The 244,185-nt window shown below is 45.2% G+C and overlaps 1 protein-coding gene, 1 long non-coding RNA gene and 21 other non-coding genes across 23 annotated transcripts; 21 read left to right on the top strand and 2 right to left on the bottom strand.

The window, feature by feature from the left end:
* Positions 1-18,622: 18,622 nt before the first annotated feature.
* On the top strand, positions 18,623-19,264 carry LOC119172758 (putative ATP-dependent RNA helicase DDX17). Its single transcript, XM_037423903.2, has one exon. It carries the CDS (start codon positions 18,623-18,625, stop codon positions 19,262-19,264), a length of 642 nt encoding a protein of 213 aa, XP_037279800.2.
* A 68,695-nt stretch (positions 19,265-87,959) lies between these two features.
* LOC142814318 (uncharacterized) lies at positions 87,960-227,690 on the bottom strand. Its single transcript, XR_012894924.1, has 4 exons — positions 227,551-227,690; positions 149,952-150,090; positions 89,376-89,428; positions 87,960-88,075 (listed from the first exon to the last, which is right to left on the bottom strand). It is a non-coding gene; the product is annotated as an uncharacterized LOC142814318 (long non-coding RNA).
* Positions 166,374-166,446, bottom strand: TRNAS-GCU (transfer RNA serine (anticodon GCU)). Its single transcript has one exon. It is a non-coding gene; the product is annotated as a tRNA-Ser (tRNA).
* TRNAT-CGU (transfer RNA threonine (anticodon CGU)) lies at positions 210,425-210,497 on the top strand. The gene has a single exon. It is a non-coding gene; the product is annotated as a tRNA-Thr (tRNA).
* Positions 210,879-210,951, top strand: TRNAT-CGU (transfer RNA threonine (anticodon CGU)). Its single transcript has one exon. It is a non-coding gene; the product is annotated as a tRNA-Thr (tRNA).
* On the top strand, positions 211,333-211,405 carry TRNAT-CGU (transfer RNA threonine (anticodon CGU)). Its single transcript has one exon. It is a non-coding gene; the product is annotated as a tRNA-Thr (tRNA).
* TRNAT-CGU (transfer RNA threonine (anticodon CGU)) lies at positions 211,787-211,859 on the top strand. Its single transcript has one exon. It is a non-coding gene; the product is annotated as a tRNA-Thr (tRNA).
* On the top strand, positions 212,241-212,313 carry TRNAT-CGU (transfer RNA threonine (anticodon CGU)). Its single transcript has one exon. It is a non-coding gene; the product is annotated as a tRNA-Thr (tRNA).
* On the top strand, positions 212,696-212,768 carry TRNAT-CGU (transfer RNA threonine (anticodon CGU)). Its single transcript has one exon. It is a non-coding gene; the product is annotated as a tRNA-Thr (tRNA).
* Positions 213,150-213,222, top strand: TRNAT-CGU (transfer RNA threonine (anticodon CGU)). Its single transcript has one exon. It is a non-coding gene; the product is annotated as a tRNA-Thr (tRNA).
* TRNAT-CGU (transfer RNA threonine (anticodon CGU)) lies at positions 213,605-213,677 on the top strand. The gene has a single exon. It is a non-coding gene; the product is annotated as a tRNA-Thr (tRNA).
* TRNAT-CGU (transfer RNA threonine (anticodon CGU)) lies at positions 214,059-214,131 on the top strand. Its single transcript has one exon. It is a non-coding gene; the product is annotated as a tRNA-Thr (tRNA).
* TRNAT-CGU (transfer RNA threonine (anticodon CGU)) lies at positions 214,967-215,039 on the top strand. Its single transcript has one exon. It is a non-coding gene; the product is annotated as a tRNA-Thr (tRNA).
* Positions 215,421-215,493, top strand: TRNAT-CGU (transfer RNA threonine (anticodon CGU)). The gene has a single exon. It is a non-coding gene; the product is annotated as a tRNA-Thr (tRNA).
* Positions 215,875-215,947, top strand: TRNAT-CGU (transfer RNA threonine (anticodon CGU)). Its single transcript has one exon. It is a non-coding gene; the product is annotated as a tRNA-Thr (tRNA).
* TRNAT-CGU (transfer RNA threonine (anticodon CGU)) lies at positions 216,330-216,402 on the top strand. The gene has a single exon. It is a non-coding gene; the product is annotated as a tRNA-Thr (tRNA).
* Positions 216,784-216,856, top strand: TRNAT-CGU (transfer RNA threonine (anticodon CGU)). The gene has a single exon. It is a non-coding gene; the product is annotated as a tRNA-Thr (tRNA).
* TRNAT-CGU (transfer RNA threonine (anticodon CGU)) lies at positions 217,238-217,310 on the top strand. Its single transcript has one exon. It is a non-coding gene; the product is annotated as a tRNA-Thr (tRNA).
* Positions 217,692-217,764, top strand: TRNAT-CGU (transfer RNA threonine (anticodon CGU)). The gene has a single exon. It is a non-coding gene; the product is annotated as a tRNA-Thr (tRNA).
* TRNAT-CGU (transfer RNA threonine (anticodon CGU)) lies at positions 218,146-218,218 on the top strand. Its single transcript has one exon. It is a non-coding gene; the product is annotated as a tRNA-Thr (tRNA).
* Positions 218,600-218,672, top strand: TRNAT-CGU (transfer RNA threonine (anticodon CGU)). Its single transcript has one exon. It is a non-coding gene; the product is annotated as a tRNA-Thr (tRNA).
* TRNAT-CGU (transfer RNA threonine (anticodon CGU)) lies at positions 219,054-219,126 on the top strand. Its single transcript has one exon. It is a non-coding gene; the product is annotated as a tRNA-Thr (tRNA).
* Positions 219,508-219,580, top strand: TRNAK-CUU (transfer RNA lysine (anticodon CUU)). The gene has a single exon. It is a non-coding gene; the product is annotated as a tRNA-Lys (tRNA).
* Positions 227,691-244,185: the final 16,495 nt, after the last annotated feature.

Below are 244,185 nucleotides of genomic sequence, written 5' to 3'. Positions count from 1 at the left end.
GTACAACAGACGCGTTTCCCCGCCTTAGTTTCACTCAAACCAGACAAATGACTCTTCCAGGATGAAGATTACTGCTAGCATCAATGTACATTGCGTACGTATATCAATGTACTTATATGTATATTGCGACGATGTGCAAGTATTTTGTAGCTACGGCATGACCAGAAAAAAAAAACATGTGCCGCCAAGTTGGCTAAGGAGACCACCAAAGACGTCACTAATTTTTTTCCGAATCCCAGGGACTCAGACACGTTAGACTACACTGACCCTGGCGCTCTATAAAAGATCGTGTCGACGGCCTGTGGTCGCTCCCCATGTCCAGAAGAACGTCCGATTAAAACGCCATTGCTTTGTAAAGCTGGTATAAGCACCTTTATGACCCCGCGGTACACTTAAGGAAGGCGCCAGCGAATACGAGACCAGCATGGTGTCCAGAGTTATTTGGCAATTATCTGTCAAAAGTGGCGCTGCTGAACATAGCGCATGCCCTATGATTTAGAACGTAAACAAGAAGAAAACAGCACCACGAACGGGAGGAGGTATTCCAGTTAGAACAGAGGCCACAGACTTGGTTAGTTATTAGAGCCAGAGTTGTTACACAGTGTTATGCTGTTAAGGGTCCGGATGCGATCTCATTGCTGAACGCATACGGTTGCTACTTTTTGAAGACGACGATAATTGGTGGTTCGAGCATCTGGCTCATGGCTGAAGAGTGGTGAGTTCAGATGGGGTTCTTTCTTTCTTTCTTTCTTTCTTTCTTTCTTCCTTTCTTTCTTTCTTTCTTTCTTTCTTTCCTTCTTTCTTTCTTTCTTTTTTTCTTTCTTTCTTTCTTTCTTTCTTCGTTCATTCCAGTAGCATTGTTTCATGATGGTAAAAACATGCAGCCTTACGCGCTAGACCCGTTTCAATCTAGGTAATGGATGTAGCCAATGAGAGACAGGTGGTTTACCCAGCTCGGCGTATTACTGCTGAGTGACCTGCTGTTCGCCACGCTCCGAGTCCCTTGCCTCTCACAGCTTCGTCAATTACAAAGGCTGCAATAAAAAGAAGTAAATGAGAAGATAGAATCAATGAATATTTCGAGCTTGCAGTGCGCCTAAATCTAAACGGGAGGGTGGAAGGCAATCTATTCTGTCTCCTCTCCCAGTGATGTCATGCGTAACGCAGTGAGGAGAGCATCACACGTTGTCAACCCGCACTCTCTATTAGTAACTGCGCTGTGAAAGCTTTTTGAAAAAATGCGAAATTGACTGAGCACTCAACCGACGCTTCTCTGAGTACTATACCGCTGATCGCTATCAATGTCAAGTACTTTAAGTGGCCACACGATAGAAATGTTCGCCTTGACGACCTAACGTTAACCCCGTATTCTTTCGAGATTTCGCCTCTGTAGGGTAGGGCATTACCCTAATATTATTTTGACTCAGGCTAATATCATGCTAACTATACCTGGCATCAAGAAAAAAGCAGATATGTCGTCACCTGCTCTTAGACAGCTTGCTCTGCTCTTGTTATACGAGACGTATCAAGGCTGTATACACGTATACACCGACGGCTCTGTTTTACAGAAGAGTTCAACGGCATCATTTGTTATACCGATAAAAGACACGACGAAAAAATTCAAGACCTCCCACCTTACGACATCAACGGGAGCAGAGCTCACAGCTCTTCGTGCCGCATTGCAATTCATTAGATATCAACAGCCACAAAAATGGACAATTTTCAGTGACTCAAAGGCGGCACTGCAATCCCTTATATCACCTTTACGCCACGGCCCGTACGAACAGCTGGTATTTGAGATTGCAGAAAAGACTCACCAACTCATTGAGGAAGGACATGAAATAGCCTTTCAATGGCTGCCAAGTCATTGTGGAATAATTGGCAATGAACGGGCCGATCGAGCAGCCCGTTCTGCCCATACTGAAAGCGATGAAATATCAATTCCGCTTTCCAGAACTGACGCTGCACGGCAACTCCGCATGCTTGCTCGCAAGCACACCAAGTCACAATGGAACGAGTCACATTTCTTCCATGCACGGTTAGGTACTTTAGACCCAACTCTCAGTCTTCGAATTCCTCCGGAATTACGCCGACGAGACGCTACTATGCTGTGTAGATTATGGTTGGGCGTCGCATTTACCAAAGCGTATGCGTTCCGCATAGGAATGGCTGACACTGCTGCCTGCGACCATTGTGGCAGGGATGAAACAACTTGGCACATTCTGCGTGAATGCCCACAATACTGCTCGCAGAGACAGTCACTCTGCAATGCACTAGATGAACTGGACAACCAGCCTCTTTCGGAAGAAAGACTCCTGCGCTTACGACAGGACTTTATGTCGCAGAAGAAGGCTGTGAAGGCGCTCATGCGCTTCTTGCGTTCAACCGGCCCGTCCAAACGACTGTGATTGGAACTCCCTGAATGTGTGTGCATGTGTTTTTTTTTCTAATTTATTTTATATCTCTCTATAGCTATCATCTTTCCGACCCTTTTCCCCACCCCAGTACAGGGTAGCAAACCAGTTCGTCTAGGTTAACCTCCCTGTCTCTTCCTTTTAATTATTTCTCTCTCTCTCTAGACGAGCTCCGAGTTTTTCACAGCTCTACTCATTCTTTCTACTCCAAATTGTGGTATGGCAAGGTGCGATCGCATGAGCATATCGCGAATTTCTCCGCACAACGCCCTACCTGTATACCACATTGCTGTTCATTCAAATTTTCTGCAAATGATACTTAATTGCTTGAACATCAATTTTATTTGCACCCTGTCTCAACACTTTATTACGTACAGTAGGACTCACTGATAGAGGGAACATGCGAGCGCCTGGCCGGTGGTTTTCGCAGCGCTAACTGCTGGCGAAATATCGAAATGCGGCGCAAGCGCATTGTTTCGTCAAAGTGGTGCGTGCCCCGCGTCGTCTGCTTTTTCTGCTCCCCTGCACTCGGGGTGCGCTAGCGAGTCACGACGCATCGCACTTTTCGTTCTCGCACCGTAAATCAATCAATACAAAGCTGGCCTTCGGCTTATTCAATAAGCCGATATCTGATGGTCACAAAGGCGAGCTTAGAATATTCGCTTCATCAGACTTCAATAACTTTATCTGTTATCAAAAGCGGCCAGTTACAGTGAGCAGTATGTGCAAATTGTCCCGAGCTCAACAGTGTGAGCTTGCGAAAAACTGCGGCAATGACTAAAACCATACAATTTGGGTGATTTATGGAAATAGAACGAATAGCAGGAAGAGTCACGGCTAGGTGAATTTCGCCGCAAAAATACAGAACCGCTTTTCAACGCTTTCATGCGCATAGGCGAGAAGCAGCCGACGAAACTGGACGCGTCTCGCTCGTACGATTGCAAGAGTTGAACCTAGAGTAACCACAAGTTGCCCCGCCGCGGTGGTGGTCTAGTGGCTCAGGTACTCGGCTGAACCACTGCTGACCCGCAGGTCGCGGGATCGAATCCCGGGTGTGGCAGCTGCATTTCCGATGGAGGCGAAAATGTTGTAGGCCCTTGTGCTCAGATTTGGGTGCACGTTAAAGAACCCCAGGTGGTCGCAATTTCTGGAGCCCTCCACTACGGCGTCTCTCATAATCATATGGTGGTTTTGGGACGTTAAACCCCACATATCCATCACATATCAATGAGTAACCACAAGTTATAGTCTAATCATTGATATGTGGGGTTTAACGTCCCAAAACCACCATATATGATTATGAGAGACGCCGTAGTAGAGGGCTCCGGAAATTCGGACCCCCTGGGGTTTTTTAGGCTATAGTCCAAGTTGAAGGCCTGCGCTGCTTGAGTCTTACCGATGAACTCGCGACATGTGTCCAGAATCATGGGAAGCCCCGACGTTAATAATATTATCTGGGGTCCTACGTCGGCAAACCGAGTTATTATTATGAGAGATGCCATAGCAGAGGGCTCCCAAAATTTAGCCATCTGGAGTTCTTCTACATGCACTGATATCGCACAGTGCACGGGCCTACCACGTTTCGCCTCCAACGAATTGCAACCGTCGCGGGTGGGATCCAACCAGAGACGTTCGTTTCAGCATTCGAGCACCATAACCCCGGATCCACTTTCATGGACTGGTGCTCCAAGATTATGTTTTGTCTTGTTCAGATGGCTTGTCAGCTGTAGGTCGCAAACTTCAATTTTGGGCCTAACAGGCAATGAGGGTGGAAGGAAAAGCGAACAGTGCGGCTTCTACATTCTCTTTTTTTTTCGCCTTTTTTTGCGAGTGGTTCTAGCGTGGATGGTGATAATAAACTACTAAAGTGACCCAAGATAAAATCAAGAATCATTATAGCCTTTTTTTTTATTGACAACAAGGTCAGAGTGTGGTGAAAACAGTGGGCCACGCCGTTCGCGTTTCTTGCCATCCCTCTTGTACCCCAGCGAACCATACTAGGATTGGTTGGGAAGCATCTCGAACTGTAGTCAATCTTGCAAACTAAGCGTTTTCTATTACGTGCCCAAATCACTGGAAAAGAGCCCAAATTACTGGAAATAATCATATAAAAACCGTTGTTACCGTATGTAAACGAAAGCTAACGGTTCCGTTAGTTCATTTCAGGAAGGTCATCGGTTCACTTCAAACGCGTGAAACGTAATGACTTCACGCTGCTTTATCTAGTACTAAACACATAGTGCCTGTTTCCTGTTTAAATCATCCCCATGTTCCCACTGCAATAACTTACTGATTTTTGCTACTCTTGGCACACCTTTAAGTTCTGCTTTGAAATCGAAGCTCCTAAAGCTCGTGGGGATACATGGGGCATCAAAAAAAAAAAGGACACCCTCTATCTTTTGTTTTTCATGAGCCATACCCACTGACGAAGACTGCAAGCTGCCGCCGCGCCGAGTTCACCCGGGACGAATAATCCGGGCTTCTACAGGGGTGGCCGTAGCCCACTTTGCGCGTAAGTTCTGGCATTGAAGTTTCGACATTTTTGCATTGCCTTTGACAGGCCGTGGTTCGACTCGCCTATGTCTACTCCAAAAAAATATTTTGCATAAGCAAAAAAGACAGCTTAACTTCTACAACCAGCCAGCTTCGTTGTTTTTTTTAGCTTTACATGAATAGTGCAACCTTTTCCCCCTCCTACCTTTTTTTAAAATTTTTGCAGATATGGTACGTTTGCCTGTTGGTGTGTTTGAGAGCTGCTGACGAGTATTAGTGCTATTGTACAGCCCCCCCCCCCCCTCCAAAAGAAAGAGTGTGAAGTGGCCGGCATACACATATGAAATAAAAGCCCGAAGAAAGCAATGTATAAAAAGTATACTCCAATGTCACGTATGATGCCACACTAGATAATAAGCGAAATAAATAAGCGCAAAGGGACCCAAACTAGCCCGGTACATAGGAAATGAAGGGAATGAATGTGGGCGCACCTACTTGCCATGAGGGTGGTCACAAACTGCGGGAAAGGCTAGTCAAAGTGGCTCCATACACTTCTGCGTGCCTGTGCGGGAAATGAGGAACTGCTCCACGTTCGCGTGTCTTCTGCCACTACCTTTCATCCAAAGCCGACGAGCTAAAGCCCCAACCAACGCTTCAATGACAGAAAGAACAGGGGACGACTCATCCGGAAACCCCGTTCCCCCACTTCCGCTCCGTGCGCCCATCAAGGTCCGGAAAAGGCCTGGACGGGTGCACACACCCCGAACGAGCCGTGTCCAGCGGCCACACACATTATATTTGAGAAGGTTGTTTAGGGTGTTCAGATTCTCCTTTGAAATCAACGTTGTAGTGGCACATGCCAGCTGTGCGGCAGTGAATGCGATAGTCGCGTGTAGACATGCGACAGTTCGATATGGGACATACGTTAACTTTTATGATATTTACATTGATATTTTCATCATATGGCATGCACTTGTAAAGAAACTGAACAAAATGCGAAGATAACAGCTAAGGAACAAAAAAAAACTTTTTGCTGGATTTCTTTTGTCTGAGCGCCATTATTGCGCGAGAAACGAAGTTCTAATGTCCCCATGCAATTGTATAAGGCTACGTATTTGATCAAAGGAACGCTCAACAATAAGCACCATACAGACATACTGATTATCTTTTATGTGTGTTTACAGCTGCGTCGTAATTTCAAGTTGTGATCAGTTCACACATTGCGAAAAAAACGATAAAAAACAGGCTAAGGTTGTGCACAGACAAAGGGGGAACATATTTTCAGGCAGCGTTTGTTTGAAAAACTCCACAACAATCGCGAAAATGTTAAATAACATTTCATTTGCATATTTCATGAAAAAAAATGTAAAGACTTTTTTTTATTGAGCCACTCTCCTACACCGATGTACTTTTCGATTGCTTGTGGCTTCACTCAGAATTAGGACGATATTGTGCACGCGTATGGGATGTGCTTATGGTGCACACGATCTTCCTTTGTTATGCTTCTAGAAGTAGCGGCTGTGCGCCAGCATAACAGCTGGTAACTATAACGTTCTCTCTCACCTTTGTGAAAACAATTTTACAGATCAGAGCAACAGTAATTAACGCTTTTACGATAACAACAATGTTTGCACAGTGATCGCTATATGATGTGACAAACGAAAACCGCCATACTCTAGCAGAGTAGTTTAAGCACTATATAATCCATCTGTGCTGTCTATATTTCTCTCTAGCGTCCGTGTTTGCACGCCCTGTTTTTTTTTTTTTTTTGAAACATGAATAACAATCCGTCACCAGAATGCAGGTCGACATTTACTCATTGTGTAACAACCATCGTTGCGATTAATGTATTCATATGCGCGTTGTGTTCAGTTTTATTTGTATTGTCAGTTAGATGCGAATTAATGAAGCGCGTGAAGAAGTGCGTTACTGTGTGTGTCGTTGATACCTGTACAACTTGGTTAATGATAACGCGCGTGCAACCTTGCGTGTATTGCGGAGTCCCAGTGCGGTTCTTGAATGGCATGTTGCAGGTTGGGCAGCATCCAACCGCAGTGGGTTGAGTGAGTACTGTAGTGGACGCTGAGTGCTATGTTGATCCTTTAATGGATGGCGCTGCGAGCGTGCGCGCGCCACTTCATGTGGTGTATATAGCATGGGGGCTGTTCGAAAAAAAGGGGCTTCCTGTTGTTGCTATGAGCGGTGCTCGTGTCTTACTCAGCGCCTCTGAACATGGTGTCAGAAGTGGGATCCACGACTGAGACATGCGCGTATGTTGGTCAGTTCGAATCCGGTTGAGGAAAGTTTTGCTCAGTCAAAGTTGTAAAGTGCCTTGAAAGTAAAATATGTTTATTCAATGAGTCTGGGGGAACTATACTTTTTTTGTGACCAATGCGTCTAACCACAATCGTAGATTCGTTTGTTTTTGGCTAGTGTTTATGAGGGAAAAATAATTGAAAAGGCAAGTCATGTGTAATTATGCCGCTGCAAGGAATGTAAATCACAAGTAGCATGCACACATTTTTCCGCAATGACAATAATGTACTTTATTGGTTCACCTCGGCCCCGCGAGATGACATCACATGTCCAGCCTCTTGGGGCTTTAGGCTCCTTACTTTTAAGGCTTCGGCATTATAAGTGACTTTTTTCGGTAATCAGGCTCAAACAATGTGCTCGTACGAATGGGCGCTCACATTTCGACTTATCTTGACTCAAGCTAGCGAACTGACCGCTAGCGAACAATGAGAGTTTTATGCAAGCCATGCTGTACATGTCATGAATCTCAAAATTTTCATCTTATCATGCACCTGTCACCTGTACTATTCAAACTGCAATGCCTCATCTTACTAATTTCGGTATGAATTAAGTTAACGAAACGGCCGTGATCGCTCCATCAACGTGGCATGTATATAATGTAGTGCATGACAACGATGCTTAGATTTTCATTCAATACTGTCGTTTACATTTGTCATACGTACTAATACCATCGCGCGAGTTTTGCTGCACATCAAGCTAGCACTCCATGAGCGTGGCATGTAAATCATGCTGTACATGAAATACATGTCATGACTGTAATGTTATCACCTGTAATTAATGCTCAGATGGTGAAAATTTCCGGAGACTTCCACTACGGCATCTCTCCATCTCTCATTATTATATATGTGGGGTTTAACGTCCCAAATCGACCATACCTATCACCTGTAATTATAATGCGTTAGAGTCACGTAACCCAATACCAAATTTGGTACATGTCAAGCAAGTGAAACAGTCGCAACCGTACCATGCGCATGACTTTATGTCGTGCTATGTATGGCATGCGCGTAATAATTTGCATTATACCACTTGTCATTTATGTTACTCCTACCGAAAAGTATCATCATATACCAACTATGGTGTAATCAAGTTAACGAAACAACCGTGAGCGCTACATTACCGTGGTATGTGAGTTATGTTGTACATTTAAGACATGGATGTCATGATTTTCATTTTACTACTGTGAGTCATGTTCGTCGTATACAGTCACATCGCGCCATAGCGATTTTGATGCAAATATATGATTGTCATTTTACCATGTTACCACCTTTAATCAATGTTCATTATACAGCCATGTCACCCAATAGCAGATTTAGTACATGTTAGCTAGTGAAGCAGCCGTGAACGCACCGCGAGCATGATACTTATGTATGCTATAGATGGCATGAACTTCATGATTTTCATATTACCACCTGCCATTTATGTTAGTCATACCAAAATTTATCGCCATATCGATTTCGGTTTATACCAAGTGAACAAAATGGTTGCACGAGCCCCCAAGGCTATGGCTTGTGAACCATGCCATTCATAGCCAGTCACAATTTCGTAATATAACGTTTCATTTATGCTGGTTATACAGTTAGGCTTGACCACACCAATTTAGATATAAATTCTATCAACGATACGGTGCGGAAAGCACGAAGTCGCAGGTCGCTAGATGAGTACGATGAAAGTGGCCAAAGTTATCTAAGGAATGCTTCGCATTTAATATAGGCTTCGTGAAAGAAATACTATGCTCTTAGGTTATGATGATAGATTTTGAGAAAACACTCATATGAACTTTAGTATCACCAACTATAAACATCCGATAAGTGCTGCCGCGTACTATGATGGTAGCTTGATGAATCAGCCGAACAAAGAATTCGGCACTTCCCACGTGCCTTGGGAATCGATGTTAAGCGACGCATGCGAATAGGAGCCAGATGTTGTGAAGTGGCGCTAAATATATGTACAAATTCAAACAAACAAATATGTTAAACAGCAGCGTATGTTAGTAGCAATTTGTACACATTGTAGGGCAAATATTGCCATTTTAAAGAAAACATGTTTCTTTTATCTAATATTCTGGTCATTTGTGAAGGGGATTTGCAGTCATGATTCCAACAACATACCGATACCAAACTTATAATTGAAGGAAATGTTGAAGCCGATCCCAAAATATGTGGTTTATGTTTCGAGGTCATCTTTCGACCAATGGTGACTACATGGTGTTGTTCGATGTCAGTGCACAGTAAAGAACACCTGGTAGTCAAAATTTCTGGAGCTCTTCACTGCGCTGTCTCCTATGATCAAAATTGTGGTGTTAAAACGTAAGACCCCACATGCTATTATTAATATTATTACTATTATTATTTATGGCAGACGTAAACATACTGCTTTGCTCATGTCGACCGATTATAATGAAAATGTAGGTTTTGATCATTATGGATGCTTCACCGTATTTTGCATCCAAGAAAAATAAGTCGGCCGACCAACATGTCGGCATAGCATTTACCTAGATATACGGTGCTTATATGTGCAAGCTTTACCGGCCACTCTAGGTACTCAAACGTCACGTCACGTGATAGCTTACAGGAGCAACATCACTCCATTGTCAATAAACCAAAGGGTCTTGTAAGCCTAATGGGCATTAATAGAGGGACAGCATCGCCGTTTCGGGGATCAAATAGAAAGCGTGCATAAGAGGGACCATATTTGCTCGGCATACACTTAATGGATGATAGGCAGGCAGAAAGGGGGGCACCATGGCACGGAAATGCGTGACCATTCAGTGTGTTTTTATGATATGAGGGCAGTATTGACGGGGAATAAAGCTAAGTACATCTATGGTGGTCAAGAAAAAATCCTTCAGACCGAACACGCTTCGGGAACTTTCTGCAGAGATACAATTATCCAACTTGATTTTTTTACGTTAAAAAAATTGATCGAACAAGATATATCTTAAACACAACATGAGTAGGTGCAAGGCAGCGGGCGCTAACGCTTACGCTAGTGGCGGCGTTGACGCTGGCAAATTCGTCGCGCCGTTGAGCATAAGAGAAACCTCTTGAGGCGCAATGCAAGCACGTTATCGGCATGTTGTCGGACTGGTGTTCTTTACTGCAACATGCAAATTGTTGCTAATTGGAACGTGGAAAGGAGAGAAAGAACAGTCCGATTTGACCCAGAGACTCGTAGTCCGCTTTTAATTAACGCGCACTCTGCGACTTTTTATTCTTCAACAACGCACTGGAAAAATCTCCCTACGGCACTTCATTGAAGGTCAAAACTCACCCATATACCCATATATATATATATATATATATATATATATATATATATATATATGGAGTGGCTAGTGAACAATTGTGCAGCGCGAGCAGTCGGTTCATTTCGATCAAGAAACTCGCTAGCAGAGTCTGCCTGCGTTGGCGTGGCGAGGCGAGAGGGGGGGGGGTGACGCGGATGCGCGGAAAAAGTGGTGACGTCGCTTACCAAATTGAACTCGATCATAAGAAGTTTCACATCTAATAAATATTACTATATCCATGGCCCGAGATACAATTGCGAAATCAGAGCGTTGACGAAGCATGTGCAAATACACTGATGTAGGTGGATGGGGAACACATGTGATTGATTGATTAATATGTAGGGCTTACACATGCCATTATTTGCACGTTGGAAGCTGTCACTTATGTCCGTGATACACTCTCGTCACACCATACTAATTTTGGTACATAACAAGCTGACGAAACGGCTGAATGAGTATCAAGGCCATTTCATATGAAGAAACGCCTTTCATGAAAAGCATATCGTGATTGAGATGATATCACCTGCTGTTCATGTATGTATGTATGTATGTATGTATGTATGTATGTATGTATGTATGTATGTATGTATGTATGTATGTATGTATGTATGTATGTATGTATGTATGTATGTATGTATGTAAGTATGTAGGAATAGATAGATAGATAGATAGATAGATAGATAGATAGATAGATAGATAGATAGATAGATAGATAGATAGATAGATAGATAGATAGATAGATAGATAGATAGATAGATAGATAGATAGATAGATAGATAGATAGATAGATAGATAGATAGATGCGCTCAAACTCAAAGTTGCAGAAGCCCACCAGAAATTGCTTTAAATAAAAAAAAACGGGGAAAGCAAAGTATTGTTTTCATTGTCCCCTTACACAGAAAACCGCTTCTGCGTGAATGCTGTCATTCGTGCCGAGCTGAAAACATGCACCCGGGTACCTTCTGAGCACGCACATCCTCTCGGAGAACATCACTTAAATGGGTGTACGCGGTGGCTCCAGTTTACCCGGCAAGCAGAGCCCAGATGGATTTGGTCGACTCTCAGAGAAGATGAGCACACAGACAGACGGGGGGAGGGGAAGGAATCGTAAGAACAAGCACGTGCTCGAGTCCTTGGAAGAGAGCTTTTCGGGGTCAGCCGCAGGGCGGTCCGTGCCTCCATCGCTTAGTACGGCGCAGCAAAGCGTTTCCGGCGTCCGTGACCGAGCTGGTTACGACGGGCGAGAAATCTTGTGTGGCCGTGGTGCACGATATTTTTTTAAACACTTATTTTTGTCAGCGACGTGGCCATCACTATGGGGAAAGTGAATGGAAGTTGCAAGGAGCACAAGCTTTTGATATGAGATCCTGTGAGTGAACTTACTGATTTTGTTTTTTGCTCTTTTTGCTACTGAGCACAATCTGATGAATTGCATGAATGGGCCACAGCACTGCTGACTGCTATGTTTTAGAGTGGATAATAGTTTTGAAAAGCTGGCACCCGTGATGCTGCTATGCTAATGATATCTTTGTTAGAAAGGAAAAAGCAATGCTTGTCACCTAAAAAGGAATTAGATAAGTGCAGCTGTATACGCGTGAATGTTAAGGGTATTTAATGATTTTTACTGCGGGCGATTCTTTGTTCAATGAGTAATTTATTGCTACCCTTCAGAGTGGGTACCAATGGGAGAATAAACCTGAACTGAAGAGCTACCATAAACAGTGTGCAACTTTCTACTGTATTTCCACATTTATCACCTCATGTGTCCTTCTGTACGGCCTAAATGTTTACTGCTAAATGACTAAGACTTTATGGTACCCAATTTATAGGCTAGCTGTGCTTGAATGACTGTACAAGCAACACATATATGTTAAACACCTTGCTACATCCAATTTGCACTATAATAGAAATTGAGAGCACCTACGATTGTCCGGGAGATGCAGTTTAATATAAGAGCTGTGGCATTTAGCAACAGTGCACACAAATTCGTATGCGTATTGCGTGTAAAATGAACTCAGTACAACGTACGTGCGACGACCCAAAAATGTACGTACGTGTTCCCCCCGCCACCACCTTGTTCGGTGCACCTACCGTCGAGCAGGATAAATGCTGTGGTCTAGTTAATTACTCGGGCGCTCGTTTCTCGGTGATAGCGAGGACCACCCTCGGGAATGTGCCTAATGACTTCTATGCAAATACACAGATCCGGGACCCTCAATGCCCTATTGTGCTGCGATACCTTTCGCCGTCATACTATATACATAGCACGGTGTATCGGTAGTACAACGGCTTAAATATGACGTGAAGCATTTGTATGCTTGACATTAAAGGTGGAGTTCCCAGTTAAAGGATGAGATGTTGGTTCGATATAGCGGCTGTTAACCGTTTAGCTTCATGGATTTCTTAAAGTTCAACTCTGGGAAAAACGAGAAAACCACCCTTGTAGATAACCTGTGTATCCAAGGGTGCACAAAGTGAGACATTAATGGTGGCTGTCAGTGACCCAATTAACTAATATTTAATAATTACCTTTTCAATCATGACTGCAGCAAGCAAGCATATTTGTATTGAAAAGCTGGAGTCAGTCGCGTTTTTACACAGTTACATGCAGAAGAATTCTTCTGCATGCCTGTACACCAAAATATTCGGAGACAAGGTTTAATTGTATTATGCATATACACATGGATGGTGGTGAAGATCGGCGTAATGTTACTTTTTGATGTGAAGAACAGCCACATCTTGCTATCGCCAGCCGGTAGCATGAGGGTATAGCCGACGCCGGTATCATTGTTGCCTATGCGACGCGTTGTCACATTAAACAACACAAGCAACTGCTACGGCCTATCGGGGAGAAGCTTCGCGCCAGTGCTCACTGTTTGGCATGCGCAATCATGCTAAGTGCATTTAAATCTGCTGCAGGATACCTCGCAGCACAGACATTCTGTATGGAAGAATTCTTCCACGTGTAACTGAGTGGAAATGTGACTGCCTCCATCTTTTGAATAGAGAAGTTCGGCAGATCTCACGTACCTTGGGAATCGATGATATGCGAAGCGTGTGGAAGGAAGATGACCATGCTGTAATTTTTTCTACTGAACGACGCGTCATGAAACGACGCTAATTATGTGTATAAGTGTTGCACGCAATGAAAAATACTGAAGAGTTGCAGGCGTTTATTTATGCAATAAGGTGTGCGTTCTCGTCATTCCTGGGTAGTGTCAATCACCGGTGGCACATACCCGCATACCAGTGGCATATATCCACCCAGCGGTATGTGCAACTGTCTGGCAGGAAGTGTTTGACGACGTACGCGACGGAATTGTGACATTATTCATGTCTAGACCAGCGCGTCATATTCTTCAAACCATCTTACCCACCTGTACTAATTTTGGTTCCTGCCAATTTAAGGTGTTGACTATGAGAGCTCCTGGACGTAAGCGACAAAAGTGCTTGCAGTAGGCAAATACTGCAGTCAGTGAAAAGTTAGTTAGACACAGGTATAGTCTTAGCGTCACATGCCATTAAAACGCTACTTTCAGACTCAAAAGAGCTTTAGAAAAAGCGTTGTACCATCACGACAAAAAAGATGGAAATAATCATGGACACGAAAGCCAGTACTGTGTTGGTAATCTCACGATGAGAGAGAGAACAAAAAACATTCAGTGCTAGTAGTTGGACCTCCTAATCTGGAAGATCATTGGCTCTTGCTGCCATCCGGGCTTGGTCGACCAGGGCCTGTTGCTTTGCTGGGTCAGAGCTGGACAAGGTCACCTCCCACTCGACTACTGTAAGATTATGATTTGCCGATATAATGGCATTGTTTTGGCACTCTCAGGTCGTACGACTAGTGTGGACATCTTGGGACAGAATTTACACTTCGTGCTGATTGTACACAGGAGAATCCATCTTGGACAACACATAATTGTCTGCAAAGGCAAATGATTGTAAATGTCACCCCACGACCGACGTTACCTTATCTAGTTTGGGATCAGGGGTGGCGAGGGGGTACAGTGCGTCTACTCAGCATAGGAAAGGATGGGCTGGGAATATTCCAATAATCCTGGTCAATGAGAAGTTCCGCTGTGGATGAAGCAGTGGATGCCCGGCGTAAGAGATCACTGGTGGAGGCGTGAGCAAGATCATTGCTTCTAACGTCGGTGTGCTCTAGCACCCACAGCCATTGTATTCATCAAGATTCTTGACGAGTGGCCACAGCTTGTTGCACTGTTGAAGGTGCTAAGCGGCTGACTTCACCTCTGGTGAAATCGCAATACGCCGCCTGGAAATCCGTGAGGACAAAGGTGGCTTTTGTATTACACATGACTAAGGCTATACAGGCATCTTTCATGGACACAATGTCTATTCAGGTTGCCGAGATGAAGTCCAGAAACTTTCCCCTGTTAACCGTGGCTGCCGCGGCGCGATTTTTCAGGAGTCAGGAGGCATTACTAAAGAAGCCTTCTTCACAATCCGAGTATTTGTTGTTTACTTTGGCTCTGGCAGCTCACCTGTTTTTTTATGGTTCTTTTTGTGAACTGGCTGGATATTTCCTGGTAAAGACCAAATATAGAACTACCTCTGCCATTCTTTGAGTAGCGATAGTTTACTGGCGACCTGCATTGGTGGATTTCAGCTGAAGGCATCTAGTGTGGCACGACCTGCTTTAGTACGTTTAACCGAATGATTTCATTCATGCGATGAGCTTCGAAGAGCTCTGGCGCTGTATTACATATGCCCATCGCAAGCAATCAGTCATTCATGGCCCATGAGGGTCAATTGGGGACTTTCCATTATGAACATGTAACGATAAAGTCGTAACGTAAAAAATCTATTTGTCCTAACTAAAAAAAAACGAATTGGCATCTCATTCGAACATTTTCCTAAATGTATCTGCTTATTGTACAATAAGCGAATCAGCACTTGTCGGACTTTGTAGTGATTTCAGTACTCGAAATAAATTTTCGAATGCCTATTTACAAACGTGGTACTTCTTGCGCCTTCCTGAGCGCTACAGTTTGTGACAAATGATTTTCCAGCCAGCGTGGTGTAATGGTCACGAATATATTATGGTCGGTGTTAGGCAACCTTCTAACTTCTACTAACGAGACGTCGAAAAACAAGGAACATGGTATTTTACGTCGGCTACGGCATCTCTGAAGTAACTCCTTCAGCGCTGCTCTTGGAGGAGCACGTGTCTTCGATGAATATCACAATCAGGCGGCGAAATATTTGGATTTGTGTATAACTATAAAGAATATATTACTTTTGGGTTCCTGATAAATAGAAAAAAAAGTTCAGCTTTTTTCAATCTATTAACAGTTGAACAGCGAAGCTGCTGTCTCTTTCGTTGGCCGTTACATTTTTCCGCATGAGTTTCGGCAGTGTTTTCACTGAGTATTTTATACACTCATTGGATTGCTCGCGATAAGCGTCTCTCCTTGTAAGTTCGTATCACCACCGGTGAGATGACCGGCAGGGTCGTCACCATTGTCTCCTCTGTAAGCTCGGCGATATAGGGGCACACCACAGCCGCTTAAAAAAATTGAAAACATCGCAGCGAGAATAACCACGTCGGACGCCTGTGTGGTTCTTACGAGAGGGAAGCGGCGAATGGCCCATCTGACCCCTCACCTCTCTCATTCGTATGCTTCCGGTAAGATCAGGTTGTGCAGGTGTGTTGCACAAGCCTGTCCAGTGGGTATGACGCTCATCTCCGTTTGAAATCCAGCATCGCCAATTAAATTTGTGCTATTTTATCTACATTCACAATCACTGACCCTCTCAGTCACACTTTCAGCCTGCGGTCAACCACGTGAGTTTTATGAAGCTGATGTAACGCTAGAAAAAAAACATCTTTATTGTTTCATTCGAAGAGTGCCATTTTGGTACGTATAATCGCATAGAAAAAGCCTAAAACCGCACTTGGTGTCAGACTATGCGAATTGCGTATGTGCAAACGCTTTAGAACTGAATGCCTTTACAACCGCCTCAACTGCCATTCATCATCGGCTACAGCATCAACCCAACGTACAGCTGCGTAGGTACACTCCCTGCTTTACAGATGCGCTGCGAGTACTTCGCAAAATGATAATCAATAATGACACATCTATTTGATAGCTTTCGCTTTTGAGTCGCCTTAGGCGAGCGAATAAAAGACCCTGTGAGTTCTCAATTCACATTGCCCACTTGTTGGTCCTCGCTTGATATTTGGTACACTTTTTCATCGAGGTACTTAATAATGGACCACCTTATTTAGAGGTCATCAGAAGAGGATGGTTTGGCATCATGATCCGTAGTTATCAATGTCATCATCATCTTACTATCATTAATGCGGTAGTGTTAAAGAGCTGGTTTCGAAGAAATTTTGGCATCGGCATCGGTGGCGGCGTGGCCGTGATTGGTTGTGAGCGAAAAATCAACTCGTCTGTTACCGAAAATTCTTGAAATATATGCAAAAATAAATAATAAAAAACTCTGGCTCCCACTGAAGATCGAAGCAAAGAAGTTCGCGTGGCAAGCAAGTGGTCTACCACACAACCTAGCTGTGCATGGGAATGCAGGGATAATATCTTTGATTATTTACAAACACACGCGTCCTGTGTACAGTCTTCACAATACGATGGGTAATATCACAGTAATATTACGTGGTACAAGAGTAAATTGCCGCTGGGCGTCTCAACATGTGCTTATCATAGCGGCTTGAACGGGGTTCGTAGTTCAAAGCCGGCCACCCATTACGAATGGCACACATGTTGCTGCACGTATTCCCTTGAGACCAAGTAGTGGGTGCATAGAAGTTCGAAAACATTTGACACGCATGGTTGCTCGGCCGATAAAGCATGCTACCCATTACACAGAATGCAGCCATTTGTAAAAGCTTCCCCCAATTTCCAATATCTCATTCAACTGCTAAAGCTTAGGGTCTCCTAATACATGTTATTATTTTTTATGATCAAACGTTACTTCTTGGTATCTCTATGAGTTGGTATAAACCATGTTAGAGGCATCATAATGGTCCCCATCATCATCTTCATTACCATTATCACCATCATCACCGCAGCCACCACTCTCTGCACTCATGCCGCTTTCTCGAAGCGCGAGCTAAAGAGAATGCTGACGACCTCGACCGGGCTGGAAAACGCAGCTACCGCTGCTCTGCTTCGGTGTCTCGCCTCAGGCGACAACAGTACGTTCACTTCGACCACTTCACATCTTTCCCGGTATACAATCGTCTGGAAGCTATTCGAGGGTTAGGCACAGTGACAACGCATACAAGAGCAAGGATTTAGCTGAGCCGGTCGCAGTTCTGTGCGAGACTAATAAACTTTCCGGAACGTCGAAGTTCTCGTGTAAAAGTAACGAATGCATAGATATGGAAAACCAGCACATCCTCAACCCTGGAGTGCCGCTGGGGCCTGCCAATGGACCCAACAAGCCACTGCCCCCCAATTCGCCTGTGAACGCCGACCCCTTAGACGAATTCATTGACGGCATGTCCGAAAATTCGAAAATGTGGTATCTGTCGAAGGGTGATAGCTACCTTGTGCAGCATTGCTTCGGGCGCCTGAGAACTGCGAGTGTCGGCAACGTCCACGGACCTGGACCTTTGACCTGTGGTGACACGCATCTGCCACCCATCCAGAGGAATACCTACCGCGAGCACTTCAGAACTGCGGAGGAAGTGCAGGAATACCGAAAGAAGAATGGGATAACGATCGTGAATGGACGTAGGGCCCCAGAGCCACTACTGCACACTTACGAAGCCAACTTCTCCGCATGCCTAGATATGGCCCTCGGAGCATACAACTACCCCTCCTCCCCCACACCCACTCAGGCCTAGTGCTGGCCCGTAGCCCTCAAGGGCAGAGATCTACTTGGCGTTCTTAGATCTGGAGCCCAAGGCAAGACCCTGGCTTATATCCTCCCAACAATCGTTCACGTCCTACAGCAGCCGCACCAAGAACACCGCCCTGGTTTCGTGGCACTGGCACTGGCTCCGACACCGGAGGACGCCCGCGAAATTAAGCGAGTGGCGAGTGAATTCGAAACCTACACTCGAGTTTGCGCTAAGTGCGTCTGCTCCGGGGACCCGCAGGACCAACAGTTGAGTGACATGAGGTACGGCTTTGAAATCTGCGTTGCGACGCCCGGTCGTCTTCACACGTTAATCAAAGGGGATAAGTTGGACATCGGCCGGTGCAGATATCTCGTGGTGGACGAAGCAGACCGCATGGTTCACATGGGCTTCGAGCAGCAACTTATGCGTATCGCTGGGTCCACCAGGCCCGATCGCCAAACCATAATGTGGATGTCCAGAAGACCGAGGCACCTGTACCGGCTTGTTGACGCACTGCTTAAGGACTACGTTGAAATACACATTGGGATGTGTCCAGCCTCACCAGACCAAAGCGTTCAACCCGTAGTCCTCGTTACTGCCGAGGCTGAGAAAGAGGCCAAGATTGTGGGACTACTACAGGACATTCTGGACGGGCAAGCGGAAGCAGCAGCCGGAAAGGTAATTGTGTTTGCCGAAACAAAGAAGCGTGTTGACGACCTGGTGTCCAACCTGCGGCCCTGTAACTGGCCCGTCGTTGGCGTCCATGGTGGGACTTCGGATAGCGTGTGGAAGTGGGTGCTGGCAAAATTCCGTCTTGGCAAGACGCGCATCTTGGTGGCGACTGATGCGGCCATGAGGCAGCTGTCCTCAAACAGCGTGTGCTTTGTGGTCAACTATGATTACCCGAGCAGCGCTTAGGTGTACTTAAGACGACTTAGCCATGTATCGCACTTAAGAGGCCATCACTATGGCGTGGCGTACACTTTCATTGAGCCGAACGACAGCCGATGCGCCCGACAAATGATCAGTATTTTTCGGGATTCAAAGGTGAAAATCCCCCCGGAACTCTACGCTATCGCGAAGCGGCAACAAGGCAGCGGAATCATGGTACCAGAAATGTGTGATGGCCTGTGTGATGGTCAGCCACGTTGTCCGTGTATTTTGGCAGCGTCATTTATTGAAGTCAATAGGAATATTTATGCTGCAAGACTTTGATAATGAAACGGGTTGTTGAACAAGCAGGAGTTCACTCGGCGAAGGAGAGCTTTATTTAGCGCAAGGGCTAACTGAAAGCAAGCCTGCGATCACGGCAAGTCTTCTTCCTTTTCTATACTCGAGCTCCATGCCCACTGCCCTCGTTACAATCACCCCCGGCCGATGAGGGAGTCATCCTGGCGACCTAAGGACAGGTGTACACAGAAGGGTCATGGTATGGCTTGAGCCGAGAGATGTGTACAATTTCTTTTCCGTGACGGCGCTTGTCCGGAGATGCATCCAGCGGCTCGACAAGGTAGTTAACAGGGGATGTTTGGCCTACAACTCGATAAGGGCCATGGTACTTGGACGAAAGCTTGTGGGAGAGTCCTGGAGGAGTGGAAGGAATCCATAACCACACCAGTGAGTTCGTAGCAAAGCTCATATGCGTGGTTGACACGTCGTGGCGATGTTTTTGGCGCGTCTGGTCATGTGACGTGAACGCACGAGCAAGCTTCCGACATTCTTCAGCGTGTGCTGCTGCTCGAGAAACGGTAGTCATCTCTGAAGGGTCCGGTCGATAAGGAAGAATGGTATCCATTGTTGATGATGGCTCGCGTCCATAAAGAAGGAAGAAAGGCGAAAATTCAGTCGTGCTTTGCGTTGCATTGTTGTAAGCATATGTCACAAAAGGGAGTATGCTATCCCAATTGGACTGGTCGGATGAAGCGTACTTGGCCAGCATATCCCCAAGTGTACGATTAAAACGCTCTGTCATCCCATTAGTTTGCGGGTGATAGGCTGTGGTAGTGCGGTGTATGATGCGACACTCACTCAACAATGCTTTGATGGCATCGGAGAGAAAAACGCGGCCACGGTCGCTTAGTAACTCCCGAGGTGCTCCGTGCCTTAAAACCAGGTTTTGCAGTATAAAACACGCAACGTCTTTTGCGGTAGCAGAAGGTAACGCAGCTGTTTCAGCGTGCCGCGTTAGGTGGTCGATAGCGACAATGACCCAGCGGTTGCTACTCGAAGTATAGGGAAGCGGACTGTAAAGGTCGATTCCGACATGATCGAAAGCTCGTGCTGGACATGGCAATGGCTGCAAGGGACCTGTGGCATGTTGAGTGGGCATTTTGCGTCGCTGGCACGTAAGGCAAGACCTTACGTAACGGCGAACGAAACGGTACATACCGCGCCAGTAGTACCGCAGCTGCAAGCGGGTGTATGTTTTTAACACAGCAGCGTGGCCACATTGCGGATCATCGTGGAACGTGGCACAGATGTCAGAGCGCAGATGTCGGGGGATGACGAGCAACCACTTATGGCCGATCGAGCTGTAGTTTCTGCGGTAAAGCAGGTTATCCCGAATAGCGAAGTGTCCTGCTTGACGGCGAAGCGTCCTGGGAACTGGAGCGGGCGTCCGGTTTGAGAGAAAGTCCAAAAGAGAAGAAATCCAAGCACCTTTGCGTTGCTCGGAAGGCATGTCCGAAATGCTGATGGCCAAGGCAGCACTAGTGGAGATAGGCCAGCCGACAGGCTCTGAAGCCAATGGCGAACGTGACAGGGCATCGGCGTCGGAATGCTTCCAGCCAGAACGGTAGATAACACGGATATCGAACTCCTGTAACCGCAATGCCCACCGAGCGAGCCGACCATTAGGATCTTTTAGTGAAGATAACCAGCAAAGCGCATGGTGGTCTGTTACAATATCAAACGGACGTCCATATAAATAAGGCCTAAATTTTCCGATTGCCCAAATAATGGCGAGGCACTTCTTTTCAGTTACACTGTAATTCTTCTCGGCTTTACTGAGGGTGCGGCTGGCATAGGCAACGACGTACTCGTCAAAGCCCTCCTTGCGTTGGGGCAGTATGGCCCCTAGCCCGACATCACTAGCGCACGTATGAAGCTCCGTTGGAGCAGACGGATCGAAATGTCGGAGTATGGGAGGCGTGGTGAGGAGCCGTCGGAGTTCCAGAAATGCATCATCACACGCCTGCGACCACGCTGACAAATCAGAACTTCCGGCAAGAAGATTGGTCAAGGGGGCGATAATGGAGGCGAAATGGCGGACGTAGCGGCGGAAGTAAGAACATAGGCAGATGAAGCTTCGAAGCTCTTTGATGGTGGTTGGCTTTGGGAACGCTGCGACTGCATTAAGATTCGTAGGGTCCGGGAGAATGCCGTCCTTAGAAACCACATGGCCGAGAACTACAAGCTTGCGAGCGCCGAAGTGGCATTTCTTCAAGTTAAGTTGAAGTCTCGCCGTGGAAAGGCACGTAAGAATTTGCTCGAGGCGGCTGAGGTGAGTCGCAAAGTCGCTTGAAAATACCACAATGTCATCCAAATAACAGAGGCACGTTTTCCATTTCAGACCTCACAAGACGGTATCCATCATCCTTTCGAAAGTGGCAGGCGCATTGCAGAGGCCAAAGGGCATAACGGTGAATTCATATAGTCCATCCGGTGTTACAAAAGCTGTCTTCGGGTGGTCACCCTCTGCCATGGGCACCTGCCAGTAGCCTGAGCGTAAATCTAACGAAGAAAAGAACTCTGCTCCTTGTAGGCAGTCCAAAGCATCATCGATGCGCGGCAGAGGGTATACGTCTTTGCGCGTTATCTTGTTGAGTCGGCGGTAGTCAACGCAGAACCGGATGGATCCGTCTTTTTTCTTGACGAGAACAACCGGTGAAGCCCAGGGACTGTTGGAGGGCTCGATGATGCCACGTTTCAACATGTCGTCCACTTGTTCGTCGATGACACGGCGTTCAGCAGATGACACACGGTACGGACGCTGCCTTAGCGGGGCTTGTTGACCGGTGTCAATACGGTGAACGACCGCAAAGGTTCGGCTTAAGCCTGACTGGTCACGATCGAATGAAGAACGAAAGCGGAGAAGAAGATTTATAATCTCTTCGCGCTGAGTTGGTGCGAGCTCAGAGTCGATGGCATCCGAGAATACGTCCAGAGCATCATTAGGCGCGTTGGTAGGAGTGACAGCACAAATTGGGAGCGAAACCGTAGAATCGGGTATAGTAGCCGGAAGAATGCACTAGTAAGGTTCGTAGCTTCCCATGCATTCTCCACGTAGTAGGGATGACGGGCTGTCCGAGGGATTGCACACATAAATGGCAGCGTGACCATTGCGAAAAATGACGACGGCGAACGGAAGCATGATATTTCGACGGCACGCAGATGGGACCGATGGCATAAACAACACAGGCGATTTCGGAGGGGAGGCACACGACACCGAGACAACAACAGCTGAGAAAGGCGCAATGTCAACGTCAGAAGCAGCAAACACTCTACACGAAGCACCATCGTCGGGGTCATAGCACGGCACAGATAACTCGAGTTCAGAACGAGCACAGTCGACTAAAGCAGAATTTGACGAAAGAAAGTCCCACCCAAGGATAACGTCATGCGAAGAACGGAATAAAACTACAAATGTGACGACGTACATCGCACCTTGAATGACGACTCGTGCAGTGCACAAAGCTGAAGGCTGAATATGATGGGACGTAGCTGTCTGCAAAGATAGGTCGGTAAGTTGTGTGGTCACTTTCTTCAAGTTTCGGCACAGTTTCTCGCTAATTACAGATACGGCAGCTCCAGTGTCAACAAGTCCGTGCACCTTAATGCCATCAATATAGAGTTCGATTTCGTTCGGGGGACAGCAGTTAGGTCTTGAAATTTTCGCTGCCAACGCAGTTCTTGCCTCCGGAACTGCGCCCGTCAGTTTTCCCCTCGCGGTGGGCTGTTGCGACGTAACATCGGAGAAATAGATCGACGACGAGGAGAAGGTGAACGGCTTGCGCCGGATGGTCGGCGACCGGGACGTACGTCTAGAGGTGGATCGGCAGGAACGGGATATCGCGGCTGAGTGGGCATGGTGGGCATGTAATGTGAGGCCCCTGCAATGTCGTGAGAAGGAAAGCTGCGACGACGGCAGTGACGAGCTACGTGGCCTGGGATGCCACATGAAAAACATATTAGCCGATTATCCAGAGTGCGCCATTGGCTGACGATAGGGGCACTGTTCGCTGAATAAGGTACCGTAAATGGTCGTGCAGGCGGCGGCGTCATATAAACGTTCCGAGTTGTTTCGTATACAGCCGGAGACGGGACAGTCAACGGGCGGGCAGGTGGCGTCGACAAATAAACGTGGCGAGTAGCTTCGTAGATGGCCGGAGACGCTGGCGCACGTGGCCGAGCAACTGCGGCTGCATACGTTAGTGGTGCGGTAACAGTTGATGGAGCCTGAGCTGGCGGCAATGCTTCGGCAACTTGCGATTGAAGGACCTGGCGAAGCGAAGGCGACAAGGGTGCCATCGGCTCGGTAGTTCTTGTGATTATAGATAGCTGCCGGGCGACCTCCTCACGTATGAATTGCTTTATGACTGGCATCAACGCGGAGTGGTCGGCGGTGTCATGGCGATAGTCGAGGGATGAGATGTCCGCGGTGTCTTGAGCAGCGCAACGTGTGGAAGCGCGCTGCCTACGCAGCTCATCTTAGCTTTGGCAGAGCTGAATCACCTCGGCGACCGTCTGGGGACTCTTCGCAGCCAGCATTTGGAAGGCACCGTCATCGATTCCTTTCATAATGTTCTTGATCTTGCCTGCCTCGTCCAGAGTCGAATCGACGAGCTTGCAGAGAAATAGCACATCTTCGATGCAGCTCGTGAAAGTTTCATGTGCTCTCTGTACTCCGCCCCGCAAGCGCTGTTCAGCACGAAGGCGGCGGACAGCAGGACGGCCAAAGACTTCCGCGAGGGTTTTTGCCGATTCCGACCAGGTACTGGAATCACTTTGATGATTTCTGTACCATAGTTTTGCCACGTCGGTCAGGTAAAAACTCACATTTGTGAGCTTATCGGCTGCGTTCCACTTATTGACGGCGCTCACCAGTTCATACTCGGCAATCCAGTTGTCCACATCTTGGTCCTCTGTGCCACCAAATATGGGGGGGGGGGGTCGCGCTGCCGGAGAGCGCCAGCGCAGAAGACAGGCACAGGTGCGAGATCTGGAGTAGCAGCATGAGATGGTCCCGGATCAGTCATTGTAGGAGGTCGTTGGAGTGTGCGGCTGCGAAGTTCCAGGGTGAGGACCAGATGTACCCAGCACTTCCACCACTTGAAACGGGTTGTTGAACAAGCAGGAGTTCACTCGGCGAAGGAGAGCTTTATTTAGCGCAAGGGCTAACTGAAAGCAAGCCTGCGATCACGGCAAGTCTTCTTCCTTTTCTATACTCGAGCTCCATGCCCACTGCCCTCGTTACAATAACTTAAATTAAGTAATGCAAATAAAACGCTAATTCATCAATATAAATTTAAAATACGCAGCTGTTCTGCAATGACACTTAACTCTTTAATAAAGCCCAGTGTCGTGAAATCACGGCATACCGAAAACCTTCGAGCAAGCAAGTCACGGAAAACATGCCGCCTTTAATGCCGGTTGTCAAGTATTTAGGAAGAGCGTAGCTTTCAGCATTAAAAATCTGGCATGGTATTTTGTGCTAGAACCGATTGTTGTGTTTACCTGATATCACAGAGCGCGAAGTAGAAACACCAACTCTCAATTCGTTCTTTCAGGCCTGGGTGACATAAGCTCCATCTTCAATAATTTGTATATTTCGTCTGTACACACCCAAGAGGTGGCGAACGACATGTTAAAACAGGTCTGAAGTACGTTTTTTGCTGTTGTTGTTGCACAGCGCTCGCTTATGTGGCGTATCGAGAATTCACGACATGCTCGAAAGTATGGATTAAAGTTGCATTTTACCTAGTTTACCTGCGGAATTATTTATAGGAGCTTCCCAGCTGTACTTCGCAGCAATATAAAGCTGGGAAATGAACATTTTTACTTTGTTCATTGGTTTTATAATTACAGCATTGAAAGGTTGAATACAGGATTGTCATTATTTTGAGATTATTCGTGATCCTCTCTTTCTTTTGCTCAGCAACGAAGAAAGAAAATATTCATTTTTTTCTTACCAGGAAAAAACTGAAACGTCGCATTGCTTTTATAAAAATGCGACGAATTTTTTTTGGAACCAAGTACACTTGTATAGTTTCTAACTATGTAAGTTGACGTCTATACACCTGGGCACTCTCACGGTCGCCTCCGTAACTCAGCGTAGGCCAAATTTGGTATGGGAGGCTGAAAGGGTTTGGCGGAAATGGCTATCTGGTCATGACATATGCCACATAAATATTCTGTCGCATACATTGTCAAACCCTTTTCGCTAGACAAGAGTGGCGCATACTCGTATACAACGGGCCGTGGTATGCGGTACGCACTACAGGTGATCAACAGTTTATATATACACCGGAACTGCGAGAACAGACATTGCTAATTTACGTGGGACAGCCTTAGTAATGTACAAAATAAATATCAGGATTCAAGTAGGAATTGAGCCCGTGCATTCTGCGGCGCAGTCAGGTATTTTGCCAAAGAGCCACGTGAGGTCCTCAAACTGCTTTAAAAAAGCATAGACAGGCGTAATGCCGGTGCAACGTCAATATTGGTTGCAGGGCCGTCTAGTTTTACATCAAAGCAATAAACAGTACATTCGTACTCTGATGATCTAATATTATGTTTTGTTACCGTGAATTGTGATTATAGTGCCGGCTCCGCTTTCATGACGGTATTATAATCGTTACACGTGAATTCATATCACTCGGCAAACTATACCCAAGCTTCACTCGACCCCGGAGCAATAATATGACGAGTGTTACTTGTGTTATTCACATCTTCGCACCGTATGGTTCCATTCGTTTTCATAATGCCAACGTCCGTATTCTAACGTGAGTGCTGACGTTACGTCACCACATAAGCTACCCTTTGAACGTCACTGTAGTGGTCGTACCTGTTATGCACGCGATGTCAACCCAACTACTACACTTGAGTGACATGTAGGGTTTAACGTCCCAAAACTACTACACTCACAAAAACACGTCGATGCGCCTCATAAGGCTCGATTGATTGCAAGCTAGAAAGATGCAACTACTCGCTGACTGCTTTGCATGAAACCAATTCCCACAAGGCATGAGATCTGCCTTGGTTGGTCTTGTTGATATAAACCGTTTCAGCGTGTGTTACGTTACTTCAAACCATTTTTCGTGTCGCAGTGTGTTCGCCTGCAATCTTCGCCTATTATGCGAGGCGTCATTGCACTTTTCATCGCCAGGGTTCATGAGTCTGGTTGGTGTCTAAGTGATCGTAAGGCGCTGTGCTCGCCCGAGTCCAAGTCTGTGCATGTGCCTCGGGTTGCAGAGACGGTACGTCTCGGTGCAGTCAAATGAAACTCCAGGCTTCTTCCTTTCCGCACTTTGAACAGGAGCTTTCGACCGTCGCGCCGCACCAAACGATGTCCCATGACTCTATCTACAGTAGCAAATAGACCGTTTCTAACATGTCGAGGTTATTTCAGGTCAAGTGCATGTCAATACACTTATGGCTAGTGCCATTACAGAAAATCTGAGTTAAGCGTTATTGCGACTCTTGACTTGTTAGTAATTGGCGGTGAAATTAGCACTCCAGGGCGTTTCGAATGTTTTGGAAGAACACACAAAGCGCGGAAAAACAAAAATGTGGCTTAGCGTCGATGTTGCCCTGGTAACCCGCATGCTGCGCAGTGTCCACTAAATGTTGCCGCGCTTACTGGCATGGTTTCAGCATCGGAAGCTATATACAGAAGTTATAAGATCACTAAACGTAGGAATCAACAGTGAGATGCGTTGCTCCAAGATGACGTATTTGCCCTGCTGCTTCTAACATGTTACCTGCCTCACAATAAAGGTCACGTGACGAAGGGCCGGCGCGATGATCAACAACACTTTATCTGTCACAATGAACTAAACACGCGCGTTTCTGTTTCAGGCGCGCCCCGCCGCGGTGGTCTAGTGGCTAAGGTACTCGGCTTCTGACCCGCAGGTCACGGGTTCAAATCCCGGCTGCGGCGGCTGAATTTGCGTTGGAGGCGGAAATGTTGTAGGCCCGTGTGCTCAGATTTGGGTCCACGTTAAAGAACCCCAGGTACTCGAAATTTCCGGAGCCCTCCACTACGGCGTCTCTCATAATCAAATGGTGGTTTTGGGACGTTAAACCCCACATATCAATCAATCATCTGTTTCAGGCGCGCGAGTCTCGCGGTCACTCCGCTCTCACAGCGTTCACGTGACTAAAAAAAATTGAAGCCAGTTTGATCCTTAGAAAAAGCTGCAGGAAATGAGCATCATCGACTCGCCTACGTTCCTCTCGTGTTTACCTAGCCTTTTCTGTTATCCTATTGTGGTTACCGTATTTGCTGAGCGCTTATTCCTTCTCTACCTCACGACTTCCCATCTATACTGTTTTCGTATACTCTTTGCTGCTCCCAGCACCGTACATATAACTCCCGAAGCTGTCCGCTGCGGTGGTGTAGCATCTACGGTGCTCGGCTGGTCACTCTAATGTCGAGGGTTTGATTTCGGCCGCGGCAGTTACATTTAGAAGAAGGACTAATGGTAGATGCCCGTGTACTGTGTGACGTCAGCGCATGTTAAAAAACACCAGATGGGCAAAAGTTGCTGAGCCCGCCACTACTGCGTGTCTAAATTATATTGGAGTTCGGGGATGTTACACCCCGGATATATTATTATTATTATTATTATTATTATTATTATTATTATTATTATTATTATTATTATTATTATTATTATTATTATTATTATTATTATTATTATTATTATTATTCCCTACACTGGTGATTTCGCGATTTTAGATGCATGAATCCGCCCTTCGCCGACGTTCTTCACAGACAAGCGCGCGCTGGCGTTTTAAACATGCAGCCTGCTCCACTTATGTGTGCGAAATATGGGTCCTGCGTGATGCCGAGGCTATGCATGAAGCTATGCGACAACAGTGCGAGACATGAGACGATGACGACAGGGCTGCTTCTTAACATGTTCGGCTGTTAAATATTAAAAGAAAATTATAGTTCAAGTTATGAGTACTATAATGTAAATACGAAATCGGGGCATAAGCTTACTAAACAGGCAATTAACGGTCAGGAGAGTTAGTGAAAGTTAATTTATGGAGGTTAACGAGAGAGTAGAGTGCTTTCTTATGGATATATGTGCCATCTTTATGGCACGTACCATCTACACAACAATCTTACCTAACTCATCAGTTGACTCAATGAAGTGCAGGGTTGCCGCTGGCGCTTAATTTGCGCAAAAAGTGGCTGTTAGACAACCCCGTCAGGTGATGAAAATTTTAGTTCGGCTCCATGGCTACTTTTACGTCCGTGTCCGCGCATTAAGTAACCATTTCTCTTGTTATTTGGCGATAGAATAGACTGTCTCTCCGCCTTTCTGTCGTATAGCCGATGCTCACGGCGTTCTCACCCACACAACTCAGGCTGGTGCGCATCTATGCACACCATGAAAACGCACGGCGTGTCTGCATAAGTGGAGTGGCAAAGCTGCGTGTGTATTAGCAAACGCGTGGCTGGCGCCTAGCTCACCTAGCCCGCCATCCATGCTGATACGCGCAAGTTTCTAGTTTTAATGCGCGGCGCGTGTTGTAATAAGAACTTGATAAAAACAGAAGTGTGAAACAAAAAAAAAACGAAGTTGGGCAGCTGATTGTCCACCAGATTTTGATATGTGAATCTGAATTAGTATTATGTAAACTGTACTAATTGAAGTCGGTGTCCAGCTTCAAAGGAAAGATGCTTCGAGTTTTCTTGTTCAAATTGACGTGTGGGCTGGATTGTTACAATATAATTCTTTATCCGGAAAGAACCATCTAACTTACAGAAGCTGTATACGGGTACCATTTATTTATTATAATTTATTAATTTATTACAAGTTATAAGTGGCCTGAGGCCCAAGAAGGAAAACACTGTGTTTTTGTGTTTATGGTCATGCTATTGCAGAATGGTATTAGTCATTGTACTATAACTAAAGGCACACATAAAACCAGCTGTTCAATTTGGCTAGAAATATGCTAATAAATGAAATGGCATGTATACCTCGGCTACTTTTCGGTTGAATTCTGGCTCCTTTTCCAATCCACTCAACGGCAACTTTGCTGAGTGTGCACAAGCCGGTCAAAGTGTATCGTGTGGTCACGTTAAAGCTACGCTTCCCGACGACGCGATGAATTCACAAATTCATTTTGCACAAAGCCGACTGGTTACGACACTTGCTTTTGGACCATGTGGACCTTGGTTGGAATTTTGTCTCGACAAAGTTACTCATTTTCTTTTATTAAGGCCGAAGTTCGTTATGGTTCAGGTCAATCCATCGTTCCTCCGGAGTCTCCAGTAGCCTCTCTTTTATCATACGAGAGACGACGCTGTCCCATAGGGATGCTTGTAAACTGCAGTTAGATGACGATACAATCGTAGACACTGTACGAATGCTGTGTCGTCATCGCCATTTCTCGCCTAGTTTCCTGCCCACGGCAAGTTAGCTTTTCACCCACTTTTCTTTCTTCATATTTACATTACAATTCTGTCTAATATCTTCTCCTATACTTTCCTTGGCATTATTGTCTGTTAGATCTCAATAATAGTATGTAAAACACAGAAAAAACTAGCCCTTAAGCATACACTTGTTTCATTAATTCATTAACGAGGGTCTCGTACTGGCAGACTTGGTGCCTTTACGTTGTATACGAGGAACTATTGGTCACCTGCCCGCTCGTAATAAGTTCACGTGCTACGTGACGCCACACAGGCTCATAAAAGGGTGTTTTACACTCACCGCTTGGCTACAGATGGCGCTGACTTTCTCTCCCACGTTTAAATTCACATATAAACCCAATGGAGTGGCTGGAGGGATGGCCACCGTCGTAGCTCAGTGATTATTTATTTATTTATTTATTTATTTATTTATTTATTTATTTATTTATTTATTTATTTATTTATTTATTTAGTACCCACAGCGCCAGAGGCATTACAGTGGGGGAGGGGTTTACAGTCAGTCTGGACAGTTCAATATTTTGTCATATATAAAGCGTGGAAAACGGTAATAGCAACAACAACAGCTACAGCAGATCGACAACATAAGTTATTCACAGCAGTATGCAGTATATGTGAGAAACAAGAACACTACAAGGTTGAGTCACTTCAACAGGAAAAATAAGTGATTTGATATCGGAGTATAGCCACAATTCCATTCTGCATACAGTGTGAGGACAAAAGAAAAGAAGAACAAAAGATAAGAACAGTAATACATACAGTACGTCTTAAAAAGATCAAAGAAACAATCATTTCAGCAGGGCAAAAAACATCTCATTCGAAACCACGTTGACGATGTCAGCAGGTAACCTATTCCAGTCGTGGATTGTTTTTGGAAAGAAAGATTTCTTAAAAAGTTCCGTGCGGCATAGAACCTCTCTTACTTTTCGCTCATGGTCCACGCGTTGGGACCTATAGTTAGGCGGTATTATATACATGTCTCTCTGCACGTCAATCGTACCATAGTAAATGGAATGAAAAAGCTTCAGGCGCAGCTTTCTGCGTCGTTCAACCAGGGCATCCCATCTGAGTTCCTCCCTAGTTCTTGTTGCACTGAAATTAATTGTGTATTGACGGGACACGTACCTCGCACCGAGATTCTGAACTCTTTCAAGTTTACTAACTAGAACATGTGATAGAACATCGAATGCGTTATTCGGAGGTAGCAGGTTCGGTTCCTGCTCACGACAAGTTATCTTTTCACCCAATTTTCTTTCTTCATAATTACATTAAAATTCGGACATTATAATTCAGTCTAATATCTTATTCTATACTTTCCTTGGTATTATTGTCTGTTAAATTACACACGCAGACACACACACACGCACACGCGCACACACGTATATATATATATATATATATATATATATATATATATATATATATATATATATATATATATATATATATATATATATATATATATATACATATATATATATATTGTTACGGAAAGATTTATTCACCGAGAGCTGGTCTTGCTAACGGCTTCGAGAGCGCCCAGTCAAGCAGGCCAACGGGAGAAGCTTCAGAGTCCAACCCACTACAACCACGTTGTCGTCTTCTTCATTTGGGTGCCAATTCAGCTGTGTCGGTGCGACAGTTCCATACACGTATCATCACCCCGGCCTGTAAGGCACCGTCTCGGTGCCTGTTAAATGAGCGAGTCGGCGTTGTAGGGCTTGAGACGAGAAACGTGGACCAGTTCCGTTCTGGGAGCAGCAGCTGATGAGTTTGTGGTAGTGGCAATCTCGTAGGTCACAGGTGTGACTTGACGAATGACTCGGTATGGCCCAGCGTATCGTGATAATAGTTTCTCGCAGAGGCCAACACGTCGAGATGGGAGCCACAGGAGAACAAGAAATCCCGCAGAAAAAACGGCATCTCTATGTCGACGGTCATAAAGAGACTTCTGTGCTGTCTGCGACGACGATAACCGAGCACGCGCTACCGCACGTGCCGTGAGGGCACAGGTGATTGCATCCTGAGCGTACGAGGTGGAGGACGGGTGGTCTGATGAAAGCAATGTGTCGAAGGGCAGTAAGGGATGACGTCCGTAGAGTAGATAAAAAGGGGAGTAGCCCGCTGTTTCATGACGCGACGAGTTATAGGCGAAGGTTACGAACGGAAGAGCTATGTCCCAATCGGTGTGCTCGGTAGATACGTACATGGAAAGCATGTCCGTCAATGTGCGGTTTAGTCGCTCCGTAAGGCCGTTAGTCTGAGGGTGGTAAGATGTGGTGAAGTTGTGACGGGTAGCACAAGATCGGAGTAGATCATCAACCACACGAGATAGAAAGTAGCGACCACGGTCTGTGAGCAGGTGAGTCGGAGCGCCGTGCTGGAGAATAATGTCGTACAGCAGGAAGTCGGCAACGTCGGTTGCGCAGCTGGTTGGTAGCGCTCGAGTGATTGCATACCGAGTGGCATAGTCTGTGGCCACTGCAATTCATTTATTTCCAGTTGTAGAAGTAGGAAAAGGGCCCAGCAAGTCCAACCCCACTCGATAAAATGACTCGGCTGGAACTTCAATAGGTTGAAGTAGACCGGCAGGGGCAGTCGTAGGCTTCTTTCGGCGCTGGCAGAGGTCACAAGATGTGACGTAACGGCGAAGAGAGCGGTACAGACCCTTCCAGAATACTCGTCGTCGAATGCGGTCGTAAGTTCTGGAGACTCCTAGATGTCCAGAAGTTGGAGCGTCGTGGAATTGTCGCAGAACATCCTTTCGCAGGTGATGCGGTACGACGAGTAAAAGTTCGGCGCCGTCGGGGTGTAAGTTGCGGCGGTACAAAACGTTGTCTTGAAGCAGGTATCTGCTAAGAGAAGGATCAGCATAACGCGATTGAAGGCGGTCAATGATGGTGAGCAGCGATGGATCTTGGCGCTGTTCGTCAGCCACGTTCAGAAAGTCAGTGATGGCTAAAACGCTGGCATCGGATTCCAAATCAGTGGAGCTAGGTGGATCAACAGGGTGCCGGGATAAGCAGTCAGCATCGCTGTGCAGCTTTCCAGATTTGTAAACAACCGAGAACGTGTATTCCTGTAATCGAAGTGCCCATCGGCCGAGTCTTCCTGTAGGGTCCTTAAGCGTCGACAGCCAGCAAAGCGCATGATGGTCCGTGATGACTGCGAACGGACGTCCGTATAAGTACGGACGAAATTTCGCAGTAGCCCAAACGAGGGCTAAGCATTCTCGCTCAGTGATAGAATAATTTTGTTCCGCTTGCGACAAAAGACGGCTAGCGTAGGCTATCACACGGTTGGTGCCATTCTGTATCTGAGCGAGTATAGCACCAATGCCATGGCCGCTTGCATCGGTGCGAAGCTCTGTTCGAGCCGCTGGATCGAAATGAGCCAACACAGGTGGTGATGTGAGGGCGGTAATTAGCGACGCGAAGGAATGTTCTTGGTCCCTTCCCCAAGAAAATGCCACATTCTTTTTGAGGAGATCCGTGAGGGGTCTAGCAATATCCGCGAAATTGACCACGAAGCGGCGGAAGTATGAGCAGAGCCCAATAAAACTGCGAACTTCTTGTGTGGAATGCGGAACCGGAAATTCTCGGACTGCACGGACTTTGTCAGGGTCGGGTTGAACACCAGTGGCGTCAACAAGGTGGCCGAGTAGTTTAATCTGCCGACGTCCAAATGAGCATTTCGACGAATTGAGTTGGAGACCAGCGCAACGAAAAACGTCAAGAATTGCCGAGAGACGAGACAGGTGGCTTTCGAAGGAGGGCGAGAAAACTATTACATCATCCAGATAGCAGAGGCAGGTCGACCATTTGAAACCGCGAAGAAGAGAGTCCATCATACGTTCAAAAGTAGCCGGGGCATTGCACAAACCAAAAGGCATGACCTTGAATTGGTAAAGGCCGTCGGGTGTGATGAATGCCGTCTTCTCGCGGTCGCGGTCGTCGACCGAAACTTGCCAGTATCCGGATCGAAGGTCAAGGAACGAGAAATAGTTGGCGCCGTAGAGGCAGTCGAGCGCATCATCGATTCGAGGTAAAGGATAAACGTCCTTCTTGGTGATCCGATTCAGGTGGCGATAGTCGACGCAAAAACGCCAGGTGTTGTCCTTCTTTTTAACTAAGACCACAGGGGAGGCCCAAGGACTCGATGACGGCTCAATGACGTCTTTACTGAGCATTTTCTCGACCTCCGTCTGTATTACTTTGCGCTCAGCACGTGACACGCGATAAGGGCGTTTGTGAAGTGGACTGGCGTCGCCGGTGTCGATGCGGTGGGTTACGGCAGTTGTGCGGCCCAGGGGACGGTCGTCAACGTCAAAGATATCCAGGTAAGAAAATAGAACACCCTGGAGCGCCGCAACTTGGGAAGGTAAGAGGTCACTGGATATCATTTTGTCGAGAAACGCCTTATTTTGCGACGTGATGACAGGTTTCGTCATGGTCTTAGTGTCAGGTGTAAAAGAACAAATCAAACATTCATCAAGGGTGGAAAGATCGGCTAAAGTGATGCCTTGGGGAAGCACTTAGGGTCGACGTAGAGAAGTTCAGGACTGGAAGTAGCACCGTGTTGTTAGCAACAACCACTATAGTATGTGGTAGTGCGATGTGGTGCGTAAGAGTCAAATCAATGAGGGGAGCTACCAGATAGTTTCAATCAGGAACGGACGGGAAGGGCGACCGAGGAATGTACATAGCAGCCTGGGGCGGTAGCCGTAGAGACTCCACGGATCGTAGCCGAGTGCGACTTGGAGGAGTGAAATCGGAGCACAAAGGCAATTCGAGCCGTAAGGTACCGGTAGAACAATCGATGAGGGTGGAGTGGGCGGTTAAGAAGTCAATTCCAAGGATGACGTCGTGTGGGCAAGCATCGAGGACTGCGAAGAGAACGGAAGTGTGGTGGCCAGCAACAGTAACACGGGCAGTGCACATACCAAGCACCGATGTTCGACTTCCGTTGGCAACTCGAACAGTAGAGAACATGGCTGGTGTGAGAACCTTTTTCAGGCGAGATCGAAGTGTAGAACTCATAACAGATACTTGGGCACCAGTGTCAATTAGAGCAGTAACGGCGTGGCCATCAACGAACACCCGAAGTATATTGCGTCTTGAATTTGTAGCCGGTTGAGGGTTTTCGTTCCGAGTCGTCAACGCAGCGCCACCTCCAGGAGCTGCACTCGTCAGTTTCCCGGGGAATGGGCAGAATAAGCCGGTGACGGAGCATCATATGATTATGAGAGACGCCGTTGTGGAGGACTCCGGAAATTTTGACCACCTGCGGTTTTTTAACGTGCACCCAAATCTGAGCACACGGGCCTACAACATGTCCGCCTCCATCGGAAATGCAGCCGCCGCAGCCGGGATTCGATCCCGCGTCCTGCGGGTCAGCAGCCGAGTACCTTAGCCACTAGACCACCGCGGCGGGGCGTATACCTTTGCTTTCGTTTGCTTGCCTTCGCAACCGCAATTTCATTTTGTCTTACTCATTGATAGCTATAAGAAGCCCCAAGAAAGAAGCCTATCAAAGGCTTATTTACCGCTTCATTGATAGCTAAAATTCCAACGTCCATGGACATTGCACATATAGCTATAAATGCAATATTTAAGAAAAGTGCAACTTTCTATCGTTTTTTATAAGCTCCTCGCAACGCTTTCTTACCCCAGTTTGTTCTAGATTCTTTTCGGAATACATCATACCTTAGAGAAGTCAATGAACTACGGCACTCTCGCGGCCGATAGAAAAAGGTGCTCAGCTCCTGCCCCGTCCCTGCTTTTTGCACATTTCTGTTCCTCACTCGCAAAATATACAACGCAAAGATCGTAAAGCCAAGCCTTACCCTTTATAGTCACGACGGACCTACCCCTTACTTTAAACCCACAAGCGTAGGTAAACTTTTGGACTGCGGCTCCCTGCTAAAGGTTTGATAATAGCACACTGCACCCGTGGGGAATATGCAAGAGGACGTCCTGCATATAGCACAGTGATATTTCACAATCAGGGTTCGTGCAGCCTGGCAGGTTGTGCAACCTTGCGAGTGTATTTTTTTTCAGAGAATACACGAAGTGTCGAAATGTGAGAAGCTATTGTTATGGTTATTATGTTATACGAGATAAACGAGAATTGATGTTCGGCAGTTGGGACATGCCTACATGCTCCTGGCATTGATGGAAAGAGGAGGCATGAGCAATCTGCGTCCCCAAAACTATGCAGGCAAAGCAACTATCGTTTATGGAAGTTACATAATGATCCATGGCGTTGAAACTCGGCAGTACTTAAGACATTATGATGCTTGTCTCCCTTGTTCGGTAGACGAGAGACACGTTTAAAGATTAACGAATAGCGATTATCTGCGACCATGGAAGAGATAAAGTAAAGGTGAACGAAGGGGTCGAAATGAATTTCATTTGGCTTTGTTCAATACACAGGCTCGCTTCAGATTACCTTTGTTTAGTCGTTGGACTGTTTTTTTTTTGTCGTGTAAAAACCCGTATGACCACGCGCGACAAAGTCGAACGCCTGCAAACATTAAACTCGCAATGCTAATGAACGTGTACAGTCTTCTCAGCGGCTTCAAAACAACTACCAGTGTTCCAAGCAGCTGCTTTTTTCTCAGCCTGTACGATAGTTGCATAAATAAGAACAAAGGAACTTTTTTTTATAAACTCTTGCGTAAGGTTCTTGCGTAACCTGTACCTGGCTATGGAAAAGTTTCGAGAAACAAGTTTCCTGTCAGTTTTCGTCAAAAGCAACATAAAATCTTTTTACACACATAATTTATTAGTCTTGTCACCTGAAAGGGCTGTGCGTTGCAATCACTGCTTCACAAAGCGATATGGTTACGCAGTAGTTTTTTTTTTTCTTGGAGAACCCTACTTTATACTGTTTCGTTGTCACAGCTTTTATTGGGCACAAAAACCAGAAGTGGCAGCAATATTTCGCTCTTAGAAAAAAAAGTATGGCGCAATTGTGTTCGCATCAGCCGTTCACGAAAGCGCATAAGCAATTAGGCGTACGCAATTAGTTCCGTCTCACTTCGAGAAACGGTCTTCGTTAACTCTTGGCTGCTTTAATGCGAATTCTTGCACGTTCAACTTTTCAACACTTGTTTCGTAAGCGTGCTTGAGGAGCTGTCTTCATAAGCCTAAGAGCCCATGTTTTTCTTTTCGCTTCCAAGAAAACAAGACTGATGATCGCGAGTTTTACTTAACTCTCAAAAAGGTTTTGTTTTGCACAAAACCTGTTGTCCGGAAATCCAATTTCTTATTGATGTAGTACAACCTCAAGAACTTGCAATACTGATTTGGGAAATTTGATTTAGGAAAGTTGCTTGATGGGGACAACCTTTTTTCTACTCATTAAATTTATTTTATCATACTTGAAAACTTACTTTATTTAAAAGATAAAAATGAAATAACAACGCCTAAATAAAAGAGCTGTAACCAAGATTGTCCGAGTTGTCGCGTGGACGTATGGGTGTATATATGTGTTGTTTTGAGAGTCGCAGATGCTAGGCAACATGCGAAGGCAGCCGTCAAGGTCTATCAATTCAAGCTGACGCTATCCAGTGAATGATGCAAACACGACATTACTTTTGTACGATGTTTTTTTTTTTGCTCTCACCGCTCTCTAAAATAAGACATAATTTTTCCCATACCTTTTCATCCACTGTTAAACGTCGTTAGGCTAGCCGTAGATGTAATTACTTGTACGTATATCTAACACCCGACTGAGGACCACCGTCTACTATTACATATGTTTACCAGAATAATAACTACTGCTCCAAAACGCCAGTGAAGCACAATACTGCCTTAAAGGCAGCGCCAGTGTATTCTTTGGCCGTTGGAAACTTTTCTCGTTCACTTCTTATGCACTAAAACCACCCGCGACGTATACAGTCAACCCAACAATCACATAGGCATAGCTGATTAGTTCGCAAAGCACGACCGTAGATTAATTTGTTGATAGGAAACGTCAAAGTAGATGTGCTATCACTCCAAATTAGCGATGTTTCAATATTAGAGACATTTTGAAGGTATCAAAATTAAATTGAGTGAGACAGAAAGAAGTTACGGCAGAATAAACACGGAAGAAGGAGAGCCAACCAGATGTATACGCTGGGCTAAGATTGCAAGGTCAGAGGTTCGAAGGGCTGCCATTTTTTTTACAAATATTGAGTTTCAAACAGTTTAGAGAAGGCCATAATGTGCTAAGAAAGTGCCAAAGAACCCCGTACTTAAAGATAGCGCATAGACCTAGCATGAAATGACAAAATTTGATTCCAATGAAGATGCTGGACCATTCCTAATTGTACATTTACTTAAAAGACGTGATAAAGGATTAGTTTAATGAAAAGAAAGAGGTGTGGGGTGCGGCCTTCCTGGCGACCACCTGCCGGTAATGCACTTCCTCGCCAGAGCATTATTAGTGCTGTACGTGGCCACTACCTCCCATATGAACGCAACAATTAACCTTCGGCTCTGAATCGCCATCGGCCGCGAAGCATCTGTCCAAGGCGGTGGTCAGACCTGCAACGCCGGGGAGGGTGCCAAGAAAAGGTCTGGACAGGCCGCCAATAAAATGTGAACCTGGTTGCGTTTAACACTAGAACTCTATCTAGTGATGTCATAGTCTAGCTGTGCTATTCGAGAAATTGGAGGGTGTTGAATGGGATGTATTAGGGCTCAGCGAAGTTAGGAGGACATGCGGGTGTTACACATTGCTGAAGAACGGACACGTCCTACGCTACCATGAGTTAGTTGACAGAAGAGAACCAAGGGTGGGGTTCGTTATACGCAAGAATATCGGTAACAACAATGAGGAATACTATAGCGTAAGTGAGAGGGCGGTAAGTATCATAATTAGGTTTTAAAAGATGAAGGTGGTACAGGCTTACACACCTACATCGAGCCATGATGATAGTTCGGTTGAACACTTCTACAAACACGTACAGTCTGCAAGTATTGAAGTAAAGACATAGTGCACTATATATACTGATGGGTGACAATAATGCAAATGTAGGCAAGAAACAGGCCGAGACCATACAGTGGCGGAACATGGCATCGGCTCTTGAAATGCCAGAGACGAGTTATTAGTGATCAGTGAGAGGACGCGTGACTAAGTGAAGTTGTGCACCCTCCCTCATTATTGGGTGAGGGCACGGCGCCACGTCAAAAAGTCGCGCGCTGACGCGCTGCAACGAGTACGTGCGGTCCGGCCTTTAGGGACTTTCAGTGGGTACTTCACCCCTTTTCGGAAGGGAGAACAACGGCGTTGAGGCACTTCGCTACTGTAATTGTAGTATGGATTCTCGGATAAAATAGCGAATAATCAGGTTAGCTATTGAGAAGGGAATGTGACCAGAGACAAACTACATTCTCATGCTCTAGTCTTGAAGACGAACATCGAGCGCCCTCCAAGATTTTTGTACATCGCACCGGTGTTACACAGCGGGTGTCGCAGTATCCCATCGCTGGCGCCACTGTTGGGAAACGGGTGTTGCAGTATCTTACAGCTGGCAACACTGTTAGGACTGCGGTTGCGTGGCCGGTGCGAACGGGTGCGGGTGTCATGTTTGGATCAGTCATAAGAGCGAGTTAGAAGAGAGAAAAAAAGTACTTTATACAGAGTATATACCTGTTGATGGTCTCAACTCTCAAAGAACAGGCAGGGTGCTCTTCGTTGCGCCCGATTTAACGTGAAGCGTGGGGTTCATCCCCATGACTTCCTCTCCACGTGGTGGCTAAAATGCCGCAATCCTGACCCACTTTCTGGCACATAAGGATTGCCATGCCTGGACCTCCAAGGGTCAATACCCGGCCGTTTACACAAGACCACGAGGTGACTTATTAACCGCTCTGGTGATCCGGTTGGGGAGTCGATGGCTCACTGTCAGCTCCGGGTCGCACCTAAATCGGACAAGTCTGGCTTTACGAGAGCAGCATGATGTCGGACAGGCAGCAGCACTACACGTGTGCAGGGCTTTATTGTTCATGTCACTCAGAAATGCTGCTTCGTGGTCACTGCACCCAGTTTAAGAATCTTCCTGTGCCTAGACGGACGACTACCGGTAGTGGCCGGCAAGTCAACGGCACAACACTGGTTATATGAAATACAGAAGCTAACACTATGTTACGACATACTCTTTGCGCGCGTTTCTTATAAAAAAACGAAAATATGGTGAGGTTATATTTAGATCATGTTGGTAGTACAAATTATATCACGACAACATCGCAAACACAATGTTTCTGCTATTTATTGTTGAAGCAACTTGATAGTTCTAGTGATTTCTGCACTCAGTTGCTACTGACACGTAGGCTGGACTACGTACAAACTTGTTCTGTAATTTGGCGTGGTTGGGGGGGGGGGGGGGCTTACAAGCCCAAGAAGGAGTGGGGATGTGTCGTATCAAGATACTGGAGGTGGATGACACTTCGACGGTGAGCTTATCTAGCGTATACCTGGCAAACGATAGTGCAGAAAGACCGCGGAACCATGTTGTCGGTGATAAATTGGACACGGTTCAATGGCTTCCGTTGAGTACGAGGATGCTTTAGACGCAGCTCTTCTTTTAGTTCCCTGTTCTTCCCTCATTACCCGCACCCTTTTCTCGCTTCCCAGCCACAGGTGTCGGTTGGTGCAACGTCTGCACTCGTAGCTCTTTTTCTGTCTCGTCTTATGAAGAGGCAGGGACAGCTGGCTCTGCGATTCCCTCCTTGGTAATCCGATTTTCAGGGCCCAATAATAATGAAGTTAGGCGCCACGAGCTGCAATCGGCTGCACTACTGTATCGGCAAGATCAGAACTAAATGCTGAAAAAAACTCCCTGAGTTCCTGGAGAAATGAAGGTGCTCGTTTGAAAGAAAGGTGAAAAGCTGAGATAGATGCTTGCCACTATTTTGGTCGGTCGTGAACGAATGGTATCACTCGTGACTAGCGAGCCTAGAATAGGCCTTTACCTTACAAGCGAGACAACCCTCTGAAGCTGGCATGAAAATGAAACTAACCAGTTAAAATTTTGGCAAACATTCATGTTCTTACGGGAAGCATTTTCATCCGATTACTGTTGAGCTAAGCGTGCTTCGAAACCGTGCCTCAATTATCCTCTCCCCCGAATCAACAACATATGTGATTCCTTGGGTCTAAACCAACAGCCGGAAATCTTCTAAACAAAAATAGCTTGCTTTTGCAAGCTATTAACATACAAGAGATACAAACACCAGAAAGCGGGAGCCTTTAATTGTGGATGGAATGTCACTACATGTTATTTCGTAGCGGAAACATCATGTGGGCTTTAACGTTAACAAATTGTCTTCAACTTAAAGTGTGGAGAGCCTGCAGTGACATTTAGATTAGCCTACGTATTGTAAGGAAGAGCTCCTGAAGAAAATGAAAACAAATAAGCATTGTCTAGATCTTTAGCTTCCTGAAACCACGAAGTGGTAAGTGACAATAGGTAGGTAGCCTCATGGGAACGTAAACTAATGGGCGTTTTGCATTTGACCACCACTGAAGTGCAGCCACAGCACCTGGGAATCGAACTCACCACCTCGTTTTAGAGGATAGAATGCCATAGCTACTAAATACGACCCCACGGGCAAAATTTCTGAATGCTCTTCGGGGAGGCGACCGACGGACCACTTCCATCGTGCAGCCGCCTCTCTTGTGAGACACATTTGGGCAAACCCGCGGTGAGCCTTCTAACCGATGAACCAATTGCCTGTGGGAGCGGCTGTCACCAGCAGCTGCAGAGCATCTACAAGGCTTCCTTCCGGTTTACCATCCCTTTGATCCGGATTGCTGGAGGCGGTCACTCACGCCTTGTTGCTTTGTTCGTGTATTTGTTCGCGTGTTGGCGTTGTTTGCTCGTTTGTGTACCTGTATACTTTTCGTATGTTTGTTTCTGGCGTACGTATTTGCCCATTTGCCTGAGAACGAAGAACAGACTTCGCATAATCTAAAAGTGTGCTTCCTTGCGCTGCCTAGTTCCACAACGAATGGAAATACCTCTTGTGTTTCAAACGGAAAGGCGGTACTAGTTGTAAAATCGGCGAAAACACTAACTACTGCGCGCAGCAGCCACTTCTTTGTCTCTAAGTTCCATAATATGAAACGAAGTTACGAAACACTGCTCCGTGGACATGTGCTTCGTGGGCATACTCGTTCCCTTAATTCTACTGAAACTTAATTCAGTCGTATGCGAACGATACACAGAAAAAACTGCCACTCATTTGGCTGACTGTACATTTTGATGCCCTTTCAAAGAAGTGTTCATATCAAAAGAGTTTCGTTTACGCCTTTCGCGTCATGGCGCAATCAAACTGCGCTGGAACACACCGTTTGCAGAAGTGACTAGCTGTGATTAGTTCAACTACCTGCAATGCAGGAAAGCTAGTTTTACAGTAATGAAAATGATCTATAGGCTTGCCAAGTCGGAGCTTTGTCTGTGGAAGCTATGCTGATTTCCTGACGCGATTAAGTGGATGATTGTAGTCTAAAAAATGTTAGTGATAGCAATAATAAATCGAAACGACATAGTCACTAAACAGGGATATCCCAAGCATTCAACAGTTGCTTTGAAAACTGAACGCTGGGTGGAATATTAATGTACCTATAGATACTCCATGATGCCGGAAAAATGTATTCAATCTTCATTACATGTCAGTTTGCTTTATTCATTTTTTGTTCTTCATACTCCTTCACTTACGCTAATCTTCCGCAGTTATTCTTTCCTCAACTAAAAGCACACCATTTTCTTGCCTGTCCTCCTTTTCTTGACATATTGCTTATAGTGGTGATACTCGGAGTAAAAAAAAGTGTGCTGTGCATAATCTATTTAAAAGTTTTGACCCGCGAAAACAACCGACAAAAAATTTTTTGGCACGTAAGTGAGCAATGAAAGATGATCCTGGTTGTGTGAGGTGACTTAATTGAATATCTTAAAACTCTATGACCTAGATTTATGCCGCTCCGGGGCCAGTAGAGAGACCCTGTCTTTCGAGCAACCCAAAAAATATTTGCCAACCCCCTTCCGTACTGCTTTTATATCGAGGTGTACGTAAGGCGCAATCTGCAAACGATTGGGCGAAAGCAATACCCTGTGTAATTTTCTTTGCCACAGATGTTTCGATAATGTTTATAAAACGAATAAAAGAACCATTGCGATCTAATTCGCAACAACAATGAGTCACACCAACGAAGCATCAAGTGCTACGGCTCAAATGTGCAGAGAAAGTTATTTCCCAAAGCTCGCCATACAACGAACCTCAACTCCCTCAAAAATAAATCCCGTAGATACCGGACAGTGGACACAGTGGAGGAGCTTAACTCCGCATACAAATTTAGACCCGACTGTCTGTATCAGTAGAAAAAACGTGGCAAGGCCAAAAAAAAGTAACAAAGAAACTGATAGGTAAAAGCAAAAAAAAAACACAGTAGATAGTCCTACTAGCAGGAAGACTGACAGTTCTTTATTTAGAGTGCTGGAGAGAAAAATACTGTCACCAGAAAGGTCAAAACACCAGAAAAGAAGCAGACCACTTACGGGTGACCACGACCATCAAGTTCCTTCCCACACCGAGAAAGAGTGCAAAGCGTACGTTCAACCTTATAGAACGAAAAAGCTTTTACTGATGGATGCAACCAGAGGTTGAACGGAGTGTGAAGGGCACTCGGTATCGAATATTATCACAGTTTATTCACTTGCTTTCTTTTTCTATACAGGCTGAATTCATCCATACACTTTGCTGTCTTCTCGTTTTCTCACTGTGTATACGTTGTCGGTGGTGTCTGGTGGCATGTGTGGTAATAATTATGCTATCATATCACGGAGTAATACTAACAATGGTTGCAGTTTCACGTCTCAAAACGACGATATAAATATGAGGAACGCCGGAACGAATGGCTCCGAAAATTTCGGCCTTTTAGGGGTCTCCTACTTGCACGTACATCTAAGTATGGCGGCCTAAACCATTTCGAATTCATTGAAACGTGCCCTCTGTGGTCGTGATTATGTAAACAAGTTTTAATGTAAACAACCAAATTAGATAACGCGATACACGGACCAATGTATACTGCCCTTCGGCATTAACGTTTCTGGTAATAAAAAGTGGGCGACACGTCACTTCAAAAATTAGAACGAATATTTTTGCGTCATAACTAAATTTAGAAATATAACTTCCAAAGAAAACATAATTTTCACACTTAATGCGTGCTATGTCTGGTACGCTATGGTGCTGTCGAAAAATGATATCAAAGCAATTGAGGCCTCGACCTGGCATTGAAAGATTGAGAACTCGACCTTCTATTTATGAAATATAGCGCTGAGAACGTAATAAATCTGTGCATATAGCCAGAATACTAAATTCAGTCTCAAATTTTGTGCGAATATGAACCTTTCGTAATAATCTGCACTAAAAAGAAGCCTAACATAGTTTCTGATGCATCAACCTCAACCATATCGAAGGGTAGGTCATTTTCCTTCTTTTCCAAGTCGATGTGAAGCTCCCTCGCTCCGTTGAAATGTTTTCTGCGACAAACGTGGTATTGGAATGCTTCCAGAAAAAGAGAAATGATTATTGTGGCAGAAAAACTTAGTGGTTGGCCTGAATCCATTTTGTGGCCTGCTACTATGCGTTAAGAAAGCGGTGGAAAAGAAAGGAGGAAGAAGGTGTAGATGATGATGAGGCTGATCTTTATGATGAGTAGGATCGGAAGCTTAAAAAGCTACCTGCACTTTACCTTGTTCTGCACTGCCTCCAGTATCGGCCCTCCACGGACCAAGCAATAATGGCTTGGGATGACGTCAAAAGTCACGGTGATCTGTGACGTCATAACGATCTCGTATGGCAACATCATCAGGTGACCATACCACAGCTTTTGGCGTCGCAATCGTTGACGCCGACACCGGCCAACTTTTTGCGTTCGATGTGGTGGGTTTCGCCTTAAATCACTATGGACTCAAGTGTCTCGCCAACGTTAGCAACCAACCAACGTTAGCAGTTCGCTTAACGGCGAATTGAAACGGCAATCCACCACGGTGGTCTATTGGTTGTGGTGCTCTCTGCTGAGTCGAGAGTCGGAGGATCGAATTCGTGCTGCATATGTCGAATTTCGATAGATGCGAGGTGCAAGGGGCTGGCGTGCCTAAATTTAAATATTCGTTAAAGAACTCCATGGAGTGGTAGCGTGCATACATTGCACTACAAAAGAAAAAAATATTGGTTTCAACTTTGAGTCGCCCTAGAAGCAAATGCGTACGGTTTTTATATCGGCGTTTGTAATATTTAGTGTATTAGCATCGGCCACAGTATTTGTTTTAATAAACGTCTGTACTTGCTGATAGCACAGAATTTCCCACTTAATCAAGATAACAAGTTCCTCTTCTAAATATATGTGCTTATTCGGTCATCTTATATGTATGCTTTTCACTTAGTTTTCACCAAAGAAGATGTTTATTTGCTCAAACAATGCATACAGGCAACAAAGAAACAAATAAAAACGTAAGACCTGCGCACAACACGCGACATTGTCACAGCGAAAGCTGGAAGAGAGAGAGAGAATTTATTTACAGAAAGGTAGAGAGGTCGGCCTGAGATATAGTTTGCTCTGGCCTGCTACTCTACACTGGCGAAGGGTGACTGGGGAGTGAAAGAGTGAGGAATGACAATGGTAAGGCAGAGAGATGATATGTTTTTATTAGGCTGGGTAACTCTACAGACGTGCATTCAGTCCAGTGGCTTCTAAGAAAGCGATGACGGCATGTGTGCTGCTGGCGTCAGGCCAAGGACCTAACACAACCTTGTCGGTTAATGGTCGACTTATATATCGGCCAATCGAAGATATCAGTTGCTGACGTTCAAATTTTCAAAACCTTTCGAACACACTTTGTGTAGCTACTGCTGGCACATTTGCAGAGAACCCCCTACGCCATACACAATTGCGGAGTAGGCAGGCCTCCGTTTGTTTGTTGCCTGTATAAGTACTGGCACATACTCACTCTGGGGGATAAGCCATGAAAGCTTGTAGTAGCCTATATGTGATACACTGAGAGCTTTTTGTTAAAAGAAAATAATAGAATAATAAATAACAATAATTAATTAAATAAATACTAACAAACTAAAAAATAATGTAATTCTTTGACATTCTTCGGAGAAGAGTAGCACCCGCAAGAAATTTTGTGCAATTTCTTTCATGCTGTGGCTGAGGACAAGAAGAATTATGGATGGCATAGCCTTTTGTATTCCGCACAATCCCCCACAGTGTGTATGCGCCACGGTTGATAGGTGAGCAAGACCAAGCTTTTGTACTGAGTTTCAGCATTTGACGACGTGTTCGCTGAGCATTTTGCATTGTGTGACAACGGGTTTTTCCTTTGCTATTTTAAAACGCTTTATTGCTCATATTGACGCGATTCCTTTCCCAACATCAATCCTGCCCTAGACTAGTTTGCAAAGGAGTATCAAACGATGAATTGTATACACACACACACACACACACACACACACACATATATATATATATATATATATATATATATATATATATATATATATATATATATATATATATATATATATATATATATATAGTGAGAGTAATAATTCAATGGCCCAGTTAGTCTTCTTGAAGGTATGGGATATGGCACAACGGGAGCGTTGTCAACAAGGATAAATATATTTATTTCCCAACAGTTTCGGGAGGGGTCCTCCCTTCATCAGAGGATGAGTTATACATATATATATGTATATATATATATATATATATATATATATATATATATATATATATATATATATATATATATGGCAACCTTTGGTTGCATTATTTCTAGGCTATAAAGAAAATAAAAAGCACCGGTGTGGCTTGGTGGCAGAATACAGGGCTGGCACGTCGGGAACCGGGGTTCAAATACCAATATGCTCATGGTGTTTTTTTTTTCATTTACGGAGTTTTTTGTTATTTCGCGCGTTACTGGTTATAGACAGCGGCGGCGGCGGACAACTACGGTGCCACACGCGGCCGTTGTAGTGATCTCATAGCAGCTTTCGCTGTAAAAAAAAAGATAGATAGAGAGAGAGATCGGCATCCGTTGGAGTCACGTGTAATACACATAACGGCTTCTTTCTTTAGGACAGTGGCTGTGTAGAGAACACGCTGTTTTGTCCAACTTCGCTTTTCAGGGCTTGATTTGTTTTCTATTTACGAGCCAGTACGAACTCCCAAAAAGATAGCCTGTGGACGTTTTCATTGCGTCCCACTTGCGATTTCAGCGGAATCCTCGTGCTTCACGCCTAAGCAACTTTTGACGTGAAAGGCCCTTTGCTTGAGTACACTGAGCGGTTGCTGCCATCTATACACTTAAGAAAAAAAAGAATAAGAAACGTCTTTATTGAACGTAAGTTTGGTGGTGTTTTTCTTCTCCTTGATCTTGGAACTTGCAATAAATGCTGGAGTGCTTTGACGCTATCGCCTTTTCTACTCCCTGCACGCTACACACACCGAAACAAACGCACGTGTAAGTTGTGGAAGGCATTAGAAGCCTTGTTTGCCTATTGAGCTCCACATGTCGTTTCGCACGGTGCAGAAACAAATCAATAAGGCACTGCTGGCATGGCGCTTTCTTCTGCGTGAATAATTTCTGCTTCGTTACAGCCCGGCGACATTGGAAATAAAGTAAGTAAACAAATACTATCATTCAGATACATATTGCAAAATTAAGAGGGAAATAAGCATGCATCCAACGAGCCCCCACCCTCCATCCACACACACAAACATGCGCACAATGAAGCTTTTCCTGTTAATTGTTTATTAGGCTTTTCAAACAGTGCCTCACTTGCGCATAAAAACAAACAGCTGCTTCGAGCACATGGTAAACGGAACTGATGAAAAACATAACAGCCTCATAAAGAGAGGCGTTCTGACGATATTGGACCGTTCGTGCTGCCCTCGAGATAGCTATAGCGCCTCCCATTCTCGCTTGACGGGAGTTCAAAACTGTCGCTGTGCTTGTACTATAAACATTGGCTCTGTCATCTCGCTTTTCGCTTACACACACACACACACACACACACACACACACACACACACACACACACACGCACACACACACACACACACACACACGCACACGCACACTCACACACACACACACACACTCACACACACACACACACACACAATTCCAACCGCAGGTGCCAAATGCGGGTGCTTTTATTTCAGGCGCCCGTACTCAACCGGCTACCAAAGCCGTATCTATATGGAAGGACCGCCGTTGGAGGCGTTCGTTTCTGCAAACATTGATTTCCTTTTTTTATTAATCATCTACTATACCACTCATGAAACACTATGCCTCCGTTTAAGAAAAAAACCATTTTTTTCATTTTTTTAAGTTGCTGCACTCATATTACACTTTATATATAAACAGTTATGTTCTCCCTTCTGACAATTTTCAGACTTTGTAATAACAAAGCCATCTCATTCTACCGCTAAAATTGACAGAAGATGATTGAGATCAGCCAAATATGTGGCGGGCACGCGGGAACAGAAAAATGCAGAATTTGCGCTATGTTTTCCACATCTACACAGAGTGTACTATAGTTAGATTTATATCTTAGCGTTAATAGTAGGATCACCTATTTATGGTTCGCGTATACACATATTTTGCGGAGGCCCAAACCACATTCATTATGTCGCTTTAAATTGATTAAGATCATGCGAACAGGAGCGGATTATCCAGGATTTAAAATGTTGAATTGAACTGGGCTGTCCAGTTTTAAGGGGCTCTCCAAGGGCCATAAAAATTGCCGACTTCGTTGTTTTTTTTTCTTCGAAAAAGACTAACCCTTTGCTGGGTTCCCCTGATATAAACAGATGATCCATTTCAATAATCAATATACATGTTTCTAAAATGTTGTTCATTGTGTAACGCGCATAATATTGAAGTCATCTCACAGTTATGCAGACTGTGGTAAAAATCTTTTATTGACTTAAGGCCATGCATCGTGTGCCCTTCGTAATCTTGGCATCGAATTCCCCAAACACAGACAACTTCGACAAGATGCAACTTGGTCACATAAGGATGTCGACTGTTAGGTGAAGATTCCACGGAAGCACTGCAAGTGTTCCACACCCACAGCAGAAGTGCGTTCTTCAGTACTTGAATAAATTGAAGAAAAGTACGCCGATCATTTGAAAGTTTTCACCGATGGATGGGTCGACATAGAGCGTGGAGCAAGCGCTGCGGCGTTTGTGATACCGTATCCAAATGTGTCCTGGGCGGCACGACTCGAGTGCGTTGTTTCATCCACAGCATGTGAAAGCGTGGCAATTAAGGCAGCCCTGAAGAAACTGAAGTTTTGTAGGGAGCAACAAGTCGTGCTGTTTTTGTTCTTTAAGCCCGCTCTGCAGCGGCTAAAACGTGCATCGGTTTTGGATCGTTGCACTAAAAGATCACTGCAAATTAAACACCTGCAGGACATTGGTCTAAACATAAAGTTTCAATGGATTCCGTCACATGTGTGCATAGCGGGTAATAAGCAGCACACAGACTTACCCGGAGTGCTTTGGAACTTACACCAACGAAGAAGGCTCCCAAAGACAATCAGCTTCTTTTACGAGAAGCTGTCAACAAACATTTGCACTCGTTATGGCGGACGCCTAATCAGCGATGTTTTAAAAACAAAATGCTTTAAAGGGAATAGGCCTGCTTGCTTCATCGCATCCGAACAGGTTCAGCGCGTACCCCAGCATAGCTTCACAAGATCAGATTTTCCGCGATTTTATTGAGCACGAATTGCAAGGAAAGTGGTGATATAGAACACTGCTTAAGTGTCATGAGCTTAAAAAGGCACGGCGATATTTATTTGAGGAACTGTAACGTGGTCATTGGATCTTCAGGAGACAGGGGTTGCTACTTCTCTTGAAGTTTTTGAATTCTACAGACCTGGCATGTGGCTTGCGATGAGTGACAATTACGTTGGGGTATGGTGCAGTGGGTATAAAATGGCAGCAGCAAACACAGATATTACTGGTGAAACATGGAAGAGGCTTTTGTCCTGCAGTGGACGTAGGCAGGCTTATGACGACGGTGATGATGATGATGGTGCAGTGAGATAGGGGTACTGGCACAATGCTGCATGCGGAATAGCACAGAGGCCACCAGGTTATGCAGGCTTACGTCGCTCTACGCACGACTTTTTTTAAGAGCTTGCTTACGCTTAGTTGAAAAACAAACAAAAAAGGGCATTGTTACAATTATCGAAAAGGAAACAGGGTGTAGCCAATTGCCTGTAAATTATGCAAGGTTAGATCCCCCGGCTACCTACAACATCCTAATCCTAATCTATGCATCGTGTAGAGGTAAGGACTTGATACAGCGGATAGGCACGTCGAGCAGCCTAACGAGGATTTTGGCAGCTTCGGTCCAACACGCAATCCAAAAGCATATAGGGAGTAGTTCCTGTCTGTAATATTGTTTAATCCGCTGAATGAAAATAACCTGTATGCACCTGAAGCATAGGTGGGCTATAATATGCTTTAGTTATAGTGTAAACAAAAAAGTCCCACCTGCCAACTTCGGCAGTGCTCGCACGCAAGCAAACAAAGTATGCGCTACCGAATCAGAGAAGCAGAGCAGATAGAGGAAGCCATTTTTCACAAAGATGCTCCCTGATTTTCTACGGATGATGCACTCTCTCCAAATAAAGATAACCAACGCTATATGTTAAGACGAATACAAGAAACACACACGGCGCTTGGACTGCACTTTGAAGTGTGTAATGCATTCTTTCTTTTCGTCTAAACTTTTCGGACAGTTTAGTGTTCTTTTAGTATGATCCAACCAAAAAGACAAAGCCTAATGCTGTCAATGAGTCTTTGTCTCCTGATAAAGTTTATTATTACGATGACAATCTCTCCACGTACTCCGCAAGAAATAAAATGCCAATGTGATATCAAACATTCCGGAGAGGCTCTTTGCAGCTAAATATCAAAAGCGTAAGTCTCAAGCCTGCCCAGATGACAAAGCGGGAAAGAAAGAGGGTGGTATACGAGGGGCCCCTCTCATTGTTTTTAACTGGGCCCTCTGCCCTGTTTATCTGGCCCTGCATGTACCTACGATAATTCACATACTATATAGTAATAAAGATGTTTTTTTATCATACTTAGTCAAATTTCACCGTGTCAAGAAACGTGTTTTTGAGAGCCGCAGAAATTGCAGTGTCGTATGCCTTCAAGCCTTGGAACATAACCATGCTACTGGCGCCTCGATTGCGCAAAGTGGCCTCCGAGATCAGCTCCTGCAGCGCCGTTGCGCGGTCAGAGCTGATCTCCGAGGTAAAGGTTAGACTAATCATTTTTGTCCAGTCCTCAAAGGTGGGTGTGAGCCATTGACTTAGGCGTTCATCTTCAATATCATTTGTGGCGGATAGCGACCTGTCAGAGAAGGCATAGTGCAAGACATTATCAGAAGCGAGGACGTTGCAGCGTATGAATGTCTGCAGAACTGTAGTATCTTTGCAGCGACTACTCAGCCTAGCTCAGCATAATGTGTTTTTCTTCGCGGGTATCACGCTCCCTACCACATAGATAATCCATCACTGTACTTCACGCACAGCAATAATGAAGCGGTCGCAGAAAGTAGCTTGGAAGAACTGCTACACAAACATCTAAGGTGTTTGCGTAGCTGGTCATGTAATACAGCCATGCAATCACTTGTTATTAACGTCTGTTAACAAACAGCGTGTTGCTGGAGCCAACGTGGGCTCCAACAATAAGCCCCGTTCAATTTTTTTCTCTCATTCAGCGGATATTTCATTCGGCCGTCTGTTGTAGTTGTCATAAAAACACAGACCTCTGAGATCACAAGTCCGATAGTTCTTCTCCTCCCACACTCTATTCTTACCTATGGCGTTGAAAAATTTGGCACACTACAGTGGCTCCAGCAAGCAGCCTGTAGGAGGGAATGCATTTCCTATACTTTTGAAAGGAGTAGCACTTATTTTTGTGCGCAAACACGAAGAAATCAGCTGTGAAAGGTTGACGTTCTATTGGAAAATAAGCATAACGCTTCCTTATGCAGCCCAAAATAGTGCCAACCGCGTCTCAATTCTTTACACGTTTTGTGCTCACGCTTTCTTCGCGTGTACAGAGGTTATGAAATGGGAAGTTTCTCTTCGATAAGGCGAAACCCAGAGGCGAACGTAGCGTGCAAACCGAGGAGAAGATCGCTCGATCTTTTTTTGCCTCACCTCAAGAAATGTGCGGAGAATCGCAGTGAAGGTGAACCCCGTATAACAGGAATATCATCCGCTCCGTTCTCGCTCAGATCAATCTTTTCTGAGAGAAAAAATTGCGTGCTACTCTCTTACGAGCAACAACGTATCCTTGGTGCTTCGCTTTTCGTCCTGCCCGATTGCGTACCAACGTACGTTGCGATGATTAGTTTCCTGTAGTGGGTGTTTCTTTGATTTATGGTAGAGGCCAGTCTAAGAATAACTTTTCATTCTTGCATGTTTCAATCGCTGCTGTGATTGATATTTCATTTTCTGCTGTTGACGTTGTTCATTCTAACTGAGGCGGAACTTAGATGATTTGAAAAACGCGTAAAGTGCCCGTTAGCGTAATAATAATAATAATAATAATAATAATAATAATAATAATAATAATAATAATAATAATAATAATAATAATAATAATAATAATAATAATAATAATAATAATAATAATAATAATAATAATAATAATAATAACAGGGCTTTAACGTGCACAGTGCACGGGCCTGTATCATTTGGTTGCTGACTATCAGCGGCGTAAACACGAGCGATGCGAAAAATCCTCCTGTAAGGACTTTACGATATGACATCACTATGACGTGGCCTAAGGTTACATCACGTGAAAACACCATAATGTGAGCTCGTCGCTTGCTCATTGATGGGCCGACACTGGAGGCACTGCAAAACCACGCGAGGTGTGAACTAAATGTGGGTGTGACACCTGCTTCTTCGACAACATAATCTGACTGTGCCCATTTAACGCGGGATCCACCATACGCATTCGGTTAGCTGAGATGAGGATGGCACAGACAGGATACAGGCTGTCGAGAGTCATCATCCTGCGGTTCTGGAATGGGTGGAGGCACCTACTTGACTCGTGGGCTCTTTTAGTGTTGTTCCCCAAGACTCGAACAGAGGCAGTGCATAGCAACGTTGACTGTTGAAGGCTGTTGGAGGAGGGCGACGGGTGGTCATTACAGTCAGCCGAGGAAAAATAAGGTGAATTTAACTATTGACTCGTCTTAGACCAATGCATACAAGATCATGGGAGTTGTTATACTATTTGCTGGGGTGGTCTTTGCTCTCCTAAATAACCGTTGTCACTGATGGTGCTGTTGCTGCGACGTTGTTGCCATAGTTGTTGTTTCTGCCACTTTCCTTATGAACGTTGTCATTTTTGTCATTGTAGCCGTTTTTGATGGTATTGTCCTTGCCATTTTTGCGGCTTTTATTGCTACTTTTGTTTTATCTGTTATTTATTGTCTCGGTATTTCTTGCAGTTGTGATTGCTCCTGCGCACTTTGTTATTATTGCATCAGCAGCTGCTGCTTTATTTATCTTTGTGTACGTTGTTAGATGGCACACGTTAATTCACTGCAGACGCCTGCAGTTAAAAGGAAGAGCCTTGGACCTAGCATACGGCACGTTTAGGATTTCTCAAATTGTTAAAACCTATTTTGCAGGTTCAAGTGATGTGTCCGTCGTAATAGCATGATATGTGGGGTTTAACGTGCCACAACCACCATATTATTATGAGAGACGCCGTAGTTGAGGGCTCCGAAAATTTCCACTACCTGGGGCTCTTTAACGTGCACCCAAATCTGAGCACACGGACCTACAACATTTCCGCCTCCATCGAAAATGCAGCCGCCATAGCCGGGATTTGACCCCGCGAGCTGCGGGTCAACAGCCGAGTACCTTAGGCGCTAGACCACCGCAGCGGGGCCATCGTAATAGCAGGCATGATGATAAAGCATTGAAGCAGGAATAACATCTAAAGCTCTAACGAATGCATATTGCCGACTCCATCAATGAAGCATCAATTGTGTATGGAAAGCACGCTTCAAGCAACTTATGGCTCTGGCCCCATCTTCTACAAGACACAGCTTTGAAAGCATTTGTTAGTAAGCACGCATTATTCATACAAAATTCGAACACTGAATCGGAAAAAATGAAGAAGCAAAGGAAGAAGAACATTAATAATACGCTTTAAAGTTTCACTTGACACCATAAATCACTATTGCAGGGCTCTCCAGTCCATGCATTATGGTACATACACAACAGAAACCGAAAAGTGTTAAGCCTTCCTTCTAGAAATTTCTAACTTATCATTACTAAGACAACCACGACTCAGCAACACGTGTACCATTACCCTCCTCCCCCAACCCCACTTTTTCTTTTTTTCTTTTAGGGGCGAAGCTCCTGACTGTGTGGGTCGTTCCTTTCTCTGTAATAGTATGTTGTAGTAGCCACTTCTAGTTTCAAGAAATTCTCACTAGATGGTGTTGTGTGCATATGTCAATAGATATGCTTTGATTTTTTTTCTTTTTCACGGAATACTATCGAGCTCCTGCATACCAAAAGGAACCGTCGGTTAAGAAGAAGGTGAAGGAAACAGAGAGGGAGAAGTGGAAGTTTGTAATGCTTATGAAATCATCACTGGAGACCTACCGAACTGTCAAGCAGAAACTTGGAAAAGGCAAGATCTACGATAATTCTCGGGGTAGTTTTCTGCTGTTCGAGGCCAGAACGGGAGTATTGCGGACCAAGACGCACCGAGCAAAATACGAAGGCACTGTCATGGTATGTAGTGCGTGTGGAGAGGAGGAAACGGCTGAACATTTGATAATGATCTGTAAAGAGCTCCATCCTAAATTTCGAAATAATGGCGCGGATTGTTTCAAAGCACTAGAGTTTACGGACAGTGAAGACAAAACAGACTTCAAACGGGCAGAAATAACCAGAAAAAGGCTAACTTATTGGTGGCTACAATCAAGGCGTGAGTGAAATTCAATCCTTCAACACATAGTAATAGCACTTAACTTTATAGCTAGGTGGCGTGAGCCGCTGTACGATCAAAAGGGCACAGCCGGATACATCCATTCATTATTCCTTGGAAATAATATCATTAGATGGCGTAAGTGGTTTTCGTATAGTAGACAACTAAAGAGGATAGATGGCGCTCTTATAAGAAAAAATCACAGCGTATTCACGGAGTGAGTGATGGTGAATGGCGCGAAGCGTACATCCGTTCATCCTTCCGTCCTTCTGATGCGTGCTCTAGTTTGACAGGAGCATGCAAACAGGTGGGTGGGTGGGTGGGCGGACGGACGGACAGACAGACAGACAGACAGACGGACAGACAGACAGACAGACAGACAGACAGACAGACAGGCAGGCAGGCAGGCAGGCAAGCAGGTGGACGGACGGACGGATGGACGTTTCGGCTCACTCATCATCATATGCTCCGAGGATATGGTTGGAATTCTTTTTTTTTTTGACGGATACCTTCGACCTCCTGACTCATCCAATTCGCCACGGCAGCCTCTTATTGTCTCCCTCAACCTCCTATTTTTTCGGTTGCCCTTTTTTCCTTCTTTTGCTTGGATTGGGGAAGAGGATGCGAAGCATACACACAAGCGGTGAGTAAGTCAGTTGCTGCGATGAAACCGACAAGTACGCTTGTCGAAATGTCCGCTACAGCACCCACCCCTTGTTGTCGAATTTCTCAATCGGCTATTAGGTACACAGTGGTAGGAACTTCCAGATCTATTAAAAAAACTGACGCTAACATGGTTGAACAGGTACCAGCGCTTCGTTTGGCAAACTACCTCTATACAGTAACATGAGTCAGTGTCAATACTGTGGTGTGAAGAATTAAATGATCAAATAAAAATAAAATAATTGTTCTTGGGAGAAGACGCACAGCGCATTGTTTTTTAATTTGTCTTCCAGCGATTACACGGTGTGCTTCTTTAGCATGTAGAGATGGCAGTCTGATTCATATGATTTTTCTCCGCTTTTCTGCATAAAATGCTTCTATGATTCCTCCGATTGGGAGATCCCGTTCGTCAACTTGTCACACCACTTAAGAGTAACAAGCAAGTCAACTTAAACAATGTCCGAATTTAAACATACTTCATAGGATGTCTCTTGCACTCTTATGTTCAGTTCCTAAAAGGAACGCTTCGCCTAGTGATGAACTGTATGCTTTGCCTAGCGGTTACGGTCGGAGTCATAACAAAACTTCACAAGTTGCTGCCACATAACATAGTTAAGAAAACTTTTTAGTTAGAAAAATTTTCTGAGAGCAATTTATCTACCAATAACAATTTTTCCCTGTTATAATATCAAGACTGCGTAAGATACACTTAACTACGTAAGATATAATGCAAGACTACGTAAGTACCTCTTGGAGGCACCGACTACTTTTTTTTAATTTTTTTAGAAAGATCGCTTTAGTTCTTAATAATATTGTCTGAAAGGAAAACGAAAGCTCAACTTTGTACATTGAATGGCTAATTTTTGAAGCCGTCATGGCCGTTAAGACATCGTGTGCTGCTGCAGAAATGCGTCTTCAGTGCGAAGCCTTAAGGTCAAAGAAAAAAAAGTCACTTTTACGCAAGTTGTCGCCAACAGTTAAGAAAATGAGACTACAAGCTTTAAAACATCATGCCCGGTTCGTAAGCGGGGTCACGAACCCGATTCAGTCTCCGCTGAAAAAAGAAAGAATAAAAGTAAAAGACGTCAAGGTGGGGCTCTTTGACCGAAAGTTGCGCAGTCGTAATCTTCTGGGACAAGAGAAGACCCCCTCCACGTTCTGAGAGCTCAATAAAGACCGAAGAACAGATAAACCAACTAGTGAAGAAACAAAATGATGGTCCGATTTCTTCACCTCGCGAAAATTCTCCTCTGTCTGGTGTCCTTTTTTGCCGTGCCTATATCGTCTAGTTAGTCGGTGATTCAGACTAGACGACCAAGAAAGACAGTATCACTCTGGAGTCTTGCCAAGTTGTGAAGATGTCTCACTTCAGGAATTATTTCGCTTTTGTCGTTTCGTCGTTCATGAACACGGGGTCTAAAGTGGGCACGTCGCCAAGGAAAAGTCAGCGGGTGTAACAAGGGTGCAGCACAGAAGTTTCACCAGCGACATCCACGCATCGTTAGTCGGATTGGAGATCACACCTAGAGGCGTGAAAGTTCCTGTATAGCCAGGCTTTGACCGCTTGCGCAATGAGCACCTTCTCGTAACTGATCGTATTTAAAGACCGTTATAGTTTGTTGCTATGTTCGTTCTTTTTTTTCGAACAAAGGAATTCTACTTTCTTTCAATAGTCCCGCTGACTAACGATAACAGCTCGCTTGCGTAACATTGATGCAAAGAGAAACTATGACGAACCTTAATGGAATCTTGAGCTTGAATGCACGATTTCTTATGGAAGGAAAGAAAATCCTTTTTTATAGGCAGCAGTGGCACCGACTTCGTCGAAATCGAATGCACCAAAACTGAAAACGAGAAAGGTGGTAATAATACAAAAGGAGAGCAGCAGTTTGGGCTTGTTAGAACTTTCTTGCAGTTTCAGGCTATACAGCAAAAAAGGGAGTGGCGATATGGACGTGGACATTCGAGTCACTCTCCTTTTTGAATGCGGAACATTCCTTAGCGAACTGCGGTGACTTTGACCGTATCTATCTATCTATCTATCTATCTATCTATCTATCTATCTATCTATCTATCTATCTATCTATCTATCTATCTATCTATCTATCTATCTATCTATCTATCTATCTGTCTGTCTGTCTGTCTGTCTGTCTGTCTGTCTGTCTGTCTGTCTGTCTGTCTGTCTGTCTGTCTGTCTGTCTGTCTGTTCGTCCGTCCGTCTATCTATCTATCTATCTATCTATCTATCTATCTATCTATCTATCTATCTATCTATCTATCTATCTATCTATCTATCTATCTATCTATCTATCTATCTATCTATCTATCTATCTATCTATCTATCAATCTGTCTGTCTGTCTGTCTGTCTGTCTGTCTGTCTGTCTGTCTGTCTGTCTGTCTGTCTGTCTGTCTGTCTGTCTGTCTGTCTGTCTGTCTGTCTGTCTGTCTGTCTGTCTGTCTAGTCACCTACGAATGTTAGCTCTCCTGGCCATTTAAATAATAATATGTATAACAAAGATGATTTGCCATAACTTGAGTGTATGACGAGCATAACTGACTAGTCATAGCATAAAAATCATGACATGTATGTCATGAATGTCATAATTTACATTTCTTAGTTTTCTTGCTCTTGCGGTGGTTTCGTTCACATTACGTATTGCAAAACTGCATGGTGAACGTACGTGACAGACCCTAATGTGGAAATCATGACATGCATGTCATGATTATAATGGTGTGTGGTGTTTAGTGGCACAAAGGCTATTTGATGGCCAAAGAGCGCCAGGTCATAGGACGAGAAGTGAACAATGAATACGTTAAGTTGGTGTATAAGGGCCTTAAAATTCCTCGCGCTAAAGTGGGTAAAACATAAAAATAATGAAATTATGGCAGTGACGTGAAATGTATAGTAATAATGGGTGGTGAAAGGTTCTGATAAAAAAGCATGTGTGAAGATATTTGGCCCCAGCACAAGTGCCTCATCATTGCCCTTGTGTCCGATGGCCGCAAGGCAAGTGCTTTTCAATGTAGCCACCACAGCAGCAACCTCTTTTGAGAGGTCACGCTACGCAATGCCTGGATATATTAGACGATAGAAGCTGACATCTCTTTAAAAAGCTAGCACAGATTTATGGGTGAAAAGTGGTTCCCTACCGACGAACATTTCAATGTGTAATGGTATATGTTGTCTGTAGGGTAATGGAAAGTGTTGTCTTCTTAGAGTGTCTAATTGATCACATTTGAATAAAATCGGAACTGTTAGTGGTTGACCTCATCCGTCACACAATGATGGATCGCCACCAAACAAAAGATATGAGGGTGTCATGTATGTGTGTCGTATCCTGAGCCTTGTTTGTGTTATCTCTGTACGACATGATTTCGATACTGGCGGCCAATGACTAAGGTGTGGCTTAATAACGTGTACTTTGTGTGTCTATCCCATTTGCTCTGCCAGTAGTCTCTGAGCTTTCGTTTAAAAGACGGTTTAAGGTTAAGGGCCGGGATTGATATAGGTGTAGTGGCAGTGCTTTCGTGGACGGATGCAGCAAGCTAATCCGCCATCACGTTGCCTTGGATCTCACGGTGCCCTGGCAGCCAGCACAGTAAAACATGTTGCTTGAGTGTGTAGAGTGTGCATAAAATGAAGTGAGACGTGGAAAGGGTTTTTTTTTTGTAAGTCATCACTACACCCCACGCTCATGGTGCGCTCGCGGTCCTTTCGCTAGCTTCACATATACGAAGTTTGATAATATAGTACGTAAACGGGTGACGAAGGTATTTGACTGGTGCAAACACGTTAATAATGAGAAGCATGTCATGTAAGAATATGACTGCACACCACGCTCATGATGCCCTCGTGGCCGTTTCCTAGCCCCACATATACCTACTTCGGAATCACGTGACGTGAACAGACGAAGAAAGTATATGACATGTCCAAACATGATAATCATAATATGCGTGTCATGTAAAACATGACTACATGCTACGCTCATAGCGTACTCGCGGCAGTTTCACTAGCTTCGCATATACCAAATTTGGTATTACGAGACGTGAATGGACGATGAACACAAATGACAGGCGTGAACATGATAATCATGATATATAAGTGATGTACGGCATAATTTACGTCCACCCCGTAACTTTGCACTGATTTTAAATTGGCATATCAACCTCCCTCATTCGCGCTTCGCGTATCATCAATTCCCACTGTACATGGGATCTGCCACATTTTGTCTCTGCTCCTTCTTTCTTGCCTTGCCCTACGATAAATGGGCGGTTCCAGGCAAATTCATTAGGTATGCGGTTAATGGTTAATATGACCCACCACGGCGCATGGTCTAATGGTTATGGTAGTCGACTGCCCACCCAATGGTGCCGGTAGCACTCGATGGTCGTGGTAGCAAGTCGCCGGCCGCGGCGGCTGCATTTCCCACTGTGTAGACAGAGCTTGAGGCTCATGCACTCACCCCACCGCAGTGGTCTAATGGCTAAGGTACTCGGCAGCTGACCCAAAAATCGCGGGATTTAATTCCGGCTGCGGCAGCTGCATTTTCGATGGAGGCGAAAATGGTGTAGGCCCGTGTGCTCAGATTTGGGTGCACGTTAAAGAACCACAGGTGGTCGAAATTTCTTGAGCCCTCCACTACGGCGTCTCTCATAATCATACGGTTGTTTTGGAGCGTTGAACCCCACATATCAATCAATATCATCGGCACATGTACTTATTCCGAAGTGCACGTTAAGGTAACTCAGGAGGTTGAAATTGTGGAGCCCTCTATTACGGCGTCTCTCGTAATCAAATAGTGGTTTTTGGTGTTGTATCTCCATAATAAATACTACTATTATTTTGGCTATAGTTCTAATAAGAGCTTCCACAGTGATAGCAGCCCGTATATCCTTGCACAGGCGATCAAATTAAGCGCGAACTTTACGTCATTTCTGGCATACTTAGCTTTAAAATGCGCACATGCTGATTGTCTCTTCGAGGTTTGTCTTCATACCCCGTTCTTTTTTACACGCAACGAAACTAGCAAGTCCACGTGCGTGCGTCCGTGCGCGCGTGTGCGTGCGCGTGTGCGTGTGCGTGTGTGTGTGTGTGTGTGTGTGTGTGTGCGTGTGTGTGTGTGTGTGCGTGTGTGTGTGTGTGTGTGTGTGTGTGTGTGTGTGTCCTTGCACAATTTACTATTTTAGGATTCCTATAAAAACGACCATGTTCACACCGTGGAGTGCCAAGAGTGTAATTTTTCTATTTGTCTGGAAGCCGCTAAGAAGCTGCTACTTCTTTTAGCACGCATGACGATCAGTGGGTCACATTACTTTTGAATGATATTATACATATACCCAGAAAGTGTTATAATTATTAACCAAAGCAGTAGATACCAGGAGTTTATGGTGAAGCCTACCACAGCCAGCACAGCCTAATTCCACAAACTGATACGCCAACAAAAAACTGGCACTCACCTGAAACATCTCACATGTAAAAAAAGAAACAAAGCTTAGAACTAAAGGAAAACCTTGCGCGTCCTTCCTATATCGGATGTTTCGTTTTGGTTCTTGACGCCAAGGATGTGCGTTAATTACATCAAGTGGTAGACGCTGTGTGTTTCCAAGCGAAAGCGAGATATTCCAGAAAAGGATACTTGAACGTACAAGCTTTGAAGCGCTGCAGCGAGCCATTCGTGGTAAATGAAGAATAGAGCAGGTGTTATAAAAAAGTATGTCTCACATTGGTGAATATAGACTGCCCACGACAGAATGTGTACATTTCGTTATGGTATTTTAATTTCCGACAGTCTGTATTACATGCATGACCAAGACGCGATCTTAACTACAATCGTGTGTTCACTTTCAAGAAAGGCGTGCCTCTTATTCTCGCTGGCGATGCGGTAGTGATGTGTGCGTGGTTCAGTGATTTCGCAACAGCCCTTCAACAATGATATGCAAGTCTTTCCAGTTGTTTGTGCTTATTTATTTATTTATTCATTTATTCATTTGGTTCTTGGTTTGTTTGTTTTAGAGTTGAGAAATTCATATAGTGAGCAGCAAGCCTTCTTAACGAACAGAGCGCGACTACGCTCGTTTGCCAATTCGCTTGGCTTTTCGAAGAACATCACCTGCATACCTTCAAAAGAAATCCCCTTATCTTTTAGCTCCCACTACTCCTTCCCTCAGCGTTCCTACGCTGAGGGAAAGGCTATTATCCAGGCGCGCGTCTGGTACACCTTCCTTATTTTCTCTATCTTTTCTATTTCTTTCTTCCTTTCATACTGCGATTCACGGTTTATTGCACAAGCTGGTACCTTTAAAAAATAGCCACGCATTCAGTAAGGGCAGAGAAAGAGAGACAGAGAGAGAGAACACAAGGAGAAAGGCAGGGAGGTTAACCAGGGCTGAACCCCGGTAAGCTACCCAGCACCGGGTAAGGGGAGAGGAGGAAGGACAGTTATAGAGGAGGAGAGAAAAGGTCACTAAATGGGCCGACGCGTAACAGTTTCACCATCACAAACGATGAAACTGGCCGGTGTCTTTGAGAGAAAGCAACAGTGCTTTCGTTGCCTTTCGGAAATTGGATGGGCAGTGCCATGGTCCCAATACTATCTCGACAGTGAAATCACTTCTGTCCAGTTGATTAAAAACAGTGCGCAGGTGAAACCTATCGTTTGTGTATGCCGGGCAGTAACATAAGATGTGTTCAATAGTCTCATCGACGGCGCAATCGTTGCCCACCGCGCTGTCCGCCATCCCTATCTTAAATGAGTAGGCATTGGTGAAGGCTACGCCCACACGCAGATGGCACTACACTCTACCTTCCTCCCTAGAAAGACCAGAGGGTAGCAGCAGTCGTAGAGATGGGTCGAGAGAATATATTCGATGATGTGCAAACAGTGATGACTGCCACTTTTGGAGAGTCATGTTCTGCATAGGATTACTTAGGTGCTTTTTAGCTGCTTCATCGGCGGGGTCATTGCCGGAGATATTGCAATGACTTGGTATTCACTGGAACACAACGTTGTGTCCTTGTTCGGTCGCATAGTGCAGCATTTCTCTGATCTCCCACAAAAGTTGTTCGTACGACCCGCGACGAAGTGCCGACGAAATACACTGTAGGCCGCCTTGGGGCCACAGAATACTGCCAATCGATTAGTCGATTGTTGATTGATATAATCGATGGCACCTCGCAGGGCAACAATTTCCGAACCAGTCTATGTGCTCAGGTGTCAAAGTTTGCAAGTGATGCTGATGTGTCGTGATTGGATGATGGTGGCGCCGGTCGAGCTAGTCTGGGTGGTAGATCCATTCGTGTATACGTGGATTCTGTCAGCGTAGAAAGGGCGTAAACAGTCCAGAGAGGCGTGCTTCAAGGCCAAGGCATAAAGGATTTTTTATTTCTTATTCCTGGGACAGAAAGGCGCACGTCAGGTTGTCGTGGGCTTCACAAAGCGGACGGTGAACGCGCCAAGGGTATAAAACCGGATGGTAGCAAAGCGCAGTAGGAGCTGACGGCCTTTGAGAACGACGCCTGCGGTCGTTGTTCTGGCAGGAATGTCAAATGTCGAACCGTGATATGTGCTGCATATGTGCTCTCAGCACGTCGGTTCTGACGTAGGTCGTAACCGGATGATCCCGAGCCAATAACTGTTCCAGTGGTTGAGGCAGTTCGTGGTAGGCCGAGATAAACAAGTAGTGCCTGTGCTTGCACGCTCTGAAGTGCTCGAATATTTGTCTTGCAAGTTTTAGTAAGCAGAGGAGAACTGTAGCGCCGTACACCAATAAAAAGTGCTTGGTAAAGCTGTGGCATGGAACTCAATGACGGACCCCATCTTTTCCCAGCGATGACTTTCAGGACGTGGGCAATAGATACCAGTTTCGCTTTCAAGCTAGTCACGTGAGGGCTCCAAAAGAGGTTGCGGTCAACAATGACACCTAGAAAACGATAGCTACGCTTGTAAGAGATGGGCTGGCGATTAGTGCTTATCGGATAACTTGGCATCGCCTTGCGCGTGAAGAGGCCACCAGTGCACTTTTTTTCTGTTGAGAATGTTAGACCTTGCGTGCGAAGATAGTCAGATGCTTGCGATGCTGCCCTCTGTATCCTTGCTCGAACTTGTAGGCGTGTCAATGCAGATGCCCAGACAGAAATGTCATCAGCGTATATTGAAACACTGACTGTTTCAGGGAGAGCTTCTGCCAGGCCAAGCAAAGCAAGACTGAAAAGAACTGGGCTTAAAACACCACCTTGCAGGACGCCACGGCACGTGTAGTGGTCCGAGGTCGGGCCATCTTCAGTATATACGAGAAAGGATCTTCGTGTCAGGTAGCTTCGGATCCATCGGAACATTTTCCCTCTCAGTTCAATTAACAGCAGTGTGTCTAGTATAGCTTGATGGGAAACGTTGTCCTATGCACCTTTGACATCAAGAAAGAGCGCAAGTGCTCGTCTTTTCCTAAATTTCTGCTGTTCTACTGATGACACCAAATTGATTACGTTGTAAATCGATGAACGGCCTAATGGAATTCCTGCCATAGAGTTGGGGAAAATGATGTGCCATTCAAGGAACCATTCCAGGTGCGTGAGGATCATGCGCTCCATTAGTTTCCCAACACAGCTGGCGAGAGCTATAGGCCGGTATGATGTCAGCACCAGAGGGGATTTTCCCGCTTTAAGTGACACAAGAAAGCAGCGTTTACATTCTTGAGGTAACACGTCGTCTTCCAATGACTGAATAAATGAATTTAGCAGTTGCCGTCTAGCTGCTTGGCCAAAGTGACGCAGAGCTGTATAGGTTATCCTATCGGGCCCTGGTGAAAAAGAATGCCTACACAGTGTCAGTGCAGCTTCTAGCTCTTGCGCAGAAAATGGAGCATTCATACTTATATCTCGTGGACCGGGGATATCGTATAAAAGCACATCGGAGAATAAGACTGTCCCGCCGGTGATGTTCGCGCGAAAATACTCTGCAACGTCAATTTCACGGCGGTTTAGATGAAGTGCGAAAGCCTTGAAGGAATGACGTTTCATGGCGCCTGATCGAAGACCCTGCAGAGTTCTCCATACAAGAGACAATGGCTTGCGTGGGTCTAATGACTCACAAAACCTTTTCCATTTTCGATCCTGCAGCTTGTCTATTCGGCGTTGTATTTTTTCTGCATACGCCTCGCTACTCTGAGATTAAGAATCGACTTGGTGCACCTGTATCTTTTATCAGCACGTCTACGTAACGCTAGAAGCCTTTCTAATTCGATGCCAAGCTCCGTGGGCTTCTGTGAGCGTGTGAAGTGGCGCGTACAATTTTTCATTGCATCTGCAATTACTTCTTCTAACCCACACGAGGAATCATTTCTGCACGTGTCCTCCACTTGATCTTCATAAAGTGTCCAGTCTATATACCCATTGACCGGCGAGGACGAAGTCTCGTGGCCATCAATGCTGACATAAGTCGAAATGTGGTCGCTACCATGGGTTTCGATATCTGTAAACCACCGCACTTTAGAACTTAGGCAACACGACGCCAGTGTCAGGTCAAGGCAGCTGCTGTACGTTGTTCCTCGCAGATATGTCGGGCTACCATAACGCAGAAGGCGCAGGTTGTGGTCTGACACAAACGATATCAGTGAGCGCCCCTTCAGGTTTGTCCTCAAGCTTCCCCATATCGGATGATGTGCATTGAAATCATCTGGTATAATGCAAGGGCCTGGAATAGCTGCCACAATGTCTGTTAATTTCTTACAATCAAATAGACTTGCGGGAGATATATACACGCCAATAAGTGTAAAAGACAACCGCTTCTTCTTCAAAGTAATGCACACGTACTGGTTCTCGTTATCTGGTGGTATAGCATGGGCGAAATAAGTAAGGTCCTTGTGAATGTAAACAATAACTTTGCTGCTACTTCCAATCGTGGCTGAAGCGAAAGACTCCTAACCTGATATTCTTATAGTCGATGAGTTCAGCTCACAGATTACCATTATCGGGAAGTGCTTTTTAAACACGAAATGCCGAAAATCCGATATCCGGGACCTCAGGCCTCTCACATTCCATTGAAATATGAAGGCGTTTCGAATATCATCTGCAAACGATAGCTGTTTCCGTTGACAAGCCATGGTTCTGCTGTTAATCTTGTTTAGCAATCGACTTCTGAAGGCTTGCTAGAACCGTGCTGATAATACCCAGCAGCTGCAATGCGCTTCGTGATATTGGTGTTTGCACCCTCTCCCCGAACACACGAATGGTACTCACGAGGGAGCTGACCATGGGACTATTTGTTTATCCCCCTCTGTTGGTTTAGAGGATTCGGACGAGGAATGCTTCACTGCTGAAGTCTGATGCCGCTCTCTAGTGGCGTGTAGTCGAAGGAGTTCCGGCCAGGCATCAGCTGTGTCGCTGTTGGCGGCTTCTTTATCCTTCGACCCGACTGCGCTTGTTCTGGGAGACGAAATTGGAGGCGACTTTGAGCACGGTTCACGAGGCAATGGTCTCTTGGATGTCTTCGAGCGCCGTCAATGATGCGACCGTCGTCGTCTAATAGATGCGGCTGCTTCCCGGTGAGACGAGTGATCCCGAACCATTTTCTTCAGCACTGCCATTTCCCTTCGAATAATCAGACAGTCCTTCGAAGATGCATCGTGAGCCCCGTCACAATCCGAACATTTCCGAGTATTGGATTGACATGCGCTAATGGCGTGAGGTTCAGTGCATCGAGCACAAACGATGGTGTTCTTGCACACGCTGCTCACGTGACCCAACCTCGTGCATTTTCTGCACTGAAGTGGCCTCGGTACGAAGCGACGAACAGCGTGGTTGATTGATTGATATGTGGTGTTTAACGTCCCAAAAGCACCACATGATTATGAGAGACGCCATAGTGGAGGGCTCCAGAAATTTCGACCACCTGGGGTTTTTCAACGTGCGCCCAAATCTGAGCACACTGGCACGAACAGCGTCCCACCTTCACGTGTGACGGGAGCGTTTCACCGTTGAATATGATCTTCACGCAACTTGACGTGCCGAGACGAAAAACACTTGTGATGATTGTGCCTTCTGTAGCAGGCTTGATCAGGATTGGCAAGTCTGTGTTGACAATGGTCTCGTCAACATCATTAATTACTCCAGCGATGACTTCTTTGCCGAGTGGTATGTGAGAGCGGACTGCCATGCCATTGAGCCCAGTGACCTTGCGTAATATGTCCAGCGCAGCCGCGTGGTTAACGTCAATGGCTAGAACATTCTTGCGCGCGTTCACACTGACGTCTTTGATTTCGTTTTGCACCAGTGCCTTCAGTTGGGCAGACACGGCTTGCCTGTTGAGGTGCCTCATATTGTCCGTGGCGAGAACTGGCATGAACAGGACGGTGAATGTGTCGATACTACGCGAAGGTCTTATACATATATTTGTCGAATACGCAGCAGCGAAGCCTGCCGTCGTGTCGCTAGGAGTTAAAGAATGTTGCTGCAAGTACTTTCAATAATTTCTGTACTGAATTCATGTTATATCCGGCGACCAATAACGGAAATACCTAATGCACTTTCATGAGGCCTGGCCTTCAGCTGGTGAAAGTTTCCTTTCACGAGGGGCACCACCTGCCGTAACAACGGAGCTTTTAGAAGTCTTGAAAGACGAGTTAGTTGGCATAAATTCGTACTGAAAGATTGGCCACGCAAGCTAACGTGAAAGAGAGAAAGAGAATACAAACAAGCGCAGACTGGAACTTGGATTTAACTTGGACATCTCTTGCTCAGGCAAAGCCATGTGAAGTGGCTGGTCGTCGTGATTTCGCTGAAACAACAATGAACACGAACACTAGGCACCATATACAGCAGCAAATGTTCACAGGCACGGCAAGTACCAAAACCAAATCACACGTTACAGAGCAGGTAGCTCAGTGGGCCAGTAAGCTTAAATAGCACGTTATGTGTGTGCCTAAGGCGACTCGAAGCTGACGCTCGTCTTCTTTGTCTTCTCTCTCATTGTGTTGATACTCCCCCCCGCCCACCCCCACCTTCCACCACACACACGCACACCTTCGAAAACTTTCTGCACTTCACCTGCTTTTTGCATGGCCTGCGTGATCGGTGCATCTTTAGCCAATCGAGTGACAGAGTTACGTCATAGCGATTTAATGCGACGAAGTCACAAATTATAGTCACCTGCATCTTCAAGATGACGTCTTAACGTGACACATCACGTGATAATATTTTGTATTGTCTGCGTTGGTGCCGAAACCAATACAGGACGCAGATAGACAATTTTATCGTTTGATGAGGCACCAAAGGTTTTCGCCCTCGTAAGATTGTTTCCATGCTGCGCCGAACGACTACGCAGAATGGGAGTAGCTGAAGCTTACGCACTAACGTTCAGTTATTGCGGGGCCTAAGAAACACAAATAGCATGACATAAAACAGTCAAGCTGGCCGAACGTTCTGACGAGTTCTAACTGCGCAGTACACTGTTCAGCTGTAGAGGCACAGGAGAGGCACTGCCATGCGTGGACGCATCAAGAACACATCTTGAGAGTTTTACCTGGTAACCCTCTGCCATGGTGTGGTAAGGGTCAACACTGTAGATCATTGTGACAGCGTTAGATTAAGGCATTTATCTCAGCACATCTATGTTCCATCATTTCACCACGTCACCAGCGCTTGCAAACACACTAGGCAAGTGTATGAATGCGCAACCTAAACTCCAGTTTCATGTCTCCACTTCATGTGCAAAGGTTATCATTGTGACCACGCTCTAAGGTTTTCTACGTGAAGAAAAGAAAAACTCACAGGGTCTTTCGTACATTTTCCTCATACGATTCGAAAGCACAAGCAACCTTCTTCTGTTTCTTCTCAGTCGATGTATTGATCCACCCCTGGCATCTCGGAAAGCTTTCTCCACGTAACATGTTTATTCAGTGCCTTCAGGAGCGAAAGAGGCACTGCAAGCTTCCTCCTCCTCGCGTGGCTTTGCAACGTGAACAGGCCACCTGTGATCAAACGACGATATTATGCGATGACGTCATCATTTGACATTAAACTGTGAGAGTTCATACTGACTTCATGATGACGACACAAGTCAGTTCAATAACAAGCTGACTAAAATATTTCGGTTGAAACGATTGTGAGCTGAAACAACAAAGTGTTGAGAATCAAGGCTCCTCTGGGATTTTGAACGTGCGCGCACGAGGGCAAATATCGAAGGACAACATTTTACTGAATATTTTGTGGCATCGTGCTCACTAGATATAGTATGGAGAAGTGTGTTTCGTTGGCCTAGTTGGTCAAACATGGTAAATAGGTAAAAAAAACAGCGTGTTTTAGAATACATAAACGAAAAAATAACAGACAGGATGAGCGCTAACAATTGACTGCTTTATTAGTTCAATGCAATATAATTTGAAAAGGTGCGGGGCAAGAAGTCGAGTGGACTTTTGAGCCATTCGTCACGATACAATGCGTAAAACCTGTTAATTTACAAGATACAATTTGAAGAGTGCACCTAGGTGCATGAGAGCGAAGCAATCTCTTCTTTGCCAAGCGTCAAGAATGGTTCGCTAACACATGCGTCGCCCCTTTGCTTTATCGCGAAATCCTCGGCTATCAGACAACCATGCACGCTTGGGTATACTCCTGCGGCTTTGAAGTCTCTCAACTACGGCGTGCATCCGCACGTGGTGCAATGGAGAGCCATATTGCTCCCAGACTGCCTAATAGATAGAACAACGCTCGTCCTTTTAGTTATTTCTTTGTTCGTCTCTTCTAGGTTCCGCAGTCTTTTATCTTTTTACCATGTAGTTTCGACTTCAGGCTTGTATGGTTCTCTCGATCAACCCACTACTTTTATTGCCAGACCTTTCCCTCAGACTAATATCTATATTTGCGAAGTCTCATACCCGGCCTTCATACTGTCACCCGGAACGGCTACGCGATAAGTGCGCAGCTATTAATCAGCGAGCCCATTACGCCGACGGCGGTTGCCGTCTCAGCGTTGTTCAGCGAACTCCGCTTTCCGTTGCTCGGGCGCTTGCTCGAGGTTTGGTAGATGTCTTGAGTGCAGTTAGTGGCGCTGTTCGAAGTACAGCGAAGGTCCCCAGCCCGTATGACTGTCGTGTAAGGCCTGCGTCTTGAAAAGCACGGGGACGAGACGAGAACCGGAAATCCTTTGCGGAGCGAACGACATTATCGTGGGTGGCAATTACAGCTTATTTGCCGGACTCGGTGACTACACGTCAGAGGCGGGGACCTACATTACAAGATCGTATTCTTCTTTAATTTGTGGTGATGAAGTGTGCCTCTTGATCTTAGGGCTGATCCATATAAGCAGAAGCGACGAAAGCGTATATAGTGACGCACGAAGTTCTACTTGCAGTTTACTATAGCAATGACGTGACAGAGCGAATAAAAAAAAGAGAAAAAGTGACCGACGTGGAGCTCCACTTGAAGTGCTCGTGGTATGCCACCATACAGAAGAAAGATGTTTAACGAATACGCCTTATGCATAGCTATAGTCCCAACGCATTTTGTCAAATCATCCCCCCCCCCTATCAACATCCGATTTCTCACTTTTGCAGCGTAAACTACACTGGCCGAGGTTGAACAGATTCACGTGGCTTACGTTGAGCAGTTCGACACAAGCGCGCCGAGCAGTGACATCACACGAGGCCCAGCTGGTGCACCGAAGGTCTGGAAGCTCCACGTGTTATAGAGAGCTGGCTCTTGACTCGGACGTGAGATCACTCGCCCGTTAGACCATCCATCGGTCCATCCGTCCGTCCATGGTTTATCCATCCGTAGCTCACGCTACGTATATCCGAGCATAGTAGAGCTAAATCACTGCTAATATGCCTGGCGTGCATGTGTGTGCGTGCATATGTGCATGCCTCTATCTCTCTCTCTCTCTCTCTGTGCTCTGCGGGTGTGTGTGTGTGTGTGTGTGTGCGCGCGCGTGCGCGTGTGTGTGTGTGTGTGTGTGCGTGTGTGTGTGTGTGCGTGCGTGCGTGTGTGCGCACGCGTGTGTGTGTGTGTGTGCGTGCGTGCGTGTGTGTGTGTGCGTGCGTGCGTGTGTGTGCACGTGCGTGTGTGTGTGTGTGTGTGCACGTGCGTGTGTGTGTGTGTGTGTGCGTGTGCTTGTGTGTGCACGTGCGTGTGTGTGTGTGTGTGCGTGCGTGTGTGTGTGTGTGTGTGTGTGTGTGTGTGTGTGTGTGTGTGTGTGTGTGTTATCTTTGTTTGCTGCCTGAAGCTCTGGAAAGAGTGACAGCGTTGCGTGAACAAGCTAGAGGACACCTTTGGCGACTTGGCCAGATATTAGTTTGTTAGTTTAATGTGCGATTTTCCTTTATCTGATTTCACTAAACATCATGAGAAAGGTCGTATATAACAATATGTGCATTTTCATTATGTTCTGATGCCATCGTGCTTTCTTGACTGCCAATGGTATAAATTCATGACCACTTTAAATCGCGTGCTTGTGGCTAACACAACAATAAAACTTAGAAGGAAGGAAGGATGAAGAAAGAAATAAGAAAGGAAATTGAATGAATCGTGTGTGGAGTTTGCTAACCTACGTGGAGTGAATTAGAAAGGGGAGGCAAACCACGAAAAAGAGAGGAGAGGAAAGAGAGAAAGAAATGATGAATTAATGCTTATGTCACACTGGAACTGCTAACCATGGTCAAGTCAAATAGGTCCACAGTTCTCAAAAAGCACAAAAGCAATTTTTAGAGCCTCGTGAGACTAGTGCATGTTAAAGATGTACAACACCAATATAAGTGGATGTACGTTTCTTCAGATGAAAAACATACGGCGCAAGAAGCTCGTTTCATTCGAAATTACCTCGAGTATAAATGCATGACCACTTTGATTTGCGCGCTTGTGGCTAACACAAAAATAAAACTTGGAAAGAAGGTATCAATTTCGCTCTTTGCCAAGCACAAGGTAGCAAACAGTAGTCTTGCTCCGGTTAACCTTCCTCTCTTTCTTTTATCTTTCTCCTACTCTATCTCCATCTAGAGTGCCTGATATACGTAGTTTACGGTGACATACGTTCTAGTTATTCTGCGGTGGCGATTACCAAACAAGGCTGAAATATTGAAAATGAAACATTATATGAGAAAAGCATATTGCAATTTCAGGCGACATGAATGGGTGCCGACAGTCTTCCCTGTTATAAAAAAATGGCAGCATGTCCACGGAGTGAATGATGGAGAGTGGGGCGAAGAATTCATCCGTCCATTCGTTCTTGCTTCCGTCCATCCATGCGTCCGTCTGTATGACCGTCCATGCGTCCATCAGCCCGTCCGTGCGTGCGTCTGTTCGTGCGTCCGTCCCTGCGTTCGTCCATGCAGCCGCCCCTGCGTCCGTTCATGCCTCCATCCATGCATCTATGTGTCTGTTCGTCCATCTATTCAACACTCCAAGTACCACCATCTCGCATCTTTTCATCATATATTCCCCATATAGAAGCACTGCTATCCAGCGGACATTCCAAGGACTAAACGAGAGGTGGCACACGCACACTTTCTTACGGCTTGCGCTTCGGGTGCACTTCCCACCTTTAACCACCTCGAGTTCATGGTATATACTAGTTCACTGTATTCATGGCACTGCGGCCCAACGCTCGCTAAATCTTTCTAAAACCAAGGAGGTTACACCCAGCGAGTATAACGTAGCAACCCTTTCTTGTCAGATCGTGCTCAATGTACATGTCAATAGCTGCTAATGGGGATTGCAGCGTGCGCGTTACCTAAAGGCCGAATGCTCCTGTCTCTCATTCCCCCTTAGCAGCCATTAACATGTGCATTGAGCACTATCTTTTATTGTTCAACAACGCACAGAAGAAGTCTCTCACCGGCACCACCTTGGAGGTCAAAAATTTTATACTCGTTACATACTACGGGGGACCAAAGGGTGCCTCCTAAAAAAGAGATAGAGAGAGAACATAAGGAGAAAGGCAAGGAGGTTAACTAGGGCTGAGCCCCGGTAGGCTACCCTGTACTGGAGAAGGGGAGAGGGGGAAAGAAGATATGCCTATATCCTACAATATGACTGAGTATATGAATATTAGAAGTATTCCCTATGGAAGTATTCAAGAATATGAAAACGTCTCGCTGGAGAAAATAGTATACTATCCAGAGGTTATCAAAAGGAGGATGGAGGCAGACCATAAAAAAACCACAAGCAGGAAGCGAAGAGAAGCGTTTTTTTTATTATGCGGATTCTCCCACCATCCTGTGAAACCTAAAACATGAAATTTAGCACATCCTCGCTGCCATATAGTTTCTTAATATTAACCAGAGAAGAATCCATCGTTCAGCGAGCATAGTAATTATGTGTAGCACGTGGATTTGCCTAGTCTTCGTACTTGCGGGCCTCGAATAGCACTTGTGGCTTCATTTATTGCTGTGTTTCGGTTTTGTTTCGAATGAAAGAACAAACCGTTTGGAACTTCGTGACGCGACTTGAATTGGTGAGCCTGAAAGGTTAAGGTGGTGAAGCGTAACTGATAAACTATTGCTGATGGTCGTTTCAGGACAAAACAACTTCAAATCATGCGAAGTCATGGCAGAAGGAACGCATAGTACGAAGACTAAGCAAATTCATGTACTACCCATCATTGCCGTGCTCGCTGAAGCGCCATGCGTTGCTGCTGCCACAGACACTAGCGTCAGAGTTCCTTCTAGTGTACTTATAGGAAACTACGCTTGCAGCGATACGACGAAAGAAAGTCATCTCACATGAGCGGCTGCGGGAGTCACGTACAAACAGGTGAAGCCCAGTGACACGCCCGCTACCCGCTACCATCTGTCTCTCATCAAAATAATCATTTAGAAAAGCTCCCTGTCTGTTGTGCGGACGTGTGGGAACTTTCGGCTGTGTTGGACACCTCATTTGGGCGCGAACTAAATAATAAACAGGTAAAACTCTCTGTGACTTTATGCTGTTCCCCGAAGGCACAGCGCATTACCGGCATAGTGTCACTTATGTCAATCATAACTTTGATGTTTTTCTTTCCTGCTTTCATCTATTTCTTTCTTCGTTCTTTTTTCCTAATTTCTTGTTTCTGAAGGGCTGTGAACAAATAAACGCAGCTCACTCCTTTAACACCTTTATCTTCATTCTACGTTCAGTGCAGTGAAAGTAGTCGAAAGTTTGGGCATGTCTGGTGCTTTCAGGGTTGTGTTTAATGCTCCTAAGGGGCCTCATTATATTAATATTATTATTATTATTATTATTATTATTATTATTATTATTATTATTATTATTATTATTATTATTATTATTATTATTATTATTATTATTATTATTATTATTATTATTATTATTATTATTATTATTATTATGTTGGGCTTTCACGCCCAACGTTCTGATAACTGGAACACCGTAGCGGAGGGCTCCAGAAAATATAATCACCTGATGGGGACTAGGTGCTTAGTTTTGACCAGGCAGAGTTTTGACAACCTGGTGGGTTGCGCACAGTTGTCGTATGCATTCTGTAGTTGACGCCGAAAGTTTCAATTATTCCTATTTGAAAGACGAGGCGTTACGCCGGTTATCACATTAGCGAGGGCCGACAAATATACTCGCAATTGTCAGTACGCAATGTGCGATTCTTTAATTTTCAATTTATGGGCTCAAAGGTACCCAATAAACAGTCCCGTGCGAATCGGTCTTATTGCAGCCTTCCTCGCCTGACAAGCCCTGTGACAATACCATCAACTAAACAAAAATTGCACGCTATTGTTACTGCTATTGAAGTTGAACGCTCCTCTACTGCCTCATAACGCAGGTAGATGAAAGCCGACATCAAGTGAAGAAGACGGTAAGAGACAGCAAGACTGACGCGAAGACGAGATGCCGTCCATACTGGTGCCCTTTAGGGTTGGAGAAGTATCGTCAGTGCCAGAACATCCCTGCTGCAGACTCTCAAAGAGACTCTGTCAGCGCAGCTAGCAGAGAAAGGCGGGTAAAACCAGAAAACCCGTTCCTCGGCATCCGTCGACACCACTTCCGACAGAAGAAAAGCGGGACGCGCCACACGGTGGACTATTGTCCGGCGTCCATGAGGTCTGTTTCTTGCCGTCTTTCTTTTTCTGTCTGGGCGAATCTGGCCGGGGATGTACGAGGACGCAGGGAGTGGATGTGCGACTCTGTTAACTCGCACACCGAGGAACGACGGTTCAGAGAGGGCGTCCCATGAAGCTGAAAATGATAAGGCTACTTAATAGCAGATAATCATTGAAGGACAATGTCTAAAGATTATTCCTGGGGTTTTATGACCTAAAGCGATATGAGTATGAGGGGCGCTGTACTGGTGGCCTCCAGTCTGTTTTTTTTTACCGTGCACCTAAATATGAGTACACGGGCCCCCAGCCTTTCGCTCATACAGAGACGCAGTCTCCAGCGGTCGGGATTCGGTTCCTGGACTCTCTGGTCGGCGGTCGAGTACCAACACTTAAATCACGCTGTAAGTGCTTCCGTCTCAACTTATTTCACAAGACTTTTTACACGAATCAAACACTTAAAAATGATATTTTTCTTCCCCCAAATTATGTATCACCATCGTTCGACCATCATCTTGAAGTTCCCATATGCCGCACTAACACTTGCCATGCTTCTTTTTTGCCTCAAACAAGCAGTGACTGGAACCACCTTCCTGCCTCCATTGCTGCAATCGAAGAATCTGCCGCCTTCGAAATTGCAGTTATTGATGTATTGTTGTCAGACCACTCCTCTCTGTAATGCCCTCGGGCCCTGAGAGTATGAAAATAAACAAATAAATAAATAAATAAATAAATAACCAATGTAGCACATTAGCGGGTACGCTATGAAACTAGAAATAAAATGGTAATAATGAGTTCCAAATTTTTGACTTCGTGCAAAAACGAATGATTTGCAAGTACTAGGTTATCATTTTCCTGTAGTTATCGCTAATATTACCAGCGCTTACAATTATTATAGTCTTTTCGCTCATGCGAGGAAGGAGGAAGAGAATTTAGGCGGAAAGACAGGGAGGTTAGCCAGTTCTTAGACCGGCTGGCTACCCTGTGCTGGGGAAAGGGGTGAGGGGAATGAAAGATGTTAAAAAGAAATGCTGCGAAGAGAAGGACAAATTAAAAAAAAAACTACGACAGAGGAAAGGCAACATCAAAAAGTATAAGACACTAAAGTCTGTCTCTGAGGCCAGTTGTCCGCAAAAAGCGCAGCAAAGCTTTCAAAGCCTTTTGGGCTGAGGATGGGCTTGGCCAATGACCCAGAATCCTTTGTTCCGACAAAGGCCGATTGTCTAGTCTATCCAGAGCTGCAGTGAGTTCTTGTCTTTGCACGTTGAAATAGGTGCACTCACACAGAAGGTGCGCGATGGTTTCTTCGCAACTGCAGTAAGTGCATGTAGGAGAGCTGGCCATCCCGATGAGATAAAAGTATGCGTTCGTGAAGGCCACTCCAAGCCACAGGTGGCATAGAAGAGTCTCCTCAGCTCGAGATATCCTTGGGGGAAGACGAAGCTGCAGATCGGGATCCAAGTTATGCAGGCGCGCGTTTGTGAAGTCTGTCGAGTTCCACTGTACCAGTGTGAGGTCACGTGCAAGCGAACGAAGTCTTGTAGCTGCGTCGGTTCTTGAGAACGGGATGGCTGTGTATTGGGTACCATCGTGTGCAGATCTAGCGGCCTCATCTGCGCGGTCATTGCCATATATACCGCAATGACCTGGTATCCACTGATACGCAATGCTGTGCTGTTTTTCGGTTGCTTGGTGATGAAGAAGTTTTATTTCAGCTACTAACTGTTCATTAGGTCCATGGCGAAAGGGTGATATAAGACATTGAAGAGATGCCTTCGAGTCCGAGAAGATCGACCAAATTCCCGAAGGTTCTTTCACTATAAACTCCAGAGCTGCACGAATGGCTGCAAGTTCTGCAGCTGTCGACGACGTCAAATGCGATGTCATGAATTTAATTGTGATGTTCCTCGCGGGAATAACCACCGCCCCTGCAGAGCTTACTGAAGACACCGAGCCATCCGTGTAAATGTGAAGGCGTCCGTTGTGCTTCTCTTGCAGGAAAAGTAATGTGGCCTGTTTCAGGGCTAGATGCGACGAATTTTTCTTATTTTGGATGCCAGGAATTGTAAGATGGGCTTTGAGTGGGTGTAGGCACCATAATGGTATCGGCGGCTGTGCTGCATGCGTGAAGTGCAATGGAAGCACTGCGCAATGCTGAGCTACAATTGCGCTGAACGCTGAGTGGGGCCTGGAAGTTCGAAGTGAGGCTAGGTGATGAGATGGAAGCCGAGCGAAATGTCTTATGTGCATTCTCAAAGCGTCTACGCGGATGTATGCGTTGACTGGATAATCACGCGCAATCATGACTGTCGCTGCTGTAGATGCGCATCTCGGGAGACCAAGGCATATCCTCAGGGCTTGGGCTTGGATCGACTGGAGGACGCGCAAGTTTGTTCTTCCGATCCCGCAAAGCACGGGTAAGCTGTATCGCATATAACCGAGGAACAAAGCAGTGTAGAGTTGGAGCATTGCTTGTACCGATGCACCCCACGTTTTTCCAGCAAGAAACCTCAGTACGTGGGTGATCATGGTGAGTTTAGTTTTCATGTGGGCGATGTGAGGGCTCCAGGAGAGGTCGCGATCAACTATGACTCCGAGGAATCGGTGGGTCTTCACGTAGTTGATCGTGTGTCCGTTGATTTTAATAACATATGGGCTCATAGCCTTATGCGTGAATGCTATAAGCGAGCATTTCTCCGATGACAGCTGTAGTCCCCGTTCTTCCAGGTACTTTGTCGCTATTTTTGCCGCTCTCTGAATCCGGGCACGCAAATGAAGGCGTGTTACGCCTGACGCCCAGATGCAGATGTCATCTGCATATATTGATAGATGGACAGATTTTGGAAGTGCATCAACCAGGTCGAGTAGCGCTAGATTGAAAAGTGTGGGGCTAAGAACGCCGCCTTGAGGCACGCCTCGACGGTTGCAATGGTGCGTTGTTGTGCCACTCTCCGTCTGTACAAAGAAAGTTCTGCCTTTCAGATAGCTTTGGATCCATTGGTAAACCCGACCCCCTAATCCAACATTTTCCATGACATCCAGAATGGCTTCATGTGATACGTTATCGTATGCACCTTTCACGTCCAAGAACAACGCCGCGGATAAACGTTTCAGTCTTTTCTGATGCTGAACAGATGAGACCAGGTCTATAACGTTATCAATTGCGGACCTCCCACGCCGAAAGCCCGTCATAGCATGAGGGTATACCTCGTGGCGCTCCAGGTACCACTCTAGACGAGTCAAAATCATCCTCTCCATCACTTTCCCGAAACAGCTGGTAAGCGCGATGGGGCGATAAGAGGTCAAGTGCAGAGGAGATTTACCTGGTTTAAGCACAGGGACGAGGCGGCTGGATTTCCATGAATGAGGGATAAGTCCGCTGCTCCACGAGTCGTTGTACACGGATAGAAGGGCCCGTCGAGCTGCTTCTCCGAGGTTACAAAGAGCCATGTACGTGATCCCATCCGGACCAGGCGATGAAGATCGTTTGCATGCCGTCAAGGCCGCTTGTAGTTCCTCTAGAGAGAAAAAGGTGTCCATTCTTGAATCTCTGGAAACTGGAGCGTTTTCTAGGTGGCGCGTGGTGCACGTGGACGCATGACCGGCAACTTTCATGCAGAAATCTTCTGCTACTTCAATTTCGGTGCGTCCTTGGTGGAGAGAAAGACACTTGAAGGGGCGATGTTGATGTGGCGATGTTCGTAGGCCACGGACAATCCTCCATGTCTGCGTCAAAGGCTTGTGTGGATCCAAAGATTCGCACAGATGTTTCCAGCGAAAGGATTGAAGTGAAATGATTCGCCGCTGAATTTTTTTCTGTAGGCGCCTTGCCTCCCTCAAGTCGTGAATGGACTTAGTGCGCCTATATCTTCTTTCTGCGCGACGACGGATCGCTCTGAGCCGTTCTAATTCCGCTTGATATTGACAATAATCTGAAGTATGTTGAATATGATAGGTCGCTTCTTGAGTAGCACCTCTAATCATATCCTCGAGGGTGTCAAGAGGAGGCGTTTTATTTTCTTGACACCTTTTTTCCGTCAGTGACCTGAACTTTGTCCAGTCGATGCGAGTCGAAGTGTCGTAGTTTGGCGATCTTTCCAGGCCCTTGATCTTCAAATAAGTTGGTATGTGGTCGCTTCCATGAGTTTCATAGTCTGCGAACCACTTGACCTTTCCATTTAGGCTTCGTGACACAAATGTCAAGTCAAGGCAGCTGCTGTATGTCGTTCCCCGTAGAAACGTTGGGCTTCCGTCGTTTACACAAAGCAGCTGCTGCTCCAGAGCAAAGGAGAATACTTGCCTTCCGCGACTGTCTGTCTTCTGACTTCCCCATAGTGGGTGGTGAGCGTTGAAATCTCCGGTGATGATCCATGGTCCAGGTGTGGCTGTTAACAGTGCACGTAGTCTTTCAGGTTCAAAACGGTTCGAAGGTGATATATATGCACCTACGAGCGTGAAATTGAGGTCTCTACGTTTAACTGTCAAGCAGACATACTGGTTGTCATCGTGAGGTGTTACACGGTGCTCGATATAGGTAAGGTCACATCTGATATATACAATGACTTTACTCTGTTCGTTGCAGGTAGCGGACTTGAAGGCTTCGTATCTGGATAGTCGTATTGCATTGTGTAGCCTTGGCTCACAGATAACAATAATTGGAAACTGGTTTTTGAACACAAATTGTCGTATATCAGAAATGCGGGGCTTGAGGCCTCGGGCATTCCACTGAAATATCGAAGCTTCTTTGACCTCTTTACGAAAGGCTTGCAGAGGCGGAGCCATGGTGCCTTTCCAGACTTGATAGCACCGGCTTCAGCGCGTCAACTAACTGAAGTGCACTCTTTGCAGCCGGACTGTCAATGCTAGTGAGGAGCATACGAATGGTATTCATAAGGGCCTTTACCATGGCTACGATTTCTTTGTCGCGACTATCACCGCATTCTCGTTTCGAAGTGATTGTAGACGAGCGATGTGGTGGCTCAGACGGTGCGTCTATCGTTGGCAGCACTGGCCATGCTTCAGGCGAGCCGGTGATGCTCTTGTCTTGCTTGGAGGATTTGTTGTCGGTGTGTCTGGATGCTTGAAGTGGTATGCCGGTGGTCGTTTGGTGAGGTTCAATCCTTGCTTCAGCACTGGGTCTCCTCAGGGGCCTCCGGCGACGAGACCGCCGGCGTCGTACTTGGGCAGCGGCCTCCCTGTGAGTTGAGCCATCCCGGACCATTTGCCTCAACACTTGCATTTCCTTTTTCATGATTGGGCAATCTTTCGACGATGCTTCGTGAGGGCCATGACAGTTTCGACATTTTCGAAGTTCTGCCTGGCAAGCGTCTGCGCTATGTGATTCTGAGCATAGCGAGCACACAGCCAGGTTTGTACAAACAGCACTGACATGTCCCAATCTATAACATTTCCGGCATTGAAGGGGCTTCGGTACGAAGGGTCGCACTGTGTGTCGAAAATGTCCGACCTTGACTTGCGATGGAAGGCTGTCACCCTTGAACACGAGCTTCACGCAGCGTGATTTGCCAAGGCGACGAGCTTGCAGTATAGTAGGTTCTGCAGACACCGGTTTGATGAGAGCAGCAAAGTCACTTTCGCTGATGGAAATGTCGACGTCGTAAATGACGCCTGCCGTAGAGTCGCGGCCATCAGGTATATATGAGCGAACATTGATGTTATCCAACATCTTGACGTTGCTCAGCACTTCCAATGTGCTTCGTTGAGTGACGTCTACGGCGAGGATATTCTTACGGCCATTGATCCGCACGTCCGCGATCTCTCCCTGGGCGAGTTCCTCAAGAAACCTAGACGTGACTTGACGATTGAGCCGGTTGAGACTATGAGCCGCATCGACCGGCACAAACAGAATTGTGTATGTCGTGGGCTCTCGCGTCATCGTCACATTCTTACTTGTTGTTGGAGACGGCATCACTAGTCTTCTTTTTCGCTGCCGCCTTGTCACAGGCACGAAGTCGCCTTCGTCGGAGCTCTCGTCGCTGGCCGTAGAGTAAATCAGCGTGTCTTCGCTGTCGGCATCACTCGGGTGGCCCGTACGCTTTCTCGTGGTAGCTGCGGACGATGTCGATGGTTGCGGTGGAAGCCCAGGCGAATCCACGTCCATCGCCGCAGTCACTGGAACGGTGTCTTCCACAGAGTCGCAGAAAAACTTTGAAAAATTACAGACAGTGACAGCAGTGTTCTACGCCAGACTCACTTCGTCCTTCGCTCATGCGAGACATTGTGAGTGAATATATGGGCCAAGCCCAATTATACACAGCAAGCATGCGTGAAGAGCATGAAATCTCTCCTGTCTAACGTAAAAGTATTCTGTATCACGCGCATTATGAATCTTATGCTATTTATGCTTCTCAATTGATTGGATAGATTTAAACATTAAAAAAAGAATTCATGTTTACACGAGTCACAATTAAGAAGCGGCAGCGGCGTCTGTATGATTCTAGTGTAGCTAATATCTGATTGGTTTTTATTAATGATCATTTGGAAGTAAATTTATAAAGGATCACATACATTTTAGAATAGCCTAATGTTACGATATGGGTGAAATACGAATTTAATTTAATAAGAGAGAAATGGCATTTGTCTGCTATCAGCTAACTTGATGTGCAATGTGAAACCAGTTTTAATTATGGAGATTTGGTGGTACATGATGTGGCAGTAATAGTTGTATATCATTTTAAACGCAGTATAAATTGCGTGCAAACATGGTACGGAAATTGAAGTTCTGAGTATCCACGAAGAAAAAGAATAAACACCAACACACAACAACATGCGCTAGCATTACGTCATGGCGTCATGGCGTCATGGCGTCATGGCGTCATGGCGTCATGGCGTCATGGCTAAGGCAGCGAAACAAGCCTCAAGCTGATTTTTTTTCTTTCCTCGACTCAGAAAGTTTGCCGCTGTGTTTTTTGTTGTTGTTGTTCTTGTTGCTTTTTTGTTGTCCCGTATCATCAGACTTTTGTTCACGCGCACTCATCGTCGCCCGTGCTGGCTCTTTTGTAAAACAACACTACAATGCCAACCTCAGTGCAGACAAGCATCCGGCCTCTCGTTTTCGGGAGCCTTCGAATAAATTGCTGCGTCATCTAGTCTTGGTTTTCCTTTGGTCGGCAATCGTCCTGATTTCACAAACAAAACAAAACAGCTGGTGCTAGCATTCATGCGTTCGTACTGTGAAAGCGAGAGCAAATATTTTGAACGCGTCGAGAGAAGACAAGGTCGTAATCAATGTGGTGGCTCCCAAGTGGGAAGAAGCATTTTTCCCTTGTACGAAGGAAAAGTACCAACAGCCTGGGAAGTTGACAAAGCTCCAACATACCGTATTCCTTTTTCATCTTTCTGTTAAGTGTGCGTACTCTCTCCTTGTATTGACAAACAAGTGTCCGAGCCTGCTTTTTTCGAGTGCATGTTAGGCAAGGGAGTTCTGTAAGTATACTCACGGATTAAGAAGCGGCGAATTGGGGCTATCTAACGCTCGCATTCTTGTTCCCAATGTCTTCGGTACGTGTCATATAGGCGTAATGTTTACTCGAACCCTCATATCAGAGCCAACGTTACATTTAGCGGTACAGACACATCAGACGGTTATAACTCAGAGTTGCTCGTAACACTCGTGGCACTAAATTTGTTGGTGAATATATTTTACCATGTTTCTAAAAGCAGGCTTTTTGTCCGTGGTACTGACCACAATGAATTCAACATAGCGTGCAGATTAAGTACAGCTACAACTTGCTTTCTGAAAGTGATGCCACTTATTATTTAGAGGGCCGTGTATTATTTCTTTTTCATTAAGCACATGGTCCACCTGAGAGGTAAGCAGGTAGCTAGCTATAGGAAGGCATGAAGTGAAAATTTGAGATCTGGTATGAATCAGTGTTCCGGTTAGCGGCATCATGGCGAGATTGAAAAGGAGAGGCTTAAGGTGTGTCTTGAGTAACGGCAAGAATGTCCGGATCCCACGCAAATAGTTGCCGCATGGCCCGAAAGAAACAGTGGTGATTGGTGATGTGCTTCCCATATGCCATGTGGTCTATACTGGACGCACTGCTGTCTACTCTACGACCTCAGCCTCATTCCAATCAGCGTTTTTAACCAGTCGACATTTTCGCGTTGTGCGTATGCGAGAGCACACCAGTGCGTTATATTTGTCGGTACATGCGCAACGAAACGCACGTGTACCTTGCTGTTATTAGTCAATAATTCATTATTTTTTCCCTAAGTTTTGAGAAACATTTAACACAATTTCTCTCGGAAGGAATCAAACGTTTGCCATCGATATGTGCATTCACTAAACGTTACTACTCTAAGACGATATCAAATAGTTTTATGTAAGACATTTGGTTTCGATGCTCGAATTTGGAGGCTTACAATAGTAAAGCAATAGAAGAAGTTAAGACATGGTTTGTACCAAGTAATGAACAAGTCAAGGTTAACTGCTTTAAGCAACCTAAAATATGGCGAATGCAAGCGCATAGTTTCACCCTACAGCAAATAAGTGCACAGAAATCAAAGCGAGAGTATAGATAAGCAATCCCGGGAAACATGTTCCCCTCCTAGGACAGCGGGCAAGGTAACGGGAATGATCAGGGATCTATAATCCTATCACCGGCTTGTTGAGAAATCAGTGAGCTTTCAACTCTAACTCAACCAAGTTCAAAAAACATGATCGCAAACAAGTTACGCAATGTTTTTGAGATTAAACAATGCGGGAGGTTCGCCCAGCGGGGTGGAAATCTCGGCACAGCGAAACATCGACTCGTCATCACTCATGCTCCCCCGTGTCGCCCTTAGACGTCTAGCTTCGGGATGCGCGGCTTCCTGCTCAGGAGTACGCACTTTCTTGGGACGCTCCATGAATCTGTGGACACCACCTCATACGGAAACTACGACTGGTGGATTCCGTGCTGAAACGGTAATGTCGTCCGCGATCGCCGACGCCACCATTGCTCTCGCCAATCAGCCCACCATCCGCGCTCTCCTGACGCCGAGTAGCTCTCGCCGATCGGGGCCCAGTCCTCAGACTCCCCCCTCCATCTTTCTTATCTCTTCTCTAATCTTTCCAAAATCATCAGCAGCGAGTGCTCCTTCTTTATTTTTCTCTTTCTACTATTCTTCTTATCCCCTTCCCATACGCGACAAGGAGCTTAGCGCGTCGCCAACTAGACAGACAAAATTAGTTCCTTTTTTCCTTTTCTCCAAGAACCACTTACTTGTTACTACACGATCACGTGCCGCCACGTTATGCACTATAAATCGGAGGTTGTGCGTGATGTTGCGTTTGTAGGCGTGGTTTAGCTATCAAACAGGCCAGATGTCTGTCTCTCTTTTTACTATTTTAATGGTAGTACTATTCTACAGTTATTCGCCTGATGTTCTTGGCTTCACTGTAGCATACCCGAAGAACCTAGCTACAGATAATAGCCTCAAATTATTTTGCGCTAAGCCTGAGCCTGCACGGTCTACCGCATAGTTGCGACGCATCTTATTCGGGGAATGGGAATCTTCGAAGTGCGGCCGCATGTTAGTAAGGCACAATATAGCGAAGGCGTGTCAAATGTTTGCCTCAGCGTAACATGACTTTCCTACGAATTAAATACCGCAACCAAGAGCATAAACTACAGTTTTTAACCTTAACGTTGTCGTGGAATGTCCCTCGGGCTCGGTGACTGATCTCAGCCAAATCTTGCGCTCGTGCGCGGCAAGGTGACTTTAGAGGCGCAGTGCGAAGTTCTTCAGGAGCTGTGTTAATTTGGGTAAGCCTTTTCTGTTCTTTTTTTTTTCGCTGCAGAGCTTATAAAAACGGAGTAGCTGAAGTTACGTAAACCTCAACTTCTCCACAGCCAGACAGGTTTAATAAATCAGAAGAAAAGTTATCATTTTCTGAAGCGCGTTGTCTTCGTAAACAGAGGCCCGTCCTCACTCTCTTCGGTGGGTGGGGCCCCTGCTGTTTGACGTCGAACGGTCTTTAGCATGCTATTGGCCAATAGCCGACTTAAGTCAAAAGTGGCGTTTGGAGCATATGTGTTCCTTGCCGCGGGGTGCAGCTTCGTGACAACCACAAAATCGAAGAAAACACGTTGACAGGACGGTCGCTCGTCCTGTCTGTGTGTTCTCTTCGTTTGTGTGCTTGAGATCTTGGCGTGAAATTGTCTACTGAATTCAGACGCGCTAACGTAGTTTTTCTTTCCTCGTTTCCGTCCCTTCCTGTGTGGCTTCAATACTATTCTTCATTACGATGGAAGACCGAAAGCGCTTCAAGCGTGCGATGAATCTGTGTAAGTTGGCTCTTCCGAGAAGAATTCGAGAAATTTGGGGAAATCTATCCGTATACTCCGATATTGAGGAAATTCGACGATTACTTGAAAAAAGTAGTTCGGAATACTTCAAACAAGTGCGAATGAGGTATGCGTTTTGTAGTTTCGCTCAGTCTGTGGTTAGTAACTACTCAACGTTTTTGTTTCGTTTGGCTTGGGTGTAGAATGTCCGGCTCTCTCCCAACTGCCATTTCATGGTTCTGAGTTCTTCTTTCTTCACATCAGCACATCTCGAAATGAACAAAATAGGGGGAAGGAGGGAAAATGCGCTTTCGATCATACTTTGCCTCCACCAGTCTTGTGTCGCGAGCTCATCATTACTGTGGTAAAACGACATACAGCGCTTTCAGTAAGTATCAGAAACAATAAAACGAAAATACCACAGGTCAGGAAATGCTGTACTTTGGGAACTAGGAAAGCTTAAACCCAGTGAAAATAACGAGAAATCCCCGGGCAGTAGTCTCTCGAACGTCAGCAGTAGTCTCTCGAACGATCGCTTCTCGAAAGGGCGTCGTTCATGCCGGGAGCGCTAGCCGAGCGAGCCTTCCCACCTCTAAAAGCCATCACCTTCCGTCCTTGATGTGGAAACCACTTAGGCATATCGGAACTCCACTGCTTGGTCTATCCCACACTGTAGGCGCAGTTTCTCACTGAAGTACCGGCGACCTTTTATTGCTTTAGTGTTGGCTGTATTTGTGTCATTTTTCACTGAACTTTTCCGGGGTGCAGGACAGTGGAAGGTAGAGGTTGAAGGCTATTATAAAGCGCCGTTCTGCTTTTTTTTTCAAAAAATACTAATGTTCACTTTTCTGACCAATGTTATCGTTCATCTAATATTTGTGCATTAGCTTAAGGGGAAACACTACGATGTACATTGATGATTCTTTTTTTTATCGCATGGTCAGTCTTTACTAATGTACTTCTGAATCACGCCATGGTAGAATGACTTATGATTAGCCGTTTCCTTCTTCGAAGGCCCCGTATGCTTCAACTGCGAAGTAAACACACACCGACAATTAAATTGAAACACGCAAACGGAAACACACATTTTTAAATTGAGATTTATAACAGTGCTCTTCAATGCATTTAACTTTGGCTGTATTTTCTTTTCGTTTCCACAGTTTAGAATATTCTCAGATTGAGCGTATATACTTGAAAAACTCCCTTCACATTTTCCACTGTTACACCAATCTCATTAAACACCACAGAAATATTTATTTAGGATTATAGTCAGTTAACTTCAGCGAGCAATCCTTATTATGCAATAACATGTTCAGAAGCGAAAGAATGTTAACTGAGCAACGAAAGGGCAGTTTAAAGACTACCACCCATTACGAAGGGCTCAAGCACGAGTCTTAACCATTATCTGTCTCAACATACAAAGTTTTCGTAATGCCTTATGGATGTCCAGTGGGCACCTCGTTGCTCCACCAAATGACGGATAGCGGCATACTGAACGCTTTCCTGTTTAGCAGAATTACGAGGTTTCGTGCCTTCATGAAAGTCTTGCAGCTGTACTTGCAGTAGTTACATCAAGAAAGTTCACAAGCAGATCTAAAAAGGCCACTCATTTTGCTTTCGCTGCTACTCTGCTGGGCGTTCTAGGTAAGGCATGTGTTTTCTACGCAGTTGTTAATTTAGTCATTATTTGATTCATTTATTTATTTAAAGTTGACTGAATAAATGAGTGGTAGAATAATTAAGCAGACTGGATATTAACGAAAGTCGTTAATAAGTAATCAGGTATAGCGACAAAACAATCTAGTCATCGAAATTTCATATTATAAAAGAAAATACCCAGCAGTATGTAGAAAGGTAGCAAAATTATTTCTAAGCAGTGAACCCATGGCTGTTACACCTGAAGCATGACGAAATTTCAGCCCTTATCACTGCACGCAAACCCACCACCTCACCATAATTGAACATGTAAGCAACGAAAGAAAAGCAATGAGAAAGAAATGTGGGGGAGAAATGCGTGTTCTTCCCGCTCAAACTACGAAAAAAGAGGAGGTTGTCGCGGGAGCCCACGGGGCAGGAAAGATTGCAAAATGAACACGCATCTTTAAAAGTAAAAGCCGTGAAGTTCAGCGCGCAGTTGGAACTTTGAAAAGGCCAAGCTCAGCTTAACTATGCATGCGTTGCTATACTTGCATTACTTCGCGTCAGTGTCTTTTATAACTTCATCAAGTTTTGTTTTCCTAGTTCTTGCGTATGATCTTTTATTTGGTAAACTGAAAGTGCTGAGCGCATGAATATTCATCTGGCTTGCTTGTTCTTTAAATATTCGCAGCGTTTTGTCTTCTTTGATGAATATATTTCTTCTTTGCCTCACATTCAGTCCTGTTCATAAACTTTCACGAGAGATAAAAAGCGACGAGACAAAGTGCTTCAGAGAAAAGTCGGACGGAACTTATGTGCCGGTGCTGCGAATACGCGAGCTGGATCGCTGGAGCTTAAATAATTAATCAAGCAGCGACACCTGAGCGTCAAGGGACGCATTTCGTACGCTTGGAAGACAGCTTACCGTGACTTAGGAGTGGAATTTGAGTTCATGCAGGGAATATCTTATATTATCTGTAGTGAAGAGGAGTTACCCGCGCTGCTCTTGAGCTCTTGGCGTTAAGTCCATACAGGTGATGTTTTATTGCATGATGCACTTCGATCGAAGTTTCCTTTTAGTTTATCCTATTAAAAGTGCCGCACAATAAGGCTACGTTTGCTGAATTCCGCTCCATGAGCAACTGCCGTGCTGATTTCAACCACTTGTGTTGGGAGTGGCCCCTCTACATGCTTCATAGGCATCGCGCCCTGGCCACCACAAAACGGGAACCTTGGCTTACTTTTTTTTTTCTCCAGGCATGAACCCGCCCGCATGACGCGGCTCCAGATCGAGCCACCGAGTTTTGGCGAGCACTTGTCCTGTTCCTCCTGGATTCGGAGGCTCCAGCGGTCGGTGGTCAGCTCCACAACAGCTAGAATTAGTAAGTTCATTAATAAAATGGAGGCAACTTTAACCCTTAATTTTGCAAAAATGTATTCCCCCTATCAGCCACAGTGCCCTCGGTGAAATACAATGTGTAATGATTGTGGCTTCACTCGTTCCTGTGTTAGAAAATTCCTTCACTCTAGCGCCCGATTCTCGACGAAGCCGTAGTGGAGGACATAGTTTCATAAAACTAACAAGAGGGGATTCTGGCGCTGCGATAGTTCAGCAACTATGGGAATGATTGGTAGTACACGGATTTGACTAGTCTTCGTGCTTGCGGGCGGTGAACCGCACTTGTGGCTTCATTTACTGCTGTAATCCCGGCTGCGGCGGCTGCATTTCCGATGGAGACGGAAATGTTGTAGGCCCATGTGCTAAGATTTCGGTGCACGTTAAAGAACCCCAGACTAAGGATTCCACTCACCGACATTCCTTCCTTGGTCGCAAATAAATGTTTCATTATCTCTCTGAGTGTGTATGTATAAAATTTAAACAGAGTAGAAGAATGCACCGTTCATACTAGTTGCTGATTTCAACGTTGATATCGCAGACACGACCAATAATTGGTTTATCCAACAACATTTGACCTTTAGATATGCACTCAGAATTATATCGTATGACCATATGAAACCAACCATGATCCGAGGAACATGCATTGAACATGCATTTCTATATATACACACATATTGTTTTTCATGATGTCTTTAGATCATATCAACTGGGAGAATAACCCACGGAAGATATAAGGTTTTACCAATGATTCTCTCCGGAGCTTCGCCCACTCATCATCATTCGCCCCGTGGATATGCTGTGATTTTTCTTTTTTTCAGAACTTCGTTCTAACGTGTGGCGCTGGCATGCGAAAAAATTCGCCACCGCGTATGACAGTCCAAAATTGGACGAGTGTGCATTGTCTTATTTTTACTTGGAGACATCAAAAAATATTATTTGTAGCGCTTAGTTTTGTTCCATTCAGAACGCCGTCGGCCCTCATGAATAGGTCTTATTGGTCAGGTGCACAAAAACACGTAATAAATCAAACAGGATGGTTAGCTTCTTATCTCAGAGGTTCTGTCTAATGTCGATGTTTTATGTTTTGCTCAGAAAGAGTACATTTACCCTGCTGCTAAAAAGAAGAAAAAAAAACACAGGATTCTATATGAATTCACGCAAGACGACACGAAGACGGAAGCAATCTTATTTTTTCTCCTCTATTCCCTCTTTTTCACATATTTATACTCTCCTTTCTCATTGCCCCAGTGTAAGGTAGCAAATCGGGCACGTACCTGATTGGCCTTCCTGCCTTCTCTCTTGCTGTCCTTCTTTCCTTCCTTCCTTCCTGAAAAGTATATCATTCCATCATTCACTCCGTGAATATGCTGCCATTTTTTTTAGCGTGGTCACAAAACGTTGCGTATCGTTAGTTGAGGCTTCTGTGATCACGCGAGCCAGACATTATGGTAAACCCTATGGCATAAAATATTCTCATAAGCTCTCGAAATGAGGTAGAAATCCGTACCTCTTCTCTCGATGAAGGATGCCATATCCCCTCCGGGCGCGAATTATGGTGCACTGCCTTGGAATGTGTAAGTTTACATTGAACGATTTAAAGGCACTCAGTGTTACATTTCCAGATGGAAAATGAAGCAATTTGATGTTTCTCTGGGTGTCAACATTTTACTCTAAGAAAGATCTAGTTACATACCAAATGAAACTTCAGTCAGTCATGTTTCATTCTGTCACAAAAAATAAATAAGCCGTAGGCTCCAGCTATGTGCGTAATAATTTGTTGTGTTCATTTGAGAAAAGAGAAGCAATAATTTTGACGTGGGTTCTAAAGCGCGAAACGTCGAACTACTCGTCGAACATTGTGCTGCCTTCACCAAAGTGAATGGTAATCATATGCCCCACACTGAGGTTAAGTCAACACGTACTGAGTATAAAGGTGGTTCAGTTAATCCAATATTTATTGTATCTTGCTCCCTTTCAACCACAAGTTGGCACAACAGGGATAACAAAGTTGTGTACACAAGCGTAGCCGCCACCGCTGAAGCAAACATACCAAAAATGACCGCATGGCACAAAGTCCGTGACCATAGGCTGTTTTGAGCATATATAGTGTGCTGCATTACCATAGACGCTGCTGGCTTCCCGCGTGCACACTCGTGGTCACACTGAAAGTCCGCTACGTGGTAGAAAAAAAAAGAAAAGTGCACAAGAAATTGCTAATGAAGGGACGCCTGTACTTGCCCTCTCGTTATCCACACATATAGCTTCCCTATAGCTTCCCTTTGAAAACCCAAGTGACTAAATCAACAGTAACTTCGTTTAACAGCGAAGCTTTACCTTAACTTAATTGGTTTTATTTGGGGATTGAAAGAGCCAGAGGAGAGAGGTATTAAAAAGACCGTAAAATTGATAAAATCAGATATTCAGTTGGTTACTCTGTAGCTGGCAAAATCATTTGGGGTATAACAGAAAATGAAAGAGGAAAGTAGTCTGGGAAGGTCATGTTGCGTTTGTTTGCGTATTTTTGAGTTGTCCGTCCCAGGCAAATATGGAGTTGTGTAGGATCGCGTACCCTATTGTTCCAAATATCGGCCAAGAAGTCACAGCGCAAGTCTGAATTCACCCAATGATAATACATAAAAAACTACAAACCAATTTTGTTATCAACGCGTATGAATGAGTACCGAAAAAGTACAACTTATTTGCGTTTGCCTAAGCATGTATACAACTTGTTTCAACGAAAGCAATAGCCAGTCTGGATTATTTTGTTCAAGAATAGGCACATAAACCACTGAATCAACATTCACAGCGAAGGCACATTTACAAAATTGGCGATATCAAAAAGAAAAGAAAACAGGAAAACACCGGATTGAGCATTTTCTTTTGCTGAGAGGCCTGGCTTTTTTTAAAGACATTCAGCAGCAGGTGGCGAGCGTGATACACCATACTGACTTTTCTGCTTAAGTACAAAAAAGACGCAGAAGCGTTAATTCCAGTTTAATTGATTGATCAAGATTAATCCATATCAATTGGTGTGGTACACCAAAGGTCAGAGACATCGATCCAATAATGATTCGTATTAAATTGTGACAAGCGTTCCGCCATCTGACAGACACTGAACATCGTCACTTAATATTGTGTCGTTGCAAGACATTGATACATTAGTGAAGACAAAATTTGTTGATAATACAGATAACCCATTAATCCGTCTAGTATGAGTCTATATACTAAAGCAACCAAAATAAAAAAAACCTCGCAGTATAAACATTTCAAGGCAATAAGAGATGAATTTTTCTCCACAGACTCGAAACAATAAGTTTTACAACCGGATGCCTCACATCAACATCGCTAGTTTCTTACAGTGGCCTGTTTTATGGTATTTACAATTGAAGGAGACACCGAGTTAGTTATTTAAAAATCACGCTGGTCTCAGTTTTTCCTAGTTTTCCTAGTTTTAATGAAGTGCCGTGTTTACTGTCAGGAAATAAAAAAATGATTAATACCGCTACAGGAAAGTTTTTCGTCCTTACTATTTTTCCGCTCCAACTACTCATCGTGCAACATCTACCCGACACTCAAAGCACCGCCTGTTTTTGAGCCGCCTTCCAGGCACGACGATGAAAAAGCACGCTCTCGCACCAGCGACTGCTTTTCCATAGGGGAAAATAGAGTTTTACTGCCACTCCTATGCGCCCCAGCTACTCTTTTAACGGGTCACTGCCTCCCAGAAAGATCACTGTTTGCACATTAGGCGGCGCTTTGAAGCTCTTTCATATGGGGTATCGGAATTCGGCGTTCGAGGCGAGGCTTTAAATTGCGAAATCTTTTTCTCTCTCTTTTTTTTTCATTTCGTGCTAAATTTGGGACTCCTCCCAATAAGAAGAGACGTGTCGCCAACGTACTATACATCAATCCATATTTAACGCTTCCCTCCCTTCGGGCCTATTTGCGTAAACGTAGGCGTGTAAGTTCCAGTGGAATCTTCGGCAATTGTTATAAGCGTCAATTGTCTTTTTCGACTAAAACAAAAAACACAACTGCCCCTTTCATAGAATCTCGGTTAGGCAGTTTACACAACTTTTCTTAATAAAATGTTACGTTTTTGTTTATTGAGACCTTGCCGTCCACTACTCGGCATGAAAACAAAACTATGGTCAACATTTTTTTTCTGCTTTGTGTTGGTCATTATACAGCTCGCATAACAGTTAGCATATTTTTTTCTCTGAAGACGAAGACATCAGATAATGCACAGACAATGATCGCACAGTACAAAGGTACAACATCGCAAGCGTAACAAGCAGCCAAGGAGGCGCAGGACAGAGGGCTGACTTTCTGTGCTTTGTATTCCGTGATATTTTGGTAATGTTTGTGCGTCATACTTGTGAACTACGCACCACCAAGTTCCCTGCCAGTAAATGATGCTGCTGGCCCCGCCATTGTGGTCTAGTGGCTAAGGTACTCGACTGCTGACCCGCAGGTCGCGGGATCGAATCCCGGCTGTGGCGGCTGCATTTCCGACGGAAGCTGAAATGTTGTAGGCCCGTGTGCTCAGATTTGGGTGCACGTTAAAGAACCCCAAGTGGTCGATATTTCCGGAGCCCTCCACTACGGTGTCTCTCATAATAATATGGTGGTTTTTGGACGGTAAACCCCACAAATCAATGAAATGACACTGGGGAAGTTGATCGTATTGTGATATTGTAGCATGGCAATATCGAATAACTCTCTTGAAGGAAAGGAATGCTCATTTAGGTTACATAGGCCCTTAATAGTTTTTTCTACGAATTATTTACTTGGGATAGGCTATAAAACTACCCGTTGCCACATAATGCACCGAGTGGAAAATCGAAAAAAAGACTGACAATAAAGAAGCCCTGAAACACTTTTTTTTGAGTGACCATGGAATTAATTCGCTGAAGAAGCGTATTGCCTCAGAAGTTCAACGCCGCAAAAATTTTAAGGATCCGTTCAGTACGACCAGAGTTACAAAGATTTGTCACACGCTGCAATCGCATTCTCTCTCCTCTCGTCCCGACGAAAGCGCTCGAAACTAAGCAAGAAGGAATGGGAGGGGCAAACAAAGAAACGTCACGCATGCCTTGTGATCTTGAGCACTTTTTTTATTTTTTTTATCGAATACGCGGGTTTTTGATTGCGATTTCGCGCGTGCGCGTGTACAAATGGGCCTCTCGCGGTGATTTCTGTAACAACCGAGGGCACCATGTTCAAATCAGCCAATGGCTGATAGATGGGTCATCTACGTGTGATTTTTGGGCATATTCCGTGATTCGCCAAAGGAAGAGAAAGTAATTTTTGCCTGATTTTGATAATTTATAGCGCATTTTAGGCCACTTGCTGCGTTATAACATTTGGCGCACGTGTTCTCGGAAGCCACGCATGTTCTCGGAAGTATAAACGCATATCCAGGCAAAACTGATAGCAATACTGCAGGTGATTAGATAACAGCACTGCTAGTTAATGACACATGTGTAACTTGGAGGGAAAAAAACATCGTCATCGCCGGAAATAGGGCACTCCAGTGCAACGCATTTGAGTGCAACCCAGGATTCTAAAACCACAAAGTTTAGAAAGGTGCACGAAAATGTACACAGTAGCGTGGTAGCCGAGACCTTTTCAATCAATCAAGGGGCAGCGCTTGCACAAGTGAACCTTTCATATGCTAGGCAAAGTGGGATTGAATTATCTCGCATCAGCCTACTGAGGCCGCGTGTTGGTAATTTTCTCTTTGTAATCTTTCGATAGACTAGGAATAGCTGGTATATATTACTATAGGCGACAGTACTGTGTAAAGCAAGTAAGGAAGGTTCTATGACGATTTACTGCTTCTCAGGCAATGGGCAATAAAATTTCCAGAGTCCTACACAACAGCGTCTCTCATATTATGGCAGTTTTGGGACACTAAACACCACATATCAATCTATCAATCGGATTTTCAGTCAAGTGTATGACATAGTATCATCGACACATGACGAGCGCGGCAAATGCGATGCGACGACCAGGGAACTGCGCTCGTGGTATGAGCCATAGAGTTTCTCAATATACACTAGAGGGAACTCTGGCGCTAGTGTCTATGGGAGCTGCAACACACGGCGCTTCAGCGAGCATGGGAATGATGGGTAGTACACACACTTGTCTAATTTTCGTACTTCTGGCCTGCTTCTGGCTCCATGTGTGTTCGTGTGGCTTGGAGCTGTTTTTTTCCCGAAAACATGAATTAGCAAATGTTCACCGTTTGCACTTCACAAACTTATTCATTTAGGCTTACGATTTCGAATCAAGTCACTAAGTTCAAAAGGGTTCGTTCTTTCTTTCAAAACAAAAACCGTAACCAGCAATAAACGGAGCCGCAAGTACGATTCGCCGCCCGCAAGTACGCACACTAGGCAAATGTGTGTACTACCCATCATTCTCACGGTCGCTGAACGATTGCAGCGCCAGAGTGTCCTCTAGTTAATTTTGGGAAACTCTATGGTATGACCAGTATCACACTCAGCAATACCTCATGCACACATTCAGTAATACCATGATCAAATCAATCTCAACTAACGTAAACAAGTTACAGCGTATTTCAAAAATGCGTTCTAGTTTTGAGTCCACTGACATACTGTTAGTGTGAGTGCCCTCTAAGGGAAGACAATGCAACCATCATCTGCATTGAAACCTCCTCTGTATATGCGGTGGCCAAACAGTGCAAAAGTGGGCTGTTTCGCAGTGATTTAAAGAAGAACGGTCCATAGGACGCACGAACACACACCGAGAGGAAACAGCTCATGCCATTTTCTTCCTCTGATTTCACTTGCTTGTTTACTGTTAGTCGTTCTGCGTACCGTACTCGTGTTGTACCTGGATGAGTAGATCCCATCCATCTGACTCCCGTCTACACTTCCCGAAAGTGGAGGGTAGTCACTGCTGCCCCGAGTTTTTACGAGAGGTCGGTCAAATTTGGAAAGTGCTGGGACTGCGTATTTCGTACTCCTCCGTCGGGAAGAGCGGCCTTCGGAGAGCTGTGGGTGCAATGGCTGTTGATGTGCAACGGTGCGCTATATGACCAAGTATCAAGAATTCTCGCCGTCAAGCTTGCTTCTTTTTTTACTGTTCTTATCTAAACACGGCAGGAAGGCACGCTACGAAAAGTCAAGTTGCATGTGCCTTTGATGCTCTAACTTTACAGCTATACTTCTCCTTGTGAAGGAAGTGGCTATTCTCTTCCTGGTGCCCGGGACATCGCACTTCACGGAACGAGCTTGGTGAGGGCTGAGATTCTTTGTTCTAGGCATATTGTGGCATGAAACGCCCACAGACAGCTGTCCGAAAGGTGCACCTGCAACGCTAGTGCTAGTGCACCTTAACTATAACTAAAACTGTGGTCAAGATGGTTTGGCACGCTCTCGTCTGGTTAATAGCCTTTTCTGCACTCGCTCTGTGTCTGCGCTGGTATGTTGTTCTGTGAAAACGTGAATCCATATTCAATACGTCTGCCGGCGTTTGGCTGCTGAAAGATTGTGTGGTTGGAAATTATATTATTCACTTTATTTCATGGGCATCATTTAGCACAACATGTGCAGAATCTCTACATTTCGTATGATCAAGCTTGTATGCTGAAAACAACGCACATTCATGCGTGAACACAGACTTTAATCTTTGAAGCCGGCAGCGCAAAACGCAACGCGCAGCATGGCTTCACGACATTATGCAAGAAGTGCACATGTGTTGCATCTGGATGTCTCAGTTTTGGAGAAGTGGAAGAAATATGAAGAAAATTATTTGATGACCTTTCAAGCGAAAAGTCGTACACGCATGTAAGGAAGTGTTAGACATGTAACTATAAGTTGTTCGTGTGGTTAATTTAAATTTAAGCAGTCATTCCTTGGCTGCATTGAAAGTCCATATGTGAACAATTATCTGAATGAGGAGAACACGTGAGTACCATTCCAACACATAGAAACGGCCCATGTAATAGAGGATTAGAGTGCATACACAGAATCTCATGTATATACAACCTATTTTCGCGCCAGACGTATGTTCCCACTGTCCCTTTAAAGTAAACAAAACAATCATTTCTTCTTTTGCAACAACATTTTACTGCGAAAGAAATCATGAACAGTTGTTACAATGTAATAAGTGTTCAAGTCATAAAGATTGCTAACCGACAAGTGCGGGACAAGAAAGAGGGGAAGTTTATTTGTAAGTAGCCGAAGTAGCCGTTGTCATGCTTCCTTTAAACACCCGACATCCGGATTGGTTCATTTTTGAAGACCAACTCATGCAGAACATGCTTCAGAATTGAAGATGTAGAGACAAGATGGGCTATTCGGAAATGCTTGCAGTAAGAAATGTTCCGGTGTACCAACAACATACTTCACTTGCCGGCCATATAGTTCATGTCACAATGAGCTTTGCGCATGAGAGAATCGAGACGAGTTCGCCATTAAAAGACGACTCAGAAGAAATTACCATAAAAAGCAAGCACATTCACACAAATAAACGTATCATTTTGAAAACATTCAGCAGATCCCACGTAACTGGGAATCGACGTAGCTTCGCATGCGAAGCTACGTCGATTCATATGTTCGTGTGTGCGAACATATGTTGAAGAGTAGCAGATTTTTATATAACAAGTTGTTTGCACTTGCGCAACGATCCCAACTGGAACATGCGTATTTGACACATCAGAAGCTGATATGAAGCGCTGATGCTCGCAAGGATGCTGGCCCTGGACACTACTACATAAATCAACTTCAGCGCAAGGCACCTAACCACAATTGACTTTAACCGATTTGACGGCTGTATTAAAAAAGTACATATGTAATGTTTACAAAATTGGGTAGACAGCAATGCAACCACTATTGACGTTTCACGAAAATTAGCATCTATTCGAAAAGTAGTTCCGAGACATGGCGTAGCTATGTGGTAGAATGCGTGACTGCCACACAGAATGCTTGGGTGCAATTCCTGCTGGAACCCGGAAATTTATTATTTGCATTTGCCGGGGGGTCAACGCTGCCTATGTCAGCTTTTTCCTAACGCTGACATTTATTCTATCCCTTCGTATCCCTATGTATTTACCAGCGCGTAATATTCGTCATAATCATCTTACCTTGATTGTTGTGTGTGGTTTAACGTCCCAAAACCACCATTTGATTATGAGAGACGCCGTAGTGAAGGGCTCCGGAAATTTTGACCACCTGGGGTTCTTTAACGTGCACCCAAATCTGAGAACACGGGCCTACAACATTTCCGCCTCCATCGGTTATGCAGCCGCCGCAGCCGGGATTCGAACCCGCGACCTGCGGGTCAGCAGCCGAGTACCTTAACCCCAGACCACCGCGGCGGGCCAATCATCTTACCTTACCTTGCTAGTTTGGTTCCCGCTAAGTTAAGAGTGTGACGACGAGAGCATCCAAAAGTAAGCGGCTAGATAGATAGACAGATAGATATATAGGTACGCTTAAAGTCGCTGAAGTTCGCTAAGAAACGCTTCGCCCATTTGAAGTGTCAATGAAGAGCCAGCTCTTTTTTTAGCAGCATGTGTGCAACTAAGATTATATATATATATATATATATATATATATATATATATATATATATATATATATATATATATATATATATATATATATATATATTAGCTTTTCTGATTATAGATATATCACTAAAAATATGTACCTAACTGAAAAAGACGATGTTGGAACTAAAGTTTGCTGAACAAGAAACACCTCCCGACCTTTCAAACAAGCCAATAAGAAAACATTTTTCTTTGGTACTGAGGAAAAAAATGTAATGAAAACTTCAACACTCGTAGGATATTCGCTTAATTCTTCCTCCCGGATATCAAAGATATCAATGATCACAACTGCTACAGCAAGTCTTATTTGCATACTCAGCCCGTTGGGTCATCATTGAGAACTGCCAAATTGCAGCAATGCAGCCCAGTGGGGAGGTTTGATTTGCATACCCAGAACGACCACCAGGATGGAAAAGTTGGCGTAGGCCCTCCCGCCTGAAGCGTTCCGGCTAAACGAACCGGTGACCTTTCACGTGGTTAGGGCGTAGGCCATCAAATTTAGGCTCGATAACCTTATATATAGAAGCAGCGACAAAACGCTGGCGCTTACAACAACCATTAGTGACACTACCATAATACCAACATTCCAATAATCCTCTAAAGCAGACCTCCTGCTTTCTGATTATAATAATGCCTTATTTTGAGTTCGGCATTATGAGATGCATATGCCGCTCTGTTAGCACACTTAGACACGTATCGGAACAGTCAGAGTTGGAATGTCGACCCGAATGGTCGTCGCATATAAAACCAATTAAGCGCTTATTGAACTTTTTTGCTTCATCACGGTATATGAGATGGTCTATAATAGTTTCGCTATGAATACTTTCTTTTAGGGGTGAAGCTTTCTATAACAGCACCCGTTCGTCCCTCGTAGCCGTTGTAGTATGCAACAAGTATAACATTTTGACCTTTAAGGTTAAAATGTTATGCTTGTTAGGTTGTGCCGGTGAGAGATTTCTTCTGTGCGTTGTTGAACAATAAAAAATTGTGCTCAATGTACATTTCAATGGCGGCTAATGGGGAGTGAGAGACAGGAGCATTCGGCTTTTAGTTAACGCGCACGCTGCGATCCCCAATAGCAGCCATTGGCATGTACATTCAGCACTATCTGGCAAGAAAGGGCTGCTACGTTATACTCGCTGGGTGTAACCTCCTTAGTTTTAGAAAGGTTTAGCGAGCGTTGAGCTGCAGTGCCATGAATACAATGAATTAGTATATACCATGAATGAACTCGAGGTGGTTAAAGGTGGGAAGTAGATACGAAGCGCAAGCCGTAAGAAAGTAAAAGCCGAATTCTCCTGTCTCTCATTTCCCATTAGCAGCCATTGGCATGTACATTGAGAACTATCTGACAGGAAAAGGTTGTTACGTTATACTCGCTGGGCGTAACCTTCTTGGTTTTAGAAAGGTTTAGCGAGCGTTAGGCCGCAGTGCCATGAATACAGTGAGCTAGTATATACCATGAACTCGAGGTGGTTAAAGGTGGGAAATAGACCCGAAGCGCAAGCCTTAAGAAAATGTGCGTGTGCCACCTCTCGTTTAGTCCTTGGAATGTCAGCTGGATGGCGGTGCTTCTATATGGGGAATATATGATGAAAAGATGCGAGGTGGTGGTACTTGGAATGTTGAATAGATGGACGAACGGACACACAGACAGATGCATGGATGGACGCATGAACGAACGCAGGGGCGGATGCATGGACGAACGCAGGGATGGACGCACGAGTAGACGCACGCACGGACGGGTGGATGGACGCATGGATGGTCACAGAGGCGGACGCATGGACAGACGGAGGCAAGAACGAATGGACGGACGAATGCTTCGCCCCACTCTCCATCATTCACTCCGTGGATATGCTGCCATTTTTTTTCTTTTGTTCAGACCAATTAATCAGAGTCTCTGGGCGATAACGTATCAAGAACACCTCTGGGCAAATAAGTGAACTCATTTTTTTCGCTCACCTGCTCCTCCGTCCACTTTTATTTCCGTCTTTATTTCTCTTTCACCATCCGTTAGTACAAGGCAGCAAACCGAGTGCTCTATATTTCTGGTTCACCTCTCTGCCTTTCTCTTGTTTGATTATCTATCTCTCTCATAATAAAACAGCTTTTTCTTTGCTTCATCTCTGAGTAAAATGTTGAGCTGTGTGTGCGATAAAACGTACTGTGTATGATCACCACTAAGGCTATGCATCCTAGTCTATACCGTATACCGTTCGTTGCGGCCTGATGAAGAAGAGTGCTCGCCAGTGTTTAAAGGTTAAGCTTATTCTTTCTCGCAAGGCCGACACACCACACGCTGACAATACATGCCAGCGCAACGTGCATAAGTTGCGATCCGGGACAATCCAGAAAACATATGAACTCCTAGTTGATATCGCATCACGCAGTGAATAACTATGGGAGCGCAATTTTAGGGATTTAATATTGCTACATGCATGTTGACATTTTGTGGGACAATGCACGTGTGTGCCTGATGAAGAGGATGAAGAGTTGTCTCCGCTCGGTGTCTGGTCTACCAGTCACGGCGCTGCTGCTGCTGGTTTGAAATATATTTCATCCACAGTGAGAGGTACTGCGATCGATACCCCGCACCTCCACCAAATATGTTATGGAAGAGAGAAGCCGTATCTACGAGGCTGTGGCTGAAATATATTTCAAACCAGCAGCAGCAGCGCCGTGACTGGTAGACCAGACACTGAGCGGAGACAACTCTTCATCCTCTTCGTCAGGCACACACGCACATTATCCCACAAAATGTCAACCTGCATGAAGCAATATGTTTACACTGACGTCAAGGAACACGCCTGCGCGTCGAAAACTTCCTTATTATCAGTGCGAAGGGAAAAACTCTTTCTCGCCATCCACGTTATTGCTATGAGATGGACGCCGTTCTAGCCATTGAGGCACTAGTGCGACCGCGCCACCCCAGTTATTGGCAGTTTCCGAACTGCAGTCTCTGATGACAGTTCATCGAGCGGGGCAGACGCGTCGCTACTGTGCGTATAGTCCCAAGTCTCTGCATCCACTCTTAAGGTGCTGACTACGTAATATCAGTACCGCTCGCTCTTATTGATTAGCGTCATTTTATTCCGTCGACACAGGCTATATATCTCATTATTTACCGTAAAGTTAAGTAGCGCACTTTTTATCATGAACAGCAAGAAAAAGAAAGGCCCGACATTCGCAACTACATTTATTTCAGAAAACAATCTCATATATATGCATCCACGCTGACCCCGAGTGACACAGAAATGACATAACAAGATCTGAAAACTTATCCAATAATAAATTTTCTGCACTTAATAAAATAATTGTGGCAAATGTAGAAGTAAGCTCATCAGTTTGTGGGTCTTTATCCACGAAACACAATATGCGCATACTCAAGCGATGAATACAGATCATGTGTAGCTTATACAAATGAAAGAAATAAAAGCGTAAGCCTAATAAAAAAACTTTAAAAATGTACCCTTCACGGTAATTTGCAAGCTTAGTTTTCTCAGTATATATGTACAAAATACGTATTACAACATTCCGCATAGTCCACTATTGTCAAATGTAAGGCAATGTATAACAGAAAATAATGACAAGCTGAAGTTCAATCATACCAATGATCACTTTGAATCATGATATGTTCAATTAACAACTTACCATCAGTCCCTCTTTATCTCACTTGACTTTATGTAACTTCAATTCACATAGCAAAACATAAATAACTTTTTTTGTATGATGCACCCTACCTCAACAAAAATAGCCTCTGAGCATCGTCTTACCGCCCCAAGCAGCCACAGTGTGTTTCAAGATTTTACAAATACAAAAACTTGACAAAAGTATGTATCGTAAGCTGTACAGCCACTAATAAATAAAATTGCACGCAGCTTGAGATATATACTGTAAGAAGTGCGTATGAGCTTTGTAAAGCCGGTATAAATTGTAGAAAGGTGGCTTCGTTGTTCTCGTGCATGCGTTACTCTTGAATTTTTCTTCAGAAACTCTATATCTATGTAGTTGTTTCATTTTCACTAAAGTTGGACTAATTTACCCCTATGGAATGCATGTACGCAAATACAAAAATATCTGTTACATTTGGACTGCCTCATAAAATCTATATTGTGCTTATCCGCCAATAACTAAACCAGTAGCAGAAACGAGTGTCAGCCAAAATATGTCTCAGTTCACAATTTCGCACTCAACACAACATTCATTCATTTATTCATTCATTCACTCATACATACATTCATTCATTGCCGACAATGACATGCCCTGCCATGAAATACTGTTGGTCTATTCTAATTTTTTTAGATTGCACACCGAGTATGAAAAAATTTCATGAATACAGCACCTAGTTTACTTTGAGAAGTTAGAATTTTCATTTTTCCTTATGCAAAAACACCATTAAAAAAACCGGCGCAATGTAACCACAAGTTCACAGCCCCGCTCTACACTGAGCAATACCTAGACATCAAAAAAAAAATGAAGCTTTGTAAATGGTTTGTGAATCTTTCTACTTCTCCTACATCTTCTTGCTTGCTTGCTTGCTAAATGCTTCCTTGTGCGCGGACAGGGGGAAAGTAAAGTGCATACTACTTTTCTGTGCAAGAGATCGGCGATTGACTCCGCGAGTTCACAGAAAAAAAATATGAACTCCCATCAACTCCACTCATACTGCGTGGTCAGACCTCCTCGATTCGAGGAACTCTACTCACAAAAACAAAAAAAAATGCACTAGTAGACCTTTCGAAAAGCAAGATACCCAGGACGCGGGACAACGCTCTTCGTCACCCTCCTTTTGCGTATGCAAAAATGCGATGGCAACGGAAGCGGAAGGAGGGGAATGGGTTTTCCGGTGAAGTTGCTGTTTGCTTTCTTGTTTGCTCGCTTACTTACTCGTTGCTTGCTTGCGCTCTGTGCTTATGAGAGGTGTTCGGTAATGGCGGATGGAGGCGCGGACCGTTGGCCGTGGGTGCTGAGGCAGTCTATTTTTCATTCGCCAGGCAACGAACGGCCGTGAAGGCGTTCTCTTCCTGAGCTGCAGGCGATATGTGCTAGGCATTTCGTCTAACCGCTCCTTGCGCTCTTTCTGACGCGTTTTCGTGTTTCGTCTTCATTTGTATGCCGCCGTGGTTTTATGTTATCGCTCTAACGAATTTCTTACTTGAAAATTGTTCGCGACTTCTTTTGTTTTGTACGCGCGATTTCTTGTTATAGGAGCCCCGACTGCCGTTGGAAGTGAGCGCTCGCAATACAACTCTGTATACGGAGGGGAGCTACTGTGCTTGGAATGTCATGTACCAGTCAGATCACAATAGCGACAAGCGTCACCGTTGGTCATCATCTAATTTTATCAACTGGTTTGAGTTCGCCGATGACACTCTTAAAAAGTTTACGAACTATTTGCCGAATTAGTTGTTGATGCTCGGTGTACATTCCGGAATGTATGCAACAACACTCAGGACTCATGCTCAATCAGAGCTTGTTATCGCTTCTTTATTTCCACAAAGCTTATGGTTGCAACGAATTAGCGCTCGATCATTGCGGGGCTTTGTCAAAAATGAGCACTAGCACAGAGTGAAACGACGACGCTTGGCAGCGTGGAAGATGGCCAAATGAGCAAAGCTCACGTAGCTACAAAAAAAAAAAACAAGTGTTGACTCCTGGCGTCCGAAGGTCACTGCATTTGAACTAATTATCCGCGCGGCTGGTGCGTGCGTCATCGTCACTGCTGCACCCTCGCAGTAATTTACAAGTTGTGGGCCTTTGTCCACTGGAAAACTTGTAAACGGTGAAAATTTCGCATTGTTCTCCCCCCCCCCAAAAAAAATAAATGAAAACAGGTGGGCCTGCAGTATAGCGCAAGAACTTGTTGGCGTCACTTGAAGCGCAAAAGTTCGTCATCAGCATGGCATTGTTATTTAGCAGGCTAACAACACGAACGCGCATGCTCGGGAAAGCTGAGCAGTCTCGACTTCCGTGCACTGTTACGAACCCTCTATACTAGGGTGCAGTCAATGTACAGTGCCGGTGGCACTTCCTGCTTCATTTTTATGCTGTTTACAAATGTTAGGTGTGTTAGCCAGTGAAATTGAAACCCTGCCGTAGGTGTTTCTGTGGCAGTATATATGCTCAACAGCATCAAGGAGAATAGTAGTACTGCTTCGCACTTCCAAGAATGCACAGCTATACTTTCTTGTTCTTTTTTTGCGTTCCTCCTAAATTTTGAACCATAGCTGCCGCATGCGCCACAACACATAAAGACAATCTGGGTGTAGAACCTGTGCTTACAAAAAACCTACAAATACTTGGGAAGTTGACAGAACTTTTAAATTTGCGTGTATAACGACGCCTATAGTTTCAGAAAAGCGGCCCGAAGATAACCTAGATTACCAATGGAAGACACCTTTACTTCATAATGTTCTAGGTTGCGCTAAATTTACGCCTTTATGCTCACTGAACTAAGCGCTTGCCCAGGCCCCATGTAACAAGAGGACATAAAAACATGACGTGTCGCACAACATTTAGTGTCGATGTGAGCAGGCTGCCGTGACCATCTTCACTATTGATGTTTATGCTGAGTTATTGCTTCGCAAATTCTTCCTTCTGCTGCTGGCGGAAAAAGCAAGCATAACGTTGCGGGGTGTGCAGATAAATCGCCGAACACATCACCGTAGCGCTTTCGCAACTTTGCAGGAAAAACAATAGTGTGGTAATAGTGTGAACAACAGAGGCGACATCCGTGATCGCTGTAGGCCATGTCCCATAGGGAAAAGTAATTAAACGTCCCGGCGGGTCTGACGCGCCGCGTTTTTGTTCGAATGAGACATCACGTTGATGAGGAAGTCTGCTCACGTCCTGAAAAAGCCGGAAACGGTTTGTCAAATAAAAAGGTAAAAAAAACAGAAGCGATCTGGTGGTGTTATCACGTTGCCCTGGCTCTCGTTTTAATTAGTACACACTCGAGAATGCCTTTTCAGGGGCTCTATATTGCAAAGCAATCAGTTTTATAGCATTGGTGTTTAGAATCCTTACATGACTTACATTCACTTTGCATGCGTGACATTCCCTTGTGTGTGTTCTTTTTAGCGTTCCGTGGAATCGGCGCGCGCGTTAATTAAAGGAGCAGTGGCATCACATTGCGAACTCGAGATGTGGCGGCCATTCGATTGCTTGGTACGCATGAGTTCTTTAGCAATATATGAATGACCTACGTTTCACAGAAGTTATTCTATTTCGAGCGCAAACAACATGCAAACGCTCAACAGCGCGTTCAGCGCCATGCGACATCGACAGTATTATGACGTGCTCAGCGAGCTCTTAGGCCACGTCTCAGGCGCTGAGTGACGAAGAGTGGTCACCGATGACGTCGTCAATTTCAGTGTTGATTCCAACTTGTGGTACCGTCTGGTCGTGACGCCTGGCTGCCTGGCAACGACTTGTTCTGTTTTATTTGATTCATGTTACCCGTTCGTGTGATTCCTGCGTTTTCCTTGAGCCGCTTCGGGTGATTTGTCATGGAATAGTGCGCGTGTTTGAAGCAGCGATCATCGCGAACAAGTTACTCATACGCAACTTCCATCTGCACAATTGTTTTCTTGCCAGCCAGCATGGCCGAAGCGTGTGTCTCCAGCTGTCGCTTCGTCGCTGCCGGAGTCGATTCCAGAATAATTGCTCCTAAAAAAATCAAAACGAGAAAGTATCACCACGTCACCAATAACTGCGATTTGATATATCTCAGTGTTTTCATTGTCCCTTGTGAACGCTAATGACGGCGGTGACGACGATGGGAGTGACGAAAACAATACAAGAGGTGCACGCCGAACAAACAAAATTTCAGCTGAGACTCGCGTCACCGTTTTGTGTGATTAGATGGGGCGTGACCGTGGGAGGCGACCACTTGGCAGCGCTGAAAATTGGCTGGCTTGGCATCCGTCTCGAATCGGGTTTGATACTGGTCATAGTAATCAATATTACATATATTAGTTCGTTCCTATCTTTCATTATCAATACCGAATCATTACTAGGGGATCGATACCTACACAGTCACGTGAAAAACGCGATATGCGTAAATTTGGTGGCGCCGCTCCTTTCAGCGGCACCGCTGTATACCTTCGGCAGGTACTAAAGAGTTTCGACTTCAATTTTGTTTGTTCTGTTGGTAGTACATGGGGTCAAATTACGAAAGGTGGTCCTGCGTGTACTTCGTATGTGACTCGTTTCACAGACGTATACTACAATAGAAATTGCTTAGTCGCTTACTGATTAGCGCTTCCAATACAATCGAAAAAGTTGTCGACCTCTTTATATCTATTGCATAAACTATCCCCTAACTTTTTGTGGGTTTGCCAATACATAACTAGCCAAAGTGAGTTTTACTTCTTGCGTTGAAGTGTAACGGAAGTTTGAGCACCATTACGCTAACGCTGGTAGCCTGTAGACCACAACGTCTTGTAGGTTACACCGGTGTTTTTTTTGTTTTTTTTTTCAAACGAAGGTGCAGTGTGCCGCGAAACAATGTTTTCTGTAAGCCTGCTCTTGGGAGAAATGTTGGGGATGGTTTCACCTAAGACTTAACAGTACGCAAAACAGGACAGCGAATCGGGTGCTTGATGAGGATTCAAGTTAGTCCTAGCGCGACAAACGTAGACAGAAGAGAAGATAACCACGCAGGACAGACGCTAAATGTCAATTTGTTTTGAGAAGGTCTACACAAGGCAAGTGGCCGCCATTCTTATGTTCATGCGCTGTCTAGGTATAGGCACTCTGGGAAGTGACTCAATATGAGTTTACGTGACCATTATAAGCTATCTCACTAAAAATGATACCTTAATCAAATTTGGCAATGCACTGCAAGAACTGCGGTGCGCGTTGGTCTTTGGTGAAACGTCAGTGATCGGTCATCATGAGAGCACGAAAGGAGGTGAAAGAATACCAGGTCGAGAAACACGGAAATTCATTTATCAGCCAGCTTTCGGCGATACTACAAGAACATGAATGTCAGTTGTTGAGTGCAAAATGAAACAACCTCTGTTTCCTTCTAATCATAGAAGGAGATATGTTTTTGTGTTATGAAGCTCGTTGATTGCCGTGGTTGCATTGTATGTTGGTTTAAGCATGCGTTTTCCGTGAATAAAAATGAAGTTGTAGTTTACTTGAAGCGATGAATGATAATCTGACGACTATCGTTACGGAGTTTGCAGTGGAAGTTGGAGGTATGGTAGCTAGGCAGGACACTGGCAAGCAGTCCCAGGAGACGAAGAGCCTCATTAAGAAACGTCAAAGCATAAAAGTCTTGATGACAATAGGCAAAATGGAATTGGCAGAGCTTTGGAAGTTGATTATTAAGCGTAAGGTATCTGACGTAAGAAGGTATATAACATGGAGAGAATCGAACAAGCTCTAAAGAACGGAGGAAACGTCAAAGCGGTGAAGAGGAAACCAGGGATAGGCAGAAATCATAGATGTATGCACTAAGGTACAAGGAAGGCAAAGGATCTAACAATATGGATAGGACACTTAAAATAGCGAAGGAATTTTACAGAAGTCTGTATATTAGCCGGGACAACCACGACCTTGAAAAAAGAACTATCAGTCACGCAGATGGCATCCCACCAGTAATGAGAGAAGTCAGAAAAGCCTTGAAGGGAATGCGAAGAAGCAATTAAAGCTGCTGATAAGGATCAAGTAACATTAGATCTGCTGAAAGACGGGGGACAGATTGTGCTAGAAAAACCAGCCACCCTCTATACGAAGTGTCTCCTGACGCGAAGAGGAACAGACTCTTGGAAGAATGCTAACATCATCTTAATACACGAGAAAGGAGATGACAAGGACTTGAATAACTACAGGCCGATCAGCTTGCTCTCTGTCGTATACAAGATACTTACAAAGGTAATTGCAAACAGACATTAGAATTCAGTCAACCAAACGAACGAGCAGGATTGTGAACAGGCTACTCAACAACAGACCACGTTCATGCTATCAACAAGGTAATGAAGAAATGCTCAGAATACGTCCAACCACAGTACATAGTCTCTCTTGATTACGAGAAGGCATTTGACTCAGTAGAAATATCAACAGTCATGCAGACACCGTGGAATCAGGGCATTGACGAAACATATCAAAACATTCCAAAAGAAATCTAAAGAGGATCAACAGCCATCATAGTGCTCCATAAAGAAAGCGATAGAGTACCAATGAAGAAACGTGTAAGACATAGCGATAAAATATCCCCAATGCCATTTACCGCGTGCTTACAGCAGGTTTTCAGAGGCCTAAAATGGTACGAGTTAGGGATAAGAGTTAATGTAGAGTACTTTAGTAACACACGCTTCGTCGATGACATAAGACAACCACCGATCTGAAACTCGAGAACGGTACTTCGCATCACAGAAATAGAGAACTACAATTTGATGTAAATTGCGATCACATTTTTTCTTTAACATTACCCGTGTACAGATTGCTACTGTCACATAGTAGGCTGAAATTGCGCCCTGAATCGTTAATAGTTAGTTCTAAATACATACATTTCTCGAGGTTAGAGAGGTGCAGTTGTAGGTGAAGTCAATGAGGTTAAATATCGTGCCCTCAGTAAGATGGCCGTAGTAGCTAACATCTTTCGGTGGGCACGGCTTCGCTCCTGGGCAATCACAGAAATTAACAAATATAAATTGATGCAAATTCCGATGGCATTTTTTTTCCGTTTCACCCGGGTACAGATTGCTTCTTAGCTATATTAAAATAAAACTTTGCTCAAACTTGTCAATAGTTTGTTCTAAACACACAAATTTTCTCGGAGTGGGGGAATTGTGGTTGTAGGTGGAGCCAATGAGATCATGCCTCTAAGATGACAGCAGCAGCCACCTTCTTACGGTGGGCATAGTATTGCCCCTGGGAAATAATTTCTACTCGAGCAATTTTTTTACTTCTTTGGCGGGAGCGTAAGATGTAAACGACTGTAGCGAAGCTGAAACATTCGGCCCTTGCGTTTTCCACGGGCTGTCAACTGTCGAACCACCTTCCGTTTTAGCTCTTGACTTTTCGATCACCAGTTAAAAAAAATGTACACTTCATACTTCGCATTTGGTAACGTCAGCTTAAAGGATATTGAGCACGCCTAAAGGCTTTGTAGGCGGTGGTAAATTGTGCAGAAGTGCGTATGATCTCAAGCTATATATGACGACAAAACCTAAAGAGCAGCTAGTGCAAGTGCGGAGGCTCTTTGAGGCAGGGTATGCTAGCATATAGGGTGCTGACGGATGCAGCTAGGTACTCGTAACATTTTCTCCTCGTATTCATGTCATCCCGTTGGCACCGCTTGCTCAGCAAACATTATTGGCAGTATTATCTCTAAACTAATTTTTCAGATTGACTTTTATTTCATTTTAGTTTGAATTAGGTATCTTGCCACCCGGTTCTTGGCCCATCCCTCTATGTGGGTGAGCGCCATCCATCTGAGGTCATCAGCTTCAGAATTAGCATCTCTGCGTGTTTCACGTCAGGGACGTCCTTCTGACCTAGCCATGACGCCGTCAACATTGTGGACGCCATCGAAGGCACAGGCCTTCGACAATGTTGTCCCTGCGCGGACCAGTCCGGAGACCGTCGTCGGCGCGATGGCCTCAATAGTTGGCCTCTCAGAGGTACACTGCGTTCAGCACATGGGAGGCATGAACTTCCTAGTAACTGTCAAGAGCATGGCTTCCATGACTCTCATCGTCGATGCTTGCTACCTGACCATCGGCGGCGAGCGTAGTCCTGTCGTTCCCGTCGGCCCGCAGGTAACTAACGTCGCCTGCCTTTTTTTACCAGCCTTCGTCTCCAACGAGGTACTCGTCCAGGCTTTGTCCCCATACGGCAAGGTATTGGCTGTGACCGCTGGCTTCATGAGCGCAAGACGCGGAGTTCTCACAGGCCCAAGCTTTGTCCGAATGGAAATGAGTTCCACAAATCCCGTCCCCAACTATCTTCGCGTTTGTGGTCATCGAGCCACTTTCGACTACCGCGGTCTGCAACGTGTTCGTCGTCGGTGTGGCTCTAGCGGTCATTTTTTAGCACAGTGCACAGCACCATTCTGTGGTCACTATGGTGTGCATGGACACGAAAGCGAAGGTTGGGACCGCCCCTACCGACGTTGTGGAGATGAGCACCCTAACACCGTCTACCATGTGCGTCATTCATACTCAGATGCTGCTGCAGACTGCAGAAAACCGAAGTAATGTACAACAATCTCCAAAGAAAACGGCGCTTCGAGATAGGTAATAGTCCACTTGAAGTTGTAAAAGACGTCTACTTAGGACAGGTAATAACCGTGGAGCCGAACCACGAGATTGAAGCAACTTGAAGAATAAGAATAGGATAGAACACATTTGGCAAGCACTCTCAAATTGTAACTTGCAGATTGCCACTATCCCTCAAGAGGAATGAATATAACAGCTGCATCTTGCCGGTACTTGCCTACGGAGCAGAAACTTGGAGACTTACAAAGAGGGTTCAGCATAAATTGAGGATGATCCAGCGAGCGATGGAAAGAAAATTGATAGGTGTAACCTTAGGAGTCAAGAAGAGTGCAGAGTGGATCGGAGAACAAACCAGGGTTAATGAAGTCATAGTTGAAATCAAGAAGAGGAAATTGACATGGGCCGGCCATGTAACGCGTAGGCAGAATAACCGCTGGTCATTAAGGGTAACAGACTGGATTTCCAGAGAAGGCAAGTGGGTTAGGGGGAGATAGAAATATTAGCGGGCAGATGAGATTAAGGAGTTTGTGGGTATAAAGTGGCAGCAGCAAGCACCGGACCAAGTTGACTGGCGGAACATGGGAGAGGACTTTGTCCTGCAGTGGACGCAGTCAGGTTGATGATGAGGATAGTTCAGCGCCTGTTCTGTGTGGTTTTTTCTCTTCTGCCTGCGTTTGTCGCCACACACGGAACCCAATGGTGCTCCTTGTGAGCAGTCGCAACTTAAGCAAGCCATTTCTGATAAACCACAACACAATAAAATGCTGATACATCAACGTGCAGATTCCATACAACGTGAATACCTATATTTGCTACTTTTCTAGCGATAGCCAATTAAACGAATACCATGCTTTGTTCATGTTTATTTTTTATATTTTGATTTCTCCATGCCTTCCTTCTGCTGCCCGAGTAACTTTTCCTTCCTTGCAGAGAGAATGGTCTAAATTTATAGCCCCTGAGTGGTGGTAGGCAATTTACGAAGATAAATGACAAACAGGATAACGAAAGATCCAGGTTAATCTAATGCTGCGCTGTAAGAGAAGGGGATACAGAGACTTCAATGCCCTGAAAATGAAGCACGACGTGAATAATGAATAAACATCCAGTAGATTAATCATTGCAGACAGGGCTTTCTCAAGAACATTGTGCGTATGTTCTGGCTCATTGAGAATCAAGAAATATTTTGAAATGGCCCCTGTGGCGTTTTAAGCGTAGTATATAGCTACCGGTCTCTTGAAAACTTTAATGCAGAAAACTGCGACAACTGCATAAATCTTCAAGATGGTTCTAGAAGTTTTTATTCAAGCTGTGCGCCCTTTGCAGATCAGTCCCCATGCTCACCACTAATGTGTTCAGGAAAAATTCCTGAAGCGTAATATGGCAACAGAAATCTAGTAATCGTAATTCATTAAGTGGAGCTTCTTCCTTTCTACATATGTTTAAAAAAATGAAAACCTATCGCCTTAAAAAATGGAGACTTCCTCGTTAGCTGATACTCTTTATCAGTCAGCAGTTTGCTTTTAGAGTCATGGCATACCAAGCTCGCCCTTTAAGAACAATTAGCGAACTCTACTACATTGTCACAAAAGCAGTGAGTGGCCATTCAAGTGCCCATATGCACTACACTAGACAAGGGGGGGGGGGGAGGTAAACAACAAGAGGGAAGGCAGGGAGGTTAACCGGCACTAGACAAAGGAATTGTCACCAAAATATATAGGCAGAAACCTTACAACACGAGAAGTTATGGACGACGAAACAACAACAATAAGGAAATATGAATGTGTCAGTAGCCTGTCTGTTTTCATGTTCGCAAGAAAAATTAAGTGATTGGTCTACACACATCCACCGCCAGGGCCATCTCTTGCGCTGATGCGTCCTACAGAGTGTGACTGCAAATTATTGCGTTCTGTGAACTGTACTAACAACTCCCCTCTGCAATTTCTAGTTTCGATGCCGTAATCACCTACTGCCTGGTCTCCAGCCTGCTTCTTGCCTACCTTGGAATTGAACGCGCATGTCAGTATTGTATACTGTATTTTTGCCTTACTCATTGCCGATTCCACGTCTGAAGCTCTCAACTAATATATTATCATGGCTTGATGTAAGCGCGTTGACCTGTACCACCTATCTCTAATTAAGAATAATTGTGATACCTGCCACATTTTCATTAATGCAATAGCATTCCTTGATGTTACCAGCTATATTTCTGGGGATAAGGAACCCAACCTCCGGTTCTCTACTGTTAGCCAAGCCACGATAGCAAAGGACGTGCCCATTCTGTAACACTGTATGCACCTCATTTGTCCTCCTAACCTCAATGAGCCCTATTACATCCCGTTTCTAGTTCCTCGAATAACACAGCTAGACTTGCCCCACCAGATAACGTTCTAGTGTTCCAATAGTCGCCCGTCCGGACTCAAAATTTCTTAGCAATATCTTCTGCGTCACATATATTACCACCGGCGTGGTCATTTGGCCACTTGGGACTAAGGGCCCAGGTTTAATTGGCGTGTGCATGTGGAAGGTAGTGGCCAGATATTGCACGAGGGTGGCCAATCCTTCTCTGGTGAGGGAGTGCGCTACCATGCAAAGGTCTCCGGTGATGCCGCACTTCAGGCAGGCCTCTTAACGCAATTCTATCATAACGTGGATCTTGTTTAAGGGCGAAGCTCCTAAAACCAGTGGTATGTACCTTCTCCAGCTCGTGGTACGTGACCGCCTTGTTTGATGGCTCACTAATCAGGAGCGGACGGACAGGCAGACAGATAGACAAACAGACGGATGGAGGATTCACGGTTTACCGATAAAACCATCCGAAGCTTTGCCCCTCGCATCATCGTTCACTGCGTAGATATGCTGTGTTTGTGTTTTTTTAATGCGAATGCATTTCTAAGTCGGGCTATGTCAGGCGTCCGTCGGGATCCGTCCACCGCCCTCTCCCATAGCAACAGCTGCGGGCACGCGTGCCTTTTGTAGCAACCGTAGCTCCCACCATGTTTCTCACCGTTCGCTCTCTCTCCTCTCTGTGCCCCACTTTCCGTCCATTCACGCCCCTCTCTCGACCATTCGCTAGCTGGAGGCCTCTCAAGAACATCCGGAAATGTGTACTCGAGACGCCGCTCTGAAACGCCATCACCGAGCCTAGAATGCTGTTTGTTTTAATTGCGAAGCATTTCTTAGCGAACTTCGGCGGCTTTGAAGCGTATCTATCTATCTATCTATCTATCTATCTATCTATCTATCTATCTATCTATCTATCTATCTATCTATCTATCTATCTATCTATCTGTCTATCTAGCCGCCTACGGCTTTAAGCTCTCCTGGCCGTTTTGATAATGGTATCGATACCAAACTTGGTATGGCATAACAAGACTGTATGAAGAACATATTCGATTAGCCATAACATGAAAATCATGACAAGTATGTCATAAATGTCATGATTTACATTTAATGGTCCTGCGAGTCTTGCAGGGGTTTCGTTCACATGGCATGTTGCAAAACTGGCATGGTATGGCATGATTGCAACGCGAACACAAGCGACAGACCCTAACATGAAAATCATGACATGCGTGTCATGTTACAACTTGACTACATGCCACGCTCATGATGCGCTCGCGGCCGTTCCGCTAGCTTCGCTTATACCAAATTTGGTATCACGGGACGTGAATGAATGACGAAGGTATGATACTGGTGCAAACATGATAAACATGAGATGCGTGTCATGTAACAACATGACTACATGCTACACTCATGATCTGCTCGCGGTCATTTTGCTAGCTTCACATATTCCAAACTCGGTACTACGCGGCGTGAATGGACGACATAGGTAAATGACACATCCAAACATGATAACCATGACATGCATGTCACGTAAAACATGACTACAGGCTTAGCACACTCGCAGCCGTTTCGCTAGCTTCGCAAGCCGAATTTGGTATTACTTGATGCCAATGGATGACGAAGGTGAAAACATGATAATCATGAGATGCGTGTCATGTGAACATGACACAGTCAAGGCGCCAATACATTTCGACGTAACGCGGTGCGCGTGCTCGCCGGCGTTCATTTCGTCGCGTCACGCCAGGCGCCGGTCCTGTCATATATACTCGCAGGCGCGCGCCACGCTGCGTTGCGTTGCGCTGACTGATGCGCGTTTCAGCGCGTTCAGCGTCCCTCCATCACGAAAAGAGGGAGACGCAGTGTTGTCTGGCTAACGCATCGGCGTGAAATTCAGCATGTCGCTTTTCGCGCCGGTTGCCATCGGGCCATGCTGACGGACGCTGGTCGCGCCTGACGTCAGACTATAGAGTGCTCGCGTTCTACTATCGTAGCGTCGCTGTGCCGAGCGTGCGCGCGCGTCACCGCTACATTGGAGTATATTGGGCCCTTCATGATGCGATCGCGGCTGTTTTGCTAGCTCCACATATACCAAATTTGGTGTAACGCGACGTTAATGGATGACGAAATGTATGACTGGTACAGACTTGATAATCCTGACACGCGTGTAATGTAAATACATGACAACATACCATGCTCATAGCGTGCTCGCGTCCGTTTCGCTAGCTCCACATATTCTAAATTTGGTATCACCTGACGTGAATGGATTACGAAGGTAAACGACAACTCCAAACATGATAATCATGAAACGGAAGTCATGTACGGCATCATTTACCTCCACCGAGGAGGATTGAAGAAAAATTGGTGCAATTTTTTAAATCCTTCTTGACCGCCATCTCTTTACGTTGTGCTGATTTTAAAGTGACCTATCAACATTTCTCATTCGTGCTTCGCATATCATCGATTCCCCCTGTACATGAGATCTGCCAATTTTTTTTTGTTCACTTCATACTGCTTTTAACCATTCACGCTTTTTTTTATAGAGCTGGAAATGCATGCCGCGTTTCTCGCGACAAAAAAAAAACAGCCAGATGCGGTGAATTGCGCTATTGGCTGCACGGTGTAAGAAAAAAAATGGAAACATTCTAACACTGGGTTTCTCGGGTAAAACACCGTTATGAACGCTACGCGATACACTTGTCAGACCGCGTTCACACTGAGCATTCCGGCCGCCGAAAGTGCTCCGAATCCGCTTCGGTGGCAGCGAGATCCGCCGAAAGGGCCCTCTCCGCGCCAATCGCTCTCGGACCGATTTTTGCGGCGTCTGCCACCGAATCGGTCGCTGCGGGCCAATAGGACGCTAGTCAAGGAATTTAAAAAATGGTGACTAAGCCCTACTCACTTGTTGCGTAGCAGTGCACGTAACTGAATGTTGTAACCAACGGGAGTTTAACTTACTCTGCGCCTACTTCGCGTCCCTATTTTGTGAAAGAGGTGACCGAGCTTGTCGTAGGCGTGACCGAGCTTGTTGAGGTCTTGCAGAGCAAAACGAACCCACCAACGTCGCTGGCATCTGTGGGTTTTGGATGCGGAGCATCTAATACTCGAGGCTTGTAGTGTGGCGCCGTCCGCAAGCTTCCTCCTCCTTCTTCCACCATCTGTGCATCCCTTCCTCCTCTACACACCGCGCGCGCTTCACTCCTCCACCATCTGTGCACCCTTCCTCCTCTACACACCGCGTGCGCTTCTCCTCTTCACGAACATTCGCTAGCTGTATAATGTAGCGCGCATGCGCCGTCACGCTTCGAGAACATCGGCAGCTGACGCGCGCGCATGCGCCATCCCGCTTCGAGAACATCGGCAGCTGACGCGCGCGCATGCGCCGTTGCGCTTCTCCCCCTTCTCGAACATTCGACAGCTGACGCGCGCATGCACCGTCACCCACCATCTGTGCCGCGCGCGCTTCTCCCCTTCGAGAACATTCTACAATTCTCCTGATTCTCCAGTGGACGCGCATGCGCCGTCACGCTTCGAGAACATTCAACAGCTGACAGTGCATGCGCCGTCGCGCTGTATATATACTCAAGGTCGGCGCTCGCTCGCTCAGTTGCCGCTCGTCGGTTGGTTTGTACGGCGCGTCGACGTCCAAGGTCGCGGTGAAATGAATTCCAACGAATCCACAAACACAATGATCGACGTCCCTTCGACCAGCGCCACCCTTTCGCATACGTGTGTACGTGTTCACTCATTTAACACCCCCTCCTACAACCACGTTAACCAATTTAGCCATCGACCCAAGTAAGTCGCAATTTAACACCCCATTTCACAACCACGTTAACCAATTTAGCCATCGACCCAAGTAAGTCGCACTTTAACACCCCGTTAACCAATTATATGCTCCGCATCCTTCTCAGTGTTCCCCCGAGGGAAGCTGCGGGCAATTTTTTTCTGATCTACGTGCATTACAAGACAGCCACTTGCCAGCAAAGTAAGCAGCACTGTCTCTTTTTGCTTCCTGCGTACGAGAATCATTGAAGTCTAGACCATCGGATAGCCTAGCGGTATTTGCGAACCGTGACAACAACCGGCTGACAGCGCATTCATATCGCGCTCGCCCCGTGGTAGATGGCATATTCGGCGGCGCGGGGCGCGTCCAATGCGAACGACGCTGCGTTTCGGAGGCAGGAGAATTACGGTCGCTGCAGAAAGTGGATGCTTCAGTGTGAACTAGGTGTCATTTTCTCACGATTCCGTTCGGGGAGGTGGGGATTTTTTAATCCAGTGGAGAAAGGCGTAGCATCGGGATTCGAACCATGGACCTCTTGCACGCGAGGCCGAGATTCTAGCCACTACGCCATCGCTGTATCCTAAAGGATAATAAGCACCCCTAAAAGCTTTCTAGGGGGTGTGCGTCATGCTGTGTTTGATAATATGGCAAGCTATATGTGCTAACAAATCCTGAAGACAAGCTGCTACAAGTGCAGCGACTCTGCAGGATGCCCTTTGTGACCACCGGACACATGGAGTACGTTCCCTTTGACTATCTGAAGCTTCCGTTTATAAGGTGAACCCGCCGGAGGCGTGGATACGCTGAGATGGCGTTTGGGTATCGTAGCCCAGGCCAGGCCCGAGCGTAATTTTAAAAACGATGGTCCTTGTTATACTGCAACGCAAAAAGTTTATGTCTGTCCACCTTTTCAATTTTCTGTCTGTTTGTCAACCAAAACGGCTCAAGTACGACCACATCCATAGCACCCACCAAGATTTCTCAGGATTCTGCGTTCATGCTACTGCGATTGTCAATTAAACAGCAAATATTGTGCATATATGAGGCACAATATCAATGCGTAAATATTCTGCGATGTTTTTAGTTATACTAGAAAAGGCATACCTAAGTAATTCTAAGAACTGTAGCGTTTATTACGCTGCGCTGACAATGCGGCGCTATATATGCACGAAAATGCGAGTTTTCTACACTCTGCTAAGACAATATGGTACTGCCGCCTACCCTGAAATCTACAATATATAGCTTCCAAGCGAGCGCACAGCGTGCGTGCTCGCTATAACGGAGGCCATCCTTTCATTTTCCGAGATCACCGACAGATGGCGCTCATGTATCACGCAGTTCAGGATGATGGCGCTGCGTTTTTCAAAGCACTGGGGTTTAGGGACCGGGAGGGCAAAATAGACTTCAAGCGGGTAGACTTAACTAGAAGGAGGTTATCTGATTGGTGGCTAAAGTCAAGGCACAAGTGAAAATTAAACTCTGCACTGCAAAGTATGAATCCTCAAACTCACTTTTTAAGGAAAAAAAATAAATATAGTTTTTGTTTCATTAGGTATTACGGCTTGGTGGCGCTAGCCACCGCCCGATCTAAAGGGTACAGCCATATCCATCCATCCATCCACCTCCAGAATCCCTTTCGCCAATTTTCTCGTGCAAAGCATCAAATACATGCTTTATTCTGTTCACTCTTCAGACGGAAGACTATACTTATCCGACGAAATTTGCTGTCAAACATGCAGATACAAGGCCAATGTTTTGTCGATGTGGCCTCATGAAGTGTGAGGCCTAAAGGACGGCTTTCAGCTCTGCAATAGTAGAGTACCGAGTAATCTAAATCGTTGAACGCTTTTTCTAAACATGCCTTTTCACTTTGTCTGTGAGTGTATTGCAGTGCTATGAGTTACAATGTGCTTATAATCCGTTGTTTGTACGTGTCACGGCCACTTAAGTGATTTTGTTACACCAGACAGCTGTACTCATCCGAAGTGACAATATTAGGTCCATTAAAACTTCCCATTTTAGCCATTATGCTGGTGAACGGTTGAATGCTCGGGACGGCATTTCCTCTTCCATAGTAAAGTTCTGGTAGAGTATCAAGAACTCTAAATCGTGAAATATAATTTTTTTTCTAAACACACATGACGTGAAATTTAATGTACGCCGATCTGCACCCTTACAGAATCGTGTCAAAAAGTTGGAGAACACTTCGTAAAATACAAAGTGTGTCAGGTGAAAGCCTGTGCTCACCGAGACGGGGTCGGTCTGGCGTGGAGCGTTGGCTATTCAGCCTCTGCCCCAAAACATGGCTTGGGGGACTCACGAAGGCAGGCGAACTGCGCGGGTTACAGCTCTGCAGGGACGCTATGAGTCCCGTCTTGGAGTCTTCTATGCGGACGCGTCCGGCCCTTACCATGGGGGGTGGTACACGGCGGCCGTAGTCCATCAAAACGTGCCTGTCCAAGGGCTCAAATTTCGAGCCACGGACATCACTCATGCGGAGGAAGTCGCCATAGCTCTCGCCGCAGCGGACCCCGCATCTCGGTTTATTATTACCGATTCGCGGAGCGCGTGTCAGAATTTCGATGAAGGTCGTATCACCGTTCGCGCTACTCGAATCCTTAAGCGCCTTGATTGCATGGACATCCCGAATACACGTTTCGTCATCTTTACTCCAGCTCACGCAGTACTAGATGGTAACGAGGCTGCCGATGCCTCGGCCCGCGCGCTTGATTTCCGGGACCCGCCTCGCCCTTCACCGCCTGATGATCCAGAACCTAAACCGGTAACCTCCTTTCGCGAAATTACAGCGATGTACAAATAGAAAAGGCTCTGATTTCCGCCCTAAGCGCCGGGCCTGACTAAGTCTGACGAGCGCTGGCTCTTGCGCCTTTACACCAACACAGTATTGTACCCGGCTATACTTAAGCACTTCAATCCGGCCTTCTCCGGGGAATACCCGCACTGTGCCCATCTGCTTGCGGATACCTTTCACATGGTGTGTGGGCATGCCCTTCTAACTTGGCGGTCCCCCCAATCTCTTCCCCTTCGCCCCCTACCCGAGAGAGCTGGGAGGCTGTCCTGCTCGGCTTTGGCGGGCCAAAGAGCCCTCGTGGCCAGGGCGCGTGCCGCCGCAGAAGCCACAGGGGTCCCGGACTAGGGACTCCTCCTAGAGCTCGTAAAGGGTTGGCCCTTGAGGTCGTCCCTCTCTCTCAAATGTAAATAGTTTCAGTAAAAGTTTTTCACCACCACCAGAATAAAACACGGTGCACGCGTGTCCCCCCTTGCAGAGTAGGCGGATTGCGGCAACATTTTGGCAGGGTTTACAGGGGAGGCGCGTGCGCGTGAGAGCCTTCAGACTGGCTCGGCTGCATCAACAAGACGTCTGACGAGGGAGCATTGCACTTGCCACGCGTGCCGCTGTGCCATCACGTGATTGCTGGCACAGTGTAATGGGGACACTCTGGCCTTGGTACCCTCACTGCTCAAGCATTTCGTGCAGATGATTAACTATAGTGGGTTACACTTTATTTAAGATTAAGACATAAATATACAAACAAAATTCAAGAGCCACCCCAAAACAGCGGCTCAACAGCCATATTTTTGCAGAAATGGCGCAGGAAAACCATGTTTTTTTAATCGAAAAGCAGCAGCCACAAAATGTGTCTTTATAAGACAACCACCGATCTAAAACTCGAGAACGGTGTGGCAGCTTGGGCTAGTTGGTATGGCATGACGATAGTTATAGCACGAGAACAATACGACGACACAGAGACAAGAAGGACACGAAAGACACGAGCGCTAACTTCCAACTGAGTTTATTGCGCAGAGCACGAAAATATATAGAGGAGACAGTAACCATGTGATAAAAACTATATGGCATAAAGAGCATAACATGAGTGAGAGAAAAACAAAAACAAAAACAAAAGCACAGAAAAACGGCAAAAATATCTACAGGAAAACGAAACAGAAAAGTAAGGACAATATAACTACTTGCCCGCACCGAAACCTTCGAGGAGCTTGAGTTCCTTCTCGGACAGAGCCATGGAGGGCTTGCTAATACAAGGCACCTGTTCGCGTGCCATCTGCGCGGCCTCGACGATAACTCGGGTGCGCTGATCTCTATGCTTGTACAGCGTCGCACAGTCGTACAATTGCAGGCCTCAGACGCACCAGCGAACAGGTGAGCCGCATGATACGGCGAGTTTCTACCAAGCGCGGCGGCCTCCGCGGGTCTCAGTCCCTCCGATTGGCCCACGCGTTTGTGACCAGTCGCGTCCTCTACGCCTTCTACGCCTTGCCTTACCTTCGCCTGCGTCGTCGACACGAGCACCAGCTGGACGTCCTTATTCGTTCAGTATACAAACGCGCTTTGGACCTACCTATTGCAACTTCCAACAGCCGATTCGCGGCTCTGGGGGTACACAACACCTTTGCAGAGATGCGCGAAGCTCATCGCGTTAACCAAATCAATCGACTGTCACAGACGCCTTCAGGGCGCCGTCTTCTACACAGACTTGGCCTTAACCCGATATCCGACCAAGACCCTCTGCTGCCGGTACCAGAGCTCTGGCGTCAAAAGCTATGGGTGGAACCTCTACCCCGTAATATGAACCCCGACCTCCATCCTGGCCGTAGACTAGCACGCGCCGCGGCCCTTCATACGCGACACTCCGATCGTCCTGGTGTTTTCTACGTGGACGTCTCGGGTCCTTCTTCCTCGGGTCACTTCACGGCTGCCGTGATTACAGAGGGCAAACACGTCGATGGCCTCTCCTTTCGAGCAGACACAGTAACGCACGCTGAAGAGGTTGCCATAGCTTCGGCCGCCTCTCACCCTGCCTCACGCACCATCCTGACGGACTCGCTATCGGCCTGTTCTCAGTACCTTCAGGGTTTCATTGCCCCGCTGGCGGCTAGCCTGCTACAGGCAGCCTCTTGGCGCTTTAACCCTCATCCCATTCGTATAGTCTGGACCCCAGGCCACTCGGGCCTGCCCGGCAACGAGGCGGCAAATGCCGCTGCCCGCGCTTCTCCTGTCCGGGCCGTTGCCCCTCCATGTCCCGAGACGGAATCTGGCAATACCAACCTGACGCACTTTCGCGAAATTTTGGCTTATTACCGGGCTTCGCGCCGCCTCTACCCGGACCCCGCACGCGGTTTGGAGAAAGCGGACGAACGACTGCTACGCCGCCTGCAGACGAACACCTTTATCAGTCCGGCGGTCGCCAGGCACTTTTTGCCGGAAATCAATGGCACCTGCTCGACCTGTCATGTCCTCGCCGACACATATCACGTCGTAGCATCGTGCCCAGTTAATCCCGTCCCTTTCTCATCCCCTTTTCCTATCCCAACTAGAGAGGCTTGGGAGGAGCACCTGCTCGGCTGCTCTACCTTGGCTGCACAACGCTCCTTGGTGGAGCGCGCACGGGCAGCTTCCAGCTCCACTGGCGTCCCGGAATAGGGTCTTGCCACTCTAGCACGCCGATGGGCCACGTCGGCACTCTCTAGTAGACTTCTTCTGAAATAAATGTTTTTTACCACCACCACCTGTGTCCTTGAAAAGGGGCACACAATTGCACTCCGTGCAGTGCTGAGCAAGAAAACCATCTTTCCCGTTTCTAACATTGTTAGCGTGTTCTCTCAGCCGATCGTTCAGACACCTTCCGGTCGTTCCGACATAACAAGCACCGCATGAAAGGGGGGTCCTATAGACAACTTCCCGGGAGCAGGCCTCATACCTGTTTCTACGTTAAACTCTGCATTCCGTTGATGACTGCGTTTTCAGAGGGTTTGTAGATTTGGTGAGGCTGATTAATTTGAACGGTGCCGAGAACGGGACACGAACTCCAACACGTTTTCTGATTTTCTTGAGCCTGTGTGATATCTGGTGTTTGTATGGAATCACGACTATCCTTTAACGTTCTGTATACGTGTTGCTCGGATTCGGTCGCTGCCTCTGCTCTGCATCATTAGTCCACAGGATAGTCTCAACACCGGAAGCGATAAACGCCTCGGGGAAACCCGAAGCGTTAAGCCGGGAAACTTGAGCTTTGAAGCTCGCAGAGATATTCTGGGCGCACGACCTATTTAAGGCATTCTCAAGACAGGTTCGTGCTAAGCCTCGCTTAACTAACTTGCTGTGAGCGGAAGAAAAAGGAAGTAGAGGTTTCTGCGCACGTGGTTCATAACGCCAACAGATGTGCTGTGAGCTAAAAACCAGTCTTAAATACAAGAAGCGTAACTTGTCATTCTCGGGATTTCATGTGTTAACACAAGATCGTTTTAAACAATCTTCGAACACACCTATCGTTTGAGTCACAAACGAGTGGAACATAGAAGAATTACAATTTAGAAGAACCAAGAAATCATCCACGTACCTGAATACGTTGACGACATGCGAGTCTTGTAACTTTTTCTGCAGTTTTTTGCCCACTTTTGCCAATAGATCACTGAGTAGAGGTGCTATGCATGAGCCGATTGAAACACCCTTTTTCTGCAGATGAATACAATAATCCATTGAACAAAAGTGATGGTAAAGTACAGCAAAACCAGGTCAAGAAAATCTCGCGCACTGATGCCAGTTTTTAATAGGAAGTTCAATTCCCCGAAAATTTCTATGTTATCCCTTATACATTCTAATACCTCATCGTGAGGCAGAGAGTAGTATAGGTCATTTATGTCAATTGAAAAACCGAAAAGCTTAGATTGATTTGACTGTTTGAAAATTCTATCAGAGCCTGCGAGTTTTTTATCAAAAATGGGTCACCAATCTTTAGACACTTTAGATGGGTCTGAATAAACAAGCCGAGTTCTTTTTGCCATGTACCACTTTCTGTCACAATGGCACGGAAGGGCATGTCAACCTTATGTGTTTCGGCAGAAAAAAACATGCTGAGCCCATTTTTGTCACTTTTGCTAATATGCTGTGCTAACTGTTTTAACTCTAGTTTACGACACATTTCCTTGGCCTGCGTTTTTACTCTATCTAGACGAATGTCGGTACAACATTTTAAAACAGAGTCGATAGCTGTGACCGCCTTTTCTAGGTACAAGCAATTAGGAAGAACGGTGAAACCACCCTCCTTATCTGACGGCACGACACAAAGTTCAATGTCTCTAAGAAACTTGGTTGTCTTCTGCACCGGAAGGCTGTTCCTGGTAGGCTTACCCCGTAGGAGCACGTCGACGCCTTCTGAGATGCACCTGTCCGAATCCTCTGGTGAAGCGTGGCCAGCAACAGAGCGCACCATTGAAAGAAGCTCGAGAATGACAAGTTACGCTTTTTGAATTTAAGACTGGTTTTTAGCCCACAACACATTGTTGTTGTTGTTGTTGTTGTTGTTGTTGTTGTTGTTGATGATGATGATGATGATGATGATGATGATGATGATGATGATGATGATGATGATGATGATGATGATGATGATGATGATGATGATGATGTTGTTGTTGTTGTTGTTGTTGTTGTTGTTGTTGTTGTTGTTGTTGTTGTTGTTGTTGTTGTTGTTGTTGTTGTTGTTGTTGTTGTTGTTGTTGTTGTTGTTGTTGTTGTTCCATTGTTAGTGGCGCATACCCACTGTGGGGGATTGGCCAAGAATCGAGTGGTTTCAAAATTTACTGTTCAGATTTGGAATGATGGAGGTTTAACAGAAAGATTACCGATAGCCTAGGAAAGTGTGGTGCTTAATGTAATGCATACAAATATTTACATAAACGAATTTATTCTCAGAATAGAGCAATAATCTGATTTTATACGTATATAATTATGTGGACCTATTAAGATAATGAAACTGGTTAATTAGTCAACCTAGTAGTTTCATCAATATAGTCTCGGACGGCCGCGCATACTGTCGCATTAGAGAAACCAGAAATGGAAGCTCCAAAAGACAAAATGACAGGCAGAGATAAGTCCATACCAATACCACGTAAAGGTATTTCTAATAGGGTTTTTCATAATGTGTTAAACCGCCTGCAGGTCAAAAATAAATGGTCTATTGTTTCCAGTTCATCACAGAATGCACACAGTGGCGAAGGTACCTGATCAGACCTGTGTTTATAGAAATTTAGATTTGGTACCCGGCAACGCAGCCTTGTGATAGCTACTTCGTGCTTTCGAGTGCGGCAAAAGTCTCTTCGCCAGGGACATAATAAATGGCGATATTCTGTAGAGTTTGTTAGTGCTGAACCTTTAAAGACTTGCATAAGCGTACGTCTGCGGAATCGAGCAGCACTCACATAAGCGGATGATGGACAGAGCGGTAGAATTGGTTCGCTGATTGGCGACTTAGCTAAGTAATCGGCTATTTCATTTAGAAACAAACCTTTATGTCCAGGCAACCAAACTAATTGTACTTTTCTCAAATGCGCAGGTACTAGTGCACGGAACGCCTTTGTTACGTGATTATCAGCACCAACAGAAAGTGCCGCACAGAGAGATAGGGAATCTGTTATTATGACAGCTGATGTTATTGCTGTATCTAACTTGCGTAAGGAAAGCACCACTGCCAGAAACTCAGCCACAAAAACGGGTATGAAATCGGGTAGTCGAAGGGAATAAATCCAATTTAAAATCGGCCTGAAAATACCAATCCCTGACTTTTCGTCATATTGCTATGCGTCTGTAGCAGTAATAACGTTCGTTGTAGTACGGCGCAGGTGATCTTGTAGTAAATCATCCAAAATATTATGGGGCAGTAATTTGGCAATATTAGGAAAAATGTCGTCGAATTTAATTTCCACCGGGGCTAAATTATCACGGCTCGGCATGATGTCGCATATAAGTACGTTTAAAGGCTCCAGTAAATTTTGCACAAATATAATTTGTGGCGTGTGAAATCGTGGCCATCTAGCAGCAAAAAATGATTCCGGTGTGGAAATAAACGCTGTTTCTGAATGTCGTAATGGTGATTCATAAATTCTTAAGAATGTCTGAACAGTCAGAAGGCGAATTCTACAAGAAAGCGGAGGGACCCTCGATACGAGATACAACACATTGTTGGCAACTGTTTTGGGAAGGCCAAGGCATAAGCGCAAAGCTTCTCTTTCCAGAAGAATTAGAGGCCGCAACTTGTAAGCTGGAACTCCAGAGAAAAGTACACAACCAAATTCCAAAATGGGACGAACGTACATGCGATAAGTCATTACCAATGTGTCTCTTCTCATACCTATGCGGTAGTTGCTTAGCCTACGTAATATGCCAATGGCCCGCACACCTTTTCCGGCGATATATTTGATATGAGGTCGCCAGTTAATCAATGTGTGATAAATTACTCCAAGGTATTTAACAGATTCTACCTGTGGTATATCCTCATGATGGTAAGACAGAGAGATGTTCAGAGGGTATTGCAGCGGGAAAACAAGGAGGGCACATTTACTCGGATTAAGTAAAAGTTGTTGCCATCGAGCCAGCTCTCCAATATATTAAGGTAAGTCTGCAGCCGTTCATATAAGGTCTGAATGTTATCTGCCATTGCAAAAAATGCGATATTGTCTGCATAAACATAAGTTGTTATATCCTGTTTACGTGGAATGGTGCTCATTAGTAAATTGAATAGCACCGGGGAAAGCACCGAGCCTTGCGGTACTCCTCTCGTTTGGGTATGAGTAGATGATGAAAACCCATCTTTAAAACAGTAAAATTTTCTGTCTGCAAGAAAATTTTGAACCCACGCTACTATGTATGATGGCAAATCAAGGTATTTTAATCGATCTATCAAAATAGAGTGCTCCACGGTATGATATGCTTTAGCGATGTCTAAGGTAACTAAAGCTGCATATTTTTATGTAGCCGAGCTCATTGAAGCCGACTCTCTAAATCAACGTGGGCATCCCAAATTGAACAACCAGCCCTGAACCCAATTTGACAGGGACTTAGAATTGACCTCATGGTAATAAGTTCATTAATTCGTATATTGATGATTCTCTCAACCAATTTCACTAAGTTTGATGTCAGTGCGATTGGCCTTATGTTATCCAACGTGTATGCATTATTTCCATTTTTAAGCAACAATATAATTTTGGCAACTTTCCATTCTGTAGGTATCCATGCGTTCCCAAACGAATAATTCACTAGTTCTAGCAAACGATTAGGTGATTTCTGGAGTAAACATTTCAACATAGAGTTCGTAATCCCATCTGGTCCGGGAGCCGTCCTTGGTAAGCATAATACTGTCTGACTCAATTCAGCTAAAGAAACTTCTGGAAATTCATGCAAGTTTACTAGAACGGACTGAATAGCCAAAAAATTAGCAGTGAACCGGCATTATAAACCTTGCGCTATGTCTTCTAGAGAGGTGTTCATTTCTTCCGGCGTCAAGACACATGACTGCAACGTTAAAGGTGCTGGCAGTACTTTTCTTGTCCGAAGATAAGCGAACAAAGCACGCTTATTTTTGGATTTAGAAAGATAATCACAATGTCTACTGTCGTATTCTTCTTTCGCGCGGCTCACTGTACGTTAAAATACGCCAGCAAGGAATTGATAGTCCTTCCAGTTTGTTGGGCTCTGATTAGGAAGAAGTTTCTTTCCAAGCGGCTTTTCGTCTTCTATAATCGCGCGTACACTCATCATACCACGACAGAGAGGAGGATCGTTTATTGGATGGAATAGAAAATTCGGAATTTTTTCTAGATCCCTCCAGCATTGAACCAATCGTAGATGCAATCTCCTTAGTACTGGCATTTCCAAGCTTGTTAATGGCAGAACGGAAGCAGGTTTGAAATTTGCTATGGTTGATGTATGTGCGTTTAGGCTGATCTAAAGTTATTGTTGGACAAGTAATGTCAAAAAATACAGGAAGATGGTCGCTGTTAGTTGCCAAATCCAGAACAGCCCATGACAAAACCTTGATTGCATTGGAGCAAAACGTTAAATCCAATACTGAGCTAGTTTGACCTCGGACAAATGTACATGTCCTTTATTCAGACAGGAGAGGTTGTGATCGATAGTCCATTCCTACAGTCGCCTACCACAAGAATCGGTCCTTACACCCCAAGACAAATGATGTGAATTAAAGTCTCCTGTGAGTACAATTTCCTTTCTACATGCTACCAAAACGCTGTCAAGATAACGCGTACTTTGCACACCGGAGGGGAAGTAACAATTTACAATTGAAAAAGGGTGATATCCGGGGAGACACAAGTCTAATGCTAATATTTCACAATCCAAGTCTAACATTCTGAAAGAAATGTCCGCCTTATGGCATAATTTACTTGATACAAGGATCATTAAACCACCACCTCGCGATGGGCGATCTAATCGAAAAGAACGAAAACCTGCAAGATGGAAATTTTTATCTGGTGTGAGCCAAGTTTCTTGGAGAATTATAATATCAAGATTAAAATTATTGCAAAAGTAATGTAAGTCGGTTGAAGTTGGGAATATAGAACATCAGTTCCACTGTAGTACCCTCAACTGACCAATGGTGTTGAGCGCACCACAGAGGCGCTTGTCGCGCCCTTGTTAGCATCTTCACGCGATATAGCTGATTCATTCCGTTTAGATTTGGACTTGAGATTGGTGAAGATAGGGGATCTGGTACGTTTATTAGTTCGTGTATCCAGTTCCATATCTGTAGCAGTACTTGTGCTCGGATGAGGCGAATGTCGGTCCAAGTGCACCTGTGTTCCTGACTGCTTAGCCTTGCTTGCAGATGCAGAAAGTTCGTCCAACACTACATTGCGTAGCTGTGTGGCATCGCTGGTAATGTCTAATACTGCAGGTTCTGTACTAGTCTGTACTGTTTGTCCAATCTGACTTGAAAGAATTTGCACCAAACAGTCGGAAAGGTTAGATATGAGTTTATCCATTGCCTTACTCACTGCCTTTTCCACAGCAGTTTCAATAGCCTGCGATAGGTTTGAGTCCATACTGGAAGTGCAGCGCACTGCAATACCAGAGTATCCAAAAGCCCTGTCTCTAACTATGTCAATGGCTTCCCTTCGAGAACAGCGGCGGCGGTCAATAACTTCTAGGATTTGAACCTCCCGGGAACGAGCGGAACAGTCATAGTTGTCGGCGCAGTGACTGCCCCCACAGAGACAACACTTTTCCGCTGTTGCAGTACGCTTGCTTGAAGGGTGGCTCTCTCCGCAGGTGCTACAACGAACGTTAGATTTACATCCTCCCGCACTGTGGCCGAATCTCCAGCAGTTCTTGCATTGAATCGAACGAGAAGCGAGGGGTTCTACTCGGAAGATCAGTTGCCATAATTTTATTTCTGACGGGCATTTTGTGCCCACAAATGTCGCGATGACAGATTCAGTTGGTACCCTCTGGTTGTCGACTAGGCGATTACACCGGTAAATTGAAATTACGCCTGCTCCAGAGAGCCTGTCTAGGGTCTCAGCTGGACTCAGCTTGGAGTCGACTCCCCGTACAAGGCATTTGGTACATGCAAGGTGAGGCGGAATAAAAGCACTCACCGGGTTAGCAGCAAAGGAGGTGCATTTGAGAAGATCCTGCACGCAGGTCTGATCCGGCGACCTACACACGATACATTTTTGCCCAAATGGGCGCACATCTGTGATGGTCTGGAAATAGTTTGAAGTTGTCTTAAGTTCCTTTTGAACCGCCTGAGGGTTTGTAAGTCTTATGAAGCCTCCATTTGTAGGTACCAGTGCCACGGGAATACTGTCGATACCACTGCGGAAAAAGGAGCCTAGCGGTAATTCATTACACGGCAGGGACGCTGACCAGGCGGATCGCGCCTGGCCAGGAGAAGTAGTCGACATGAGCACTAGAGATATGGTTAGACTCAAAAACAGATAAACTATAGAATCGGACTCTAAGACAGAAAGTTAAAACCACTCAATCCTCAGCCAAGAGCACCCCAGCACGTTGGGCACGGGAGAGCCTGGCTCCGAAGCTAGGTCGATTCTCAATCGACGCGGCCAATCGACGCGGTTAATATGAACAGCGCATCTGTTGGCGTTATGAACCACGTGCGGAGAAACCTCTACTTCCTTTTTCTTCCGCTCACAGCAAGTTAGTTAAGCGAGGCATAGCACGAACCTGTCTTGAGAATGCCTTAAATAGGTTTGATTGATTTATTGATTTGTGGGGTTTAACGTCCCAAAACCATGCATTGGTATGAGAGACGCCGTAGCGGAGGGCGCCGGAAATTTTGACCACCTGGGGTTCTTTGACGTGAACCCAAATCTGAGTACACGGGCCTACAACATTTCCACCTCCATCGGAAATGCAGCCGCCACAGCCGGGATTTGATCCCGCGACCTGCGGGTCAGCAGCCGAGTACCTTAGCCACTAGGCCACCGTGGCGGGGCTGCCTTAAATAGGTCGTGCGCCCACAATATGTCTGAGAGTTTCAAAGCTCAAGTTTCCCGGCTTAAGGCTTCGGGTTTCCCCGAGGCGTCTATCGCTTTCGTTGCTGAGACTATCCTGTGGACTAATACTGCAGAGCAGAGGCAGCGACAGAATCCGAGCACCACGTATACAGAACGTGAAAGGATAGCCATGATTTCATACAAACACCAGATATCACACAGGCTCAAGAAAATCGGAAAACGTGTTGGAGTTCGTGTCCCGTTCTCGGCACCGTTCAAATTAATCAGCCTCACCAAATCTACAAACCCTCTGAAAACGCAGTCATCAACGGAATGCAGAGTTCAACGTAGAAACAGGTATGAGGCCTGCTCCCGGGAAGTTGTCTATAGGACCCCCCTTTCATGCGGTGCTTGTTATGTCGGAACGACCGGAAGGTGTCTGAACGATCGGCTGAGAGAACACGCTAACAATGTTAGAAACGGGAAAGATGGTTTTCTTGCTCAGCACTGCACGGAGTGCAATTGTGTGCCCCTTTTCAAGGACACAGCGACGCTGTACAACCACAGAGATGAGCGCACCCCAGTTATCGTCGAGGCCGCGCAGATGGCACGCGAACAGGTGCCTTGTATTAGCAAGCCCTCCGTGGCTCTGTCCGAGAAGGAACTCGGGTTCCTAGAAGGTTTCGGTGCGCGCAACTAGCTATATTATCTTTACTTTTCTGTTTCGTTTTCCTATAGATTTTTCTTTATCGTTTTTCTGTGCTTTTGTTTTTGTTTTTAGGGGCAAAACTCCTTATAGCGGCACCCGTTCGTCCCCCGTGGTATGTAACAAGTATAACATTTTGACCTCCAAGGTGGTGCCGGTGAGAGACTTCTTCTGTGCGTTGTTGAACAATAAAAAATAGTGCTCAATGTACATGCCAATGGCTGCTAATGGGGAATGAGAGACAGGAGCATTCGGCTTTTAGTTACGCGCAGGCTGCGATCACCTTTAGCAGCCATTGGCATGTACATTGAGCACTATCTGACAATAAAGGGTTGCTACGTTATACTCACTGGGTGTAACCTCCTTAGCTTAGGAAAGGTTTAGCGAGCGTTGAGCCGCAGTGCCATGAATACAATGAACTTGTATATACCATGAATGAACTCGAGGTGGTTAAAAATAGGAAGTAGACACGAAGAGGAAGCCGTAAGAAAGTAAAAGCCGAATTCTCCGCCTCTCATTTCCCATTAGCAGCCATTGGCATGTACATTGAGCACTATCCGACTGAAAAAGTTTGCTATGCCGTACTCGCTGGGCGTAACCTCCTTGGTTTTCGAAAGGTTTAGCGAGCGTTCGGCCGCAGTGCCATGAATACAGTGAACTAGTTTATACCATGAACTCGAGGTGGTTAAAGGTGGGAAATGGACCCGAAGCGCAAGCCGTAAGAAAGTGTGCGTGTGCCACCTCTCGTTTAGTCCTTGGAATGTCCGCTGGATGACGGTGCTTCTATATCGGGAATATATGATGAAAAGATGCGAGATGGTGGTACTTGGAGTGTTGAATAGATGGACGAATGGACACACAGACAGATGCATGGATGGACGCATGAACGGACGCAGGTGCGGTTGCATGGACGAACGCAGGGACGGACGCACGAACAGACGCACGCACGGACGGGCTGATGGACGCATGGACGGTCACACTGACGGACGCATGGACGGACGGAAGCAAGAACGAATTGACGGACGAATTCTTCGCCCCACTCTCCATCATTCACTCCGTGGATATGCTGCAATTTTTTTTGTTTTTGTTTTTCTCTCACTCATGTTATGCTCTTTGTGCCATATGGTTTTTATCACACGGTTACTGTCTCCTCTATATATTTTCCGGCTCTGCGCAATAAACTCAGTTGGAAGTTAGCGCTCGTGTCTTTCGTGTCCTTCTTGTCTCTGTGTCGTCGTATTGTTCTCGCGCTATAACTATCGTCGAGAATGGCAATTCGCATCACAGAAATAGAGAACTACATTTTGATGTAAACTGCGATCACATTTTTTCTTTAACATTACCCGTGTACAGATTGCAACTGTCACATAGTAAGCTGAAATCGCGCCCTAAATCGTTAATAGTTATTTCTGAACACATAAATTTTCTCCGGGTTGGATAGGTGCAGTTATAGGTGGAGTCAATGAGGTTAAACATCATGCCCTCAGTACGATGTCAGTAGCAGCTCACATCTTACGGTGGGCACGGCTTCGCTCCTGGGCAATCACAGAAATAACAAATATAAATTGATGCAAACTCCGATGGCAATTTTATTAACTTTTACCCGGGTACAGATTGCTTCTCAGCTATAACAAAATAAAATTTTGCTCAAAATTGTTAATAGTTTGTTCTAAACACACAAATTTTCTCGGAGTGGGAGAATTGTGGTTGTAGGTGGAGCCAATGAGATCATGCCTCTAGTAAGGTGACAGCAGCAGCCACCTTCTTACGGTGGGCATAGCTTCGCCCCTGGGCAATAATTTCCACTGGAGCAATTTTTTTAACTTCTTTGGCGGGAGCTTAAGTTGTAAACGACTGACTGAAATACGTGGCGCAAGGTTGACAAAGAGAAAAAAAGTCGAGACAGAAAGAGCGCCAACTCACAACTAAGTTTATTTTCATGAAGCATTCGCAATATATAGGCTCTTGGGGGACATGCGCAGACCATTTCATTCACCGCACGTGCAGGCATGAACATTTTATGATGTAATAACTGATAATTGCAATCATGAAATCTCGGAACCACCAACAAACAGATATGCCTAATGTAAAGACGTCGAAAAAACCAAACACACCCAAGCCTGTGCGAGAAAAATGGGAGGAAAAAACCAGCAAAAAAGGACTGACAGACACTTCGTAGCACCCAACTAAAGTACATATAGATCCAACAGTTGGAATTCACTGTTATGCAACACAACTGAAGGCACGCTGACGCACGAGTCACCTTTCTTCATTATGTGAAAGGCTTCGAGTAACTACCGCACCAGCGCATCCCGGCTTCTTCCAAGTACTCGCGTTCGATCGAACTGCGGCGTGTAGCCACACGAAGCACAGTGAAAGGGCAAATCAGACCCTGTTCCCTTCCTAATTGATAAGGCATGCTCCCTTAGACGGTCATTTGTACAGCGTTGGCCTGTACAAATTAGGCCTATATTAGGCCTATATAGACCTTGCCACAGCTCAGGGGAATTTCATAAACAGTGCACACAGCACAACGCAAGAACAGCTTTACGTGCTTCTTATTGCACACCACCTTGGCACCTCTTGAAGAAATGCGGGCACAGAGCCTTGAAAGCTTATTTGGAGCAGAGAAAACCACTGGCACATGGTGCCGATTTGCAACCTGTTTCAGGTTGTGGGATATTTTGTACATGTATGGTACAACATGCGATCTTTTCCTCTGTCCTTGCAATGGCTCTGGCCTCCTGCGTTCCCTCTTCAGCCTCTGCAGCAGTGTTTCAGACACACTGACTAAGACCGAATAAGGAAACCCGGCTGCAGTGAGCCGCGATACCTGAATGGAAAAACTATCAAATACTGTGTGCTGGCATGATTTGGACAGCGCAGAACGAAAACACATAGCAGCTATAGACCTCTTCACCATCTTAGAATGTGCAGAATCTTAAGAAAGAAATCCTTTTCTCGTTCTAGGGCTGAACTTCCAGCAGACATGACCCTTGCCCAGAATCAGGTTAATATCTAAAAACTGCAAGCTTTCATCAATGGACAGTTCATTCGTAAAAATCAAGCCTTTTTCATGTTGTCGGAACAGGTTCAAAACCAAACCTACCTCGCTAGCGTGCGTTACAGTGTTAGTAGATTTTAACACCAGGAGGAAATCGTCCACATATCTAAAAATCTTAGGGACTTTTCCTGGATCAACGGAATTTTCCAAAGCACGATAAATAGACGCCAAAAATGTGCTAAAAAGGACAGGTGCAACGCAGGAGCCAATACAAACGCCGTTTCTTTGAATAAACAACCCATTATTAAAAGACACAAAGGTGCTACGAAGGTAAAATTCTAAAAGTGACATGAAGTTGGAAACAGGTACGCCAGAGGTATTGATAAAAGTTGTGCCCCCATGTTCCTCGATACAGTCCCTTACACAAGATAAAAGTTCATTATGAGGCACTGAATAAAAAAAGATTCTCGACGTCAGTTGAAAAAGATAACTGATGTCACTTCTGCTTTTCAAGAAATCTATGACGTCATAGGAGCTTTTTGTTGCAAAAGAATCTGCAAACGCTAAAGTATTTAAATTTTTCAACAGATAGCGACTCACTTGCAGCTGCCAAGTACCATTTTCTGTCACAATTGACCTAAACGGCTTGTCAACTGTGTGCGTTTTTACATTGAAAAACATTTCCAAGGAGGTTTTCTTGCATTCAAAAACTGTTTTTGCCAGATTGGCTAAATTAAAACTCTTGCACAATTACACAGCACGACGTTTTACCTTTGACGCTTTTAGTTGTAGACTAAAATTCTTCATAATAGCAGAACTGGCTTCGTCCTGGAAACTAGAAGTAGACATAACCAAAAATCCGCCTTCATTGTCTGCCTGAAGAAGGGAAAGTTCATGCTCCTTGAAGTACAAGACAACTCCGCCTGTGGTCAAGTTGGGACGGTCATTTCTACGGTTCCGGAAAAGTAAGTCAGCACCCTCAAGCAGGCAGCACTCGCGATTTTCCTCGTCAGCACTGCGGAAAATGCCTCGGTTCAGGGCAAGCAAGTCGTGGCCTGATACCTTAGGAACAACGCTGAACTTTGGTCCATTCTTGAGCACCAAAGCAACCTTCTCAGGAAGAACCACGTTCCCAAGAACTCTTAAATTATCCGGCATTGGTTGCTTGGTCTGGAGCTTGCGAAGTCGAACCAAGACGCACTGCCACCAGTACTCCGTTGTGTCTTTTGCTGAGCGACGAAAGAACCGCAGTTGTTTTTCAGCTATTATTCCCGGGAAACTCGAGGAACACCACAGTCGTAGCAGGTCATGGTATAGGCGTACTTGCCTTCAAAGTACCGACTTAAGAATTTTGCAGATGCGTTTAGCGTGGCCAAACAAGGGTTGAACAGGACCAAAAAGCAATGTGATGTCGTTGGGTATTACACCTTTTCTTAAGCAATAATCAATAAACCTAGCAAGGCAAGAAGCAGAAGCGATCAAGTGCACGTAATCCTGAGCCTGGGTAGAAGGTAAAACAGACAGGAAAGGGCCCCTTGTAGAAGAATTGAAGCTTAACATTACGTTATGTTGGGCTAGTGGGTACATATCAGGCTTAAATACGTGGCGCAAGGTTGACAAAGAAAAAAATTCGACACAGAAAGAGCGCCAACTCATAACGATGTTTATTTTCATGAAGCATTCGCAATATATAGGCTCTTGGGGGACATGCGCAGACCATTTCATACACCGCACGTGCAGGCATGAACATTTTTATGATGTAATAACTGATAATTGCAATCATGAAATCTCGGAACCACCAACAAACATATATGCCTAATGTAAAGACGTCGAAAAAACCAAACACACCCAAGCCTGTGCAAAAAAATGCGAGGAAAAAACCAGCAAAAAAGGACTGACAGACACTTCGTAGCACCCAACTAAAGTACATCTAGATCCAACAGTTGGAATTCACTGTTATGCAACACAACTGAAGGCACGCTGACGCACGAGTCACCTTTCTCCATTATGTGAAAGGCTTCGAGTAACTCCCGCGCCAGCGCATCCCGGCTCCTTCCAAGTACTCGCGTGCGATCGAACTGCGGCGTGTAGCCACACGAAGCACAGTGAAAGGGCAAATGAGACCCTGTTCCATACCTAGTTGATAAGGCATGCTCCCTTAGACGGTCATTTGTACAGCGCCCTGTCTGGCCTATATAGACCTTGCCACAGCTCAGGGGAATTTCATAAACAGTGCCCTCAGCACAACGCAGGAACAGCTTTGCGTCTTTCTTATCGCACACCACCTTGGCACCTCTTGAATAAATGCGGGCACAGAGCCTTGAAAGCTTATTTGGAGCAGAGAAAACCATTGGCACATGGTGCCAATTTGCAACCTTTTTCAGGTTGTGGGAGATTTTGTGCATGTGTGGTACAACATGCGGTCTTTTCCTCTGTCTTTGCAATGGCTCTGGCCTTTGTGGTGATGTATACTTCCAGTTTCCAGGACAAAGCCAGTTCTGCTATAAAGAAGAATTTTGAATCTACAACTGTAAAAGCGTCAAAGGTAAAACGTCGTGCTGTTGAAACTGTAAAAGCGTCAAAGGTAAAACGTCATGCTGTTGAATTGTGCAAGAGTTTTAATTTACCCAATCTGGCAAAAACAGTTTTTGAATGCAAAAAAAACTTCCTTGGAATTGTCTTTCAATGTAAAAACGCACAAAGTTGACATGCCGTTTAGGTCAATTGTGACAGAAAATGGTACTTAGCAGCTGCAAGTGAGTCGCTATCTGTTGAAAAATTTAAATGCGTTAGCGTTTGTAGATCCTTTTGCAACAAAAAGCTCCTATGACGACATAGATTTCTTGAAAAGCAGAAGTGACATCAGTTATCTTTTTTCAATTGACGTTTGGGATCTTTTTTATTCAGTGCCTCATAATGAACTTTTATCTTGTGGTGAGGTCTACTTACAGTTTTCAGGACAAAGCCAGATCTGCTATTATAAAGAATTTTGAGTCTACAACTGTAAAAGCGTCAAAGGTAAAACGTCGTGCTGTTGAATTGTGCAAGAGTTTTAATTTACCCAATCTGGCAAAAACAGTTTTTGAATGCAAGATAACTTCCTTGGAAGTGTTTTTCAATGTAAAAAAGCACAAAGTTGACATGCCGTTTAGGTCAATTGTGACAGAAAATGTTACTTGGCAGCTGCAAGTGAGTCGCAATCTGTTGAAAAATTTAAATACGTTACCGTTTGTAGATCCTTTTGCAACAAAAAGCTCTTATGACGACATAGATTTCTTGAAAAGCAGAAGTGACATCAGTTATCTTTTTTCAATTGACGTTGAGGATCTTTTTTATTCAGTGCCTCATAATGAACTTTTATCTTGTGTAAGGGACTGTATCGAGGAACATGGGGGCCCAACTTTTATCAATACCTCTGGCGTATCTGTTTCCAACTTCATGTCACTTTTAGAATTTTGCCTTCGTAGCACCTCTGTCTCTTTTAATAATGGGTTGTTTATTCAAAGAAAGGGCGTTTGTATTGGCTCCTGCGTTGCACTTGTCCTTTGTAGCATATTTGTGGCGTCTATCGATCGTGCTTCAGAAAATGCCGTTGATCCAGGAAAAGTCGCTAAGATCTTTAGATATGTGGACGATTTCCTCGTGGTGTTGCTTCTAGTAACCCTGTAACGCACTCTAGCGAGGTAGATTTGGTTTTGAACTTGTTCCGACAACATGGAAAAGGCTTGATTTTTACGTATGAACTGCCCTTTGACGAAAGCTTGCAGTTTTGAGATCTTAACCTGACTCTGGGAGAGGGTCATGTCAGCAGGAAGTTCAGCCCTAGAACGAGAAAAAGACTTCTTTCTTATGATTCGGCACATTCTAAGGTGGTGAAGAGGTCTATAGCTGCTATGTGTTTTCGTTCTGCGCTGTCCAAGTCATGCCAGCACACAGTGTTTGATAGTTTTTCCATTCAGGTATCGTGGCTCACTGCAGCCGGGTTTCCTTATTCGGTCTTAGTCAGTGTGTCTGAAACATTGCTGCAGAGGCTGAAGGGGGAACGCAGGAGGCCAGAGCCTTTATTCTTTATTCTTTATTCAAAAAAAACCTTACAGGCCCCAGAACAGGGCATTGGGTAAGGTGGGGAGGAATCGGAATGGTACAGACAGGTAACGAACAGTTTACAGGCAGGAACAGTGCAAGATCAACAAAAAACTATATATATACATATATATAAATGAAATCACATTTTAGGCTATACAGGGCAAGGTAAATTTGAGGGAATACAGCACTTGTTGATATGAACATGGCGACAGAGGGATACATTTTAAAAATAAAAGACAAGGGGAATATAAATCACCGTTACGCAATGCACTCAGATTACAGAAACAGGGTCGCATGGTGAACAGAGTGAGTAGCTGACGGCGAAATGTATCGGGATTAGATATGGAGGCTATGCAATCAGGGAGGTCATTCCAAGGACGAACGGCCCGAGGCAGTGGTGATGAATTGAATGCATTAGTTGACCCGTATATGCGCATGAAGCTGAACTGATTATGCAATCTGCGTGAAAAAGAGTGAGGTGTTTGAAGCTGAAGCCGCGTTCGTTTATTAGAGGTAATATATTTCTGGAACAGACAGAGAAGAGCAATATTGCGACGGCTATCCAATGACGGCAGCTGAAGGTCTGATTTAATTTGCGTTATGTTTGACGTGATGTCGTAGTTTCGTGATATGAAGCGGGCACCTCTATTTTGAATCCTTTCTACCATAATAATCAAGTAGTTTTGATGAGGAGACCAAATTGTTGAGGCGAATTCTAATATTGGCAGAATAAAGGTAAGAAAGGCTAGTTTTCGAATATAAGTAGGGGAATTTCTCAAGTTGCGGCGTAGGTAGCCCAGTGAACGTGATGCTTTGGCACAGGTAGACTCGATATGTGAGGCCCATGAAAGATTCTCTGTGAGAAGAACACCTAGGTATTTGTAGGAAGAAGTGTGGGAAAGCATGGTATTGTTCAAGTAATAGGAGAATTCAGAGTTTACGTGTTTACGGGTGAAAGACATTACCTCGCATTTTGTTAAGTTCAGTTTCATAAGCCACTTGTCGCACCAGTTACAAATATGGTTGAGATCTGCTTGAATGGTAACGTGGTCATTACTGGAATTTATAGAACGGTATATTATACAATCATCGGCAAATAGACGCATGCAAGAAGTAATCTCGGAGGGTAAGTCATTAATGTAGATTAAAAATAGTAAGGGCCCAAGGACGCTGCCTTGCGGTACGCCCGAACTAACAGAATAAAAAGGGGACGCAAGATTGTTAACAACAGTGAACTGCTGTCGAAAAGAAATGAAGTTTCGAATCCAGGTTAATGTTAAAGAATCAAGTCGTAGAGCAGATAGCTTAGAGATTAGTCGGCAATGGGGCACACGATCAAAGGCTTTAGAAAAATCAAGAAAGATACAGTCCGTTTGAAGGTTGCTGTTCATGTTTGAGTGTAAATCGGTGGTGAATTCAAACAGTTGTGTGTCACACGAAAATCTCTTTCTAAAGGGAATTGCAAGGACAGAGGAAAAGACCGCATGCTGTACCATACATGCACAAAATCTCCCACAACCTGAAAAAGGTTGCAAATCGGCACCATGTGCCAGTGGTTTTCTCTGCTCCAAATAAGCTTTCAAGGCTCTGTGCCCGCAATTCTTCAAGAGGTGTCAAGCTGGTGTGCGATAAGAAGCACGCAAAGCTGGTTCTGCGTTGTGTTGTGAGCACTGTTTATGAAATTCCCCTGAGCTGTGGCAAGGTCTATATAGGCCAGGCAGGGCGCTGTACAAATGACCGTCTAAGGGAGCATGCCTTATCAACTAGGTATGGAACAGGGTCTCATTTGCCCTTTCACTGTGCTTCGTGTGGCTACACGCCGCAGTTCGATCGCACGCGAGTACTTGGAAGGAGCCGGGATGCGCTGGCGCGGGAGTTACTCGAAGCCTTTCACATAATGGAGAAAGGTGACTCGTGCGTCAGCGTGCCTTCAGTTGTGTTGCATAACAGTGAATTCCAACTGTTGGATCTAGATGTACTTTAGTTGGGTGCTACGAAGTGTCTGTCAGTCCTTTTTTGCTGGTTTTTTCCTCGCATTTTTTTTGCGCAGGCTTGTGTGTGTTTGGTTTTTTCGACGTCTTTACATTAGGCATATCTGTTTGTTGGTGGTTCCCAGATTTCGTGATTGCAATTATCGGTTATTATATCATAAAAATGTTCATGTCTGCACGTGCGGTGAATGAAATGTTCTGCGCATGTCCCCCGAGAGCCTATATATTGCGAGTGCTTCATGAAAATAAACTTAGTTGTGAGTTGGCGCTCTTTCTGTCACGTCTTTTTTTTCTCTTTGTCAACCTTGCGCCACGTATTTCAGCCTAATATGTACCAACTTGCCCAACATAATGTACTGTACTTGTGAACGACTGTAGCGAAGCTGAAACATTCGGTCCTTGCGTTTTCCACGGGCTGTCATCTGTCGAAGCACCTTCCGTTTTATCTTTTGTCTTTGCGATCACCAGTTAAAAAAATGTGCACTTCATACTTTGCATTTGGTAACGTCAGCTTAAAGGATATTAAGCACGCCTAAAGGCTTTGTATGTGGTGGTAAATTGTGCACCAGTTCGTATGATCTCAAGCTATATATGATGACAAAACCTAAAGAGAAGCTAGTGCAAGTGCGGAGACTCTTTGAGGCAGGGTATGCTAGCATACAGGGAGCTGACGGATGCACCTAATTGCTCATCACATGTCTTCTCCATTTTCTTGTGATCCCGTTGACACCGCTTGCTCAGCAAACATTGTTGTTTACTGACAGTATTATGTCTAAACAAATTTTTCAGGTTGGCGTTTATTTCATTATAGTTTCATTTAAGTATCCTGCACTCGGTTCTTGGCCCATTCCCCTCTGTGCGTGAGCGCCATCCATCTGAGCTCATCAGCATCAGAATCAGCATCTCTGCGTGTTCCACGTCAGGGACGTCCTCCTCACCTAGCCATGACGCCGTCAACATTGTGGACGCCGTCGAAGGCGGAGGCCTTCGACATAGTTGTCCCTGCGGGGACCAGTCCGGAGACCGTCGTCGACACGATGGCCTCAATATTTGGCCTCTCAGAGGTACACTGCGTTCAGCACATGGGAGGCATGAACTTCCAAGTAACTGTCAAGAGTATGACTTCCATAACTCTAATCGTCGACGCTGGCTACCTGATCATCGGTGGCGAGCGTATCCCGGTCGTTCCCGTCGGCCCGCAGGTAACTAACGTCGCCTGCCTGTTCTTACTAGTCTTCGTCTCCAACGAGGTACTCGTCCAGGCTTTGTCCCCATACGGCAAGGTATTGAATGTGACCGCTAGCTTCATGGGCACAAGACGTGGAGTTCTCACAGGCACACGCTTTGTCCGAATGTAAATGAGTTCCACAAATCCCGTCCCCAACTATCTTCGCGTTTGTGGTCATCGAGTCACCGCGGTCTGCAACGTGTTTGTCGTTGGTGTGGCTCTAGCGGTCATTCTTGAGCACAGTGCACAGCACCTTTCTGTGGTCGCTATGGTGTACACGGACACGAAAGCGAAGGTTGCCACCGCCCCTGCCGACGTTGTGGAGATGACCACCCTACCACCGTCTACCCTGTGCGTCATTCATATTCAGATTCTGCTGCGGGCGACCTTTTCTGCCGTACCGTCGCGTGTCACCAACAGCATCAGATGAACGAGAACCCGGAGCTGTAGTAGAAGAACGCGAGAATTCGATTCCGAGAGCTACATTAAAGGGCCACTCACCAGGTTTGACAATTTTAAGCTGACAAGCGCAATGCGTAGTCGAGGCGTTCCTGATCACGTCTGCCAAAATTTGCAACGCTACGCGCCGCGTAAATGGGTCAAATTTCAAGATGAACGCTGCTCCCCCTCCCCTCTACTGGTTCACACCTAGAGAATGAGGGCATGACGTGGGCGTATGAATGGCCCTACGTACACAGAAATGCAGTGACGTTGGTCCTCTACGTAGACGACTCTGCTCTGACGTTGTCAGCAGTATACCACGTGACATGGTAAAAATTATTTAACACAACATGCGTAGTTTATGTATTTGTTGCTTCAAGAGATTGGGAAAACTTGAAATAAATAATTAGACGCAATAAAAAATTGTGCGCGTTTCTCGCTCATTTTTCCCGTGAAATGCTACGAGATGCGGGGCTAATGTGCCAGCATTTTGCATGCGTTCGTGTCCCCGCGGTCAGCGCATATAGCAGACGACCGCCGTAGAACGCTCCTACGCGTTCGCGCACTCATTGTGACTCTACCGCGTCTAAGCCAGTGTTTCCAAACCACCCCGCAAAACAGGCAGAAGACCACAAAATAACGCCGGTCAACAAAGTAACGCTGCTCGCGTGCTCCCAGGTGGGAATTCCTTGGGCACGTCATGCGCACGTCACGTCATGGTCGGATGCCGGAAAGGGTGGGGAAGAGATTTGGCTTGCGAAAGCTACGCGGAGGAGCAGCAAGGGTTTCGAGCTCGCCTCCTCTCATCCTCGTTTTGCGCCGCCTCAAAAAACCTGTTTTCTCCGCTCGTGATGAACCGATTCGAAAAATTTTTGCGGCAAAATGGTCTTCATCGTACACCCAACAACTTTCACTGTCCAACTAAAATTCGGTATGGGGCGTGGTGAGTGGCCCTTTAAACGATGAAGAAGAAGTGGGCAGCTTGGCCAACCCGAGCGCGCCATGTTTGCCAATCTCAGTGATAAGAGCCGCCACCCTGGTTGACCCCATGTCCGTCCCAGGCAAACATGCCGTGCCATGTTCGACGTCGGTCCAAGCCAAGAAAGAAACGCTTGTAAACACTGACGCACCGGACTCATCGTTAAATCTAGCAGCCGGGCTCTCAGTAGACGCCGACGTTGCGAGGTCTACGGACGCTGGTGTTTCGCCAGGAACAGAATTGAAACCGAATGAGCAAAGCCCATTGGCTCATTCCGAAAGCCAGGCTCGCGAATTCCTTGAACAAGTAGCAAGACGCGATGGGAGGTCTTTACTGACGTGTCTCGACAAGCAAACCGTGATCAAGGTCATTGGAGGCGGCGACAACATTGACGCTGCGGACCTACCACTACCTGATTCGTCAGAAAGCAGCTTCAGCCTTGGAGTCGACTGTAGCATCGGACTCTCTTCTAGCCTAGACGGATGTGACGTGGAAATGCAAGCCCCGCGAGATGTCAAGCGCACTCCCAAGTCTGGCGCCAGCTCGAACGGCACCCATGATAGCCGCTCCGAGTCCCAGTGACCGAAGAAACCTCGACCCTCTTCTAGAGGGTCGAAATGTGCTTTGTAGTGTGTGTACTCCAGCTCCTCCGGACAGATCCCCGGGGTACCGAATCGAAAAACACGACCAAGTCAGTCACTCACAATCATTTACATATGACTGACACCCTGAAAATCCTTTCTTTAAATGTCCAAGGGTTCCGTAACCCAGTAAAGCAAGCCGAGGTTATCAGCATAGCACGCGCAGAACATTGTGATATTCTGTGTTTACAAGAAACAAATTTTTTCACCATTGGCCACGTTCGTGCATTCAAAGGCGCATTTAATTTAGACTGTTACTTTTCTATCGAGACATCTCGCTTCAGTGGAGTTGTAATTATTATTTTAACCGAGCTCTTCTACGCAATCATCATGTTTTCTACGACGGGACTGGGCGGATATTGGCTTTCGACTGCGTCCTATCATCCTTCAAGCTGAGTGTTTTGTGCATTTATGGGCCAGCTCAAGCAACGATGTCTCACGATTTTTTCCGTGACCTGGAAGTGTATTTTCTAAATGGTTGTCATGTCATACTCACTGAAGATTTTAATTCTGTATTAGACACGCGAGCTCACGTGCAAGGTCCAGGATGGGGTCGCTCTGATTGAAACGCGCGGGATCTGCGTCGCCTATAGTCCGTTTCTCTTTCATAGATACGTACAGACTAGTGCATGAACCACAGTATGCCTGGACTTGGCGGCGTAGCACGAAGTCTAGTCCGTTGGATCGTTTCTATGTGCCGAGCGCGCTAGCTTCTTACGTATCACACTCCGATGTAGGAACATTACCATCATCCCTTTTAAATGCGAAGCATTTCTTAGCGAACTTCGGCGATTTTGAGCGTACCTATCTATCTATCTAGCTAGCCGCCTACGTACGACTTTTAACTGTCCTGGCCGTTTTGATAATGGTATCGATACCAAACTTGGTATGGCATAACATAACGGCATGAAGAACATATTTGACTAGTCATGACATGAAAATTAGGACATGTATGTCATGAATGTCATGATTTACATTTCATGGTCCTGGAGTTCTTGTGGTGGGTTCCTTTACATGGCATGTTGCAAAACTGGTATGGTATGACATGATTGCATGGCGAACACAAGCGACAGACCCTAACATGAAAATTATGACATTCGTGTTATGAAACAACATGACTACCTGCCACGCTCATGATGCGCTCTTCGGTCGTTTCACTAGCGTCACATATACCAAATTTGGTATTACGGTACGTGAATGAATGACGAAGGTGTGTGACTGGTGCAAACATGATAATTCTTAGATGCGTGTCATGTAACAACATTACATTCCACGCTCATGATGCCCTGGCGGCCGTTTTGCTAGCTTCACTTACACCAAATTCGGTATTACCAGACGTGAATGGATGACGAAGGTATGTGACTGGTGCAAACACAATAATCATGATGTACATGTCATATGAGAACATGACTACATGCCACAGTGAAGGTGCCAATACATTTCGACGAGACGCGGTGCGCGTGCTTGCCGGCGTTCATATCGTCGCGTCACGCTGGCGTTGCGACGCCAGGCGCCGGTTTTGCCGTATATTCGCAGGCGTGCGCCGCACTGCGTCGCTTTAACGCATGCGCGTTTCAGGGCGTCTGGCATCTCCAAGGAGGATTAAAGAAAAATTGCTGGAGTGGAAGCCCCCGCAATGCCTTGCAAGCAGACGTGAAGCCACCTTTTTGCCACTGCCAAGATGGCGGAAACATGCTCTTTCCTGATGATGCCCACTTAAAGATCAAGTGGCTTTGATATGTTATGTAAATGCTACGGTGGGTATATATTAAAAGATAGTTATTCCCGATGAAATAACACACAGAAAGGAGTATGGATGACTGAATATTCAAAGAACTTTGCCTCCAATTAGAGGCTCATTAAGGAAAACTAGTCACTGTGAGACGCACTTCGAGCACCATATGACCCGAAAAAGTTCCCACTATAAACTTGTTGGGCATGCGAGAGAAACACTTCGTTTTCAATCGCTAAATGGTGATACTTTATCGTGCCCCTAGTAAGATGGCCGTCACAGCCGCCATCTTTCTAGAGGAACGGCTTACGGCTTCATTTCTCCGAAATCATTTCCACTCCAGCAACTTTTTTTTAATCTTCCTTGGGCATCTCTCCGTCACGAAAAGGGGGAGACGCAGTGTTTTTTGGGTAATGCATCGGCGCAGTGTTTTCTGGGTAACGCATCGGCGCAACGGACGCTGGTCGCGCCTAGTGCTCGCGTTTTGCTAACGTAGCGTCGCTGTGCCCAGCGTGCGCGCGTCAACGCTACGTTAGAGTATATTGTGCCTTTCATGATACGCTCGCGGCTGTTTTGCTAGCTCCACATATACCAAATTTGGTGTAACATGACTTCATTGGATGACGAAATATATGACTTGTGCAAACATGATAATCATGATATGCGTGTCATCTAAGAACATGACAACATACCACGCTAATAGTGCACTGACGGCCATTTCGCTAGCTCCCCATATACTAAATTTAGTATCACGTAACGTGAATAGATGATGAAAGTAAACGGCACATCCAAACATGATAATCATGACACGGAAATCATGTACGGCATCATGTACTTCCACCTCGTAACGTTGTGCTGATTTTAAAGTGACATATCAACCTTTCTTATTCGTGCTTCGCATATCATCTATTCCCACTGTACTTAGGATCTGCCAGTTTTTTATATATCAAACGCACTACGACTACAAGGAACGAACGGGTGCCGCTTTAAGGAGCTTCGCCTTTACAAGTATGCACGATGTGGTCAAAGTGCGTGCTAAGGACGGAATAGCATATCGCGTTCAACATTTACACGCTAAGCTTAAGGGTCCCTTAATTTTTTTAAACGCCTACTGCAAGCACAATAAGTAGGCAGAAATTTACTGCGGAAAGGATGGGGGGGTGATATCACAACTATAATCGCTCTGTGATGTTCGCGCATTCATTTGAATAGGTGTCTATGGTATTACGACAACTTATTAGCATTTTAGCGTAACAAGAATATTATGTATAGAACGTCATTCGCCATAGCAAGATCTTCTTGCCGAATGACGCTTTCTATTCAGGCGCAGAGCTATCGATTTAGGAACTTGAACTTGCAATGTCTTAAGCGTAGTTTGCTTATTGACTAAAAGCACTAAACTATAGTAAGCCTAATTGAAACATCTCCTGAGGGCATACATTGAAATGAAATTTACTCTTCCAAGTACAACAAATTGCGTTTAACAGTTTCCTGTAGCAACTAAAGAAATGAAGGGTACTAATGAACTCTTGGTATTAAAACTGGTAATCACATTAGTACTTAAGGAATGACATTAAAAAAGTTTGACAAACTCGCGAACCGAAGCACGTGATCAAGATCAAAGGGAAATTGGCACGGGACAAGCGGGTGCTTCGATATGTTTTTTTTTTTCAGCTTAAATTGGAATGAGGAATTCCCGAGTAAAGGAATAACATTGAAGGACGTCACCTTAACCCGGTGACGATCTTTCACGTTTGTTTTTGCGTTATCCCTCCTCAAACGAAATGGTAGTTTATATAAGGTTGTGCTCATTTTTTACATACCAAGCTAGGTTGCACCAGAACACATCGTTTCACAATTTGTATCGTTCGCACTTAAGGGGACCGGGCCTGGTGTCTTATGTCTGAGAAATTAGAAGTGCGACGTTAAACGGGTCGTTATTCAGCGGCAGATCACATTACTGCCTCTCCTAAGCGCTGCGCAGAATTCCATCTAATCGACGTCGGATTCGCGTAGCTGCGCCGTAACAACTCGGCGAGAGAGTTCATTAGTGTCGAAGTGTTTACTAAATGCGCCTTGCCTACGCATTCCGCCTGCCAAGCGACTTGTTACAGTAGCGTTAGTCGACGAATCTTGGAAGCGAAGTTACCTGAAGGGGTGGAGGCCATTGACGATGACCATTGTGGCCCACAGCGTAGTGAATGCGTGAGAGATGGAAGGTTGGCCTGAAGGAGGGGCAGAGAGGGTGAAGAAGCAAGTGATGGTATTGAAAACACACCAGTGGGCGCCTACTGGTAAAAAAAAAATGTCATGGGTGCTTTATTTCGCTTTTCTTTAATATACGCTCTAAGCGACAAGTAATGCAGGGCGACTTTTTTAAGGCGGCAGCCTCGCCTATTCCATCAAGCGAAAATGCTGTTCACAGTGTGCCACGAAAGATCCTTTAACCCGAAGTTAGGGATTATCTTCAGAGCGCAGCTGTTCATGCGTTGGGCAGCGTTGGCTCAGCCGACAGAGTGAACGAGGAGGAGAGTGAACGTTGAGGGCAACGGAGGATAACGATAAGAATGCTGATAACGCTGATATCAGCATTCTGATAAAAAACGCTGATAACGATAAGAATGCAAGATGGAGAGAATGACAGGAGTGAGACGGCCTGTTCCGGGGTGGCCATTCGCGTGCCATTAGGTCACGTGCCTGAATGAGTCCAAGTGAACCGACTCATGAGTTCGTTATCCTATAGAATTAGCTTTTTCGACCTCGATGTGACGCCTTTGATACTCATCGTTTGAATACAATTTATGATTGTCTGCAAGCAAGTAAGGACGCTTTCTTTCTTGAGAGAGACGACAACATAAGATATATTTATCAAGCATTTTCCTCGAAGAGTTGGCACGAGAGGAAGGGGGTTAAGTCATCCCCTGCCCTTCGTAATTCACGCCTCTGATCAATAAATATTGAAATTGTGAATAAACGATACTCCTTCGAAGTTGACGTGAGTACAAATACACATCCATGTAAGGCATGGGCGCCATAGCAACCATAGCAACAGGTAAGTATTCCTAGTACCATAGATACTACTGATGGTATTATTGATGGCACTATCGGCAATGCTATCGGTAGTTTATCAGCTGTAGCACTATCTATAGTTGCTTTACAGTATCGACGGTTTAAAAGAAACTATCAATGCTATAGATAGTTCATTCACCAATACTTCTGCACGACTATAGCTGCGGAACTTTGTGTGCGTTGGAATTCTCGACATAAACATTCAGAAAACAGCACCCACGTAGGGAGAACGACTGCACAGTTGAAAGGAGCAGACATCGTTCATTAATAGAGCTGGCGCTGTTAAACAGTGGTAGCTGGTGATGGTCCAGATGCGACAATGATCATTGCAGAACGTATACAGTAGTATACGATGATGACCAGTGCTTCGAGCAATTGACTCGAGGTTGAAGAGTCATGAATTTATATCCTCTTGTCGGTGCAACTTGGCTTTCTTTCTTTTTTTCTCTCTCTCTTTTTTCTTTCTTCCTTTCTTTCTTTCTGTAATTTTTTCTTTTTTCCTTTTTTTCTTTCTTCCTCCCTTAATTTATTCTTTTGTTTCAGTGGTAGTGTTCTATGATAGTACAAGCATGTGGCGTTACTGGGAACACCCGCTTCAATCTACGTAATGGATGTAACCATTAAGGGACAGGTGGTTTACCCAGCAGTGTATTATTGTCGAGTGACCCGCTCCTCGCTACTCTGCGAACCGCCAGCCTCTCATAGCTTATCTCAGTTGGTATAGCAGCTAAAAAAACATAAGAAGAAATAAACATTGAAAAGCATTGAGCCTGAAGCACGCCTCAACATAACTGGGACGGCGGAAGGCAATCTATTATGCCTCCTCTCCCAGTAATGTCATGTGCAACGGAGTGAGGAGAACGTCCCACGTCGTCAAGCCTGACTCTCCATTAGTAGCTCATGTGTGAAAGCTTATTGAAAAAGTGGAAAACTAGCAAAGTACTTGACCGACGAATCTCTGAGTACAAACGATGATTGTTATCAACGTCAAGTACTTTAACTGACCATGCAATAGAAATATTAATCATAATGATAATAATATTAAGCCTGCATTTTAGCGAGATTTCGTCCCGGCTGTTCATTACCGTAATAGTTATCGTGGACGTGCACGCAATTTTGTACAATTCTACTTAATCTTTCTTCCTCGGTACAATTAGATAGTGGTACGGTGAGGGTACGATTGTACGGGCCTGTCTCGTGTGTTCGCCGCACAAAGGCCTACCGGTATAGCACGTTTAAATTTGCTGCTTATGATATTTATATATCTGAACTTCAGTTTTATTCATGCACTGTTCTAGGAGTTTTATATTGTGCGAAGGGGGAGGAAGAGGAGCACGAACACAAATATATAAATTTAAAAACACGTGTTGAGCTTACCAAAAATACCGCGTGTGGTTAACCAATACAGCTGCTTTCCATGAATGCCAAAAGGAAACATCTGCTTTTACCTTGACAGTCCACTGTAGACATTGACACATATATCTGGCCTTATTACTGCATTGCTATAATGGTGACTGCTGGTGTCTGCTCAAGGTATGCAAGAATTGTAGCTCAAGCATCCACTACATCTTGTGTAAGCTGTGGGCCTGCGGTGATATGAGCATGCCGCTGAACACGCAAATGAGTGTCTACCAGCATCTGAAGCACCTAGATTATTTGCTTGTCTTCTTCAGACAGCTTGTCAGCCGGAGGTTGCAGGGTTGGATAATGTGCCTAAAAGACAATGAAAATGTAAGGAAACTAGAACACTGTGGAACCTACATTCTCTACAGTTTCACATTTCTTTTCGAGTGGTTCTAGTCAGACTGATGCTAAAAACCAATAGAGTTAGCCATCATATGAACGAGAAAGATTCTAGCCACTTTTTATTACCACCAAGGTCAGAGCGAGGTGAGAACAGTGGGCCACGCTGTTTGCGTTTCTGGTCATGGCCTCTGTACGCAAGCGAGCCATGATAGGGTGGATAGTGAAGCATCTAGGACTGCATTCGATCTAGCAAACTAAACGTCTTCACTTCGCACATGTGAAGTGACTTACGCGACATTGTTTGACACGTGTCCGTCACACTAATTCAGGTAGCTCACTGGCTCGTTTCAAACGCGTCAATCAAACTCGTCCAGCCCGATGAACTCGCATGACTGCAACTCTAAACACAGCGCCTACTTCCTCTTCAACTTTTACCCATGTGCTAACTACAATCATTTACTGGTTTTTTGCTAATCGTAGTAGACTATTTGTTCGTATTTTAAGAGCAAAGCTTTTAAAGCTCGAGGTTAAACGTCGGTGGTCCGCAAGAAACCATCCACGACGTTGCCAATCAGCCACACCCATCGACGGAAAAAGTCCGCGCTGCCGGCGGGACATCATTTTTCGCTGCGCGAGCCAAGTACGGGCAATGGAAGATTCGCGCCTCTACCGTAGGTGTCACAGCCAGCTTTGCACGTTATTACTGGCATTAGACTTTCTAAATTTTACGCCGCAAGCTGTATATAGCTAGGAGAAGCGAAAAACTGTTCGACATCAGTGTCATGAGTGGCCTCCATTGCCTGTCCTATCAGTTACGTCATTCTCAGCGTCTTAACCAAACACGTGAGCCATTGGCTGCATTGTGAGTGACGTCGTTCATCTCGTCGTGGTTGTGGTGCCGAGCACGCGCGCATCAGTTTTTCCTGAAACTTTCCACATGGGTAGGCAACGGACCACTCCAAAAGAACGCCGACAGTGGAAACGTGAAAGATCTCGAACTCACCGGGGCGATGGTGTAGTCCTGGCACAAAAACAGGCCCGGGAAGCCGAGTGCCGGCAGCAGCTGCGCACCGATGATCCAGCAGACGGCCAAGCCCCGCTACATCGCGAACGAGAATGCAAGCGCCGGTGCAGGGCGGATCCTGCAAACCATGCCGCAGAGTGAGCTCGCGATGTCAAACGCTTGCAACGGCGCCACACTGAACAATGATTGTGTGGTTTTTGAAGAAGGAAAAAAAGCACCAAATTTTTTTCTGCTTATAAATGGATTACACTGATGTCACTGAAGCCGCCATATTGGTGCAGCGCATGGCACACGCAAGGGTTGTGACGTTATGCGCTGATGCTGTCAGTCTATCACCTGCAAGTTCTTTCATTATTTACGGACAGAAGCCAATAATATTTTGGGTGCATCGAATTCATGTTGAAGTAGGCCGAGAGCTCTATGATTACGCTACCTCTACGTCATCATGCCCGCCATGTTGGAGAACCTGTCGGTTACGAAGCTACAACCATGACGTCACGTGGAAGCTATCCACAGGCGACACGGCGCAGTGTCTACGCCGAACAAGTGGCACTGAGGCACCAACGTGATGATTGCGGGAGCGCCTTCGCCGGGTTGAACGCCCACTTTCATCGGAGTTTCTCCAGTGGCACATCGGCTTCGGCTGCGACGTCTGGGGCCACATGTGGTTCGAGAACACCCACTGTGATTAACGCATTGCGAAACGCGTTTAACCACTCGTTACATTCCTCCGTGACCGTGAACACGCGAGTTACAATGCGTGGCATGTGAAATGATCCCCGTGGTAAACTCAACCCAAACGTGTCTAACCTCATCAAGAAACACGAACATGTAACCAATAATTGTGGATGTGTTCAGTGCCACGTCGGGCTCAACCCCCTGCTAAACGCCGGGGTCCCACGTTTTAGCTTTCGCTGGTTAACCATTTGTACGGAGTGCTTGGGCGTTCAGTTTTTTTGCGTCGTCTGTGACAGGCTGTGGTTCGACTCTAGTTTGTCTACACGAAGGAAAAACCTAGCATCAGCCAAGAATACCACGTTGAGACCCTAAGATCAACCATCTTCCCTTTTATTATGCTTTCCATGACTATATATATTTCTCCCTTTTTATGAAGGTAAGGTAGGATCGCCATGACGTGTTCGAGAACTCCTGACGAATGGTAATGTTGTTGTACACCCCATGAAACGCGTGAAGTGGGTGGTAAACAGAAGCCAGAGGAAAGCATCGTATAAAAAGATGTCCTGATGTCATCTACGAAGCACTAACCAGAGAAAAAAAGTGCAGGCGAACCCCAAATAGCCCGGTACATAGGAAATGAACGAAATGAATGCAATTGCGCGTACTTGGCATGAGGACGGTCATAAACTGCGGGAAAGGCTAGTCAAAGTGGGTCCATACACTTCTGCGCGTCTGTGCGGGAAATGAGGAACCTCTCCACCTTTTCGTGTCTTCTGCCGCTACTTTTCATCCACAGCCGACGAGCTGAAGCCCCGACCAACGCTTCAATGACAGAATGAAAAGGGACGACTCAACCGGAAGCGCCGTTCCCCGACTTCCGCTTCCTCCGCCCATCACGTTCCGGAAAAGGCCTCGACGGGCGCGTCACCCCCCTTTATCCCCCCCGAACGAGCTGTGTCCAGCGGCCGCGAACACTATTTTTAAGAAGGCTGTTTAGGGGTTTCAGCTTCTGTGGTGAAACCAAAGTTGTCCTGGTGCACGCCGGCTCTGCAGTGGATGTGGTGCTCAAGCATACAGAGAGAGAAATAAATTAGAGGAAGAGAGAGGGAGGTTAACATGGAAGAACTGGTTTGCTACCCTGTACAGGGGTGGGGGAATAAGGGTCGAAAATAGGATAGAGATGAAGAGATATAAAATAAATTAGGGAAAAAATACACATGCATACCCATGCAGGGCGTTCCGATCACAGTCGTTTGGACAGGCCGGTTGAACGCAAGAAGCGCAGGAGCGCCTTCACAGCCTTCTTCTGCGACATAAAATCTTGTCGGTAGTGCATAGTCACGTTGTCGAGTTCGTCTAGTGCATTGCAGAGTCTCTGTCTCTACAATGCACTGTCTCTGCGAGCAGTATCGTGGGCATTCGCACAGAATATGCCAAGTGCCACAAGGGTCACATGCAGCCTCAAGCATAGACAACTGTTGGAAAGGGGATCTATGTTGACGTTTATGACATTCACATTATTGTTTTCATCATGTGGCAAACGTACGGGAAATGCTGAAGGAAGTGCGAAAGAACAGCCTAGCAAGAAACAACAAATGCTTTGCGTTTTGCTAGATTTATTATGTTTGTAAGCGATTATTGGACGAGAAACGGAGTTCTAATGTTTCAATCCGAGTGCATAACGCAGGGTATTTAAACTCGGCAGTGCCAAATACGAGAAATAACTAGCACACTGTTTGCCAGGTGAGTGGTAGTGCCGTCAACTGGGATAAGTGCCTTAGCTTCTGGTATGGGCAATGGGACGTCACACTAAGAGTATTTCTAAACATTGAATGGCAGGAAACACCAGTGAAGTATTCAGGAGTGCCGCTGAAGTTCTATTGCAACAGTGAACCGTATCGGAAAAAAGAAACACAGGCACTGCGCAATGGGGGGGTTAGAAAAAGGGGGTAACGATTTAGAGCACAGAGTACTCTACTATGGGAGAGCTTAAAGCCGTCCCGATAACATGCCTGAATACACAGGCATGGTTCAGTGTGCACCGACCATGCCTGAATACACAGGCATGGTTCAGTGTGCAATGATTTAGAAAAATAGAAAGGTTGGGGTATTTCGATATTCGCACGGGCCACAACGTACAACTTGCTTCTAGTGAGCAAGCTGTGGTACATAATGCAGGTTTTGCACTGCAGTAGAATAAGTGCACAGCAACTACACAGAATATTTGCAGTTTTCATTTGAAGCTCTGTACGGGATAAATCTAGCCGCAGAAACCTCTTAGATGGCGGGCTCGGATTAGTTCATTTTTATATAAGACAACCTATCAATCGCTTTCCTTTTCTGCGTGATGTAGATGACCCTTTTTTGAGAACAGTTATACAACTAAGGTTATCTAGACTGCGGCCGGGATTTCTCGTATCGTCATCAAATGTGCAAGGACCAATACAGGGGTATTTAAAGGACGTTGTTTCGTCTTTCCACTTTCTATCAGTGAGATTTTCGTTAGATTATGTGACTGAAGTATGGCGTAAAAATTTTATAAAGACCTTGTTGATGCTTTACTGTCTGCACCATCGTACCGTCACCTATACTGTGCAGGCCCAGGACACGATGTTCTTAAACGTGGTAAAAGAATGCTTGTAGCACCAGGCCTCAAAACCTTTTTCTTTAAATTACATACTGGTACCTTACCAGTCAAAACGTGATTGCAGGATAGGGGATTATTTGTCCCATGGAGCACACAATGCCACTTATGTAGTAATCCGGAAACAATTGAACACGTGTTTATAGATTGCTGAAGCAGGGTATTTTTCTTGGACATATTACAGAGAACCCTAAAAAAAGGTATTACCGTCAAGCCTACAAGGCATCCGTTTTCATTCGGTTAAAAACGAGGCAGGCGTACCTTATGATCTAATCATGCTTCTGGGCCTGCACAGTATATGGTAAACCCGATGTGATTTTGAAAATGAGGATGCAGAAGTGCTATCTGTGCGACAGTATTTTTTGCGAATCTGTGTGCCATTTTCATGCAGTGCTGAACGGTCAAGAGAATGTACCAGACTGGAGTGTGTGTGTGTGTGTGTGTGTGTGTGCGTGTGCGTGTGCGTGTGTGCGTGTGTGCGTGTGCGTGTGCGTGTGCGTGCGTGCGTGTGCGTGTGCGTGTGTGTGTGTGTGTGCGTGTGCGTGTGCGTGTGCGTGTGCGTGTGCGTGTGCGTGTGCGTGTGTGTGTGTGTGTGTGTGTGTGTGTGTGTCATATTTTTTCAAGCTGTCATGTACCAAGGCTGCTCGAACATGCGTATGTTGAAGAGTTGCAGATGTTTATATAACGAGTTGGTTGCACTTACGCAACGGTGCCAACTGAAACATGCATATTAGCAACACCAGAAGCTGATATGAAGCGCTGATGCTCGCCCTGGACAATGCTACACAAATCAACTTCAGTGTATGGCCACTAACCACAATAGACGTTAACCCTACGTGGCGGATGTATTAAAGGAGTACATATGTAATGTTATTGAAATTGTGTAGGCAGTACCTGCAACCACTATTGACGTTCACGAAGAGAAGCGTCTATATAAAAGTAGTTCCGAGACCTGGCGTTGCTCTGTGGTGGAATGCTTGACTGCCACGCAGAATTCTTGGGTTCGATTCCTGCCGGGACCACGAAATTCTTTATTTGCATTCGTCGGGTTGATGGTACCGACGTCGAATATTTCTTAACATTCGTGTGCTAAATTGCTCATGTGTGTTCTCGTCATTCCTGGGTAGATACTGCCAATCACCTGTGGCACATACCCGCATACGAGGGGCACATACCCGCCTATGGGTATGTGCCACTGTCTGGCGGGAAGTGTTTGACGATGTACGCGACGGGATTGGGACATCATTCATGTCTTACCAGCGCGTCATATTCGTCAAACTATCTTACCATCCCATGCTTAGGGAGCCCTCATACACACACGCCTCCCGCCCGGGCGGGAGGCGTGTGTGTATGAAGGTTCCCTACCCATGCTAATTTTAGTTCACGCCAGCGGCGGGAGGCGTGTGTGTATGAAGGTTCCCTACCCATGCTAATTTTAGTTCACGCCAGGTAAACTGGGTGACCACGAGAGCACCCAAACGGACAGACAGACAGACAGACAGACAGACAGACAGACAGACAGACAGACAGACAGACAGACAGACAGACAGACAGACAGACAGACAGACAGACAGACAGACAGACAGACAGACAGACAGACAGACAGACAGACAGACAGACAGACAGACAGACAGACAGACAGACAGACAGACAGATAGATAGATAGATAGATAGATAGATAGATAGATAGATAGATAGATAGATAGATAGATAGATAGATAGATAGATAGATAGATAGATAGATAGATAGATAGATAGATAGATAGATAGATAGATAGATAGATAGATAGATAGATAGATAGATAGATAGATAGATAGATAGATAGATAGATAGATAGATAGATAGATAGATAGATAGATAGATAGATAGATAGATAGATAGATAGATTGGTACGCTCAAAGTCGCCGAAGTTCGCTAAGAAATGCTTCGAGGTCAGCCTTACAGACACTACAGCTCGCTACACAGCACGGGTTACACGAACAATCACTATATCGGATAAGGCACGACTACCACAAAGCGCTCGAGGAAGGTCACGATATCGTATTTCAATCGTTGCCGAGTCATTGCGGAATTGTCGGCAATGACCACGAAGATGAAGCTGCTTGATCAACTCATGACCACAACCTGCCTACGCCCACACCACTCTTGAGAACGGACGCTGCAAGGCGACTACAATCACTTGCTTGCCGTATAACTCTCCTACAATGAAATACGCCGGGTGTCTTTAACGCACGCATGTATTTGACCGACCCAAACGACGCGCTGAAACTTTGCTGTGTCGCATGAGGTTGGGCGTGGCATTTACGAATTCGTATTCTTGTCTCCTTGGAATGGCGACAGTTCGGCATGCAACATTTGCGCCTGATGTGGAGACTCTTGAGCACATTCTATGCCACTGTCCAGCATACCAGTCTAAGCGACGTATTATGGAAGCCAAGCTCCGTCAGCTGGATTCAAGACCGCACAGAAAACAAAATCCTGAGACCTTGGCAGACGGTTTCGCATACGCGCAAACCCACGAAAGCCCTCTTGTGCTTCTTGAGGGCCACCGGACTTCACGAGCGCTTGTAAAAGAACAGCATGAGGTCGTGCCGCGTAGTCTCGAGCTGACTATTCATCCATCTCTTTCTTACTCTTCTATTTTTCTATCTCTTTTTTTCTGTTATTCCACCTTTCCGCAACCCAAGTGTAGGGTAGACAACTAAGCTAAGTTTGGTTAACGTCCCTGCTTTTCCTCTCTCTTTCTCTCTCTCTCCTCGCATTTAAACAATGACTTTTCTTGACTAAGCCCCATTCCTCAATGACGTCTGTTTTCAATGGAGAATGACATCACTCGGCAGTATTAGGACGGTATTGTTGACGTGTGCGGGATGAATCTCTCGTGCACAAGATCCTGCTATGGTACTAAAACTCCCCCAGAAAATGTGCTCTAAGTAACAGCTGTGCGCCAGCTTTGTGAAAACAGCTTTGCATATACGCATGAATGATCACTGATGCAAGAAGGTTAACAACAGCGTGGTCGCGCAGACCGCTAGTTGATATGCCAAGTGGAAACCAGGATACACTTCAAATAGCGTCTGTGTTGTTTTCACACGTCTGTCATGTCCGTGCTCAGTCCTGCCCATATTCCGTTGTTAATATCGACACGAACCACTTAGCTCATCTGTCTGTTCTTATTTAGTGTAGGTGCAGCGTCTTAATACTTTACGACACCCGTGGTCGTGATCATTTCTATGGTTACCACCATGTAGGTCTAGTTCCTCCTCTAAGAAATTGCACTGTTGCGACGCCAGGAGTTACAACATTGCTCACAACAAATGCTCTGCGGAGTGGTGCAATATTTTCTTGCTTTTTCTCACAAACCGCACAGAAACACACGTACCTTGCAAGTGAGAAAGCTGTTGCCGCATGAAAATCGCTGTTTCTGACGTGGTGACAACGAGTTCAAGGCTCACCATCCTACATGCTCAAAGCCTTTAGGAATTGGTGTTGGGCCAATACTCTTTCGCAGCGAGATCCTTGCTACTAACTCAGGTTTGAGAATGGAGTTGTTCCGCCGGCCACGAGTGTTTCGCTCTGCTTGGCGGAGCACTCGTGCTCCATCAAGCAGAGGCCAGTGGTGGATTCCAGAGGCGCCTATAGCTGACGCTACAAGGAACACCACAAATAAAGAGGCGGAGAACAGGAGGAGCACATCGCACGGGCCTCAATCATTTTGCCTTCACTGAAATGCAACCACCGCGGCCGAGATCCAACCCGTCACATATGGTTCGGCAGCCGAGCACCGTATGGCCACCGTTCCATCGAGAGGGACAAATTTGTCAATGCTTAACTTGGTTTCCACTGCCCACCTGTTAAGGAACCCACTGAAGTGTGAATGCTGTCACATGCATAGAGCAAGAAAACGTGCTCCCGGGGCACCTTCCGAGCACGAACGGCCTCTGGGAGAATACCGCTCAGATGGGTTTACGCGGTGGCTCCGGTTTACTCGGCAAGCAGAGCCCAGATGGGTTTTGTCGGCTCTCAGCGAAGATGAGCGCACAGACAGACAAGAAGGGTAAGAGAACGCAAAAAAAAACCGCGTGCCTAAGTCTTTGGAAGAAAGCTTTTCGGCTCAGCCGCAGGGCGGTTCGTGCCTCTTTCGCCAGTACGACGCAGCAAAGCGTTGCCCACATCCGCGACCGAGCTAGTTACGACGGGCGAGAAATCATGTGCCGGTCTGGTGCAAGGCTTGGTCTGGTGCGTCATATCGTTTGAAAGGCACATGTTTGTCACGTACGGCGCTATCGTTCACGCACAAGTGAAGTGGAGTTGCAAGAGGCAGACACTGACAAGACTAGACCTACGGAACGTATATATATATATATATATATATATATATATATATATATATATATATATATATATATATATATATATATATATATATATATATATATATATCAGTGTGAATACAGTTTGATGAATTTCAAATGCTGCACTGTCTAAAATTTGTGGCTACCAGTGACGTTAGAGCGAAAAACTGTTTTTAATTAGAAGCGCCCGCCGTGGTTCTACCGACTTATGCCAATTTATGCTAATCTCGCTGCTACAATGAGTGTACGTCGTACCTCGAAAATAATTTGAAACCTTGAGTTTTGGATATGTTGTTTACTATGGTGTATTCATTATTCTGTAATCTTCCAAAAACTCGCTATGAACAGGCCAACAGTGCACTGCAGAGTAGAGAACAAACAACACAGCAGCTTGCGGATGTCTTTCCCATCTCGCGCGTATTCTATCCTCTCTGTTGTGGACTTTTTAAAACTTCCATAATACCTACTCGGTCACATAAATTTATGCACCTCTGATATATGGTCCAGCTGTCTTTGAATGAGTGTTAGACAAGGTTAAACAACTTGCAACTCAGACAAGGTTAAACACTTTGCAGTATATTTACTTTGTAATGTGCATTGAAAACAAAAGCCCTAACAACTTCACCAATGACACAGTGTCCCGAGAGGTCTGTAATATTCAGTAACACTACTCACAAGCACAATTCTGTCATTTTGGGGATACTCGACCAATTTAGGATGTCACGATTTAGCTGAAACGAAACATCCTGCGCGGATCGATGTGGACGGAACCCGGACATGGTGTCGGCAAATATATTTCCGGTTTCCAGAAAGTCGGACAGCCTGTCGCGCATCATCGTCTCCATTCATTTTTCCACACAGGACGTATGAGAGACGGAGCGGAGGTTGTCCATGTGCATCTTCACAATTGTACGTGTTGCCTTAGGTACGCGTGTAGGCCCATCGTCACCCATCTTCAGAATGAAGCATTACGACGTAGTGGGCACTTTGCTACTGTTCTTGAAGTGGGCATTCTCAGATAGGGAACAAGAAACAAGAAGAGGAGAGGCAGGGAGGTTAACCAGATGAGCGTCCGTTTTGCTACCCTGCACTGGAAATATGGGATAGGCATTAAAAACAGAAAGAGAGAAGGAGAGCACTTCTCGCACAAACATGTACAGTCGGCCAGTCAGTGAGGCCGGGAACGTTTCTGACTAACGTGACTACAGCATTCAGACATGCGACAAGTAAATTGCAGCCTTTGAGAGGGTCACGGACGATCCGTGGGGACCAGTGAAGCGCTGAAAACTCTGAATTAAGAACCTCCAGCATGTGCCAGGGCCGTTTGGGCTGACGGAGTATTCAGCTTTTTCATAAGCATAAATATGGTGTCCTTGAGAGATCGTAGCGTCGCAGAGAAGTCCTGGTCTTTTTCAGGAATGGCGTGATTAAACAGCGCCTTCGTTGACTCGGCCAATGTTGGCTCGGTCCGGTGCGACCAGTCGATTCGCTGTGGATTGCGCTGTGGCTTAGACTGTGGTAGTGATTCTGGCTGTGCTTGTGGCTCTGGCTGCATATTCGGTAATGCCGGCCAGTTATCAGTGTCTAAACGCTCTCGTGCGGTCCTGTCCTCGAAAATTGACGCCGACAATTATGGTCTAAGAAGCAAAAGGAGATCGTGTCACCAAGGAACTACGTGTTACAGAGTACCTTGAACCACTACGGCGTCGAGAGCGCTGCGTTCTGACGACAGCAAAAGCTTCCCGACAAGACGACCGGTCTTGCAACATCCGCTTAAGAATCTCCTTTTCCTTCTGTATCTTGGGACAGTCATTTGACGAAGCGTCGTGGGACCTTAGGCAATTGCGGCACTTGAGTATCGTGCTGGCACAGGAGTTTATATACAGCGTGTGGTTCGGTGCACCGCAAATGACGAAGCCACGTTAGCTATTCAGAAGGGGATGTTACCTGGGATAAACTAAGCTATCATGTTCTAGTCTTGAATGTGAGGCTGAAGCACCCTTACATCAAGCCGGCAATATATCGCGCTGCTAATTAGGTGTAATAGCATAGGACTAGATTACTCTTTCCACCGTGCATACGTTGACATTTAGCTGCAACCATTTGAGAAGCAGAGGATTTAGCGTAACTACAGAAGCTAACAAAGTTACGACGTACTTCTTGCACGTATTTGTCATCTGAAACAGGCAACATGGTGACGTTATATTCAGATCCTTTTGTTAGTACAGGTATAGCGACAACGTCGCAAAGACAATGTTTCTGTAATTTATTACTCACACAACCTGATAATTTCAGTGATCTCTGTACTTCCACGTATGCTGTTCTAATAAGAACTGGACTACACATGCTTCTTTTAATTATTTATTTATTTTGTGGGGTGGTGTTCGGGAGGAGAGGTTAACAAAGCACAAGGTGATGTGGAGATGTGTCGTATCAAGATAGCGGCAGGGGATGACACATCGACGCAAAGCTTGTCTATACCGAGCAAGCAAGCGACAGCGCAGAAAGACCGCGCAACCATGTTGTCGGTGATGAATTGGACTTGGTTCGATGACTTCCGTGGAGTACGAGGATGCTGCAGACGCAGCTCTTCTTCGAGTTCCCGAGCCTCCCCAGATTACACGCGCTATTTTCTCGCTTCATGACCACAGGTGTCGGTTGGTGCAACGTCTGCACTCGCAGCTCTCTTTCTGCCCCGTCTTAAAGGGAGACGGGGAGGCCACTGGCTCCACGTTTCCCACTACGGTAATCCGATTTCCACAGCTCAATAATCTAGTTAGACGCGGCGAGCTGCCATCAGAGGTAGTACTGTATCGAAAAGATTGGAACTAACTGTGGCAGGAAATTCTTTGTACCATCCTTTGGCAAATATATGTCACGTCTATGGAGAAATGAAGGGGCTTTTTTTTTAAGGAAAGAAGAACAGGTATAAGCTAGATTATTGCCCCTATTTAACTCGTGGGTGAATGATATTGCTCATGAGTTGACAGCCTGGTATAGTCATTTATTTTACAATCGTGACGACTATCAGAAGGTACGACGAAAACCACACTACGGTAAAAATGAAAGAGACTGAGTTCCATCAGGCGAACATATTCTTAGGCGTGACGCTTTCGTCATGGATTACTGAGCTATTGCACAGTGTCTTCTCTGTGGAAACAACCTTGGAAGCAGGGTCTCAGTCAGCGTCCTTTCTTGAATATATAACACAAGCTTTTCTGCAGAACAAGCTTCTTTCCTTGCACAAAGAAGCTTGTAGCAAGTAACAGTTAAAATTACACTAGAGCAGAGGACATTGACCGCGGACTGGAAGCCGCGACCTGTTCTCGCGTTGCAGAAGCGCTGTGGTTACAGGTACTCTAACTTTAATAAATAATCTTTAAAATATTGTTTGATTACTATGCAAAGAATTTTAGGTAATGTGATTTCTCGTATAAGAGCCAACTGTTGAAAAAAGAAGGTATTATGTGGGTGTTCAATTTTCTGAAACCATGAAGTAGTATGTGTCCAAGGTTTCATACTACGGGCTTGAAGTTATGTAAAGTATTGGACATTTTGCATTCAATCACCACTTAAGTGCGGTTGCGGTGCCTGAGAATCGATCGCGCCACCTCGTTTTGAAGAGGAAAATGCCATAGCCACCAAAGACATCACCGTGGGTGCAATTTCGGAATGCTCTTTGCGGAGAAGAGCACGGGGCCACCATCATGCAGTCGGCTCTCTTGAGAGACTACATTAGGGTACACCCCGTAGTGAGGCTTCTAGCCGACGAACCAATTGCCTGTGGGAGGGGCTGTCGCCCCCAGCTGCAGAACATCTACAAGGCTTCTTTCCGGTTTACCATTCCTTTGATCCGGATTGCTGGAAGCGGTCACTCCCTGCTTGCTGCTTTTTTAGTGTATTTGGTTGTTGGCGTGTTGTTGCTTGCCTGTTTCTTCATGTACCTACTTGTTTGTTTGTTTGTTTGTTTCTAGCAAACGTACTAGCTCCTTTGCGCAAAACTAAACAGAGGTTTCATTATTCACAAGTGCGCTTCTCTGCGCTGCAAATCAGCTTAACAAATGGCGGTACATGATTTCTTTCGTGTAGAGACGAAGTCTTAGGTGCACTTGCTGGGGATTCTTAATTTCTAGGGAGTTTAGTCTACACTTCTAACGTTATGGGGCAAGCAAACTGTGTTCGAACATACCGTATACTGAAACAACTGTCATTAGCTGATAGGAGAAGCTAATTTTACAGTTATAAACACGGTCTATTACCTCCCCAAGTGGGGCTTTTTTTTCAGTATATAGCAGCTACGATGCTTTTCAGCCATGATTGGGGGACAATTTTAACTTTAAAAATGTTTCATAAACGATGAAAACAATATTAAAAGAGACCTGCAACACTTTTTGAGCAAGGTCAGAAAACGCTGCCGGTCGGTAGTAAAGGCTCCTGACAACACGCGAGCCAAATATTATAGCACAGCACGTGGCCTGGAATTCACAATAAATTATGAAAGTCAGCTAAAAATTGCTTTTTCTTGTCTTCACAAATCACGCTATATGCCCAAAAATCACAAGTCAACGACCCATCTATCAGCCTTTGGCTGATTTGGACATGGCGCGCTCACTCGTTACAGACATCACCGCGGGAGGCTGTTACTTGTACACATGTGCGCACGCGATCACACCAAAAAAAGCCGCGCATTCGAATAAAAAAAAAGAAAAAAGTGTTCAAGGTCGCGAAGCGCACGTGACGTTTTTTCTGTGGCCCTGTCATTCGTCCCTGCTCCAATAAAGAAAAAAAAATGTGATTTGTCCCTGCTTAGCTTCCAGCACTTTCGTCGGGACGAGAGAATGGAGAGTGCAATTGCAGCATGCGACAAACCTTTGTAACTTCAGTCGCACTGAACGGATTCTTAAAATTCCGCGGCGCTGAATTCTTGAGGCAATAAGCTCTTCCAGCAAATTCATTCCATGGGTACTTGAAAAAGTGTTTCAGGGCCCCTTTAAGGGGAAATGATTACTTCATCAAACAGGGGTATGGAAAGTACATAAACATTGCTTTAAAATAACCACAAGAAATATTTTCAATGCACATTTCATACAGTCTGTGCTCCAACCTAAAGGCATATACTTTTTCTAACAAGCCAGTTTTTCATCCAGACTTTGTTCTGCATACTTTTTCCGCATACATTAGGCTTCGTTGTTATTCTATCTTCTACTATATGGTAGGGTGGGGTAAAATGCGACAATTTATTCGAAAACAGTGAACGTTTTTTTTATTTCTCTTTTTACTAATAAATGTCAATACAGAAACCTTCCATTGGGTAGAAGGTATGTGCTGCATAAACATGACCATGTTGCCATAGTTCAAAGGGGTGTTTTATTAAAAATAAATCAAACACTCATTAGATGACTCATTTTGCCCTAACTTATGGGGGAAAACGATATATAGCGTGGGGCAAAACGAGACGGCGTGAAAAAACTTTATCCCTTCAGATTTTGCCATAAGGAACACCTTAAATTCACTCCGTGAGCCCCCGCGCAGTCTTCATAAGCCCACTCTTTGCACTCCACGAAATAAATCTATACAGAACTTCTAACTGTGTTGCTCCAAAACTTGTAGCAGATCAAGCAACCCCAGGCTTTCTTTGTAATAATGGCATCTTTCGTTGAACGCTTCAGATCATTAGATTTGTAGTGAAAAAAAGGGCTCTGATATAGAAACGACGAGGAAGACGTTTGTTAAAGAACTCCCTACATCAAAAACTGCAAAGTTATATTAATACACAAGAAATTTGGTTGCAATCCATTTCATTGTCATTGAACATCAGTAAAAGTGCGCTCTTGGTGTTTCCTATAGCAGATACAGTTTCAATTTCTGTATTGTATAATCGGGAACCTATTCCACAAGTAGATTCAGTCAAGTACTTAGGAATGATTTATAATGAAAAACTAAATTGGAGCCCACACATTGAATATATAACAGCAAAGGCACAACGGGCGTTAGGTTTCTTACGCAGGTTAAGCAACAGAAAATACGGGCTGCGCAGACACACGATGTTAATGATATATAAAATGTATGTGCGACCAATATTGGAATTTGGGTGTGTATTATTCTCGGGGGCCGCTGATTATAAAATTAAACCGCTAGTATTGTTAGAGCGAGAAGCCCTGCGAATATGCCTGGGACTTCCCAGGTTCGTGGCGAATAGTGTATTGTATCAAGAAGCGGGATTGCCAACACTCCTCTGTCGATTCTGCATTCTAACGGTTCAAACCTTCTTAAAGTTCTACAGTTTACCGGCGCGAAGATCAGAGTACGCATTTATCAGCGACCCTGACTCTTTCTTTCTTGCACATTGGCCTCGATTTCATACCCCTCAGATAATTTTCACTAAAAAGAAACTGGATTGCATAAATGTAGACATTAGCACAGTAATTGAAACTAATTTTTCTACCATCAACATTAAAATAGAGTACGATGAAATCTTCCCCCCACAAGCCAAGTTGCAATCTCTGAGATTTTTGAACACTACATTAAACGATTACTTGGTACATGCTGAAACAAAAAATGTAATAGCTACAGATGCTTCTGTCAACAATGAAAAGGCAGGTGTAGGAATTGCGTCTGATTCCCTCGGCTGGTCTTTTTCAGTAAGGCTTCCAGATTTTACTCCTATATTTGAAGCTGACCTAGTAGCTATTATTTTAGCCCTTCGTAAAATTTCTACGACAGAGACCAGTGCAATCATCCTAACAGACTCACTTTCGGTGTGTGCAGCTGTGACAAACTCTGAACAATCTCGTGCCCTAGCAGCGTTCCACACATTAGCACCGCCGCATTTAAAACTCCTCAAATTAGTGTGGGTCCCAGGTCACTGCGGATTACAATTAAATGAATTGGCAGATGCTTTGGCACGAGCATCACTCAATGGACCAGTAATTTCAGTACTTCCCGAGTTAGAATACTTATCAGGGGTTAGATATAGGAAATTCGCTATTTTTACAGATAGTTTAGAAAATATCACACAATGGACAAATTATCAGCACCTCAAATTTCCATGGAAAGCCCAGTGGAGTCCGTCAAAAAAACTTGAAATTATAATTTCTAGATTCCGGTGCCGTGTCCCCCCATTAAATTTTTATTTACACAGAGCTGGTCTGACACTTTCCCCCCTTTGTCCGTTCTGCGAAGAATCAGAAACTATTGAACATTATTTTGGCTCATGTCGTAACTATGCATTAATTAGGAAACGACTTTTAGATATTCCATTTGCGAAGCTAGGTTTAAATTTAACCGCAGAAAATGTTCTAAGTTTTGGTGCCTCTGTTTTGGGAAATTGCCACAGAGATGCATTCGATGCGGTGTGTAATTTTATTCAAGACTCTAAACGTTTTTCAACATAAAGCCCTCGCTAACAAATACTAAAAAAAACGGGTCAAAAAGTAATTTTCTATTCTGGATAAATCCGTGACACACCAAATTAATCGGGTTTGGCAAAACCAGCTGTCTGGTCGGCTCCCAAAATCAAGTTGTAGCTATTAGTGTCTACTTTGTTATTGATTTTTTTCTCACTATCTAAATCTATGGTTTATTTCTTTTTTTCCAACATACTGTCTTAACTATACAACTCCCCCCCCTTTTTTTTCGTTGTAAGCAATAATGCAGTTATCGTTCATATGAGACTATTTGTTCTCTTGGCCAATCCCCCAGAGTGGGTATGAGCCATGGATTAAAGGATACAAACAAACAAACAAACTCCGCAGCTTCATCAACCTCTGCTCATATTTTCGCTGTTTTGTGCGCAATTTCGCCACCATAATCGCACCCCTGACGCAGCTACTTGTCGACAACCAAGGCATATGGCGTGGCCCCCAGCATGCGACGAATAATTCGCCTCTTTGCGCCATCTTCTGACATCATCTATGCTACGCCACTTTGATCCAGACGCTCCAACCAAAATCCATACGGACGCTAGTGGAGTTGGCCTCAGCGCTATTCTTGCTCAGCGTAAATCTGGCTTCGATGAGTACGTTGTATCCTACGCCAGTCGCTCCCTCACTAAAGCGGAAAAGAACTATTCAGTCACTGAGAAAGAATGCCTTGCCATTGTTTGGGCGATCACGAAATTCCGACCTTATGTATATGGGCGCCCATTTGACATCGTGACTGATCACCACGCATTGTGTTAGTTGTAGTCATTAAAAGACCCATCTGGTCGCCAAGCTCGCTGGGCACTACGTCTCCAAGATTATGAAATTCGTGTAATTTATCGGTCAGGCTGCAAGCATTTGGACGCCGACGCTCTTTCTCGCTCGCCCCTTCCCCACGATTATGGTACAGCGTCTGTTTGCAGCTGCGAATATTCTTCACTTGAACATGCCGACATGTCCGCTGAGCAACGCCAGGATCCATGGATAGCGTCTCTCTTAGAATACCTGTCTCAGACGTCTCCAAGTACCGGCAACTGTTTACTTTGACGAACTGCTCGCCATTTTACCATTTGTGACGGTCTTCTGTACCGGCGAAACCACCTATCTGATGGCCGCAAATGGTTGCTGGTAATCCCTTGATTGATTGATATGTGGGGTTTTAACGTCCCAAAACCACTATATGATTATGAGAGACGCCGTAGTGGAGGGCTCCGGAAATTTATACCACATGGGGTTCTTTAACGTGCACCCAAATCTGAGCACACGGGCCTACAACATTTCCGCCTCCATCGGAAATGCAGCCGCCGCAGCCGGGATTCGAACCCGTGCCCTGCGGGTCAGCAGCCCAGTACCTTAGCCACTAGACCACCGCGGCGGGGCTTGCTGGTAATCCCTCACCACCTACATTCTGACGTCTGTGCCTCCTTCCACGCGGATCCGCAATGTGCCCACGGAGGTGTAGTGAAGACGTATGCTCGCCTATGAATGCGATATTACTGGCGCGGAATGTACTGCTTTGTTAGGCAGTACGTCCACTCATGTTCCTTGTGCCAACGCCGGAAGAGCTCCCCTCTCACAACTACAGGGCCACTCCAGGCACTGCATTGTCCTTCTCGGCCTTTCAGCCACATCGGAATCGACTTGTACGGTCCCCTACCATACACACCGAATTGAAACCGCTGGGTTATTGTAGCCGTGGACCACCTTACGCGCTACGCCGAAACATCGGCGCTTCCCGAGGCCACTGCGCGTGAAGTCGGCTTGTTCATTCTGCACAACCTCGTCCTTCGGCAGGGTGCACCCCACGAGAGGGGGGGGGGGGCGCTGCGAGCGCTCGATGGTGACGGACCCACTCCACATCGCCTCCGTAGATTTCCTGCTATTTCTGCGGACATCCACCTTGGTACCCCTGAAACTTGGATTTATCGTCACCGCCAAGTTCTCCGCTTCGCCTAGACAACACCTTCGTCCAGGTGGGTCCAGTTTTGACAACTTGAGGGACGTCCTTCACTCCCGGCTACAACGCCGCCTCGCTAAGGGCTCTCAGCCCGGCGATGGCGGCCGTTAACGTGGTTACGGGCTACGATCCTACCTCAAGCCAAATGCTGTCCATGGAGATTTCATCCTCCGAAAACACAATGCCATCAGAAGATGAATACCTCGACGACATGGTGAGACTGTGGCAACGCAAGCAAGCGAAATCGAAGCCTGCGTCTCAACAACAACGAGACGCCACAGCGGGCCACCATTCCCCAGCCTTGCAAGGAACGCTGGCGCGCCATCCCTCCGCTGATGTGCCTACCTCTGCTCCGTCCTCGCAGCCAGCGAAGCAACGCAAGTGGCGTCCGCGTCAAACTCCTCGCCTCTCTCGCGACGACTACATTGTGGTAGTGAAACCTCGCGTTCCCTGCGAGTTACGCACATTTGTCCCGGCCGATCGCGCGGGCGACGCCATCCGCAGCTACCTCGGTGACCGGACTACCACGCAAATTCAAGTGTGACCAATCTGGGAACAGAACATCTTAGTCTGTAGCACCACCATTTTGCTTATGGCACAGCGACTCCTCGGGGACTTCCAGCTGCAAGTGGGGGATCAGCAGCTGCCCGTTCGAGGCCACGCCAAGGCACCAGGGGATACATGCAGGGGCGTCATCAACGTAAACCCTGCTGAAAGCCCGGAAAAGATAAAGTCTGAACTGTATTGGCCTCGAGGTACTATCCTTGCTGTCTGCAAACTCGAAGATTCCGCGGCGGCGGTGGTGACTTTCGAGGGCACGAAGTTACCCCGCTTCCTCTTCTACCACTGCGTGGCGAGGTACATCCGCGCCTACAAGAAAACGGTCCCGGTTTGCACCAAGTGCGGTACCATCGGCCATCGACCACCTCAGTGTCCTCACCCCGCTCCAACGCAGTGTGCCAAATGTGGAACCCCCGCACCTGCAGGTCTCAATGCCCACGACTGCCACCCCAAGTGCCTCCTCTTCCACGGCGCCCATGAGACTGGGACCAGTGGCTGCACGGCAAAATATCGAAAATATCGGAAACGCAAGCAGCCCTCAACATCTCCTCGAGGGACCACCTCATGTTCGTCACAGTCAGACAGCAGCACCAACCTGCATCATTCGGCTCCACCACTCCACGCCGACACTCAAGCATTGCCACCGCTCGAAGCACCAGCGGCGGTACCTCAGGTGAGCAGTTGGGCAGGGAAAGCTGCTTCTAAGCCTCTCTCACCCCCTTCTGTCGATCCTCCTTCTCCCGAACTTGCAGCCCTTCGCCAGCAAGTTGCGGCACTTCAAAAGCAAAATTCTCTTTTAACTAAACAACTCGAACTCTTAAATAAGCGACTTCAACCCCAACAGTGTACTGCAAGGCCATCTGGTATTGCCTCCTCTGCCCAGGCGGCTACGCCAGCTACGTCCAAGCTTAGTCCTCGCGCTAAGTCCACTCCCATTAAACCGCCGGTTCAGGCAACCATTTGTACTCCAGCACTCGGAACCGGTGCCACATCTACTCCAGAAGCTCGTGAGGCTCCTGGGGCACCTCAGGTTATCTTGCCACTAACCAAACTCTCCCTAGTGAAGAGCGCATCCCACGCGTAGAGGAACGCCTCACGCGCGTCGAAGCTTCGATTAATCACCTCCTCACCAGCTTCTCGGTCCAACGCATAGTAGTAGAGGTTACCCAGGCTATTCAAGCTTGGGCAATCACCCAGTTTCAACCCAAGGCATCGCGTTCCCGCTCCTGCTCGGTGAGCAGTGAGGGTACAGCTCCACGGCGTCGTCGTAAGGTGGCTACCACCACCCCGCCGTCGGACAATCCGGCCTCCGTGCCCCTCCCTGCCTCTGAGGAATCCGAGCGGGACATGGAGGACCAAATATAAAACCTAAGACAGTCACGATGGCTACCAATCGTACGTCCCGTTCAAACATTGCGTCTAAATTCGAGATCATACAGTGGAACCCTGGAGGCTTCGGGAACAGGCGAAAGCGTTCACATCTTTGCCTTTTCCTCAGCTCACTTGGCTCTCAGCCGGCCGTCTTGGCGCTCCAAGAATCTGGCCCTGCTCCATCCCTTTCTGGATACTGCTCCTATGTAGGCGGCACCACCACATGCCTCCTCGTGCATAAAGCTTACACGGCGGTACAGATTGACCTCGATCTCGATCTTCCTTACGACTACTGCATGATATCAGTGCTGTCTCAGCGGAGGGGCCAACCATCAATACATATCTTAAACGTGTACTGTCCCCCTCGCCTTGCAAGGGCTTCGTTTGCGCATCTCTTCCATCGGGCGCTGCGTATAGCGGCCCGACAACCACTGGTGATTGTCGGGGACTTTAATGCCCCCAGCCCTTACTGGGGTTACCACTACGAGAAGGCCCGGGGCAGAGAGCTCAAGGAGCTCATTTCCTCGCTGAGCCTGACGCTTCTTACCGATCCGGCACAACCCACACGTTCCGGCAACTCGGTCACGCGAGACACATGCCCCGACCTTTCCCTCACCCGTCACATCCGCGATGCTACATGGGAGAATTTAGGCGAAACCCTAGGCAGCGATCACTTTTTACTCCGCATTTTGTTCACACCGCGGCAGAAAATGCGCCAACACTGGGGCCAAGCCCGTCTCACCGATTGGACTCAGTTCAGAATGCAACCATTCCCCGCTGGCCTCTCCTCGACCGAATATGCAGCGTGGGCATCATACGCTCTCCATATGAAACGAGCGAACACTCGCACCCGTGCAACCTCTAATTTGACTCCTGCAAACGATCCACACCTCCTACATCTTTGGCACGCTCGCCGCGGGCTCATAAGGCGCTGGAAACGCAACAAACTTAATCGGAAACTTCGCGCTCGCATTGAGGCGCTCACTGCAGAGGCGGCCGCATACTCCGCACAACTTTCCGATGCTAACTGGGCAGACACCTGTTCGAAGGCTGCAAACCAGATGAGCTCTAAGAGTGCATGGCGACTCTTTAGAAGCCTTCTCGATCCCTCCACCACCAGGGGAGAAACGCAACGCCAGCTCCACCGTGTTCTGCATGCCTTTCAGGGCACTACGGATGAACTCGCGCGAGAACTTTGTTACCGCTACATCTGCCGCACAAATGATCCCGCAGGCCCAGCATATACGTATTCCGGCGCCCCTAACACCGACCTCGACGCCCCATACACGCTTTCTGATTTACGATTTGCACTCACGAAAATGCGACGGGGCACGGCCCCTGGACGCGACGGAATCACAGTATCGCTCCTGGCAAATCTTCCCGACCAAGCACACCTCTCACTACTCCACCTTATAAATTCGATATGGGGCGGCTCTCCGCTTCCAACGGAATGGACCACATTGGTCGTGACATTCATTCCCAAATCGGCAAAGTCCGTTAGTATTGAGGCACTGAGACCCATCTCACTTACGTCTTGCGCAGGCAAACTCATGAAAACCATGGTTCGCGAATGCCTTTCCACCTACTTGGAGGCCAGGAGGACGTTTGCCGACACGATGTTTGGCTTTAGCCCCCATCTGTCGGCGCAGGACGTCCTGCTCCAGCTTCAACACGATATCATAGAGCCGACTGCTATGCGCCATAACGATAAAGCCGTGCTCGCTCTCGATCTCCGCGGGGCGTTCGACAACGTCAAACACAGCACTATACTCAGTAACCTGTCTACCACAAACTGCGGGCAGAAGACTTTCAACTACATTCGCGCCTTTCTATCACATCGCACCGCCTTCATTCGCCTTAATTCTACCGAACACGGCCCGTACTTATTAGGCACGCGGGGTACACCTCAAGGGGCAGTCCTGTCTCCTCTGCTTTTTAACCTGGCGATAATGAACCTCCCCTCTCTTCTAAGCGAGGTCGAGGGAATACAACACGCACTATATGCGGACGATATCACAATCTGGACCAACACCGGCTCCTTAGCGCAAATCGAAGAACGCCTGCAAAAGGCTGCCCTTCTGGTGGACACCTACGCAGGTTCATGCGGCCTGGAGTGCTCTGCAGCTAAATCGGCTCTTCTTTCAGTCTCTCCGCTACCGCCGCCTCAAATTTTTCTTCCGTCCGGGCCCGTCCCGTCAGTGCAAAACATTCGGGTTCTTGGCCTTCACCTCACATCGTCCTTGGATCCCAAGGGCACAATAGCAGGCTTCAGACGCACCAGCGAACAGGTGAGCCGCATGATACGGCGAGTTTCTACCAAGCGCGGCGGCCTCCGCGGGTCTCAGTCCCTCCGATTGGCCCACGCGTTTGTGACCAGTCACGTCCTTTACGCCTTGCCTTACCTTCGCCGGCGTCGTCGACACGAGCACCAGCTGGACGCCCTTCTTCGTTCAGTATACAAACGCGCTCTGGACCTACCAATTGCAACTTCCAACAGCCGATTCGTGGCTCTGGGGGTACACAACACCTTTGCAGAGATGCGCGAAGCTCATCGCGTTAACCAAATCAATCGACTGTCGCAGACGCCTTCAGGGCGCCGTCTTCTACACAGACTTGGTTTTAACCCGATATCTGACCAAGACCCTCTGCAGCCCGTACCAGAGCTCTGGCGTCAAAAGCTATGGGTGGAACCTCTACCCCGTAATATGAACCCCGACCTCCATCCTGGCCGTAGACTAGCACGCGCCGCGGCCCTTCATACGCGACACTCCGATCGTCCTGGTGTTTTCTACGTGGACGTCTCGGGTCCCTCCCCCTCGGGTCACTTCACGGCTGCCGTGATTACAGAGGGCAAACACGTAGATGGCCTCTCCTTTCGAGCAGACACAGTAACGCACGCTGAAGAGGTTGCCATAGCTTTGGCCGCCTCTCACCTTGCCTCACGCACCATCCTGACGGACTCGCGCTCGGCCTGTTCTCAGTACCTTCAGGGTTCCATTGCCCCGCTGGCGGCTAGCCTGCTACAGGCAGCCTCTTGGCGCTTTAACCCTCATCCCATTCGTATAGTCTGGACCCCAGGCCACTCGGGCCTGCCCGGCAACGAGGCGGCAAATGCCGCTGCCCGCGCTTCTCCTGTCCGGGCCGTTGCCCCTCCATGTCCCGAGACGGAATCTGGCAATACCAACCTGACGCGCTTTCGCGAAATTTCGGCTTATTACCGGGCTTCGCGCCGCCTCTACCCGGACCTCGCACGCGGTTTGGAGAAAGCGGACGAACGACTGCTACGCCGCCTGCAGACAAACACCTTTATCAGTCCGGCGGTCGCCAGGCACTTTTTGCCGGAAATCAATGGCACCTGCTCGACCTGTCATGTCCTCGCCGACACATATCACGTCGTAGCATCGTGCCTGCAGTTAATCCCGTCCCTTTCTCACCCCCTTTTCCTATCCCAACTAGAGAGGCTTGGGAGGAGCACCTGCTCGGCTGCTCTACCTTGGCTGCACAACGCTCCTTGGTGGAGCGCGCACGGGCAGCTTCCAGCTCCACTGGCGTCCCGGAATAGGGTCTTGCCACTCTAGCACGCCGATGGGCCACGTCGGCACTCTCTAGTATACTTTTTCTGAAATAAATGTTTTTTACCACCACTATCCCACGAGATTCTCGGTGACCGTGGGCGTTTCTTCTTGTCGGAAGCTGTAAAAGCCCTCCCACGCAAATGCAACATCGTGCACCGAACAACCACCGCATATTACCACCAAACCAACGGGATGACCGAGCGATTTCATCGCAGGCTGGGTGACATGCTCTCTATGTATGTTTCCGATGACCATATGAACTGGGACCGCATACTGCCATTCGTTACTTACGCTTACAACAGCGCAATTCAATCGACAACTGGATTCTCACCATTTTTCCTTCATTATGATCGCGAACCTTCATCGTCCTTGGACACTATCCATTCCAGACAGGCCAGACCATTCAGAATCAACAACTTTGGCTGAAGCCGCCACATATGCCGAAGAATGTCGCCAGCTCGCACGTTCGCTCACTACGCACGATCAGTCTCGCCAAAAGCTTTCCCATGACCGATGCCCATCCCCTTCGTCATACGCGCCTGGAACAATCATGTGGCTCCGCGTGCCATCGTCTGCCTCAGGCCTTGGCTCTAAGTTCATACCCAAGTATGACGGTCCGTATTGAATCCTGCGCCAGACATCACCTGTCAACTACATGGTTGAACCTATTCAGCCACCTGCAGATGAACGGCACCGCGGGCGCGAGACTGTGCACGTCGACCGTCTAAAACTTCACTGCGACCCACCAATTCTGTCTGTGCCTAGGTCGCCAGGATGGCTTTTTTCGCACCGGGAAGTCAATGTAGTGACAAATAAGGGCTCTGATATAGAAACGACGACGAAGACGTTTGTTGTGGCGCAGGCTCGTGCTGCTGCAGCTGCTGCTGAGACAGCTGACTGCTGTCTCGCTGCTGTTAGGCCCATTAAACAGTTGCTTCACCCCGGCGTCGCGTCTAACAGTATTCTTACAGATTATTCAATGATTGAAGGCTAGATACGTTCTGGCACATATTCTTCGCCTCTATTTGCCGTTTTGATGCAGAACTGTACTGGCATTTCATGGCTTTCAACTTCGTGAACCAGGCTTGCAGTGTGTCGCAGTGGCCAATACTGGGGTGTTCACCGAAAAGCAAAATAAAACGGCCACACACCATGGTGGTGTAATGATTGGGGTTGTCGACTGCTGACCTGAAGGTCGCTGAATCGAATATCGGGCGCAGTAGCAATATTTCGATGGAGGCGAAATGATAGGGGCACGTGTGCTTTAGACTAAGCTTTTATTTGAAATTCCCAGGTGAAGGCAGGATTAATGCAATGTAACATGACATGGGGGGTTTTACGTTTCAAAACCACGATATGGTTATGACAGACGCTGTAGTAGAGGGCTCCGGAAATTCTTACTATCTTATGCTCTTTAACGTGCACTAAAATCGCACACTACACGGGCCTTTACCATTTCGTTTCCACCAAAATGTGACCGCCATGGCTGGCATCGAACCCGTGACCTTCGAGTGAGCAGCCGAGCACCGTAGCCATGGTTACACCTTGGCGACTTATCAATACGATCGACTGCAAAGAAAAAGAAAGAAGCTTTCACCTTTTTGTGGTCCTAGGCAAACGCACAAGGCTTTTAAGACGGCGTTCGTAATGTTTGCAGTATTAGCATCTGCTATTCGTCATTCCAGCAATGCGGGAGGCACCATGTAGCCGTGCTCCGAAGCTCTCACACGTGATAAAACTGCCACGCAGTTTGGTCTCTCAGTAGTCATGAACCAATGAAAGCGTCTTGACACTCTGTGACGCTGACGTAAGCGCTCACGACATCATCGTCTCGTTTGCTTCACTGTGCCGCCTATAGTCGCTGGAATTATCGAATAGTCTGTCTTATCAAATCTTACCACAAAAACTTCGTATGGAATTTGGACGAGAAGTTTTTCTCCGAACTATGTGTGCTTATTTGGTCGTGAGATATGTATACGCTACGCACTTAGGTATCGCCGAACAAGAAGTCGGTCTACTAAAAAAAAAGATATCTGCATCCGAAGGAATAGCGGTTGATACACGAGGCATCGTTTCCTTTTAAAGACACTGTCTATGATTAAAACTGGTTATTTTGTTGAACTTCACTCTGCATTGCTTTGTTGTTTCTTGAATATAAATGAAACCCCCGAAAGGACAATACTTGCGGACCCTTCGCTTGCGCCCCAGGCTTTCGATTTTTCCGGGTTCCTCGAGATTCGAGCGCGAACAAGTCTTGACGTGAAAAGTTTTGTGCTTCCCACGCTATCGGTATAGTGCGTACCAAGCGGTTACTACCGACTGTTCTCTTAATTAACAAATTATCAAAACTTTATTTATAAATATAGGTTTCATCGTGTTTTTCATTGCTCTCATGGTCTAACTTTACAATGGATGCTGGTGTGTCTTCCCGCTATAGCCCTTTCTGATACTAGCCCACTACGAACAACAAAATGAGCCCCAAATGCTCGCATAAGTTGTGGTAGATATTAGAAGCGTTGTTTATTTATTGAACGGCATATGGCGTTTCACATGGAGCTGAAACAAATCAATAGGGACTGCTGACTTAGCGCATGCTGCTGCGTGGATAATTCCTGCTTCACAGCTATGCGATATCAGAAATAATGTAAATAAATCAACACTACCAATAACGAAGGAATGTAAAATCAAGAGGGAACCAAACACACACACACATACACACGCACGCACAATGGCAAGGACACCCCCCCCCCACACACACACACACGCGCGCGCGCGCGCGCGCGTGCGCACCGTTTTTTGTTTATGGTTTAATAGGCTCTTCAAATACTGCTTCACTTGCCCAGGGAAACAAACAGCTGCTCCGAGTACGTGGAACACGGAACTAATAAAAACAACACATCCACTGCCTAATACCGAAGCAGCATTCTGGTGACATGTCATTGCACAGTTCGTGGTACAAAAACCAGCCAACTATAGGGTGTCCCTTTCTCTTCCTCACGCGGATAAATACTATCCTTATGTTTTTCCTATAAACGTTGGCTACGCCATCTAGCCCTTCTCACGCAAAAAGGGTCCCACATACAGGTGCCCAATGTGAGCGTTATCCTTTCAGCCGCGCGTAGTCGATAGCCTAACCCTGTAGTCTGTATAAAAAGGCTGGAGCTGAAGGCATTTGTCTAGGCTTTTTTTCTATTTTTTGTTATTCTTAATTTTTCATTTCGCCTTCTGAAAAAAATTGGCAGTGCTAAAAAAAGATTTTTTTTGTTCAGTTGGCGTATTCATCCTGTACTTCCCATATAAACAATAATGCTCACCCTTCTGACGGTTTTTAGAGATTGTGGTATGAAAGAAAAAGGCTTTGTAATTGCAAACAGCACACAAGAGGATTCTAATTCATGGCAAAAATGCGTGAACAGAAAAAAATGCGACATTCGCAACAAGTTTTACAGATTTTTTACAGACTGTACAAAGTTCACGATGTTATCGTTGACCGTGCGATTTTCTATTGATATGTTCGTCCTTACGCCAACGTAATGCAGGACCACATCCGTAGTTTTGCTTTAAAAGGAGGACGATGATGAGCTTACCATATGCCGCGCACTTTAGCGTATAACAGGTATTTTTTGTATCATCTTCTGCGGCATTTCATCGTGTGAGAAAACGTGTTTTTAAGCCACAAAAATGATGACGTGGCATTTTCTACAGACTCGCGACATGTGCGAGCTCGTTATGCAACAACTGCGCAACTTGGCATTTGTGATCACCTACGAAATCGCAAAGGCGCACTGCCCGAGCTGATCTCGGAGGCCGTGGGTTATGCTACTTGTTTCTTGGCCAGTCCCTAAAGGTGGATGTGAGTCATCGTTCTGCAAGCTTTCAACTTCAATACCGTGTATTTCGTTCCAGTTTGAGATGGACGGGCACCTGTGAGAAAGCATTGCACTCAGCAGACAATTTCAGTATCGATGTCATTGCGGCAACAGCTGAGTTTCTGATGAACTATGGTATAATTGCATTGGCCACTAGACCTAACTCAGCATGAGGTGTTTCTTTCACGAGTATCATGCATGCTGCTTAGGACTCACAAAATACCTTTGTGCTTCACGAGGACGAACGGTGCAGTGATCACAGAATGTAACTTGGAACAACTGCCGCACGAACACCCAAGGTGTTTGCGTGCGAGGGAATGTAATAAAGCTTTTTGATAGCTGATATAAAAGGCATATTATGAACGCTTGTTCATAATGCGTCACTGAAGCCATCGCTAGCTCCAGCAACACGCCCTGCTAAGATTTTTCAACGCATTCACTGTATATTCCCTTCAGTCGTGTGTTGCAGTTCTCGTGCAGCACTCGGACTTTAGATAGCGAATTTCACAGTTTTCCTCCCACCTAACTCCAACACACAGTCTGTAGTAAGCAGATCACTTGGACAGAATGCATTTCCTATAATGTTGAAACAAAAAATAACAGCAGTCATACGCATGCACACGCGCAAAGAAATGAAATGGCTGGTTGGCCGCACGGCTGAATTTGTATTCGAAATTGCGCATATCGCTTGTTTTCGTGGTCCAAGCCATTTCCATCCGCGCCTTATTTCTCTCTACCTTCTGTAGTTACGCTCTCTTTACGCGCACAAAGGGGAAGTTGGAAGCCTCTCTTCAATGAGTCGCCGAACGTAAATGTCAAATAAGCGTGTGGACCGATGACTGATCGATCGTATTGCTCCAGATCGAGAAACGGGCTGAGTACCGTAGCGAAAGTGTACCACATATAACAGAAATAGCAACTGCCACGTTTTCTCGGAGATGAATCCTTTTTTCGAAAGAATTTGCGTGTGTTCCTATTGCGAGAAATAACAATTCTTCACCCTCAGTTTTGCCCGATTGTGTGCCAAAACACGTTGCGAAGGTTAGCTCCCAGTATTCGGTGTTTCTTTGGGTTCTTATAGAAGTACCATTGGTGTACTTCGTACTTGGTTATCGTTCAAATAGCTATGTATGATTGTTCTATGCCATAATGCTGTGTTCAGTGATTATGTGTTCTTTATTATTCTGCTTTTTCTTCATTCAAACGTCGAAAGTTCTGACAGTGATGCTCACCCCTGTAATAATCCCCATGGGGGGATTGACAGTATTCTGTAAATAAATAAATAAATAAATAAAGTCAGGCTCAGAAGTGTTTTTTTTTTTGTCACTGCTGTGAATACTGGAATTCTGCTCTTACCTGCCGCCGTAAGTGATCTTTTCGTAGATGATTTCTTTTCAGTGGTTGCCGCTTGCTTATATTGAGCCGAGAGCCTCCATAAAACGTGAACAAACGTGAAAAATTATCGCCAGGGTCCCCACGAATGAAGCGAAATATCATCATGTGATGACGTTACCCACGACGTCATCATGAAGTCGCAATGACGTCGCGTGACGTTTCGTCACGTGGTCGCATCAACGCATGACGTCGTCATTTGGTCTACGGTGGTTCGATCACAGAGGCGCTGTGAAACCACCTCATGTGAAAAAAAAAATTGCCCGCAGCTTCCCTCGGGGGAACACTGAGGAGGATGTGGACTATATAATTGGTTAACGGGGTGTTAAAGTGCGACTTACTTGGGTCGATGGCTAAATTGGTTAACGTGATTGTGAAATGGGGTGTTAAATTGCGACTTACTTGGGTCGATGGCTAAATTGGTTAACGTGGTTGTAGGAGGGGGTGTTAAATGAGTGAACACGTACACACGTATGCGAAAGGGCGGCGCTGGTCGAAGGGACGTCGATCATTGTGTTTGTGGATACGTTGGAATTCATTTCACCGCGACCTTGGACGTCGACGCGCCGTACAAACCAACCGACGAGCGGCAACTGAGCGAGCGAGCGCCGACCTTGAGTATATATACAGCACGACGGCGCATGCACTGTCAGCTGTTGAATGTTCTCGAAGCGCGACGCCACATGCGCGTCCACTGGAGAATCAGGAGAATTGTAGATGTCGAACGCGGTGTGTAGAGGAGGAAGGGTGCACAGATGGTGGAGGAGTGAAGCGCGCGCGGTGTGTAGAGGAGGAAGGAATGCACAGATGGTGGAAGAGTGGGCGACGGCGCGACGGCGCATGCGCGCGCGTCAGCTGTCGAATGTTCGAGAAGCAGTGTGGACGGCGCGGACGACGCGGACGGCGCACTACAAGGCGCGAGTATAAGATGCTCCGCATCTAAAAGCTTGCAATGCGTCCAATCCCAGAGGTGGTGCATATCAGCATTGTGTGCAAACCGCTTTCGGATAACTGGGAAAGGGCGTATCAGTACAACTGACCGAAGCGAAATTCCACAGATCCCGCGCACCATAAGAATTCATAAGAATGCGTATAACGTTACAAGGCGCATAGATGTAGTACTCAGTAAACATACGTAGAAATTTGATGCGCATTCACGTATCCATAATTAAGGAAAATGCGAGAACTGTTTGTTCGTGTATGCTTGCTTAACTACGACACCACTAAGGTGCGCACTACAAGCACCAGCAGTGCTAGACCGAAATGTCGTTCTTGTATCAGTCCATGTTACTGGTTAAGCCAAGAGGTTATGCTAAAATGTATGCTTTTTTTTCTCTGTGTGTCTCTCTTCTTCGTGGCAAGTGTTACGAAGTGGAAAGATAAGCGACGTAGTTGTGTGCTCATCGTGGGCTTGCCGGTAACATCGAATATACTCTGGTGTCTACTCGTGACGACACTGGATAACTTGCGGTCTGGCATAACGGCAGTACTCACGTTAGAGCACAGATGTCAGTATGGTCCTAAAGAAGTGTGTTCTACAATGTGACGAAGTGAAGAGCTCATGAAACTGATTAGCGTATTTGGCCGGGGTGGAGCAATGCTTGAATATAGCTTGCGGAACAACGGGAATAAAATTTAACGTGTGTTAGACTGCTATGAGATTGGAGTGCACATTAGAACCACAATTTCCGTCAACCCGGCATGACGTGTGTGTCGTAGGTTTGCACGAATAATGTTCATTGCTTTGTTATAAAATTGGATAGCCAGCAGTGCAACTGACGTAGCGCCTGCATAGTATATTTATACAAAGCAGTTTCGCGAACAGGCATGACTTTGTAGAATACCTGATTGCCACTCGAAACGCTTGGCTTTGATTACTGCTGAGATCGGGCTTCTTATCTTAGCAATCGTCGGGCCTACACTTTCGATGTCAGTTATTTTTGTTATTGCCGTTCCGGGGTAGACAAAATTGTCAATCACCTGGGGCGCTTACGCAGGCATACCGCGGCCCGTGTTATTCGGGTATCTGCCACACGTGTCTGGAGAAAACGGCTTGACTACGTGCGCGACCAGATTTTCACGTCATTGATGTTGTTACCAGGTATAGTTATATTCCCCAAACTTGCTTACCCGCCCCCACCAATTTTCGTCGACACCAAGTTTATGATTTGATTTGATTTCATTTGATTGATATGTGGGGTTTAACGTCCCAAAACCACCATATGATTACGAGAGACGCCGTAGTGGAGGGCTCCGGAAATTTTGACCACCTGGGGTTCTTTAACGTGTACCCAAATCTGAGTACACGGGCCTACAACATTTCCGCCTCCATCGGAAATGCAGCCGCCGCAGCCGGGATTCGAACCCGCGATCTGCGGGTCAGCAGCCGAGTACCTTAGCCACTAGACCACCACGGCGGGGCACCAAGTTTATGAGGCGACCACGATTGCACCCAGATGTACGCGGCATGGTCATTGCATAGATAGATAGATACCTAAATAGAAGAGCTACAAGTGTCTGCGTTTCGCTGAGAAATGCGTTAGAAAAAAATTTGGGTTTCACCTTCAAGTCGTTTTAATTAAACACATAAAGAAGAATAGAAGATTGTTCATTTGCAGTAATGGCCTTTGCTGGTAAATGTGTTGTCACTGTTGTTGCGACGTTGTTGCTGTCATTGTTGCTGTTTTACTCATGGTAGTTGTATATATTTGGTGCTGTTGTTCTTGTTATTTTACTGCGGAAGTTGCTACTACATCACAAAGGTCGTTTTTTGCCCCATGTCCACCGCCATGTCCACCGTAACCGCTATTGCGGGAAGTAATAAAGGAATCGGCCAAGTATCTGCATGCTTCACTGCAAATGTCATGGGAAGGTGATAGTCTTCTGTCCACTACCTTTCGAGAATAGTTTCGCATTTTTAGAGCAGCCTAAGCAACTCTAGGGTGTTTGTAATGACGTAGATATGTGTTTAACTAAAGAAACGCAATACGTAATGCGTACATATTGATGTTGCGTCCCAGATATGCGTAATGTCTACTTTTTGATCGATAATGTTCACAAGTATGAAGGCAGCAACCAGTTAAAGATGGCTGGGTGCTCGGCGAGTGCTCGAACGTGAGCCCAGTGGTTGAACACACCGTATACTACTAAGAAGTGGTCGTAAGATCTCATGCTCTCCTATATAGAGTACCTAGTACTCAAAATTGTTAACCACTTTATCTAAGCACACACATACGTGTGATTGATGTCCACGGGGTGTCTTTACGCTTTCCCCTAGTAGAGTACCATGGGCTATAAATTGCCAACCACTTATTATAAACACAGACGACTTTTAACCGGGACAGCTTACGGTTCTTCCATAGAAAATCACATATAGTGATCTAAAGCATTCACAGTTTATTCTGAGCACACAAGGAATGTCCTTACTCTAAACATAATCCATCGCGTGTACGTGGCACCTTTATGCTGACTTATTAAAGAGACCGATCTGCCTAACAACTAGGGAAATGTTGTAGGCCCGTGTGCTCAGATTTCGGTGCACGTTAAAGAGCCCCAGGTGGTCGAAATTTCCGGAGCCCTCTACTACGGCGTCTCTCATAATCATATGGTGGTTTTGGAACGTTAAACCACACAAATCAATCAATCCAATCTAACAACTACACGCTTTGTCATACGGTGAAGACTAAAGTCATTGCAGAAGCTCACAACTTGCTGTGACATGATACAATTCAAACGATTTCTGGTAAGAAACAAATCCCTGAAATAAATTTATCAATCAATACCACATTTTTGTTCTCATTGCAATGATTTAAGTCTGTAAATACCTCGTGAGGGCATGGACTTACAATATTTATATATTATTTCTGGAAAGACCTTTTAAGTGCTCTTTTTGAAAAGTTTCCCTCAAGGAAAAGGGAGAAATCCGCTTTACAGTTTGAGCAGCTAATCTATAAAGCTGTTATCACTGTTAGTACATCCTGTTTTGCTGAAGAAACGGGTCCTGAAAAAGAAGCCATGACCTTCTTTAAGAAAAGTGCTTGAAGGCAAGTTGTCGCCACCAGTTCAGAAGTAGCAACACACGATGTTTAAAGCAACACGCCTGGTTCGCAAGACGGATCATAAACCGGGTGTAACCAGCTCACAAAGAAAAAGAAAGAATAACAGGACGTGAAAACGTTACCGAAGTATCTTTTGCTGCATCTTTCTCGCGAACCTTTTTTACGGTTGTTTGAACGAAAGTAGCGCAGTCGTAATCTCCTGGAACAAGAGAGGACCCTCATCTTATTTCGAGATCTGCGCCATGAAGACCAAAGAATAGATACCTCTGAGAGCGAAGGAACAAAATAATGGTACGATTTCTTCTTCGTCCAAAAATCTCCCTCTGTCTGGCGTCTCTTTTTGCCATGCCTGCCTCTTCTACTTTGTCGGTGATTCACCCTAGGGAACCTAGAAAAACCATATCACCTTGGAGCCTGGCCAAGTTGTGAAGATGTCTCGCTTCAATAATCTCCTAGGCTTTGTCCTTTCGTCATTCGTGGAACACGGTGATAAAACGTGGGCGCGGCGCTAAGTAAAAGTTAGCGGGGTGTACGTAATGAACGCCCTGCCTACGCATTTCACCCACTGCATCCGCGGATCGTTAGTCGCGATGTATTTCCAATCCGGAGGTGTGAAATTTTCTGAGGCTTCGGCCGTTTGCGCAATGATAGCGTTCTCGTAACTGACCAGATTTCGACACATATTGCTTTGTTGCTGTTTCCTTTGTTTTCGAACCACGGGGCTGTATCTGGTTTTGAATTTCCCACTGATCCTAGATAACTGCTCGTTTGGGTAACACTAATGCACAGTGAGCCTATACCATTCCTTAATGGAATCTTCTCTTGTATGGACGATTGCATATAAACGAAAAGGAAATTCGTTTTTGCCGGCAATCATGGTGCCGACAAAGTTGAAATTGAATGCACCACCAGACAGGTACGTCGTAATGGTAAAAAAGAAGAGTAGTATTTTGAGGGCACTCCAACCTCTCTCTATGTCTGTCTCTCTCTATCTTTCTTTCCGGTCTCGTCTTCCTTGAAGCATATGGCCTCTGTAGAGTTCCCTAAATATTAGGTTATAGTTCACCGAAGGGCCGGCACAAAGATAGCAGCTGGTGTACCTTTGCAACAAGGGATAAAATGCAATGTAACATTACTTTTCCTTGCCCTATTACAAGCTTATTTGGCTTTGAAATTCTATGCTGATCATCTTTTCATGGTGTTTCGACATAACACCCTTTTTATTTATTCAGCTGGAAACTAAAGTAACGATTCTTAAGTGTGTGAGCGCGTGCATGTTCGTGGTACACAAATTTCCATTTCACGACGAAAGAAAAATGATCATATTACTGCATTAAACAAAACATTAACTTGTTTTGAGGTTTGTCTAGAAACCGCTTAAATACTGCTGTTTTTTTTTCGAGCACGCATGACGACCAGCTTGTCCCATTACTCTTAAATGATATTACACATATGCCCCTTAAGTGCAATAATCTGTAGTCCAGGCAGTACATAAACAAGGACTCAATAGTCAAGCCTACTGCAGACAGCACTAATTTAGTTCCACATCTAATCACCAAACATCTGAAATGTGAAAAAAAAACTGAGAACAAAAACAAGCCTGCACACATGCATCCGATACTGAATTATATGTTTTTGTGCTTGACGTAAAGGATATTCGATGATTACATCATGCTTCAAGTTGGAAGTGACCTCTTCCAGAAACGGATGCTTGAGTTGGAGGCTGGTGACGTTCAAGTACTGCAGTGAACTATTAGTTGTTAATTAAGAATAGATTATGTGTAATAAATTCAGGGTCTGTCCCTAATGTTGTCGGTTTTTTTGTTTTTTTTAGTCAAAAGAGCCACTTTGGTGGGCTGGCGCTTCAGGAGCAGAAATTAGTGGAGGACCCAAGAACTGACTGCAGGCAGTTGTTGAGGCGGGTCAAGCCTTCGCGCAGAGGTATCTACTGCACCCTCGTCGAGCAAATGGACGAGTGTACGAGTGTAATGCACTCAAGCTTCGTTTGCAATCGGAATAAAATAAACAGGGCCCCGAATGCTCCAGAAAGCCTACGATGACAACGCGACGAAACAAGGGCATTCTTTATGTGCCAAAAAAGCTTCCAGGAAAGTTAGAAGCCTGCCAACGATGAAGACTACTCCGAACGTCCATCGAAATCACAAACGAACGACTCGGTGCAGAAAGTCAGTCAAGTATCGGACAAGGAGCAGCGATTAAGTGTTAGAATGATCGTGGCGGAGTGTGTAATACCCAAAGAAATCATTCATCGTGTTTTGCCGAAGGATCGTCTAATGAGAAACGTGTGCGCGCAACTGGTGCCAGAACTCCTGACGAGTGACACGAAGGAGTCACACACCGTGCTTATTGTCTACGAGTTGCAGTCCAAAATTGGTGTGGAAGCGATGCTCAAGCCACTCTACGAGCTAGCACTGTCAGATCGTTTTGGTCCGCATTGATCAAACGAACTCCGGATGGAACGAGGCAGGGGACGCTGGAGATGGCAACAGCATGTTCACGACCTCACTCAAGGAGGTTCTCGTTCATAGCTTTTAGGTCGTCTTCAATGATTGGGCAAGCGTTTGAGAAGGTGCATTAAGCCAGTGGGAAAGTATACATTGAAAATTTCAGAAAATATTGTGAATCTATATTGAACAAATATTTATGAAACACAAATACCGGAAACTTTTGGGGAAAATCCTGTGTGTTTAATCCTAGTGAATCTAGGCTGCACACTAAAGCATGGTCATTTTTATTTATGGCATTTTTGCTTCTGACAGGCTGTACCTGAAGCACGATCGAGACGCGTTTTCAACTTCAAAAATCAAATTATCTTTTAAGAAGGGCGTTTCTTACGATCTTGCTGCAGATGCTGTAGTAATGTTGTCATGGTTCAAAACTTTTGTTTGAATGGCCACTCGAAGAATCGTTACACCTTGGTTTCGAAACTTTGCTATATTTCTTTTGTGGGTGTGAAACCTATAAATCGCAGAACCAATAATAACTAGCAACGAGCGCCTTATACAGGCGTCTCCAGAAGTGTCAAAGTTCGCTTACCACCGCAATAGCAATTTTAAGGTCATCTTAGTGCATGCAAAATGTAAAACCTCGTTCTACTATACTCATATAACACCTGTTCTCTTCCAAGCTGTAAGACTTTAAAACACTTGCAACATTACGTTATAGCTAAAAGCACTGAAAGTAATCATGGACATCATATAACATTCAGTTTTAACTGCACTAACTCAAATGTTGTCTTTATATTCGAGCGTTGGCTTTGTCACAAACGGTACATTGGCGAAACAGGACAGCCTGTCAGCGTTAAATAAACAAACATCGCTTGGGCACAGAGAGGAAACTATCGAAAGCAGTGGCACAGTATTTCAATGTAGCAGATCACAACTTCTAAGACCTGAAGCTTTACATCCTTCGGTCAAACTTCCGGTCCAAAAGAGACAGAAAATATGCAGTCATACCGTATTCACACGGTTTATACAGATCGGCTGGCAGGTATAAACGTTCCAAAAAGCACCCTTGAGTACATGCGAAATAGTACATACACAACAGAAAACGATAACTGTTGAGCCCCTCGTCTAAGAATTTAGAACTTACCTGAAGTGGTGCTTTCTTTCGACAACACACCCCGTCTAACAGCCCCCCCCCTAAATGTTCTTCCTTCTGACTCATCCTATTTGCCGCTGTGACTTCTAATTGTCTCCCTTTCCCACTTTCATAGGTCATCTCTCCTTCCGCTGTTTTTTTTTATTGCAGGTGAGAGTACGAAACACACACACGCGCGCGCGCTAAGGAAATCATTTGCAGCCTTGAAAACAACATGTCTACTTGTCGAAATGTAGCTGCGCAACCAACCCTGTTTACGGATTTCTGACACATTTCAGAGTTCCCTGAAAGACTTCCAGAACAGTAATACAGTTCACTAAATTCTTGCAGCTTGAATTCTAGTTCGAAGCAAAGTCCTTGTTGTCCATTCATAACCATGCCGAATTAGCTTCTGAGTCTGGTTAGTCATGCAGGCTTACCGTAGCCACGGAAATAAAAGGCAGCGGCTAGGCGCCGCGGGCAGGTTCGAGGGCGTACAGGCTCCGCACACGTTATCACGCCCCGCTGTGGTGATCTAGTGGTTAAGGTACTCGGCTGCTGACCCGCAGGTAGTGGGATCGAATCCCGGCTGCGACGGCTGCATTTTCGATGGAAGCGAGAACGCTATAGGCCCGTGTGCTCATATTTGGGTGCACATTAAAGAGCCCCAGACAGACGGACACAGAACTTTATTGTTTAATTTCTGGAGCCCTCCACTACGGCGTCCCTCATATTGATATGGTGGTTTTGGGACGCTACAGTCCACTTATCAATCAATCACTCATACGTCATCACTGAAGCTCATGGCGTCGAGCTGTGACAGATTGATCCTCTGAACCAGGAAGGAAAACGGTTTGCAAGTGGCTGGAAACTAATTTTCCAGGCCACCTTTTCCTCCTTACTGTTTATTAGGCAATTGCTTCTTCTTACATGTAGCGCACATTTACAACGTAAGCACCATCTGCTAAAACACGCACTTAATCACTCACTGACTAGGAGACAGCTAAGAATACAAAAAAAAAAACATTACGTCAAATATGGAGCACCAACGCTTAGACGTTCTCACTGCGTGGCAAAGTGAACTTCAGCGATACGGTACAGGCCCTGCCGCAACGGGACGCATCACGAACAGATCTTGAGAGTTGCAGCTGGACGCGCTCTCGGCCGCGTTTGGTGGTTGGACTAAACGCTGTGCCATTGTGACAGCCTGCAGTTAAGGCAGTTATCTAGCCGCAGCTGAATAAGATGTTTCATCGTTCGCCACGCGGTCAGCGCTTACGTGAAGTCTGAGAAAGTGTTTGAGTTTCAAGTTACGCAGCCATGAGTATTAAAATATTACATTTTAAAATTCCATCTCACTATAAAAAGGCTGCTGTTATCACCATATGATACTATCATGCTTTATATTTGAAGAAATATACAATGAGATTAGTAGAAAAAAATGTGGTTGGGTTTATTTATTTATTTATTTATTTATTTATTTATTTATTTATTTATTTATTAATATACCCTGCTTTGACAAAAGGCGTGTTAGCATGGGGATTACAGCTTGGAAAAATATAAACCTACGTTTTTACAGCCCACTTGATCACAAGACAAATGATTCTACTCAACGAAAGTGTGAACAAGAAAAAAGAATTAACATATAGGTTCATTCTAGTCCGTATATTGATGAGAATGAGCTCAAAACAGTGCCAGCACGATGCACGATTCAAAATCACTGTCGGTGGTTTTCAAGACTGCACATCTCAATGAATATTTATGAAAAACGCTGGTTAAGCAACTGTGCGTGACTATACGTGTCATTTGCGTGTACGGGCAGTTATTGTTTGCCAGACAGCACCCGATATTCAGAGTAGCCACTGAAGTTATTAACCAGACCTAAAGTTTCGCGATAAACTATAAAAAAGTCTTATAAACAACAAAATGATGGGAAGACTTATTGTATCTTTTTGAGCATACACCCATATATGTAGTATTGAAGGACATACACAGAAAATGTTTCAACATTTTAATGAAGACTACTGAGATCCTGCTTCCAAAAGCACGTATTATCGTCCGTAACGCATTCGTGTTCCCATAGAGACATATACAAACTTCTAAATCTACCCACCACTTTCACTCTCAGAACGTCCCCGGGGACTAATATCTATATCTACCAAGTTTCATGCGAGGCCTTCGGACTGTCATTCGGAGCGGTTACGCGATAAGTGCGCCGCTATTAATCAGCGGGCCCTTTCCGCTGACGGCGGTTGACGTCGTGGCGCTGTTCGGCAAACGCCACTTCCCCATTGCTGGGGCTCTGGCTCGTGTTTAGGTCGATGCTTGGAGTGCAGCATCGCAGTCCAAAGTACGGGGAAGATCTTGGACCCGCCTGGCTGTCGTGCAAACCCTGCGTCCAGCAAACTGCTAGGACGAGGCAAGATCGGGAAGTGCTTTGCGAATGAAGCGACGCTATCATGGGTGGCAATTACAGCCTAATTTGGAGGTTCCGGCAACTGCGCGTCAGAGACTGGAATCTCTATCTCAAGACCATCTTCTCCCTTCATCCGCGGTGATCCTTAATTAGGTGCGTATCTTGGGCTCTGGGGTATTTCTATGTAAACAGGAGCGAAAGAACCGGGATGACGTACAAAGTTTGGGTAATAGAGAATGAGAAAGAGAAGAAAAAAAAAGAAGACGGTTACGTCCACCAGACGTGCTTGTGGTCTACTACCCTAAATTAAGTAACGTGCCAGAACGTTTGCGGCCAAACCTGGTCACAACCTATTCCCCAATGATGATGATGTTTGATGTTTTGTGGCGCAAGGGCCATTTCACGGCCAAAGAGCGCCAGTTCATCTAACTAAAAATATGAACAATGATTGTGGCAAGCGGCTGTATAAGGGCCATAAAATTCCTCGCGGTAAGGCGGGTAAAACCATACAAGTAATAAAATCATGACCATGGCATGAAAGGTGTGTGGTGTGAATGGGTGACGAAAGTTGGTGATAATGAAGAACGATGGTGGACACGTATGGCATTAGCATTAGCACAAGTACCTCACTTGTTCATACTCTTGCGTCCAAGGGCCGTGATGAAAGTGCTTTCTTGTGTAGCCACCGCAGCAAAAACCTCTCTGGAGAGGTTGTGCTACGGAATGCCCGGGTATATGATATGAAAACTATGAATTTCTTTTAAAAACGCTAACAATGATTTGTGATTAAAAAGTGGTTCCCTACCGACGAACATTGCAGGGTGTAAAGGTATATGTTGTCGGAAGGGTAATGGAAAGTGTTGTTTTCTTAGAGTGTCCAATTGTTTGCACTGAATTAAAATGTGAAGGACTGTTAATGCTTCACCACATCTGTCCCACAATGGCGGATCGCCACCAGACAAAAGATGTGTGTGTGTCGTGTATGTGTGTCCTATCCTGAGTCTCGTTAGTATTACCTCTGTGTGACGCGATTTCAATACGGGCAGCCAATGACCAAGGTGTGGCTTAATAATGTGTGGTTTGTTTTGTGTGTGTGTATCCCACTTCCTCTGCCAGTAGTCCCTGAGGTTTCGTTTGAGAGACGGCTTAAGATCAAGGGCCGGGATTGATACAGGTGTAGGGGCAGTGCTTTTGTGGACGGATGCAGCGAGCTGGTCCGCCCTCACGTTTCCTTGAATCTCACGGTGCCCTGGCACCCAGCACACTACAACATGATGTTTGAGTGTGTAGAGTGTGCACAAAATGGAGTAAAGTGAGACGAGGACAGGGGTTTTTTGTTTTTCAAGAGTGTGCAGAGCCGTTACCACACTGAGGGAGTCCGTATAAATTACTGCTTTTAGTATTTGTAATTGCTTGATGTGTTTAGCCATCACAAGTATCGCATAAGCTTCCGCTGTGAAGATGCTAGTGCCTGGATGTAGAGGCCAGCATCCGAAAAGGATGGGCCGACAGCAGCATAGGACACAGAGGAGTTAGACTTGGAGGCATCTGTAAAGAACTCAGGACGTGTGTATTTGTGTTGAAGTTCCAGGAAGTATGTTTGGATATGGGCAAGAGGCGCATGTTTTGTAACTTCTATAGAAGACATATCGCAGTCTATAGTCTGCCATTGCCACGGTGGCGGGTATGCTACAGGAGCCATTAAACTGTGTTCAAGTGAGACTCCAGTTTGCTCAGCTAGACCCTTCAGACGAACTGAGAAGGGCTGCCTCATTGAAGGCCTGTTTTGAAACAGAATTGAGCTCGACAAATCATTAATAGTAGAGTATGAGGGGTGCTTCTTGTCTGCTTTCACCTTAAGGAAATAAACAAAGGACATGTAGGTTCTCTGCAGATGAAGCGACCACTCATTTGACTTAACGTAAAGGCTTTCTACGGGGCTGGTGTGAAAAGCACCTGTAGAAAGGCGGATGCCCAGATGATGCACGGGGTCCAGCATCTTCAAAGCACTTTGAGCCGCAGACTGATAAACAACGGCCCCATAATCTAAGCGGGTGCGAATGAGGCTTCTATACAGGTTCATGAGGCATTGCCTGTCGCTACCCCACGTAGTGCGTGACAACACTTTTAAAACATTTATGGCTCTTAAACATTTTGTTTTTAAATTCTTGATGTGTGGTACGAAGGTCAACTTGTTGTCCAATATTAATCCTAAGAATTTATGCTCCGCATTAACAGACAGACGTTGACCGTTCAGTTCAATGTCGGGTTCTGAGTGCATGCCTCTCTTTCGGGAGAACAAGACACACGTGCTTTTTTGTGGGTTCAGTCGGAATCCGTTTTCCTCTGCCCATTTGGAGACCTTGTTTAAACCTAACTGAACCTGCCGCTCACACATTGCCAGATTGCAAGATCTAAAGCCAAGCTGGACGTCATTGACATATGTACAATAAAACATATTGCGAGGGATGGACAAGCGCAAGGAATTCATTTTGATGAGAAAAAGTGTGCAGCTAAGTACACCACCTTGTGGCACGCCTGTTTCTTGGACAAATGTTTGGGAAAGAACCGTGCCCACTCGGACACGGAATGTCCGGTTTGACAGGTAACTTTCGATTATGTGAAACATTCTTCCGCGCACGCCAAGGTGGGACAGGTCTCTTAGAATTCCAAAACGCCAAGTTGTATCGTAAGCCTTTTCGATATCGAGGAACACAGAGAGAAAATATTGTTTATGAACGAAGGCGTCTCTGACCTGTGCCTCGATACGGACAAGGTTGTCTGTGGTGGATCTACTCTCTCGAAACCCGCACTGAAATGGGTCAAGCAAATTGTTTGTTTCAAGGAAATGTACAAGTCGGCAGTTTATCATTTTTTCGAAGACTTTGCACAAGCAGCTTGTAAGTGCAATAGGCCTAAAACTCGAAGCTAAAGAAGGGTCCTTGCCCTCTTTCAAAATGGGAATAATAATAGCCTCTTTCCAGGAGGTAGGGATAGTGCCAGAAAACCAGATAGCATTGTACAAACAAAGTAAGATTTTTCGTGTTTCGGCTGGTAGGTTTTTTAACATTTCATACACCACACGGTCAGAACCTGGGGCAGAAGTACTGCAGCAGTTTAGAGACGTTCGCAGCTCAGCTAGACTGAAAGCTTGGTTATATGCCTCGTATGTAGTGCATTTGTGTTCGAGTTTCTGATTTTTTATTCTTGTTCTGTATTTTTGGAAAGTGTCAGTATAGTGGGATGAGCTGGATACCTGTTCGAAGTGTGCACTGAGGAAGTTTGCCTGACCTTCCAAGGTATCACCCTGAGTGTTTACGAGTGGAAGTGTGTGTACTTGTTTTCCTGCTATCTTACCGACCATGTTCCAGACTTTAGCCTCCTGTGTGTATGAATTGATCCCTGACAAAAACTTCTGCCAGCTTTCTCTTCTGGCCTGCCGGCGCGTTCTCCTGCCTTGACACTTTATTTTTTTGAAGGTGTCAAGATTTTCGGCTGTCGGTGAGTTCCGAAGCAGCCTCCAAGCTCTGTTTTGCTGTTTGCGCGCGTTTCGGCATTCAGAGTTCCACCATGGCACACGTCGTTTTCCAGAATGTACATTTATATGTGGGATGCATTTTGTTGCAGCATCAATCAAAAACGCTGTGAAGTATTTGACAGCAACATCAATGTTCAAAGTACATATGTCATTCCAACCTAGACGAGCGATGGTATAAAACTGTTCCCAGTCAGCTCTGTTTACGAGCCACTTGGGAACACGTGGTGGACACTCAGTTACTGTAGTTGTGCTCAAAACTACGGGGAAGTGGTCACTTTCGTACAGATTACTGATGACTTTCCACTGGAGTAGAGGCACAAGAGATGGAGATACTATGCTTAGGTCTATGAAGGAGTAGGTGTTATTAGCGAGATTATAATAGGTTGGTTCTTTTCGATTCAGGAGACACGCGCTCGACGAGAGAAGGAACTGTTCGATCAGTCGACCTCACGCGTCATACCGAGAGTGACCCCATAGCCTGCTATGCGCATTAAAGTCTCCAAGGAGAACATAAGGCTCTGGAAGTTCATCAATTAAAGAGTAAAAATCACGTTTTTGCAGCTGATAGCTAGAAGGAATGTAAATAGTGCAGATTGTGATCAGTTTATCAAAAAGAACCGCTCGAACAGCCACTGCCTCAAGGGTTGTTTGGAGTTGTAAGTGTGTGCATGCAATTCCTTGATTCACTATGATGGCAACACCTCCGGATGATGTCATGACATCCTCACGGTCCTTTCGAAAAATAACGTATTTACGAAGAAAATTTGTGTGTTTTGAATTAAGGTGTGTTTCTTGTACACACAGCACTCTTGGTGAGTGTTCGTGTAAGAGTTCTTGGATGTCGTCAAGGTTTCTGAGAAGTCCCCTGACGTTCCATTGTATAACTTCAGTGTTCATGGTGAATGCAAAATAGTGCTGTGTGTTCGAAAAGCGAGTGACTGTTTAGATGGGGAGTTTGAGTTCACTTAACAGCGCCGTCACCAGGCCCTGTTATTTGCTTTTTTGTTTTCTTGGCGCGCTCCAAGAAGCCACGTCGCTCTTTCGGCACCAAGGGTACCGACGTATCCATCGCCTCTTCGGAGGCACTGGATGCCCGCACATGCGGGCTGTTAGTTCGGATTTCGGGCGTCACCTGGTGAGGGGAGGCCTTGAGACCCGAGGACTGCCACAACCGCCGGCCCGGTATGCCCGGGACGAAGGAGTGGCGAAGGCTCGTGCGGCGGTGCCCCCTGACGCGCCGCATCAGCGTATGTAGGTCCATAGAATGAAGCGACTCTTCGCCGTGCTTCCTTAAATGATATGTTCTCCTTCACCTTCATTGTAATTATTTCTTTTTCTTTTTTTTCCAGTATGTGCAGGAGCGTGAATATGCGGCATGGTTTCCTTCGCAGTTTACACAGTGTGGCGGTTGTTTGCAGTTCTCAGACACGTGGCCTAGGACTCCACATTGTGCACAAGTCTGGCGACCACGACAGGTTTTAGAGCCATGGCCATACCTCTGGCATTGGAAGCAACGACGAGGGTTTGGTATATACGGCCTGACAGATGTCTTTGTGTACCCTGTTTGAATGGAATCTGGTAGTTTACTGGATGCAAACGTGAGTAATAAGTGTTTCGTTGGTATTTCCTTATTATCTCTTCTGATGATAATTCTCTGTACATTATTGACATTTTGGCTCTTCCACCCTTCCAAAAGTTGAGTTTCGGTCAGGTCAAGTAAGTCTGCATCAGACACAACTCCGCGAGTTATGTTCATAGATCTGTGTGGTGTTACGGTGATCGGTACGTCACCAAACGTTGAGAGGCTGTCTAGCTTTACAAATTGTGCTTTGTCCCGAATTTCGAGAAGAAGGTCTCCGCTAGCCATTTTGGTTACTTTGTATCCAGCTCCCAGAGTTTCAGTAAGACACCTGGCAACTACAAAAGGAGATATGGTCCTGGCTTGCTTTCCGGTTTTTTTCACAGTGAATGACGTGGAAGTGGGGAAAAGTTTCTATTGGCTGGTTGAAGAAATTTATGTCATCGGTGCGTACCCGCTTTAGGCCGGTACGATCAGACAGTAGAGGGAATGCTCCATGCATGCCGGTCTTGTTTTTGTTCAGCAGCATTGGCAGCCACCCACCACGGAGCCCAACAAGGGGACGCTGCAAGTTTGCAGGTGCTGAAAGCTTGCAGACGTCAGCCGTACAACACTGCCATAACCCAATGCGCCTAGACCAATGTAGGCTGTTTGCACAGGGTTAACCCTTGCCGCCAGGAAAATTGGAAATAAACAGAAGAAAATAGAAGACAGGACAGATAGATAGTGAGAGATAAAGACGAAGATGTAGGCAGAGAGAGATAGGAAAAGGCGACTGCCGATTTCCCCTGGGTGGGTCAGCCCAGGAGCGCCGTCTACGTGAAGCCGGGGCCAAAGGGGTGTGTTGCCTCTGCCGGGGGGCCTTAAAGGTCCAATCACCAAGCGTCGGCTCAACCCCCAGGATCCCCTTTTCCCAGAACACGGCAAAGCCACGCACGGCTAGGCGTGGGAGGGAGTAGAAACTCCCCCGTTAGCTCGGGTCCGTGGTGTCGCTACACACCGAACGCCTACTTGCGCAGGCGCCCCTGCGGGGTACCTCTTCCCCAAACTCGTCGCAACCTTCTCCACGTGCTGCGTGTGTGTGCGTGTGTGTCAGCAGCAGTTCAGCTAATACTTTTGAAAATATCAAAGAATCACTGTCTTTGCTTGATTGCTTGAAGTTCAAAAAAGGTGATAAATGTGCGTACACGACCTAAGAAATGACTTCAGCAAGATGATTTCTGAAGCTTAACGTGCCAAAACCACGATAAGTATGAGGCACACCATAGTGCAGGGCTCCGGAAATTCTGACCGTCTGGTGTAGTATAAAGTGTTATGACATGTTATTTAAGGCGCTTTTAATGGCTACGCACAATGCGTGGGCCTCTAGAGTTTCACCTCCGTCAAAATTAAACCGCCGTGACTGCGGTTGAACAAACGACTTTCGGGTCAGTAGCCGAACACCGTAGCCATTCTGCCACCAACGTGGACGTTTTAACAAGATGAACAGCCATTTATAAACTGTTAGTTTAACTGGCGAATTTCATCGATCAGATTTCCTCAAGTTTTTTTACAGCGGCCACGCATAAAACTAGCTCTATTTTTTCTGTTTTCTTGGTATTGAAGCGGTGAATTTGTGAACGGTTTGATTTGCTCGCTGATGGCTACTACAAAAATACAAGAACTTCTTTGCAGGCAAACAATGAAATTTCAAGCAGCGTGTCACTAGCGTAAGAAGATTTCCTTAACTTCTAATAACAAGGGAGAAAATTGGAAAAGCTCGCTGCATGTTAAAGTACTACGACGTCGTGATACGAGCAGCTGATGGTGTCGTGCCTAAAGGTTATCCTGATAAGAAGATTATCTAATAAGGCAGGAATATCGGGACTGTAAAGATGTATGAGAATATTATTCTGAAAATTTAGGTAATATGTGGGGGTATTACTTTTCGCATTCATAAAATACACCTGAATACTATAAAAAACTATATTGTTGCGCCACGTGTACCTATAACTTTAGCAGAAAGTATTTTATGGAATTCGTACTGGCAAGGAGGCTCATATGTATTCTGTTTTCTAATAGAAAGTATACACATCGTAGAAACAAAATGTTCTCTACAAGTTGCCGTATTATTCAGAGGCCTCTGCCACAGTGGTCTAGTGGCTAAGCCACTCGGCTGTGGTGGCTCGCTCGCTGGATTCCGTGCCGACCCGTTGTGCCCTCGCGATCTCCGACGTCAGCGTAGCTCTGGCCGACTGGGGTCGCCCTACGTCATCTCTTGACGCCGACCTCCGACTACAGTGTAGCTCTGACCGACTGGACTTGCTATACGCCATCTCCTGACGCCGACAAGAGCTGTCGCAAGTGGTGCCCCGTCCTCGGACTCCTGTTACCGTGTTTCGATCTTTCGTATCCCTCATATCCCCTCGATATGTCGTCGCTCTCTGGCATACTTGTTCTCTCTCTCTACACATTTATTCCTATCCTTTTAATCCCTCCTCACCCCCATACCTTGTGAGCTACTGCTGAGGTGTCGCTCCCTCAAGCAGACAGTTACGGGGCTCACTTTTCTCTTCCTTTCTCTCTTAGAACCACTTTGGCACTCGGCTGTGGACCCGCTCGTCGCGGAAACCTCTCCCGGCCGCCGCGACCACATTTTCGATGCAGACGAAAATGCCAGAGATCCGCGTGCGTTAAATGTACACGTTAAAGAACCATCCCTAGGTGGTCAAAGTTTCCGCAGCCCTCCACTACGCCGTCTCTTATAATCATATGGTATTTTGGGTACGTTAAACTTCAAATATTATTATAAAATTATTCAGGTGTAGTCTACCCCGGTGATACAGTGGTTAAAGTGCTCGGCTGCTGGGCCGAAGGTAGCCGGTTTGATTAAGGCCGCGATGGTCGCATTTCGACAGAGCCGAAAAACCAGAGGCCCGTATGCTGCGCGATGTTAGGGCAGCTTTCGGCTTCCCTCATAATTCAGTCGCCATTTTGGCACATAAAACCTCCGTTATTATCACGATCTAGAGGTCTAGTGCAAATTAAATGGGGAAAACGATAAGAAAATCCCAAGCAGGACGCGAAAAGAGAAACACGTCGATATAGTACGATTTCTCAAACATCGTCTAAAAGGCCAAAAAAATACGCCTCGGATATACCGTTGGCATGATACGACGTAAGAAAGTCATGTCACATGAACCGCTGCGGGAGTCACGTACAAATAATTGAAGCAAAGTGACACGCCCGTAACGCCTTGTCCTCTGTTTCTCATCGAAGCAAAAACGGAAAAAAAAATGTTCCCGTCTATCCGCAACGTGTGCGAACACTCCGCTCAGCCAGACGTCTCTATTTAACTGGGATTAAATATTAAACACACAAAACCCTCCGTGGCTTCACAATACTCCCCATAGACAAAGCGCAATATATACACGTGGCGTCACTTATGCTGCTAACAACTTCATATTTCTGTCCCTCTGGATGACTTTCCTTTTTTTCTTTCTTTCTTTTTGCTTCTTTCTTTCTCTTTTCTCTATTTTCGTGTATTTTTGCTTCTTTGTCTCACTTTCCTTTCATTCATTCTTTTTGTTTAGACGTCCTTTTTTCATTAAGTTTTTACCTCTTTCTTTCTTTGCTGTCTTATATCTAAATCTCTGCTCCTGTGCACAAAAAAAATTGGCAGCATATCCAGGGAGTGAATGATGAAAAGTGCGGCGAAGCATTGATTGATTGATATGTGGGGCTTAACGTCCCAAAACCACTATATGATTATGAGAGACGCCGTAGTGGAGGGCTCCGGAAATTTAGACCACCTGGGGTTCTTTAACGTGCACCCAAATCTGAGCACACGGGCCTACAACATTTCCGCCTCCAGCGGCGAAGCATTCATCTATCCATTTATTCTTGCTTCTGTCCATCCATGCGTCCGTCTGTGTGACCATCCATGCGTCCATCCGCCCGTCCGTGCGCGTGTGTGTGTTCGTGCGTCCGTCCCTGCGTTCATCCATGCATCCGCCCATGCGTCCGTTCATGCGTCCATCTATTCAACACTCCAAGTACCACCATCTCGCATCTTTTCATCATATATTCGGATGGATGGATGGATGGATGGATGGATGGATGGATGGATGGATGGATGGATGGATGGATGGATGGACGGACGGACGGACGGACGGACGGACGGACGGACGGACGGATATCGCTGTACCCTTTAGATCGGGTGGTGGTTGGCGCCACCAAGCCGTAATACTTAATGAACCAAAAACTTGATTTATTTTTTTCCTTTAAGTAGTAAAATTGAGGATACATACTTTGCAGTCAAGGGTTTAATTTTCGCTCGTCCGTTGACTTTACCCACCAATCAGATAGCCTCCTTCTAGTTAATTCTACCCGCTTAAAGTCTATTTTGCCCTCCCTGTCCCTAAACCCCACCTTGAAAAACTCTGCGCCATCATCCTGAACTACAGGGTGAAGTCCTTTACAGAACATTATCAAGTGTTCGGCACTTTCCTCTTCCTCTCCACACGCACTGCATACCGTATCTACCCCATCGTATTTGGCCCGATATGTCTTGGTTCGCAATACTCCCGTCCTGGCCTCAAACAGTAGAGAACTACCCCGAGCATTATCATAGATCCTTTCCTTGGCAATTTCCTGCTTAAAAGTTCGATATATGTCTAGTGCGGATTCCTAATCATGCCAATTCTCCACATATTGGTCTCAGCTTCCTTCACCTTCTTCTTAACCGATAATTATTTTTTGTTTGGTCCCCTGCTGTTTTCTAAGTAATTACCACTCAATTTTCTGGTTCGCTTCCTCCATTTTGTATCGACATTCTTCATGTACAAGCAGCTGAATACCTTCCTAGCCCAACGCTCCTCCCCCATTTCTCTCAATCGCTTCTCAAATTTTATCTTGCTGCTAGCTTCCCTGCCCTCAAATGATGTCCATCCCATATCACCTTGTACTCCTTGATTTGGTGTATTCCCGTGAGCTCCTAAGGCAAGCCTACATATTCCACGTTGCTTAATTTCTAATCTTGCTTGAACTTCTGATCCCATCCACAAGACCACATTGCCGAACGTCAGACCAGGAACCACGACCCCATTCCATATTCCTCTCAACACACCATACCTATTGTAATTGCCGCTGCATTCCTGTTACCTTTAGTCGACACTTATATTTCGTGTTCCCTTAGGTGCTCGGCTCCATTGCTTATCCATACGTCCAGATATTTGTGTTTATCTATCTCTAGCGAGACCTCCTGTATTCTAAGCTCACTACCTTCATTGTCATTAAAAATCATGACTGCTGATTTTTCTTACTGAGTCTGAAATCTAACCTATCTCCCTCATTACCGCAGATGTCCATCAATCTCTGCAAATCTTCCTTGTTGTCGGCCGTTAGCACTATATCATCTGCGTACATCAATGTTGGTAGTGCCTGTTCAATGAGTTTTCCTTGTTTGACGAAAGAGATGTTGAAGCCCCGTCCACTTCCCTCTAATTTGGCCTCTAATCCTTGTAGGTACATCATGAATAACAAGGATGACAGAGGGCACCCCTGCCTAAGCCCCCGTTTCACCTCTGTGGGCTTAGATACCTGTTTTTCCCACTTTATAACTACCTTGTTACCTTTATAGATATCCTTCAAAAGATTAGTGGCTCTATCTTCCACGTCTAGTGTGTCCAGTATCTCCCACAATTCCGCTTGAACCACGCTATCGCACGCTCTCTTGATATCCAAAAATGCTAGCCACAGGTGGCTGTGTTCCTTTTCTACTATTTCAATGCACTGCGTCAGTGAGAACAGATTGTTTTCCAACCTCCTGTCTTTCCGAAACCCATTTTGCAGTTACCCCAGCCCCAGCACCCCCACATCCTCTATCCATGCCTGCAGTCTTTCCTTTATAAGACAACAGCGGCCTGTTTTGCTTCCCATTCGAGCATACTATTTCCTCTCCCGCACCCCCACCCCACCCCATTCCTCAAAAGCTTTGTACCATACACAGATTAGGGTTTTTCCCTGCCACTAAGATTAGATGCATTCGAAGCCTTCTGCAGCTCGCGTGTATTTGCATTGCCTCCGAGATCTGCCTACCTTCGCCCAAGCGACGATATCATCTGATGACGTAATGATGGGACTTCACATTAGGTGACTTCAGAATGACGTCATAGCATGATGTCACCACAATATTGTGACTTATCGAATCACTTGTGGGCGAGCCAATGGTCATTTTTTGTTGAGGAGAAATCTACAAGGCTTTCGCCTAAATAAAGGCTGAAATAAAACGGAAACAGGAGCGAAGAGATCATGCTTCAAAGTCACGAATAGCATATGTGATATCAGAGAGTTGGAAGTTATAATCTGTAGAAAATTAAAAAGTTTGAGATAGATAGAAAGAGAGACACACACCATATTACACTCCGTGGACATCACGGTGGCGAAATTTTTTGGTAGATCGAACGGGAGAGCAATGAGCTGGGGACCCTTGGTGGCCGAACAGCGATATCGATCTGTACACAGACCACTGAGCACAACGTGAAAAGCGATTCCCCGGGAAAAAATATTGCATAATCGATACGTTTGTTCTTTGTGTCGTACCTCACTGGAAGACAGGCCTCGTATATCTTTCCGTCCCCTCTCTTCGCTTAGTCTTATTCTCCATGGAAATTGGGTGTCGGTACACTTTGTGGTGGTAGTGTCTTGTTGTCCCCTGTCATACTACGTATGTGTACGATGTGTAGAGCAATAGTGCAAGGTGGTAATCGGACGTGGTTTTTATTCCTCGCATGCGCAGCGACGCACTACGACTACGCTCAACCGTACCGGAAATGACCATGGACAAGTTGCCTATTATCGCCTGGCGCCTGGACACACACACACACACACACACACACACACATATATATATATATATATATATATATATATATATATATATACATATATATATATATACACACTTCTGAAACAGATCGACAACTCTCGGCAGTCTAGTGGCTCAGGTGCTCGGCTTGTGACCCGCATATCGCGGGATCGCATCCCGGCTTAGGCGGCTGCATTTTTGATGGAGGCGAAAATACTGTAGGCCTGTGTGCTCAGATTTGGGTGCACGTTCAAGAACCCCAGGTGGTCAAAATTTTCGGAGCCCTCCACTACGGTGTCTCTCATAACCATATAGTGGTTTTGGGACGTTAAACCCCACACATCTATATAATCAACACTTATATTTTTCATACATGTTTTTATTGCTAGTAAAGTAAAAGCTTATTTCCCGCAACATAAACAATTCAATTTATCTTATCAAGTTGCGTTCTGTGCAAACGTGAAATAAAAGGGCGAAAGAACAAAGTAAATACGAAAGCCTTGAAGCAATGATAATACATTCATGAAGCGGTCCCATCGAAACATTATTTTTTCTTTAAGTGAACGCAATTAAGGATAAGGCGATGTCTTTAGTGTAATGGTTGATACTCCCCTTGTATCCCAACAGTTTTCCAAAAATACATTTTCAACTAACAAATGGTTCAAATGGAACGAAACGGCAATGGAAGAGGCAATGATGAATGATGGCACTCTCAATGTCTCGGTACTGCAACAATCAAAAAATCAATCAATCATTTTATTTCCTTTAGATAAGGTGGAGTAGAGGACTAAAAGCTCAGGAGCTTGACGAGGTCCTGACTCCGTTCACAAGTTGACAAAGCAGCACGAATGGCAGTTAATCATGCACAACAAATATGAATGGTTTTGTTGAATCAACATAAGTGTTGGTTCAACAAAACATTCACTCATCAGAAAAGTTGATTCCTCATTTCAGTCTATGCGGTTCTTGTTTATCGCTGAAAGTTTGTCCTTTTTTGCAGCGCTCACTCCGAAGCACGAGAATCGACGCAAGAGCACCAAAGCAGGAGCCAATGGTGCAGCGATTACGACACAATGGCTCGTTCACGCGTACTAAGCGTCATTGCTCTTTCTTTGATCTAGTTTGTATTTCACACATATGCTCCTGAAAAAGCCTAGACATATGCCAAGCGAGAGGTTTATGGTGTGAGCTTCTTAAGCCTACCTTACATTTAGTTTTTTTTCTGTCAGTATTATATACGAATAGAACACACAAGACATGAGGCGGTCCGTCCAAGCATATAAGAGAGACATCGAATGGCGCTAAAGAAGGACTGGCGTGATTACGCAATGAGGCATTGTTGCTTACTTTTTCGACGTGTTTTAATTTATCTTTTTTTCTTCTGTACTAAACTCACTAGTAGAGATGTGTACAGTGCGGCGAACTTAACAGATTAGTGGCCTTGAGACACTATGCTGTTGCCAAGCGATGCAACCGACTAATTCTCGAGTACACTGGAGCGTCATTTATGTATAGAGGAAATTCGTATTACAGCTTTACTGAAAGAAATTATTAGATTAACCTTTAGGTGTTTTTTGCGTTGTGTTCAGAACAAAATTCGAACGTAAAGGTGAAGATATGTATTATGGGGTTGGCCTGGTGGTGTGGGGTTTTCCCTGCATCTTCTCTGGACCAAAATAAAGTTTCATTTATCATCAACATATTCATAGTAATTAATAAAATATATATGAGAGCGTTTAGCAGTCTCTTGTGCAGGCTGAACAAGTGTTAGGTGAAAGCCAATGTATAAGGGAAGGTCGCCGCCCCAGCCCTCCACGTACATGCTTCACCATCGAAGCTGAAACTTGCGGCCCAGGTGCTACCACTGGTTTAATACCGAAGACTCACTAAAGATTTTCAGTGTCTCACATTAGACGTCAAAGGGGCGTATGACAACGTTACGCATGAAGCTGTTCTCACCGCTCTCGAAGATATAGGAGTAGGTGGCCGGATGTATCGCTGGATACGTATTTATTTGTCAATGCGATCCTTCTTTGTGAGCACTGAAGATGGTCCAACCTCTCCACATTACAGCCACCGTGGCGTCCTCCAGGGCGCCGTACTCAGCCGTGTGCTGTTCAATCTTACGTTAATTGATCTCACTGTTCATCTGCCGAGCACGGTCAGGCTATCAATGTACGCAGACGATATCTGCGTTTGGGCATCGGCTGTAACACGCCTGAAGTTACGAGGGAGAATTCAAAAAGCTGCCACTGAAACCTTACGCTACCTCCGATATTGAGGCTTGGAAATTTCTTCCGAGAAATGCGCCCTCGTAGCTTTTACACGAAAGCCTATGAATAAGTACCCTATAAGCATCAATGGTCAAACTGTACCATACGTTCGATCGCACAAGTTTTTGGGCGTCATAATTGACAGGAATCTATCATGGAGCGATCACGTTTCGTACATGAAGAAACGGTTAATGGACATCTGTAATATACTGAAGTTCTTTGCAGGGAAGACTTGGGGAATGTCTCCCAGTGCAATGCTACAGCTGTACAGAGTACTTTTTCTAGGTTTCCTGTGGTACAGTTTACCGGTGTTGACCAATGCAAGCAAAACGAACCTTCGAACGCTACAGAGTGTTCAGTCCCAGGCACTCCGGACTTGCCTCGGCTTGCCTCGTAGTGCGTCAACAATGGCTACTATAGCTATCGCCGCTGACCACCTCATCACGACACATATCGACGTTGAGGCACTCAGGACACATATAAGGCATATTGCTCGGACACCCTGCCACCACCTATAGCCTCTTTACCAGCAGACAGACCACGTTCGTCATTTTGCCAAATGGTCACCGCATACCGCGATTCTTCGCCAACATGCTTCACACCCCCCGCCAGGTCTTCGACTCTTTCCTGGTGGCTGACTCAGGCTAATATCAGGCTAACTATACGTGGCATAAAGAAACAAGCAGATACGTCGTCACCGGCTCTTAGACAGCTTGCTCTGTTCTTCTTATACGAGACGTATCAAGGCTTTATACACGTATACACCGACGGCTCTGTTTTACAGAAGAGTTCAACGGCATCATTTGTTATACCGATAAAAGACACGACAGGAACATTCAAGACCTCCCACCTTACGACATCAACGGGAGCAGAGCTCACAGCTCTTCGTGCCGCATTGCAATTCATCAGCGATCAACAGCCACAAAAATGGACAATTTTTAGTGACTCAAAGGACGCACTGCAATCCCTTCTATCACCTTTACGCCACGGCCCGTACGAACAGCTGGTATTTGAGATTGCAGAAAAGACTCACCAATTCATTGAGGAAGGGCATTAAATAGCCTTTCAATGGCTTCCAAGTCATTGTGAAATAATTGGCAATGAAAGGGCCGATCGAGCTGCCCGTTCTGCCCATACTGAAAGCGATGAAATACCAATTCCGCTTTCCAGAACTGACGCTGCACGGAAACTCCGCATGCTTGCTCGCAAGCGCACCACGTCACAATGGAACGAGTCACAATTCATCCACGCACGGTTAGGTACTTTAAACCCAACTCTCAGTCTTCGAATTCCTCCGGAATTACGCCGACGAGACACTATTATGCTGTGCAGATTATGGTTGGGCGTCGCATTTACCAATGCGTACACGTTCCGCATAGGAATAGCTGACACTGTTGCATGCGACCATTGTGGCAGTGATGAAACAATTTGGCACATTCTGTGTGAATTCCCACAATACTGCTCGCACGGACAGTCACTCTGCAATGAACTAGATGAACTGGACAACCGTTCGGAAGAAAGACTCCTGTGCTGCCGACAGGACTTAATGTCGCAGAAGAAGGCTGTGAAGGCGCTCCTGCGCTTCTTGCGTTCAACCGGCCTGTCCAAACGACTGTGATCAGAACTCCCTGAATTTGTGCACATGTGGTTTTTTTTCCTAATTTATTTTATATCTCTCAATATCTATCCTCTTTCCGACCCTTTTCTCCACCCCTGTACAGGGTAGCAAACCAGATAGTCTAGGTTAACCCCCTGTCTCTTCCTTTTAATTATTTCTCTCTCTCTCTCTCAGTGTCTCACGAAGCAAATGTCACCTCAGGTGGTCGAAATTTCCGGAGCCCTCCACTAAGGCGTCTCTCATAATCATATGGTGGTTTTGCGACGTTAAACCCCACAAATCAATCAATCATCAACGAAGAGAATGTGTGTTCGTTCGTTTGTTTGCTTGTTTGTTTTTTTCCTTCAATCTATGGCACGGGCCCATTATGGGGCATTAGACAAGAATGTGAAGTTGAAAAGTTCAAAATGTTAGTTGAAAAGTGTTCGCTTATAAATGAAGAAATTAATGGCAATAATTTCAGTCATCGCGCCTATCTTTCTCTTTATTTATATTTGCGCTCACTCTATCTGCTCTTCTTCCTTTTTATTGGACCTGGGGTGAGTGAGAAACGTATGTAGAGATTTTCGTACATAACACGGACAAACATTGACTTCGCCCATCAGTCTTCAGCTTCCCTGTAAAAACACAAGCAATTTCATCAACAGTGAACATAATAAGTAGTAAATATAACTGATTAAATTTATGAGAGGAAGAAGTGAAAGACATGCATCGACAGACAGGCGTGCGAGCCTAATGAGATCTCTGGTTGTTTACTTTGTGGCTGCTTGGTGTGTTCCACTCCGTCAGTGTGAGACTGCGGGCCAGTTGACGAATCTGCCTCGCCGCATCCGCTCTTGAAAGCGGTATCGGAACGCTGTTCGCTTCTTTATGTGACGTGCGAGCAGCATGATCTGCAGAATCATTGCCGCCTATACCACTATGCCCAGGTAACCACTGAAAGACGATGTCATGGCCTTTTTGCACGAGCTCGACCCTTCACTACAACTCCGGCCTCCACCCGGCCTACACCGACGTGAAGCTTCGCTTCTCTATCGCCTTTGGCTGGGAGTTGCTTTCACGAAAGCTTATACCACGTTAATCAGAATTACTGACAGTGCGGCGTGCGATGTTTGCGGCACCGACGAAAATATCGAACACCTGCTGTGTCATTGTCCTCGATTTGCGTCAGAGAGACAAGTACTTGCCAACACGATGCGGCGACTGGATGATCGGCCTCTTTCTGTACAGGTGCTATTACAGCAACGTACACATGCCTCGACAGCCCACAAGGCAGTGAAAGCCCTGCTGCGTTTCCTGAGAAAGACAGGCTTGTATGAACGCCTCTGACATGCGGTAGAGTTCTACACGCTGCAGTGAAATTACTGTCAGTCTCTCCCCCACCCCCTTTTTTTCCTCTCTTCCCTCTTTCTCGTCTTCCTTGTCCCCTTCCTTTATCCCCCAGTGTAGGGTAGCCAACCAGATGTCTTTCTGGTTAACCTCCCTGCCTTCTCCCTTTTTTTTTTGTTGCTTCCTCCTACTTTGTGGCTGGCAAAATTAGTTGTTATATGACTGAAAGAGAACGAAAGAAGCAAGTATTGCGTGATATAGACGTGACCGAGTCATTGTTACAATGTCAATGGCTGACTGACATGAAGACTATCATATGCAAAATCCTGATTTGTCGTCTATCAGGAAGTCTGTCGCTTAGGAAAACGCAGCAATGCCTTTGCAGTGAGTCGTGTTAGGTCAATCACTAAGAATGATGCTGTTGAAATTCAACTTATGCAAAAGTAATTCGTATCTAAACGGCATTAATTATGAGAGACTGTACACAAATCCGAAAAAGTGAGCATTGCCTTTGGGTTCTATGATGACGTGAACAGACATCACTTGATCATTTCTGCCACATATCGGCGAATAAGTCACAATGCAGCTTTGAACTGACCTAAATTTATGTTCATCGAAAAATACGAATCGACTTGCCTATTAATGAGTACTAATGAGTACATACTAAGTATGACGCACTCACGTATATTTAAACTTTACGTACACCTCATTTTAGAGCAAGCAGTATTCATTCTAGACTATTGTTCTAGAATCGGCACATACCCACTGACTCGACCGCATTGGAATCATATTCTAAAAAAATAGCAATATGAGGGAAATCACCCGATGTAGAACACAACCTAAAGTGTGAAACACTACACTCGTTTTAGTGCTTCACTGTAAAGAATACAGTAAGGTTTATTGGCATTATCCAGTAGATGGAAATTGACCAAAAATAACTGGTGTGACGTTTTAAAAGAAAGAGACATTGATTCCATGTTGCATCGCTATAAATTTTGATAAGCGTTTTCACGTCTGAAATACAGTGAAAATCCTCAATTTATCATGTCTGTGCTGCACTATAAAACAATATTAAAATATATTCGCTGATAGTTTATATTCTACCGACAAACTAACACCGATGATGATCACCATGTACTAAATAATGCTCTGGAATCTGTCTTTCTCTGGTGTGAGGAAAACAGATTACTTTAAATGCCAAGAAAATCTGTAACGCTTACTGTAACTTGAATCACCGAAATAAATATTCAATTTCACTTGCATTATTGATCATACACCTTTCAGTCGTGTATTCGAGCACAAGTATTTAGACGTCACTTCAGCACACGATCTCGATAGAAAACCCGAATCAACAATTTAACCTCAAGTGCCCTAAAGCGGCATTTCTTCTTGAAAAGACTACTTCATCTGGCGCCCCTGGATGTAAAGCTGCTAGCATACAAGATGTTTGTTAGACCAGTGTTGCAGTAGGCCAATATTGCTTGGTTTTCGTATACAAAGGAACCAGTCGCAAGAATCGAAGGGGTGCAGATAAAGGCAGTGAGGTTTGTTTATAGTCAATAGAACTTAATGAATTCTCCTACTGCGTTAATAAATGAAGGTGGTCCAATAACGCTACAAACTCGGGCAAAATAGCAAGACTAATTTTTTGGTTAGAACTAATTCATGGTGACATAAACATCCACCCGTCAAACCTAATCTCTTTCATTTGTTGAAGGTTGGCACGTTACAGGCACTCACAAACATTTATGAGTACACTTCTAACTAAAACTGCTCTAAATATTTATACTCCTCACAAAACATAAGAAAATGAAGCTTACTGAGTCCTCCTGTTACTAACGCCTCGTCTTTACATGTGTTCCTAGAACTTATAGAAGCAATCGTACATGTAGAGCAGTGTCTGTAAACTTAATTGTTGTTCTTTTTTGTCTGTTTTTGTTTCTTCTTATGTTTTTTTTTCTCCTTATGATTTGTATCATGTATGCCCTCCCTGTAAAGGACACCTTGTGAGATTGGTGGTATTGCTAAACAAACGAATATTTATACGTTGATGATTGAGGTAGTCCTTTTGTCGGTCTAGTTTCACGAGTCTAGACTAAACTAACGGTCTAAATTAACGATATCAAAAAATAGAAAGAAAGAGGCGTTCTGAACACTTCAAAACAATGAAAAATAATTTTTCTCCGCAGTCTTGAAACGACAAGTTTTACGACCGGGTGCCTCACTTTAACATCGCTAGTTTCTTACAGCGCCTGAGTTATGGCGTTCACCATCGAGGGAAACACCTAGTTAGTTATTTTTTTTAATTTACCGTCTGTATCAGGGGTTTTGTTTGCCTTAAGCCTTTAATAATGTCTCGTTTTTAATGTCAGGGAATAAGAAAAGCGTAATACCATCGCAGGTCCGTTTTTCACCCTTTCTACCCCCCCCCCTAACTTCATTCTCCAACATCTACTCTACTGTCCATGCACCGCCTATTTTTTAGCCGCCTCCCATGCATGACGATAGACAAACACGCTCTTGCTCCAGTGACTGCTTTCATTTCTTTTTTTTAACCGGGGAAAATATAGTTCGCTGCCACTGCTATACGTCACAGCTACTCGCTTTACGGGTCACTGCCTGAAGAAAGATCCTTGTTTGCGCATTACGAGACGCTTCGAAATTCCTTTGTGCGGGGCTCAGGACTCACTGCTCGACGGGAGGCTTTACTTTTCGAATGGCTTTTTTTTTTGTATTCGCGCTAAACTTGGGTCCACTCTCAACAGGTATGAATGCGTCGCCTACGCCGGATACCTCTATACCCTTTTTAGCGCAACCCTCAGGACCTATATATACGCGAATGTAGTCATGGAAATTTCGGTGCAATTTTCGGTAACGTTTACAACTCTTGTCTTGGAAGTAAGACTCTTGTCTTACTTCCGCTAATAAGACAAGAAATGTACTCGCACCTCGCACGGAATACCAGGAGAGCCATCCACAAAAGTTTTCTTAACGAAGACGTTATATTATCTTCACTGATTGACTGAAACTTTGCCGTTTGCCACTCGGTATGATAAACCATGGTCGAATTCTCTTCTGTTGAGTGTTAATCATAAAAATAATTTAGTAACAATTTTTAATTCTTTTTGCAAAAGTTGGAGATGCTTCATAATTCACCTAAATTCTTCACAGTGTTTTTGCAGTCTAGAAATTTAGAATAATAAGATTCCTGAAAAAATAATGAAACTTGCACTAAGACGCGCAAGGCTTCAAACACCAAGTTACACGATTCGGAAGACTAACTTGGTTACTTATGGGTTGCTTCTAGGCCTTATATAAATTATGCAGGTTGTTCCTAGGTTGCTTAAAGATCATTGCTAGGCTTCTAGCCAGGTTGTTTGCACGTTGACTCTCAGCGCAGAGAGGCTAGAGTTAAATCCCAGACAATCAAAGACGCGAGACGGGCTCATGTCGTTAGCGTAGGTCTTCCATTTTATTTTAGTTGCATTATTTGCGAGATGGCAGAAGTTACATCTGGACATACTTTTCTGTAATGACGTTCGATCATTGGTTTCCGTGCAGTCACACCGAATGCAGAAATAAAACAAGGTGTTGGACGTCACCATGTTATAATCTACACCAAAAGTGGCACATTTCTTTTTTTCTGTCAGTTTTCCAAGCCGTCAAGCTGGCGGTAAAAACCTACGTGCCGCAGAAAACTACTGGTGGGTATGCGCCACTGGAATTGAGCCCCACTACCGAGTGTAAAGAAGGTGCGAGCGTTAAAAGCAAACTTTGATCCCTTGATATTACGTAAACCTTACGGCTTCAAACAACACTTCTACGAGGTGACGCTACTGCTCTGTGCAGACTATGGTTGGGAGTCGCGTTCATCCGGGCGTACGCGTTCCGCATAGGTATGGCCGACACCGCCGACTGTTCACACTGCGGAGATGAAGAAACAATCCGACATATCCTGTGCGACTGCCCGAAATACAACCTGGAAAGACAACACCTTTCTAATAAACTAAACAGATTAGATGACCAGCCGCTGTCAGAAGAAAGTATACTGTGCCATCGTCATAACTCGTCATCATAGAAGAAGGCCGTGCAGGCGCTACTGGGCTTCTTGCGAACTATACTGGCCTGTCGGAACGAGTCTGGGTGGATTGATTTTGTGTGTGCGTGTGTGTCGGTGTTTTGCTCTTATTTATTTTTTACCTCTCTCCCTCTTTCAGCCCTCTATTCCCAAACCTCAGTATATGGTAGCATACCGGATACTAGAATCTGTTTGATCTCTCTGCTTTCCTGCTTTCTGCAATAAAATAAACAAAACAATTATTTATTTACTTAATCCTATCATTTTCGACTGGTGGTCCAGCCTTCTTCAGAGGATACAAGTGAAATGACTCAAGTTACACTACCCGTAGCAAGGGGCCGCCCTCACAATTTGGGGACCCCCTTAAAAACAAAAAAAATGAAATAAACGATGTAACGAAGCAAGCGACAGACAACAAAAAGAAGAAGAAGAAAGGAACGACGGAGAGGCACTGGAATTGGGCGGGTAATTCGTGTATTGCAACTACGTGTAGATAAGATGCGCCGCCAGAAGAGGCGACCAACGAAAAGGGTAAAAGTGAAAAATATTGCCGCTTTCGCGCTTCTCACACATGGATTGAGTTAAAGTTCAAATGGTTCGGCGGCTGGTTCGCACGGCATCGGGCCATACACACATAAAGATACATACGACCTGCTCCAGCTTTAGAAAAACGTTGGCCATTATACAAAGCTATGTCCTCTACCCTCTCCCTTCACCTCCCCTTTCCAGCAGAAAATCGTACAAGTAATACTAAAAATAAATACAAGATATTCTTTCACAGATTAACAAACAAAAAATAATGTATATAAGAGAGAGACGACGGGACTGTGGGAAGCCAGAAGGGGGAGTCTGAAAACGAATTGCCGGTTTCCCAGACAAGCGTATAGCGTATACGATCATTGGCACGTGGACAGTGGGGTATATTAGTGATGCGACCACCAGACGTTGTGCTCGTTGTATCGCTGTCATCAGCTGTGCTCCGACAGCCGGAGAGCGGAGGGGTTGGGGAGCGCCAGTTATGCGCAACGCGCTGAGAATGCTCGGAGAGCGGTGGTCGCATCTGCGCGAAGCCATTGACTCGGCGATATATATATATATATATATATATATATATATATATATATATATATATATATATATATATATATATATATATATATATATATATATATATATATAAACATGCGCATAAGAGTGTTTCACACTCGTTGTTTGGCCTATAGATGGCGCTGACTGTCACTCCTACTTCTAAATTCACAGATAAACCCAAAAAAGTGGATGGAGGGAGGGCCGCTGTGATAGCTCAGTGGTTAGAGCATCGAACGCGTAATTCGAAGGTCGTAGGTTCGATTCCTGCTCACAGTTGGTAATTTTTTCATCCACTTTTCTTTCTTCTTATTTACATTCCATTGGTTTTAATAGCTTCCCCTGTACATTCCTTGGCATTACTGTCTGTTATATCTCATTAATATTGTGTTAAAACACGGAAAAACGAGCCCTTAGGTATACACTTCTTTCCCTTATTTCATTGAACGAGGGTCTCGTACTGGCAGACTTGGTGTGTTTAGGTTGTATAAAAGGGACAATTAATCAGCTGCCCACTCATAATAAGTTCACGTGCTACGTGGCGCCAAACATGCGCATAAGAGTGTTTCACACTCGTTGTTTGGCCTATAGATGGCGCTGACTGTCACTCCTACTTCTAAATTCACAGATAAACCCAAAAAAGTGGATGGAGGGAGGGCCGCTGTGATAGCTCAGTGGTTAGAGCATCGAACGCGTAATTCGAAGGTCGTAGGTTCGATTCCTGCTCACAGTTGGTAATTTTTTCATCCACTTTTCTTTCTTCTTATTTACATTCCATTGGTTTTAATAGCTTCCCCTGTACATTCCTTGGCATTACTGTCTGTTATATCTCATTAATATTGTGTTAAAACACGGAAAAACGAGCCCTTAGGTATACACTTCTTTCCCTTATTTCATTGAACGAGGGTCTCGTACTGGCAGACTTGGTGTGTTTAGGTTGTATAAAAGGGACAATTAATCAGCTGCCCACTCATAATAAGTTCACGTGCTACGTGGCGCCAAACATGCGCATAAGAGTGTTTCACACTCGTTGTTTGGCCTATAGATGGCGCTGACTGTCACTCCTACTTCTAAATTCACAGATAAACCCAAAAAAGTGGATGGAGGGAGGGCCGCTGTGATAGCTCAGTGGTTAGAGCATCGAACGCGTAATTCGAAGGTCGTAGGTTCGATTCCTGCTCACAGTTGGTAATTTTTTCATCCACTTTTCTTTCTTCTTATTTACATTCCATTGGTTTTAATAGCTTCCCCTGTACATTCCTTGGCATTACTGTCTGTTATATCTCATTAATATTGTGTTAAAACACGGAAAAACGAGCCCTTAGGTATACACTTCTTTCCCTTATTTCATTGAACGAGGGTCTCGTACTGGCAGACTTGGTGTGTTTAGGTTGTATAAAAGGGACAATTAATCAGCTGCCCACTCATAATAAGTTCACGTGCTACGTGGCGCCAAACATGCGCATAAGAGTGTTTCACACTCGTTGTTTGGCCTATAGATGGCGCTGACTGTCACTCCTACTTCTAAATTCACAGATAAACCCAAAAAAGTGGATGGAGGGAGGGCCGCTGTGATAGCTCAGTGGTTAGAGCATCGAACGCGTAATTCGAAGGTCGTAGGTTCGATTCCTGCTCACAGTTGGTAATTTTTTCATCCACTTTTCTTTCTTCTTATTTACATTCCATTGGTTTTAATAGCTTCCCCTGTACATTCCTTGGCATTACTGTCTGTTATATCTCATTAATATTGTGTTAAAACACGGAAAAACGAGCCCTTAGGTATACACTTCTTTCCCTTATTTCATTGAACGAGGGTCTCGTACTGGCAGACTTGGTGTGTTTAGGTTGTATAAAAGGGACAATTAATCAGCTGCCCACTCATAATAAGTTCACGTGCTACGTGGCGCCAAACATGCGCATAAGAGTGTTTCACACTCGTTGTTTGGCCTATAGATGGCGCTGACTGTCACTCCTACTTCTAAATTCACAGATAAACCCAAAAAAGTGGATGGAGGGAGGGCCGCTGTGATAGCTCAGTGGTTAGAGCATCGAACGCGTAATTCGAAGGTCGTAGGTTCGATTCCTGCTCACAGTTGGTAATTTTTTCATCCACTTTTCTTTCTTCTTATTTACATTCCATTGGTTTTAATAGCTTCCCCTGTACATTCCTTGGCATTACTGTCTGTTATATCTCATTAATATTGTGTTAAAACACGGAAAAACGAGCCCTTAGGTATACACTTCTTTCCCTTATTTCATTGAACGAGGGTCTCGTACTGGCAGACTTGGTGTGTTTAGGTTGTATAAAAGGGACAATTAATCAGCTGCCCACTCATAATAAGTTCACGTGCTACGTGGCGCCAAACATGCGCATAAGAGTGTTTCACACTCGTTGTTTGGCCTATAGATGGCGCTGACTGTCACTCCTACTTCTAAATTCACAGATAAACCCAAAAAAAGTGGATGGAGGGAGGGCCGCTGTGATAGCTCAGTGGTTAGAGCATCGAACGCGTAATTCGAAGGTCGTAGGTTCGATTCCTGCTCACAGTTGGTAATTTTTTCATCCATTTTTCTTTCTTCTTATTTACATTCCATTGGTTTTAATAGCTTCCCCTGTACATTCCTTGGCATTACTGTCTGTTATATCTCATTATTATTGTGTTAAAACACGGAAAAACGAGCCCTTAGGTATACACTTCTTTCCCTTATTTCATTGAACGAGGGTCTCGTACTGGCAGACTTGGTGTGTTTAGGTTGTATAAAAGGGACAATTAATCAGCTGCCCACTCATAATAGGTTCACGTGCTACGTGGCGCCAAACATGCGCATAAGAGTGTTTCACACTCGTTGTATGGCCTATAGATGGCGCTGACTGTCACTCCTACTTCTAAATTCACAGATAAACCCAAAAAAGTGGATGGAGGGAGGGCCGCTGTGATAGCTCAGTGGTTAGAGCATCGAACGCGTAATTCGAAGGTCGTAGGTTCGATTCCTGCTCACAGTTGGTAATTTTTTCATCCACTTTTCTTTCTTCTTATTTACATTCCATTGGTTTTAATAGCTTCCCCTGTACATTCCTTGGCATTACTGTCTGTTATATCTCATTAATATTGTGTTAAAACACGGAAAAACGAGCCCTTAGGTATACACTTCTTTCCCTTATTTCATTGAACGAGGGTCTCGTACTGGCAGACTTGGTGTGTTTAGGTTGTATAAAAGGGACAATTAATCAGCTGCCCACTCATAATAAGTTCACGTGCTACGTGGCGCCAAACATGCGCATAAGAGTGTTTCACACTCGTTGTTTGGCCTATAGATGGCGCTGACTGTCACTCCTACTTCTAAATTCACAGATAAACCCAAAAAAAGTGGATGGAGGGAGGGCCGCTGTGATAGCTCAGTGGTTAGAGCATCGAACGCGTAATTCGAAGGTCGTAGGTTCGATTCCTGCTCACAGTTGGTAATTTTTTCATCCATTTTTCTTTCTTCTTATTTACATTCCATTGGTTTTAATAGCTTCCCCTGTACATTCCTTGGCATTACTGTCTGTTATATCTCATTATTATTGTGTTAAAACACGGAAAAACGAGCCCTTAGGTATACACTTCTTTCCCTTATTTCATTGAACGAGGGTCTCGTACTGGCAGACTTGGTGTGTTTAGGTTGTATAAAAGGGACAATTAATCAGCTGCCCACTCATAATAGGTTCACGTGCTACGTGGCGCCAAACATGCGCATAAGAGTGTTTCACACTCGTTGTATGGCCTATAGATGGCGCTGACTGTCACTCCTACTTCTAAATTCACAGATAAACCCAAAAAAGTGGATGGAGGGAGGGCCGCTGTGATAGCTCAGTGGTTAGAGCATCGAACGCGTAATTCGAAGGTCGTAGGTTCGATTCCTGCTCACAGTTGGTAATTTTTTCATCCACTTTTCTTTCTTCTTATTTACATTCCATTGGTTTTAATAGCTTCCCCTGTACATTCCTTGCCATTACTGTCTGTTATATCTCATTAATATTGTGTTAAAACACGGAAAAACGAGCCCTTAGGTATACACTTCTTTCCCTTATTTCATTGAACGAGGGTCTCGTACTGGCAGACTTGGTGTGTTTAGGTTGTATAAAAGGGACAATTAATCAGCTGCCCACTCATAATAAGTTCACGTGCTACGTGGCGCCAAACATGCGCATAAGAGTGTTTCACACTCGTTGTATGGCCTATAGATGGCGCTGACTGTCACTCCTACTTCTAAATTCACAGATAAACCCAAAAAAGTGGATGGAGGGAGGGCCGCTGTGATAGCTCAGTGGTTAGAGCACCGAACGCGTAATTCGAAGGTCGTAGGTTCGATTCCTGCTCACAGTTGGTAATTTTTTCATCCACTTTTCTTTCTTCTTATTTACATTCCATTGGTTTTAATAGCTTCCCCTGTACATTCCTTGCCATTACTGTCTGTTATATCTCATTAATATTGTGTTAAAACACGGAAAAACGAGCCCTTAGGTATACACTTCTTTCCCTTATTTCATTGAACGAGGGTCTCGTACTGGCAGACTTGGTGTGTTTAGGTTGTATAAAAGGGACAATTAATCAGCTGCCCACTCATAATAAGTTCACGTGCTACGTGGCGCCAAACATGCGCATAAGAGTGTTTCACACTCGTTGTTTGGCCTATAGATGGCGCTGACTGTCACTCCTACTTCTAAATTCACAGATAAACCCAAAAAAGTGGATGGAGGGAGGGCCGCTGTGATAGCTCAGTGGTTAGAGCATCGAACGCGTAATTCGAAGGTCGTAGGTTCGATTCCTACTCATAGTTGGTAATTTTTTCATCCACTTTTCTTTCTTCTTATTTACATTCCATTGTTTTTAATAGCTTCCCCTGTACATTCCTTGGCATTACTGTCTGTTATATCTCATTAATATTGTGTTAAAACACGGAAAAACTAGCCCTTAGGTATACACTTCTTTCCCTTATTTCATTGAACGAGGGTCTCGTACTGGCAGACTTGGTGTGTTTAGGTTGTATAAAAGGGACAATTAATCAGCTGCCCACTCATAATAAGTTCACGTGCTACGTGGCGCCAAACATGCGCATAAGAGTGTTTCACACTCGTTGTTTGGCCTATAGATGGCGCTGACTGTCACTCCTACTTCTAAATTCACAGATAAACCCAAAAAAGTGGATGGAGGGAGGGCCGCTGTGATAGCTCAGTGGTTAGAGCATCGAACGCGTAATTCGAAGGTCGTAGGTTCGATTCCTGCTCACAGTTGGTAATTTTTTCATCCACTTTTCTTTCTTCTTATTTACATTCCATTGGTTTTAATAGCTTCCCCTGTACATTCCTTGGCATTACTGTCTGTTATATCTCATTAATATTGTGTTAAAACACGGAAAAACGAGCCCTTAGGTATACACTTCTTTCCCTTATTTCATTGAACGAGGGTCTCGTACTGGCAGACTTGGTGTGTTTAGGTTGTATAAAAGGGACAATTAATCAGCTGCCCACTCATAATAAGTTCACGTGCTACGTGGCGCCAAACATGCACATAAGAGTGTTTCACACTCGTTGTTTGGCCTATAGATGGCGCTGACTGTCACTCCTACTTCTAAATTCACAGATAAACCCAAAAAAGTGGATGGAGGGAGGGCCGCTGTGATAGCTCAGTGGTTAGAGCATCGAACGCGTAATTCGAAGGTCGTAGGTTCGATTCCTGCTCACAGTTGGTAATTTTTTCATCCACTTTTCTTTCTTCTTATTTACAATCCATTGGTTTTAATAGCTTCCCCTGTACATTCCTTGGCATTACTGTCTGTTATATCTCATTAATATTGTGTTAAAACACGGAAAAACGAGCCCTTAGGTATACACTTCTTTCCCTTATTTCATTGAACGAGGGTCTCGTACTGGCAGACTTGGTGTGTTTAGGTTGTATAAAAGGGACAATTAATCAGCTGCCCACTCATAATAAGTTCACGTGCTACGTGGCGCCAAACATGCGCATAAGAGTGTTTCACACTCGTTGTTTGGCCTATAGATGGCGCTGACTGTCACTCCTACTTCTAAATTCACAGATAAACCCAAAAAAAGTGGATGGAGGGAGGGCCGCTGTGATAGCTCAGTGGTTAGAGCATCGAACGCGTAATTCGAAGGTCGTAGGTTCGATTCCTGCTCACAGTTGGTAATTTTTTCATCCATTTTTCTTTCTTCTTATTTACATTCCATTGGTTTTAATAGCTTCCCCTGTACATTCCTTGGCATTACTGTCTGTTATATCTCATTATTATTGTGTTAAAACACGGAAAAACGAGCCCTTAGGTATACACTTCTTTCCCTTATTTCATTGAACGAGGGTCTCGTACTGGCAGACTTGGTGTGTTTAGGTTGTATAAAAGGGACAATTAATCAGCTGCCCACTCATAATAAGTTCACGTGCTACGTGGCGCCAAACATGCGCATAAGAGTGTTTCACACTCGTTGTATGGCCTATAGATGGCGCTGACTGTCACTCCTACTTCTAAATTCACAGATAAACCCAAAAAAGTGGATGGAGGGAGGGCCGCTGTGATAGCTCAGTGGTTAGAGCATCGAACGCGTAATTCGAAGGTCGTAGGTTCGATTCCTGCTCACAGTTGGTAATTTTTTCATCCACTTTTCTTTCTTCTTATTTACATTCCATTGGTTTTAATAGCTTCCCCTGTACATTCCTTGCCATTACTGTCTGTTATATCTCATTAATATTGTGTTAAAACACGGAAAAACGAGCCCTTAGGTATACACTTCTTTCCCTTATTTCATTGAACGAGGGTCTCGTACTGGCAGACTTGGTGTGTTTAGGTTGTATAAAAGGGACAATTAATCAGCTGCCCACTCATAATAAGTTCACGTGCTACGTGGCGCCAAACATGCGCATAAGAGTGTTTCACACTCGTTGTATGGCCTATAGATGGCGCTGACTGTCACTCCTACTTCTAAATTCACAGATAAACCCAAAAAAGTGGATGGAGGGAGGGCCGCTGTGATAGCTCAGTGGTTAGAGCATCGAACGCGTAATTCGAAGGTCGTAGGTTCGATTCCTGCTCACAGTTGGTAATTTTTTCATCCACTTTTCTTTCTTCTTATTTACATTCCATTGGTTTTAATAGCTTCCCCTGTACATTCCTTGCCATTACTGTCTGTTATATCTCATTAATATTGTGTTAAAACACGGAAAAACGAGCCCTTAGGTATACACTTCTTTCCCTTATTTCATTGAACGAGGGTCTCGTACTGGCAGACTTGGTGTGTTTAGGTTGTATAAAAGGGACAATTAATCAGCTGCCCACTCATAATAAGTTCACGTGCTACGTGGCGCCAAACATGCGCATAAGAGTGTTTCACACTCGTTGTTTGGCCTACAGATGGCGCTGACTGTCACTCCTACTTCTAAATTCACAGATAAACCCAAAAAAGTGGATGGAGGGAGGGCCGCTGTGATAGCTCAGTGGTTAGAGCATCGAACGCGTAATTCGAAGGTCGTAGGTTCGATTCCTGCTCACAGTTGGTAATTTTTTCATCCACTTTTCTTTCTTCTTATTTACATTCCATTGGTTTTAATAGCTTCCCCTGTACATTCCTTGGCATTACTGTCTGTTATATCTCATTAATATTGTGTTAAAACACGGAAAAACGAGCCCTTAGGTATACACTTCTTTCCCTTATTTCATTGAACGAGGGTCTCGTACTGGCAGACTTGGTGTGTTTAGGTTGTATAAAAGGGACAATTAATCAGCTGCCCACTCATAATAAGTTCACGTGCTACGTGGCGCCAAACATGCACATAAGAGTGTTTCACACTCGTTGTTTGGCCTATAGATGGCGCTGACTGTCACTCCTACTTCTAAATTCACAGATAAACCCCAAAAAGTGGATGGAGGGAGGGCCGCTGTGATAGCTCAGTGGTTAGAGCATCGAACGCGTAATTCGAAGGTCGTAGGTTCGATTCCTGCTCACAGTTGGTAATTTTTTCATCCACTTTTCTTTCTTCTTATTTACATTCCATTGGTTTTAATAGCTTTCCCTGTACATTCCTTGGCATTACTGTCTGTTATATCTCATTAATATTGTGTTAAAACACGGAAAAACGAGCCCTTAGGTATACACTTCTTTCCCTTATTTCATTGAACGAGGGTCTCGTACTGGCAGACTTGGTGTGTTTAGGTTGTATAAAAGGGACAATTAATCAGCTGCCCACTCATAATAAGTTCACGTGCTACGTGGCGCCAAACATGCGCATAAGAGTGTTTCACACTCGTTGTTTGGCCTATAGATGGCGCTGACTGTCACTCCTACTTCTAAATTCACAGATAAACCCAAAAAAGTGGATGGAGGGAGGGCCGCTGTGATAGCTCAGTGGTTAGAGCATCGAACGCGTAATTCGAAGGTCGTAGGTTCGATTCCTGCTCACAGTTGGTAATTTTTTCATCCACTTTTCTTTCTTCTTATTTACATTCCATTGGTTTTAATAGCTTCCCCTGTACATTCCTTGGCATTACTGTCTGTTATATCTCATTAATATTGTGTTAAAACACGGAAAAACGAGCCCTTAGGTATACACTTCTTTCCCTTATTTCATTGAACGAGGGTCTCGTACTGGCAGACTTGGTGTGTTTAGGTTGTATAAAAGGGACAATTAATCAGCTGCCCACTCATAATAAGTTCACGTGCTACGTGGCGCCAAACATGCGCATAAGAGTGTTTCACACTCGTTGTTTGGCCTATAGATGGCGCTGACTGTCACTCCTACTTCTAAATTCACAGATAAACCCAAAAAAGTGGATGGAGGGAGGGCCGCTGTGATAGCTCAGTGGTTAGAGCATCGAACGCGTAATTCGAAGGTCGTAGGTTCGATTCCTGCTCACAGTTGGTAATTTTTTCATCCACTTTTCTTTCTTCTTATTTACATTCCATTGGTTTTAATAGCTTCCCCTGTACATTCCTTGGCATTACTGTCTGTTATATCTCATTAATATTGTGTTAAAACACGGAAAAACGAGCCCTTAGGTATACACTTCTTTCCCTTATTTCATTGAACGAGGGTCTCGTACTGGCAGACTTGGTGTGTTTAGGTTGTATAAAAGGGACAATTAATCAGCTGCCCACTCATAATAAGTTCACGTGCTACGTGGCGCCAAACATGCGCATAAGAGTGTTTCACACTCGTTGTTTGGCCTATAGATGGCGCTGACTGTCACTCCTACTTCTAAATTCACAGATAAACCCAAAAAAGTGGATGGAGGGAGGGCCGCTGTGATAGCTCAGTGGTTAGAGCATCGAACGCTTAATTCGAAGGTCGTAGGTTCGATTCCTGCTCACAGTTGGTAATTTTTTCATCCACTTTTCTTTCTTCTTATTTACATTCCATTGGTTTTAATAGCTTCCCCTGTACATTCCTTGGCATTACTGTCTGTTATATCTCATTAATATTGTGTTAAAACACGGAAAAACGAGCCCTTAGGTATACACTTCTTTCCCTTATATATATATATATATATATATATATATATATATATATATATATATATATATATATATATATATATATTCACGCGATTCCTCAGCACGAAAATGATCAAAACAACGAGCCCGTGGCTAATGGGCTGGGATCAGTATTGATTTTAAATCTCTAGACAACCAACGCGACGACACAGGCCTGAGGCTCCTGGTGTTTCATCACCGATGTTCTAACACCAGCCACTTCCTTATTAGAGGACGTATTTGCAAAATTCTTGCGGCAGCATGTTCATGTTCACAAAGCCAAAGTGCGCATATTTTACTTTATAACAATTTTTTGACCTCGTGGTTGTTTACTGGTTCTTTAAATACTAAGGTAAGGTTACGATGAAGAAAGAAGCATGGCAGTATATCGAGAAAAAGATTGCAGGTGGTTGCAATAACATTAACATATATAGAAGAAAAGAAATATTCCGTACTTACTGGAATCTAACGCAATATATTTTCCAGAATTCTGCTGTCGACCTTTGCGCTCAATCGAGTAACCTAGTGATATTTTTTTTTCTTTCAAGACGCAATAAAAAGTCTAATGTCCCGTTACGATTGGAGTCGCGTTAAGATCGCATAATACGGTAACCAGAGGCCTGGCTGCTTTCAGCATAAGTCCCGTAAGCGCGGACTAAAAGGAGAAGGCACTATGCATAGGACACGTGCAGCTCATCAACATCTATCTTTACTTCGAATCCTTGCTGCAGAGTTATGTAGTTTCCATAAGCACCTCGCCAAGGTAGAGAGAATCTCCCGTAGCGAGATCGACAACTCCTTGCCAACTTTTAACGAACATCTTTGGCTTATAAGCTATAACGAGTTTTCTTATGAGCTAGCAGCGCGTTGTTCTCCGGTACAGCGTCGCGTGCTATTGAGCCGGAGTAGCAGGGACCAAAACCATGTTTTCTTCCAACTTGCAACCTACCCGCCGAACGTGCTCACCATCAACCACGGCACGCTATCACAACAGCGTGCTCGGCACCTTGCTCTTGATCCGCACGCCACTGCCGTGGTCATTCACCGGAGAGGTAGGCGGGAGGCCATCGTTATATCGAGATGGGTACATTGTCACGCGACCACTTGCATGCTCTCGTCGGCTCCTGGGAAATCTCCCTGTCGTTGAAAGCTGGGCCGGCGTGTGCCACGTGGGACGTGAAACCATGTCACGCGATGGCAAATATTTGCTCACTAATGCTTCCCTTCTCATCCGTGCCTGAAAGTGTGATGCCGAAAAGAAATGCAATCGAATTTCCCTGTGCGCATTGTAGAGCACATTGCTTTCAGCAGCTTCATTCCCTGAAACTACAGGCTCGGAAGTGCGATGTGTTTGGGCTGTTGCTACATGAAGGCTGTACGATGACCCTGAATAAATAAATGCTCATTTAGCTGAGGATATAGTTGGCCAGGCTCCGAGCGGCTTGCGTTATTTAGTCTCTGCTATCACGAAAGGAATGGCTTACAGGTCTCTCCAGTGGGCTGAGCGGTTAATAGAATTACTTACGCCTTCTTCCAAACTAAGCTTCTGCTTTTTTTCTCGCTTTTTGTGCTCCTAATGCAATTTATGCAACATGGCGCTGCCCGCAATACTTTGGCACATATTAACTTTGTGTGGTTGGGTGTTTGTTGACACGAATAAACAAGGAAGCTTATTAGACATGCCCAGCATGATACGACGCGACCATATGAGCTCCAGGATCTAGGATTAATACTCGATAATTGCATGCTGTTGTAAAAGCAAATTCAAAATATGGTGCCACTTAACCTTCATTTCCGAACCTTCCTTTCAGAAACGCAAATCAGTAAAAAAATGGGGTGTTCACAGCAATCGCAGCATCATAATTTTTCTCCATACTGCAAAAAGGCCATCGTCTATTAAATTGTATTATCATGCGGAAAAACATATATTGGACAGAGCGGAAGATGCGTCAATATCCGTCTTCGGAAGCATGAATGATCACTATCGGACATCAAACCATTTTTCATCGCCGCCCATCGTAAACAATGCGGTTGCATGCACTTTCTTTTTCGTCCACACTAAGATCCTGTCACGTCATAAACAACAGATAACAAAAGAGGTCATCGAAGCATTTCACAACCAAAGGAAAAAGGGAAAATTTATCGGTGTACGTTCTATCCCTCTAAGTGATGTGGAATTCTACTACCTAAGCGCCACCTGCACATGTTGATCACAAGGCATAGCAGTTTTCTCTTCAGTTTTTTCTTCCTCTTCATATTTGCATGTTTGCTTTTGTCTTAATAAAATTCAGTAGCGACTCAGCGCTCGTGTTGTGCACGTTCCTTTTCTTCTTAGTTCTCGTCTCCCAGTGCGCAGCTTAAATCAAGATGAGTCATACCTCCCATGTAATCGCTCTCGCGGGCTGATACGCAGCGGCAACGCCCCTTTTGCCACTGGTGGTTGCCGGGCATCCCACTAGAAATAAATCACGAACAGAAAACTTCTTTCACGACGTCACCGGTGGGGTCACCAAATAGAGGGAAAGGACGAAAATTAATAGGAGGAGGGTTTGCCGCGGGGGCTCTCTTTTCCCACTTCGCATGCAAGCGAAATGCGCTCGTGCCAAACGTTACTATTGTAACCTTCCTCGTGTCTTCATTCAGGTCCGCTTGAGGCGCTGCGCCGTGCTCCTTACCGGGCTGCAAAAATCAGGCGCCTTGTGATTCTTCTTTTAACCACTACCATCACCAAGTCCGCTAACCGCTTGGACGATTCAGCTATACGTAAAATTGTGCTAATCATTCTTTTTTTCATTTTTTTTCGTGTGTTCTGAAGCGGCGAAAGTTAAGCTGACTGAATTTTTGGTAAGACGAAACTCAATCGGCACAAATAAAATGGACTTTTTTTATTGCACGTTTTGTATTAGAAAACAAACATACGCGCAGTGTGAAAATGACAATCTATAAAAACAGCTTTAACTTACAACTGACATACGTATATAGTGAGCAGGCATTCAATCTAAAATATCTGAACTAATGCAAAAGATTATCAACAATCACGAAAAGGACACGCCGTATTTGACTCAACCACGTTTGTTATGATGCCGCGCATAGTTTTCTTACAGAACTTGAGTACCAAATGAGACTGAAGTTCAGAGCCATAGAAATCCTTGAAGTGATCAGAAATGTTTGAAGAAAGAACGTCGCTTGAAACATTGTTTCGGCAAGTTGATTTGCCCTCGTCGGAGCAACAGCGTTGTCTTGACGAAAAAAAGTTCACTAGTCAAAACTTTGCCTCCATCGACATTCTCTGTAACAATTTTTAGCAGTATTTAGTCCATCGTGCGTATTTGAGTGACAGTATTAGAAGTAAACGCACACAAATTTTCTAACTGCGGCTACATGAACTTCATGAGCAGGAAGCAGCCTATAATTACTTGGCATCATTTGAACTGCACAGCAAAAGTAAAAGAAGCTGAAACTATGTAGCCGAGCTAACTGAAATTAAAGACTTTCAATAACCGCATTTTCCCTACAGCAGCTTGGCTGCCGTCTTTGACAATCAGTCATGTGACACGTCACTTCTTTCAGTTCAGTCGGTCTTGCAGATAACTGCATGGTTTTACTTATATACTCATGCAAAATTAATACTTGCTCAAATAATGGGTCTAAATTCTTGTGCTCACCCGTTGCCTTTAACAAACGCTGAAAAAACTTCACGGAACTAGAAATTCTTGGATTGGCACACCGCAGAGCTGCGGAAAATGTGTGTTACCTAATTTCGCCATCTTCAACGAATGCATGGTTGACTCTTTCGGCGTAGCTAACAGCGGCTCACATTGCCTGCCCGCCACAACTAGCTCTCTTTATCTTTACCATAGTCGGCACGCCAACCGAGCGAGATATCTGAGCGCAATACAACTTGTAATATCGCTGAGCGAGTGGCGAGAAGGAGCGGAGGCAAGTGCTACGAACTCAAGTCAATTACTTCCCGCGCTTCACCTGATTCGAAATTCACAAAATAAGATTTATTGATTAATACGTGTTATTTAACGTCCCAAAACAGCCCTATGATTATAAGAGACACCGTTGATTTGATTGATATGTGGGGTTTAACGTCCCAAAACCACCATATGAATATGAGAGACGCCGTAGTGGAGGTTGATTGATTGATATGTGGGGTTTAACGTCCCAAAACCGCCATATGATTATGAGAAACATCGTGAAGGATGGCTCAGGAAATTTCGACCACCTGGGGTTCTTTGACGTGAGCACACGGGCCTACACATATGAGCACACGGCCTTCCCACCCACCATCGTAAATGCAGCCACCGCAGCCGGGATTCGATCCCGCAACCTGCGGGTCAGCAGCCTAGTGCCTTTGCTACTAGACCACCGCTACGAGACAGATCACGGTTTCAAGGTACAAAAAATTGCGTTAAAGACCAACGCATTTCAAAAGGCTTTTCTTCCTAAAACAATGCACGACTGGAACCAGTTGCCTTCAAACATTGCCTCTATTGTGTCAAATGATTTTATTTGTTTCTCTGTTGCAAATATAGTGTTCTGTGCGCTTTTCCCTTTAAATTTTTTGATATTATATGTTGTATGCTGATTGTGAATTATTTGCGACTTTTGTTTATTTATTTGGCTGACAATGTGTATTCCTTTGTAATCATCTTACTGTATACTCTCCCCTGCTGTATACTCTCTCCACCTTAGCCACTAGACCATCGCGGTGGGGCTTCACAAAATAAAGAAGAAAAGAGATTTAAGCAATGAAGAAGTTTTTTGACAGGGGTGTCAAAGTTTTTTCTTTGTGAAAACTTGTGTTGTGAAAGCCAATAAATGCGAACAATCACATCCGTTCAACTGTATCTTAAGACGCCCAGCAACCGCTACGAGCGTGCATGTTCTTTGAAACCGAAACTAGCGTTGAGTTTCTAGGGCCTGGCAATACTACTGGAGATGATCGTCTCAGAATACGTCCCCTAATAAAAGAAAAGTCACCCATAGGCAGCAATCTCATTGTCACGTGCCGCTGACGCCGCCATGCCTTCAAGTACCCCAACCATCGCAAGTACGCGGCCCGTGTCCTTTAAACAAAAGCAAAGAAGAGCATCACGTATACGCTAACGTCTCGAGCCATGTGCGTGTCGGAATCGGTCACCGCAATAGCCATAACGGGCAGCTTAAATTGTCACGTTACATGGTGATAAGAGTGCTCGTTAAGAACTGGGACCAGGCTAGGACATTAATCGCTTTTTGGAGCTGGCCTATATCCGTTGTTAGTAGTTGCTTCGGCAGACAGATGCGGTAAGAATGAACACCAACGCCTCGTGGCATGATCCCTATCAAAACGGATTGTAGTTTACCTGGCACCCTATGGCAAGGAACCATGCAACACATTTGCTTTCTCTGACCGGTTGTCGATTATATGACGAATACACCTGGCACGCCATGTAACATTAGACAGGGAAATTGCTAAATTTCACTGCTCTATTTTTTCCTATACAGTTCCAACCTTGTCACAAACAATGTTATTAAGTCCACTATATGATTTGCATTTAAAGCTATCCAGACGTGCTGGAGATGATAACCTTTGGAACTTCATCCACCTGAAGGAATTTGCAGAGTAAGGTTACTTTAAAGAATGAACGTGCCTTTGACAAAACTATACAGGCTTCATTTTCTTCTTCGACAACTGATGCATCCTCAGCACTTGACGATCTATATTTCACTGCCCATCCAGTTGCGTAAGTTAATATCATTTTGCGTACATTCGATAACCACAAATAAGAAAGTGAGAATAAATCGAAAACCTTACAGATTTTGCATTACTTCTAGAAGAAAATAAGGAGGTTCAAGGCCTACTTCAAAAATTTACGAAGCCAAGTTGTGGCGCTTATTGAACTCCTGACCAGCAGGAGCTTCAATGCAATGTTTCAATGGATCCCACCCTACGTTGGAATTGGAGGGAATGAAAAATTGGACACCCTTGCACAAGAAGCGTAAACGTGTGTTCCTAAAATAGCTCCAGATCTTACCAGAACAACAAATATGTAATACGCCATCACTTCAGGGTGGTTGGTCTACAAGTTCTCATTTCGGTCAAGCAAAAATTCACAGATTTTCTTAAAAACAAGCGACGCTGCTTTACTGGGTAAAAACAGACTTCTTCACTCCCGACTGGGCGAGGCGATTTTCCGTTTTGTGCCTTCTTATGTGAAATTGGCTACACCCAATATTCTATTTGGTTTTGCCCGCACTCTGATAGGGAAAAATCAGCGATGGTGCACAGCTAGCAAAAAGGTTGTCCCAAGCACGGGAAAGATGACATCATGATGTCATCTTTCCTGGAAGGCCCATGACAAGAAACAGGAGCGTGGAACAGATTTTCATGGATTTCCTGCGATACACTGGGCTGTGTAAAGTGACGGACGCCTATATTTCAGGAGATGTTCCCTCGGAAAAATTGCTGGTCATTTAGACCACGCTAATCCCGCCTGTTGCACCACCACCACATTACCTCGGATATCTTCAGACGAAACAGTAGAGCTAGGTGTCGAAGAGCAGGTAAAGGTCCCTGCGCGCGTTAGTTTTTAAAACTAAGGAGAAAAGAATATTACACCATACGGAGTGACTATTAAAAGAGGTGGTAACATGTCAAACTACGTAGAGTATGAAGAGGTACAGTCGCCAGCAAGCTTAACAGGAACGGCCCAGAGAGTGTCCTCAAACAGTCTCAATGACGCTAGCACCGCGTATCTAGCTTTGGGTTCTGTTGCCGAGATGTTACCCATGCGTATACAAGCATATTGAGGTATTATCTCGGCAACAGCTCCCAGCGCTTCGCGGCTGGCACCAGTAAAAGTAGTCCACGCCACGCTTCGGAGTGTTTGGGTTAAGCTTGCTGACGACTGTATACCAAGAGCGCATACAGTGCACAGGAACTGCAATGCGACACCAAAATAATGGTATGCACAATTTAATCGACATGACCGCATCATGTAGCTAAGAACCTGGCGGCATAAGTTAGTGCTAGCTTTTAAGCAAATGCTCAAGAGAAAATCATGCCAACATGACACAAATTGAAGAGGACGGAAACGAAGGTACGATCGTGAGCGCCGGCATGCCGTAAACACAGAAACGCGTGCCGTAGTTCTAACGGAAAAACTTTCTTACACCAACACGAAGCACTTCGCATGCAAGCACCGTCCGTCAGCTTAGATACTTCGTCATCCCGCTCACCACGTCATCTGAGCGGACCTTTATCGATGGCGCTCTTTGGCGACCTGAGACAGCAAGCAGTTTTATAATTGCGTATGAAGAGATAGCGTTGGTTACGGTCATTAGCTATTTCCGCCTCTTAGCGGGGGCCCCGCAAGAGTTTGGCTTACGATGTATGCGCAGTGACGACAAACGCTAACACAAGGCTTTTCGTGCGGTATTCTAAAACTACCAGTGAGATAACCACGCCCAAATAAACTGCACACGTGCGGAGCTTGGCGTTGGTACAGGAAAGCATCACTGGCAGCACCGGGCAGCATACGCTTCCGTGTTCAGGCTAATCGTGCTGCTGAATGCAGTACTTAGCCATGCATTATCGAGTTCCAGTGAATAGGTATTGTAGCCAATGTAACCGTAAAACTGATGTGCCACTTAAGTCTCGCTGAGAATGTTAGAATTGGCAATTAGTGGAGGCACATGCCCTCACTACACCTGCAGGTTCAAACTCCTTGGAGCAAACGCGCCTCACGTAAACCACATCAGATGACCCAATTTGCGGCCGCTGTAGTGTTTCGCAGAGCAGGTATTAAGCTTTGATCTCACCGTTTTGCGATGGGCGTCTGGGCGTGCTTCCACAGCGTGGGTCACAACAACACCACCTAGATAAGTTCAGTTACTCATTTAGGTGGTGTTGGTCACAACGGCTCCGCACATCTTTTTCTTTTCCTCGCGCAAGCTTATTCACTTTCTCCAGAACACAAACCAATCGACTCGCGAACAGCGGCAACAAGCGTAAATCGCGAACGGGAGCAAGAAGTGACGTAGCGGATGACGAGCCTTACGGCTGCGCCGAGACATGAGTGGCCGCTCATTCCTCCTCCTCTCGTATGGCTCGACGCTAGCTGTGCCCTTTCCTTTTCTTTCGTTCAGCGCCTGCAGTTCGGGCAGCATGTGATAAGGTGATGGAATTCGCATCTCTCACTGATAAGTGAACAGTGCAGTTTGAAGCACGTTTGGTATAAAAAAAACGTGCAGTCTTATTTCGCCGCACCCTTTGTAAAATTGATTATGAAATTTCAATGGTCCGTCCGTTCGAAGCAAAGAAGCTCGGGAGAGAAATAACGCAAGATTCCAACAGTGACAGAAACTATAGGGTCGCTTATGTATTCGCCTCATGGCATCTGCGACTGAAAGTCGAAAGCTGTCTTCTACGCAGCCGATGTATTGATCCTCTTCCTCCATCTTTCGGGAGCTTTCCGCACCTCATCTGGTTTAGTACAGCCTCCGAGATTGGCACACCTTTCACCAGGCGACGATGTCATGTGATGAGCCCGATGAAACAATACCGTAACGTCATGTCGTCTAACGTCACAGTTTTGTGATACATCGTGGTGATTTTATCTCGGGGTGTTTTTTGTGGCGTCAATCATGCGAGCGCCGACAATGCCGGACCGCCGATGGTCAATGATCACGTGATCAATTAGGCATCTGAAGTATATGTCTTAATAATTCGTGAAGTTTAACGTCTATAAACATCAACACGATTATGGGGCATAGCGGTTGATTATTGTGTGGGGTTTAACGTCCTAAAGCCACGATATGACTATGAGAGACGCGGTAGTGGAGGGCTACGGAAATTTCGACCACCTGGGGTTCTTCAAAGTGCTCCCGAATCTAAGCACATGGGCCTACAACATTTCCGCCTCCATCGGAAATGCAGCCGCCGCAGCCGGGATTCGATCCCGCGACCTGCGGGTCAGCAGCGGGCTTTAGCGGTGGGCTCCAGAAATGTTGACTACCTGTTGTTCTCCCACGTGCTCCCAAACCACATGGGTCTCTATAATTTTACCTCTCTTGAAATGCCGCCGACGCAGCGATTTGATCCCACGACCTTCGGGTCAGCAGTAGAGCCCCCTAACTACTGGACCACCACAATGTAATTGCGGTACTTCAACAAGGGTTGAATGCGCAGTGCACGCGCATGCGCGTAGAATGAACGCTCAAGAAAACTCACTGGGGCTCATAACTATAGAAGAAAACCCTCCACTTTGAAGCTACGCGAAATATCTATATCAGACTTCTGAATTGACGACTTCATATGTGAGGTTCCTTGCAATGAACTCAGTCACAAATACACCAATGCTTCCCAGCGAGATTGCCGAGATTGCCGAGTGCAGCTTGTTAGCTATATTTCCTGCGTTGATCATAGCTTGAATAAACAAAAACAATTCCGCCAAAACAGTAAAGCTTTCTTTCGGGCTACTTAGTGCATACTTGCACACATATTTGGGTTGCGCGAAAAAAAAAACACGGATGAAGGAGAGTATAGAGGATGAGCGCAATCACCCTGTGTATATTCCCCTTCGTTCGTGTTTTTGTCGCACAACCCAAATATGTGTTCAAGACTACCAAAACAACCATTTAAGTTCCATTTCTTTTACTCAGCTACTCGTTCTAAGTTTACTAGTCACTCGATTTTGTCTAAAACACCACCCGAATTGAATAAGCTTCATGCTTTACTTGTCAGTAGCCTTCAACACACATAATTCAAAGCAGCCATTTTTGATGTGTCACACCATCTCATCTGGATAGTTCAGTAATAGTATTGTGAGTAATCAGTATATAAATCAATAAATAGTAGAAAGGAATCCTTAAAAAAGTAGTACTCCCTTGACGAGCGAAATGGCATCTTTTGAATACGAATATCACGTGGACACTATATATATTTCAAAAGTACCTGACTTTAATGATTTTGGAAGTTGCCAGCCGATGCCCGAAGCAGGCTTGCTTACTAATGGCCGAAACTTCCCTAGAGCCGCTATAGTTTCTTCAGTTAGTGTGAGTGAACGTGCGAAAGTTGAACTTCGGTAAATAATCATGAGGGCAGTCTTAAGGCGCCTGTGGAATCAGTCAAACGGAACTATCTCAAGCTGCCTTCTTCGGGGTATTCAACGCGTAAATTTCGGCTAGAAGGTGGTAACTGCCCTTCTGCATATTAACAAACCAAATCAACAATCGCGGTAGGAAGAGACCTCATAATGACCGTCTTGTTTACTTGTCCCTTCTTTCTTCCAGCTTATTTTCATCTATACTTCGTGGATTGGCTGTGCGTTTGGCTGATACAGAAGCCACCTCATTATGTATGCCACGAGACAGATATGAATCCAGAAAAATATTTTTTAGATGTAGAGATGTTAGATTTTTGAAAGGTGAATGCATTTTTTCTGCAGTTAGTAATGTTCTTGAATAATTAGGATAATTGACATTACGTTTTTTACTATTCTTAAAGGAACAATTATTCCTGTTGACGTGATGTCCTCTTAACACTGTTATGACGGTACTTCCTATATAAAGTCATCCCAAAGTCTTTCGTAACGTAAAGGCTCGCACACATATCGGAATGCCGAAATAAGCTTCATTTCACAACTTTATTACAAACGCTACCATACGTCATGAAACCAGCATTTTCTGCAATAACTTTTTTAATACCGCCACTCATCAGTTCGTGACCTGTCTGGTGGAGCCCACAGACATATAACTCCTAATTGTCATACCAGTTGTGACGTCATCCGGCTTGACAACCGTGATGACGCCCGCCTTGCGCATGGCCACCTGACCATGCCGCACTGTCTCGTAGTAATTCTCGTATATCAAGCGCATATCGGTGATCTCGTCCTGCACGTCACGTGTGACGACAATCAGCGCCAGACAGACTGTTGTCACCAGCAGGATAACCGTGGCAGACACTTGATACTTGGCGGCAAGGTACCCTTGCGTGGCGTCCACACAGCTTCGGACATACACGACCTCCCTGGCGGAAGTGTCGTCCATGAGGAGCACACCTCTGACGCCCATCAAATTGTCGACCACCGCGGTATTCGAAGAGTTCGCGGGCCGGCAGGAAGATGGGGGCCTGCTGCAGCACTGCACGCTCAGGTTATCCGCTTCGCAGCGGTAATACTGGTTGTAGTTCCAGTCCCGGAAGGAGTCAGTGGAAAAACCGCAGCAATGTAATGACACCTGCACTGAGTCAATCAGGTGCTCGAAGTCCAGGTTGTTTCTGTAAGCGCGCATAAAGTCGACGTACGACGGCTTCTTCATAACGCTGCTCCGGACAGCATGCGAGAAAGTGAAGGGCAGACCGGCCTTCACTTTCCTTCACCGGCTCCTTCACCATCAGGACGATGGCGAAGGAGCCGATGAAGACCTGGTAGGCCTGCCGGAGCAAGATGTTCTCGCGGAGTGAGCCGACCAATTCGACGTCGGCAAAAAAAGCCGCTGGCGACCATGAGGAAGACGTCGAGGTGCAGTAGGAACGTGAATACAAACGACTTGGTGATCAGGCTGGTCCAAACCTTGTAAGGCTGCGAAGGACGGAACATGTAGGAGTACAAGGCGCACCACAACACCGTGACCGAGATTAGCATGATCACCATGTTTACGGAGACCAACGCAGTTCACTTCTTGAAGTCGATGTTCTCCCTAATGGTCGAAGACAGTGAGATGGGCCCTTGTGTAGGACCATTTTTTCGGGACAGTTGAGATGAAGGCCTTTGCTTTTCAGCATCCTTCGAAGAGCCATCGGGTGACTTTTTTTGTCGCTGGGAAATGGCATACATCTTTCTGGCTCTTTTTTGGTCGTAACCCTAAGAAACTCTGGCGTAACGCGAAACCCGTCAGAACAGTACAGGCCACGGGCTCTTCCGCTTTTTCTTTTCTTTACTCACCAGTTGTAGCGCACCACAAAAATTTAAAAAACAACGGAAGAACAGCATTAAAGAAGAAAACTCTACGAAAACGAAGATAGAAAATCAAAATTGAGATGCGCGTCAAGGGCGGAGCCATCAGGAATCTGTCTGGGAAGGCCATTTCTGAGAAGGCCAGTGTAGCATGCAATGTCAGAACACGTTAAGGAACACTAGATTGTCTAAATTACCGGAGCTCTCCACCAAGGCGTCTCTCATAATTATATCGGGGTTTCGGGACGTAAAACGCCACATATTATTATTATTATTATTATTATTATTATTATTATTATTATTATTATTATTATTATTATTATTATTATTATTATTATTGTTATTATTATTATTATTATTATTATTATTATTATTATTATTATTATTATTATTATTATTATTATTATTATTATTATAGTAGAAGAAAAATTCGTTCACAACGATTTGAACATTAGTCATGCGACCAAAATGGGGCAAGCACATTGGCTTCGGTGAAAAAATTTCGCCGCCTTGTGTACCATTCCGAAAATTGTACAGGTAACGGCAACAGTTTAAGGGCGTGTGTACAGAAACTGCAGAAAAAAAGCATGGATCTTTGGTATGCTATATATTAGCATTATTATACCGAAAAACGAAAAAAATACAGGTGCCTCATCTTCAACGCTTATGCCTGGTGACTTGAACTGAAATTAAATGTACGTCACTATAATATAACAGCCGGGGTAGGGGCCTATTGATTGTACATGGCGTAGACTTGTTGCACGTTACAAAGAAACATGATCAACGAAAAAAAAGTTTTGCGCTTGCAAGAAGTTTCATTCTTTCAAAGTGAAAATGCTAACAGTATTCAGGATACGAGGGCGCTGGATTGAGGATAGTATCTTTATGTATTTCTGGCACATGTGTGAGTGTTTATTTTTGTTCTGTTTCTTTGAATGAACACATGTTGTCATGATTCTGTAAAAATAAACAGTTTTTAGTTCGCGTTTGTGTTGTCCTGTATCATTCCTTGTGCGTCTATTTTGTTTTATTGTATCACACAGACAGTTTACGCTATAGCGCGTCACTAGAACTGTACTGCTATATATTTGTGAACAGATTCGTCAGCCAAACTATGCAAAATCAATATTAGCTAACCTGAACGAGCTACACTGCATTTCAGAATGTGTTCTAGTTCTGAGGCCACTGGCCTACTGTGGATGTGAGTGACCTCTTAAGCAAGACAATGTTAGACACTCAGCGTTGAAACCCAACTATTTATCACTGCGGGACAGCCAGCTTTCACCTGGTGGCAAAACCGTGCGAAAGCGCGCTTTTCCGCACTGATTTAAGAAAGAACATTTCATTGGACGCGCAAGCACGCACTGCGGGTAAACGGCCCATGCAATTCGCTTCTTCTGCCTTTACTTTTGCATTTGCTGCTATTTGTACTGCCCGTACACTGCTGCTAGCACTGAGTGAGTAGAACACATCCATCTGACTTCCACGTACTGTTCACGAAAGTGGAGGGCATGCCACTGCTACCCGGATATTTTACGAGAGCTTGGTCGAGTTGAAAAAGTACCAGGTTTGCATATTTTGCACTTTTCTTTCGTCATGAAGAGCGTCCTCGGAAAGCTGCACGTGCAATGGCGGTTAAGGCGCAACGGTGTGCTATGCGTAAGTAGCGAGAACTCTCACCATCGACGCCCAAAGTGGTCTTATCTAAACACGACAGGAATGCAGGCTACGAAGAGTCACATTCCATGTGCCGTTGATGCTCTAAATTTACAGCCACTTCTCCCTGTGGAGGCAGGAACCCATGTCATTTCCTTCCTGGAGCCGCGTCATGTTAAAGGCTATGGGAGCAGCAGTATGTAGAAGAGAACAGTGACTGCAGGGGTGCTCGCAGCTCCCTCTCAGCGACCGCTGACGAGCAGTCACGGCCGGTGATTAGACCAGTAAAGATGTGTTTTTGTGTGCCTCGGTCTCGTCTCAGAGGACTTTCTGGGCCAGCCGCTATACTCCTCAAAGTGTGGAACTAACCAGACACATCATTTGTACTATCGCAAGAACCATTTTACATGTTGAACTCTAGAAAACCCTGTTCTTGTGTATTGATGTAATGTAGATCCATGTTGAATATATTTTATTGCTTTTTTTGCAGGCAGCTTGTGAATCATTTGACGCACCTATGTGAAGAGAAAGAAAGATGGCGCCTTGGGGTGCCGACTTATCTCCGAAAATAAGACCCAACTAAAAAATACCATGCAACTAAAACTTGCTTAACGAGAAACATCTCCGATCTCCGAAAGCAGCCAGAAAGGAAAAAAAATATATTAAGTGCTGAGCAATAGAAAAAAACTGCTCAACACCCATAAAACTTCTTGCAGGAGTTCTCCCAGCAGACGTCGAGTTATGCGAGGCTCACAACTAGTACAGCAAGTCTTATTTGCGCGCTCAGCACGTCGGGTCATTACTGAGTGCAGCCTAATCGCAGCAACTCAGCCCAGTGGGGAGGTTTCATTTGCATACCCAGCATGACCATTTCAAGGCCGCTTCCTCTCAGGATGGAAGCGCTGGCGTATTTCAACTTGCTAGAAATTATTCGGCTAAACGAACCAGTGCCCTCTAATGTAGTTAGCGCATATGCTATCAAATTAAAGCATGATGACTCTATAAAGTGCAGCAGCAAAACGCTGGCATTTACGAAAATCATTGTGATATTACTTTTTCCCCACATTCCAGAAATCATCTGAGTCACACCTCATGCCTCGAAGTTGTAATAACGAATTCTTGTTCGAGCCCGACCCTTTGAAACATATTTCATGCGAAGGCAGTCCTTTTCTTTGTTTGTTTCTACGCCATGGTCCTGTATGTATATCGGTGCGTTCGGTGATTATAGGAAACAGAAAGACCACCTTGCCGATCTATATATCTTAATCAAGTTGTGGAATCAAATGTAGGTAACTATAATATTGTCCCTACAAATATACAAAGTCATCCCCAGCTTTGGAAAACTTTTGACCTTTTCACAATTAAATATAAGCCAAGAAACGTTGCTCACTTGAAGGCAGCTTAAAAAAAATTGTGAGCGGTGAACAAGAGACAAGAAGCGAGACTTTCCGACGCTGTTTACTTTCTCTTGAAGAGGTTATGCTGCGCACGAAGTAATCACAAAATAATACTAAGTACTGAAAACTTTCACAAGACAGGCGCGTCACACAGCCTCTCTGACAGTACCATGGGATTCTGGGAAGTTGCCCTTTGCAGCCTTCGTAACCTCGGCAACTGATAATGTTGCCCTTATTAAGTGCAGCATCTGATGCAATTCGAACAGCTGTTCCCAATTTTTTTTGTTTACTTGTATTTTCCTCTTCTAAGTTTAAGTGTTTGACTTTCCGGCTGCACCAACACAAAATAAGTTTTAACTTTTCGTTATAGGGTTCTAACTGACTCGCGGGATCGAGAAATTTACAGTTTTTGAAGCATCTGTAATTAAAGGGTCTGCTTTATCTTATGCTGCAACAGGAGTGAAACGGAGGAGCAGGCAGCTTCTTCTGGCGCATACTAGATGCGTGCCAGGACACGCGTTAGAAGTGCGGTTCTTTTTCATTCTTTATTCTCAGCACCAAAGCAGAGGTTTAACGCCGTTAACATCTCTTGTGAAGTTCTTAGTGAACTTTGTGAATTAAAAAACTTGCCGCGAATGTTTTATAAGTACTATCTTTATGGAGCTGTCAAGCCACTGGCATGAACGGATGCCTTTTGATCACTTTGTACGTTCTAGGATTGGAGAGAAAGGTGAAGACGGAAAGGAAAGTGACAAAGAGAGATAAAAAGGGCTGAGAAATGGAAAAAGAGAAAGAAAGACGGGAAGAAAAAATTAAATAAGCAAGAAAAGCCACCACGCTCCGCAATACGTTCAGGCTAAGCTGTGAAGCTGCCTCATAATTTTTAAAGGCTACAGCATTAGATGCCTCATCAAACTCAAAAAATGTTCATCGGCATTGTGTGAAAAATCAACACGTAATAACATCACACATTGTCAACATTTGTGACGTCATCATGACATCGTCAAAAAAATGAGAGTGTAAAAGTTAAGTGCAGACGGACGCTGAGGTTGTCCCGCGAGGTCCGGCTCGTCCCCCGTGATCAGTGGCGCAGCAAGGAGATGTCACACCGGGCCCGTGCCCTATTCCCTCCTAAAACTTCATTTTGCCATAGCATACAGAGCGCAAAATTACCATTTCAAAAAGATCCCCCTTCCCCACTCGAATCAAGAAGCTGATCTCCCTCCAAAAAAGAAAAATGTCTGCTTGCGCCCCTGCACGTGGTCACTTGGTTAGACGTCGGCCGTTCGCGGAGGCGACACCAAGCAAGTTGACGCGCAAAAAGCTTGCGATACCTCTGATCATGGAGTCAGTGCGAAACCACTTTTGGTGAAGAAAGCTTTCCGGTGAGCACGGGAAGAAGGGGGGTAAACACGGAAAAAATTAGAGGACACTTAAGCTTCGCTTTAACGGGCCAGTGATATTCTGTTCCTGGTGCGTGAACTTCAAACACTTTGCATACCAAATATTTTCGAACTTGCTGTGCAGCCACTACGTGGCCTTAAAGTTGCAGAAGCGTGTGCGCTTTCTGTAGTGAGGACTCGCTTTAAACTATGAAGTCATTATATTAATCTTATTTTCTGTCGCCCAATGGCAATGTACGCTTGTACTATGCTTTATTGACGCGATAGCGTTAAAGAGATCGTGTCGCAGAAAACCCGCCACTAACGTCGGCCCCGTTGGTTGTGAGCGAAAAATCGTCTGTTCGTCTGTGACCGAAAAATCAAGTTACCGAGATAGCCGCGGGAGGCCACTACTCGTCCACGCGTGCGCGCGCGATCACACTGAAAAGCCGCGCATTCGATTAAAAAAAGTGCTAAAGGTCACGAGGCGCGGTAGTTTCTTTGCCCTGCCACCCCTCCCTGCTTAGCTTCCAGTGCTTTCGTCGGGACGAGAGAAGGGCTAATGTAATTGCAGCATGCGACAAACTTTGTAACTCCACGCGCACTACGCGGATTCCTAAAATTTTTTGTGGCGTTAAACTCGTGAGAAAATGAGATCTTCTAGTGAATTCATTCCATGGTTATTTGAAAAAGTGTTTCAGGGCCCTTTAACGCCTTTTGTTCGACAGGAGTCACGACGAAAGCGAGCCCATTCGGCGATAATAGCACGCGCTGGTCCAATTTACTGTGTGCGTGTTCGTGCGCGTGCGTGTGCATGTAACAAAATACATGAATAGGCATGCACTTAGAGGTTGAAGGATGCACTAGGGGCCGGTTTTCGCTATCGCGTTCAACTCTTAAAGGCGAAGCTTAAGGGTCCCCCAATTTTTACTCCTGTATTCCATGCTGTATTGTGAAGCACGTGTTTGTGACGCGAGTGTTTGTAAAGCATGAAACCTACTTTTACTGCATTTCCTAGCACAGGAAGTTATTTCCATTCAACTCACAGGCAGAGGCGTGGCTGTGTGGTAGGACACCTGCTTACCACGCATCGAAATACCCAGGTTTGCTTCCCAACCGGACACACATTTTTTCTGTTATTTGTTTTATTTGCACATTTCTCAATTTTTCGGTCACGCAAAGATGACGATTTTTTTTCGTCGCAATAAAGGACACCGACGCCGGAATTTCTGCAAAGCGAGCTTTTTAACGCTATCGCGTTAACAAGATTGCTTTCGCTATCGAGTCTTTTTAAGCGATTGCATAAGGGACCTTGGGAGTTTTTCCTGGCCACACCTACAACGCCTACTTTACGTTTGAGGTAATACATTGTTTGCTTGAAAATGAAAACCCATGGTGCCATGAGTTTAGAAAATGCGTTTTCTGGTAAGGTCTGGGTTGGGTTGAGGTAGGAGACAGTGGCTCAGTATAAAACTACATAACAAACTTGTCATTGCCTCATTAGTTGCAGAAGTAATATCTTGAATATAAACACTTACTTTATGAAGTATTTTTTCTATAAAAATGTCTATGCAATACGTACGCCTCTTAATAACGGAGAAAGCGGGCAGGGGCAGTTGAGCCGATTTTGTTCTTCCAGCCGCGAACATTGGCACTACGGGCGATCAAAACAGTGCATACAACCATTTAAGATCCTACATCTTTATGTTTAGAGGTGCGCTTGCTGCACTATAGCTTTTTCACCAACTTCTGAAATCAACGGCGTTTATCGTTAACTATCACTAAGAGCATACCTAATAAATATACGCCTTCAGAGCTAGTTGAAGCTGCTGTTGACTTGGCTGTAAACAGCGTGTTGGAATTGCTTCCACGAAATTATGAAAAGTTTTCTTTTTTTTAATTTTTGCTTTTGTCATGACACGTAACCAACTCAGAATATTGAGCAAGATTTCCTTTCCGTCTCCTTACACCATTCTTACGTATTTTTTGTTTTGGCCCGTCGTATGATACAAGCAGAACAGAAGCCTAGTTTGCGAAGCACTTCATTCAGGGCCAGCTTATAGTGCCTTGAGCGTTTCGTATGTGCTTTTTTTTTTTAACTTCGGGCCAGTGCAACCGTGCCGTATCTGCTTTATTACAATAACCAAGACGACAGTGGTGAAGCGTGGTTTGGCGCCGAACCTATTCATTACGTAGACATATGGCCCGATGTTGATATAGGCTCGTTCCCCTATTGAAGTGGTGATATTTCACCAAAAAAAAAACAATAATAGAAGGGCTGCGGCTCTTTACCAGGAGCGTATGCGTGTAGGAGAAAGCAATAGAAAATGCCTCGGCATGGGACCCCGGCCTGTTTGATCACAGGGTGGTATAAGTGACTGAAGAACACATGTGCTTGGACGCAGGGATGAAGGGCTCTTATGCAAATGATTTAAGCATAAGGTATGTAATTTGGTGATACAATACGAACACACTTTTGTTGGTACTATTGAATATTCAGCTGCGGATGGGACTTCTCAAAACAATGAAGCATTGCTGGAAGTTTCTTAGTACAATGTCTAACATACATTCTGAGTTCTGACATTTAGGATTACGAACATCATTATTCATCGCATCATTATTTAATTACATCATCAACATTACATCATCAGTTGCATATGAATGCCTAAATATCTCACCTCTTGAAACGTTGTAAGAGTATAAGCATATTATATATCTTTATGGATTGCTGTGTATTGTTTGACTTTTTTGTATGTATATTTTCTTACTTGCCGAACGCTTGTTTATGCGTGGACACGGCGAAAGTGAAAAGCATACTTCTTTTGGCGAGAGCTCACCGATTCACTCTGTCAGTTCACACACACACAAAAAAAAACGTGAACTTGCATTCACACAACTCATACTGCGTGGTCAAACGTCCTCAATTCGAGGAATTCTATACTCGCGCAAAAAGAAAAAAAAAAGATGCACGCTCTGGAAAACCAAGATACGCGGGATGCGGGACCACACTCTTCGTCCCCCTTCTTGTGTTTATGCGAATGCGATGGCAACGGAAGCAATGAAGTGGGTTTTCCGGTTAGTTTGCTGTTTGTTTGTTTACCTGTATGTCTATCTATCTATCGGTCTCTTTGTTTGTTTGTTTGTTTGTTTGTTTGTTTGTTTGTTTGTTTGTTTGTTTGTTTTGCGTTCTGTGCTTATAGAAGGTGCTTTGTAATGCGAGATGGTTGCCGCGGGCGCAGTGGCTGTCTCGTCCATTCACCAGGAAACGAACGTCCACGAAGGCATCGTCTCCTTTCTCCACAAGCGATATTTACTATGTAACTCAGCTAACCACTTCTTGCGGCTTTTCTAGCCCGTTCTCGTGCTTTAGTCTTCGTTTCTATACCAACGGTTTTTTGTAATCCCTCTCTATTGAACCAGTTATCCTAAAAGTCTTCACAGTTTCTTTCCTTTTTTACGCATGGTTCAATGCTGTAGCAGCCCTGTTTTTCGCTAGAAGTGAGCGCTAAAAATCCATCTCTTTACGGAGGTAGTTACAATCATTGAAGTGTCACTCAGAACTCAAATCACAGCGATAGCAGCAAGCGGCGCCGTTGGTCATCGCCGAATTCGATCAGCCGTTCTGAGTTTGCCGATGACACTCGTAAAAATTTCACGACCTATTTTCTTAATTGATTCTTAGTGCTTGATTTACACTTTAGAATGTATGCAATAATCTTCGGGCCGCAAGTACACTCCGAGCACACTAGCTCGTTTCATTTCACAAAGCTTATGGTTATAACGCATGACGAATCGATAGTTCCGAGAGTCTGGTAAAACCGAGAGCTGGCAAAGAGTAAACGGTGACACTTACCAGCGTAGTAGACGGCTAAAAGCACGAATGACATGCAACTGTCAAACAGAAGTGTCGACTTCCGGCGTTTGAAGGAGGTGACTGCATTTGAATTTATGGACACAGTGTTGGCTCATATGAGCCTCATCGCCACTGCTGTGCGCTCGAAGTTAAATACAAGCTATGCGCTTTTCTTCTCAGGAAGGCTTGAAAACGCAAAAAAAAAAATCACGATAGCTTTTTTTAAGAAAACGGGGGAAGGGGGTGGGGGACTTTTGTATAACTTTAAAAGTTGTTCGTGTCTGATAAAGCATATAAATTTATCATCAAGATTCTAATGTTATTTAGTGGGCCGATAACGGGCATGCTCAAAATTGGGAAAGCTGAGAAGCTTCCACAACCGAGCGCAGTTGTCTGTCTTGTATACCGGCACGATTTAAACGCGTGCTGTATAGCACAATGGGCGGGCAGTACACCGAGCTTTATTTTTGTTCGGTCTACACATATTAACTATCTGAGCCAGTGTCATTGCTACTCCACTGTAGGCATTCCGGTCGCAATGAATATAAACGACATGAAACACCGCATTAGCATTGCTTCGCACGTCTGGCAATAATAGTTATGTCACCGCATTAGCGTTGCTTCGCACGTCCGGCAATATTAGTTATGTTATTGTTGTATTTTTTGTTTTTCATTTACGTTCACCTTGGATTTTGAATCGTAGCCGCGCACCTCACACAATGACACATAAGCTGGGTGTAGCACCCATATTCGGTACTCAAAATAACCCACGAGTGCCTAGAAAATTTACAAAAATCTGAAATTTACGAATACAACGAGACATAATCGCAGGAAAGCAGGCTGAAGAGCCGTTCAACCACCAAAGGAGAAGTGAGTATATCTTATTGTTTTCCAAGCTGCTCTTTCTATGCGCCTTCATTCTGACTGAATAAAGGGCTCGCCCAGCGCGCAGATAACAAGTGGACGTAAAAGCGTCACGTATCACACCAGCTGCAGTTTCGAACCGAGCTGCGCCAATGTGACCGTCTACGACGCTTCGATAGCGATGTTTATGCTAAGTTATTGCTTCGTAAATTGCTTCGATGTTTGTGCTAGTTAATGCTTCGTAAAGCGGGCATAATGATGTGGGGTGCGAAGATAAATCGCCAAACACATTACCGCAGCGCTTTCGCAACCTTGCAGAAAAAACATTAGTGTGGTAATAGTATGAACAGCAGAGGCAACACCCGTGATCGCTATAGGCCATGTCCCATCGGGAAAAGTAATAAAACGTCCCGGCGGGGTTGACGTGCCACGTTTTTGTTCGAATGAGACATCACGTTGATGAGGAAGTCTGCTCACGTCCTGAAAAGCTGTAAACGCTTTGTCAAATGAAACAAAAAAGATGTAAAACAGAGAAACGATCCTGTGGAGCCATCGCGTTATTCTGCTTCTTGTTTTCATTCGTACACTCCAGCACGTCTATTCGGCGGAGCATAATGCAGAGCATTTGGTTTTATAGCGTTATAGTGTTTGGAACCCTAATACAATTTACATTCACTTTGCATGCGAAGTATGTCGCCCTAGATTATCTGCTAATTCATCCCCCTTTTTAACAACGAAGTTGTTCTTGGTCGACCATTTCATGCCAGAGATCCGTGGTAACCCTTGCGGGCATCACAAACCAGTAAGCGCCGTAGACATTGGGTTTATCCCATTACTCGCCACTGATTAACTAAAAAGGAAGAAATCATCAAGCCCAACGAGCGGGTATGTGCCGCGGGAGTCTGTGCGGCCTATCAGAAAACTATCGCCATCATAATGCGTTTCTCCTACAGAAATTGGGCAAGTCCCACACACCACAACTTCCACTGAAAAAAACACGGTGACTGTTGGACCAACAAATGGCGTAGTGTTGGCACGTGGCATAGATTGAAGGCAAAACAAACAAACAAACGAACGAATGGCATGTGCTTTACCATATCACACCACTATAACGTGGTACTTTGTGGTTAGAAAACTGGATGGCTATACTATTGATCAATATGAGGGGTTTAACGTCCCGAAACCATCATATGATTATGAGAGACGCCGTAGTGGAGGGCTCCTGAAATTTCGACCTCCTGGGGTTCTTCAACGTGTACAGAAATCTGAGAACACGGGCCTACAACATTTCAGCCTCCATCGGAAATGCAGCCACCGCATACGGGATTGATCCCGCGACCTGCGGGTCAGAAGCCGGTGGCTATACTATTTTCTCAAAGCTTAACAAAGAGTGTTTAAAAAAAGAGCAGTGATACAACACACTTGAAAGATTTTCAAAACATAGAAGAGCTTCACGGAAAGACTACCACCAGTTTTGTTGTTTTGTCGGTGTCCGCGAAGCGGCGCTGTTTGTATTTGTTTTTCTCAAAGTTCCCCTTAAGCTGACACTGCTATACTCTCATTAGGCTCTGAAGTATTTTCGTGTCGTCTGTTCTGTCGTACACGCGATAAAATTATGTAAGCATGGCCACAGGTGTACTTCATATCTGACTCCTCCTCTAGGCCTAATCCTAAATATAAAAAAATCCAGTTGTTTATTGATGACTGATTTGCAAAACGGTCGAGAATGTTGTTGACCGCTTTATTTCTACCGTGACCGATCCCCTATAGCTCTTTATAAGTTCATCGATACATTGCTCGGGAAAGTGAATGTTAATTTTACTTCACGATTAAAGTTTAACTGAAGTTTGAACCCTAACACGTTAAAACCAGTGAATCGTAATGCGGAATGTCTTACACATTACACCCATGTTTCTTGCTTTCAAATGAAGCTATAGTTTCCTATATATTGTAGTCCGATCGCCGCGAAACAATGATTTATGTAACTGTGCTTTTCAGAGGAATGCTGGTAGCTGCTGGTTGGGCCTGAGAGTTGTACAGTATGCAAAAGCCAATGGTACTTCCTATCCACAGCCATTACTTAGGTCAGCAGTTTGTGCCAAACCACGAGCGTACAGAATCCAATGACCTCAATGTTCTTATTCCAGGAAACTTCGATACCTAAACGGTTCTAAGACAAGTCGAATTCATGTTAGTGTAACTGTGATATCAAAATAAATTAGGACTGCGTCTCAGTTCTTTTTCTCTCTTTCGTTATTTTGATATTTTTATACTTTCCTTTTCCGACCCGAGCAATTTTTCAATATTCGCAGGAAAAATTTATAGCCGCAGTGAGGCACGTAGGCAATTTGTGAAGATAAATAACAAACACGAAAACGAAGGATCCCAGTTAATGAAGCTCTGCGCGTTAAGAGAAGTGGTATACAAGGGAAACCAATGTCCCTTGAAAATGAAGCATTACTTGAATCTGCAAGGGACATGCCGTAGATTAATGACCGCGAAGAGAAAGTTCTCAAAACTATTGTGCGTTCTAGCTCATGGAGAATTAAGAGATATTTTCACATGGCCCATATATGGTGTTGTAAGCGTGATGGTATACATACATTCACCGGTCCTTGATACGCTCAATTCATAAAACCGCAAAACAGTATCAAACGTTGAGACACATGTGAAAGTTCTTGCTAAAGCTGTGTGGCTTTCAGATTTCACTCACCACGCTCACCCCTAATGTGTTCCAAGAACATTCTTTAAACGTATAATTCCTGCGAATTTATAAAAATCACGTTTTGCGGAGCTTTTTTCTCTGTTCAACAACAAATAGCCTAATAAAAATAAACTGAAAGAGCTATTCTTTAGTATGTGCACTTTAGTAATACGCAGTGGTGCTGTTATAGTCATGGTATGCTATGCGTTCACATTGCGAACAATTTGACAGCACGGCTACGTCTTGACAAAAGCTACGAGTGGTCATCTAAGTGCACGTGCGGAGTGCATTAGACAAGAGCGAATTGTGAGTAGAAAAAAAAAACGGCAAGCAGATCATCCGGTGTGTCATTGAAGGCCAAACAACACAATATTGAAATATAATTGTGTCAGTAGGTTGTCTGTTTTTTTTTATCTGGAAGCTCAATCAGCTCTGTAGTTTCACTATTAGGCACATATTCCGGGATCATGCTTTCTAGCGTGTAACTGCCTCATGCATATTAATACTAGCCAATTTTAATTTTTAAGGTCTTGACGTGGTTGAATGGTTGTTGTATTTGGTCTGTCTCCTCTTGCAACACATATAGTGTGCACAGTCGGCTCGATGTCTCATTTTCGCATTGGCCAGCATTAGTCACAATGCC

Source organism: Rhipicephalus microplus, chromosome 4, assembly GCF_043290135.1.
Source record: "Rhipicephalus microplus isolate Deutch F79 chromosome 4, USDA_Rmic, whole genome shotgun sequence".
Lineage (NCBI taxonomy): Eukaryota > Metazoa > Arthropoda > Arachnida > Ixodida > Ixodidae > Rhipicephalus > Rhipicephalus microplus.
The sequence above is the reverse complement of the archived record's forward strand: the minus strand, read 5'-3'. Positions and strand labels throughout refer to the sequence as shown.

Coding starts and splice junctions, on each gene's coding strand:
- LOC119172758 (XM_037423903.2), top strand. CDS start 18,623: ATGAGGTACGGCTTTGAAATCTGCGTTGCGACGCCCGGTCGTCTTCAC.